This window comes from Lipophrys pholis (genome assembly GCF_963383615.2).
Source record: "Lipophrys pholis genome assembly, chromosome: 15".
NCBI classification, from domain to species: Eukaryota; Metazoa; Chordata; class Actinopteri; order Blenniiformes; family Blenniidae; genus Lipophrys; species Lipophrys pholis.
Genome location: NC_137642.1, coordinates 966,100 through 1,254,457, shown reverse-complemented (window position 1 = coordinate 1,254,457; position 288,358 = coordinate 966,100). Strand labels below are relative to the sequence as shown.

The window sequence follows — 288,358 nt, the reverse complement described above, 5'->3', positions numbered from 1 at the left end:
CAGGGTGACGAGTCGATACCTGAGCTCAGAGGTAACTGTCCTTTGTTGCGATTGTTGCTGAGAACCAAGAGCCGATCATTGCCAGTCACCTCCCTGAAGTTTGTGTAAAACTCACGAGGAAGACCATCAATCCCTGGAGCCTGACCGCTGTTGAGACTCTGCAGTGCAGTGTGAAGCTCCTTTGCTGTGACCGGAGCCTCCAGCTCTGTATGACTGTCAGCAGGAACGTTGGGCAGAACCTCGTAAAACGACTCTGGACCCCTCTGGCCTGTGCTGGAGCACTGAGGTGAAGAGCTGCTGGTTAAAGGCAACAGCATATCTGTGGATGTCTGCGGACTCCTGCAGCAGAGCAGCTGTCCAGTGTCAGAACTCAGGGAGCGAATCAGTCGTCTCTGACCGTTCCTTCGCTCCAGACCAAAGAAGTGAGGGGGAGCGTCGCTCTGGGCCACGTTCTGCGAACAGGAGCAGGCCAGAGCTCCTTGAGCAGTGAAACCCAACAGATCAGAAAGAGCTGCCTTTTCGTTTTTGATGCGTTCTCCTTGTCCTGTGGAGTTTGAAAGTCCTGCCGAATCCTGCAGCTCCACTATTTCTCTCTCCAAATCTTTCATGGATCTGCACTTGTCTCTTGTCACATTGAGTGTGTGCTGGAGGAACAGCTGTTTGGTTGTAGCTTCCTGATGTCCCACCACTGCTGTAAAGAACTGTAGTCAGACTTGGTCTCAGAGTCGCTCGTCCAAAACACACTAAAGGCATTTCTAGAACCATTGTCAGAAAGTAAAGCCAAGTTAAAAAGCCAGAGAGCTATTGCACTTTATTTTTTTAATAAAATCACAACACTGCATGAGAGAGTGATCTGAGATACCCTCTGGATGTATGGAGCAGCTCTGCATCACATTACTTTGGTGTTTCAGACAGTAAAAACGGCCCAACCTGGTTCTGGAGAAACTGTTCTTATTGGTGTGCAGCCATGTTTACGGTTGTTGAGTGGGATGAGACCATCTCCAGGTGTCACACAGATCAATCTCCTCTGAGTCTGACCAGATTCTGATTCCAGGCTGATTTCAATCCAGTGGATCTGCAGTGCAGTTAAAATCACCACCGGAAACAAATAAAGTCAGGACATGCCTCACATGAGGGGCTCTGCATCTAAGTGGAATAATTTTAATGGGAGAAACTATCTGCTCATGCCTAACTAGTTCCTTCTCCAGCAGTTCATTTTTCATGAAAGGAGGAACATTTGAAATGGGTACATTTCTTGCAGGATTTGCTGAGGACAGAACAGGAATATAAGTTTCTCCAATCACACCATTTTCTAGGAGCTTGTTTACTTTCTCAGGACTATCAACAAACACAAGTGTTCATTCTGGAAGCAGACTTCCCACTTTCATAATCAATAACTTCACCCACAGCCAAGACAAGGTCCTCCACAGTTAAGACACAGTCTTCTACAGTCAAAACACACTCCTCCACAGCCAAAACAGTCCTCCAAACGAGGCTGGAGTGGGACTCATTTTCAGTCCTGGAGTTTCAGACCTCAGACCAGCCCACTTTAGATCACGGCCTATTGAAATCATGTAATTATAATCTTACATGTGAAGTCTATAGCGCTATTCTGTGACGACCACTTAAGTGATTTACAGCCTGTAAGACTGTGACAATGACCGACCCTGAAACATGAATAAACCCTGAGCAGTGCACTGGTCTCTGCCTCTTTGTTTATGACAATATCTTATATCAGTGCTGTGAGAAGAAGGAAAAAAAAAAACACAGTCCGATATAAAAAATTAAAAAAATAAATAAAAGTGAACACCGGCCCTAGCGGCCCAAACATCAGACAGGCCCACCGGGAATTGTGCCGGTCCTCCCGATTAGCCACTCCGGGCCTGCCTCCAAAGCCAAAACACAATCCTCCACAGCCAAAACACAGTCCTCCAAAGCCAAAACAGTCCTTCACAGTCAAAACACATTCCTCCACAGCCAAAACACAGACCTCCACAGCCAAAACACAATCCTCCACAGCCCAAACAGTCCTTCACAGTCAAAACACAGTCCTCCACAGCCAAAACACAGACTTCCACAGCCAAAACACAATCCTCCACAGCCCAAACAGTCCTCCACAGTCAAAACACAGTCCCCCCCAGCCAAAACACAGTTGTCCATAGTCAAAACACAGTTGTCCACAGCCAAACAGTCCCCCACAGCCAAAACACATTCCTCCACAGCCAAAACACAGTCCTCCGCAGAACAACTAGCAGAAAGATTAAGTTGGTGGCCAGTCGACGAGTCAGCCGATGGAGGCTGAAGCCTTCACCTGCCTCCATGCTCGATGGCTGCTGCAGCCTCACAATCTAAACCCTTCATGACAACAATCAAACACACAGATAACACAATAAACAACACAGCAAGACAAACTCAGTATAAAAAGGCCGAGATCTCCCTCCATAACCCACTTCTCTCCTTCAGCCACCTATGGTCCCGAAGAAGAAGAAGAAGAAGAAGAAGACCCCCCCCCCCCCCCCCCCCCCCAAACACACACACACACACACACACACAGTACAGACTCTTTCCTGCTGTGTTGTTGTTCAGAGAGCTTTTCCGAAAGGTTATTATTATAATTTTCTTCCTTGTGTTCCTTGGTCGCTGATGAATTAACAAATGAGTAAACTCTTTATATGAAACACATTCTGTTCACAGTGAGAACACATTTCATGTAGCAGTGTACTAAAACACTGACATCGTGTTTATTTGTGTTCCAGTTGTTGAAGTGCAGATCTGTAGCCAATTTTTTGACTTCTCCCTCAGTCCATTCACATTCATGATGTTGTTTCAAACACTGCAGGCCCACAAAGCAGCGGCTGCGTCCTGATCCTGTGTGAAAAGAAGGGTGAAATCAATCTATCACAGACAATCCACACTGAAAACACTGAAGACACGGTCCTGCAGCCATATGGCCGCTCAGCCCTGCTCACCCTGGGGCGACACACACACACACACACACACACACACACACACACACACACACACACACACACACACACACACACACACACACACACACACACACACACACACACACACACACACACACACACACACACACACACACACACACACACACACAGGAAAAATAAAGTACACACATGAAGCTAAGAGAGAAAACTCAGTCATCAAAAAAAAAAAAAATCTTTAAATGATCAGAGTTCTGTGGAAAAAAAACCTTAAACATTTTAGATCTTTTTTTAGTCGACCTGATCCTCAGAAGGAAACTCATCTGTGTTGTAAAAATACCCCTTCCCTCTCCCAGACATAATTTTCTGACATCATCTTTATTTTTTAAAAATGTCAATTTATTTGAAATTTTCAGGAAAGTTCACATTGTATTTCCGGTTATTTTAAAGGCACTTTAAGGGTGTACAAAGCATTATAAATGTAAATAAACAGCGCTTTATTACAATATACACCACAGCTACTATTCCAGGACACCTATGATAGGAGACATTGGGATGGAGCTAATAAATGATTGGTAGAAGCAGTTTGAAAGCATGGAGGCAGGCAGCTGGATGTTTCTATGCCTGTTGGATATTTGTTTCTCAGTCTTTTCCTTATGACTGCGTGTCTCCGTGTTCAGCTTCTTTTCTTTCTAAGGGCTATCTTTTGTTTGCTGCGTAAAAGATGAAATTCTTTCCATCAGTGTCAAACTCATTTCAACTCACACACAACTCAATTTGACCGGTAAAGAAATCGTGATCAACTCCACATATTTACCAGTCCAAAGAGGTAGAAATGCATTTTGAAAAATTTTATATAATTTAATTTAATCTTTTTTTACAAGAAGAGGTTTTAATTTGAAATATAAATGATTCCACAATGTGTTTTTAACAATGTCTGCCGACGATAAATACAGAAGCGCATCCCATTCACCAGATTGAAGAAAATAAATACATATGGTCTAATTACGAGATAAGGTGTCTGATTTTATTGTATTTCTAGCTGGTTGAATGCAATGCGCTTCCGTCGCTCAATACTGTGAAATGGGGAAAAACATCTCCAACATGCATGTTTTTCCAGATTGCGGTTAGTTGCGGGTGATAATTAACACACCTTCATCAGTGATCCACAGGCTCGGATTCCAGTGTCGTCTACTGTCCCCTTAAACACCGCAACGTCCAACCGCGAGAGAATCACAAGTTCATTGTGGGGAAACATTTACACTCAGTCTCATCCCTCAGTCGGATGGGGGTCGGTGCAGGGCCCCGGTCTGGATGTCTGACCCCCTCCGGCTGCTCCTTCCAGACCCACGAGCTCTAGTCGTCCACGTCGATCTCCTCGTCCTCGGAGCAGCTCCGCTGCACCGCGCGCTGTGATGGAGAGCTGTCCGTCCTGCCTGACTCCCGGCTGCCGGTGGTCCGGAGCAGAGGCCGCGAGGAGGCCTGGTCCAGGTCCTGGTCCTGGTCCTGGTCGGTGTAACCGGGGACACAAACCGTCCTGCCGCTCGCACCCCCCCCGGCGGCGCACTTCTCCAGCTCAGCCAGCTTGGACAGCTTCTCAAACGCCACCGCTCCCACGGCCTTGGCCGACTCCACGTCCGCCCTCATCTCCTCCAGGTCCCGCTTGAGTTTGGCCCGCCGGTTCTGGAACCAGGTGATGACCTGCGCGTTGGTCAGACCCAGCTGCTGAGCGATCCGGTCCCGGTCCGCAGGACTCAGGTACTTCTGGTGCAGGAAGCGCTTCTCCAGCTCGTAGATCTGATGGTTGGTGAAGGCCGTGCGCGATTTCCGACGCTTCTTCGGCGCGTTCTTCTCACCAAAGAGCGACACGCAGTCCCGACCTGCAGGAGATCATGAAGAGCTTAATTATAAAAGATATATCAACAAACTGCTGAGCTAAATGAAGGGTTTATGATGGCAACACAGCAATTTTCCTTTTATGTAATTCATTTCGGACTTATTTTGAAGAATTTAATCCATTTCATAAAAAAAGTAGGGGTCTAATTTGAAAACATAAAACATCTAAATTGCTTCACTGAATCATAAATGAGACCTACAGGAATATTTGCCTGGTCGACTATATTTTAATTCCTGTTGGAAAATCTTGACAGAACATGAAAAATGTAGAATAAAAAGTCCATCAGTTTCCGGTGTGTTTGTCAGTGAGCCGGTAGGGTAAAGAGCGGGTTCTGCAGCAGGGCTCGGGAAGCGGCGGTACCTTCTGCAGCCTGCAGCACGCTGACCTCCAGACCCCGGAACGTTTTGCTAGCCAGCTCCTCCAGCGCGCACAGCGGGGATGTGTGAGAGCGCAGAGCCCGGGCCGGGAGGCTGTGACCCGGGAGGTTGTGACCCGGGAGGCTGTGACCCGGGAGGCTGTGACGCGCCGCTCCGCTCCTCCTGGCGGTCGGCTTGCTGAGGATGTCCTCGATGCTGAAGGGCGTCAGCGGCTTGTTGGAGCTGGCCGGAGGAGGGAGCTGGTCCAGCCCACTGCACCTCCTGTCCTCTGGCACCGAGTGGTCCGGAGAGGCCATGTGCGCTGCTTCCTGCAGGAGAACAGCCCACAGCCTCAACCGTGAGAAAATCCGAACCGAGCCGAGCCAAGTTGACTCCCTGTTCGAGTCCGGCTGAGGACGTGATGCTCCAACCTGCAGCGACTGACCCACAGTCACGTTAATACAAGGTAAACAATCCCCACCTCCTCTGTGTGTGTGTGTGTGTGTGTGTGTGTGTGTGTGTGTGTGTGTGTGTGTGTGTGTGTGTGTGTGTGTGTGTGTGTGTGTGTGTGAGAAAAAGAGAGAGAGGTATAGAGTGTCATAAATATTAAGAAAAAAACAAAATCATACCCTAAACAGGAGACATACTTTAACCCTCCTATTATTCTTGGGGTCAATTTGACCAAATTTAATATTTCTCATTTAAAAAATGATAGTTGATTAATCTTTTTTTTTTGCTTTTAAGACTTTTCCTTATTTGATTGGGACAACTGATTGAGCGTAAAATTATCATGATGACATTTTTTCCATTTGCTGAACACAGTACACAAACTGTTCCTCTGGGGCAGAGGTGTAGTCTAGTTCATTTCAGCAGATATACTCTGGTTTGTCCCCTCCAGACTCCTACACCCCATCCTGCAGCAACATCTGTCTGGCAGCAGCTGCTCCAAAACGGTCCCACACAAGAACCACCACGCTCAGTGATGCATCCACATATAATTGTGATCATGAGAAACTGGTTATGTATTATCTAAATGTAAATGTATTGTAAGCAACACAACATGTATTACAGTCATAAACAGCTGGAGTGTAATGAATAAATAAACAAATAATATACTTAAACAAATAAAGAGTCAGTATTCAAGTACAGAAAATGGTGCAAACATGGTGCAAACACATTTCTCTGAAACTCGTATCATTAACATCATTAACATCATTAATATCAGAAAAAAATTACAAATGACATCAATGGTCCAAACCTCAACTCACCTTTCATGAACTTTCTAAGTCAGTGACCTCTAAACTATTTGTGCTCCTTTACTCTCATCATATGACTCCTGGGATTACTGTGTGTTTTTGGCACAAAAGCCATGAAAAAAGGATGGAACTCTTAGATATGACCCCGGTCTGGTTCCACTTGTTTTCTCACAGTCCTGTTAGTCTTAAGGTGGCTTCTCAACCGAGTACTGCAGATATTACAGCCTGGAGGTGAACACAGACATCAGTGATTAACTTTATAATACATATTGTCTTTTTTAGATCTATATTACCATTAAGACCTGCAGAACAGGGCCAAAACCTATTAATGACCTCTTTACAATCTTCAACCATGGCCTGGAAAATTAGTGATGCACCTTTTCTTTTTTTTTTCTTTTTTTAAACCAACACCGTTCTGGTATTTATTGTGCATCCCTAAAGAAAGTGCATGAAAAAAGACCAAAGGAGGCAAAAATTCCCCTCTTTTAATAGGTCGAATTAAAGGTCATTTAAAGTTGTATGTGGTGTCTTAATTAATGGGCTTTTAAGATGACAATGAATTCATTCCATTTTTATCAACAATTTTATGAATGAACTATACTATTTTAAATGTATTACTTTAACTTACTCTTACTTTGTACATTTAAAATGAAAATGTTGTCTTATATTTACTGTTTAACGTTTTGTTTCTCCTATTTAACTAAGGAGGCCAGGTCATTCACACACACACACACACACACACACACACACACACACACACACACACACACACACACACACACACACACACACACACACACACACACACACACACACACACACACACACACACACACACACACACACACACACACACACCTGCAGTTACAGTAGCAGTTACTTTATGCAAATCATTCCTCAGTGTGCTCTGTCTACTGGAGTGCTGGACCAGTTGCTAGAGCGGACTGATCCCAAGTCGATTACCATAAATGTACACTGCAGCCTATCATGAGTCCTTGCCTGTGCAACCTATCAGTCTCTTAAACACGCCCCCCACCAAAAGAAAAAGAAAAATATTAAAAAGGAGAATAAAAGTAAGTCATGTTTAAGCTACGATAACGCCTGACTTGCATGACAGGCTGCTAGCAGCTCGTGATCAGAGCGGCCGTGCACTACTAAACGTGAACATGGCTGAGGGGAAACCTACCATTTTCATCCTGAATGGGAGCAAGATTATTTTTTTGTTTATTCTCATTCAAAGTCTGTGTGTTTGATTTGCAATGCAACGGTGGCGTTGGCAAAGAAAGGGAATCTGGGCGGCATTTTAAAAACCTACACGGGAGCTACAAGAGGGATTTCCCTGCAAAAACGCCTTTACGCGCCACAAAAGTGCGGGATTTGAAAGCACTGCTTGCTACACGACGGTCAGTCGTCACCAAACCAAAGACCCGGGGTAAGGCCGCAGCTATTGCTTCCTATAGCGTCAGTCATGTCCTTGCTAAATACAAGAAGTCTTTCAAAGATGGCAATATTGTGAAGTAAGCAGATAGCCTTTTTAACGACTTTCAAAATAAAACACAGATCGTGAAGCCATTAAAGAAGTGCAACTCTCCTGCAAAACCACGACAAGGTGATGTGAGGGAATGGCTGTGGATGTGGAGGAGCAACTGAGGAAGGATATCAAGGAGTGCTTTTCCCTCCAATTTGACGAGTCGACTGCTGTGGTGGATGTTTTCATCAGGAGGGTGTTTGAAGACATGAGCACCAAGGAAGAGCTACTCACCATTTTGCCATTAACAGGACACATCAGAGGCAAGGAGATTTTTAATGCTTTCGTGGGGTTTGTCAGCGAGACAAAACTGTGGCTCTTCAAGCTGATCTCCATCACAACTGATGGTGCGCCTGCTGTGATGGGCCGCACCGGTGGGTTCATTGCACTTTGCAAACAAAGGGAATCTTTCCCAGATATCCTGGATTATCATTGTATAATTCACAAGAAGCCTTGTGTGGAAAGATTTTTAAAAAAAAAGAAGCGATGGATACTGCGACGAAGACTGTGTGTTCAGTTCGTGCCAGGAGTTTGCAGAGGAGACTTTTTCATGCTCACCTGGAGGAGAGTGATGCTGAGCACACAGACCTGCTGCTGCACACCAAAGTTAGGTGGTTAAACAGAGGTACATTTTTGGCCAGATTAAGGAGCTGTTGCCTGAAATCAAGGACTTCCTGAAGCTTTACAAACATGTAGACATTTGGAGCTGCAGCGTTAGGGTAAAGATGTAGTCAACATGATGAGCTCAGTGAACACGTTTAAAAGCTGCAGCCTGGTAATCTGCTCAACTTCCCTCACATGCAAGCAGAACTACAGCGTCAAGGTAAAGGTGTAACACAGTGCACATTATGAGGAGCATGTTCAGAGCATGTCGTCAGAGTTTGAGAGGCGTTTTACTGACTTTGCCTCCATCGAGCCTGTGGCCAGCTATATGTGTTATCCATTAAGGTCCACTCTGAGGAGGAAATTCTGACATTACAAAATGACATTGAGAACAAAGCCAGATCAAAATCCGCTCGGCCTGGAGAGCATGTAGTGTTCTGGGGCCTCATCTATAAAACCTTGCATAGAATTCCTACTAAAAATATTTGTGCACCCAAAAGCAGAAAATGGCGTGCGCACCTAAAAAATTCGGATCTATAAAACGGTGCGTACACACACACCTGCACGCACTTTCCTTTTATAGATCCAGTCCACCTGGAAAGTTCAGTTCAGACCCCGCCCTCAACACGCCCACTTTCTACAATAAATGGTCAATGCAAAGTGCCTCGTCAATATTTTTGCATCTCATTCAGTCTGTTGATCGGCGGCATTTGAGGCTAAATCCTGGAAGAAAAGATGAAGAAAAGGAATTTTACGGAGAGAGAAATGGTGATGGAGGAAGTGGAGGTCAGGAGATGATCTTATCTGGTGTCACAGTAGTCGAATCACTATTAAAAGAAAAAAACAAGTGATCAGCAGCTCGTTGTCACTGCTGGAAATAGTGTGAGAGTCTGAGAGATCAGTGACTGTAGAGGTGGAGGAGAGGAGTCTGATCTGAAGGTGGAGGTCAGAGGAGAGGGACATCATGGAGGAGAGTGACATCATGGGGGGCAGCACCAGAGCTCACTGCTGGACCCAAAAACAGCCCCCACGAGTGTCGTAGAGAAAGGAGACATCTTGTTGGAGACACCGCAGAATGATGAAGTTCAGTTTTATCTGTTTATTAAATGTATAAATTAAATATTTGAACAGTTACGGTGGACTTGCTTATTGCCCCACAGCTCAGCCGCCATGTGTTGGAGTTCACCCCGGCGAACGAGAGGGTCGCTTCGGGTAGGGGACAGTTCTCTGACTGTTGTCTCGGCCTATGGACTGAACAGCAGTACAGTGTACCCGACCTTCTTGGAGTCCCTGGGAGGGGTGCTGGATAGGGCTCTAACTGGGGATTCTATTGTTCTACTGGGGGATTTCAACTCCCACGTGAGCAACAACTGCGAGACTTGGAAGGGGGTGATTAGGAGGAACGGCCTCCCCGATCTGAACTCGAGCGATGTTCCGTTATTGGACTTCTGTGCTCGTCACAGTTTGGCCATGACGAACACCATGTTCCAGCACAGGGGTGTCCATAAGTGCACTTGGCACCAGGACACCTTAGGCCGGAGGTCGATGATAGACTTTGTGGTCGTGTCATCCGATCTCCGGCCACGTGTCTTGGACACTCGGGTGAAGAGAGGGGCAGAGCTGTCAACTGATCACCACCTGGTGGTGAGTTGGATGCGCTGGACGGGGAGGAAGCCGGACAGACTTGGCAGGCCCAAATGTGTCATGAGGGTCTGTTGGGAACGCCTGGCTGAGCCCTCTGTCCACGCAGTCTTAAACTTCCACCTCCAGGAGAGCTTCTCACGGATCCTGGGGGAGGATGGAGACATCGAGTCCGAGTGGACCATGTTCTCCACCGCCATTATCAAAGCTGCTGCTCGGAGCTGTGGTTGCAGGGTCTCTGGTGGCTGTTGTGGCGGCAAACCCCAAACCCGGTGGTGGAAACCGGAAGTAAAGGATTCCTTCAAGCTGAAGAAGGAGTCCTATCGGGCGCTGTTTGCCCATAGGACTCCCGAGGCAGGTGACAGGTATTGGCAGGCCAGGCGGGCTGTAGCCCGGGCCGTGGATCGAGGCAAAAACTCGGGTCTGGGAGGAGTTCAGGGAGGCCATGGAGGAGGACTATCGGTCGGCCCTGAGGAAATTCGGGCCAACAATCCGGCGCCTCAGGAGGGGGAAGCAGTTTTCCACCAACACCGTTTACAGTGGAGGTGGGGAGCTGTCGACCTCCACTGGAGATGTCGTCAGGCAGTGGAAGGAATACTTCGAGGATCTCCTCAATCCCACCATCACGTCTTCCGCTGAGGAAGCAGAGGCTGGACTCTCAGAGGTAGACTCGTCCATTACCCAAGCTGAAGTCACAGAAGCAGTGGATAAGCTCCTCGGTGGCAAGGCACCGGGAGTGGATGAGATTTGCCCCGAGTTCCTTAAGTCTCTGGATGTGCAGGGACTGTCGTGGCTGACACGTCTCTGCAACATTGCGTGGCGGTCGGGGACAGTGCCTCTGGAGTGACAGACCGGGGTGGTGGTCCCTCTATTTAAGAAGGGGGATCAGAGGGAGTGTTCCAACTACAGGGGGATCACACTCCTCACCCTCCCCGGTAAAGTTTATTCCAGGGTACTGGAGAGGAGGATCCGGTCGTTAGTAGAAATTTGGATCCAAGTGGAACAATGCGGTTTTCGTCCAGGTCGCAGAACACTGGACCAGCTCTATAGTCTCCACCGGGTGCTCAAGGGTTCATGGGAGCCCAATCAGTCCACATGTGTTTTGTGGATCTGGAGAAGGCGTTCGACCGTGTCCTTTGGGACGTCCTGTAGGGGGTTCTCCGGGAGTATGGAGTCCGGGACCCTTTCCTAAGGGCTGTTCGGTCCCTGTACGCCCGTAGCAGGAGTTTGGTTCGCATTGCTGGCAGTAAGTCGGACCTGTTCCCAGTGCACGTTGGCCTCCGGCAGGGCTGTGCTATGTCACCGGTTCTGTTCATAACTTTTATGGACAGAATTTCTAAGCACAGCCAGGGACCGGAGGGGGTCCGGTTTGGGGACCACAGGTCTCGTCTCTGCTTTTTGCAGATGATGTGGTCCTGTTGGCTTCATCAAACCTGGACCTTCAGCGTGCACTGGCACGGTTCGCAGCCGAGTGTGAAGCAACTGGGATGAGGATCAGCACCTCTAAAGCCGAGGCCATGGTTCTTTACCGGAAAAAGGTGACTTGCCCCCTTCAGGTCGGTGGAGAGCCCTTGTCCCAAGTGGAGGAGATCAGGTATCTCAGGGTCTTGTTCATGAGTGGGGGGAAGATGGAGCGTGAGATTGACAGGCGGATCGGTGCAGCGTCTGCAGTTATGCGGTCCCTGTATTGCTTGTTACATCTGCTTGCTTTGGAAGGGTTCAGTTGGGTTCTGTTCTACTCTATCATTGTAAGAGCGCTTTGAGATGTTTGTTGATGTGATTTAGCGCTTTACAAATAAAATTGAATTGAATTGAATTGTATCGGCCCGTCGTGGTGAAGAAGGAGCTAAGCCAAAAGGCAAGGCTCTGGATTTACCAGTCGATCTTTGTTCCTACCCTCACCTATGGTCATGAGCTTTGGGTCATGACCGAAAGAAGGAGATCCCGGATACAAGCGGCTGAAATGAGTTTCCTCCGTAGGGTGGCTGGGCGCACCCTTAGAGATGGGGTGAGGAGCTCAGTCACCAGGGAGGAGCTTGGAGTAGAGCGGCTTCTCCTCCATATCCAGAGAAGCCAGCTGAGGTGGCTTGGGCATCTGTTTCGGATGCCCCCCAGACGCCTCCCTCGGGAGGTTCTCTGGGCATGTCCCTCGAGGCAGACCTAGGACACGCTGAAGAGACGATTGTCTCTTGCCTGGCCTGAGAACTTGGGGTCCCACCAGAAGAGCTGGAGGAAGTGTCTAGGGCGAGGGAAGTCTGGACATCCCTGCTTAGACTGCTGCCTCCGCGACCTGGCCCCTGATAAGCGGAGGACAATGGATGGATGGATGGATGGATGGATGGATGGATGGATGGATGGATGGATGGATCTATCTCTATCATTAATAATCAATCAGTTCTATCTGCTCTGTATCAATTGAAGATGGAAGTTTGACATATGAACATGGTTCTATTGATTCAGCAGTAACGTTCCACTAAAGAAACATCTAGAACACGGCAGCTTGGCTGTTTATGATTACGTGGATCAATAAGTCTGATATTTGAAGATATTAAATGTATGAGATGATTCTGGCTTCATTTCTCCACCTCACCATCAGCGCTGCCAGGTTCCCCGTCTCCACAATGTGCTGCTCAAGGTCCAAAGTTGTCATACTGGTACACACATTCTCCCGCAACTTTTATTTTTATAGATCACAAACTTTGTGTGGGAAGTGGTGTACACATCTTTCAGGACCCGTTTTGTACGTAAGCTGGCTTTATAAATGAGACCCCTGGAAACTACTGGTGGAGGAGAAGTATCCCAATCTCAAAAGATGTACCTTGAACCTGACAGCTCATTTTGGATCAAATTATTTGTGCGAGTCTGTTTTCTGGCACATGAAGATCGTCAAGTCCAAGTTCAGATCAATGACTGCTGACCACCTTGCAACCTGCCTACGCCTTTCAACCAGTTCCTACACTCCTGACTACGAGAAGCTTGGCTCCTCCTCCCAGTGCCAGGTCTTCTACTAAGGTTGGATGTGATTCTTTCTTTCAAACTCAGAGATCTACCGGTTTGGTATCTGGTTGAGTTTTCTGTTTGGTTCATATTAAGCTCAGTTATGGCTATTGCTCATCATGCAGATTGGTGTGTGTGTGTGTGCGTGTGTGTGTGTGTGTGTGTGTGTGTGTGTGTGTGTGTGTGTGTGTGTGTGTGTGTGTGTGTGTGTGTGTGTGTGTGTGTGTGTGTGTGTGTGTGTGTGTGTGTGTGTGTGTGTGTGTGTGTGTTGTGTGTGCGTGTGTGTGTGTGTGCGTGTACGTGTACGTGTGTGTGTGTGGGAGAGAAAGAGAGATTAACATTATTATTGATAAATTCCTTGATTTGTCCTTTGAGTGGGTTTTCAGTCATCTTTTATGTTCTTTTTGCTCCTGGGCAACTTTATTGTTACATCCGACACCCCTAGACATCTCTGGGTCGTAACAGACAACAACAAAAAGTGTTGTGAGGTTTGTTACTGCAGGCTGGAAACAATGTGTGTGGGTTTGTGACGTTGACACTGGACGTTAGATCTCAGGAGGTTGGCTACTAAACCTGGTTTACTGCAATCTGCTCTCTCTCTCTCTCTCTCTCTCTCTCTCTCTCTCTCTCTCTCTCTCTCTCTCTCTCTCTCTCTCTCTCACATCAACTCATCATTAGAGCTCTTCATCACATCACTTAGTGAAAATATTGTACGAGAGACAACAGTTACAGAGGGGAAACAAGTATGTGGGGACAGTTGGAAAGACTTAAATGTGGTTGAGTTGGAAGCTTACCCGCTCGCTCCTTTTGGCAGGAGTTTACCAATTAAAAGGTGAAGCAACAGCAATGCTTTGGAAAACTGGGACCAAAAGGACAATATTTCCAGCCACCATGTCTCTGAAGCCATTCTAAATTTAGTCCCGTGTTGTAGCTTTGATGACAAACAAACAAGGCAGGTCGATCAGAACGTGACAAATGTGCAACAAAAAGGGATGTTTTGGTCAAGAGGGTGCAGAGTTTACCTCTGCTTTACAATCCTTATGGGTTTTTGTGTGACAATTAGAAAAATAATGGATGATATGTTTTCAAGATACACCAACTCTCAAACCTAAAGTTTGACCCGATGGTGGCGCTACAGGAAAGGTCACATCATCACCAGAACCAACATGCTTCATACTGTTGTGGTCATTAATGTTGTCAGTAAATTTGAAAAGATTTGGATGACAACTTTACAAGATACATTAATTCCAATGAAGGTTTGACCTGATGGTGGAGCTAGAGGACACGTCAACTCACTCATTTTCAAGGGGTTATTTATGTGTTCAACAAATAAACAAAGTGCCTGACACTAAACTTGGTCAACAATAAGTCATTTTCTGGAGTCAGACCCGGAGGGTAAAAGTTGTGAGTGAAATGTGAGGATAATAGGAGGGTCAAACAACAATGGATTTTATAAAATCATTGAGTATTATTAACTGGTTCCCCCCCCCCCCCCCCCACCCCCCATTGGCCTAAACAATCATTATCCCTAAAAAAGTAAATCTGAAGAAAACCTATAAACTCAGTTTCTCCGAAGCCTTGCAACACAATTAAACACGTTCAGTTGATCTCGGTCAGTCCTCCTGCAACGTCACACACAAAACCAACACTGCAGCAAAATCTCCAACATCGCAAGAGAGGTTAAAATACAGGCAGCAGTTTCTAAATCCTTCCGTTCAGACAACTCCATCTCTAATTGTGTACCGGTTATTATCAAATGTGTCCTTTGCATATCATCTTTTAACACTGATCATGTTCTTCATCATTCAAGTCATTCCCACATTTATATATAAGAATGGATGTCTTTTCTCTGGGATTAATAAAGTATTTTCTATTCATCTTCTATTCTATACTAACACATAAAAAGCATCACTAACTGGATTACTATGTCAGTGTCTCTCACAATACCTTTCCTCCATCTAAACAAGCATCAGCTCATGAGGAGTCCATGTTCTTTACCTCATACTCGTTTTTTGTGGTGTTTATTGTGAAGTTTCATATCAATGTTAGCAGGGAGCCCATGTTCTGTCCTGAAACTTCCTTTTCAGTCAGGTGGAGTTCCTTGGTTCCTCAAACCACAGTACAGTCTGTTGAGGGACAGATGATAATACACTGCTGTGCAGTGAGCAGGAGGAGTGGGTGAGGTGATTTTTGTTTGGATGCATCTATTGACTTTATTATCCACTGAAACTAGGACAGCACCACTATCCATAATATTGTCTTGTAACTCCCGTTTCAGGGTGGAAAGTCTTGTATTGTCGCTCACTTAGCAGCAACTTGTTCTGAACGTAGAAACAGTTTATATCTGGACTAGAGCTTTAAACATCGCTCTAAGACATCGTGTCTGTGCTTAATCAGGGAGCGTGCTGGTTACTGCTTACATGACGAAGCCCCCACAGGAGGTTTTCACTCTGTGTGGATTGGTGCTACGTGGCTAACCAGCAAACTGTGTGTGATGCCATAACAACTGGATAAAGAGGAGAGAGCAGGTGAAACAACAACTACGTTTCAAACAAAAAGCGGAGAGGCAAGACTGTTGTATGTATATGTGTATATGTATATTTATATACACACACACACACACACACACACACACACACACACATATATATATATATATGGGGCAGCTTTTGCTTGTCTTGTCTTTTTTGTAATGAGGGTGTGCTTTTGTTTGAGCTGTTAGTATTCTAGTGTAGTATTGATTTGATTGTAAGCTGACTTAGGTTGTGTATAGATTATATCTGACAATCATTTTGTTTCAGCATAGATAATAATGCAATACCTACACAAGTTAGACAGAATCACATCGTTTGTTACTTAATTTGAGGTTTTGGTTCTTTTCAGATGGCAAACGTCCAAGCTTTGAAGTCATTATGGCCACGCCCCTTACCACAGACCACGCCCCCCACCGCAGACACACTTCTCACAATGTTTTGATGATGCAGCTGAGGGTGTGAAGCGGCGATTTAACTTTTCAACTGCACAGCTAATTTCTTGCTTGAAATGCTTTCAGAAAAGCATTTAGCTGAACTGTTTCAGTAACTAAAGAGAAAGTTTGTGTTCGAGCCTCCATGTTGGTCTGATTTTATCTGCAGGAGCACACAACCCTGAGGTTCAAGTGCATCACATGACTTCAATCCATGCTACATGCTAACGAGCTTCGGGGTCACACAGTAGTGATGCTACATGCTAAACATGATTACAATATGAGTGATTCACTCATTAGCCAGCTGAAGTGTGTGTAGCACATGGCACTGCATAATTACATGCCATGCACAGCCCTGTCACAGACTTGTGGTGGCTCACAACTGACACGCCCACCAAGCATGTGAGAAAAAGGGTTCTAGTAAAACTGTGCCTTGACAATGGTGGAGAGAGAAGAGTGTATATGTTGATGAAAGAGAAGGAGAAGGTAGAAAAACAGATGTTTGAAGCTGAGCAGGAGGAAAATTTGGTGTTGACACATGCAAGCTAATGAAGAAAAGGTGACGGCGGTGGCATCCATTTTGGTTTGCGAGCTGGTGGAATGGGGGAGTAAACAAGAAAAGTCTGGCCAATCATGCAAGGTCTTCGGACCACAGCAGAACAGACTTTGCCCAGGATGAGGGGCACAGCTGGATGAAATGTTTTCTGGCAGAAGGCGCTGAGCAGAGAAATGACACCATTTGTTTGCTCAGACCCCCTAGCATCTGAAGTTCCTTCGTTCTTCTTCTGGAGCAGGGGTCTCCAACCTCGGTCCTCGAGGGCCCCTCTCCTGCAGGTTTAGCTCCTCCCAGTTGCAGCACACCTGAATGCAATGAGGGGCTCGTTATTGGGCTTTTTCACAACCTTGGTGATGACATCATCATTAGATTCAGGTATGGTGAAGTCGGGAGGAACTAAAACGTGCAGGACACCGGCCCTCGAGGACCGAGGTTGAAACCACTGTTTTGGAGTATGAATTGAGATTTAGACACACCGGGAGTATTGACATTACCGTATTTTCCTGACTATAGAGCGCACCTCAAAAAAAGCCACACCAACAAAGTTTTTAAAAAAAATTGGAAATGTACTTATATATGCCGCACCGGCCTAAAAGCCGCAGTTAACTACTGAACTGAATATTTAGTTTAACTGAACATAACTGAACTGATCAGTTTCCGAACGGTGCCCAAAGCATAAAAGTGGTTATCAAACAAAACAGAAAAGTTTTTGATTGCTTTATTCGTCGTCCTCCTGCGCATTGAAACCATCGAAGTCCTCTTCTTCAGTGTCGGAGTTGAACAGCCTCAGAAGAGCTTCGTCACATACCTTTTCTGTGGCGATGTCAGTGTTGCTCTCCGTGTCGCTGTCATCATCCCGGGGTGAAGCTGCACCCCGCAACAGTCCAGCCTTCGTGTGGTTTCCATGATGAAGGGGTATGGGTTTGAAAAAAAATCTCTGTCGTGCCTGCTGCTTGCATGTGCTAAATGAAAATTAGCACTTTCTTCTTTTATGTTAAAATTTGACTTTCACCGGTCTCGTTTCTTTCACTTTATACTACAGCGCCCCCTGGCGGGTGAAGAAAAATCCACAGAAAAGCCGCACCACATTGTAAGCCGCATAGTTCAAAACGTGGGAAAAAAATAGCGGCTTATAGTCAGGAAAATACGGTAGTTACAATCTGTCAAACCAATACACTATACATGATTGGTAAAATGAAAAACAATGTGGGTAACGTCAGTGTAGCAGTGAAGCAATGACACCATGAGGTTATAACACCATGAGGCCATGAAGCCATGAGGTCATGAGACCATGAGGTCATGATGTCCTGAGACCATGAGATCATGAGACCATGAGGTCATGAGACCATGAAGCCATGAGGTCATGATGTCATGATGTCTTGATGTCTTGATGTCCTGATGTCCTGAGACCATGAGGTCATGAGACCATGAGGTCATGATGTCCTGAGACCATGAGGTCATGAGGTCATGATGTCATGATGTCTTGATGTCTTGATGTCCTGATGTCCTGAGACCATGAGGTCATGAGACCATGAAGCCATGAGGTCATGAGACCATGAGGTCATGAAGATGAGGCCATGAGTCCATGAGGCTATTCATTTCACAGTCAGCAGCAGGCTATGAAAGTCCTGACTCTGCTGCACCACAAGTACCATCATCTGCACCACATGATGCTTGTCTTGTTGCAGTGAAAACAATCACAGTGCCCAGTCAAGCCATTAATAATGTGTGTGTGTGTGTGTGTGTGTGTGTGTGTGTGTGTGTGTGTGTGTGTGTGTGTGTGTGTGTGTGTGTGTGTGTGTGTGTGTGTGTGTGTGTGTTCACACTTCCAGGTGTTAATTTCCAGCGATGGGATGAGTCCATGGTATCCTAGTGTGACTCATATTAAAAGTCAATTGGCCCTAAAATTTGTCCAGACCCCCAAAGTCTGCAGCAACAAGATGTTTGTGTATATATACTGTCTGAAATTCAATCTGGCCACAGAAGCCAATGGGCCAGAGACAGAGTGTTACAATGAACGACCATTACACTGATGACAACCTCTCTGCTAACTGACCCACACACACTGCCCTCCACTTCACTCTGCACAAGCACTCCAAGCTTCTGCTTATGAGCGGTCAGCAGTGTGTGCAGGTATGAGTCTGAAAGTACATATGAAACATTGGCATTCATGAAAAAGAAGCTGAACAACCCTCTTGTTCTGTGCAGCATTAAGCAGACCTATCAGCTTGTCCTTCTTAATTTCTCGCCTGTGTGCCTGTGTGCTGAGGTATGTCAGCACTGGCTGGGAAACAGAAGGAGATGAAGGCAGAGAGGCTATCACCCTCCTGCTGCTGCTGTGATTTCACTCCATCAACCATAATTACGGTGCACGCTCTTTGATGCAGCAGCAAACTTTACCACTTAAAAAAAAACTGGCTTGAAAACTTATTCTGTCAACCCTTCCTCAAACGAGGCCCACTTTACTTTGGATACGTTCCTAATAGATTAATATACATGAGGTGGTGTCAAAACTTAGTGTTATCTGTCCATGCGATATGAGGGTAACATTTAGTCACCACACCTGATGTAATTAATGTAATACTGCTGTCAACACGCCACTTGACTAATTTACAGTCTTTTCATGTGACTGTCAGAAGTCCTAAATTACAGGACAAAATGAAAAATAGATAAAGCACCTGGAATGTTGGTAACTGTAATCTAATTGCCTACAGGCACCAAACAACATCACATGCATGTTTATGAACTGTGAGGAAACCAGAGTATCCAAAGAAAACCGTTGCATGCTCAGGGAGAGTATGCAAACTCAACACATGAGGGGATGCAGAAATATTCCTGAGGCACTTTCCATTGACCATTTATGGTAGAAAGTGGGCGTGTTGAGGGCGGGGTCTGAACTATCGACCTTCCAGGTGGACTGGATCTATAAGAGGAAAGTGCATGCAGATGTGCGTACATTATTTGTACTTATTCAAATATTTATTGGCACATGCCATTTTCAGCTTTTGGGCCACGTACATTTTTTGTAGGAATCCTATGCAGAGGTTTATAGATGAGGCCCCTGGACCCTCTCAGCTCTAATTTCATTGGTCCACTGTTCCATCATGATAGCAGGCTCTGGAAACCATTTTTGGTGAGCGAGCTCCTTCAGAATTTGGTCGATATTATCTGCTGTTGAAAGTTGTGAAGATCCATGATTTTCTAAAATTATTCATCACCACAGTCAAAATCGGAACGGCACGATTTAAAGATTATTCGCTGAGACTCTGACACATACTTGAAAAAAGATGTCCGCAAGATCACTCCTCAAAGGGCCAACGACGGCCTGTGAGATACCAATACTGTATGTAACGACGACCGGAATTGTTAGAAAATATCATGTAATAAAACCTGAAATGCAATAACTGGTTGATAATGTAACAACAGTGCTGAGCCCAAAATCTAATTAGAAAAAATGTAGTAAAACCCAAAATGTAATAACTGATCAATTTTGTAAAAAGATTTAACACAAATTTATATGTGATCTTCATACATTCAATGATTATATATTATTTTATAATGATGATTTGAGAAATAGATCACACATTATAGAGAACAGAAGACTATAAATGACTTGGGCAACAGCAATCATACATACATACATACATACATACATACATACATACATACATACATACATACATACATACATACATACATACATACATACATACATACATACATACATACCATAAACTGCATATAGATTAATGTATGAACAAATAGTCCAAACTTTTACAACTCATTCTTTCATTGTTATTCAAATTGAAGCAGTTCAATTTTGAGTACATAAATAAATCATTGAGTCACTTTATGATTTAATAAAACTATTACAATATTAGGGGAAACATATTTTTGCCTGCCCCATAATGTGATATTAAACGTTTATTGAGGTTTATTGAGGATATGGGGTAGGCAACATGCTACAAGCTGTGTCACATTTTATACATTCTGGTTTATATTTATCAATAAACACTGAAACCTTTTGAGAAGATGGTCTAAAAAAGAAATTCCTTAAAATGATGAAAAAGTCTTTTTTTTTTAAAAATCAAACTAAGTGTTGTAATATGATCAGCAGGACCACTATGATAGTGAAATAAAGCTTCCTTGGTCTACAAGGTCTTTTTTTAAGCGTTCAAACTCCAAACTCGGGTCGGGTGCAGATGACACCGACGATGCTTCTGTCGCATATTGTGAAGTAAATCTCCGTCTCCACCTGTTTAGATGCAAACAGAGACAGAGTTTTTTCTAAATCTCCACTGCGGCCAGAGTTTTCAGAAATCATCGTTTGTGGAGACTGATAGCTGCGTTTATGTATAAATGCAAGAAAAGCTGAGAAATATCTCCATTTTTGTCAATACCCGGGAACTTGTAAGTGTGACACAACAAACACCAGACCAAACATGAACCATGACACCCCCCCCCACCACCACCACCACCACCACCACCCCCATAACACTCTGATAAGTCAAAAGCTTTATCTGACACAGATTGTCAATGTACTAAAAACTATAATTTCACTATTTTCACTTTCGCATTCCTCAATAAATTAATGCTCACACACACACACGCACGCACGCACGCACGCACGCACGCACGCACGCACGCACGCACGCACGCACGCACGCACGCACGCACGCACGCACGCACGCACGCACGCACGCACGCACGCACACACACACACACACACACACACACACAGGCTCTTGCAGCGTGACAAATGACAGTTTCATGGTGGTGACATCAAGCAGCCTGTGTGTGTGTGTGTGCGTGTGTTTTTGTGTGTATGTGTGGGTGGGTATGTGTGTGTGTGTGTGAGAGAGAGCGCATTATGGCTGTTAGGATAATAAAGAGAACAAATGAGAGTCATCCATTTCTTGCCTGGCTGCTGATTGGTCCAGACAGCCTACATAGTGCTTGATAATCAATCTTCTGGCCCCAGCCCGAAATGATTAACAAACTGGTGAATAGTGATTATTGTAGCAGCAGGCTGAGGATGGGAGCAGTGAAAGAGGGTATTATATTTAGTGGAGATGTTATGGTGAAGTGATGGGTCTTAAACAAATACAGAATCTAGTCTGATGTTCAGAAAGCTCCATTTTCCATCTGATGGGACCAAAGAACCTTCTTCCAGTGGGGTTCAGAGTCTCCAACAGGCCTTTGGGTGAACTTCATATGAGCGTTTGGAAACATTTATGCTTTTGTCTGCTGCTCTCCCACACAGCTTCAGCTGTTAAATCTATAGTCTCCTATCTGACTTGTCTTGAATTTCTTCCAAAATGGTCATAGGGGTCTTGGTGGCGGCCTCCCAAGTCTACTTCTTCCTGCTCACCCAGTTTGCGAGGACGTCCACAGTCCTTCATTTCTTCATGAACGTTGTACCTGAACTCTCTGATGTTTTCAGTGAGGTGTCAATCTTTTTTGTCTTTCCTCTGTGTTTAAGTGTTCCTATCTTCATGTTGAGCTGTAGCAGCAATATTGTTAAGTCAGAGACAGGGCCTCCTGGCACACGTGTTTTTAGATTACAATTAAACATACTGCTAGTGCTGACGAGCACCAGAGGGCGGGCCCACATCATGTCTGTTTTAAAATCGCTGCATTGGCTCCCCGTTCACTTCAGGATCGATTTTAAGGTTCTTTTATTAGTTTTTAAGTGTCTTAACGGTTTTGCACCCTCCTATTTATCTGGCCTACTTTTACCATATCGACCCTCACGGGCCCTGAGGTCCTCCGGCGACGGCCTTTTAATTGTGCCTAAAACCAGGACCAAGACCCCCGGGGGGGCTGCATTCAGCTCCTATGGCCCCCGTCTGTGGAACAGCCTGCCGGGGAGCCTCAGGGCTGCAGAGACCCTTGAGGTTTTTAAAAAAAGGATAAAAACTCACCATTTTAATCAGGCTTTTTTAGATGTGTATATGTATATATATTTATTTATTTATTTATTTACTTTGCTCTACTTTATTGTCTATTTATCTACTTTTATTAGGTTGTTAACTGAATCTTTTATCTCCAGTGGTTCCTGTCAGGGGTCGCTACACTGGAGGTGGCCGGGTTCCCCACTGGTGGGGCGGTCCCGTGGGTTCCCCCGTCCCGGGCACCTGGTTGGTCCCCAACGTGTGTTGTTGGACTTTCCGATCTGCCCGGGCTGGGGGGATCTGTGGGGCAGCGCCCCCTGTGGTTAGAAGCTGTGGACGACCCCCAAATGTGGCCTTTCCTCACCTTAAGTCCTCAGTGCCCTGCCATGTCTCCATACCACTAGGTGTGTGTGTGTGTGTGTGTGTGTGTGTGTGTGTGTTCACTTTATCTATTGTATCTTTGCACTGTTTTTAAATCATGTTAAAAACTTTGTTTTACATTAATTGTACAAAAAGTGGTATACAAATAAAGCTGATTGATTGATAGATACTGCGATCAGGTGGCTCATTTAGAAACGTTGCTTACGTACAAAATGAGGCCTGAAAGATGCGCAAACCACTTCCAACACAAAAGATGTGATTTATAAAAATAAACTTGGCAGGAGGATGTGCGCACTGGTACGTCAACTTTGATCCTTGCACACATACATTTTGGAGACGGAGGAAACTGGCGGCGCTGATGGTGACGTGGTGAATTAATGCCAGGTTCATCTCATACATTTAATGTCTTCACATGTCAGACTTATAGAGCCAGGTAATCATTAACAGCCAAGCCTAGGTGGTATCTCTGTGTTCCTTTAATGAGCCATTAGGCCCACGACTAAGGCCCCATTTACACGACGACATTTCGAGTGTGTTTACACAGTTTAGCAGACGCATAGACAACGATGTAGTTAGCATGCTGGGCCACAGGAGGGCGCTGTTGCTTGATTTTGTAATGAAACCACACAGACATGTGCAGAGAACAAAACACTATAAACGTGAAGAAAATGGAGAGAACCATATGGAATGATGACACATCGGATGCTATAAGGGGAGAGTGTCAACTATTAAACTACTGATCTGGACCATAAATCTAGAATACGTCCACCAGTCAAACCACTACAGGTCGGCCATGTGGTTCATATGTATAATATAAGTATAATATAAGTATAATATAATGAACTTTTCCGTTGCATTGTAATGTTTGTTGAAAAAATGCCTCTTTTGTTTCGACTGCAAATTTGTGATGAAACCAGGAAGGAAAACTCTAAATGCACCTCCATGGTAGCTTAGCAATAAAATCCTTCTAAAAGGAGGAAGACTGTGAAAGTGGAGCTGTGAGAGTTTGTATCGAGAAGCTACAGAGGTCTGAACTCTGCTGACCTTGAAGAAATCATGAAAACAAAACAAAGATATTTTTCTTCATTTAGCTGTTTCAGACACAACTTTTTGCTGCTGGGCTTGAATCCATCCATCCATCCATCCATCCATCCATCCATCCATCCATCCATCCATCCATCTTCTCCCGCTTATCCATTTCTGGGTCACGCGGGTGGCAGTCTGAGCTCTGTCACCCAGATCACATTGCATCGATTAAGAACCTTTCCTGCCAGCGGTGAGCCCACGGGACGGTGGCGCCCGGCGTGGGACATGCACCCTCTACCTTGAGATTGTGAGTCTCATGCTCTACCAACTGAATGAGCCAGAGGGGCAGCTTGAATCTATTTTCAAAATTGTTCTTAGAAAAGGCCTGGATTTAGCCAGAGCTGTGTTTGGACCATGTGCTTCAAAGTTATCCACTAGGGGGCGACACATCCTTACAGTTTGGACCCTGCTGAGTCTGAAGATACAGAGTCTCACTGCTGTCTGAATTTCTCAAGGATTCCTGTGTGGTTCTTTGAAATCATGTCAGGATATAAAGAGAACACTAGAGAATACGAGCATTCACAGTTGAACAAAAACACTGTGAACCTTTTCACTGTGGAAGGGCCAGAATTAGTCTCTGCAAGCGACAGAGTGAGAGGCGGGCCTTTCTGAGTGGAGTTTGCATGTACTCTCTCTCTGTCTCTCTGTCTCTCTGTCTCTCTCTCTGTCTCTGTCTCTCTCTCTCTCCCTCTTAAAATGTATTAGAAAAATACATGTGTCATCGAGCTCGTTCGGAGCCTTATTCAGACCGCAGTTTCCTCTCCAAAGAGTACATGTGAGGTTTTGACTGGTAGGAATGTTAGGTGCGTGCTGATTGGCCGCAGGAACTGTCACTCATACGGCGGCAATATGGGCGCCGCCATACTTGAAATGGTGCAAGGCGATCCCTCAATAGTCTTGGTGGGTATTGCTAAGCAGCATGCAGGATAGATAAACTGAGATATAACTTCCATGTTTGTCAGCAGTGTTCTTCCAAATGGTGTCCTGTCTCGTTGGAACCAGTTATTCAACATTTTTTTGCCGTTAACAGTTTTATGAACATTATTTCTTTCACTCGTGTCTAAACATTTAGATCCAGATTCCAGGGTATTTAGTTTTGAGAGGGATATTATACAGAGAAAGGTGAGAACAGTCATGGATGCTCATAAGGTCACATTTGTCCAAGTCTAACAGTAAACGGAGGTCTGAGAATAGACCAATGGTTTGTAAGGCCGGGGGACTTTCCCCTTTGTTTTTCAGAAACAGTGTTGTGTCTTCAGCAAGTTGACTTATGATCAACTGATGTTCATTTATAGTTATACTTTCAATATTGGAATCTTTAACCAAAATGTCCAATAGTTCAGTCACTACAATGATTATTAGTGGAGAGATGCGACATCATTGTCTTCTGCCTCTTGCTTCCTTTAATCAGGAGCATGTGCCTCAGGGAGAGAAACACATCTACTAATATCTTTATGTAACGTCATCATTTAGAATTTATCGCCAAATCCAAAATGTCTAAGATAAACTCATGTTCCACTGCTTCAAAAGTCCTGCAGAAATCTAAGAAAAGTATAAAGTCATTATTGGTTATCAAATAATTGCAATCAATATAGTCGAGTATCAAGCAAATATTACTGTGTATCGATTTTGTTTTAAGAAATCCTGATTGAGTATAAGACTAATAATATTGGATATACCTACTTTTAGTCTTGCTGCCAATACAGATGTAATTATTTTATCATCTGTATTCAGGAATGTAATAGGTATTTGTTTGCTCAAGAACCATTTGTATTTTCCTTATTTGGGTATTAGTTTAATTCTGCCTTGTTTCATTGTCGTCAATAATTCCTTTCCAGTAATACATTATCGCCTCGAATTTAATTTCTTCACAGAAATGTTTGTAGAGGTTTGCAGTTATTCTATCTGAGCCTGGAGATCAGTCAGAGGCTGTCTTTGTAATGATACGTTGAATTCTTCAAATCCTCCTCCTGACAAACATTTCTAAAGTCTTCATCATGTACAGGAATCAGATTCTTTATCTCATTGAAAAGTAATTCAGCATTTTTTTGGAATAAGAAGATGCTTACAGGTTGCTTGGTTATACTTTTTGTTCTAAGTCCTTCTTCCCCGTTCATCATGAGAGTGTGAAGTGTATTTTTCTCTTGTCTTTGTTTTTATAAACTTTGTGGAATATGATGTTATTTGTTCTCCCTCTTCAATCCCTTGGGCTCTGGAGCTTATAGATGCTCTCTGAGCTTTATTCTGATCAAAGTCGTCTACCTGGATGGAGCTTCCATGAAATGGAAATGGACCACCTATGAAAATCATGTAATTTTAATCTTACATGTGAAGTCTATAGTGCTGTTCTGTAAAGCCTTGTCATTCATTGTGTTTTTCTAAAATATATTTCCATTTCATTGCAAGTAAAGTTTGCTTCATAGGTAAAATTTTGTTCAACACAAGTGCACCATACACAATACATCTTTTTAAAAAAATATATAATTTCAGAAACTATATTTCAAATGAATGTTAACAGATATCCAAACTTTAAAAATTAAACAAAAACATAAAATATTTGATTCATAATATAGAATTAAAAAGGAACTCTCTTATAACACTGTCATGTTTTTCAAAGAAACATGGCCGACCCTGGAACATGAATAAACCCTGAGCAGTGCACTGGTCTCTGCCTCTTTGTTTATGACAATATCTTTGTCCACAGACATGAGGATTCCTTCCTCAGTGCTCATGAGCATGAATGCCTCAAGTTTCTTCTGGTCAAAGTGCTCCTGAGTCTGTTTATAATCAAATGTACTGTTGGGAAACTTCTCATATATTGGACGTAATACTTGATTGTTCACACACTGTTCCAGCAGCTCAGCTGTTCCTTCCATAGTGACAGGATCAATCCCCTCACTGGCTCTGCTTCTCACACTAAATCACTAAATCACAAATCTCCCCTTTTTACAAAGTTCAGGTCAGTTTCATTAATGTAGAGCTGAATCATCTAGAATCTCATGACATTTCTCATAAGGAGCAGGTCTCCATCCTACTCTTCATTATATTGAATATAATAATCTGATCTATCCTGAGATCAGTCCGACCTTGCTTGGTGCTGCTGGATCTGGTTTCTGAGGAACCAAAAGACAAAGTTTAGCAGTTATGTGGCGTTGCATCAGACTATTATTCAAACTATATTATTTCATGTTATATGCCACAGAGCCACAGAATTCATTGACTTGATAATTAAATTGAACAGAGGTTTGGAGGCAAAGTTAAATATCTTCCTCTTACCCGCTCCATCGTCACTTGCTGTTTCTAACCGTGAGGCTGGTTTTAGTGAACAAGTTGACAATCCGAGCACATTTAGTTGCTTCTGTTTCCAGAACTTTCCTCTTTTTTAATTCTAGCCTTCTCTGCTCCACCTTGTTCTTTTCAAACACACTGACCGAGTGAATGGATGTTGTTCTGTCGTTTGCCAGTGGAAAACTTTGAATAAAGGGGTTTTTTTAGTTTGTTTTTTTTAAAGAAGCTGCAAGTGGAGGGAGGCGGAGGCGGCCCGGGAACAGCGGAAACACAGTGAGTCAACCCAGTGCTGTAAAATAAAAATAAAAAATAAATAAAAGTGAACACCGGCGGTCCTTGTGTTCCAAACATCAGACCAGCCCACTGGGAATTGTCCCGGTCCTCTCGATTCGCCACTCCGGGCCTTCTTGTACTTCATAAAACCCAACATTATGCATGTAGCCATATGCAGTGACACACCTGTGACACTGACGTTGTTTTGCTATTTAAATATGGCGGCAATCATGTGCTGGTATGGCGGCACCTGTAACCCCGCCATCTTGGATACCGCACCAGCAGCGTTTTAATTCTTGAGAGCTGCGCTGCGCTGTGCGTGATCATGTACTACCACCTCCCACTGCCAGAGGTGCTGTGGTGGTGCTTCGAAACAAAATGCTACTTAACTTAATACTACTACTACTACTAATAATAATAATAGTAATAATAATAATCTAATGAAACATACACCCTACAAACAATTTCCTCAATAAAGACCAGAATACATCTGAACAGTTTTTGGGTTCCTTTTGTGTTTGTTTGTCCTCTATGTCTGATGTTTGTAACAGACAATTGATCAATTCATGATCACTTTTGTAGTGAAAAGATGTAATTCCTCTTCTATCAATATGCATTGTAGGGGTGAGTGGCACCGTACCAAGATGGCCGCCGCGTAGGTATGTTACTCCAATTGGCAGCAGCAGTCAATCCAGCGTCTACGTATAAACACTGTATGTCTATGGTTGGTTCCACCATAGAGTGACACTCTTCTGAGTTGTTGTTTTTACCTTCAGAGGATCAATAGAATTAAGTGTGGAACGAAATGAGGCTGCTGCTCCATCTACGACAAAATCAACTTGAGTGGGGCTAATGCTAATGTTAATGTTAATGCTATGACAGTCTAAGGGTCCCTTGTGTGTTTTTGTCAAGTCTGCGTCTCTCACTTGGTTGTCTCTTCCTGTTTTAATTTGAAGTTTCTGTCGTGTCTATGTCTTAGGGGTCGTCCACATGAGAACGGCATTTCATGTTAATGCACTTTTTTGGCCGATCATCCACACGAGGCAGCGTTTGAGAAGCCTGAACATTTTCTTTTTTTAAATTTTTTTTAACACCGGCTCGGCTTCAGGTGTGGACGGCAAAGATGATCATCTGTGGAAAAATGATGACATAATCGGGGGGGGGGGTGTCGAGCAGTGTTCATGGTGACGTGTGAGCGGAATTGTTTTTGAGAAATCCGGGGAGAAAAACGATGGTTTTGGCTCGTGTGGATGTTTCCTTAGTTCACTTATTCTCCTAGTTTAGCCTCCTCCTCTGTGTGTCTGATTAGTGTTTGATTTGTGTGTCTTCCCCTCCACTTTATTTAAGCCAATTTCCCCAAGTTTCTTTACTTGATTGTCATTGTAGCGTACCTCATGATTCCAGTTCTTCCCAGTGTGTCTTTGGATTTACTCTTGTGTAGGACTTTTGCCTCTTTGACGACTACTTTCCTCCCGAGCTTTCCCAGTCCCGAGTCCCAAGCTTCCCTTAGTTTTTCACCCCTAGTCTCTCTGACTTTGGGCCATCAGGTGCCGGCCCTAGAAGGGGGGGTTACTGTAAGGGTCTGCATTTGGGTTCACCACGATCCGAGACAGCTGCTCTCCATTGGATCCTCAGATAAAACTGAAGTAAACATTGATGGAATTATTTACTTAAGTTTTGTCATAGCATTGTCTAACTCTGAAGCTCCATATTTAATTTTTTTTACCAGATTTTGTAAAGTCAGTTAATGTAAATTTGAGCGATATCAGGAAGCTATCAGAAAGAGTTATGAGGAAACACTGTTAATTGGTCACTGTCTATGCCAGAAGTGAGAACAAGATCAAGGGTGTGATTGAAATAAAGGCTGGATTTATTTTCCTTCTGGCAAAAAACAATTGACCTTTGGCTCCTGCACCCCCTTAGTTATGGTTACTAACTCTCGCTGCTGACAGCATCGCTATGATGGCAGCTGTCAGTATCGAAACTGAAACAGGCGCTAGAAGACTTTTGGGGACAGCATGAATTGATTTACAGCATGGTCAGCATTATGCAATGGAGGGCTATGTGCAGAAATTTAAACTGGTTGTGGAATAGAACAACCTGAAGTTAGAGGCACAGATCTTCAGTGTTCATCAGGTAAGCTAGGTGGCTAGCTCATCACGGCTATCGTTATGTGATTGATACTGTATGACTCGATTGATAAGAATATACAAGACATTGCCTTACCTTGGAACAAATGTAGACATCCTCGTTTATAGTTGTCACATTGAGTTTGTTTGGGCTGCCACTCAGCTTGATCCACAGGAGATATGAGTCCATGTCTTGTTTGGGCAATGGGATAAAATAAAGCCAGTTGTTTATCCTTTAGGGATGCTCATATTGCTGGTGCATGTGCCTCAGACTCAGAAAACAACAGAAGCGTCACCAGAGCTAATGGTTCTCTGAATCTGAGTCTTAGTTGAATGCTATAGGTCTATGTGCATTTTGGTCCAGGGCAGGTCAATTGTGTCTTATGGAACTCACATTTCTGAATTTAACAACCTGAGAATGTTTTACAGTTTTACAGTGTTTGTGTTGTTTTGGCTGCGTTAAGTGGTTTAATCTCTGTTTTATTTATTTATTTCCCAAAAAATGTATTACCAACTGTTTTCAAAAACATTTAACCTGAAATGCAAAAAATCTTCAGGGACGATTTGTCATCATCTAAGGACCAATCGATTAGATTTTAGAATATTAACTGCCAACCGTTTCTGAATAAATCCCCCAAACTGCAGAAAACAAATCCCATTCAAAGTGGATGAGAGAGGAACGTTATGGAGGAAATCAATGGAGATCATTGTCTGTTGCCATGGAGACGCTCCCAGCTCAGTATTTTATAGTGGTTTTGCTGCCTGACAGGCTAGTTAGCGTCGATATGACCTAATGGCTAATTCAATTCAATTCAATTTTATTTGTAAAGTGCTAAATCACATCAACAAACATCTCAAAGTGCTCTTACAATGATAGAGTACAACAAAACCCAACTAAACCCTTCCAAAGCAGCAGATGTAACAAGCAACAGTGGCCAGGAAAACTCCTTCGCATGGAGAGAAGTTCATAAGAACTCCCTCTTCAGGAAGAAACCGTGGGGCGGACCCTAGACTCTGGAAGGGCGGCCATCCGCCTTGACCGGTTGGGGGGAGAAGTACATGGGATAGGACAGGGAGAGAGAGGAATAGAAGAGGGAGAGAGAGAGTGGCAGACAGGCCAGATAAGTACAAATACTAAGAAAAGTCTATGATGAGCGTTGGTCTGATGATGAACCAATCTCAGTCTGGAGTTTAAGGGCCGTGCCGTTGCGGCGGGGTCCCGGTGCTGTGGTGGGGTCGGGTAGTAGGACCGTCGTAACTCCACTTTGTGAGTCTTGGGTCTGATCCCCTGGATCCTGCTCCCCTCCTGTCAGGGAGAAAAACAGACGGCGGCAGTATCTGGTGGCTCCAGTAATGTTGTTACACAGAGAGAAAGAAAGAAAGACAAGAAACAGAACCTCCAAATGTAGAGTTACTCCCTTTAACGGGAGAGAGAAAATCCCCTCAGCAGTCTAGGCCTATAGCAGCTCAACTTAGTGCTCCTATTTTATTCCTAATGAGAAGCTTCATCAAAGAGGAAGGTTTTTAGTCTCCTCTTAAATAAACTAATGGTGTCGGCCCTTCGGACCGAGGCTGGTAGTTGATTCCAGAGTAAAGGAACCATATGGCTGAAACTCCTGCCTCCTGTTTTACTTTGATGGACTTTAGGGATTACCAACAGTCCTGCATCCTCAGAGCCAAGGGCTCGTGGAGGGTGATAAACGTCTAGAAGTTTCTCGATGTAGGACGGAGCCTTCTGATGAAGAGTTTTATATGTGATCAGAAGGATCTTGAATTCTATTCTAGATTTAATTGGAAGCCAGTGTAAGGATGCTAAGACTGGGGAGATGTGCTCTCTTCTTCCAGTTCTGGTTAGTAAACGTGCAGCAGCGTTCTGCACTAGCTGTAAGGTCCTAACAGAGGAGTTTGGACAGCCTGACATTAGGGAGTTACAATAATCTAATCTTGAAGTCACAAAGGCATGAATCATTTTTTCTGCATCTTTGAAGGACAAGAAGTTTCTAATTTTTGCAATATTCCTTAGATGGAAGAAGGCTGTCCTGGAGACATGTTTAACATGGGAAATAAAGGACAGATCCTGATCAAAAATAACACCCAGGTTCCTAATATCACTGTTAGAGGTTAAGGTAATATTATCTAACCTAATCAGACCAATGCTAACTTGATAGCAATGCTAACTTGATACCGCAATCAAATGTGGCCTTGGCGACGGTAAGCGCTCTACCGAGTGTAGTTCTAGTATTACCTTTAATTGTTTTTTTTTGTTTTTTTTCTGTTTAAGCCATTTTGGGTTTTTGGCCGTTTTTCTTTTTTTCCCTCTTACTTTTCGTCTCTTCCAGCTGTTTCGCTCTTTCATCAAAGCTTTGTTTGCTCTTTCTCTCCACTTTTCAAACATACAGTAAACTTGCATCAAAGGCAGTAAAAGCAAATGTTTCCATCCACTCAGCTTTTCTTCATTTATCTGAGAGATGCAGCTGGAAACTCATCGTTTATTACTGCAGTAGTTGAATATCTATTGACCTTTCTAATTTAAGGGTCCTCCTACTCCTCCTCCTCCTCTTCCTCCTCCTTCTCCTCCTCCTACTTCTCCTCCTTCTTGTCCTACTTCTCCTCCCCCTTCTCTTCCTTCTCCACATACTCCTCCTCCTCCTCCTGCTCACATGACTGGAAGCTGTTGCTGGAGTCCGGCCCCTTTCTGTGTCTCTCTCTCTGTGTGTCTCTCTCTCTCTCTCTCTCTCTCTCTCTCTCTCTCTCTCTCTCTCTCTCTCTCTCTCTCTCTCTCTCTCTCTCTCTCTCTCTCTCTCTCTCTCTCTCTCTCTCCCTCTCTCTCTCAGGTATCATGACCCTGCTTCAGGGCTGCTTCTTCTTCACCAGTCGAGACCGTCTTCACAACTGAGCTTGAGAGCTGAGCTCTCTCTCTGTCTTCTGAAAGAACAATGATTACCACATAAGGACTTCTTTGTTTTTATTGATAATTTGGAGCCTACACTTGGCGTTTAGTCAAAGACAGAGGATTGTTGGAGCAACATGAGTGTGAGGAAGAAGAAGGCTGGGCTGGTCATCAGCTGGCAGAGGTCCTTCTCTATCTTGGCTCCTTGGAGGAAAGGTAAGACCACCTTTCATCCCTCTTTATGTCTTTCTAAGAACACAGCTGAGACGGCACACTTTGTAATCTGTGTGTATCCTGAGGGGTGAGAGACAGCAGTGATTTTAGTCACACTGGTTGTTTGATTTCACCTCTCTGATTTCTAATCAGTAGACAAATCTCTCACATCACACTCCAATAATATGTTTTTACATTGAGAGCCACTCATTTAGTCCACCTCCACCGGCCATTTGTCTGAGTAAACACATGAAGATAGGTATTTTGAGGGAAGCTGAGCTGGGCTTTGTTCTGGAGGTTTTTTATAAAGAAACATTTGAGGTTTGGTTGTTTATCTGCTCTTTTCCTCCATAAGCTGTTGTTCACTGTGTTGTAGCTGCTGCACACATAATAGAAACAGAGCGCAAAGCCTCAGTCAGATTAACACTGTGAGGCTCCCACTGAGGGAAGCAGATCCTTGTCCCCCTCTTCTGTGTGTCATTGAGGGATACAGTGAACTTGAAGGTGCTTCCCAATGATGTGAACACACCAACACAAGTGGATCCAAGTAATCCCATTACAATGCCCGCCCATCATGACAGGACTGAATGTTTTCTGATAGTTTGCATAATTTTCAAATCAATTCAAACCAACCCACACCCTAACGCTAACATCACATCACCACCATGTCACCCTGAACTGGACAGAGAGGTGTAGAAGATGGATGGATGGAGATGACAAGCATAAACAAATTGTGAAAACGTTTCAGTAAATACTGTGTGTTTGAACACGACCATGCATTTTGGCTCTCTCAGTTCGGGGGAACAGAAGTTTGGATCTTGTCCCCGAGGTAACGGAGCAGTGCTCAGCAGTTTGTGTTTTCTCTCAGACTGAATCCAAACCAGGAATCCAGGATCCTCTCCTGGAAATACAACTCTTGTTGTATTTCAAAGCAAAGGGAGGGGGATCAGAGATGGTTCTCAGCCCGGGGTCCACAGGGCAGGGTGGTGCCAGGACTCACTGAGGGGGAACGAGCTGCTTTCTGCAGCTACAGAATGAGGAATAGACACTGTAAAATGCTGCTGCTTGTGAATGTGGGTGAGAGTGGGCGTGGCCCCTGGTGTTTGTCTTCACTGTCATGTGAAAACAAACACGAGATCAGATGGAAGTGGAGGTCTGCAGTGTGTCTTTGAGGCTCAGGTGTAAATATACTGCAAAGTGTGCTCGACAGCGATACACAGACTGGCTTCATTCGACTCTTTCTAAACCTTGCTCTAGGTTGCTCTGCATTCCAAGGCTCACTCAGATATCTCTGTCAGCTTATTTACAGTATGAGGCTACACACCTGCAAATCTCACCAAAGTCTTGTTGTGGGAGGGCTGATAAATCTCCTGATTGTTTCTGCTCTGAGGGAAAGCCCCCGCACCACAGCGCTCACATTGTTTACCGTGTGAGTCGGAGCTGGAAGAAGAGGACCATTGTGAAGATAAGACTTACACTGTGTACAGTGCAGCAGGGAGTAGCTCTTGTGTTTTTCTGCTGTGCTTCTATCAGTGTTTGGGAGCAGGAGGGAGGAGAAGGGTGTCTTGGGAGCTCAAGTCATATGAAATAACAAGCCTTTCTCCAAACTGTAACACAACATCAGCCGGAGAAATCTGATCTTTGTTGTTAAAAGGATGGTCCTCCATGAAACTGTTCCCCAAACATTCAGTCCAAGCAGCTGTAATGTGCACTGTGGAGGCAGATTGAGAGGAATTCTGTAATAGAGGGGATTACTCTGCAGTGAGGGGCTGTCAGACGTTACTCACACATTAGGAATCCATGAGGTGAGTGAAGATCTTCACATCAGATGTGTGACCTGTACTCTTTTACAAGTGACTCACGTTGACTGTTGAGAGATTTCCAAAAGGAGGTTTGGTGTTTCTTCCACATTTTACTTATTTGGGATGATAAATGAAATGTGAATGAGAGGAGGAGCCTTTATCTTTTGCCACAAGGGACAAACAAACATTAAGACACAAGAAAGGAAATGACTGAAACACCACATTTCACTAAAATCACTTTGAACACCACAGACACACACACACACACACACACACACACACACACACACACACACACACACACACACACACACACACACACACACACACACACACACACACACACACACACACACACACACACACACACACACACACACACACACACACACACACACACACGCGCGCACACACACAGAGACTCATATGCAACCTCATGTGAATGAGATGGTCAAATGGCTGATTGTTACAGGTTTTATTTTTAACATTTATCTGTGTGTGTGTGTGTGTGTGTGTGTGTGTGTGTGTGTGTGTGTGTGTGTGTGTGTGTGTGTGTGTGTGTGTGTGTGTGCGCGGGCACCTGCACATACATGCATGTGTGTGTATAGATGTGATTCTGCTAAGTGAGGATTGAACATCCAATTAAAAAAAATGAAGACCTGAGTTCATGCTACTTTATATGAATATAATGTGGGTTCACACTTCCCTGTTTGATCTGGAGTTCCAGAATTCTCTTCAGGGAGTTTCTGGGAAAGACGGTTTGGGCGTCTCGAACGCTGCCCGAACTCTGAACTGGATCTAACAAATGATCTCTGGTCCCCTTGAAAACCTCAATCTCAGTTCTCATGCAAACAATCCTTCTAGCGGGCAGGGTGAGAGGATGTCACGCAGAGTGCAATGCATTCTGGGTAATAAACAAACAAATGTAATGACACGAATCAGAACAAGCAGACACAGAAAGAAAAAGTTGGGAAATATCTTGCGGTCAGACGTGGAGTCGAGAAGAAGAAGTAGAGAGGAAGAGAGGAAGAGGAAAAAGTAGAGAGGAAGAAGTACAGAGGAAGAGGAAGAAGTAGAGAGGAAGAAGTTGAGAGGAAGAAGTAGAGAGGAAGGAGTAGAGAGGAAGAAGTTGAGAGGAAGAAGTAAAGAGGAAGAGGAAGAAGTTGAGAGGAAGGAGTAGAGAGGAAGAAGTTGAGAGGAAGAAGTACAGAGGAAGAGGAAGAAGTAGAAAGGAAGAAGTAAAGAGGAAGAAGTAGAGAGGAAGACTCTTATTGATATCTGGTCTGAAGACTATATTAGCCACGAGCTAACTAGCCTCGTCACCACGGACTAAAGAAACAATCAATGAACTGTGTTTCTTTGTTAATTCCTCTCTGGTCAGTGTTTGTTTCGGGCAACAGCGCCCCCAAACCAGCAGCTGGTGTAACTGCGTGACTCTTTCCAGGCAGTTTGATTTGGTAACAAAAGATGCTGCTTGAACGCAAACCGAACCAAATGAAGGTGTGAAACCCCCCCAAGTGTACCGAGTCCAGGACTCTCTGAATGTGAAACCCCCCCAAGTGAACCGAGTCCAGGACTCTCTGAATGTGTAAGGCCCCTAAGTGAATGTCACACAACATTTCAGGTGAGCATGAGAAAATTATCTGAAAAAGAGAGAAGCAGAGACATATTTATCACTCAGCAGCTCACAAGTTGATAGAAATAACCCAGACGAGAAAGGATAGCGTTAGAGTTTCCATACAGTAATATTCACATTTAATCATATGTTCGGGAGGAAATTATTTCGGGGTTCTGTAGTGAGGTGAGGTCTATCATTGTATAAGGAACTTTTCACAAATCTTTGAATTTCCCTCATTTGACCACAGGACCAACTGAAAAAAGGCAGACTTACGCCATCCATCCATCCATCCATCCATCCATCCATCCATCCATCCATCCATCCATCCATCCATCCATCCATCCATCCATCCATCCATCCATCCATCCATCCATCCATCCATCCATTCACACACTGTACATACACTCACATTCCCATTCCAGACATTTACAGCCCCCACATAACCTCACACAAATGTTTTTGTGTGACAGAGGGAAAACATGCAAACTCAGCACAGAAAGGCCCCGGATGGATAAAAAAACCAACCTCAGAATATTATTTTTTTAAATGTCCATGCTCTTTATTTTGCATTACTGACTTAAACTGTGATCAGTGAGATGAACTGAGTGCAGTTCCACAGCTCCTGCACATTCTTGCCTTATCTTGATGGCCTGTGATGGGACCGAGCAGAGCTCAGGCTCTGCTCTGATAAAGACGGAGTCTGGGAATCATCCAGCGGTCCGATGACACTGCGGCTAGAAGCAGATCAGGGGCCCTGCAGGGCCACATGCTGGCATGTGCATCTCCGTTGGAGAACTTTCTTATTTTACATTCATTGAAGTACAAGCTGGCAGACGGATGGTGACTGTGGAGTTTTCAGCGTATTCAAACAGTGGAAATGAAATGTCTGAGACAGTTTGATACGAACAGTGGGAAAGACTTGAGCAGACTTGCTGAGTCTTGGTTACATTCACTGATATTGATGAATCAGCTTTATGAATATTGTAAAGTCTCTTCTTTTTCAGACCGGTTTCACTGTGAATAGATAGAAGAAAAGCATACAACTGCAAATTCATGACAAAAAACAGCAATTTCTGCAAATATTTCACCAAATAAGGTTAATCTGGAACCACAAAACGTATTTAACCATTCAAATAAAGATAACGCAGCCTTTAATCATACAACATTAACTCTGTTAATTGTCATGCTTTGTCACCTGTTATATGTGTGCGTGAAAAATTTAAGTTTGAGTAAATTATATATATATATATATATGAAGACGTGTTGATGAACTGAAGAATCACTGTGAAAAGTTGTCCCAGATCAATGAGAAGTGTATGACCTCTCCGTTGGAACGACCGCTGACCACCCAGCAGCCTCGGTGCTCAGAAATACCCGCTACCTCCCTGAGCCGTTCAAATAGCCGGCCTGTCTCAGCTTGTTTATGACCTTCTTTGCTGGAGATCTGAGAGGCCAACTGAACCAACAGTCCCTCCTCAGGACCGGCATGCCTGCATGCACCACCTGGAAAAGCCTCAGGGCTTCCTTCTGTGCTCCTTTTAATGTCACTGCTGAGCTGTCGTCACTACAGTCTTAGGTCTTATGATGAAAAAGTGGATTTTTACACTTTGTAATGTTGTTCCATCCTGCTGGACTATTAAGGGAGCTGCTTTTGATCCTCAGGCTGCATGTTTGACCCCCCCCCCCCCCCCCCCCCCCCCCCCCCCCATCCTAAACAGACTCTGATTCAGTCTTCTGTAATCATCTGCCACATGTAATATTAGAACAGTTGAAAAGCTGAAAAGTCAGGTGCAGCTTTGCTGTGTTTGTGTGACTCTCAGTTTGAATGAAATGACTCTTTGAATCAGTGTTGAGGTGGATCCTGCAGGTCTGGTTTTAATACTCTGCGGCCTCTGTGAACCCTGGAAGGAGGCTGTGTTTCCCCTCCTGCCTTCCAGGCAGCGTAGAGCTTTGTTCTCCTGGTGTCAAACCTGAGGCTTTAAGAGAGGCCAGCGGGGCAATCCACTTATCCCACTCTTGCACCTTCAGTCCTGAACACAAGGAAGGCCTCTCTGAGGGATAATGGTGGCACTGCCTGGAATGTGAATGAGTCTGATAGGAAACAGCTGAAGGATGTTTTCCAACAGAAGAGCTTCAGGATGAGTCGGAGTGGGGGCGGGAAGATGGACTCTCTGTAATTATATGTTGTGGGGTTTACTCAAGCATGGAGACTGGAAACAGGCTGAGTCAGCCTGTGCAGACAATTACAGGATGGGCTATGTGTTTGTGTTGTTTGGGGGATCAGGGCAGCTGGCTCAGAGAACACCTGTCCAGCTGACACAGAGTGCTTGGGGAGGATCGAAGGGGCGGCGGGGGTTTGGATCACAATAGAAGTCTGGATGACTTCAGTGAGTGTTTAAACTCTTTGCATCTCATTGTCTGCTGGTGAGTCACATCAACAAACATGCAGTGAACAGCTGGGAAGGAAAACAATGAGAAGGCAGAAAGTTCGTTGTTTGGTTCTGAAGAAACATCATTTAGTTGTTCAGGTTAAACCTTTATTCAGTGTCACTTTCCTGAGCCATGGAAATGAATTCTCTTCTGTCACTGAAAATAAATCTGCTTTACTTAATCCAAGTAGGATGGCTGTTTCTCAAAAACACTGTTGATAGTTTCTTCATAGTGTTCTGGTAACAAACACCGATAGTAGTCTTCTCCATTCTCTACCCACTGATGGTGATCCGATGTCAGTACTAACAGATTATACCTGTTCAGGTCTGTATTCATTCCTCCCTGCCAGCTCAGTGGTACAGTCCTTGTTCAGCCCAGAGAAGGTGCTGAGAGTGAATTTACACACCAACACAGACCACTGACGCTTAAAGAGCACTCCATCAATCGCACAAAGGGTGAATAACATTTCTCCTGAGCGCATAGAAAATAATTTGGAGATAGTAACCATTTTCTACAATACTGGACAATGAACAATGTTTAGTATGGAGTTTGCCCGAGCAGGTCACCAACAAGGAAGACTGCAAAGCATTCTGGGAAATACAGTCAAAACAACACAGGCAAGCTCGCTGGCTGTTACTGTGTCTCACTGCTAAGTTAAAAATAACGTTAAATGGACAAGAAAAACTAAGAAAATGGAGTCAGGCCGTACTGTGGAAACTCAATGGGAAGGCAAAGGAAAGATTCGATGGTAAAATATGATGAATTAAAGGACTGGATCTGCATGAGCATTCAGAATATCATGGTGTTAACCTGTGGCCAAACTTCAAGCCCCCATACATTTATAATTATATGATTTGTGAGTCGTGACACACACAAAGTGTTCAGCAACTTCAGAGCAATGCAGAAGACACAGATTCTTTCTATGGGTGCAGGACCTGGAGATGTTTAAAGTGGTCCGGAAAACTATTGTCGGTTCAAAGTTATGCTGCTACTGCTACTGTATGTATGTCTATGCTACTGTTTAAAACCATCCATCCATCCATCCATCCATCCATCCATCCATCCATCCATCCATCCATCCATCCATCCATCCATCCATCCATCCATCCATCCATCCATTTTCTATGCCGCTTATCCTCTTCAGGTTCGCGGGGCGCTGGAGCCCAGCCTACTGTGGGCGAGGGCAGGATACATCCTGGACAGGTCACCAGTCTATCCCAGGGCAAGCACACGACCCCTGTGTACTCTCTGAGGGCCCCCTGTGCACATCCTGTGTACTGACTCTGTACTCCCTGTGTACTGACTCTGTACTCCCTATGTACTCCCTGTGCCTCCCTGTAATGAGGCGGAAAAGCTCTTCTTGGGATTTTGTGTATGACTGCTTGGACTCTGGTCAAACATGCTGGTTACCATGGAAACGGAAAGGCTGTCCTCGATCAGTACACCCACTGAAGGAAGACGATGTGGCCAGCGGCTGATAATTAGCAGTTAATGAGTGGAGCTGAAGAGGGCCTGTTATTATGCTGCTAACATTTATCCTCCAAAGTTCCCAACACTTCATCAGGACTGCAATGCCTGCTGGGAATATGTCACCTTCAAAGTGTTTTCACACACCGCCTGGAGTCTCACTTCAGAGTAGATGCATTGCTAACGGATGACCGAAGATTTTATTATTTTAGCAAAATAGCACTGAAGGTAACCTCAGTAGTAATGTCAGACTACTTTCTAATAGAAGGATAACATCAGTCACTGGTGCAAAACACATTTGTTCATAGTGAATAGAACTATATTGTTTTTCACAAAAGCACGTGATTGTTACCAGCATGATGATGTGTTTCGTTGGTCATTTCAATCAGAGCGACAGGCGTGGTAATAACAACATTAACTTAGACATTTGCGAGTAGGGTGTTATTAACTGCTCTTGGGAGTTTAAAGTGAGTTCATCTTAAGTTCCTGTGTGAGAAACTAGGTTAGTGTGTTCAGTGTAAGAGCCAGCAACACCCGAAGGAGCAGTTAACCCTCTGGCAGGGGCATCAAACTGTCACCTCCATGTCAGCACATGTTTAAGAGCCTCAGAGCTGTGAAACAGCAACACGTCGTGGTAAGTTCACTGACTTCTGCTCATAGCTCAGTCTGAAAATCAGCTCCTGTCAGGGTCTCTTTTGGTCCTTTGTTTTCTGCGGGGTGAAGGAAGAAGGATGGCTCTTTTCATGTGGGTCATGTTCTCAGTCCTGACTGATCTGAGGATAAGGGTCCTCACATTCAGGGGCTCCAGACATTGTGTTTCTTTCCCTTTTGTTTCTCTCAGTCACACACATGAGAAGTAAGAGCAAACACTCTGACCACTCTGATCTTGTTCAATGAACCCTCCAGGTCCTCCTGCATGTATTCACTGTTGATCTGTATTCCTTTGAATGCCTCTAACTGCAGGCTGGGTCTGAAGCACACACACTTGTTGACACGAGTACTGATTGTCCAGCAGACGGGATACAGTTCAGATACCACAGTAATGGCATTATCATCCACTGCTGCTGGACACATTGCACATTAGTGTGAAGCCTATTGAATTTGCTTCAAGTTTAAAGTTTACTGGGAAGCCAGAGGAAGATTGTCATTCACCTTTTACAAGTCCCTCAATCTGATTTATTGAAATTTTTACCCAAGCTTTGTTGATAAACGCTCCTTAAAAGCTTTTTTTTGAAGACAGTATAAACAAACAATATTGCATGACTTTTTCCAATTTTAATATATTTTACAATCTCTTTGAATTGGATACAATATTGTGAGACCTTGTGCACATTTGATTTTATGAATTTAATGTGTTGTTCACAATATTTACCATAGTTGGTGAAACAAAAACAAAAAAACAAACAAAACACACACACGCACGCACCCACCCACGCACGCACGCATGCACGCACGCACGCACGCACGCACTCACGCACGCACGCACGCACGCACGCACGCACGCACGCACGCACACACACACAAGTCTTCTAAATTTTCGGCTCCAGATTGTATGAAGTGTCGTCTTCTGGTTTTCTTTGACATGTGCATATCCAGTTTTGATAACCTCAGGGCAGACAAAGCCTCGAGCCACTCTGTTGTATCTTGCAGCCCCTGAAGGTGGTCCTGGACCCCAGGTCGGGAACCAATGATTGTAAACACTTGTGTGTTAAAAAATACCCTGCAGAAAGCAACAGAGATTAAAATCGGTCTGAAGCAGTCATGCAATGGATCCTTGGAGCTTTGGCCAGCTGGATTGTGTAATTTGTCTGTATTTAAAGCTGTTGTTTATATGACTCGTTATTCCAAATCAGCATGAGCCTGAGTGGCTTCAGAGGGAGTGTCCAAGAGAGGGTAAACTCTATAATTTATTGTGCCATGGACAAAAAACAATGCGTGTGTCACTGTCTGGGACCAGTGAGGTCAGAGGAAGAACGAGTGTCAGTTACTGAAGTTATAATGGAAACCGCTGTCCGTATTGGGCTGTTTTTCCAGAAAACACAGGAAAGAAGCTCTCCAGCCTGTACAGAGCACAAACAACAGTATGGCTGCACTGTAAACAGCCAAACCTGACTTCAGATTTTTAACCTTCATGTCCTCTTCACTTCACCTCATTTAGGCTGTCTTAAAGCTCCACGCCATCTCCCCTAAGTTCAAGTTAGCCTACGTGGAGAGATGAGGGTGTTGTGACATAAGTTACTGAATATCAGAGTGGACAACGCCACCTGGAGAGTTGCACCCCAGGAAATCCAAGCTAAGGCTTGTTTCCTCTGTCTGTACACAAGGTCACATAGGTCAAAAGACCACAGTGTGAGGCAGTTCCAATGAAAACTAATTTCATTAAAGCTGCAAGCAGCCTTGGTCGAGACCTCGCACTCTGGGCTGAGAGTGCGAGGGTCGGCCCAATAATGGCCTCTGGCCCAATTAAATATTGAAACAAATTTACTTTCTGAAGGTTTTAACAAACAAGGACTTTTATTTTGAAGAAATTTGGGTATTTTATTTTGAAAGCCAGCTAAGCTCTAATCCAGCTAAACCCTAAATATCAATTTGAAAGGTTTTAGATGTCATTTTTAATAAACAAGAACTTTTATTTTGAAGGGATTTTGGTCTTTTATTTTGAACACCAGCTCATCCCTATTCTAGGTAATAACGTAACATCTATTTTGAATATCTTATTTTAATAAACAAAGACATGTTTCAAAACTGTTGGGGCTTTTATTTTGAAATCCAGCTATGCGCTAACCCTATTAATATAATTTTGTACGGTTTTGGTGTAAACAAGGACTTTTATTCTGAAGGAGTTTGGGGCTTTTATTTGGAAGTCAGGACATGCAGGTTAAGTGGTCACAGTTTGATTGACATGGTTGAATAATTCATGGGGTCAATGATGCAACACTGCTGTACTCACCTGCAGTTAGTGATGTCATCAGAGTGGGGACAAGAGGACTTTTAGCAACATTTTGGGAAACAACTGCCCAGCGTGCCAAATTTGGGGAGTTTTTTGTTTTGTTTAGGGGATCAAATTTGTGTTTATACAGTATATGTGGCGGAATAATAATAATAAAAAACAAAAAACACTACAAATACAATATGGTCCTTGCCTACAGGCCAGGCCTTCTAATTATAAAAAATTATCAAAAGAAAATGTACAATGTCACCCTGATTGAACCCATACATTCTAAAATAAGCAACTGTCTAAAAGGGAGGAAGAGACCAGGCGCCTCATATACAAAGACTTGCATGGATTTCCTACAGGAAATGGTGAAAGTCCAACCAAAGTCATATGCACAAAAACATCTTGCTGGTTCGGCCGGGTCACATTTAGAGACGAGTTGCGGGGATGGAAAAGAGTCTCCGCCCCTCTCTCTCTCTCTCTCTCTCTCTCTCTCTCTCTCTCTCTCTCTCTCTCTCTCTCCCTCTCTCTCTCTCTCTCTCTCTCTCTCTCGCAAATTTTATTTGATTAAGATTAAACTGAGTGATGAAAAAAGTCTTATGAGATTCATCACATTGTGCTGTTCAGTGCTGCTCCACCTGTTCAGGACTCCACCTTTTCAGTGCTCCACCTGTTCAGTGCTGCTCCACCAGTTCAGTGCTGCTCCACCTGTTCAGGACTCCACCTGTTCAGTCCTGCTCCACCTGTTAAGGACTCCACCTGTTCAGTGCTGCTCCTGTTCAGTGCACCACCTGTTAAGGACTCCCCCTGTTCAGTGCTGCTCCTGTTCAGTGCACCACCTGTTAAGGACTCCCCCTGTTCAGTGCTCCACCTATTCAGTGCTTCTCCACCTGTTCAGTGCTGCTCCACCAGTTCAGTGCTGCTCCACCTGTTCAGGACTCCACCTGTTCAGTCCTGCTCCACCTGTTTAGTGGTGTTCCACCTGTTGAGTGCTGCTCCACCATGTAAGAGGAGTGGGTGGAGGAGTGTGTGTGAAGCTGTTGATGCTGTGGGCTCAGAAAAGCTCACACTTGTTTCCCATTTTTCACTTTCTGCACTACGTCCATGATCACACGCTGCTGCTGGACATTAATGCAGAAGTGTGTCGGGGGAAAGGTGAGGCTGGTGAAGACGTGTCACACTTTACGCCCGAGGTTATTGATGTAAGAACTTTGCACACAGAGTCAATCAGGGATTGTGAGAAAGATCTGAAGCTGCAGTTTAACCAGCCAAAACAGCAGGTCACTAACTTTAACCACTGACTAGTCCTGACGCTGTGAGGACGGGAGAGGACATGCTCAATGTGCATCACAGGGATTCATATAAGGACAATTAAACCAATAATTCTACTCACCAAGAAGTCGCCCCTCACTGGAATGTTGGCTGATTGCATTTGTGCATCATATATCATCTGTACATTGATCAAATGAAATTGTTTCCAGTTGACCTGTACAAATCCATGTGATGGTGTTTTTATAGCAATGTGTGTGCAGTCGATAGCTCTGATTACATTTCCAGCTTCACCTCTAAGGGTCGCCAAAGCATAAACAGCCGTAGAAACCTGCGTACACTAGCGTGAAGCACCGCACATTTCCACACTCAGTTGGCTCTGGACACATCAGAACTTTGCTGTGAAAAAGAACGTACGTACATGTACATAAAGCCCCAGGGCGTAGCAAGAGGAGACAGAGGGGTCCTCACATGAATCGCCCGTGAACTACAACCACTCACACAAACATAAAAAGGAGGGAGGCATGAAGACTGCGCCACCACCAGGAGTTAAACCGCTGCATCCAGCCCACAGCACCTGAACACAAAGGAAACACAGGTTCATACAATAAAACATGCTCAAGAGCTTTAGAACCAAAAAGGGAGAGCACACACCTGATTATCAAGAACACAACGCACCGCCCGGCCACCCCGGCACCCACACCACTGGCACAGCGCCCGTTAGTGGCCGGGAGGAAAACACCCTCCGGCTACATGGAGGTGTGTTAGTAGATTGATGATGAGACCAATGAGTAGGTGCTGGGACAGGTCTGCACTCTGGCAGGGTATCACGAGCTCTGGCTGTTTGTTTTTCAGACACTGAGCTGATTACTAGATTCCGGACTAACACAGGAACTCAATTTTTGGTCTTTAAAATGGCTGAGCTCTGGGCTTTTGTGCTTGAACAGCATGGAAAAACACAGGCTGTGTTGAATCTAGGAAGAGACGTCGTCCAGAGGCTTTGGAAGCCGACATGGAACAACCAGGCACCGTTTTATCAGTGTTTTGGCAGACCGACTGCTGGTCCAAACAGGACCTGTGTGTCCGTGGCTCTTTGGTTCATCACTTGACTCTGAAATCTAAACAAGAGCAAATTCTACTGGAATCGATTCATGATGAATTCATTATGTGCAAAAATTAACATTTTAATTAGGCACAAAAGAATGATCTGGAGGTCCAGTGTCTATGTTGGGTCACTTTAACCATGAGGTGAAGCTTCCTTACTGGCCCTGGCTTTCACTGGGTCACCTGCTTTTATTCACCTACATTTGACAACCTGATGTGAACTTCTCAATTCCTTTTTAGACCAAATCCATGTGGAAAGCTTGAATATTAGTGATTTGTTCAATCAGCAAAGCATCTAACTTGTCATCTAACTAAGTATAAACCTTGATCACCTCACAAACTGTATTTGAAAAGATGCATGATAAGTACAGTACATGGATAATGTCCAGTGTACGCTGCCTTCCCGGAGCGGTGATCGACTGCAGAGCCCTGTGACTCTGAGTGGGATAAAGCCATGGATGATGTGAGTTTATACAAGCACCTGAGCTGTGTCCATTCAAAGGAAGGAAGTATAACGCTACAGATATGGTTGTTTTACATCAAGCCAGGCCTTCTTCTCAGTACCAATCAGACAGTTTGGGGGACTCAATCAAAAAGAGAGTGGTAGAGAAGTCATCATGGCAAAATCCTGTTTTGGTCCTCGCCGTCACTCTCCACCTTTGAATTGTTGTTCAGGCTAAAATGACGTGTTGGGAATGTATGTTGCTTTGGGAGGAAATGAAAATCAAGCAGTTTGTTATTTCAGCATGAGGATGTGTTGCACTGTGTCCCCTGTGAACACATTTTCTCCACTGTTCTCATGATTACACTGAGCACTGGAAGAGGTGTTTCACTCCGCAGAAAAAGAAAACACTGCCTGTTCACCATGTTTGTATCATCTGACAACCTCCACATCATAACATCCCCACAGCCGTATTTAAACCACATAGAAACAACTGGCTGGCCACACAAACACATGTGAACTGCACCACTAATTTTACTTTAAATTGTTTTGCCTCCTATCAATCAGATTTGTTTGAGATTTGCTCAATAAGCTCTGGAGAAAGTTCCTCTGCAGGGACGACCTCCTTCTCTGTTCCTCCCAAAGAGGATAAGAGCGCTGGATTTACCACTTCAAAGAACTTTTAATCTTATATTTGCCTTGGCAAGTAAATAAGCCAAATAAGCCCCAGGGAGTCACTCAATCTCTGCCATTGTGGAGGTGTGATCCTGCTCTGTGGAAGTATATTCACACCTAACGCTGCTCAGCTGCACTTTCATTTCAAGCTTTTGAGTAACTAAATGAAAGACCCTCTGACAATTAATCAGGGCCCCGGCATTGCCCCGAGGGAAGAAGCAAAGCTTTGTGTTCTCTCCTTAAATCTCCCAAAATTCAAAGGATTTTTGGTTGAAAAAATGTGACTTGACTGACATATCAGATTTCCTGCAGTCAGAAAGAGGAGAGGACACGTATGACTGCTCGCTATAATGGTCTTAAGTGGAGCTGTAGATTCAAAGCTGCAGTCAGGTGGGACACACTGACAAACTATTTGTGTCCTGAGGAATTTCAGTGAAGGAATGCAAGTTCATATAAAAAGCAGTCTTTAGATTTCACTGAGGCACCCAGTCATGTCCGCGCTGACGTGGTTTCTGATGGAGCATGACTAGCGCGTCATTAAAAAAATGTGTTGAGAATGGAAACAAAAAAATGTTTATATTTAAAAAAAAGATCTACTGATCAATCTGCCCGACATTAATCAACTAAATCAGTGATTCTGAAACTGTAGCTCCCTCTAGTGGTACACGGGCAAGCCATAAATAGATGTTTTTAAATCAAATTAATTTGAAATTATATAAAATAATATAACAAAATAGTACAGAAGTTAGAATGAGTTTTGAGCTGTCCATACCGAATAGGCTAAGCCTCTGCTACTGTACGTTCAAGGCAACTATAATGGTACTTGGAGAACTCCATATTCTCTCAGGTAGTACACACTGTTAAATGTTTGGGAACCTGTGGATTAAAGTATTTGTGTGTGTGTATATTTATTGTCCTTCATATGAATCGTTGTTGATAATCCTCAAATACATAGAGGATCAAGGTCCTGAAACATTCTTAGATTTTGGCTTAAACTCAGGTATTTCCGACCGTACAGCTTGTGAGTCCTGCTTGTTGGAGCTCTGGCACAAAGTGGGAACACTGAGCAGTAGGCGACAGGACCGGACCAGTTTTTGTGCGTCTCCACTGACAAAAGTTATGGATGGTACTCAAAGTACCGTATCCAACGGTTATGATTTTCCTGAAACCCTCTGTTGAGGTACCGCGTACTACAATATGGTTCCATAAGGAAGAGCGACAATGCAGCTTTCTGCTGATTGGTCAGTGACGAGCATGACTCTCCACAAGCAGCAATATTAAAATAGCTCATCTGCTGCAAACCCTCCTATTGTTGTTTATGTGTTTTGCTTTCTGCTCACTGGTTGTTCAGTTAACTGGGTTTATTGAAATGTCGGTGCTCCACTGCCCCCCGGTGGTCCGACGAGGTTCAGACGCTCTTCTCAGTAACAGGACAGGACGAGATGCAGCGACAGCTGGATGCTGCTGTTCACAATGACAACGTTTTCCCAGTTGTGTCAGAGAGAAGGGAGGCTCACAGCTTTACTCAGACGGACGCCTGAGCTGCGATCGCAACTTCTGAGTTGGTCCTGCAAGTGCTGTTGCGTAATGACGTCACATATTTGCATCGTTACGCCGCGTTCACAACCCCACCTACATTTCAACCGTACTCTTTGTGGTGGAACAGCCCAACAGAGTTCGGTCCAGGTTCGGCCTGGCTCGTCACATACTGTGCAGTGGAACTGCAGTTTTTGTGACAGATCAGAGAAGAGTTTTAGCTATAGCACCAGTTAGAATGTCACCAGAGAAAAGACAGAGAACTGATCAGAGAAAACATCAGAAGGAAGAGAAAAGTCCCTTTTAAGAGAAGAAACCTCAAGAACCATGCTTTACAGCAAACGAACAAACAAAAGACATGAAGCTGAACACGGCTCTGAAGACGTGGAGTCAGAATGCCCAGATCACAAAGTCAGCTCCGGGCAGATGTCTTTCAGGAAGAAAGAATGCAGATTACAGGAGAAACACTCTGTGATTAAAATGTAATGGAGACGTTTGAATGTTGAGAGTGATTGGTGAGATCCACAGCCTCATTGCACAATCCTGAAGAGCAGCATGCGGCTGTATGAGGAGACACCAAGACAGGACACCTGGACAAGATGCAGAGAAGGGAGGCTGCGATGGTTTGGTCACGCAGATCAAAGAATATGTGGAGCAGAGGGAGATGAGAATGGAGCTGTCTGAGGAAGACCAAGAGGCCATGGTGGGACAACATCAGGACAGAAGTGCCGGAGAGCAGAGGCTGATACTAGGAACTGGATTTAACATACCAGGATATCTCTCCGTGACCCGGTTAACTTACCCAGACATTCTGGATCCTGATAAGTGTTAACATGAAGCAGGTCATGAACTTGATGATTCAACCCAGGATTTTCCCTTAGGGATTATAGCATGTGCACATGAAAGGAGCAGAGTATGCAGCGTGTGACCAATCGCACACCTGGAGAAACCCTGTAGAGCAGCTTACTGAGAGGAGGATAAATTATTCTCCCAAAAAATGAAAAATTCAAACACACTAATTCAGCTAAAAGCTGTTGCTGCATCCAAAGCCAGGAAGGAATGCTGGCAGAAAATGACAGACTTGTACGTCATGCGTAACTTCATGAGATTATATGATATCAATTTATTAGACAATATAAATGGACAGGCATGGCACTGATCACTCAATTACACTTTATAACAACATAAATGTTTCAGGCAGAGCTTCCTCACCGCTCTGCCTTTAGTTTAGATTTTTCATTGAGTTGTTTTAAGGCTCCGCCCTCCGTGTGAGTGTGTTTTGTGGAATATTAATTCCTCAGCAACACGAGTCGTTGTGCGTTTCCTAAATTCATGTTTCTGCAGTTATGCCAGGCGTGACCATGACCCTCATTGTTTCACATCTTCACACTTCAAGAAAGCTCAGTGACCAGGATTTATTTTGTCCTGTCAAAGGATTGCATCTCTCCCTGAAAACACTTTCTCTCATAAGCTCCTCCCACCATCCGCACACCAAACAGGATCTTTGTTAACGGGCAGGTCTTTTTCCAAGAGATGTGACTGGTAAGCAGGCGGAGCTTTTATGCTGGTTGATCTCTGATCTAATACATAACCCGTTCTGGAGCAGGTGAGAGGTTCAGTAAGTTTCCATGGTAAGAAGCGAACAAGCGTCGCTATACGTACAACCAGGGTTAGCCCTGAAGTTACTTCGATAAGAGAAAATCCACAGTCGTAGTATAGATCTGAGAGAAAGACCTTCTACGGCAGCAACGCCAATAAAACAAAAGAACAGTTATTAGAAGTCGAGAGAGGGATATGAATATATCACAAGTAAAGAGAGGAGAACACTGTGTTTGTGTTTGTTCATCAATTGACGGCATTGATTTCTTTTCTGGATTTAACCGTTGTGTTGCCCCCCAACAGAACCTCAGTAAAAACTTATTTCAAAGTAAAGGCATTACTCAAGTTGTTTGGGTCCATGTCCCTAGTATATTAAAACATATCATCCAGTTTCCTGCTGAAAGAATGACAGTACAGGACTTGATAATAAAGTGTGTCATTTGTTTCCTCAGGGAAAGCAGACCGAGATGCAGTTCTGGACAGTAAAGTTGTCCTGACCAAAATGAAACTCCTCAGTAACTTCCAGGAGAAGCTCCTGATATCTGACGACTCCGTGTCCACCATCTCTACCATCTCGAATTGTGACAAGGACATGTCAGATCCCTCCACAGCATCCAGGGAGGATTGTCACTCCGAGGCCCGAGGGAAGCCGGGGGCAGAGTCCGGCTCGGCCTACCTGGCAGCAGTTTTCTCAAACTCTCAGCTCCCGCGCTTGTACAAGTTTGAGTCTGAGGACTCTGGAGTGGAGCTGCCCAGTGGGGCCAACTCTCCGTCCACTCCAACAGGATCTGAGCAGAGCTTTGTGGTCCACAGCCGGGAGTCATCCTTTGCCTCTGGACAGGGACCCCCGGACCCCCACCTCCTCCCAGAACAACTGGACCCACTGACACAGACAGACATAGAAACACAGGACTCAGTGAGAAACACTTTGAGTGCAACAGTGAACAATCACAACAATGTGTTCTTGCCTTCGAATGGATTCAGCTCATTGTCTGTGACAGCAGAGGATCATATCAGTGAGAACATGGAACCGAGCGGACCTCCAGCTCAAGAAGAACAGTGGCACACAACAGAACAGCTCTCACAGACCTACTCAGAGACCACCGGGCCGGGGAACCACTGCTGCCAGGAAACCTATGAGGACACCAGGAACAATGACTGTGTGAGGACCAGAGCCGTCGCCGACAGCCTGGAGGAGTACATGGAGGAATGCTGCAGACTCAGTGAGGTAAGAAAAACTGTGTCTTCACATCCACCCCACCGTCACAGCTTTGTTATCACCTAACAGGCATAACTCAATTCCATTTTCAATTCATGTAATTTGCACCAAAACTAATTTGAGGGTGATCTAAAGGCACTTTTCTAAGGAAGGGTATTAAAGGGGACATATCATGCTAAATCCACTTTTTTAGCCCTTAAATGCACGTTGTTGTATATTTAGAGTGTTTAGAAGTACAGAAAAGTTCAAAGTAGTCTCTTCAGGTGCTCCGTTGATATCTTTATATTCTGTTTTGGTCATATTTTGCGATCTGTTTCGATTTTTCTATTCTCTATTACGTTTTTTGAACTATTACGTCACAGTATTCGCAGCGGAACTGCCAAATTAGGACATCGACACTTCGAGCAATCCGCCATTTTTGTTTCTCGCTGCGATTTTGTAGTCCAACCTAAGGGTGCCGAAGTTACGAGAGGATAAGTCGAAATGTTCGGTTGTTGGATGTAGTAACCCACAAGCTTCGTTACACCGTCTCCCAGCATCAGAACCTTTTCGAAGTGCCTGGTTGAGTTTTATTTTTCACAGAAATGTACCCACATCTGTGGGTAAGGTAATTTTTGTGTGCACGAAGCACTTTAAGGACGACTGCTTCAGCAACCTCCGCCAGTATAAAGAAGGATTTGCTGAAAGACTTCGTCTGATTGAGCGGTCAGTTCCTTCTATCTATGGAGACGACGAACAGAGCACTTCGGTAAGCTGTATATAACGCTAAAAAGTGTGATGATAAGACGTCCCTGTCATTGTTTTGTTAGCATTAGCTGTTGCACCGTCTTCATATGTTAGCGCTGTGTGCTCGTTTTAGATTATAATGTAACTTCTGTGTTAAATAGTCGTTGTAATACAGGCAGTATTGTAGTAGTGGGCATGGATGGAGAAGTTAGTGTAAATATAGTAACACACCATTGCGTTACATCCATATGAAGACGTTGTTCTGCAGGTGCATCATCGTCATTTTCATCTCGCTCCGCCGGGTCCGACTCTGGCTCCAACATGTATGGCTGGATGGACAAATCTTCCGTTGTTGACATTTTGTAAATAATGTGTGAATATAAAGTTTCTGCGCCGCTAGATAATTGTATCTGTTCTATCAAACTACAAAGATGGCCGAACAGGGTGGAGTTGAACCGAGTGTCACCTCTGCAACCTGGAGAGGAGGCGGGGTATGAAGTGTCTAATTTGCATTTGAAGAGACCGCCCCAAAACGAGTTGCTCTCAGAAGCACATCAGAAAAGGGGTAGAAAACGGGCCTGTGGAGCTCTAATAATGAGGAATTCAGACCCAAGCATTGCAGTTCCGCTTTATATAGACCACAACTGTATGATTTATATGTAAAAAGGAAGGATTTAAAAGCATGATATGTCTCCTTTAAGGCCACTGAAGAAAAAAAACATTTTGAAGGTAAAAAAAAAAAAAGGGGGTTAAAAGTTTAAATAGCCAGCGCATGTGGCTGATCCTACAAAACGCATTGCAGGAGGTTTGATGAGCTGGTGAAACTATACTTCAGAACAGGCTTTATCTCCAAAACACAGTGTAGTTCTCAGTATCAGGACTTTGTAGAGACAGTGCAGTGTGCGGCTCTCCGTCACGCCTCACTGACTTCCTAGGGAGTAGGAGGGACATGGGCACTGATCTCAGGATGCTTAAAAAAAGGTTTTATTATTAAACAAGGAAATCCTGTGTGAAATGAAATGTTCAGGATCAGTAAGTAACCATATATAGTGAGAATTATATGATTTAATGTTATTATTTCGGCATCACTGGACAAATGATAAAGGATGGACCAGAGGAGACGGATGGTTCCCATTTGTAATTAAAAAAAACAAAAATGTCCACATTGTATGAGGCAGTGATGAGCTCTGCTGGTCACATAATCCCAGAAAAAACAGGGTTTACTTTGTGTTACCAATATGTTTGTATTAGATTTCCTCACTTTGCAAAGAATATGTAATGTAAATTATGTGAGTTATTTGGTTTGATTTGAACTGAGGCAGCCATAACAGTGGTAGTGACGCGAACACTACCTCTGTGTGGATGTAGGGGGCAGTGCTGAGCACACAGGTATTTGTTTGTGCTTAAATGAAGGTGGAACCATGTGAACCGGCAGTTTATATCTTAATGTGGCCGCAGAAACACAACTAGAGAAGGTCTGTCGCTGTTCTGAGCGTGACTGTAGTGGGGGAAGGGAACGGTTCTGGATCCCAACATCAGATATCAGCTAAGTTTACGATCTGTGATCGGAGACGGGAGACATTTGAATCAGTAAAATTGATAAACAATAAAACTTTATTATTTTTATTTATGGCAAGCACCTTCTGTAAGTCAAGCAGCTCACCTTGTTCTCCCATTTTGAGCAGTTAAACGTGTGCTTGATGTCGAACATCTTTCATTGTACAGAGAACGAGGCATCTTGTTAAGGACCATAGGAGGTGTTTACCCCATTTCAATAAATTAAATTGTAAATTTAGTTTTTCTCTGTGATTTGCAAGAGAAACCTTCTGGTCATGCATGTTTCATGATGATTTGCTCTGACAGCTGTGTGACTGCACGTTTATGAACATCTAAACATGTCATCCATTTGGCTCTGTTAACGATGAGGGAGATAAAGGCTCTCGCGCTTTGAAGTGATTCTGTTTGACCTTGAACTATTAAGCGTCCCTTCAAGAAATGTTATTGTTTTCACAATGAGAAAATAGTCATTTGGATAAATAAGCTGTCTACCAATAAATTCACTTTGACGACCTGGAAACACAAGCACAATGCACGTGTCTGCACAGCAGGCTTTTCTTTTCACAAGCAGGAGTTGTACTGAGACCAAGTAGAAGGCCTCTGAAGACGAGCTTATTACCAAGACTTCAGTCAAACCCACTTCTGAAGGGGTGGTAAGGTGCACCACAGTGCAGCGCGGCATTTTCATGAACCCGTATGTCATGCAACACTTGTTCATCTGCAGTGATTGACTGCAGATGTCCCTCTTAATACTGTGTTGACCCTCTGTCTTTAGAAACCTCACTGTTTCCCCAGCGTGAAGCTCGGCTCCCTGCAGGTATGAAATAGGTGTCAAATAGCTGAAATCGCTCACATAGTTATCCAGATGAAGGCGCTTTGATGGGTCTCTGGGGCCCCTGTGAGGTAACGGCATGTGGCAGTGGCTTTTAGCAGCCCAAGATGACCATCTGAAGGGGTACATTGCTGACAGACAGCAGGGTGGTGGTGCCCCCACCACCACCACCACCACCATCGTCAGCATCTGTCGTCACAGCTAATAATGTTATTCTTGTCCAGGTAAATGGAACTTTGTAGACAGCAGAGGAATATTGGATCTTTCTGTCCTCAGATATGTGCCGATCAGGGATTTTCTATAGTTTACTCACCTGCTGCCACATGAACCTTCCTCTGCTGCAGTTTGTCATGAATTACACATAAAGACCTGTTCAGTGTGAACTCTAATAACAAGAAGATCCTGGATGTTTGTGGTTTAATTCCTCAGCTGATCAGCAGTGAGACGACAACACATGCACGTTCCAGCTCACACAAGGACCTTTCCTCTCACATTAAGTGCGGACACTTTTTCAGGGCATTTCCTAAACACTCATTTACTTCAAAGAAGGAATGCATTTCATGACAGACGTTGATTTCAAGTGGGCTAAAGGACACAGTTACTCTACTTCTTCCTCAGTTTTACTCGACTTTATATTTTCTTTTTCTCCCTAAAAATGTAAGAACAAAAGCATTATGTGACAGAATGTCTAAAATACCTATGGAAAACCTCAGTTATAAAATCAGGTTCGGAATGTAATCCTGGAGAGAATAGTAGCTGAGTGCTGTAGAAGATATACAGGAGAAGAGAAACTGCCTGGATGTGGTGAACATAGTGACTCTCTGGTACCTTCTCTGGATGCTCCACACACATCTGGGGCTTCATTCCTTTCCTTAACTGTCATCTTCAGGAGAGGTTTGGATGTGATACGGATAGTGGAAACTTCCAAGAGGGAGGGTCAGAGGAGGCGTAAGCCTCCATGTCATCTGGGACAAGATTATCTTATCATGCTTTTAGTTTGGGTGTGTAAAAGGAAAAACTGAAATAGGACAAACCCAGACCACAGTAAGGAGCTCCTACTTGCCAGTGCCAGAGGATCATTATCTATAGTTATGGGTCACTGATAAGGCTCTGGCACCAGAACTACCTTTTACTATGAAAAAGACATCTTATTATTTTATTTTAGATACATTCAAACTGTCTTCTCCATCTGGATGTAACACTCAGTTCTTAAAGAAAACATTATTTCCTCAGAGGTTACTCAACATGATTTAGGCTATACCCTAATCAATAAACCAATCGAGCTGTCAAGCTGCACTGACATTTATTTGTCGATCTTTAGGCTATGTGTAACAATACCACTCATTAATCAGTCTGTTTGGATTATGAGACACATGACAGAGTACTACATAGTTCATTTTTAAATCTTTTGTGTCTTTACAGAACAGAATGTGAAAAGTGGACATGTCCTGTAAAGAAAGGTCTTGTAGTTTGAATCACCTTACGTTGAAATAACGAAGTTGTTGTTATTCTGTGGGAATGTGATGAATCATTTACTGCATTTTAGTTTGGATTAATAAGTCAATTAGGAAACTACTTTGAATTTGATGTATTTACTGGAGATCTGTGTGTTTTAGAAAGACTAACAGACATAAAACTGTTCCTGAGCCCAGACCTCAGCGATGCAGCAGCTTACTGTGAGCTGTTAACTGTTGAACTTGTGAAAACATGCACTTTAAAGGCCTTCCATACACATGGTGTTTGGAGACAATGCATGTCTAAGGTTAATAATGTATTGATGTTGACATTCTTTAATTATTCAATTGAAAAATTGAAATTCAAAAGTTGTTCAGGTTGTTTAAGGTGTATTTTCGGGGCCAGACGTTTGTCTTCTAATCCCAAAATAAAGCACTCATATCCAGGAATGTTTGACAGAAAGGAAAGCTTTTACACAACTCGACCATCTGTAATCAACCAGGGAAACCCAAGTTTAGAATTGGTAATGGAAGGATATCCTTAATTTGTTCATCCAGCTGTGAAAAGACTGCCCGCGTTTAGCTTTTAGTTCAGCACGATAGTCCCAAAAGGCTCTGCTGGTTGTAGAGATCTCCCCCCTCTCAGTGGAAACACCTTCCATCTGAGTCACAGTATAAACACAGAGTTCATAACAGAACGGCTCCTTTCCTAACAAAAGGCTTCATTTGCCTCCACTTGAGATGGACAGTTAAAGGAAGAGCTGATCTCAGGTGCTAATGTTTATTTCACACCAACATCTCAGTGTCAAACCACACAAATACTGTTCAGGTACTACTTCACATGATTTTCATCTTACCTCTTCCATTTGTTTCACGTTTGACACATTTTTGTCTCGTGATTCACAGAGTGGTAAGAAACTCAGAGGAAATGGGGTGTGTGTGTGTGTGTGTGTGTGTGTGTGTGTGTGTGTGTGTGTGTGTGTGTGTGTGTGTGTGTGTGTGTGTGTGTGTGTGTGTGTGTGTGTGTGTGTGTGTTTGTATATGTTTGTTGTTTTAAAATGCATCTGAGCACGCACATGAGGGGTATTCCTGGATCTCACCCTGTCTTCCTGCTTGTCCCTCCTCCACCCCCCACCCCAGCGGTCTCTGTGGAACGGTGGATAAGATCAGTTCCAGTCTAAATAATGTAACTGTAACTCCCAGGAGGTTACACACCCCGCCCTGCACCCTGTGAGGATGAGATGGTATCTGCTGAACCTGCCACCAACAGAAGGCTGGAGGAGGAATCAGATTACTAAACCTGTTTAAGATAGATTTGGCACACTGAGACAATGTGTTGAAGACTGGGCAGTGATAACATTTTAATCATAATTATTCATTCAATTTTCTCCAATTATTCACATTAGAAGTGGTTTTGTTCATGTGATGCATGACTGCAAAATGTGTTATTGTCAACCCTGTGTGTGATCAGGAGTAAGTTATTTAAAGGAACAAGTAGAACTTGTTCCGTTAACATCTATTTAAGATGTTTTAAGTAAAGTAAGTTAGTTTTGCGGCTCACCTTCACATCTGTGTTTGTCGTTCAGAGGAAGTAATAATCAATAATGATAAGACATTTTATTTATCTATTTATTTAAACAAGCTCAAAGTGCTAGAGGAAAAATGTAAAAACAAAGATCGTTCAATTCAATTCAATTCAACTTTATTTATTTATAGCACCAAATACAAGACAGTCATTTCTAGCCGCTTTTAACAGAGAAAAACCAAACGAATCCACTTGAGCAGCAGATTTATTTGCGACTGTGGAAAATAAAAACTTCCTCGAACAGGAAGAAACCTGCAGAACCAGAGTCAGAGGTGGAGGCCTCCTGCTGACCTGTTGGGGGTAGGGGATTGAGAAGAGGAAAGGATAAGATAGACAGAGAGATAGATTGAAGGGGATAGAGGAGATTAAAGGATAGGATAGACAGAGAGATAGATTGGGGGGAAGATACAGACCCTGGTTCGGGTAGGGGGAGGTAGAGAGGTAGAGAGAGAGGTAGAGAGAAACGTAGAGAGAGAGGTAGAGAGAGAGGTAGAGAGAATAGTAGTGAGAGAGGTAGAGAGAGAGGTAGAGAGAAAAGTAGAGAGAGGTAGAGAGAGAAGTAGAGAGAGGTAGAGAGAAAAGTAGAGAGAGAGGTAGAGAAAGAGGTAGAGAGAAAAGTAGAGAGAGAGAGGTAGAGAGAAAAGTAGAGAGAGGTAGACAGAAAGGTACAGAGATAGGGAGAAAGGTAGAGAGAGAGATAGAGAGAAAAGTAGAGAGGTAGAGAGAAAGGTAGAGAGATAGAGAGAAAGGTAGAGAGATATGTAGAGAGAAAAGTAGAGAGATAGAGAGAAAGGTAGAGAGAGAAATAGAGAGAAAGGTAGAGAGAGAGATAGAGAGAAAGGTGGAGAGAGAGGTAGAGAGAGAGGTAGACAGATAAGTAGAGAGAGAGGTAGAGAGAGGTAGAGAGAAAAGTAGAGAGAGAGAGGTAGAGAGATGGAGAGAAAGGTAGAGAGAGGTAGGGAGAAAAGTAGAGAGGTAGAGAGAAAAGTAGAGAGAGGTAGAGAGAAAGGTAGAGAGAGAGAGAGAAAGGTAAAGAGAGAGGTAGAGAGAAAAGTAGAGAGAGGTAGAGCGATAGAGAGAAAGGTAGAGAGAGATCGAGAGAAAGGTAGAGAGAGAGAGAGAGAGAGAGAGAGAGAGAGAGAGAGAGAGAGAAAGGTAGAGAGAAAGGTAGAGAGAGAGATAGAGAGAAAGGTAGAGAAAGGTAGAGAGAGAGGTAGAGAGAAAAGTAAAGAGAAAGGTAGAGGGAGAGGGAGACAGATAAGTAGAGAGAGGTAGAGAGAAAAGTAGAGAGAGAGGTAGAGCGATAGAGAGAAAGGTAGAGAGAGAGATCAAGAGAAAGGTAGAGAGAGAGATAGAGAGAAAGGTAGAGAGAAAGGTGGAGAGATAGAGAGAAAGGTAGAGAAAGGTACAGAGAGGTAGAGAGAAAAGTAGAGAGAGAGAGGTAGAGAGAAAAATAGAGAGAGGTAGAGAGAAAAATAGAGAGAGAGGTAGAGCGAGAGGTAGAGAGAAAAGTAGAGCGAGAGGTAGAGAGAGAGGTAGAGAGAAAAGTAGAGCGAGAGGTAGAGAGAAAAGTAGAGAGAGAGGTAGAGCGATAGAGAGAAAGGTAGAGAGAGAGATCAAGAGAAAGGTAGAGAGAGAGATAGAGAGAAAGGTAGAGAGAAAGGTGGAGAGAGAGATAGAGAGAAAGGTAGAGAAAGGTACAGAGAGGTAGAGAGAAAAGTAGAGAGAGAGAGGTAGAGAGAAAAATAGAGAGAGGTAGAGAGAAAAGTAGAGAGAGAGGTAGAGCGAGAGGTAGAGAGAAAAGTAGAGCGAGAGGTAGAGCGAGAGGTAGAGAGAAAAGTAGAGCAAGAGGTAGAGAGAAAAGTAGAGAGGGAGGTAGAGAGAGAGGCGGGGGGATTGCATGGCAGGGTTTTGAAACAGCCCTAACTGTAAGCTTTAGTAAATAGAAACATTGTGAGAGGTGAGTGATGTCAGCCCTTCAGCTTGTCCATCCATTGTTTCCACTGCTGTCTCACTGTCAACTGCATGGGGAAACGGAGGAAAACACCAAACCTGAGCTCATATCCTGGTTTTGTTGCAACGTTTTGAGGAATGTTGGCGCATTCAGTCATAAAAAGATGAAAAAATTACATTTCTGCATTCGCTGAAATAATCAAACTCTTCCTGTCCTGCAGCGCATGAGACAAAACCACCGTCTGTCCGCCTGCCTTCTTCATCCTGGTCTTTAGACACGCTTTGGTTGGCTGTTGCCCTCTCTTTATCGCTATCCCTGCCTCTGCCCTGTCTAATCCAAGACTCTGAAGTGCCAATAAAGAAAAGAGAGAAAGAGCCTTTGTGACAGTTCACAGGTTTATGAAGGTGTTTGTTTCCTCCCTGCTCCTCACTGTAATGAGGACTGTACATCATTGATGCTACACTATTTTCTCCTTGGTAGCTCCTGACATCTTTATTAATCTGGTTACCATCCACCACCCCAGGCCCAGCCAGCCAGTTTCAACCCTCTGGGCTCAGGTCTGGGTTACCTGGAGCACATCTGCCAGCTGATAGAGAAGATTGGACAGCTGCAGGACACCAACCTGCGTCTGCAGCGGCAGATCTGCAGTCTGCAGAAGAATGGACGGATGACAAAGACCAAAGAGGTGACTTCTCCTTTTAATCTATTATTAATAGCTATTATTACCTAGCCAGTCCTCTGACTGCCTGACCAAGAGCCACAAACATGACCACGGTACTACAAAGAGCCACATCATATATATATATTCATTCATTCATTCATTTTCTTCCGCTTATCCATTTCGCGGGGGTGAGCACTGTCTCCCAGATCGCATCGCACCATTTAAGAACATTCCTGCAGGTGGTGAGCCCACAGGAAGGTGGCGCCCGGCGTGGGACACGTGGGACACGAACCCACTACCCTGAGATTGTGAGTCTCATGCTCTACCAACTGAGCTTGCCGGGGGATATATATATATATATATATATATATATATATATATATATATATATATATATATATAATTGCACACACAAAATACAAATTAATTCCCATGAATAGAGACACACAGTCGCTTACTGTCTCACTGCCCCCCGCCCACCTCAACACACACACACACACACACACACACACACACACACACACACACACACACACACACACACACACACACACACACACACACACACACACACACACACACACACACACACATTATTCTTGACAACTGAACACGTTGGACATGTGACTCAGACGTTGACATTGTAAACCACTGTGACATTATGAACGTGTGAAAGCAGTTTATTGAGGTGTTGTCACAGCAGCTGCCAGACTGTTCCTCTACACTGTGCAGTTATCATCAGATGCGTGTGTTGATGCTCTTTAAACAAAGAGGATTAGAAAGCCAGGACTGCTTTCTTTTTTCCAGGGCTTTTTCCAGCAGCACTGCAGCTGCGGTGCAGCCAGCTTAGCCTTCCAGGACCTTCCCTCTCGCTCTGAGTGTTTGTCGCCCAGCGGGACCCTGTCAGACCTGACCACCATCCCAGAGGTCAGCCGCTGCCCGCTCACGGCTCCCAGGACAGGTAACGCTCCTGCAGGTTTACCCACAAACACAGACTCTAGCGCACAGGCTAATACGCAGACTATAATGTCTGAGTCTGGCGGACACAAATTCAGACTTGACACTAAAATAGAGTTCAAAAGGTTCATTTTGAAAAGTCCGGAGGCAAAGATGTCCACTGTGCACAACAATCACAACAATCACAAAGGAAGAACACAGGGAACTGCTGGATGTCAGTGACGAGGCAAACTAGACGATCTGGCGGCGCACATATGAGGGGAGGAGGAGACACAGGTGAATCACCTCAGGGTCACTGACACACGAAGGAGGGATGATTGGAAGCCCCAATCCCCCTGTGTGTGTCAACCCCTCCTGTTGTTCTAGTCCTGTGTTTTCCTTGTCGTCAGATAGCAGCTCCAGGTGAGGCGAGCACAGTAATCTATCCTAATGTTATCACTGCTCTTGTGTTGTTAGAGAGGTTCATGTTGCTGGAGCAGCTGATGGTTCTGGGGAGGGAGGGGGGGGGGGGGGGGGGGGGGGGGTTGATATTATGACTGGACTGGGACACAGCTGGAATTCCTGGCATTCTGCTCTTGACGGGAACACATCATGTCCTGTGGACTCTGGAATGCCCTGGTTCTTCCTCTGTTGGCCAGGAACTGGGATCTGGAGAAAAGGTTGAGAAGTTATCAGAGATGGGAGGAAGTAAAGAGGTGTGGAACAATCTGCCAGCACCATCTCTAACATTAATATGGTTGGCATGGTCGGTCGGTGTGTGTGTTGTTATAGGCAAGGGATGGCAGGTGTTAGTGTGAGTACAAATAATCCTTCCATGCTCCTGATTTTGGTGTTCTCTCAAAACAGTGAGACATGTGTAACAGTGCTATGAGGCTGCTCTTATCTAACAGTCCCTGAGATGGAGGAGGTGTGCTGTTTGTATGTTGGAGAAGTGGGGAGGAGACCGAACAGAGGCCAAAAAATAACAGTCTTGTGATGATTTCCACCAGCGGGTGTCATAACAGCCCTCACTCCCCTTGTCTAGATGAAAGCAGAGCTTCCAACATGTGAGCACACTCTATCTTTAGTGGGTAGGAAAACCAGGAGAGGGAACGTGCAGGTGGGAATGATGAAGAACGTGATGCTTTGTAATAACAGACCGCTGAAGAGCTAGAGGTTGTGGGATGAATTTTACTTTACTGCTCTGCACACTGTGGTTCATGTTTCAGGCATGGACAGTGAGGGTTTGACAGTCGTCCCCCTGTGGAGGAGAAGCCTGAACCGGAGAAGCTACACTGAAGGGGAGGTCGGCTTCCTGGGGAACAGCATGGAGGGGCTGTCCCTCCCCCCGTGCAGGGTGAGTCTCAGCTCTGCTTCATGAATTAACTCTTCCTGTCAAGACATGTGGCCATGAAGTTTATATGCAGTCATTTATTCCACGTATTTGGTTTATATACCTTTACTGCGTATGAGTACTGCGTAGTGATTTATGGAAACTTAAACAAAATGATTTACTGGAGGCGACTTCATGAATTCTTGAGGACTTTCTCTGGTGAACAAGTCACTTTAACCTTGGTTGTAGTTGAAGCAGAGGGTTGCTTTAGGATTTCTGATCCATGAGTAAATTAAAACTGTGTTGTCAGCACACAAACTGTAAACACTGAATCACTGAAGGTGTCTTCACAGTGAATCACTCACTGGTGACACATGATGAATGAGATCCCTTCTTAGGGCCTGGAGGAGTGATTCCTGGCCTGCAGGCCCCAGCACACTGTATGTAATGCAGCATGGAGGACACTGTGCTTTAAAACATGGTGTCAAACTCACTTTGGTGGACATAACAGAACCTTTACTTCATGTTTTCATGCAAATACGTAGGACTGATAGGTCTTTATTTATCAAACTATAACTGAACAAAACCTCAAAATCCTGAGACTTTTTAAAAAACAGGTAAAATTTCAACATGTGCCATTAACCCCCATTCCAAGTAAATACTTCACCAGGTTTTGTTTTTTATCCTGCTAAGTTTTATTTCAACCAAGCAAGCAACAAATGGCTTCACTTTGAGCTATATCTTGCGCTTAAATCTTGCGAGACGTCTGAAGTTCTTTGTACCAGCCAAAGGATTTGATGCTAATGCTAACTGGCTAGCATCCGCTACCACCTCACTGACCTTTGACCCTGTGAACGCTGCAGCTCCTGCTTGGTCCTGGGTCTGAGTGAGTCACACCCATTCTACTTATTGTCGGGTGACCAACATTTTTACCTGGTAATACTCAAGCTTCACTTCACATAGTTTTCTGTGCAAAGCGCCAGTCGGTTTAAATAAATGCTTAATATTACCTTAAAAACGAATTGATTGTGGTTCATGGTCCACATATCTGACCTCCCTGCTCTAAACAGTACTGAGGGAATTGAAAGAGAAGGGAAACCCTCCAAGGATAATAAAGTATTTAAGGACTGAAGAGAATAAAGTTTACTCACCAAACTCATAAAAAGTATCGTTAAACGTTCGCATCGGCTTTTTTGACTTAATATTGTTAATCTGATCTGCTGAACTTTAATTTAAGTGGTTAGCTGCTTATCTGCTGTTCAAATGCGTTAGTCACTTTCATTTTGAATTCATGCTGTTGTGTGTCGTGTGCAGCTCAGTGAAAACTACACTCTGGGCCGATTGAAGGACATCATGAGGAAGACGAAGCTGAGGAATCAGAGCCGCCTGGGACTCGTCTCCGCTCCTCTGAAGATGTCCTGTCCACAACTCTACAGGTGAGGAGAAAAAACACCGTCTCTGGCATGTGCAACACTCACTAATTCATTCATGGACACATCACTTCAATCGCTGCTGTTAACCAAGTAGCATTAGCTGTATGCGTCCTTAACGTGAGGATGGAATTTCAAAATTGGTTTTAAAGTCACAGTGTTTTGTAAGAGAAATACTAGCAAATCAATAAAATATAAAGTTCAGTCGTATATTTTTGAAAGCAAATACAATGGGCTTGGTTTCACTGGAGTTTATTGTGTTCAATCATTTTGTGGAGCTACACACTGACTTTTAACTGTACGTTGATGGTCTACAGGAACAATGTGCCTTCAGTCATGAGTGTGGAACAATGAACTGTGTTTTTACAGTCTACATGTTGAAGAAAAGATAAGCTCGAACTTTATTAATCCCTCATGGGGAAATTCAGTCATCACAGCAGCTCAACATTGAACAAATACTTAGTATTTGAAATGCTAGATTAGTGTTAAATTACTAATTAGACAGGCAGGATAGTTGCACACAAGAGAACAGACAATGTATATATAAACAGATAATTAGATATATAGATATGCACACACACACACACACACACACACACACACACACACACACACACACACACACACACACACACACACACACACACACACACATATATATATATATATATATATATATATATATATATATATATATAGTATGGAAATACAAGGGTAAAGTATTCAGTAGTATTAATAAAATTTACAATATTTGCAGTGCCACAGTGCCAGGACAATGGGAATTAAGATGTTTATGACTCAGTTCCAGCTGTTGAACAGACTCAGCAGCAGGTATGAATGACCTGGGAGCTCCTTCCTGGACGGTGGTGCAGCAGTTTGCCACTGAAGGAGTCTGCCCAGATACTTTATCTTGCTGGAGGTTCTCCACTTGTTTGGGTTACAGCAATGATTTCTCAGTTATATGATCATATATGAGGTTATACGATCTCTGTACGCCTGTTGTGAGAGCAGCCTTATCTTCACAGTGGGTGTTGAACTCTGCTGAGTTTGTGTCTGTTCTCCACACCTTTCATTGTGATGAGCAGCAGCCTGTCAGGATGGATTCATCAACTGCTCTTTCTGCTCTTTGCAGATGATGTTGTCCTTTTTGGCATGAGGGCCAAAACATGCACTGAACACTTGAGTGACCAGGTTGAAATCAAGTGAGGATCTTCCATGTTTGTCCATGGCTCTAACATAGAAAAAGATGGCTTGTCCTATTCAGGTATGAAGGCAGAGGCTCCCTCAGGTGGCGGAGAGTTAATCTGCTGCACTATTACAGTCACCATACTGAGTTGATCAGTAAACCAGAAGGCCCAGTCCACCCCCCGCCCGCACCCAGGGTGGCAGACCCCTTGGTTGAGTGATCTAGCGAGAAGCTTGAGCTGCTGCTCCTTGACATTGAGAGGAGGTGGATGAGGCGATCCTTCTGATGAGATGCCTGATGGTCCACCTTGGCACAACCCTAAGGTCAGCCCAGGACCCACTGGAGACCCTCCAGTCCCCCCAGAGGAAGTGTATGTGGTTCACCCTGACACTGCAACCACATGATGCTGAGCAGGAAAGCAGATGGTCGTAAATAGATAAATAAATCGGTAGATGTCAGAATGCCACTATTAGGATCTTTCAAGAAGAAGAAAATCCTGTATATGTATGTCAGTGAGGTTGCTCAGCATTACAAAGTGTAAGAGTATCGCTCAGGGGCTCACAATGGTAGTGATGATGGAAGGGACAAGTGGAAACTCTCACCCTCTGACCCAGACTTCTTGTTGGTCTAAGGATTCAAACCACTGACCCTCTGACTTCTCCACTCGGTCACCATCATTTCTTCTGTCTTCATCTTGATTTCAATAAACAAACTACAACTTATTGACTGAACTATTAATTGATTATAAAACTGTGGTACGAAGCCCATCTGTGGTACATGAGGGCCCTCTGGTGGTTCATTGACGAAAGTCTTATTTAATTTAAAATAAATGAATTTGAAAAATATCAACATTTCTTGAGAAAATACAATGAAAATATAAAAAAATGAAATTTGTATAAAATCATTATTTCTTCCTTCATATTGGATGAAACTGTGTTGCTGTGGAGATAATGAGCTTCTGCAGCTTGTCAGTTAGAACACTGTTAATCCAATGACAGTTTTTCTTCTTCTAATTACACACAATGAACCATTGAAAAAGGGTTTACTCGTCTTTTTTAACAACCAAACAGAAGATGATTCAATGAAAGCCACCATTCAAATATATCAACCAGTTCTTTGTGAGAGACCTGGAAATATTCTCCAGAAAAAGAATTATTCATTTTGAATGTTTATCAAACATGCCTAATGTAGTATTTTGTGTATATTAATATTCAGACTGATGTGTTGTTTTTTGGTTTGAAAAGTGCAAACTCACTGAGAAAGAGCAAAAGTCATTTCTCTTCCCAAAAGGAAAAGCAGTGAATGAAAAGCAGCGAGAAAGACTTTAAAAAACTTAGTGAGACGCTCGGCCACTTCTAGAGAGACAGCTTCTTGGCAGATGGAGATAAAGGAGCCATTAGCCTCATTTTTCCCTTCTTAGTATGTGTGAACGCTGGATTTGCCTGCTGAAGAGCAGTGAAGGAATTTGATGGGAGGTGGAGACCTGCTGGAAGTTCAGTCCTGGCTGGAGCCTGGCACCAGCCCAGAGGGATGAAGGCGGGGCAGAGTCAGTCCTGAGGTATGCCTGGAGGAGTGGGGACCCCCTGACCCTCTGAGCAGCTGCTGAGATATGGCTGCAGCCCCGGGTTCAGTAGAAATACATGTTTCCTCCCACTGAGACATGCATACAGCCAGGTTGAGCTGCTGCCATGTGAATCCAGGGAGTATCTCTGAAGAAGACCATAAAACAACAGGAGCTTCTCTTCCTCACTGTCTGCCCTCTTTCACAGACCAGATCTCGGACCGGTGGAAGCTGCTGGAAGAAACAGAAACTCCATGATTTCACTGGGCCACCACAGCAAACTGGACTTCCCTTTCCTTCAGTGAATAAAAGGTAGCATATCCTCAGTCTTACTTCTTCACCACTGCTTGAAACCAAATCATGTGGCCCATTCTCAGGTGGAAGAAGTAACATCTACACACTGATAGAATAATCATAAGCTTTGTTTCCACTGTGCAGTACGTTACAGTACGGTAAAGTGTTCCCAGACCCAAATCTGTTGTGCCTTTCCACTGCAAAGAGATCTGTTAAAACGTAGGTGGGGTTGTGAATGGTGGTGTTATGATGCATGTACGTAACGTCAATACATGACAGTCATTGCAGGTCTAGCGTTGTAGCTCCTTGTTATGGAATCGTACTGATGTGATCGCTTCCTCAACGGAGGCGTTACGAAAAATGGTGACATTGGGTATAGTACTTTTGTCAGCCGTCTGCTGCTTGTCGTCAGTGGCGATCTTTACTCTCAACAAGCCTGCAATATCTTAGTAGCTCATCGGCCTGAAAACCCTCCCATTGTTGTTCACTTACACCGCTTTGTGCTCACTGGTTGTTTTGTTGACTTTTTTTTATGCCGGCACGCTACACTGCGTAACAGGAGAGGAGGAGATTCAGCAGAAGCGGGAATGCTGTTGGGAATGAGAAAGCTTTGCAAGCTGTGTCACAGAGAACAAAGGCTCACGGCTTTACTCAGACGCCTGAGCAACGCCTGCAACAAATGTCTTCCGCTCTGGTCCTCCGCTTCATTCAATTCAGTTCAACCTTAAATATTTATTGCCAAATGCAACACGGTCATCAGCCCGGATAGCTCAGCTGGTAGAGCATGAGACTCTCAATCTCAAGGTAGAGGGTTCATGTCCCACGCCGGGCGCCACCTGCAGGAAAGGTTCTTGATCGGTGCAATGTGATCTGGGTGACGGTGCTCAGACTGCCACCCCCGTGACACGGAAACGGATAAACGGGAGAAAATGGATAGATGGACAATATGGTCATTTCAGAGCACATTTACAGATAAAACCCCAACAATTTCACATGAGTAGGCAAATGTGATTGTGGAAAGGACCCCCTCCCCCCATGGGTTTGATGCTAATGCTATTTCAACTGGGTGGTTAGCTCTCTCAGCTGCATCAGTGATCTCTCAGCTTCAGTTTATTTGACATGAGACGTTTAATAAAATGTGACGAGAGCAACGCCACTCATCTTACTATTTAAACAACAAATTTGAATGGCAGATTAATTAAAATCAGATACTTTTTTTGATTTGGAGCTCATATAACTGAACAAAGACGGTTCATCATCCTTGTTTTAGTTTTTAACGATTGCCTCTCATGACAGCATGTACCATTGGCATGGCAGAAATATGCAGTAATGAGTGATATCTGGGATGATGCTGTGTGTGGCGGCTCCACCTCATGACCTAATGAAACAAGAAGGTCCTTGGCTGACATGTTGGTGCTGCTTCAGAGGCCAAACACCAGCATGTCAGACAGACTTCAGCCTCATCAGTCCAGCTCCTTTCACTGCAGATCCTCATGGAGGTGTGCTTCTCTCTGCCTCCATCAGGTCCTGAGGTCTGCGGTCGGGTGGTGAAGAGGATCAGTCACAGACATGATTGGAACGGCACAGGAAGCCGGGGGGAGTGTGAACATGCTGCTGTATGTCCAAGATGTTTGGACGACAACATGTACATTACAGTGTACATAAATGACTCAACTATGTTCTCATGAAGAAACATCATGACTGGGACTTAACTTATATTAACATCCTGGACGCTTTCCATTTTAATGCTGCAGATGTGAAACACATTTAATGACTGTGTGTGTGTGTGTGTGTGTGTGTGTGTGTGTGTGTGTGTGTGTGTGTGTGTGTGTGTGTGTGTGTGTGTGTGTGTGTGTGTGTGTGTGTGTGTGTGTGTGTGTGTGTGTGTGTGTAAGCAGGGCCTCATCAACATGGATGTTTTATACTACAATGGTGAACACCAGTCAGCCATTACATTATGACTAGCTGCAGCCCTGAGCCTCGGGGGCGTGTCCTCCTCCTAACCCTCTGAAGCTGTGCTGATGCTAGTGGGACCAGGACACTTCCTCTGAAGCTCCCTGTTCCCTGCTCCCTGCGCCCTGATGGACCACAGCCTGGGATCATGTGTGTCTGACGCCGGTTCAGCTCTTCTGCTGAGACCACGTCAGAGCAGCCACACACCAGGAGAGGCTCCGTCCCCGTCGTCTCTCCGTCACATTCCAGTTACTATCAAAGTCACGGATGTGTCTTCCTTTTTCTGCTTTAAAGTTTGTTATTTAAAGTCAAACTGTTTTCTTTGACACATCCACCCACCGACAGGTGCCATGATCCCAATGCTATTGCTGATTGGTGCTTATTAAAGAAACCCTTTCTTTAACAACATACACACCTTGTGTTTGATGGGGTATTGCAATTTTACCATCTGGATCGGGTGTGTGTACTGTGACATTCTGGAAGTGTCTTTTTAAACTGAAATTTAGGCTTCAGACTATTTTTCTAGATATTTTTAAAGTGTAAAAACAATGTCCAGCCTTGTCTTCCCTCTCTCTTGACAGTGTGAGTTGAACAGAAGTAACTCACTGGTACGTGTGCATATTGGCATGACTCGTCTGATTCAACACATGGAAGCTGAAAAGTTGCAAATCTTTTGAGTCTGTACAGTTCCAATGACTTTCTCAAGAGGAGTTACTCTGTTCAATTGAATCCTCTTGTGTTGTTGCATTCCTATAAACATTGACCAAGATTTCCTTTGACAACTGTGTGCCACCTGAACTCTGCCAGGGGAAGTTATATCCATGTTTTAGATGGGATGTTCTTTTTCCTGCTGTTTCCATGTGACTTAAGACAAAGTGGTTTCACTGTGCATGTTTCATGTTACAGAAAGAGGATGAAACAAGTCACGTTACAGTAAACAGAGTTGTCAAAGTTTCGGGTATTGATTAGGCAGTGTCCCACCTTTAGCTCGTGCTGGTCTTTGGACTGTGCTGCTTTTCTCTCAGGAGGCTTCAGGACTGATTTCAGGACAAACACAAACACTTCCCATAAGTGAGGCTGGCACCACACACGTGACTTCAGACTTACCCGAGCCTGCAAAGTCTGCTAGTAATTTGGTTTGGTTTTGATCGCTTCATGAAAGTTGTCTCAGACGTGTGAAAATCCTCGTGTTATAGTGAGTATATTTAAAGAATGAGGGCGCTCACCACAGTGATCGCCCCTGGCAAAGACAAACATGTTTTTTTCTATGGGGAGTCAGCTTTTTGTTTTATGAGAAAGCAAACTGGTAAAGTCATTCAGAGGTTTGTTATTTCTTCAGAAGTTTACCACATCTGAGTCAGGATACTTTCAAGTGAAGCAGCAGTAAGACAAGTTTATAATTTTCCCTTCAAACGAGAAACAGAATTCATGGTTTGTTCAACAATGGTATGTATGTGTTGGTGAGGATATTATATGACCTCCAAACAGACAAAGTATAAAATGTACTGTAAAAGGTGGCTATTTGTTTACTTTGATGTATTTTCATCCAGACTGATAATGGACCAGTTTAAAGAGTTTAAAGAGCATATCTTTATACGGCATTTCGACAGGAGTCACTCCAAAACCCTCCATAATGTTTAAAGTAAAGTGCATAACATAACTTCATATAATACAAATTTCCTGTTTCTGCCATTTGTTAAGTTTCTCGGAAACAACATTAATGGATGTGTAGTTTTTTGTCTCGTTATGAATCTCATAGTAATTCCAATGTAATTTGACATTGTATGAGCATTATTAACATGAGTGATACTTTATAATATATTTTATAGTGTTCCAGAGAGGGAAGGAGGACATTTCTTGTTTTATGTTGTTGCAAACGGTAAGAAAAGGAATGTTGAGTTTACTCAGACTGCTTGTGTGTCATTTATAGCTGATGTATATGTGTAAGACATCAGACTACTGTATGACAATTGTATAATGCAGTATAAATATTGCAGCATCAATATATTCAAATATATTTAAAAAAAAAAATAAAGTCCATTTTGAAGTTGTTGATGATCTCTGTGTCCACTAGAGGAAACATCCATTCCAGAAACATGATGAACAACAATAAAACGTTCCAGCAGTAAGTGGAAATAATGACTGAAGCATGAGATACAGACTCATTCTGCTCCTGCTGTATCTTTGTTGGTCGGTCTGCTCTGCAGGAAGCTTCAGTTCAGTTTAATCCTGGTACTTTATCAACTTTCAAATGTACAATTAGCACTCTCTCTCTCTCTCTCTCTCTCTCTCTCTCTCTCTCTCTCTCTCTCTCTCTCTCTCTCTCTCTCTCTCACACACACACACACACACACACACACACACACACACACACACACACACACACACACACACACACACACACACACACTCCACGCAGTCTGCACGCTCACCTGACCTGAGGATCACATTTAGGTTTTTGTTCCATTCCTTGTAAATGATTCAGAACATCCAGAATTAATGGAAGTGGCAGTGACTGATTTTGCCCACCAGGGGCAGCAGATCCCATTCCCATCCATAAGAGTCATTCTTTCTGGATTTCTGGAAGGAATGTGACAAAAATGGAATTTATGCTTGTATTCAACTCATTGTGGGGAGTGTCACTGATAGATCAAGTAATTTTAAAGGTGACGTGGTCCTTCAAAGTTGAAATTTTACATTTGAAAACAAAACATCACAAATTAGTTATTTTTAGGCAATCTTGTATAAATTAGCCCAAACACTCTGCTAGGCAACAGAGAAAAATCTATGCTGGGTTTATTTTTGTAACAATTCAGTAGCACCTTTTGGGAGAAAAACACATTGAAAGAAATAAAGATTTTGAAACATTATCCATATATAATTTATTTTTCTTTATTCTATATTCAAGTTCAAGTTAATAGATTTCTATTATCTTTTGCACAAAATGACAGCAGCAGGGGACTTCTGGATCCATCCATCCATTTACTTCACCGCTTATCCTTTTCAGGGTCGTGGGGCGCTGGAGCCGGTCCCAGCGTACTCTGGGTGAGGGCAGGATACACCCTGGACAGGTATTACTATTAATATTAATATTAATATTAATTAATATTCCTTCGTGTTTACAGTGTTTATCTTCTGTGTCCAGGTTTCAGATTGTGCTCATGTGCTCTCACACTTTGATTTCCTCTTGTGTTCTTATAGATAAAGCAGGAGCAGGAGCAGCTGCAGGTCAAGAAGCCACTAAATGCCTTGATGCTTTTCCTGAAGGAGCAGAGGCCAATGATGACAGCTGAACACTAGGGGAGTGGAAGAGCAGGCATCAATAAAGTCCTGGGAGAGAGAGTGAGTGTCTTATCTCCTTTGTCAGCAGTCAGTAACAGTGATAATCTTCTGATCATCACATGAACAAGCTGGCTTGTCGTGGAGCATCAGTGTGTGTGCTGACAGTGTGTTGTCCCTGTTCAACAGTGGAAGCTGTTGTCAGAAGAGCAGAAGGCCAAATATTGTGGTCAGGTTGAAAGAGAAGCCGAGCTGCACACTCGGACACACCCGGGCTTTTCCTGCAGTCACAACTATGTAAGAGTTTCTACAACCTATCGCTACCAAAACCCATGACTGTCAATATATTTGATTAACTCGTGGGAAATTGTACATGTCTTTATTTTCAGTGGAAGAGAAGAAAGAGGATGAGCGCTGCCAACAAAGATACAGTAAATGTAAGACATGATTGCTGAGTTCCAGTCTTATTAGATGATAAACTGAATGGTAGCTGAATGGATTAGAGCAGGGTGTCAAACACATTTTAGTTCAGGAGCCACATAAAGCACCATTACATATTGAGTGGGTCAGACCAGTAGAATACGGCCATAACAACCTTTACAATTAAACTTTAAAGTCTGTCTTTGTTGTGGGCCAATGACGGCTGAGCTCTGGCCAGCAGCTTCGTTCTCATTGGTCGTCCTCTCCGTCCCGTCAGGAGGAGCAGACGCAGGGTGAGGAGCAGCAGTTCGATTCCGCCTGTCAGCGGCTGGCCAGCGAGGCGGTGCGAGAGGCTGCGCGCCGAGGCTGCGCTGACAACGTCACCGCCATCCTGCTTTCTATTGGCTATTGAGCACATGCATCACTTTTTGTTTTCTATTAAAAGCTCTCTGAGGACTGTGTGTAATTCACTGACTGTGAGAATCCTCACACACGTGTTGGAAACATGAGCGAGGCGGGGTAGACTTTTAACTTTTATTAAGAAAACTTTGTGGTGGCTCTGCGCTGCGTGTTTCCTGTACCGCCGCTAAGGGAGCTCACAACGGACAAAAAAACCCTAGAACACATTGAGACCACCTGAGGGCTGGCTGCTAACGTAGCCACGGGCTAAAAAAATTAATCTGAAGATACAACAAGCTTGTTTAAACATTTTATAAACATTTTATATACATTTTATATACATTTTATAAACAGACTTCCGTAACATCACAACAAGTGATGTCACACTTTGCTCCTCAGAGGGGCATCCGGTTCCCATCCACGCTGATCTTCACGGCGTAGCGCATCTTCGTCAGGTGGCGAATGGCTGCAAAGCGACGCATCTGCTTTTTCATGCGAGAAACACCCTTCCTGACCGGACCCTGCAGGAGGAAACAGCAGCTGGTTCAGAGGCTCAAATCTCCCACTGACACTGAACGCATCACGGTAAAGGAGTTAACACAGTAAAGAAGAAAACCATTTAACGTTTCTGACGCTTCGCAGTCAAAAGTACTTCCAATATTTAGAGCAGTCCCACACACTGCCACAAGGGGCGCACACACTGCTACAGGGGGTGCTGGGCATGCTGCAGGCCATGCAGACCACTTACTGCCCCCTGGTGGCAGCTGCAGCTAAAACGGCATCCTGTTTCCCTCAATGCTAATCTTCATGGTTTCCTCTGCTCCGCAAAGCCACGCTTGTGTTTCTCCAGGAGACTCAGACTTTTCACCTCCAGTCTGAGGACCAATTACAGCTCAGCTCAGCTCAGCTCAGCTCAGAGGACCAATCACAGCTCAGCTCAGGACACACTCTGTTCTAGTAGTATAGTTCTGCAGATCTAAGGCCCTGTTTACACGATAACGTTTCACGTGACAACACCTAATCCGTAAAAAAAAAAGGAGTGCATTTACGCTGCAGCAGTGGACAGAGAGACAATGATGTAGTTAGTATGCCGGGCCACTGGGGGGCGCTGTTGCTTGATTTTGTAATGAAACTACACAGACGTGCAGAGAACAATACACTATAAACCTGAAGAAAATGGAGAGAACCTGACATCCGTATAGACTGATGATGCATCGGATGCTATCAGGGGAGAGTCTCAACTATTAAACTACTGATCTGGACCATAAAACTAGAATATGGACAGCGAGTCGTACCACTATGCGGCCGCCATGTTTGTTTACAAATGGCTGAGCAGGAGGGAGGAGGGGAGATGCACAGTAACAGGCTCTGTAGCCTCCATCAGTCTCCGCAGGAGGGATTAGCGCCGTGAAAGAATCTTTCCACCTTGGGAGCCAGATTAAAAACTTGTGAATACAGTGCATCCGCAAACTGGTGTTGTGTAAACAGACCCCCCAAAAGTGAAGAAAGTTTTGCAGACACACCAAATTTGTTGTCGTGTAAACGGGGCCTAAAGTTCAGCTCAGATTTGAACTTTAATTCTTTGTAGTTTAGGAAACAGTTTGAGTTCAGAGGTTTAATTATCCTCATGTTGAAGTTGAGCTGCGTTCAGGTCCAGAAGGTTCTGGTTCCTCAAGGAGCCTCTCCCCACCCTGCTGGAGTCTCTCCCCACCCTACTGGAGAATCACCCACCCTGCTGGTGAATCACCCACCCTGCTGGAGTCTCTCCCCACCCTACTGGAGAATCACCCACCCTACTGGAGAATCACCCACCCTGCTGGAGAATCACCCACCCTGCTAGAGAATCACTCACCCTGCTGGAGACTCCCTCCACGTTCCACTTGGGTCGGACCACGTAGACCTTGGTGGAGGGGATCGGGACCCGAGCCCGGGCACAGAAACCAGGATCCCCGGGTCTCAGCGCTCTGTGGAGGGAGGGGGAGGAAGAGGAAGAGGAGGTGAGGTTCTGGTTCTCTTCAGGGAGCTTCAGGTGTTGTCAGGTGGTTGGAGGTGGACCTACTGTTCTTCTCCAGTGAGCTGCTTCTCCAGGTCTCTGCGAGGTGTCTGACCCCTCGAGCTGCACACACACACACACACACACACACACACACACACACACACACACACACACACACACACACACACACACACACACACACACACACACACACACACAGTTAGTTTCAGAAGGTCAAATGATTACTGGCCTGTGATTGGCCAATGAGCTACATGCTGTTCTAACGTCACAGCAGGTCACAACCCCTCCCCCCCCGACATAACTGAGGGATGACCCCCCAGGGAGGACGGACGTGGAGACAGACTCGTGGTGCGTTCAGGTGCAGCAGGTGAGCCCAGCACTGCACACGTTAGTTCAAACAGACCAACATGCTGAAGACAACCTGATAGGTCTACACATTCTGAGGCTGATTAAGGAGGAGGAGGAGGTCATGAAGAGGAGGAGGAGGAGGAGGAAGAGGAGGAGGAGGAGGAGGAAGAGGAGCAGGAGAAAGATGAGAAGGAAGAGGAGGAAGAAGAGGGGGAGGAAGAAAAAGATGAGGAAGAGCAGGAGAAAGAGGAGGTGACGAAGAGGAAGGAAAGTAGTGACAAAAACTCTTCTGAACCTCTCTGATTGGACGACCTGTGGCTGGATCACATTCCACCTTCGTTCCTCAACAACTGACCAACATTTCTGCAGTTTCAAATCAGGCTTGGACATTTGGAACACGAGGCTCTGCAGCCGCTGCTGAAGTGACCACTTCACAAACTTCACAAACTTTACAAACTTCACAAACTTCCAGGAGGTATTGAAGTCGTTCAATCAGAGCTCCATCTCAACACGTTCAACCATTGTGCCCCCCCTCCTCCCAGTTCCCCCCGCGGTCCAACCTGAGCAACTGTCTCTGCTGGTCCAGGTCTCTCTGCTGACGCTCCTCCCTCGTCATGCCTTTGTAGTTCGACATCAAGCCGAAGATCGACCGCGGCCACTCGTCTGGAACACGTCACACACACACCACTCAACTTTTACAACTACTACACAAACATCCCAAACGCTCTCTGTGTGTGTGTGTGTGTGTGTGTGTGTGTGTGTGTGTGTGTGTGTGTGTGTGTGTGTGTGTGTGTGTGTGTGTGTGTGTGTGTGTGTGTGTGTGTGTGTGTGTGTGTGTGTGTGTGTGTGTGTGTACTCACTGATGAGCTTGAGGGCCAGGTCCTTGTTGCTCCTGGACTCTTTGGGGTGTTTGTAGAGGAACAAGACGGCTCTGCCGATGCCGCTGTGCTTCAGAGTCTCCTCACTGATGCTGGAGAGCTGAGGAGGAGCACAGGAGGAGACACTGTCAGCTGGAGCCTGCACCTTCCCCCTGGACCCCCCAATGTGGACTACAGAACCCCCTCACCTCCTGCAGGATCTGCAGCAGCTCCTCCCTGATCCGCAGTGCAGGGAGAGATTTGTCAGGCAGCGGGCTGATCCACTCTTTAATGGCCGACATGACGCCGCTGTCGATGAACGTCTCCTTCATGTCCCATCTGAGAGACACCGGCAGCAGAGTCAACTCCTACTCCCTGACCTCTGACCTCCTCCATGACCTCTGACCTCCTCTATAACCTCTGGCCTCCTCTATGACCTCTGACCTCCTCCATAACCTCTGACCTCCTCTATAACCTCTGACCTCCTCTATGACCTCTGACCTCCTCTATGACCTCTGACCTCCTCCATAACCTCTGACCTCCTCTATAACCTCTGACCTCCTCTATGACCTCTGACCTCCTCCATGACCTCTGACCTCCTCTATGATCTCACTGACATTATTGACACTGGTGTGAATCAAATGTGACTGTTCAGCATTACTGTGATGATTTGGATGAGGAATAGAACCGGGTGTGTGGTTCTTACTTCTTGAGGTGCATGACGACATGCGGCAGCAGCATCAGCTTCTTTAGTGCCGGTTTGTTCTGAGTGTTCAGAGTTCGGTCCTCCTGTCAATCACACACACACACACACACACACACACACACACACACACACACACACACACACACACACACACACACACACACACACACACACACACACACACACACACACACACACACGTCAGAGGCTGGACCCGGGGTGTTTTATGGTGACGGGCTGTGGGACGCAGTGCACCTCTGCGGCCTTGTTCATTTTGATGATCATGTCGGCGGCGTCGCCGATGAAGGTGCCGCCGTAGTCGCGGTATTTCCTCCTGCGACTGTTCATGGCTTTCTTCCGGGCGAGCATCAGGTCGAAGTCCAACCTGAAGCTGGTGCTGATGGGAAAAAACCACAACAAAAACAGTCAGCATGGAGACCAGTCAGGGGGAGGAGTCAGGTTTTGTGGCTCACTCACTCCTCCTCGTCCTCGGACTCGCTGTCGCTGCCGAACAGGGCCTTCTTGTCGTTCGCCCTGCCGCCGCCTCGCTCGTCCTCCTCGATGCCGCTGTCGGAGCCCAGCTCACGAAGTTTCGCCGCCAGACTTTTGTCTGGACCGCCGAAGCCGCCGTCACTGTCCGAGTCATCATCATCAGACACAGCACGAGACCGCTTCAACGCTGAGAGAGAGAGAGAGAGAGAGAGAGAGAGAGAGAGAGAGAGAGAGAGAGAGAGAGAGAGAGAGAGAGAGAGAGAGAGACAGAACTTTCTCAAAAACTCCACCAGCTACCGACGTCGTATCAACAGAAACTCAGAGGAAAAAAAAATTAATCTGCTCCTGATATTTACCTGGTCCGTCCTCGCTGTCTGACAGGACGGCCTTCTTCCTCTTTACTACACACACACACACACACACACACACACACACACACACACACACACACACACACACACACAAGGAGAAAAGAGGAAGACATCTGTTCAGTATTCAAACTCGAGAGTGGGAGGTATGAGGAGTGGTAGGGCAGTAGGGAAGAAGAGACTAAGAGTTGGCCATACTTATCAAACACTACCAAAAACATAATGGGGAAACATCCAACAGGCCATTGTAGTATATGTTAAGTGCCAGAAACAGTGGAGCATGTGCTGATGAGCTGCAGGAAGTATGGGGGTGAAAGAAGGAATATGATGGAGGGGTTGAGGAGAGAAGGAATGGAAGGAGGAGGAGTGAAGGAGATACTGGTGTGGAAAATGTCTAAGCAGGTTCCTAAAGGCAACGGGGTTATTGGGGAAACTATAGAGCGGTGGGAATAACATAGAGGGGTAGAACCAGCAGGTGGCGGTAATGCCACTTACATGGATGCAAACGGCCGTAAAACGAAAAAGAAGAAGAAGAGGAAAGAAAAGAGTGAGCGGAAACAGCGGGGAATTACCGGAGCGGCTCCCGGACATGAAGTGGTCCTCCACGCCGTTCATGACTCCCCCGAATCGGCTTCTGTTTCCGGCCTGGAGGTGGAGACGGTGTGCGGACGGTTGCCGGTGCTCTGCGGCTCAGAAAGCTTTAGAGCCGCGAAAGAAGAGCTAAACAAAGTCTAAGTGTCTGAGAGCGGCAGGAGCGAGTATTTGCCAAATAAAGTGTCACAATAAAAGTCTTTCAGAGAATTCAGAGCGGATTTTTTGAAGTTTCACTTCTCCGGAACGGACGCCTGAATGAAGATACTGTTTACTCAAAAGAGACGTGACAAAGAACTACAGTTTAAAGAGCTGAAACCAGCCGTTAAAAGGAGATGCATCTGTTGCCATGGAGACGGTGAGATCAAAGTCAGATGGGCGTGAATGAGCCTTTAGCAATCACACCTGCATTTTCTCCTCCAAATGCAAACCTTTAGTTCAATATAATTATTCTTTTATTGATCACATTAGTAAAGTTTTAGGGGGTTTGTACTAACCTTTAAGTTAATGTAGATTCCCCCTAGGATTGATAAAGTATCCATCCATTCTCCATCCATCCATCATTCTTTATTTGAATGAATCATATCACGTTGTTGTGCTTTTATTTTAAGTCATTTGTTATTTCCGTCTTTCTCTATTAATAAAGCTTAGTTTTGAAAAGTCCCCCATGTGAGTTGCAACAAGTTGACATGGGTGAACAACCATTAAGACTAAGGAGAACATCTTGTTGGCCTATTGGATAAATATCAGAGGACATGGAATATCTCACCCAATCAAAAATACAATAAGAGACTGTTTGGGAGTATGAACACATATATGTAAATAGCTTAGGTTGTATTGGTAATGTGATCGCGGCGCAGGCAGGTTTAGAACTGATTAGTTTGAGCAATACAGTCCCAATACCAAATATCCCTCCCTGGTTATTTACAATGCCAGTGGGAGATTTTGAAATCAAAAATCAGCTTAAGAGAATAAAGAAACAAGATGAAGCGGGTTGTGTAGCTCAAAAATATTTAGATCACAGATACATTAGTGATACATTGGTTTTCACAGATGGAATAAAAGACCCTCAAATAGGTCCGTGTGGAGCAGCAGTATATATTCCTAGTCGGGAAATAAACATTAAGAAAAGATGTACAGACCTTCTCTCAGTATATGCAGTGGAGCTGATAGATGGTCGTGGCTCAGACACTGTTCGGAGGCCATGAGAGGAATAATTCAAGTATCATTTCCAAGTGAGGAGGGTTGTTATTGTAAAATAGATTGTGTAAAAAAGTGTTGTTTCATTTAGGTAGTTTTTATTGAAAGCCATTGTTTGGACAGTTCATTCTTAAAATGATCCTTTTTCTGGGACATGTTTTACTGAAGCCACCTTTGTCTGGTTTTTCCCCAATTGTGTCGCATTTGATGATGGTTTGTTTTTCCAGAATAATATAATTTTTAATTGTAAATGTTTTTTGTGGGTCTTCTCCCACAGCAGGCCACAAGACGTCAGTATCTTCTTCAAATACAGCTATTTTATTTGAATTAATTAAAAAAGAAGAATAAAAAAATAAAGACAAACAATACAATTCAATACAATACAATTAAAAGGTTTTTAAATTCCTGAATGAAAGATGTTTATTGTGCAGGAGGAACCTGGTACGTCATTTGTAAGTCATTTGGTTGTTTTCCAGCAAGATGGAGCTTTTCTGTGGATCAAACGTTTCAAAAAGGAACATTAAGCTGCAAATAACCACACATGACACAAACACTCCTTCTATTTAACAAACAACATCAATATAATGAACAGTGTTGGAGCCATTACACATGTTTATCCATGTTGACCTTTTTACTGGCCATATGTGCAGTTCTTACGTTCACCCACTAGGTGGAGCTCGGGTCAATGTAATGAGGAGATAAAGCTCCAGGTAACGAGGTCAGGTGAGCACGAGAGAGCAGACAGATGTTTGATCTTGTCAGTGTGGCAGAGGGTCCGATGTAAAGTTTATTCATTGTCATTGCATTTTAATTTTACCCATTATATTGTTTTTTCTGTTTGAAATAACTCACAATGAACTAACAAAACAACTGTCTTCTGAGTATTGCTGATTAGTTATTCTACATGTTATTAGAAAGCTTTTTTTTTTTTTTAAATATCAATGACAGGCACAGGTTGTAATTTTAATCAAATGGTCAATTATATTTTTCTGTGCTGCAAGCACTGATAAATAATTCCATAACCAATGGTTGGTCAGGAGCCAGACCCACTGCTGAACAAACATCGAAGCAAATTGGGGTTCAGTGTCTTGCTCAAGGACACTTTGACAAGTGAAATCAGTGAGAAGTGAACTCGAACCCTCAACCTTCTGATTGGAAGCTGAGCTCTCTACCGACCGAGCCCATGCAGCGCCGCCCAGGAAAGAAAACCTGGAAGTCCTAGGAATTTTGATAGTGAGGCTTCTGGCTGTGGTAAATGATCAAACGACTTCATTTGGTTAAATTCAGTGACTCGTCTTGGATGACAAGTGGATGAGAGCAGTAGGAAGCACAGACACCGTGTTTCAGTCCACTCACACTGTTTTTATCCTCCATCTGCAGTGGACAACATTTCTCAGAAACACCATGACCCAGGAGAGGGGTCATGCTCTGGCCATGCTCTCCATGGAAGAGAGACTTGTTTGGGAAATGACAGATTTCAATCAGAAAGTGAAAATTTGATGGCCTGAAGGAGAGGAGAGCAAAATGTATGTTTAGGTAGTTTATTGTTTTGTTGTAGTACCCGCCCTCCAGTGCGCCCCCCCCCCCCCCCCCCCCCCCCAATTTTTTTAATATTTTCATAAAGAGAGCCGAGAGGTTCAACCAGAGGTGGAAGAATCTTCTGGGTCTGGGATTCTATCTTCCTCTCAGATGCTGGCTTTGTTTGTTGTTTATGTACTTTATTTGAAAATAACTGTATTTGAAGAAGATACTGACGTCTTGTGGACTGCTGTAGGGGAAGACCCACAAAAAATATTTACACGTCAGCTCTTGGGCCCGACGTTCTCCGCAATCCATAACAAGGAAAATACAGAGGGCTTTCCTCTGGGTACGTCAGCTTCCTCCCACTCTCCCAAAACATGCATGAGAGGGGAATTGGTGACACTAAATTGCCCCGCGGAGGGAATGTGGGTGTGTGTGCTTGTGCGTCCTGCTCCATCGCCTCCAGGCAGCGCCTGAGAACCCAAACAAGAACAAGCAGTGTAGAAGATGGATGGATGGAAAATACTGAACCACCAGAGGGCAGTGTTGTTCCTGAGGACTTTCTTTCATTGCTTGTGCCTCTGATAAATAGTCACAAACAGAATTCCTGCCTCCAACAGACTGCACTTCAATTAAATCCTCCTCCACAAACAAGAATGTTCTCAAACACGCAGAGCTTCACATTCACTGCTTCACATAACTCACAAATCCAGTCGACACAATGTTAGGAGATGTTGGTGTTCATCTGGGCTGAAAAAGAGATTTCTATATTCATAATATGTAGACTTTTTGTGCTCATGTTGAGTGGTGATCATGTATGAATTAGATTAGTCAGAAATTAAATTACTAAAAGGTTAATGACATTCTGAAAAACATAAGGGACATCAACGCACCAAGTGAATTGCAGATTTATGAAACTGACTTTATTATTGATGTCAAAATAAACAGAAAGCTGCAGCTGTGATCTGCTCATAGTCCAAACAGGTGAGAACCTGCAGTAAAGATCAGGTCCTCCAGACCAAGACCGACACCATGAGAGGTCTCAGTATCTCACATCTAGTTCAGAGGTTCTTCAATAAATAAAGAATATCACTTATTTTTACTCGAGATCAGTAAAAAGAAAAAAACTGAACAATGTTTTTTTTATGTTTAAATCAAGACAAGCTGCTCCAGAATGAAGGCCTGTAAACTGAAGCAACTGAATGTTAGAAGACTGTTGTGGGACTATAGTTTGCAGTAAAGGAGAAATCAGGAGTGAATGACATGTTTACATGTTTACAAAGAAAAAACGTAAAAGAAAATCTTGCTTAAGTTTAAAGGAAAGAAAAGAAGCAGCTTGGATCTGTTTGTTGAAGGTTGTTAATAACCTTAATCACCTAAAAAAACCAAAGAAGGCCTTATTATTTGGATCTTTAAAATCTTTGTTTCTGCAGGAATTCAGGACACACACACACACACACACACACACACACACACACACACACACACACACACACACACACACACACACACACACACACACAGTATAAAAGTCGTCCCACTCAGTGGCGTTTCTAGATGTAAATACTTGGTGGGGAAAGATTTTATTTCAGGTCTAGTGACACCACTGAATTCCAAAGTAAAGTGTGTGCACAACCTTTTAGCCACAACATTAGAACAACCATATAGGTGCTGATCCCTTAACAATATTGAGCCTTGGAAATAGCCGATTAAAAAAACAACACATCAGCGATGGGGTCAGAACCAGGTCATGTTTCTCAGACAGCAGCTCAGCCACTTGACCAACAATATACCTACAAGCCAATGAGATTCTTAAAAACTCTTCCTCACCTCGTCACAGTTTACAACTACTTACTTTAATTTTCTCTGCTAAAGTAAGAGTTTCAAACTTGTACTCGTGAATAATTGACCTAATTAATTTAGATTAACTGTTTGTTAGCTTCAGCTGCTAACAAGATGGTATATTCCGGTTCTGTGAAGCTCCGCCTCAATCAGCACCAGCCAATCAGCTCTGAGCATCTAATGACGTTGTTAGTGTGGCTTCAGGCTTCAAGCCCCACGAGGCATCAAAATCACGTCATGAACAGCCTGAGCATGCGCACTTTCACTTTACTGCATCCATTACACACTGCATGGTGAGAGAGGGGCGAGCTACACTAATGCACCATCGGTGTGGATCAGGAGGAAACAACCTGAAACCCCAAGAGGAGACTAAGAACCAGGGAGGACAGTCCTCACACAGTAATTATGTGCTATACAAGAGGAAGTTTTATTCACAGACAAGAAAATATTGTAGATAATCTTAAAGTAATAATAGCATACTTTGCATGCAGTCCTTTCTGAAGACACCAGGTGGGGCTCAGTCCCACCTGCCCCTAATGACCAGTCGCCCCTGATCCCACTATACAAAACTGGAGACGGACACCAATTCAATAACTCCTGTCCCATTTATCTACTTCCACAATTTTCCCAAAACTTTGAAAAACTTTTTATTCACAGATTGGACAGACTTTGTGATGTTCTGTGTTTCCTGTTTGGTGCACCTCTCCTCTCTCTCTCCCCTTCTCTTAGTGCTGCACTCTCCAGGGACAACCACACACACCTGAGGCTGATCATAATCAGCCTGTTACTTAAGCCGGCAGCTGATCGAAGGGCGCTGCCGGATTTTTGTCGATCGTCCTGAGTGGTCCCGGTGTCGCCTCCCGTTTCGTCGCCGAAGCTTGCTGCTTGCGCTGCTGTTTTAGTTTTTTCAGCCGCACTCCGGGGCTCGCTTTGTGTTTTGCGGAGAAATAAACTGTTCCTTTTACCTCCGATTATCCGTCTCTGCTTTTGGGTTCCTTGCTTCGACATCACAGACTTATTCATAAACACAAACTAATCTCTGAAAGCCAATATGGATTCAGATAACAAAGGTAAAACTCTTTCTGTTATACATATGAAACTTCAAAAATACTATGATTTCTTTAATTTGCTGATGATACAAAAGTGAGAACTTAGAGCAGCCCATGGAGGAAATCACTTCAGAATTAACACATTAAAAAAATGGTTTGATATGAATAAACTGTCATTAATTTTGGACAAAATAACATGTTATTTGGTAATTGTGGAGGGGAAAGAGGCTTAAAAGTTACAATAGAGGGTGTAAAAGTATTACAGAGCATTAAAGAAGATTGACAAGAAGATGTGCTGGAAACCTCACATTAAACACCTTCAAACCAAAAGTATTTCAGTCCTCAGTAAAGCAAAATACTTCCTCAGTCTACTCCAAAACTGCTGGGATGGGTTTGACCCGTTTCTCAGCCCTCAAACCTTCTCTAGTTTGAAAGGTTTGACTGATCAGTCGAGTGAGGGACAGGTACTAGTTATAGAATATATATACACTTTTTTGTAATTAAAAGAAGAACCAATGCAATACTACTAAAAGCTACAGAATTAAATAACACAGAAATGAAATAACAAACTCACAGATGCAAACGACCTCCTGCCCCCCAGAACCTCTCTAACAGATGTTCACTACCTGTCTACCTGTTGACCCTCTGATCCTGACAACTAGACATCAGAGGCGGCATAAATGAACAGACCAGGTCCTAAAAAGCCTCATCAAATATCATAAGAGTAAATAAAAAAGTTCACTGGACTTCACTGGATGCCACACCCCCTTTAGAGTCATAAATCATGAAATTAATTCTAAAATTGCCACAAAGGATCCTGCTATGTTTTTTAAAGAGAATAAATAAAGAACCAAATTATTCAGCAGAATTGAAATTGTAAAAATCTTATCAATTCCCATCCCTACCAACACGTAAGTGAGGACCGATACACCTGGACAGATGACTGAGGACAGGTACACCTGGACTGTCCATCACAGGACAAACATACTCACAGTCAAATTCACACCTCGGGGTAAGTTAGGGTCACCAGTGTTGGAGCCCGACCTTAAGCCCACTGGTTCCTCCCGGTCCTTCGATCCTGAACTTGGTTGTCTGAAAAAGTCTCAAGACAGCAAGATAAGTTTGACAATTTATTTAGCAAAGAAAGCCAAATGCAATGAGCAGCGCTGGCCACCAGGTGAACTCACGCAGGAACACACCTGAAATGTGTTGAACTTCCCAGGATCACAGTTTTTCTTCTTGGGCCCAGGCCTGCCCCCACAATGGTTGGTCTTCTAGCCATGGGTCAGTTTGGTACTGAAGTCTGTTACTAACCCAGACTAAACGTCCCATGCATAATGAAACTCTGTGTGTGTGTGTGTGTGTGTGTGTGTGTGTGTGTGTGTGTGTGTGTGTGTGTGTGTGTGTGTGTGTGTGTGTGTGTGTGTGTGTGTGTGTGTGTGTGTGTGTGTGCGTGTGTTGTTCACCTGGGGTAGCTAGAGTGGGAAGCTCCAGAGGCCTGTACTATGAAGCTGGATTTTCTCTTATTGAGATAACTTCAAAGATTAACTCTGATTTTCAGTACTACGACGCCTCGTTCACTTCTCACCAGGATAAATCACCGTGGTAACTGACACTGAAAGTCTAACCTCTGGAGCAGGTTATGTTCTCAATAAGAGCTCAGAGCGCCGCCTCCTGACCAATCAGATCTCTTGGAAAATGCCCCGCTCATTCTAAAATGATGGTGATTGGTGGGCAGGTTCAGTGCTGAGGTGCAGCGGAGAGGAGAAATTAATTCAGAGTGCTTTTTTACATAATAATGGTCACTGAGGCGTTGAAGGATGTTTTAGTTCTTGACTTGTTCCAAGTCTGTTTAGAATAGAATGGAATAGAATATAACTTTATTTATATAGCACTTTTCACAGACATGTGTCACAAGGTGCTTAACGGCACTAAAAACAGAAGAAAAAAGAAAAAATAGAATAAAAATAACTAAATAGATAAATAAAACAGATAAGATCTCTACGAGGGTTCATCTGGAATAATGAGCTTAACGACCACACCTGACAGAACTACAGAAACAGGAATTTATGGAACCAGAACTACTCCTGTCGTCATGGTGATGAATTAATATTCCAACAGGAAGCACACTCACACGGAGGAAACTCAGCTTCCTCCCACCAGGAAGGTGTGAGGCCACAGCACTAACCACTGCTCTGCATGGGGGCCTGGTTCATTGACGTCTGGAGTAAAGCAGAGTTTTGCCTGGTTAATTGCAAAGGTAAGAAGAGGGAGATGGGGCAGGTAACATCCAAAGTCAGAACTGGGTGGCTTCTCCCTGCAGAGTGAACGAGGCCAATGAGCTGCCGGTCTCACATAGAAAATGGACCCCCGTAAAGAATATAGAACTCCTCTGATATTTGCACTGAAATGTTAATAAATCTAAACCACATAATTAAACGTGAACATAGACAACAAAACACAGTAGTTAGTGAGTACAACTTGTATTAGAGGTACACTATTATAGAGTAACAACAGGTTCAAAATGCTCGCTCATGTTCCATAAGAACAGGGCTTTACCTGATGGTACATCTGGGAGCGGGGAGTAACCCCTTGAAAATGAAACCTATGAGTGAGTTGACCTGTCCTCTAGCGCCACCATCAGGTCAAACCTTTTCATTAGAATTAGTATCTTAAAAAGTTTTCATCCAAATCTTCTAACATGTAATGGCAACCCTGATGCCACCAGAGTCTGGTGTTGGTGAGGATGTCTTCATTCTTTCTTCAGTTTCTGTTGTTCCTGTAATAAAGGACCAGTTTCAAGTGAAAATATCTAGAAATCTTTTACAGACTTTTCAGAATAGTGTGAAATCACAACTTAAGTTTACATGATGTATTTTACGACATATCAGAGTAACTAAACCATAATACAGCATAATTAAGAACTTTTAATCCTTGTTGGTCTGGAAGAATTAAAATCGTTTACTTCTCAGAGAATCTGACGGAGTCGACAAGAATCAAGTTCGAAAGGGAAACATGTTCATTAATAAAAAAAATCTTTTTTATTGTGAACCTGTTGTTTTACATGATTAAATAGCTACGACTTTTCTTTAGAGAAATATGTAACTCCAAATAATATAGTGTGAATTAACAAAACAATGTAAATAAATTATTGAACTATTAATCATATTCTATAAGGGGGGGGGGGGGGGGGGTTGAGAGGAGGGACCATCAGCAAATTACAGACAAAAATACCTAATAATGTCCCTGTTGTCCACTGCAGTGTCACCAAAATCACTGCAGCCTTCACTTGATCCAGTACTTGGTTGGACAGTGATATTTGGTTTGGAGCACATGCCTTAGCTGTGTGGTGGTTTTACAGTTTGGAGACGGTCCCTGCTCAGCGTGGTCTGAGGGGATGAAATTATTCCTGTTAATGCTGTAAATCCACACATATCCACTGGTGTCTCACAGCACGCCCACGCAGAACAGGCCACGCCCATTCCCGACAGGCCACGCCCCTCTCCACAGCCACACGTCTATGAAGCGATGTTTAAACTTTTCAGCTGCACAGCTTATTTCTCTCTTCAAATGTTTTTGAAAATAGATTTCTCTGAACTAATAAAGTTTGTGTCCAAGATGTTGGTCATGTTTTAAGGGGTTGAACTGCAGGAGCTGACAGCCCTGGGTGATGTCCACGTTCCCTGTCACAGACCAGTTCTTCCCTGACCAATTACACAAGAGTTTGCAGACCTCTCGACCACACTGCAGCACTTCAACAAGAGACTTTGGCCTGGATGATGGTTGGTGCTGCCAAACAAAATGTTTTCAGCCAGAGGGAGCTTGCAGAAGGAAATGACCTCATTTGCCGAACTTCGTTCTTGTTCTGGAGGATGAATTAGACTTAAGTCATGTTGAGAAGGGCATATTTGATCAGATGTTGTTTTGGAACTTTTCATTGATTTTATTGAGCCTTCATGCCTCTAGGGGGCACAATTCCCTCAGTTATGCCTTGTCACTCAGCATTTGTGAGTTTGAGTGGGTGAGCAGCTGATACAGCCTTAACCAACAGCAGCTTTAGTAGCAGGTTCCCCAAGCTTCATCAGCTCTTGAATGCTGATCACCTTTCTTCTGGTTTGTTTCAAGTTTGAGTGGCAAAATTAGTGGATAAATGTTGTGTGTTCTAATGAAACAACGGCTTTCAGGCTTCTGGTTTATTTTTCATGTAGTTTAACTTAAAGACCTCATGACACCAAAATATTTTTGAATTTTTTAAAAATTATTTTCACAATAAAACGTTTCTGTCATACTGCTGTCACCCGCTTAGTAAGCAACTACGAAAAATGAGTGAAATTAAGTTGGGATGCTCTATCACTGCTGAGCGAGCTTTCTCCACCTCCTCCATCTTGATGTGACATCACAGGAGTAACAGGCTCCAGCAGCCAGGCTCTAAATACAGCGATGGACGCACAGAACAGAGAAGAAACATATATTCTCTGACATTTCATACTGTTCAGTGGTAGTTGAAGACTTTGTTAACGAAGAAGAAGAGTGTGTTCGTGGGGAGCGGTGGAGGTCAGAACATACAGATTTGAGTCATAATTTGACGATCAACAAAAACGACAGATTCAGACGCATCTGAAGACGAGACGCCAACAACGATCGTCAAGGTGATGTGATTGTGTCTAATTCAGTTACTGTGGGAGACGATAAAATAAAGGCTGTAGCTCTGATGTGATCTGAGCTATACCCCTGGCCTTCATCACCGCCTCCTGAGCTACACCCCTGGCCTTCATCACCTCCTCCTGAGCTACACCCCTGGCCTTCATCACCTCCTCCTGAGCTACACCCCCAGCCTTCATCACATTTTCCTGAGCTACATCCCCAGCCTTCATCACCTCCTCCTGAGCGCCGTGCTGTGTGGCTGCTGCCGAAGGTCTGTTTTGGTGAAGAAGTTTCCTGACGGATGACTAATGAGGGACTAATAATAAATTAACTCTGTCGTCAATCTGTCCCCTATATTGAACGTCTGCTAGAACGGACCTAGATATATGGTAGCAGATAGTTAACTATATGTGTAGAGAATCTTGTCTACATGACATAGTAATGCTCTACTAAGAGTTTGTCTTACATACACATTTTAGTAGAGGTCTACTACAATATGTCTATCTTGCTATATTCTATTAGAACCTTCTGTGTTGAAAATCCTCAAAAAAGCATCACAACAATATGAAAAGGCAGCATTCCCTGTGGGACTGAGAGTCAGTGTTCCTCCTGCAATGCCACTTCCTCTTTCCTCTGCAGTCCCAGACCTCCAGGAGAGGGTTTGCCTCTCAACAGAGCAAAATTCTAAAAATGGTAAATGTGTCAACATTCTAGACGGCATCTGATGAAGACAATTATGCCTTTCACTGTTATTCTAATCTATATGGTAAAAATACACACACACACACACACACACACACACACACACACACACACACACACACACACACACACACACACACACACACACACACACACACACACACACACACACACACACACACACACACACACACACACACACACACACACACACATTTCCACTCCTCTGGTCTGGATAGAGCTGCTCAGGCTAGTTTAATCTAGAAAATCATCTTACTGTCTAGATAGAGCTGCTAAGGCTGGTTAATCTAGAAAATCATGTTACTGTCGAGATAGAGCTGCTCAGGCTAGTTTAATCTAGAAACTCATGTTACTGTCTAGATAGAGCTGCTCAGGCTGGTTAATCCTGAAAATCACCTTACTGTCTAGATAGAGCTGCTCAGGCTGGTTTAATCTAATAACAGCTGGAAAGTATTTAGATCAGTGTGATAACTGTAAATAATATATGGAGCACGAACAAGGGTATTGTATGTTATCCCCCCCTTTCAATCTTCTCTCTTCTCTCTCTCTTTGAGTGTTCCCCCCCGGTCGTGTACAGCAGCCATGCCAACTTCTAATAAAGGCAGCAACAGGAGGAGACTCCAGGTCTCTTCCTGTTGCAAGAGCAAAAACTGTTCTGACTCAGGAAGGCTCTCAATCACATGAACAGGACAAGAGAGAGAAAAAATTGAAAAAAAAAAAAAGAAAAGAAATAAATCAACATTGAATATGGTGTCATAAGCTCTTTAAGCTTGTATTCACCTTACTAATCAATAATACCGAAATGTGTTTTTTGTATGTGCATTTCAGTTTCACACTTCTTTGTATAAAATCTGTTCAAATACAATACTGGCCTGTTCCTGGAGGACGTGGTCCAGAGAAGAGTTTAGATGGCTGTGAATCCCAGTTCAGGACAGGAGTCACACTGCATGTAACAGTACATGAGTTAAATCAAGCTGTACTTACAAAAGCTCTGCTTTATACACTGTTACATCCAATACTTCATTCACAGGTTTTGCAATGACTGGCTTTGTTGAAGGAGTTGATCAGCAAGAGGTGGGCAGTCAACAATCTCTCTCTCTCTCTCTCTCTCTCTCTCTCTCTCTCTCTCTCTCTCTCTCTCTCTCTCTCTCTCTCTCTCTCTCTCTCTCTCTCTCTCTCTCTCTCTCTCTCTCTCCTCTCTCTCTCTCCTCTCTCTCTCTCTCTCTCTCTCTCTCTCTCTCTCTCTCTCTCTCTCTCTCTCTCTCTCCACAGCCAACACCTTTTTGTTTGCTCCAACTTGTTTTGCCACTTCTTTGTGAGTAGGGTTTGTTTCAGGAAAAATAGCCTAAACTCCATCTTGTGTCCTGATTTTCATCCCATGAGCTGTAACAACACAAAAAAGGACCATGCTGGAAAGAAGAGTGGTTTGTTGAACCATCTTCTGAGAGAAATGATGCTCCCCTGTTGCCACAGAAAAGGTTCTTGGGAAGTCTGTGTTGCATGAACACTCTAATCTCACAGCCCGATAAAACACACGCAATATAGTTGACTAATTCAGCATTCCAAAAGTGCTGCTTCACATTCATCCTTTCACACACACTCACACCAATGCTGACAGCTGTCACGCCTCGACCTCCACTGGGGGAAAGTGAAGCAAATCAGCTGAGATGAAGAGCCTGAGAAAGAACTGCTTCCACGATGCTTCTTCATTTGAACAAAAGATGTTTAATGTTGAACAGCATCAGGAAAACCACAGACCGCTGCAATATGTCTGCGGGAGAAGCTGGCTTCGAATATGGTTTCTCTCAGTATCAAAGTCCTGGCTGGCTTATATACCGTTTAGGAAACGGTGAACATGTGGGTTACATAATCGGTGCATAACAACAGATAAGATAAAATCAGAACATCAGAATAAGCACAAAACATCAATCTTTGCTCAGGGGCCCCTCATCATAACGGGGTGGAACTTTAACTCTTAGTCTGAATTTGAAACACTGCATATTATATGATCACATAGGAGAAGGACATATTGATATAACATATAATACAATTGTCATATAGGAAAATACACTTCAAAAGTCAGTGTGCAGTGTCACTTCGACATATGGAAAAGGGCGGGATGGGGACGGAACCTGTCATATTAGAATAGATATCTATCAACTCGAGCCACGTCAGCCCTTAGTTTAGCTTAGCATGAACGCTAAAAGTTAGCTTCCTAATCCAACAGAGGTCAAAGTACGTGTGATCATAGTCAGAAGTCTTTATCCCAGCCGGAGATCTCATCGGGAGGCTCGTCTGTGTCCGGGGGGAAAATATCGAAGTGACTGTGGTCCGTCGCTCCCTTTATCTGCAGAAACAAGCAACACTTCATCATTAGGATTCAAGGAAAGTTCAAACAAAGGCTGGATGACTCCTCTGAGATTGTGTTCTTCCACACTAACACCTTCTATCTTCAGAGCATATATACCGTCACTCTGTCAGGTTGAACACTTCTCTGTCTGGTCACACCGTATTGGCTAATGAAGGGAAGGGGAGGAGCTACAGCAGCGAGGAAACTGCATCATTCATTTGACAACAATAATTTATTTGTAACATGCAATGTTACAAATAAATGCAAAAAACCCACAGAATAACAGAAAGGATCCGATGATTTGGTCAATGACACAGTCACTGGTCAGCAGAAAGCAGTTGATCAAACTTGAGAGGTGCATTGAACAGATGTGCTGTGAGCTGACTGGCTTACCTGCCTCCTCAATGGAGACTGCAGCTTACAGCGTCTTAAACCCTCCCAGTTAAAGCCCTGGAACCACCTGAAAAACACAAACACATCCCGAATACACAAAAGCTTCAATACAATCAGCTGCCTTTCCTGATATCCCCTGTCAAATGTAACTTTCACCATCTCTAAAACACTAAGCACAATCAAAGAAATGTCCAAACGTACTTGTGTTTCTTGATGTCAATGATGCCGTTCTTTTTGTTTCCCAGCCTCTCCACTGGGTTTAACCTGAGAAGAAGAAAGAGCAAAGTCAGTCCGTCACATAGATTAATGAACAGCTGCTGCTTAATGTGACTTGTACATTGGATCCAGAGACTGTTCAGCTTAACACAAGTCTGCCGCTGTGAGTTTGATTCTGCCTGAACAGGTCATAGAGCGACTCTATGCCTCTGTATTTCCCTCACAGCAGGTGAACCAGGGATCTCCATACCTGCAGAGTCTTCTGATCAGGTCTTCTGGACGCTTGCCAATTTTCTTGGAAAAATCCACCTTCTCAATGCCATGGAGGACCATTGTGTAAATCTTTATGGGATCTGCACCTGCGAATGGTGGGCTGCAAGGTGAAAACACATCTGTAAGGTGCAGTACAAAATGAAAAGAATTAAAGAATACACATTACAGAGAAAATAGACCTTTTGTGGTTTGAAGGGCAACAGCTCAGATCTGGGCAAACCAGAGAGTAGAGGCCGACGACTTGCAAGCTGCTGCACTTTTAGGGGCTGTCCACACAAGAACGCCATTTCACATAAACGCAGCACTTTTTGGCCGATCAACCACATGAGACGGCGTTTTAGGAGCCCAAAAAGCTTTTTTTTTTTTTCACTCGGGTCCCAGAGGGGGCTTTTCCACCGGAAAGAACCAGGTGCTAGTTCGGAGCCAGGGCCAGCCTCAGCACCAGTTCTTTGTCTTTCCACTGCCAAAGCCCCGGCCAAACAGGGGCTAAACTGGTGCTACGCCGGCCCCACTTCGTTACTGGGCCAAAGAGGAGCCAGACTGGGGCCCGACGCATCGTCAGCTGGGGGCGGAGTTATTGCCGGAGTTATTACTACCTACAAGTCCGAAGCGAGGTTGATCCGACTTTCTGAAAACTACAGTGAACACGGAGCCCCAGAGTGGTTGTAGAGAAAAAAAAAAAATAACGCATGGGAACTAAAAAGCAAACTACATACTACTGTAAATGAAAGCTTGGAGTTTTGTAGCCATAAAATGAGCCTTTTAACGGCTTCATGTGAAAGAGAACTTTAATCAGTGTGTTTATGTAGGTTGCCATGGAAACGGCTGTAGAGCTGCGTTCTATCATTCTACACCTCCATTCCTCCATGTTGAAGGATTTGATTCACACACATCCAAAAATAAAGTGAAAGGAGCAGAAATTCACAATGTAATGCCCAAATGTTAAAAAATAAGCCCCAAACTCATTCATGTGGTTTTCTTTTTCCCTCTATGGCCATTCCGGGGCTCTGGACGAACGTGAAAAAACACCAATAGAGATACGAAGAGACGTAATGTTTTCTGGCCCTTTGGTCTGCATCCGAGGTTCAGGCCAAACTAGATGGAGCGAGCGGGCCAACAGAGGCGGTGAAGCAGTACTGTTGTTTATCTCTGCAGTGTCAGTCCAGCGTCTGTTGTCATGAGACGGCCTTGATAGTCCTGGTCAGAGACAAGTTCCCAGTGGGACGGGTGTGAGGAGATATCAGGGAAGTACAGAGCCTCCGTTTTAACATCCACATCCTGGAGAAATAGAAAAACTATCCAGCTTTCGGCGTCTGGACGTCTGAGGGAATCTGAATGTAGATAAGATTTGTTTTGGGTCAGGATGACATCAGCTTTCTCTCGTCTTTGAGTGTCTCTGGTCTCCATGCTGCTCCAAACAGTGGCCATTTTTTAGCCCTCCAGCAGAGCTCTACAATTCTCCAAGTTGGTTTCCATTCTGGGCCCCTGGCTAGCTCAGTTGGTAGAGCATGAGACTCATAATCTCAAGGTAGTGGGTTCATGTCCCAATTCCAGGTGCCACCTTCCCATTGGGCTCACCACCTGCAGGAAGGTTCTTAATTGGTGCTATTTGATCTGGGTGACAGTGCTCAGACTGCCACCCCCGCAACCCAGAAACGGACAAGTGGGAGAAAATGGATGGATGGTTTCCATTCTGTATCAATGTTCAAAAGTCTCATCCTACTTACTTTCGACTTCATTTATCACATGAGTCTGAGCGTTCAAAGCCCTGCACAGTCCCTCAGTGACGATTGGCAGCCTTCCCAATACAGCTGCCTGCATCTTCTCCACTTTGTGATCGATCAGAAAGCTGCCAGCTCCAATCAGCAGCATACCTGTTATCATAAATCCAATTATGTAGAGGTCTTCCACGTCCTCGATGGAAAGACTTGACAAACACACGATCCTCCAGCTGTCCTAGGAGTCAAACATGTATCCGGCAGCAAACGTTCCATCAGGACATGTGGGCTCTCTATTGCCCGATCGTCTTATCATAAAAATGTGGTCGATTGCATTGAGAGACCAGCTGATAAATTCCATGGTTCCGGTTCCGATGTAAAGAGAGGCTCTTGTTAGATTCTGACACGAGACAGTACAAGACAAGGTGCAGCAAGCAGGGAAGATAAGGGAGGAGAGGAGAGAAGAGAGAAGCGACCGCCTAAGCAAAGCCAGAGGGGTCGCTATTCTTCTCCGCAAAAATATCCCATTTCGCTTTGATTCTATGACAGCAGACCCATATGGCAGATACCTTATGATTTCAGGCCATATAAATTCCCTTACAATAATAATGCTTAATATCTATGCCACGAATATAGACAAGCCAGATTTTTTGTCAAAGCTTTTGGTATGATACCTTCTGCCATTGCCTCAGTGCAAACGCTTATTGATTTAATTAAAGCAAGGAATATGATTGATGTCTGGCGGTTACAATATCCTACTAGTAAAGTTTTCTCATTTTAATTTCACGTCCACAAGTCCTAAACTGGGATTGAGTATTTTTTTATTTCTTCTGGGTAGTAACCCAGTCTTGTGAACTCAACATATCACAATATTTTGATATCTGATCATAGCCCAGTCTCACTTCAATTCAAGAATATCCTGTCAAAACAAAAGTTCAGCTGGCACTTCAATCCCCTCCTCCTCCAGGATCATTCGTTTGTTAAGGACATGACTGCTCGTATAGATGAGTTTCTTGCCAACAACGATAATGGGGAGGTCTCTGACTCTACACTGTGGGAGGCCTATAAAGTTGTATTAAGGAGCCATAATATTTCATTTGAATCGTCTATAAAACGCAAACTTGACTGTCGACTTAAGGATATTGAGAGTATGCTTCCAACGTTAAAAGAGACCTACAGAGTATTCATCTTGCAGTCAGATTATAATAACATTTTAAAATTGAAATATGAGTATTATAGTATCCTTAGTAAACGCAACAGCAGCCTTGTATTAAAACTCAAACAGAATGTAACTGCCATAGAAAAACCCCAACACCGCAGAAGAAGACATGAAGAATATTACTGCTCATCCCCGTTTTCCAGAAATCCAACATCTCACCTTATTAAAGTGACTAGCATTAGTCGGTACAGCAGCACGACCTGGAGCAGGTAGTCCGCTATTGTTGTTGTTGTTAAGTGGTGTCATGGAAAGGGTTGCATGGGGGGTGGGGGTTGTCATCATCGTTTTCTGCAAATGTGCGACTTACCCATCCACACCTCAAAGCTGAGGCGACTTTCAAAAGGCTGCGCCATGTGGATGATGAAATGACGAAATGGCGTTCTCGGTGGGACAGGCACAAGATATATAGACATAACATACACTCCTCAAAAGAAATTTGGAAACATTATTTCAGTCAATTATTTCTCTCCTTTAATAATACTACTTCGTGTAGTATTACATATCGGAAAACCTGATTAGTCACGTTTACAATGAGGTATAACTTGTAATGATTGTGCTTTTGTAGAATGAGCAACACGGTAAAATGTGTGGGTCGTGCCTCAAATAAATGTACCAAAATCCCCTGCAATATTCTTCTGTTGTTGTTCCCTTTTGTTCTGAGCTACAAGTGTATGACTGGCACCAGATTAGCACCTAATTGATAGCACTTGTGTGCATGGGTCCTGCAACTTTGTTGGGTTTGTGTTGCTCCAAGCATCAACTTGCCACGTTTGTCCCTTCAGGGTAAGGCCTCTGCAGTAGGGCATCTGGAAGCTGGTGTTCCGGTATGCAGAGTGGCAGCATTATTTGGTGTCAGCCCTGGTACCAAGTCCAAACATAGGATCAAGTTCCATGAGACTTGTGAAGTCCAAGACAGACCAAGAAGTTGGCGTCCCAGGAAGACAATACCCCAAGAAGGCCAGTTCCTCTGCTTTGCTTCACTGAGGAACCGGCGGCTTTCTTCCAGAGATTTACAAACAAGATTTGCACAATGAATAGGCAGATCTCTGACCAGACAGCGAAGAACCCACTGCACATGGCCAGTCTTCGTGCTTATAAGGCTGCCAGGAAGCCTGCAATGACTGGTCGTCACCATCAGGCCTGTTTGCTCTGGTGTCCACAGGTGCTGTGGACACCAGAGCAAGTGGAACCTCAGAATGTGGGAAACGTCATGTTCAGTGATAAATCAAGGTTCTGTCTGCGGAAGCTGGATGGCAGGATCAAAGTATGGAGACGGTGTGGAGACCGCTATGCAACCTGCTGCTCAGATCACATGACATCTGTCAATGGGGCAGTGTGATGGTGGGGTGCTTTATCTCTCTCAGAGGCAAAAACAGAACTTGCCACTATTGAAGGCAATCTCAGTGCAGTGAGATCTCGGAATGAGATTCTGGAGCCAGTAGCAATCCCATATCTCCAGAATGTGGGACCTAACCCTATCCTCCAGGAGGACAACATTCACCTCCACAGAGCCAGAATCATCACAGACGACCTCCAGGATTTGGGCATGGGGAGGATGGAATGGCCTGCCATGATTCCAGACCTCAAGCCAATTGAACAGGTGTGGGATCAGCTTGGCTGTAGTGCCAGAGTGGCCAGGTTAGGTTCCTGACCAGCATGAGGAGGAGGTGCCGAGCTGTTGTGGCTGCATGGATCATCCGTGGGATTTTGGCACATTTTTGGACGGCGCTACCCACACGTTAAGCGATGTTGTTCATTCAACGAAAGCACAATCCTTACAAGTGATATCTTGTTGTAAAGGTGACTGATCAAGCTTTCCAACGATATACTGTATAATACAAAACCAATCAGTATTGTTAAAGGGGAGAAATAATTGACCAAAATAATGTTTCCAAACTTTTTTTTGAGGAGTTTAGACACAACATGAACATCAATAAAAGGCTGTAACACTCTCAGACTCCTGACAGTTAAAACAAAGTCTTCTCTCTAACAGACTTACTTGCCAGTGAGAAGTTCAAATATGAGAATTCCCAAAGACCAACAGTCGGCTCCAAAATCATGGCCCTTGTTCATGATGACTTCTGGGGCCACGTACTCAGGAGTCCCACAAAAGGTCCACGTCTTTTTTCCAAGTCCAATCTTTTTGGCAAAGCCGAAGTCTGCCTGAGAGGATGTGCAGGAGTGAGAGAACATGTCAAAGAAAAGCAGTGACTGAAGGCACATGGCTCTCTTAGGGTGAAACGTACCATCTTCACATAACCTTCTGCATCTAACAGGAGATTCTCAGGTTTCAGGTCTCTATAGATGATCCCCATCGTGTGCAGGTAATCGAAGGCCTCCAGGACACAACCAGTGCAGAACCTGGCTGAGGGGTCATCAAAACAGCTCCTGGTGAGGTAGAAGAAGGTCGTCTCTTCAGTGGGTTCAAACATGGAGTGAAAACATGAAACATTCAGGACCTTCATTCTTTGTATGGTGTGAGCAGTTGTTAGCTTGGTTGTAGTTTTAGTTTTGTAGGTCGTTCTCTGGGTAATATGAAAACAACGTTTGCTTTTGTTCGGAAAGTGGATTTTGTTTATTTCAGTGAAGTGGTTAAGATCCTCTTGTTCCCACTTCCTCACTTGTCTACCAGACTGGAAACACTCAGCTCCTACATCAGCGGGTTGAACTCATCTCAGAACTGTAAAATTACCACATTGTACATTGAATCAAAATCATTTGTTCAGAAAAAAAAACCCAAAGAAAGAAAGAATGGTTAGTGATTCTTCCAGGTGTAGAAAAGTTTGGAAAAAACACAGAATCTGCATTTTTTGTTGTTGTTGTTGTTTTCATATCCTCTGTAACAATATCTTTCTTTGGGTTAATGTTGGCTGATGTCTGAAACATCTCTAAACACAGGATTTCTTCAGCTTTCAGCATATTTTTATCTTTTCAAAAGCTCACAGTGTGCTATTCTTTTCAGTTTTTAGTGCTGTTAACCTCCTCGTGACACACGTCTGTGAAAGGTGCTATATAAATAAAGTTCTATTCGATTCTATTCGATTCTAATGTTCCTTCATTAAGATAAGAGATCAGGTCAGGGTTGGAATTAATCAAGCTTTCCTCCCTGTAGTGTTCTCTGCTGCTTGTGGTTTACCTACCTGAGTGACAGGAGGTCTCAGTATGAGCAGCAGTTTTATTATTAAGTGGGACTTTGCAGAGTGATCCCAGATGTTTGATACTAAAGCTCTAAATGTTGTTATTGGTGAGATGAATGCAGAAAATGGACATACACTCACATGTCCCGCAGCACCGTCCACAGCTCTCCACCAAGACAGGCCTCGAGGAGCATGTACACAAACTTATCATCTCGAAACGTCCGGAATAACCTGGAAGACAGACGCCACTGTCGACTGGTGTTGAAAACCAAGTTCATGTACTCACATGACAACATTAAACCATCTGAAATTTCACTGTGCACATTAAAGTATGTTAAAGTGGGAATAAAGCTCTCCAGCGCTGTGATCTGAATGTTTCATGTTCAGTGATGTTTGTGCTCTTTAGTTCCAGTTATCAGAGAGAAAAGCAGAGCAAGGAAGTGAAGCTACATTTTTCAGTATCTGAAGCTACGGCTTAAACCAGCTCACTTCAGATCCACTGACCTGAAGAATAAGAGCTGTACAGCTCACAGGGAAACGTTTGATTGGCTGAACTTTTCTTTGTGAATAGCAGCAGACTGTGTACACAGGAGCTTTGTTCAGGATATTCTCAGTGAAAGGAAGAAGCCGGGGCCACCGGCATTCTCCCAACAGGACCCTTAGTAACCCACTATGGAACCAACCGAGTGACAGGTCGCTTTTCATTCTGGCCCAAGCACCTGAGGTTAAACAAAATCCTCCACGAGCAGACTCCTCGGAACCTCTTCTCATCAACTGAAAACTCAAGGCATTTAACCACCCTATCATGAGCGTTTACATGGGTTGGCACCTGATGATGAAAGCTGAGTTTGTTTGTTGGAGAATGTTTTTCTCGGAGTAGATGTGTTCCTGCTGTCTGGTGTCCACGATGTGCTTCTTTTTAATGCACTTCAGGGCGAAGGTGACATCTTCATCCTTCAGCTTCACCTGAAAAACAACCGAGCGGAGCTGAGAGGATTCAGGCGAGAGACACGACCTGCTGAGCCCCCCCCGTAGAGGGTCTGCAGACGGAGGAAGACAGTGCTCATCAAATCAAAACATCTCACTCTTTTCTCTCTTATAGACATAATGCAAGACTTCTGTATAAAAAGAAACATTTTTACACTCATAAATCAAGATTTCTGACCTATAAATCCTGATGCAAATGTGTTTTAAGGTTATTGTTGACCCATTGCTTTGTTTTGCCTGTTGGAGTCGGCCACCCTCAGTCTGCTGCCCCAGCATGCAACAGCAGAGAGGATAGCGCTCGAAAGGACCGCCTATCTCTTATCAGGTCCACCACCAGCTCCTTGGTTTCTGTCACATTGCGCTGCAGATGGTTCTGCTCACAACAAGTGACAATGCTGTCCAGAGTCGTCCTGGACTCAGTCTCCTCACACAGGAAGGGAGACAAGACGGGCCCCGGTGACGCTGGCCACACTTCCCGACACACAGTACTGCAACTGCACATACAGCAGGCCGGGGGTGGCGTGGGGGGCGTGTCCACTGGTTCCAGTCAGGTAGTCAATATTCCAGGACAGGGGGGTGGGGAGGAGGTCCACCTGCATCGATGTCAACCCAGCAGAGCCTGACGTGTGTTGAAGACACCGGAGAAGTCAAACCATGACTCTCACGATGCCGCCAGTCTGTCCAGGTGGGTGTAGATGAGGTTGAGAGGGAAGATGATGGCGTCCTTCGTCCTGATTCAAGCCGGGCAGGCGAACTGGAGGGGGTCCAGGTGAGACCTGAAGAGGGGCCGGAGCTGCTCCAAGATGGGTCTCTCCAGGGTGACCGGTCTGTAGTCCTTCTATCCGAAGTGTCTTCCACAGCACGGGGACCCTCTGGAGACTCAGGCTCATGTTGAAGACTTGCCAAATTACTCCACAGAGCTGGGAGGGCGCAGGTCCTTAGGAACCCGGGGCGCAAGTCGTCAGCGCCAGCTGCTCTGTTCGTGTTGAGTCTCCTCTGCTGTCTTTGACTCCCTCTGTGATGGTTTGAGGGTGACAGTCTGCTGTGGATGGGGTGCAGACCCTGGGGGAGATGAGAACACCTACGATATTGTTGCAGGAATTATGTCAGCACGGCGCAGTGGTTAGCGTTCTCACCTCACAGCGAGAAAGTCCTGGTTCAAATACTAGCCAGGCCTTTTTGTGTGTAGTTTGCATGTTCCCACTGTGTGTGCGTGGGTTTCCTCCAGGTTCTCCGGTTTCTTCCTACAGTCCCAGAAACATGCACTGGGGGTCCTTGAGCAAGACCTTCAGCCCCCACCCAGCTCCTCCTGGGCGCTGTGCTACATGGTTGCTACTGATGGGTCAGTTCCGAAAAATTGCCCCAAGGTGTTGAATACAAAATAACAGAATGAAATAATAAACAAAATATCCAGGGGGAAAAGCCTGGTTTGGCAAAGGATGTTGGCCTGATCCAATATTTTACCTCGCCAACAATCTGCAAACTTCAGTTTTATGTCACTTTGTTCAGAATTTGTGCCGCTTTTCCTCTTGTAGCTGGAGACACACTGTGATGTAAAACAAACACTCAAAAGAATAACCCAGTGGTTTCTGTGATCAACCATCTCCAAACCTTTTTCACTTTGAAATAGAAGGTTTCAAGCCATGATCAAAGATCTCACCATGATTGCTTATTGTGGCAGAGAGGTGATTAAGCCCCTGATGAGAATCAGGTGTGCGGCCTCACCTCTCTGCTCAGAAAGGAGGAGCCGCCCAGACACTCGGGGTGACAGTAGACACCACAAGAGAGCCTGAAAGAGGCAGTGGTGTTGTGTGTTTGTGTTTTGGTGAAACGTTTGGGTTTTTGTTTAATGGACATTGGAGCATTGGACTCTGGGTCTCTGTGGGGGAACCCGACGATGGCATGCTTCACTGCCACACTTATATTTCCAGAAGGTCAAAATCACACACTGCTTTAATTATCTGGTGGGACACTAAACCTAAGGTAGCTCCCAATAGTGTGACTGAATGCATGAATGAATGAATGTGTTTATGCTGATGTGAGGCAGAAAAAAATGACTGGAGTGCCTAATGACCTCCAATGACCTCCTTTTTTTGTTCTTTCAGTATGATTTCATCTGTTTGCTACATCCAACATGTTTTTGGTCAAACAGCAAGCAGGAACCTATCATGATATTTGTAGTTTTTATAGCATTCATAGAACTCACCAGCTCCACTCGTCCGAAGCCTCCCATACCCAGAGTGGCCACAAGCTCCAGCTCCTGGAAAGGCCGGTGTGCAGGCAGGAGAGTGATCCTGCTCTCCAGCCGACTGAGCTCCTGGGCCTCTGCACTCTCCTTCTGAGGGGAATGAGGCCTGAAACACACATCACATCCAGACTGGTGGAGATGGTTTGCTTCACCACTAAACTGCAAATGTAGGGATTAGTTCATGATCTGTCTGTGGAAGCTCTCAGCCATCGTTCACTCACAAAGCATTTCTCCTCTCATCACTCCGGGAGAGCTCCTCCACGTACTCCTTCAGGTAAACCTGAAGCTCCTCATAAGTTCCCACCATTTGGTTAAAATTACTGGAAACAAAACATCAGGATTGAAGAAAAGACATGACTGTACAATTAAAACACAAGGAAACATAGGTTTTTAACCTAGAACCTAAAAAATGATAATCATCAGAATGTTATGTGTTAGAGAGTAATTACAATATTTTAGAACAGTTGTTCCCAACCAGGAGGGCTCTGAGGGGGGGGCACAATTTTTGTGCATGAGTTTAACGTAGTGTTGTGTTTATATCCACGTGTTTTATTCTTATTTGTGGGCTTTACGGTTGGACTTTTAGAATCTTTTATCTAGTGCTTTTAATTTAAAGTGGTGTGTTTTATTGTTTCACTTCCTGCCGGGCACTTATTATGTGGATTGGGGCAGCTGTGGCTCGGTTGGTAGAGCGGGTCGTCTCTCAATCAGACGGTTGCACGTTCAATTCCCTATATGTCAAGGTGTCTTTGAAAAAGACACTAATTAACAATGTCAAGTGCTTTGGGGGCCGCTCAAGGGTGAGCGTTAGAGAGAGAGAAATCCATTCACCTTTACCTGTGAAGTGCTTGCCCTCCTGATAGACTGGCCAATGGTGCATGAAAGCTGAACTACAGTTCATTCACCACGGTGATGTATGGAAATTAGCACGAGAGAACGTATGTGCCCAAACTGTGGGGGGCAGTATATCACAAACACATGTCAATGGCAGTACTGAATTGGGGAAGAAGAAGTAGACTCCTTCTTCTTCTCCTCAACACAAATGGGTGATCTGCCAGCAGAGAGGAGCAGGGCACAAACTCTTGTTGAATATTTGCCCATTTCTGCTCGTAATGATCCTCCTGACAACACAGAGACTTAAACTCTGGCAGGACAATGTGCTTAGAAAAGCTCTGCTGAAGAAAATACGGGACTTTATTGAGTTTGTGATTCAACACTGTTTTTAATGCAGCGAACATTATTGAACAAGTGACGGGTTTTTGTTTGTCAAAAACTGTGACAAAGAAAATAAAATATCAAGAAAGAAAATAATATAAAAATATGTTGTATCTGTGTTTCATTCATAGAAGACACATCAACTCCAAAACAAAAAAAAAAAAAAAAGAAGAAGAGACACCACCTGGGATTGAACCCAAACCTCTTTCAAGAAAGGCATGATTCCTAACCACTAGACCAACAATGCAAGGTCAAGCCTGAGCATGTCACTTATATATCACAAGCTCAAAAAAGTTTTCATTAGATTTCTCAGTAGGAAATCTATGTACATGAGCCCCCAGGAAGTTGACGGTGCTGATTTGCAGAGGAGGGGAAAGGGCTGCCATAGAAGGACAGCTCCTACACAGGACTCTGACGAGCTGCCGGAACAATGTCAAGTGTAAAGAGCCAATGCTTTACAACACTAAGACTACCATCAGGCTGTAGCTGCCATTGTCTAAGTTCAATACATGCTCCAAAGCTGTGATCGGCAGACACATTTGAACTTTGTCAAAGTTTTAATAATAACCTATTAGTGTAAATACAAGATTCCTGCAAATGTTCTAATATGGAATTAACTTATGGTTGCTACAAAATATTATATTTGGCCTGCTTTTGTACTGCCAAACCACTTTGTGGACAACTTTTAAGATATTCCAATAAAATATGTGGAACAGTTCAAATATAAAATCTGAGCTTTAAAAGGCCCTAAACAGTTAACATGACTCTGGTCTTGATCCTCATCCTCCCTGCTGCTTAATGGTTGCTTTCCTCAATCCTTCCTCCCCAGGCATGCTGCAATTGGTAAATGAAAAGAGCCCAACAGTATGAATTGGTGACATCACAACCAGACAGACGGCGACTTTTACTGTTTGACATTCAACAAATAAGTCACTGGTGGTGTTAATTATGTAGCCTACACATTACAAACAGAATACTAAATATTCAGCTGTACCAAATGACAAATTCTACCCACATTGCTTGTGTGTTGCTCGTCACATTACAACCATTAAATTGCTAATGTCTAGCATCTAGCGAGCTTAAGCAGGTTGGCAGTCACTGTCGTGTTGTCACAATACCAACATTTTGGAATCGATACTGATACCACCATGTATTTCGATACTTTTCCAAATAAAGAGAGAACACAGTTGCGGCCTTGTGGATGTAGCAGCAGCCATTGTTTCCCTTCTCTCGCTCTCTCTCTCTCTCTCATTCCTCTCTCTCTCTCCAGACTCTTGCTCTTTGCGGTTCCGTTAGTGATGCACTCGATTTCTTTTTACGAAGTTTCTAAGGCTTGTTTGAGTCAGGTACGCATGCTCACTCTCACATTGATGCAAACGCCATGTCATTTACGCTTGTGCATCCGGTATTCTTTTCAAAGTACAAGCTCAGTTGGGAGAAGATTGTTTTGAAAATACGTTGTTTTGACTTTTATTTCGAAGTTGTGTCCAGGAACGTTGTTGGTAATTAAGGTCGAGTATGGAGCGCGGTTGCAGATCTCGGGCCGGACCGCGTGCGCACCCCGTCTCGGCCATTTTATTCACACCTCTCGGAAACCGGAGCACAATAAAAAAAAAAAAGAAAGAAAAAAGAATAAAAAGAAACAGGATGGCTATTTTCCGCACTTTCAATTGTCCAAAACATCCCGACATTACGGCAACCGATTAGAGCCACAACCACAGATATGTCCCACGATGGCAATCTTTGTGTGTGGGAGCCTTCAAGAGAAATACGGTTACAGAGAAATGAAGCAATAGACAAATATAGAGCTGAATGCATCTTTTGTTGTCCACCAAACATGTCGAGATGATGTGCAGACCAAAATAATTCATCATTGTCGTTATCGTTACAGACAAAAAAACTAAGAAACGTCCTTTTAGATATAATGTGTTCCAAGGTTCCGTCCACTTTGTTTTGTCATCGTACAGGGTGCAGTGGGAGTCACCTGGGTGCACAATGGGTGAATATGTAGGCTACTGTAGGTACTGCCTCTTACTCACATGCTGACAGGCTTTCATGTGTTCAGGTTTATGAGACAGAAGAGCAGCACAACGTCAAGCCATCTCCACTGTCTTCGGCCACTGTCTTCGCCATGCAACCGGGTATTTACAAACTTGTGATTTTTCTCTGCATTTGGACCTTGCATTTACACATAAACGCAGCTATGAGTCTCCACAAACGGTTTTTCTGAAAACTCCGGCCACAGTGGAGATTTAGAAAAACTCTGTGTCTCTGTTTGCGCCTAAAGGGGGGTAAGCAGAGATTTACGTCACAATAATGGTCCAAATAAACGAATTGTGCGCCATTATTGCTGAACGGAAGTAGCCCGCACCATTCGTGACGTTGAGCTTTAGCTAGGACTTTGAATGGCTATCATGGATTCATGCTTCTTGTCACACTGCCCCCTACAGGTTTGGCTGCTCATAGCAGCTCTGAACCAAGTGTATATGTGGATCCGTGTAAATTAAGATTTTTTTTGTAAAGGTAGAGGGGGAATTAACCATTTTTGTCAAAACCCGGGTATGTGTAAATTAGCCTTCAAATCATTTCAGATCCTGCTGCCTGCTCCAATCCTCCCTGATTAGAACTGCATGTGGGACTGTACCCACTGCAGGCCAGTCAGATTGACAAGCACAATCAGCTGCCTTCAAGTTATGATCAGGTTTACTTATATGTAGCTGCATGGTATTTTTACTCATGGTCTCTCTAAAGAGGGAAACTGTAAATCTGTTTGATTCACCTGGACTGTATTTGCTCATGAGACACTACCATTGTTCATGTCAATGAGTAAATGTGCATGAATTACATAACAAAAAACAGTAAAAGAAATGAAAAAGTGGGAATAATTATCATTAGTGTATACAGTTTAGTATTTTCTTTTTCAGCACATAGTAATTGCAACTGTGGAAAATCAGCAATGAAACATAAATCTCTTAAAAAAAACAACCCTTGACTATCTTCCACTTTTTTAATCATTTCGATGACAATGAACGTGGATCAGACTAATCGCTCGTAGTTCACTCACTCTCTGTCCACCACCAGACAGTGTGTGTTGTCCTCATTGCAGACGATGTTAGCTGAGCGAACATCCTCACTGTGAAACACACACACACACACACACACACACACACACACACACACACACACACACACACACACACACACACACACACACACACACACACACACACACACACACACTAGTGAGTGGGTTCAGAAGAAGAAGGATCCTCTGTGTTCAGACTGAGAACACAATGTGCTCAGAATAATTTGGGCGTTAAAGTCAGTCATTCCACATGCCACTTGAAAGTCAGATTCATACTGTGGTCCCATATGACCCAGCTGAACTCTTGGTTCTCAGAGTGCTGCCCCCTGGAAGTTTCTAGGTTTTCTACCAGTAGAATGGAGGCGGAGCTTTCAGCTTTCAGGCTGTGGAACCAGCTCAGGTTCAGTTAGTTAGTCAGCCTCCCTAACTGAACCTTCACAGTCAGCCTCCCTAACTGAACCAGCTCAGGTTCAGTTAGGGAGGCTGACTGTGAAGGTTAGGCTCAAGACTTTTCTTTTTTAATGAAACCACGTCACTGTTGTATGTCACTAACTTGATGTGTCTCTGTGCACTTTATACAGTGAAACCTTTGATGTAGGGACGCCCTAAAATCCAAGGGCAAGTGTCCCCTGAAGACACGTGTCCTCTCTCTGGAGGGACGGGTCATGATGACAAATTGTAGGACCAGTTGATATTGAAGGAACCAAACAGCAAATATATTATGGTTATTTAAAAGCACATAACTGAACCAATACAAGATGTAAACAATATATATACATATGTATATATATTGTAAACAAAATAATTATTAAATCAGATTTAATTTACTTCAGGGAACACATACAGTCCAGTTTAATCTTGAGTGGACCAGACTGGTAAAATATTGCTATAATAACCTTTAAATTTACATTTCAAAGTTTTTCTTTGTCGTGGCCACAGTCTATGTAATGAAATTATCTATATTTTGGCAAACAGTGAGTACTGAAAATGATTCCTAAGGGAAAGTCAAACTTTCGTGTCCGCAGAGTACATGATGTTAAAACCGTCATCCACCCTGTGCGCTGTCAGCTTCTTTGTTGTTGTCTGTCCTGATCTTTTCTCTCCCACATTCACTCCACTTCATCTGGTCTGTGTTATGCCAACAGGAGACTTTGCTTTTCAATCTTGAATATGTTTGCTTATCTGGAATTATTCTTTTCTGTATTTATTTGAATGTAAACTGCTATGAGATGTCAATTTTCTGAACGGAAGTTGATCAAAGTGAAGTGAACATTCACAGTGGAAGTGAAATCTTTTATCCATTGATGTGTTCCAATCATTCAGACACGTCTTATTGTTCAATGTTTTATTTACTAGAATGCTCTCATGTGAATAACTAAGTTGATATTCAGATCTCACAACTCATCAGCTTTTCTCTCTGCATTCATACAAAAACCATGGCTCTTTCCCACGCAGCCACTTAACACCTAATATTAACACAATAAATATATCTCAAATTCTTCAGTCTTGGTGGTCATCCTTTAAAGGGTCTGTGGGCCGCTCCCCTGATGGCGTCTAAATTGTCCTCAGCAATGGACAAAATAAGTAACATTGAACCTCAATAAAAGTGTTGGAATGTATTTTACAAAGTCAAATAAACATATGGAGATGCCTAACATCTCTGTTAATGGAACCAAAAAAAACATTATGACAGAAATGAAATCTCTAGTACATTTGGACCAAACCCTGAACTTCAAAAAGCACATTAAAAAACTATGTAATTCAGTAAAATATATTATCTCTTCATTTAGACACATCAGGAATAGTCTGACCATCGAGGCATTGTTCACATACTTTAATGTCATGATCACTCCACACATTGCGTATATTTTGTCCTGCTGGTCTCAGGCCAATGAGACACTCAAACCACCCAGATCTCTCTAGAATCAAGCACTAAAGGTCCTGGAGCGAAAACCCTTTCTTTCCATCACTGTAACATTCTTAGCAGATACAAAATACTCAGTTTTGACAATTTAATCCTATATACTAATTTAAAAACCATCTTCAAAATTGTTAACAACACTGCTCCGCCGCTATTGAAGAAATTCATCAAACTTTACTCCGAACAAACAACCAGAACATTCCACTCCACGGCTCAAAACCTTTGAACAAACAGCCTCTTCATTTAAAGCCATCAAACTCTGGAATCAGCTTCCGTAAAATCTGAAGTCTGGAGATTGGAACACTTTTTCTCGAAACCTAAAATATCACATTAGGGAAAGCCAGCTGTGTCAGCATTAGTCTATTTTAATTGTCCACTGTATTGTTGTATAATCTATTTTAGTATTTTGTATGAATCTTTGGAATCCATATGTTGAATTTTAATGGTTATTGTTGTTGTTAATAATAATGTTATTGATTTTACTGTAGTTTACATTTATAATGTGTATTATAATGTGTTCCTGCTCGTTGTGATTTCTGTATAATGTGTTCCATAAGATTCTTAATATCTGTAGGAATTTTTATGAAAGCAGGTTTTACATTTTAATAGCTACTGCTAATGTTATAATTTTTTAATATTTTATATATGTTATATTAGTAAATATGTATTATTATGTTGTGTGCCTGCCCGGGGACTGCAGATGGAAACTAGCTACGGCTAGAATCTGGTACGAAGCATCTTTTCTTTAAGGTTAATGTTTTTGTACATGGTCCCTGAAAACTAAATAAATAAATAAATGTTGTCATCACCGTCATATACAGTCCACCACTAAAATATGTGTGCAATCTTCTGTTGCTTGTACCTGATAAGAGCTTTCTCTCCAAAATAGTCCCCGGCTCCCAAAGTCTTGATTTCTTGAGGTTCAGTGAAGCCCTCTGTGCTCTGAGTGACAATGACCTGGAGAAAGACAACATAGAGCAGCAGTTAAATTTACTTTATAGATAGTTCATATGTCAGTGGTATAACTTCAATATCCTAAATAAGGATATGTATTTATCATTTATCCTCAGTGTTTGCTGTATCTTTCTGTCCTATTCCTATACTTGTACTTTGCACCGCAAGAGTTGTCTTCAAATTTCATTGTATATGTCTAATGACAATAAATTTATTGCATTGTATTGTATTCCACATAAGAGCATTCAAACTCAAACCCACAAGCTTCTTACACTTTAATAATAAAAATATAACACATAATAATAATCATAATCATAATTAAAGCTGCAAGCATAGTTGAACGAGTCCTCGCAAGCCAAGCATGTTGGAATGTGTCTCATGTCGAGGTTTTGTGCATGACACACCACTTCCGGTGGCCAGCAGGTGGCGCTATGCCCGATTGTTGTGTCTTTTGACAGTGATCTTGCGGATGGCGAAGTTAATCATTTAAACTATTTGACTACTGGAAAAGGGGGATATTAATTTATGAATACACCAAATATTCAGGTGGTTTGTTACAGCCAACAGGCTGTATGGCCTCGCCTCTGCTTCTCTTTTTGTGTTCTGTCTGACAGGAGGTATCCACCTTCCTCCTCCCCCTGTCCTGATGTGAAGCACTCTGATTGGAGGATAACTGCTGATTGGCTCAGCTCCGCCCACCAGCTGAGGCCATGTAAGAAGCTCCAGCAGACTCCTCATGGCGGCTGATGCAGGAGGTGTCTGTTCAGTCGGCCCCGAGAACCTCGGTGTGTTTGAGATGCTGTGAGATCTTTTGAACTCGGCTCCACTCCGATCTTTGAGGGTGGGATTTTCGTTAACCTTTATTAAATGGTTAACCTTAGTACCACACCACAGCTTGGTGACGGCACCGGCTGTTTCATTTTGTGTTAATTAGGTGTTTTGTTTGTTTCCCATTTTGCCGCTCTCTTGTTTATGGAATTTGTGTGACTTGAAACCTTAGTTCACGGCCTTCTAGTGAAGAAGCTGCCTTTTATTATAATAAATCAACCTTTGTATAGTTATTGAGCATTACCTGTTTGGCCCTCTGTTGTTGTATGATTGTGTCTTTGGGGTTCCTTTGGCGTTCATTGGTGTTTCCTCGCCACTACGTCACCTCGCTTTCTGATTGGCTACGCATCACAGTGAACAGGCTCGTGCTCGTTTTTCCCTTGGAGGACACCACGTCCCATGAGAGCTCGGGCCAAAACAAGCCAACATGTTGAATATCCCCAATTTGAATTCGGAGCGGTCCCGACATCCTTCCGAGCAGACGAGAGGAGTCTTCACACACCACACACGGCAGGAATATCTGATAAGACTGTCTTATGATGATCTGAGCGTCCTTAAGATTGTCGAAAGGGGAGAATCGGGGCCAAAATCGGCCTCATTATCCTGCCGTGTGAACCGGGCATAAGCCTCAATCCTTCTGGGACAACATTTTGTGGACAGATGAGACAAAGATAGAGTTGTTTGGAAAAGCATGTCATTCTACTGTTTACAGAAAACTGAATGAGGCCTACAAAGAGCAGAACACAGTACCTACAGTCAAACATGGTGGAGGTTCAAAGATGTTTTGGGGTTGTTGTGCTGCCTCTGACACTAGGTGTCTTAACGGTGTGCAAGGAATCATGATCACTATCAAAATATTTTGGGCCGCAATGTAGGGCCAAAAACATTTGGAAATGCAACAATTCCTGGAAGAAATTGTGTATTTTTTGGAAAAATTCCAGGAGTGCCAGTAATTTCATCCATGACTGTATATATACTGTATTTTCCGGGCTCTAGAGCGCACCGGATTATAAGGCGCACCCATTAAATTTTAAAAGAATTTTTTTTTTTACATATATTAGTCGCACTGGACTATAAGGCGCAAATATATACCGGTACGTTGTGAAATGAGATATTTACACAGAAAGTGTGTGGAAATGTTTATTTACATACCTTAATTGTTTCCAAACGGTGCCTGTTACACAGCAGTAAAACAGCTGATCAAACAAACAGAAAAGTCGTTGATGTCTTCTTCAGTGTCGGAGTTGAATAGCCTCAGAACATCTCCGTCACACACCTTTTCAATCTCTGTCAGTGTTGCTCTCCCTGTCACTTTCATCTGGAGGCAAAGTTACCTCTGAAGTTGTGGTGTTCTCTTCATGCAGCAGTCCAGCCTTTCGAAACCCGTTGGTGATCATGGATCACACTGCACCACGCTGTTAGGATCCACTAGCAGACTTCAGAAAAGGATGCTCTCCGCATGTGGACAGTTTTTGTGAATGATTTCTCGCCGCTGGTCATCCAAGCTTCCCACTCACCTCGGAGTGCCGCTTTAAATGCACGATTCAAACTGATGTCGAGTGGCTGCAAAAACTTAGTTGTACCTCTAGGAATCACAGCTGGAATTGAGTTTGTTCTCTTGGTGGCTGCTTTCACAGAATCTGTTATATACTCCATACTATCCTCCCGGGCGCTTACTGTAGCACTCCGTCAGCCATTCATTCATTAGGCTTTCTATCATCCATCCTTTTTTGTTAACTTTAATGCCTATGTCTTTCGGGAGTTTTTATTTTGGCATAGTCATCCATTTAAAAATCACCATTTTGCTTTTGCAGTGCAGCTCAGAACACACGTGAAATGCGTTCTCTCATGGCCAGTTGTTTTCGCCATAATGGATGATGTACCTGTCTTGTTAACAGTCCTAGTTAAAGGCAGGTCAAACGTCAAAGTACTTCATCCATATTTATAATGTCGTCTGGTCCGATGGAATTCTCTGCTATTTTTGTTTCAATGAATTTGTGGAAGTTTGCAACTTTTTCCTCGTAGTCGGGAGGGAGTTGCTGACAGAGAGTCGTCCGCGCCCTAATGGACAGGCCTTTTCGTCTTATAAATATGAAACACCATGACGGTCCACCTTTAAAATCTTCAATATCCATTTTGTTGGCGATTGTTTTGGCTTTCAGTGAGATCTTCACGCTGCCGTCTCCAACATCTCACAATTGATTCAACGCCAAGCTTACGTGCAGCAACTCTATGTCCTTCCTGGATAGCCAGATCGATCTCTTTCAATTTAAAAGCTGCATCATATGCTTTTCTTCTTGTGCTTTCCATGTTGAGGGTGTGAAAAATATTTTGCATGTCGTGCCTCTCGTGCTCGCATCTTCTTCTTTGCATTGACCTCTTGCGTCTGTCTCGTGTTTTGCACTTCCTTCAAGAGTGCCCCCTGATGGCCGTTAGTGAAGAAAAATCCATAGATTAGCCGCATCGTTTTATAAGTTGCAAGGTTCAAAGTGGGGGGGGGAAGTAGCGGCTTATAGTCCAGAAAATACGATATATATATATATATATATATACATATAAATCTAAATAAAAGCTTCTCCGGCAAAGCTCCAATAGTGACGTTTCAGACTAGAAATATAAAACTGGAACATGAGCATAATAGATGTCTTTGTTGTTTCAGAAAACAAGACCATCACTTTGGATCTCCAGTTTATCCACGATGATTAATCAGATTCAACTGCTTCAACTCATCCTCACTCCTCATTCTCATCCATCTCGTCCTCAATCATAAGCTCCCCCTCCTGCTCCAGTTCATTACCACACCCACCACCAACAGCTGCCAGCCGCTGTGTACCTCCACAAGACTAAATATGGCCTGATGCATTTGAGGTACCATGGGACAAAATGCACCAAGAAATAGTTTCAGCCATTACAAATGGTCGAAGACCTTCTTCCAAGTGACGGCACCAGATGATCCAAGCACTGGTGGATGAAATTAGAAGCTACAACACCAACCCCACTCATTCCCAGTGCAGCACAGTTTGCCAAAACGTTGTTAGACAATAACCAAAGGGTTTCGCTGACATAAGAAAAGGGATCGTCATTGCTGGGGCCTTTCCCTCACTGCTTCAGCAAGCGAAAACTCGCATTGAGAATATGAACATGGTGGGCTGTATCGGCAGCGCTCGGTGGGATGCTGTGAGGGAACAAGACCTCAGCGTGGACCGGCTGATTCCTATGACGGCACACGATTCCAGCCAGAGCCCCCATCAGGGGAGACTGCTGACACTTTGGAAGAGAAACAGTACCGAATAGAAAACATTTACAAGCAGGAGTGCTTGAATGCAGGACAGAGGGTGGAGGTGATATATTTCATGGAGACTACATACAGCCTTCAGCCTACCCACAGAAATCAAATGCCAGCATCCTCCATTGAGGATCTAAGGATGAAATGGCCATATCTTTTCACTCAGAGGGGCATCTATGCTCATTTTGAGCTGCTGACGGATATAAAGGTCCTGCAAACTTTGGAGCTTTCAATGGAGAAATGTGGACGAGCAGGTGTGGGGTACTTCAGGACAAAATCAAACCACCATGATATCCAAGCTCTTGTTTCCCAGGGTTTGGATGGAGATTTAACTCTCCAGGTAGTTAAGCTTATTTTTGGCGAGAGCTCAGATTGACTGATGAGTCATACTGATGAGTATTGATCAGTTATTGTTAAATGATTCTTGTGATTGTACACATATCAATCACTATTATTTTGTGTACCTTCTCTTAACTTTTCAGGTGTCTGCCACTACAGCTGACATTGAGCCAGTCCTCAGCTTATTTTGCTCGGTGTGCATTTTAATGTACATTTTAAAAAAACTTTATTTTCTAATAAGAAGGAAGTAACTATATCAAGTGCTTGTGCTGATTCCATGTCCATCATTGTAATGGCATGTCATACTGAAAAACAGTACAATAAGTGTACAGTAATTGTATTTTTAATTAATGTAAGAATATTCTCAATTGAAACGGAAATTACTGCAATAGAGTTGAAAAGTGTGTGTGTGTGTGTGTGTGTGTGTGTGTGTGTGTGTGTGTGTGTGGGGACGGGGGATGGGATGGGGGGGATTGGGGTGGTTCGGGGGGGGGCACTCAAAGACAGAGAGAAGATTGAGAGGGCGGGTAGAGGGCTGGGTGGGAGACAACGGACAATACCCTTGTTAATGCTGCACATGGTTGTGATGCAATATGTCAAGTTTGATGCAGATCAAGCAATGTTAAGGCCTTTTACACATCACTTCCTGTTTTTACACATCACTTCCTGTTTTTACACAACACTTACTGTTTCATGGCGAAACGTCCATTTTTGGCCACGCCCTCATATATTATGGTGCCTTTTTATATGCTTTGCTCTCTAATCTCTATTCTATCACCACGACAATTTTCTGGTCAGCTGGATTTACCCCCTCAGACTAGTTCTGCGAAAAGCCAATATACTGTATATGTCACAATTGCGGATTTCCTGTTAAGTTTTCTGAATGTGTGGAAAACACTTTTTGGTGTGTCTGATGTGTTACATATGTGTGCTGACTTTCGTAGCTCTAGGTGAAACGGGATCCGGGGGCTGACTTTTTCTAATTTTCCAGGTGGCGCTGTTGATCCATTTTTCCAGTCACGTGTGATTCCTCCAAATTATAAAATTTTTCACCAGGCCTGATGACTGTGCAAAGTGTTGCAAAAAGTTATGTACGTTTAGGCCCTCAACATTGTGTTTTCACATAATGAAAAAAGTATGAGGTAATAATAATAATAGTAATAATGATAATATTTACAATTTCGATAGGGTCTTTCGGTACTTTCAGAACCTAATAATAATAATAATAATAATAAAAATAATAATTATAACATTTATCTCAGTAAAACAAAAATTAATGGATCTTTGAAAAAAGTGAGTTTTTAGAAAATACTTAAAAGAAGAAACCCAGGTAGTAATGCACACCTAAATGTCTTGATATAATTGTTGGAATTATTTCCTCATGAATAATTAATTCAGATTGTGATTGCATGTTTGGAAAAAAACCGCACCTCTCCTTTTGCGATGATGAAAAAAGTGTTTCCCTCTTCTCCCTCTCGGATGATGTATTCCCCTTTTTCAAAATAGTCCTGTAAAAAGCAGAAACTCAGCTTTACTCTGTTTTCAGAACTGTTACTACATAAACAGAAGGACACTGGGATGAAGTGGAACACTCACCACTTCCAGACAATCCACAATCTTTGAGAGTTTCTCCTCCGGCAGCTCTTGGAGCAGAGACACACTCGAAAAGACACAAGTACAGGAGCCTGTATTAATGTTTGGCTGGTACATATGGTGTTATATAGTTCTCTATGTCACCATATTCACAAAGACTGTTCAGGGATGGTGTTTTAAAGCCCTGTAGTGGAGTTTGGCGGAATCCACATTTTGATACCATTAACTTGTCCTCCTTCAAACATAAATCTCTTGTGAGAACAATATACTGACGTTATGAGGGGACACATTTCACTGTGTAACACAATACATACTATTTTGTTATATTAGTAGAAGCGTCCGTTACACAAAATATAATAACGTTAAAGAAGAATCTGGAATGGCTGTATTTCAAATGCATTTCTGTCCATGCAGCTCGTACTGGACATCTATTGTCTTTTTAAGAGAGCAGCTGACTTATCATCTTGTCTTCAGAGTAGTCACATGAAGACGTCATATCTCAAAACCTAATTAACTCATCTCCTGAAACGATGGTTAAGACAACCAGTGGAGCCTGCTAATAATTTTAATAGTGTCAAATTGAAAAGTCAAACACACACACATCAGTTGTCAGGACATGCGTGGATGGACTCAAGCGCAGACTCCAAAGTTTCCATAAAAATGTAGTTTATTGTCCAAAAAGTCCAGGGAAAACAAGGAACCGCAGGAGAAACCGAAGTGAAAAGATAACAGGAGGAGAGGAGTTTAAAGACAGGGAAGACACAGGTGAAAGTCATTGCGACAGAGAGGAGCACACAGAGGGAGGAGACCATTGGTTAATTGGAAACGTGAGGTGAGACACACAGGGCAGACAGACAGAGACCAGACATAAGTGCTCGACAAACATTCATTATTTAGGGATTAAAGAAATCCAATATGAGAAATCTTCTCTAATCTGTTTGCAGTCTTTATTGTATTGATTAGGTATATAAATAAAACTGGTACTGTTTTGCCAGTCCTGAACAGAAAGTGAAGCAGACAACAATGTAAAGTAATCTTCTTCCCCTACTTCAGTATGAACATGGGTCAGCCTCACAGGTGGGGACCTGCTCAGGTGAACACCAGAACCAGGACCAGGCCACACTGACGGAGCAGCGTGACTGTAACTGTAACTGCAACTGAGACTTAAGGCCCCTGCATTCTCCCTTTTTGAACCCACAAGAACAAGAAGAAAATTCGGCAGTGACGTCAGCCAGCTGCAAAAAAAAAAGCTTTTTCAGCAGGACTGTTCATACTCTGATAAGAAGCTGCCGAACTCACAGGCCACGCCCCCTCACAGCAGGTGCCCAATTTAATGTGGATGAATTCAGATAACATTTGAATGAGACAGCAATAGGTTGCGACAATGGCGGAGACAATACTTTTCGAGTTGATGAGAGAGGAAGAGGATGAAGAAGCTGTTTGAAGCTGAGGAGGAAGAAGAACTGTTATTAAGACACGCTGTGATGGAGGAAATGAAGAAAAGGTGACGGAGGTGGTATGTTCGACCGCTCAGTACCACCAGAGCTGAGCAGGGCGAGTACAGTCTCCTGGTCAAACAAATGTGGGAAATGGACGAGGAGATGCACTTCTCCTATTTCAGGATGTCGGCCTCCCGTTTTGATGACCTTGTGCGACGGATCACGCCATTCATCCAGCATGCGCCGACACACAGCAGCCCAATCTCCATCCAGGAGGGGCGAGCAGTCACACTGCGCTTATTAGCTTCTGGAAGCTCACAGGCCAGTTTGTCCGATAGCTATAAAATGGGACGGTCAACTGTTTGCACAGTTTTGTCAGAAGTGACTGGTGCGATCTGCAGATCCCTGAAGGATGAGTTCGTTACCTTCCCATCACCGGCACAGATGGTTGACATCGCACAGGACTTCTGGAGGCTCTGGAACTTCCCCAGTTGTGTTGGTGCAAACACGTCACAATCAGAGCACCACCGAGAGCTGGAAGTGACTTTTTTAATTATAAAGGCCAGCACTCCATTGTTTTGATGGCTGGGTGTGACGCCAGGTACCGGTTCACTATGGTGGACATCGGGGCCTATGGCAAACAGAGCGATGGGGGGGGTTGAACAGAGTTCCTTGGCCTCCTCCAGCACCACTCCCCGGCACCACCATGAAAACCACAGCTGCACAATATAATTTCTGTCTCCCACTTTAAACACAAAACAGTATGAATTAACACAAGCATGTCTGTTGTCTTTACGTCTCCAGATCGCAATCTGACTTTGACGGAACAGATTTTCAATTACCGCCACTCTCGTGCCCGGCGAGTAATAGAAAATGCTTTTGGCATCCTGGCAGCAAGGTGGAGGATCCTCGGCAGGCCCATTGAGTGTTTACCTGACAAGGTCGGGGAGGTGGTCAAGGCCTGCGTTACGCTGCATAATTACCTCGCCTGCACTAATGCAGCCAACGCACCTTTTCGCCAGATACATCCCGGCAAACTTCACCAACTCCACCGCTGCTTCTGGTGAGCTGCAGCGTGGAGAGTGGAGGAGGCAGGTGGAGGGAGACAGCAACCTCCAGGACCCAGGGACACTGTCAGGAGTCCGAGCATCTCGGGCAGACCGTCTCACAAGAAATGACTTGATGGATTTCTTCCAGGCACCTCATGGACTTGTACCATGGCAAGAGGATATTGTCCGGAGGGGCTGTACTAATTAAGGAATGTAAATAATACATTTTGTATATAGTTATCAATGTAAATAGTTTCTGCTTTTCTGAAGCTCATTTTGAAGTAAGTTTGGTGAATTTGTTTTATATAAGTGCCCCATTTTAATGAGGCCATTAAATTCATCTTTAAATATTTTTGGTTTAGACAGTAAACAGCAATGCATTTGTCCCCACGTTCTGAGTCCAGACTTATTATAAATATCTCAAGGAGGCACTTCTCTTTTGGACAAGAATATTTTATAAGACAACAAAAGGTCAAGGCAATGAAAAACTAAACAATATTGACAATTGCAGTATCCTAATAATAATAAAGAAAATATATTTCACAATGTGTATGTAATATATATTAAATATAATATACACATAGTATTAATTATATAATAAAATATATAATTTTAATAGGAACAATAATTATTTACATAAATATTTACACAAATCAGACAAAGAAAGCTGCCCAACTTGCCAACAAGCCTGTTGAAGAGAATGAAGCTTCTGTTCTGGAGACTTGTTGCCACGCTGGGCAGCTTTCTGCTCCATTTCATAGAGGACACTTTCAATCTTGAATTTACATTCAGGGAGGAGGTGTGGTGGCAGCGACCTCATTACATCTCCCACAGGGGTCATTCATCTGGAGGATGTCGTCTCGTCTCCGCCATCCAGCCTCCATCGCAGCTTCCCTCTCGTCCCTTCTTCTGTCCAAGAGAGCAAGAGCAGCCTCAAAGTCTAAACCACTAGATGTGGCTCGCTTCCTCTTCCTTGACCTTGAAGTGGTCGCAGCAGGTGGAGGTGATGCTGCAGGCTGAGCAGGAGCTGGAGGTGGTTGTGGTGCAGGTGAGGCTGGCGACGGAGAGACCAGCAGTGAACTCCCAATGTCTTCCGTATTGATGGTGGCACACTGCTGGTCTACAGGGGAGGTGTGGGCCAGAGGAGTGAAGGAAGGCCCTTCATCTGGGTCCACCTCTTTGTCCTCAACAAGACAAAAAAAACAATAAACATTAACTGACAGAACCTAAAAATTCTTAAGTGAAAATACTTTAGTCAGGAAGATAATTTAACGTACAGTGGCATTCACCACAATTTATGCATGTTTGTCATTTTGTTAATAAAACAAAAACTCTTGTGTTGAAAAATGTTGATTTAAGCAGTTACAATGTATAAAAATCTAGGCTACATTCATTTTTCCACTACCGTCCTGATAAATGGTTCTGATTATTAATTACCGACAGTCTGTACGGATTATCACCTGAGCGGCACTGCTTACCTCAATCTGTGAAGGCGTCATATTGGTGGTGGTTTCACGATGCTTCACGTGGTCGTCCAGCCACTGAAGTGGTAAGTACAACGCCGGTACCCTTTTCTTCCCAGCTGCGGCCCCACTTTTTATTTTGCAGGACCCGACGTTTGGCCTTCGCACACTTGTCACGGAGGTTTCTCCACTTCCTCCGACAGACGCTCTCCTCAATGTTCAGTTTTGTGGAGATTTCACTCCAACAGTTCTTGGACATTTGAATATCTTTATATTCGCGTAGGGTGCTGTTGTACAGATTTTCATATTTTCTCACCTCCTCCGCTTTCAGTTCTTCCATTGCCTCCGTGTTTAAAAGTCCCAGCCGGCCGAATACGGAAGTAACAAGCAAAATCTGACCAATCATACAAGAGTTTGCGGGCTACGTTGCTGCAGTTACAAATTTGTTCAGCCAGCAGGAGCTGGCCGAAGGAAATGACGTAATTTTGTTCGGCAGGACCTGCAGTGCCGAACTTTCGTCTTGTTTTTATGGAGGATGAAGGGGCCTTTACACCAACACTGAACTGTGGTTCTTCAGAGTGTAACACTGACTTGCTGTATGAGCGCACCTGATAGCACACCTAAGACACCTGGTCATAGTCATGGTCCTGGTCCTGACCCTGGTCCTGGTCCTGACCCTGACCCTGACCCTGACCCTGACCCTGACCCTGGTCCTGGTCCTGGTCCTGGTCCTGGTCCTGACCCCCCAGTACACCTTGGTTAGAGTGAGTCTTGTTTGTACCTGCGCAGGAAGTTGAAGTGCTCAACATGTCTGGCCTGTGTGGTCTGCATCATGATGGTCTGGAAGGTGTGCCGGTCCAGGGCCCAGATGTGAGACTGCAGCACAGCTGCATGAGAACCCAGACATCATTCACTCATTTCTGGTTAATCACTGTCAAAATGTCTGTGCTGCGCAATTAAACTGCAGACAGCAGAACACACACAGCTCCCAGCACTCTCCTGAGTCAGAACGTTCAAACACACATTTTAAAAAACAAATGTATTAAGAAAATGACGGGAGCCGTTTTAAAGTGAATTTAATGACTTCCTTTGTGGATCTTCAGCAGCTCATGCCGGTGAGGAGTTATGGCTGATTCATGAAGTATGGAGGCAGTTCTGTATCGATGGGGGTTCCATTCCCATCTCACAAGGTGTCTGAAACTCAAACTGCATTTAATGTTGTGTAAACATGGCAGCTCGCCACTGGGTTGTGAATGTGTGACTGAGTGAATGTCTTCAAAGCCAGTAAACGTTAAAGGTTTGTATCTTAGAATCCTCTGTGGGCTTTGCATGTTCTCCCTGTATGTGTCCTCTAGTTTCTTCCTCTGTCTTTAAAAACTGTGTTTGAGTTCTGTGATGGACTGCCTTCACGCTGTTAGTGAGATGGGATCAGACAAGGATGAGGCAGTACAGACGACGATTGCCCATCAGGGAGGTTGTTTTGCTTTTGCTGTCACGCACCTTTGACTGTGGCTGTTCTCCTACAGTTATACAGAATGGCCAGTTCTCCAAACGCTGTGCCCGGACGCATCTCTCCAAGTAGCTTCCCGTTCTGGATGACCTCCAGCAGGCCCTCTGGAAAAACACAACAAGGTGTGGGAGTTTCTGTCATCACAAGTCAAATCTCCAGTCTGTCAGTCTTCTTATTGCACCTTCATTGTAGGACTACTGTGTGGTAATGTAGTGGTAAGAAACAGTATTTACTATGGCTCACTTCGCAGGGAGGTCTTCCCTGCAATATCAGTTGTTCTTAAGTGTAATTGCAAAGTGATTCTATTTCAAGCCCTTCCCCAGCCTGAAGGTTTTCTTTATAACAAAATAGTCGACCAAGTTTTTGGTACTAATGTTTATAAATAACAAAAATGACTAGAAATAAAGAACACTTCTTCACATGATGCATTTCTCTTATTTCACTGCACCTAAAATCCTAAAGTACCAATACTTTGTGTTTCTTCATTAACTCATTCATTACTTGACTATCAATTGCTCAGGCAAACATCTTGCAGGAGTTACAGACACGTGAGCAATCCTACCTGCCAGCACATAGAGGTAGTTTCCAGCTCCTCCCTCCTCGATCACCAGCTGATCCTCCAGGTAAATCTTCTCAAACATGCAGTCCACCATCTCCCTCATGTGCTGCGGCTCCAGCTTCTTCAGAAAGTCATTCCTCATGATGGCGTCATTGATGAGCTTCCTGGTGCTGACATGAAAAAAAAAAACGTTTCAGCTCCATACAACACCTCAACAGTCACCGCTGAAAGGTGTCATGTTTCCAGCTTCCAGCTCAGGAAATGTGTGTGAAGTGTAGAATTAGATTGATATTTTAGCTGTGATGCAGTTCTGCTTGTATTCAAATATGCCTACTATACAATAACAAAGAAATATTCTGACTGCATTATTGCTCATGTTGGGAGGATGAGATAGTTGTACAATCACTGATCTATTCAGTAGATTAACATTATTTTTGGACCTAATAAAAATAAAAATAATGATTTTAGTCATTAGCACCTCTCAAACTGAGAGGCGCTAATAATGTTTTCATTTCCTTTTGTTTGGTAATCCTGAACAATAATCCATTCCTAATTTATGTTCTCAAAATCAAATTGAAAAGCTGCTTTTAGATAACAAATGTAATCCTATCGATATCAAGAAAAATATCAATATCAGTTTTGTCCTAGGTTCAAACCACTACATTAGCCATTTGAATTTATTCAGCCGAATTTCAGGAGTTTTTGTGTGTGTGTGTGTGTGTGTGTGTGTGTGTGTGTGTGTGTGTGTGTGTGTGTCCTCATTTCCACATCACACAGAGGTGATGTCCCTATTCATGGCGGAGCAGCGTGCTCGCCTGGGTTGTGCTGTTGAAGCAGTAATGAGCAGGACCCTCCTTGGACCCCTCCTCGAGGTCCCCTGGTCTTTTGTTCCCTCCATGTTTTTCTATTATCCAGACATGCTAATGAAAGCTCTCAGATGCAGAGTGTAACACAAAGCTTGTCTCATCCTGTCCATTTTAATCTGTTTGTGCACCAAAATGCCTGAGTGGGAACAGATTTCCTTTGGTTGAGTCCTGTTGACGAAAGAGTTTACAAAATGGTTTTGTTTTTTCAGTTTCTACAGTTTTCTTACCACAGGAAACCTTTTGACTTTACCAGCATCAGTGACTGAACCCAACAGATTATTTGCCTTAGAAATGAAAAGTCAACGTCTACTCACTTCTGATATCCACCGATCAGCCACAATATTATGACAGGACCATCAAACATCATTTGAGTCTTAACGTGTGATTAACTAATTAACAGGTGATCAAAGTGGTTGATCAATACCGCCAGCAGCCTAGCAGAAAAACTCGGTCCACAGCTCCACCTATACCACTACAGTAGATCCCTATCACCAGTAGTTACCGTAGTAGCAGACCTTGCAGCAGCTGAACTCCACCAAACCAGCATAGTACTAGCTGGTCATGGCCAGCCACCAGAACAGGCCTCCTGACAGGTCGCCCCAACAGGCCAACACCCCGGGATCAACTAGTTACTATTACCCATACAGGGTTACCATTCGGTTGATAGGCTGGTCGTCTTTCAACTACAATATTGCAGGTTCATCCTTAAGCAAGACACTGAACCCCACACTGCTCCCAGTGGATGGACTGAGCGCTGCATGGCAGCTGCCTCCATTAGTGTGTGAATGAGTGTGTAAATAGGTGAATGTGATTAACAATGGAAAACGCTTTGTGGACTGTTCAAGCGTTGGGAAATGAAATCCGTTTACCATTACTATACTCTGGCTAGTGACTAGCAGACTGTTGCTGAAAGGCTTTTGAGTGTCTCTTCCCAGGTGTTGTAATGATGAACTTTTGTCTGTTGTTGTTCCTCCTCACCCTGCCTTAAAACCTTTATTACTACTCGTTTGGGAATGAAAACTCTTCTACTCTTTTTCAGTTACAGTGGGTAGTGAGACATCTTCCTGGAAGAATGGACATTTTTTTTCTTATCAGTGTAAGATGTGGTTTTACTGGCTGTCAAGAGACTTACTGTTCCCCAGGGGGTCTTTCTCTAATGAGTCCTAAAGGTCCATTCAACTTCAGAGGTCTTCTCATCAGAAATTATAAGGAAGTGTTTATTTACCATGCTCTTCTTGTTGATGGGTATCCAACCAATCTCTGGTCCTCCAATACATTTCAAGGATTTTGAGAACATGCCTGAGTTATATATCTTATTTATAAGTGCTGTTAGGTAGGGGCATGGTTATGGAGGTTATGGTAGGTGAGGGAAGGAGCTTGTATTGGATGCCATATTGCACAGGGGGCAGGCTGGAGGTGTTGGAGGATGGGGGTGGTGGTGATGTGTTTTCTGGACCGGGTGTGAGTGAGGAGGCGGGCTGAGTGTATTGTCTGAATGTATTGTAGTTTTTGTACATGAGTGGTGGGGAGTCCATAAAGAAGGCTGTTGCAATGATGGAATCTGAAGGTAATAAAGGCGTGGATGAGTATTTCACCTGTGGTCTGGGAAAGGGAGGGACAGAGGCGGGCGATATTCTGGAGGTGAAGAAGGATGGAAGGAAATGAGAGGGAGGAGTCCATGATGATGCTGAGGGGGAGGGGTGACTTTCTGATGGTCAATGAGGAGGCTGATGTTCTGTACAAAGGGAAGGAGAGATTTGGGTCCGGTGATGAGGAGTTCTGTTTCATTGCTGTTGAGTTTGAGGACGTTATTGTCCATCTAGGTTTTGATGTCTGAGACACAGTTATTGATGGTGGAGAGGATGACTGGGTGAGGATTTGGTGTAGATGAAAAGTTTGATATCGTCAGCGTAGCAGTTGAAATTGAGTCCGTTGAGGGCGTTGTTGTAGTGACAGATTGTTTGTAAGCTGGGGCTTGGACAGTGAGACCAGTGTTTCTATGGAGTGGTTCCAGTTGTCTTCGTTGTTTCTTGAGATGGAGGAGTTCTGAGGTGTACCATGGGGCAGAGGCGGAGAAGGAGAATGTGGCTGTTTTAAGAGGGGCAGTCTGTTTGAAGCAGGAGGAGAGTCAGTGGTTGTAAAAATTGACAAGATCAGAAGCGGTAGGATCTTTGGGAAGTGGCGAGGAGAGAGAGTTGGGAGAGAGTGATTTCAAGTTACAAAAGGTTATTGCTCGTGTGTGTTTGGTGGTGTAAGGAGGAGTAATAATGTCCAGGGTAATGGCCAGATGGTCAGAAAGGGTGAGGTCTGTTAATGACAAGTTATGGATGGTGAGAGAGGGTGTAGAGCAGACCAAGTCCAGAAGGTGACCATGGTTGTGTGTGTATGAGGGGGTGTGTGACATGCTGAGTGAAGTTAAGGCAGTTTAAAATGTCCAAGATGTTAATTTGGCAGTAGGGCAGTCATTCTGGATGTTGAAATCACCGAGAAGCAGAATGCTTGGGGAGATGGAGGACAGTTGCGTTACAAAATCAGTGAAATCAGACAGGAATGATGGACCGTTTTTAGGAGGGCAGTAGGTAACGGCAGCAATGAGTGATTGAGAACCGAAAAGTCTGAAAACCAGATGATCAAATGAAGAGACAGCCAGGATGGAGATGGGGGTGAGGGAAATGTTGCTTCGATGGATGACTGGATGACTTGTGTTGAATAATGCTGACTTTTGTTGTGAAGTCTGTGCAGTGGAAGTTGGGACGGGCAGGATGCCGTATAGTGTCATGTGACGGGTGTGCAGATGACGTATGCGGATGTTGTTGTTGCGCCGGAGTCCAGGAGGGTGAGAGCTGCGGTCGGACCAGAGAGAAAGAATGTTGTAAGAAAGTTTTCGGCGGGAGCCTCAGTGGATGTCAGGGCGGCGGCGGAGAAGGAGGTGCTGTTTCAGGGTTGTCGTGATGTCAAGTGAAGGAGGAGTGCGGTGATTCAGTGTGAAGAGCTTCGAGGACACGTACCGGAGAGCCATGGTTCAAGCCAGGGAGGGCAGCAGTCGTGGAGAGGCCAGCAAAAATGCCATGAACAGTGACCACATCCCTGTCAGGCTTTTCCGGAGTGCAGGTCGGCCAGAAACCAGGCTGTAGTCCGCTGCTCCATGGTATCACAGCAGGATCGGACCATAGGCAACCCCGGGAGCCAGCTCCATGGTGGTCACAGCAGGAGCAACACTGTGACAGGCGACTGTCAGGCGACTGTCAGGCGACCAGGTGAGGTACAGCCCAAATGCAGGATCAGACGACACTAGTTGCAGTCGAAAATCGGTGTGTAATCCGTTTCAAACTGGCTTTTTCTTTTCTTTCCAGAGTGAGAAGTGGCAGCCAAAGAATGCCAGCGTCCTCTCATGTCACGTGCTTTCTGAACACGTTCTGAACATTCTGAACATGGACATATAATGCACTGTCAAGGTTAGAAGAAGGTTAAGAAGAACAGTACAATTACTGCTGTACAATTACCACTGCCACCTTTCTAATACCTTCGATACTGTTGATCTTAAAATTTCTGAGGTACTGTCTTGTCTGTTTGCTCTTTTTTTGTATTTGACGTCAGATCTAATTTTGATTGAGACGACTGGAGGACTAAGTCCTCCATGGTTCACCCCCTCCGGACAAACGGGGGGGGGGGGGGGGGGGTGACCACGTTTCTTTGGGAACAAAGAAACATGTGGTCACCACTGGACAAATTTGACAATGCTCACATGACCCCCACCAGGGAGTCCCCGGTAACCCCTCCCTGGAAGCTGCATCCCTGCACCTCACCACCAGGGGGATCCACCAACTCCATCCACAGCCGGAGGGAACATCCCGGAAACTCTGAAGCCAACCCCGCTCTGATTGGCCATCGTAAAACCAGCAGGGAACCAGAACATGACCCGCAGGTAGAAAAGTCCAGGACGGAGTCCCGTCGATCCAGACGCTGGACTTCGTACAGGGACACAAGGAGCCGCGTGTTAACTCACGCGGACTGGGTCAGAACTTTTTAACTTCCTGGACGACTTGGAAAAGCCATGGGATTACTTTCTTTATCATTTTTGTCTTTTCTTCAACGAGACCCGCACCGCTGGCGCCACACCTCCCCTGATCCTGCAGCTGAGCAAGGCCTCTGAGTTCAGGACACTGAACCCAGACCCAGTAACACCAAGTTACTGCAGCCTCACCGAACCGCACAACACCACCCAGTGTTAAGCAACAACGGCACACATTGTTAGCCTGAAGCTAACATGCAATGTGTTTAATGTGTCATTAACGCTGAAGCTGAAGCTGCATGTGCGCACGACGGGCATCTTGTTTATCTGGTCACTAAGCAACCGCCACGGCCCCCAGAAAGAGCGAGTCAAATGCCTCTAGTGGCTGCGTGGGTAATCGCAAAGCCTCTTGACATCAAGTCACTGCGCTCTCCCTCTGCGCGCCGCAACAGTCGCTACCTCCACCTCGTGGACATTCAAGGTCATTACACCCATTCATCATCATCGCTTCAGACCACACACACACACACACACACACACACACACACACACACACACACACACACACACACACACACACACACACACACACACACACACACACACACACACACACACACACACACACACACACACACACACACACACACACACACACACACACACATTCTTTGTACATAGTGTCTGCTGTTAAATAGATTAGATCTCCATGTTAGATAATGTTTGCTACTTCGATGTGTTGATTTATGAGATCATTTCAGAATTATCTATGAATTGTTGTTAATATACGTCTGTTAGCTGGTGCCCCCTTTCATTATTAATGCATAGATAACCACTTTATTCAAATTAATATTTTTTCATTAATAAATTATTTTCATAATTTATTAACTTTAAGTAATTACTCAATTACTTTAGGATTTGTTAATGAGTAAATGACAGTTTGCTTCCATTAATAATTAAAATTTTTCATAAATTACTTCCAGTGATTTAATACTTTCAGTAATCTATTATTTACAGTAATTTACTGCTAATAACCAACCATAAATCCCAACATTGTTCTCCAACAAAAACAAAGTGTCTGTTATGTTACCCTATATTTTCTTCAGAAATAAATCCTGTTTTTATTATGCTGCAGTCTCCTTCCTCAATCTGTTGAACTATAGTGATATTTTGTTTATGTTGTTCCAGCACACTTTCTTCACGTATGAGATTCAGCTCATCACTGAGCTGAAAGATTTATAGCTGGATAAAAACATCTTACCCACCACTGCACATTGCATCCCTCTTTCAGGTGGCCATCACCTTCCTTACACAGACTTATACATTGGTACCACTTCATCTACGAATCCATTCTCAATAAGCTGCCTCCATATTTATCCACCTACATGTTAACTAAACATCCAGGTCATGACCTGCTGGTCAGGATGTCATCATCAAGTATAAAATCTTGAGAGATATTTTCTTTTAATTATTATTTTCTATGTCAAACTACAGAAGCCCTAAAAGAACAGGATTAAATACCTTTTATTTTTTGTTAATTTCAGTGATTATCTTGAGATCTTAAGTAATTTTTCTTGTTATTTCGAGAAGAGTTTATTTTCCTAACATTATAGAATAAATTATCCAATTATCTTGAGAAAACGAATGTTAACGAATATGTAACATGGTGGGTGGGTGGAGCCAGGAGCCGGGCAGCCATGAAAATTCCATTATGGTAATCAAAAATACACATTTTGAGTTTGAGTTTATTCTGGTGACCATATTGGAATTGCGGTGGCCATATTGAATTTGAGGGCAAATTCAAGATGGTACCAGGGCTTAATTTAAACAGCATGGATCAAAGTACCAGAATCCACTGTGATTAATTAATGAATTAACTAATTAATTAATATACCATTAAACAATTACTTAAATGTGTCAGTAATTCATTAAAATACCAATTTTTTCCCATTTAAAAAAATATATAATTTATAATATTTCACGATCTGGTGTTGTAGCACTTCATGAATTCATTTTATCTGCCAAATTTGCATATCAAAGTCAGAAGGCGGATCGTTACGCGTCACTGGTTCCCCTGCACATCAAGTCAAGGTTGATCGATCCCAGATAATGAATTGATGCAGAGGTAGTGAACATATTCCGATTCACTGGGTGGCGCTATATGTTAACATCTGCTCCTTCCACTCAGTAAAACTCCAGACTCCAACACGGGTAGAACCTTCATTTCTTAGCTTCTGCACATTACGTTACATTCAGAGTATCCCAGGCATCACACAATAACACTTCCCAGTATGAACACACAACTATCAGAATTTTCTATTGTTTCACCTCTGTTTGGATACTTTATATAAAAAAACTTTATTTTTAACCAACAAAAAACAAGAAGAAGACTAAGGGCGCTTTCACACCAGAACAAGCCAGGACTCTGTATGATTGGGGGTGGCTGACAATTTTCACACCTTCATTTGGTCGGGTTTGGTTCACGGCAACCCTGTTTCATCCGGACCAGACTTCGGTTCAGGGACTTTCTGACCTCCCTCTTTTACGTAGCAAGTCACGGACCTTGATATACTGCTGTCCGAGTTTTTTTTAACCTTAATGCGGCACTGATCTGCCGACCGGTGGAATCCCTGTGCCACCATCTTCTCACTGAAATATTTAAATACAGCATTGTTCTTGTGGGTAGCCAGGAGCAGGAGTGATCACGCCGGCCCACCAGAATTTATCCTGGTATGCCAGCTGGGCAGTACACCACTGGGCATGTCGTAGTTCCAATAAATATTAGGATTGGAGGTGTTTGCGCCTGGTAAAGATTGATTGATTGATTGATTGATTGATTGATTGATTGATTGATTGATTGACTGATCATTGGTTGGTTCATTTATTTATTTATTTAGTCAGTTAGTTCCTTAGTTATTTACTTTATTTTTTTTATTTCATTTTGGCCCTTTTAGTCCCCCATAGTGTCTTAACAAAATCACCTGTATAAATACAGGTCCAATTAAAAAATAGCAGTATAGTAATCTGGTCAAGATCAGATCATATAGAAATCATATTTTGTATAGATGTGAGTGTAAATTCCGCCTACTGAGAGTTTTTGCGTATGGCCTTTCCAATGCAGATGGCTGATGTTCTGAATCCTCCACAGAAGTTCTCGGACGTGGGTTCAGCGGAGACGCCTTCCTTTGCTTTGAGTCGCCGATGGACCTCCACAGCCACCCTGTGGAAGCGGCTGGGACCCTGGTTAATGGCACTAAAACAACGAGTGCTGGGGCCACACAGGATCGGCGACGAGCATCCCAGCTTAGTGTTGTAGCCAATAGCATCCTGGAGCTTGTCAATCTGGGAGATCTTGGTCGCCAGTTCCTTCTGGAGCTGCTGAATCTGCAGCTGCTGGTCTTCAAACTCTTGATCACGCCGTGCTAGCTCAGCTTCAAGCTGGGTGATGCGTAAACTGAAGAAAAAGTACTAGTCAGTTCGGTGAAAGAACATCAAGGCAGCAGTGCACCACCAGACACAATATAAAAACACATGAAAATTAAGGCCTCATCAGTGATGAGCTAAAACCCAGATGAGCTGTATACTATGTAAGGTCAAAACCCCCATCAGCAATATGCCAAGTGAACGTCAAGCGAAGCACATTGTGGGATGGAGGCTCAACACACTCAGTAGCTACATAGGCTGCATGTGGCTGACTGAAACACAATAATGCCACAATAATAGGGGATTAATAGACAATTTCATCTGAGTCCTTCCTTCCCTTCACTTTCATCACAGCATGACGGATTCCTGATTCCTGAATTCAAATCATTCTTCACTAGATCTTCAACCTGGTCATAGATGCATCTCATGATTTTTTAACAATGAATGTTGCTACTACAAAAAGTATTCAACATATTCCCTGCAGTGGACTGGAAGGTAATGTTACCATGCACACACTCATACAGACAGAGCTGCGGAGGGTTGGATTCTAACCTGAGGATGTATGAGTCCAACTCAGGTGCAGCTGTGTGAATGGAGGCCAGGCAGCTGTTCTCCTCAGCCCGAGGGGCTTTTATCGACCCGTTGCCCATGGCCAGGCTTTGAGTGGCCACCATAGGAACGGTCCTGGGGTCCAACTCACCACAATGACTGTCTGACAAGAACTATGCACAGTTTCTACATTAACATCTCTTCAGATCAGAGGTTTTCAAAGTGTGGGGGGATGAACATCATGAGATCTCATGGTTAACAGAAGTTGAAATCCACAGGCAAAAGATAGAGATGATTCAATAGAAATTTGTTCATTACACATAGACTGAATCTGTTTTTACTCTCGCTCGGTCTCAAGCTTTTTTTTCATAGTCATTTACATCAGTCAAAAAACAATAGGCACTTATTAAGAATGAGTGATGGTTTTCACCTCCACACACTTCTTTTTAAACCTTATAAAGAACACACTTCTTTTTAAACCTTATAAAGACCACACTTCTTTTTAAACCTTATAAAGAACACACTTCTTTTTAAACCTTATAAAGAACACACTTCTTTTTAAACCTTATAAAGAACACACTTCTTTTTAAACCTTATAAAGACCACACTTCTTTTTAAACCTTATAAAGAACACACTTCTTTTTAAACCTTATAAAGAACACACTTCTTTTAAAACCTTATAAAGAACACACTTCTTTTTAAACCTTAAAAAGCCCCCCACCCACCCCACATTTTGAGAACCACTGTCTCAGTTTAACACCTCACTGGACTATGTTGACTCTCTGATTTAACTCCAATGGAATAGTCAAACAGTTTCAGGACAAGTACATGTTTTCCACAAACTGCTTCTGCCAATCATCATTACTGATCAGTATATATTGAACATTCCCCACACAGCATGCATGTGAGCTATGTTCAAGAATGATCTAAATAGTGCATCTTGAGATCATTCTTGAACATAGCTCACATCATTTCCAACAAGCAGCCTGTTTTAGATGTTTACTTACAATGGGCGGAAGAAGGTGGAGAGAATGATCCACTTTGTGAAGCAGTGCGTGATCTCTGCTTTTTACCGTCTGCGGACCTCTGCTGCTTCTGGTGTGTTGTCCACACACACACACACACACACACACACACACACACACACACACACACACACACACACACACACACACACACACACACACACACACACACACACACACACACACACACACACACACACACACACAGAATCTCTGGTGAAGTCCACCAACGTGTGGTGATAAAACAGTGTGTGGCGACCCCTGGTGGTCTACTGGCACGCTCACAAACAGCAGTACAGAGAGGGAAGGGAGCCAATGCATTTATGTTTTATCCATTTCTGCTCTTCACTCCTACATTGTCTCTTTAAATTCCTCAGGCGTTCTTTCAACTAGGGCATGGTGGGGTGTTTTAGTTTTTTAAATCTAACTGGAGCTATGGAGTCTAAAATGCTTGTACAGCTGCTGTTAAAAATACTGACATGGACGTCTAGACGGAGACCCACTCATTCACTTGTGCTAAGTGAAGTAGTTGTGAAAGCTTCAGAGAAACGAGGAATAGATTGAGAGTTTAGGGGGCCGGAGTGAATTTGGACGGTGGGTTTTGACTCAGTAATCGAGAGGGGAACGTGAAAGAGCACTGCTTTGGGATCAGAGATACAAATTCAGTCAAGATCAGGTCATCCACACAGAGACCATAAGGTCAAGTGTGTGTCCCTGTCATGGCTGGGCTGCTTCACAAGCTGGGTTAGATTAAAAGTGTTTAAAAGATTAATAAAATCAGAAGTAAAACAGGAGTGACAACACACATGAATGTTAAAATCCCCGAGGATAAGAAGTCTGTCATAGTGCACCATTAGGAATGATAAAAGGTCAGAGAATTCCTGGATAAAACCAGAATTGAGCGTAGAGGGACGGTAGATTAAACAACATGAAGTGTGACGTGGCTTGGTTGGTAGAGTGGTCATTTCCCACTCAGAAGGTTGCAGGTTCAATTCCCATCTCTACCTGCCCGCGTGCCGAAGTGTCCTTGGGCAAGACACTGAACCCCAATCCCCCTGGGTATATGCAGTGTGAGAGTGAGTGGTTGGTGGTGGTGGGCAGGGGGGCCAATGGTGCAAAATGGCAGCCTCACTTCCATCAGTGCGCCCCAGAGCAGATGTGGCTCCATACATAGTTTACCACCATCCAGTCTGGAGGGAATGAATAAAGCAATGTGAAGCATCTTTGAGCGTGCAGAAAAAAGCACTATATAAAACCAATTTGTTATTATAAAATAGCCAAATAATCTTTTAAATGAAACTTAGACTCTGAAAAGTAGAAAAGCAGCCTAGCGAGACAGGGGAACAGCTAAAACCATCTTTGTGTATAACTGCAAGGCCACTGCCGGGCCTGTCATTCTTGGTCGGTAAAAGAATATATACCCTGGCGGGGAAGACTCAATGAGAGGGGTACAATCATCAGGGTTAACCCAAGACTGTGATAAAGAAGAAGTCAAGCTTGTTGGCCATGATAAACTCTTGACAGATAAAAGACTTATTGCACAGAGACCTGACAGTGACTAAGCAGAACTGAGCTGAAAGAACAGAAGAGGTTTCCTCTGTCATCAAATTCTTTCTGGATGAGCGGGGGACTGATATATTGGGCTCATGTTGTCCTTCAGTGATCCTATAGGAATACATTAATCAGTGACAGAGTCAGAGACAAAATTATTGTAATCCCCAGCAGGACCCACACTGATGAAGGGGAAACCATCATTTAAGGTGATAAAATCGATAAAATAGATCAAGGTAGGAGTCAGTTTCTCAGTCCCCTTCCTGTTTGGATGCAACTTATCTATCTTTACATATGAAGTTCAAACCGCAGACACAAACACAATTTAAATCCACTTTAAACTATTTTATTCAGGTTCAGTGAGAAATTGCTTTAGTGGTACTGGCACTGAACAGTGAATATGTCTGGCAATCAGTGATGACAGCTGCCGTTTGATTATAAAAACAAGAACAAAGACAAGACCTCAAAGATCGGCTTGTGACACCACACAAAAGGAAGAGGCGCTCAGCAGTGGGCGGCCACACAGCCTCTGAATGGAAGAGAGCCAGAAGTCTGCTCAGAGCTCACTCAGCCCGCAGGTTCCTTCACAATGTGCTGAGAAAGACACTTCCAGTACCGACCTCGGATCAAATGAAAACGGTTTACATTTTGCTTCATACAGGCTGAACAATAGCATGCAAATTCTGTATAATGCCCACGTATCCATTCTCAGATATGATTCTAATGACAAGTACAAGTACAATTCAAACCAAACAAATGACTGCATAACTAATTACTTCGTCAAAATAAAGTAAATGTGCTTATGTACAAACAATGTTTTGACATGTAAAAGTTTTCATGGCAATAGTGTGACTCCAAACAGTGTGAGCTAAAGAAAAGGCTGCGCAGCAAGAGATTCACTTCACCTGAGAGCTGTTTCCATCGTTAAGCTTCCTGTCAGTCGGTCTCAGCAGCTCTCGTCTCTCAACATGCCTGTTTATTTGTTCAGGTTCCCAGAAACCTTGAGTAAGATGCTGACTCTCAGTTTGTTCTGTGTCAGACACCAACATGTTTCTGTCAGCTCCACTGGAGAGGACCGACACGGTGAGGCTGAGAACACTAATGTCAAACCTTCCCACTCTGTTTACATTCTGACACTCTTTATGGCCGTTTGGATCAATAGCAAAAGCTTTTAATTTGAATTATTTGTTAGTTTGAAGGTCGCAGTATGGTGTAGTGGTTCGCAATATCATCTCATTGAAAAGGTTTGTGTTTGTGTGTGTGTGTGTGTGTGTGTGTGTGTGTGTGTGTGTGTGTGTGTGTGTGTGTGTGTGTGTGTGTGTGAGAGAGAGACTGAGCTAGATGAAGTGGTGAAGAAGATTGATGGATTAATAGATGTTAATTTGCTTTCTTCATAAAGTCTGCTACTATTTGAACTGTGATACAAAATATGTAATTGTATACATTAACAATTTTACATTTTTCAAAATATCTTTGGAAAACAAAAGTCTTAGGATACTCTTATTTGTCCGCACAGTTTCTCTACGAGTTTGAGGAACAATCCACTGATCTTAACGTGACAGGATCAGGAAGCAGAAGCTGAACCATCATCAAAACTACAGAAAAGGATCAATGTTGGTAACAATCACATTTCTTTCTTTCTGCGGCTATGATGAAAAATAGGTCGTGGAGAGATCACAACTGCAATGATGGGATCCTGAAAAAAGCCAGAAAAACACTAAAAAGATCTAAATCGGCCATTTCTGAGGAGCGACCACAAAACATGAAGCTGTCTCTGGAATAAATCACTGATTGAAAATAGAAGTCAAGATGTTGTACGTTTTGCATTCAAATGCATTGACAATCACATCTAAAGCTCTTAAAGTGAAGTGAAGGATTCACAAACTGACGTCAGCACATGCGTCACACACGTTAGAGAAATTCACCCTCTGATATTCTTCATCCATGGTGAGTTTGGATTCAGTGGGCTGGAAAACACTGGAGACATCTCAGCGAGGATGAAGAGAACACACACCAAGAAGAGAAAAGTTCAATGTGCAAAGTAGAAATGTGACAGAAAACGTCCGAGAAGTCAAACACTCATCTTCAGCCTCTGAAATCAGAAATTATTCTGAATGTAAAACCACAACCTAAAAAGCCATCAGCGTCTGCAGCAAAGACAGAAAGTGTCTCCATAAAGTCCAGTTAACGTCAGGAAGGTTTCACTCATGAAGTGTTCTGGTTCTGAATGTGGGACATCTGAAAACTGAGCAGCAAAGACAAACCAGCGGCTTCATTGACTTTGACAAGTAAATAAAACAGGTCCTTTAGACGCAGAGCCAGTGAAATTAACGTTGAGCTTTGTGGTATTCCAGATCATCTGTTTCACTGAAGAAAGAGAGAAAAAAGACATCTTGTCTCCGGTGTTGTTAGAGACTCACTCTGCCAGGCTTCACAGGCCTGTAACCAGAGTTCACTTCAGAGCTTCCTGTTTATTACATTCATCTAATTAAACTGGAGTAAAATGGGATTCTAGGTACAAAGAAATTGTTTTATTAAAACTAGTTGTTTTATTTCCCACATTACCTAGATTTCTCAGAAGAAAGCCCAGAAAAGCCAAAGTATAGACTGTACTTGAATCAGATCAGTTCCAATATTGATGGAAAGTTAAAAGTTTAGGATTTGACTGCTCTCTGAAGCTCTGAACTCCTTTGACCACCACATTGATTTAAAAACTGATTGTTTGGCTCAGTGTGAAGGGACTGCTTCCTGGTCGCTTTTGTAGGTTTATTTCTTAAAATAATCGAACACACGTCACTGCTGAGCTAAAAAAGAAAAGTGGAAATGCCAACAGATAAATAAAAATGGAGGTTTTGATTCAGGTGTTTGCACGGCAGCTGTCAGTATGACAAAAGGAATGCTTCTATACATTTGATTCAATGAAACAGGAAAGTATTCTGCATATAATCACGGACAAACGTATTTGTGTGTATCATAAACATCTATTAAAATCTTCCACCATGGGCGAAGAAGCTGATAAATCACCCGCAAACCAGCTTATCTGCTTGTTCTGAGTGGAAAGCTCAAAGTAGTTTGTGGGACTTACACACACTGGGACCTCGTTTGTGGACAGGTTGTATAGAGGCTTTAGTAAAACAAAAGGACATTACAGCAGATTATTAGAGCCACCTTCAACATTCTGACTTTAATCTCAGCATTCTTACTATAATACGATTTCAGCATTCCGAGAATGAAGTCAGAATAAATAATCAGATTACTTATTTTCTCAGAATAAAGTCGGAATTAGCAAAAATATCAGATTGTTTCTGCCTCAGAATTGTAAATAAAGTTTAAATTGTGGCGGCTCTAATCCTCTTCTGTAAACACGGTCCAAATCCTGCCTTTCAAACACTTTCACTCTATTCTGTAATTTAAATATGTTTCATTAATAAACTGTATTTACAACAACTGAGTACTTTTATACATACATCTCTTTGTCTGATATTGTACAATACTTACAGATACACCATTCGACTGCAGTGTCCTCAAACACCTCTAAACATCAACAAACATGAAGGATTGTCTGTGCCGGCGTCCAGACTGGGTGAGGCTGCTGTCAGAGTTTTTCCTGTACAATGATTCAAACGCGTGTTGGAGCTGCAGGAGAAGGTTTTGAACAGTGAGTTGGATAAAATCAAGGAATCATCAGGAGGGTTTCCCTTTGCTTTCTGGAGGAAACACAAACGTTTGGCATCTTTCTGCTCTTCTAATTGAAACACACGAGCAGCGGGAGTTGAAGCCTCCGGCTCACGACCAGCTAAAGAGAAGAAACTGTTGGGACCCGTCAGCAGGTGGCGTGGTGGTCCAGTCCAGAGACGGCTCGGGTCTCCGGGTCACTGTGCTCACCGCTGCCCCGGGGCAACGCCACGCCTCCAGGCCCGCTCCAAACTAAAACCTCTCTCCAAACGGCTTCAAGTTTCCTCAGGCGGCTCCGCGGAGGCCGACCTCTGCAGCCTACTTCTTCGCCAGCTGGAAAGGATGTTGGCCCTGGAACGTGGAAACACTGGGATTAATTCAGAAACACCGAGCGCTAAAAGTTACCGGAGTCCACTGGAGTTTAGAGAGTGGAAGCCAGGAGCACATGCTCCTCACATACTCTGCTTCAGAGTAAAACGGAGTTAAAAAATGTGAAGTTAGATACAAACTGGCTGCAGTCACGGTATCACTCTCATTTCATCATATTTTCATCCTTTGTGTTTCATTTTCCACTAAGTTTTGTGGGACCCAGGAGCACTCCAGCTGTCATGATGAATCTATACTTCATCTTCAGCAGATTTTACAGGATGGGACAGACATCTCCCGACATCTAAACCATTTAACAACCAGCCAACACGTGAGTGACGAAGCCGCAGAGACACCACCAACTCATTCAAATATCTCAGGTAATAGAAACAATGCTGTGCCTACGTAAGGATGTGCAGCTTTATTCTTTTTGGGATCTACAAAGGAAAAGTAATCTAGATTAATTAGGTTTAAATCTATTCACCATAGGATACACATAGTAATCCAGTAGTTCCAGAGTAATTCCAGCCTGATTCAAATGGGACTGATCTGCTTTTGGTTACTGGAAAGTGGCAGCGGTTTCTCATGTTTGTCCTTCAGGATGTTCAGAGCTGCGATCACACGTGAGCTCACTTTATCATGTGCTCTTATTTCTTTGCAGCTCAATAATCCCAAAGCAGACCACAGCAAACGCATCCAGCTGTGGTCACTTCAGTGTGGGGCAGCTCATCCCATCCTTTTGGTGTGAAATCTTTATGAGTCAACTCTAGTTTACTTTATTTTTTTAAGAATTTCAATAATAATGTGCTTTGTTCATTAGAATCTAATTCTGTAAAGAACGTGGAACCCTCTTCTGCTGGCTCTTCTCAAACCAAACCATGTGGACTTTTTAAATCTCACTGCAGTTTTATTGAGCTTTTCTGTCACACATGAGAATGAAGAAACACAAACTGGAATAATAATGGACTTATGACTATTTGAGACAGTCAGATATTGCAGTGTCTCATTTTATCTTCAACATCAATTTGACAAATACAACATTAACTATTGTAAGAACAAGAATAAAGTCAAATTAGTAGTTAAATTTAGACTTTTTAACGTAAATTTCCTAGTTTGACCTTGAAATTAATTTCTTAATTCAAAGTCAGACTGAAATTGAAAAATCTCATTTAATGTCACGGTGGGGATTTTGTTTCTTGTGTTATTTTGTGATTCTGACAGTTTCTGGTTTCAGGTTCACCGACTCCCCTCCTGTGTCTGATTGCTGCTCCCTGATGTGTTTCAGCGTCGTGTGTGATCGTCCTCATCTTGTGGCTGTGGTATGTGTTGGTGTGTGTGTTCAGGTTGTTGGTTCATCTGTTGTTGTGTGGGTTGTGTTCCTGTGGGTATGTCGTCCACAAAGGAAGATCAGCCGAGTGCAAACTCTACTTTTCTTCAATGCAAACAATGCAATAACAAATAATCTAGTGTCAAATTTACCAGATGCTGCAGCTTCTGCTTGAACAGCTTATTTTCTCATGTAAACACTACAAGTAAAGGCTGAGTGTGTCCAAATAACTGTTTAAAAAGTCTTAAATTGATTCAAAATGCTGCAGTGAGAGTCCTGCAGGATCCAGCAGAAGAGATGACATCACTCCACTCCACTGCTTTTCATTGGTTTCTAGTTAAGTCTACAATTGAATTTAAGATCCACCAATAAAGCTCAGGATCCATCATTTTATCATCAGGAAACAGTCACAGGGACAGTACTGGATCAATTCAGTTCAGTTCAGTTCAATTCAATTTAAATTATCTTTTATTTGTATAGCTTCTGATACTACACAGTCATTTCAAGGCATGTTTACAGACAAAAACCCAACGGTTCTACATATGTATGCATATGTGACGTTGGAAAGGAAAAACTCTCCTTTTTAATGGGAAGAAACGTGCAGAACCTCAAAGGTTGTGGCTTTCTGCTGCACATCAGGTTCTGTGTTGGGAATGTGACTGTTGATAAAAAACATTGAGGTTTTCTTAAAGCTGACCCCTGGATGACCAGCCAGGTCTGCAGAAAGCCTTCAGGTCAGGTGATCAAGATCTACTGTGCTGCCTGACCGGAGCTGAAAACAGGAAGCTGTGACCAGAGATACAGAACATCACTAACTGTGAAGGTAGTGATATGACTCCTCTGAGTCTGGTTCTGCAGGAAGTCTCCTCTGAGTCTGGTTCTGCACTACGTCTCCTCTGAGTCTGGTTCTGCAGGACGTCTCCTCTGAGTCTGGTTCTGCAGGAAGTCTCCTCTTAGTCTGGTTCTGCAGGAAGTCTCCTCTTAGTCTGGTTCTACACTACGTCTCCTCTGAGTCTGGTTCTGCAGGACGTCTCCTCTGAGTCTGGTTCTGCAGGAAGTCTCCTCTTAGTCTGGTTCTGCACTACGTCTCCTCTGAGTCTGGTTCTGCAGGAAGTCTCCTCGGAGTCTGGTTCTGCAGGAAGTCTCCTCTGAATCTGGTTCTGCACTACATCTCCTCTGAGTCTGGTTCTGCAGGACGTGTCCTCTGAGTCTGGTTCTACAGGACGTGTCCTCTGAGTCTGGTTCTGCAGGACGTGTCCTCTGAGTCTGGTTCTGCAGGACGTCTCTTCTGAGTCTGGTTCTGCAGGACGTCTCCTCTGCTTAATCAGGTGGAATTGTTGTGTTTTCTTCTGTAAAAGTGCCTTGAAATGACTGTAATGTTGTATTTGGTGCAATAGAAATCAGACTAGTGTAATAATATACTAGTGCAGTAGAATCTTCCTCACAAACATGAGACTTCAGCCTGTTTCTAAATGTTCAGTCCAATAAAGACTTGGAGGAAACGGGTTTCAGACACACTCTGAATCACATTGGAGGATTTAATTAATTAATGTTGTAAAATGAGGATTTCGGCCTTCCATGTTTCAGAATTTCGACTTCACGTCATTGTGAGAAGAAAAGCAACCTCATCAGAAAAGCGTGTTTAATGATGATTCACAGTAAACAACAGGAACATTTTCAACACTTTCTGATCAACATGACGATGAAGGTCAGCTGGTGAGTCAACATGAGGTACGGCGCAGCAACACAACAATAATCTCACATGGCAACATCAACTTCAGGCAGAAAACAGAACCGAAGCTTGATAATAGAGCAGCAGCAGGTCCTGAACAAGCTCCAGTCTTGTTAGTACTCCAGTCCTCCACACCGAGTCACATGGGGACGTTAATGAGGTTAGCTTAATGCACACAACTTCTCGCTTTAAAACAGGTTCCCACTGTCCAGGCTGGTTCCAGATGTGATAGATGAGATACTGAGAGGATTGCAGCAGCTTGAAGGTAAGCAGCAACATTTCATCTGGAGTCAAACAGCCCAGGAATTTGACTAGAACTATTTACACAGAACTGAAACCAGCGAGAAGAACACAGGAAGATAAAGCTGTGTCGTCCTTGCTGTACAATATGAACCTTGACAACTGTAAAGCTGTAAAGTGGTAAAAAGTATCTTGGCTGAGACTCTCCTCCAGGACAGATGTGTTCACATCAGCCCGTCTGGAATGATTGAATCCTAAAATCAATGTCAAACCAGATTGAGAGAGCAGCTTCATGCTTGCGTCCTCAAGAAACATCCGTGAAACACGTTTAAAATCGCCCGGGTGTGTACACCCACATCTGGGCGACACCAAGTTATTTCTTTTGAGTGCGACTCACACGCATATAATCATGTAATAATCATGTTTAGTGGCTGACCTTCATCAGCACCTTTTATTTTTTAAAGTTACACTGAAAGATATGAACAATGGATTTACAGGAAAGTTTGATAAATAATGCACGTTGCAATTATTTCTGAGATAAAATCAGATGCGGTCGATATGATGAAATACAATAAAACATCCAAATATCTGTACTTTCCACTGAATTATTTATATATTTCCATAAAAAAACATTAATTAGGAAATCAAAAGGATTGTGTAATAATGTGTCAGAATTCCTAAGGGGGGAAATCGTTCTTTTTTTCTTTGCAGTTTTGGTGACTGTTCAACGTCACTCTGTCATGGATTTGTGAGGCGATCACTCTGAAAGTATTTACCTTGTTCTTGCTAACATACCAGCTGTAGCAACTGTGATCGGCTGATTACGTTTCTTTTTCCTTCAACACTCCACAAAGAGGAGAGTTCAACCAAGATCCACCAAAGTATCAGAGCTTTCTCTTTCTCCAGCTCCACTCTCAGTGCAGCGTGGTCTACTTCAACAGGACAAAACAACGTAATGCAATAAGTTAAAAAGCATTATCTACCTCACATGATGCACAAATATCATGCATATGTAGCCACATAATCATTTTAAACTTACAGTATATAATCATGTTAAAATAATGCGTAGATATAAAAAACTCATTACATAAAGACTACCATACGTAATAAAATAAACACCTGTACATCAAACATTTGTCAGTTTTATTTAGGCTTTTAATGTTTTTCATGTGTAACAGAGTAGCAAAGGTAAAAAAATAAATATTCTATGTACAATCACACAAGCCATTCCAAAGTTAAGGTCACTGCAACGAGAAAGCACACAGAGATCAATGGTTAGTCGGGACGGAGATCAGGGGACGTTAGAGCGCAGCGGCGCCAGGTCACACTTACTTTATTCCAACATCCGGGTACAGGTAAGCCGTCGTCTCCCTGAGGAACAGAGCCGCAGGGTCAGTGCACAAATACAGTCACACGCATCACATCACATCAACTGAAGATGCTTCTGAAAAAACCCTTCAACTTATCAGACTTCAGTCCTCAGACCCTCCAGGACGTCTCACCTCATGTAATAACGGTGCAATATGTAATACTGGAAGACATTTTCACCTTATTATGTAACAACGCCGCATTTTGTAATGATCTGCCGCATTCTGTGATCAAATTCTTGATTAGAATAAGAACGCACTTTATAATAAACTTTGACACATTTTCTAAGACCTTGTTACATAATGCAACAGTTATTCCAAAATGTGGGTTAAATGATTGAAGTCAGTGGCACCAACAATCTGGTTTCATTTCTTCAACAAAATGGAAATGGCAGGTGGAAATCCTGATTGTCTTGTAACTTTAGAAATCTACCAGCCACGATGGCAGGGGATCTAAAAAGATCAACCCGACCTAGATCCTGCATGGTTCTACCATTGTTATGTTCTGACATGAGCAAAAGCAAATAGTGACATATAATTCTGGTCCAACTGAATCTTAATCTTTTTCTCATTATTAAACATAGAACCATGTATACGGATGAAGAGCAACATTTATTACATAATGCACCAAATTATTACGTTTTCTTAAAAAAAAGAAAAGTGGAACAGCCGCAGCCCCCTGCTGGCTGCTCTGGTGAACGGCGTCGCCGCGCATGTGGCGTAGCTTACGTGAGCTACACAACGTGTGTGATGCCGTCATCTACCGGAATCGAAACTGGAATCCATTAGCAAATGATTCCGTGGAATCGATTCACTGCAAAGCGATTCCAATCCCGTCCCATTATGTGGATGATTCTGTATCAACTTTATCAAAAGTGTTTTGGTGAAATGAACAATAACTACTTTCTGTTAGATTTCTGAAGCTCCACCAGACAAAATCCACGATACCAGAGAGATAAAAAACTAATCAAACAGTAAAAAGCATAAAAAAAGCTGAATAGTGAATTACTGCTGCGTAACAAGCCAGAGAGACAAAGCGCTCCATCTTCTACTAGAAGACGTGACGGTGTGTTAGTCGCCAGGCCAACAATGCTGAAGGAACCAGTCCTCCACCAGAAGACCTGGGTTCTGAAACCAACATGTTCTGACTTCAAACCTCTTTAATAAACAGTATAATCACATTTATTATGATTAATGTTTAATATTGTGACAGAAACAGGAAGATCATTTGGTTTTTAACTGGTAATCCTACTTTCTTTCTGGATTGACTAATCCTACTTCTGGGATGTGGAGGTGTGGCCACATGGCGGCGCTCCAGGGAGCTGATCGGGGTCAAAGGTCATGCTCAGGGACCCACAGTGCTGACACGTCAAATGATTCCAGAAGAATCATCACTGAACATAAAAAGTCTGTCTGAGGGAAACAAAAGCTCCATTAATACCTTTTTAATTCAATTTAATCCCCTTTCAGCTCAACTTTACCGCTTTTATTTATGTAAAATATTTGATCGTAGTTTCTGTCCGTTTGATTGTCTTTAGGTTTGAATTTCTTTATTATGTCTTTTTGTCACTTTCCTTTGTCAGGTTAACACTTCCCCTTACATTTTCTACTTCTTACTTTCCAACCGTCAGTTTTTTTATCCAGAATTTATTAAATTCAATTGACTTTGTCTCTCCTTTCCAAGCTTTTTGTCAGTCTCACCTTCACCTTCAAGGAAAAAGATAATGAATGACTGATAATGCATTACAATAAACTATAAAGTAATGCTACATCACCATCAGGGCTGTAAAGTGGAGATGTAAACTGATTCTGCAATCGATTACTTTTTATGAATAAAAGACGAGCTCTCACTGAGAACAAAAACACCAACGTCCTTTCAGTGTGGTTCAGTTCCACCTACAGAGTGCTTCTTCTGGCCACTTAAGGACTAATATTACCTCAATATTGGACTCAAAAGCATTTTTCATCAGATGAAAACCACCATTAGTGACCGTTCACTTCATTGGGGAAACACCAGCTGCTCTATTCAGCTGAGCTGAGTGACTGAATCTGTGCCTCCTTCAGGTGAGAACTGGACCAATCACAGACGAGGATGAAGGTCCTCTGCTGAACATGTTGGGGATCTACTGATAGATCCTAACTCATCAGACGTGATCATGAGCATATGAAGAAATGATGAGCTCCTTTCATAATAACACGTATCCATGAGCGTCAAACTGACAAAATCACAGGTTCTATTCCTTCACATATTGACATTCCACACATTCATATATTCTAATTGTACTTTCAAAGTAATGGCTTCAACCAGGCTCACATGGAGAAAAAGATGATTTAGTAAAGATAAAAGCAGCTCACAGCTCAGAGTTAATGCTCAGCCTTTAAACGTCAGAAAGAGACGATGAAGCTCCCGATGTGACCACAAGCCTGATGATCACTGCAGGAGACTTTTGTTTTCCCAACAGAAACTGTGGACAGGCTGGATTTGAGCCAATAAAGGTTCCTCTGCTGACCGTGCTCCATGCATGAGAAGATTATTTATGATAAATATTCATGCAGGTTTAATTTCATGCAGCAAAAAGAAACTGGAGTACATAGAGAAGTAAAGGGATTAAACAAGAGGGAAGAAGAAGAAGGAAGTTTAAAAGTCCAAGTTTAAAAGATTAAGAACTTAAAATTCCGCTTAAAAAAATCATATCAGTTTTCAGTTCAGTTGATCCTAATAATGATGGATGGATGGATTTCTCTGGTTATTTGGTGAGAAGCACTTTTCAAAATCTGATTTGTGCGCCTGAATATCACTTAGGTCATGTTTCTACGTACCCGGGTTTTTAAAAAACTGTGATATTTACACATAAATGCAGCTGCGAGTCACCACAGACAATGACTTCTGAAAACTCCGGTCGCAGTGGAGATCTGGATAAACTCTGTGTCTCTGTTTGCATATAAAGACTGACGATCATGGCTTCATGCTTCTCATTACACTGCCCCCTACAGGTTCGGTTGCTCATAGACGCTCTGATCCAGGTGGATATGCTGGTCCAAGTCAATGAAGTTTTTTTGGTAAAGGTTGAGGGGGAATATCTGTTGTTGTAAACACCCGGGTAAGTGTAAACGTGGTCTGAGAGGGTGTCAGTAGTACTGGAAAGGTGGAGCTGATGTGATGTTTTTCCCAGAGAGGAAAGGCTGTGTGGCAGAGAGCTGAGGAGAAGCCTCTGCAGCCCATCAGAGGCTGAGCACCTCTCCCCCATAAGAGGCAGGAGCCGGTGAGACCCGAGGTGGCGGGCGGAGGAGACAGTGGGACTGTGGGTCTCGGTGAGATAAAGATGGTCAACTGGGAATCTGTGTCTCACCAGTAGCAGCGCCGCCGGCCACTGACTGGTTCATTAGTTTGATGTGAGTGAGAAGCCATTATAGTCAGACATGCAATATATTCCTGTTTATTAGTGAAGTGAAGAATAACCAGAGACAAGCAAGGAAGAGTGCAGGGAAAGGAAGAGCACCATACCACGGGACAGGGGGCATCCAGCCCATCCAGGCCTGGCAGGCCCGGTTCACCTTTCTCTCCTTTAAAGCCTCGGAAACCCTGTTTGTGAAATCAGCCATGTAAAATTGGTTTGGAGGCTCAGGTGGAGCGGAGGACCTCCACCAGGGTCCGTGGGCCAACTCGCTGCAGGTTTCCTCAACATGCAGGAAGCCCGAGACGGGCAGGAACCAGGCTCACCGGAATCAACATGTGTCTGCAGGGCCCGGATCTCAAAATGGGTCCCTTTATGCTTTATTGGCACGAAGAGTTAAAAGACACGGGTCCATGTTCTCAACAGTGGCTGTTTGGTTCCTGCCGTCTCATCCCTGGAAAAAATCCCTTCCTCAGGCAGAGTTGTGGTCTTTTTCCTTTTCTGTGTCTTTTACCCACCTGGAATATTTAGTTTGACTCAAAGCAGAAGGAGGAAGGGACCAAACTCGTCCTGAGGCGGGTCAGAACCAGAACATCAGAGCCAAAAGGAAACACACTTCTCTGGGCTCAGGTGTCCTCAGTCCGTGTTCGTTTCCTTTTGCCTCTCACTTACATTGAACTACGGACATACCAACGGACAGGGGGCATCTAATCCAGGTGCTCCTTGGTCTCCCTTATCCCCTTTGGCCCCCCTGTTGCCTTTCTTGCCCCTCTCTCCCTGCAAACAACAGCGTATTAAAAAACAACTTACAATCCTCCTGATGAAGCCACACAAATGCAGATGTTTGGTTCTATGTGATCAGTGGGAGATGTCTGACATTTATCTGAAGGAGAACGTGATCGCATGGTTCTCTTTGTTTTGTGCAGCTTTGGAAGTTAAGATGAGGTGGAGTAGCAGGGAGGGTAAGTAGACAGCGTTGGGGGCATTAAGAAGGGTGCAGTAGGTGAGCAGGCTTCTTTGTGAATGTGCAGTAAAAGTGTTTTCTGGGACGAATTCCCCTTCTGGTATGAGCCAGAACGGAGATAGAACTTCTTGATCTTCAGCGCAAACGAGTGGCTGAGATCAAACTGCCTCATTTATTCCACGTTGACCTGCACTGGGTGGAGGCGTTCGTCTGAATGACATCAGAGATGAAGGACGCAAACCTCAGCAGCTCTGATGTGGTTCTCTAGGTCTTTCTGACGGAGATCCAGAAGAAGAAAAGGATCATTTAATTAACGTCAGTAGGAGAATCACAGAATCACACAAAATCCAGAAAGTGACGTAAAGAAAGATTTCAGCAGCACTTTTGAATAACGTATAACAATTGTAGAGTGCAGAAGCACACATTGTAAAGCTTTAATGTGATGTTTTATAGAGCGGTCAGACAGAACATTATGACCACTGACAGGGAAATGAGGAACATTCATTATCTCCTGTTCGAGGACATTAGATGTGTGAGAAGCAGCAAACAGGGAAGATGTGTGACAGAGCCACGGTGGTTTGACCTGACGGCCCGGCTCTGATAGGAAGCCGTCCTCTCAGTGAGGCCCTGACACCAGACGGTACTCCTCCAGGACCAGAGAGCAGCAGGAAGGACTTTCATTCACATTGTTCAGTCACATGACTGACAGTCAGTCTGGCCATTCCATAAACTACAGATCTCAAAATGAAGGACCAGAACTGAGCCGCATGGCTTTGTAGTGGTCAGCACTCTCAGTTCATAGTGAGAAGGCCCCCGGTTCGAGTCCCAGTTTGTGTGTGTGTGTGTGTGTGTGTGTGTGTGTGTGTGTGTGTGTGTGTGTGTGTGTGTGTGTGTGTGTGTGTGTGTGTGTGTGTGTGTGTGTGTGTGTACTTCGAGGCCTTCAGAAAGTGGAGGTTGTCTTCCTCTTTGGTAGGTAACACACGTTTTGTTCGGAGCAGATTTTAACAGCAACCTCACTGATCTGTCCTTCCATCTTCTCCACAGCTTTATCCAGTTGAGGGTCACAGCGTGGCTCATGACCAGAGGCAGGTTTACACTCATGGGGAGCATGTAAACTGAACACAGGAAGACCTTCTCACAGTGAGGGACGAGAGATGACCGGGACATTGCCGTGCGACAGTCTCACCAATGTGCTCTGTCCTGAAATGTGCTCCATGTCCTTTAATGTCTCCACAGTCTTTGGATTTGGGGACTGATTCCTGCTCTGTGCAGTGTTCAGTGTTCTAATGAGGGTGAATCACAGTAATTACAGAACACCTACTCACCAAGTTGAGAGGCTGTAAAGGCCGAGTTGAGAGGTGTGATAAAGTCTCATGAGGCGGGACTCTGCTCGGGTTTAAAGCTCACCGGGACTGTGAGTGCTGGTAGTGGGAGGAACTGAGCCTCCGTTATGAGTTCATGCAATCATGACTGTGTCCATGTGTGTCTTGTCACTTTTTGATCGTGTGTTTTAAGTCCACTGTTGTGAGACTTCTGATTTCTTTTCACAAATAGATTTGAAATCATTTGATAAGAAACATGCAGAGTTTCTGCTGTGCTGATGTCTGGACATACACTTTGTACTACTTGCCACATCGGGGTAACGGTTATGGGCTCAGGGGTTGGGGGGACTTTGGGGAGGCTTGTGAGGAGGAGGTTCTGTTAAGTGGGAGTAGTACAGAGGAGGAAGATTAACCCAGGGCTACATTAAAATGCAGGAGGAGGAGGAGGAGGAGGAGGAGCAGGAGGTGGGTTGTGAGAGGGAGAGAGGGCAACCCCGGCAAGAAAAAGAGCCACAGGCCACAGAGCAAGGTGGAGGGAAGGAAAAGGGGATAGGAAGACCTGCGGAAACAAAGGAAGACAGGACAAAGAGTGAAAACAGCGGTGCCATCTCACAGCTTCATCTTCAGCACATTCAACCGGAGCAACCAGATGGATCAGCTGCTTTCTGCTGGAATTTGAAACTGGTCGAATGTGTTGAAGGAGCTCATGAAATGTGAGGGCTTAAAGATGGGAGTGGAAATATTAAGAATCACAGGTTAATGGGAAGGAAACACATTCTCTGAGAGGAAGGGTGTGTGGACGGTACAAACACTCTGCAGTCTGCAGCTCAAACAGCTTTTACACTAAATCTCCTTTCAGGGCTGCTCTGGACTTTTGTGCCAACTCAAGGAAAAACCAACACTTTAGAAGTTTTAAAAATTCTGCTTCAGGTCAGGAGTGTCAAAGTACACCCAGTACCAATTTCAACGTTAATCTGATAAAAAACTATTGCATGAATACTTTAAACATCTTGCTTTAGATCAGTGTTTCTCAGACTTCCAGTGTGTATCAGCTGAGAGCTTGTACTTCTCTCCAGGTTTGTCCACGATGGCCAACCTGAATCATGGAGTCTGATTATCTGTTGCTTGGTGACCCAGGAGACATGCTTCCTCCTAACATGAGCATTATTGCTGTACCAAGCAGCAGCTTTAGAACTCTAATATGGACAGAAAAGATTACTCTTAATTTTATTTTCAAGGTTTGTACTATTTGTTATCATGAAGCCGTTTTGACTCCTTTTTTTAGGACTTGTAAAACTAACTGATTTGACGGGAAACACTGGCTGGTGGTAAATTTCTTAGGTGGGGCTCTCCATCATTCTTCAATTTCAGCCATTATTACGAGTGTTAACTTAAATTCATTAACTACGTCACAACTCGGCAGTTAAAATGTAACGAATAATTAATTCAAATATGAAATAATCTGGCAAATAACATTAAAATGCCAGAACTAGGGCTGTGCGATATTATAAAAAACTAACATTTTTATTGTTTTTTTTAACCCTGCAATATTAAAAAAAAACTAGGATTTTCGCCAGATGCCTTGAATAGCGCTTTACGTTGTGCTGCACTGCTGCCACCTTGTGGACATGATCGGACCTCTTTTTGTGAACGTAAGTATGGCTTCTGTGTGTTGAGGAGATATTCTTACTGATATCTTTTACTGCTTGCTTTCAATGAGCTGTGATCCGAGGACATGGGTCATTTTATCATGTACAAACGTGAATTGAATGACGATAAACAAACCTTTGAGATGTTTGAGTTCTCCATCTTAAAATGAACTATTCTAGCTTCATAATTACATTAAGTCACCAACACTGACTTACAAAGAGGTCATTCAACCTTTTATTCAACTCGTGAAACAGTTTTAACAGGAAGCGTCCCATGAAGCAGCCACAATAGTCAGATGTGGCATGTTTATTGTTGCCATGGAAACAGCAAGCATTACATCAAAGACTATTTAGGAGTTCATTAGTTATTTTAAATTGAGGCATTATACAATGAAAACTGCTCTATATGAGGTGAAAACAGTGAACCACCGTGTGCTTTTAAACAGGAAATAGAGAGCACCTTTTAAGATGACACTTTTATTAACACACTTGTAAACAAATACAAGCAGATGCTGAATTAGTCTCTTTTAGAAAATGAATGCGCTTTGGGGCTGGTTTAGTTGAAATCATAAGCGAGGCTGACCTTTAGCCGGAGTGTAGAGAAAACTAAAACCAGCCTCAGCTCACCAACACAGCAATTCCTTCTTTCAAAGCATTTTAGAGTTGTGCCTCAAAAACCTGCAAAATAAACTCTGCGTCTTTTAGCTCTTAGATTTTCGGTCATTAATACATATGAGCAGATCTAAACATTCACATTTGAACACATTTATGTTTGTGTACATTTAAGAATAAGTGGTGAAAGTTGAACCTGAGTTGTTCTGAGCAGGTCTGGCGATGAGCAATTTAAAAGTCACCCCAAGTCTCAGGCATCAAACGGTGCTGATTGGTGTAATTTCATGTCATTCACTTATATTGTTAATCAGAATTGGTGAAACTGCTACTGAACCTCTTCTGGGCCTTCTGGGCCTTTCTGCAGTGCCCCCTGCTGTTAATAGACACTGGAGAGAAATCTGCTCTTTTATTGCACATTACTTATAGAAAACAAAGCACATTCAGTTCAGGGCTCGTTGTTAATTTGTTGGCATAAATATATGGACCAATATTACAGTTTCTTACAGTTTGTAGCATGCTCTATTGGCGAGGCAGTACTGGTCAGTCCCATGTTGGTGTGATGAATCCAAATTTTAAATCAGGGCATAACTGATCGTCTCATATTCAAAGCTATATTTCATTTCATGAATTAAATGTTAAATCTCAGCTGTTCAGCTCAAACTGCCTCTTCAGGATCATTTATCAGGTTTTTCTGAATTAAATCTGCTGATTCTGCACTTGTCCAGACAAACACCTTGACCTAAACACTGGTTCAAGTTTCAAGGACTTTATCATCATTTCCATGCTTCCACATATCAACGAAGTATGTTACTCAGGATCAGCAGGATATGCAGGCATAGAGCGTCATCATTTTGTTCATTAGAATCAAAGCAAGCTGGCTATAATTCAGTCTCCCCCTTTAGCTTAGGTCGTCACAGCTCATTGGATGGAATTAGGCCCCGAAGGCTTTGATAAAGGCACTGATCCAGAAAGCAGCCTCTGAATGAGAAGTAAGTACATCAGTACATCTCACAACTAAAATCTATTGTGTCTCAGCCAAATACACAGAAGACAGCAGGTCGATTCTTACCCGATTTCCTTTGAGTCCTTGCGGCCCTACTAAACCCTGCAGACAGAAGGAGAAGATGAGAAGAAGTGCAGCTCTGTTACAGCTGACGAACCAGGAGTCATTTCACTGAATAACGAACGGAGCTGTGGTCTCCCACACATTCAAGTCTCATGAGCATTTGGAGCCTGATTGAACGTGACGCTCACGGCAAGACATCAGCTGCTGCTGACTCGTCCAGTTCGCATGAGCTTCGTCTGTGATTGGATGGATTGGATGTGACATCATCACATCATTGTTGAAACATTAATAAATACAGATAAATATTGTGTGGAGGCGGAAGAGGAAACCATATTAGAAGATGCTGAGTCACATCTTTAAACCAGTTTAACTATGTAATAAAAACCAAGAAAACATTGTAACTGATACCGTAACTAACGTTGTAACTAACGTTGTAACTAACATTGTAACAAACATCGTAACGTTCCTTGTGAAAGTCCCCTTTACAGGCTGTTATCCGGTCAGACCGACTGAAATATGGTGGATGAGTTTCAGACTTACAGGGATTCCTTGTGGCCCAATTGGTCCTGGTAATCCTGCGTCACTCTTTTCACCCTGCAGGGATCGAGCACAACTCTTAATTTAAATTCCCTGAATTTCTCAGATAAGTTTAGTTGAGCTTATTTCGGACATGTGGGTAGATAACAAAACAAAGATAAACTAACACAAACAAACATCAAACAGAGCAAAGCAAACAAGGCAAAAAGGAAGAAGTAACACATAACTAATAAATAATGGCCCAACATATCCAAAAAGGAGTAGGAAGAAGCAGAGCTTATTTAATATCCTACCTCTTATTCTCATCAAACAATAGTAATTTGTTCTTTTGTAGTTTATATAAACATATACATATATATAGACACACATCTATATATCTATATCTATATATCTATATTCATATCCTTTTACATCTATATCTATATATCTATATCTATATTTACATCTTTATATATATCTATGTCTGTCTGTCTGTCTGTCTGTCTGTCTGTCTGTCTGTCTGTCTGTCTGTCTATCTATCTATCTATCTATCTATCTATCTATCTATCTATCTATCTATCTATCTATCTATCTATCTATCTATCTATCTATCTATCCATCCATCCATCCATCCATCCATCCATCCATCCATCCATCCATCCATCTATCATAATCAATGTGATCTACACATGTAAAATAGATGGGTGAGAGATGTAGTGATAATTATGAAAATTAATCCAATATATATATATATATTCTCTCAGAGTAAAGCCATGCAGGTCACTTACTCTCTCCCCCTTTGGTCCGGCTGGTCCTGGTACACCTGCTGGTCCTATCAAACCCTTCAAAACACAAGAAGAACATAAATACCTGAAAGCTGCTCTAAACAACAGAAATGTCCAGAGTCAATCAGTCAACAAGCTTCCTGGCGCCCATGAAGAGGAGCAGACGTGTGAGATGTGCAGCATGAAGGCCTGAAGCTTGTTGACTCACTCTGGTCTGTTAACAAGGAGGGAAACGAGTGTGAACGACTGCAGGTCTCAGCCTGAAACATCCAGTGTGTGCAGTGAAACATGTCAGCATGCGGCTCGCTGTCTCTGCATGCTCCTCCACCGCAAGACCAGGACTAGGACCAGGAGAAAGATCTGGACTAGGACTAGGACAAGGACTAGGACCAGGACAAGGACTAGGATGAGGACTAGGACCTGAACCAGGAATAGGACCAAGACTAGAACTAGGATTAGGACCAGGACCTGAACCAGGACCTGAACCAGGACAAAGATCTGGACTAGGACTAGGACTAAGACTAGGACCAGGACAAATATATTGATATGGACTAGGACTAGGACTAGGACCTGGACCAGGACCAGGACCAGTAACTGGATCTGGATCTGGATCTGGATCTGGATCAGGGCTCAGGACTGAGTGGCTGCACTCCCATCACAGGGCAAAAAGAATGACGATATTAAAAGTGCTTCATAAAGATAAAAATAAATCCTGAACATGGTTCAGTAGAGATCAACCGTTTACCTTCGCCAACCAAAGTTAGGAGAAGGTTATGTTTTCAGCTGCATGTTTGCAGGTATGTATGTATTTTACCAACTGTTCGCAAAAACTACTTACCCAAATCGCATGAAATTTTCAGGGATTATTTTTCAATATCCAAGGACCAACTGGTTACATTTTGGGAGGTTAACATTCAACTGTTTCCGAAAAAAATCCCTATAAATTTCGAAAAAAATGTCCCATGCAAAGCAGATGGGAGAGGCACCTCATTGAGAAGATCAAAGGAGATGTTGCCATAGAGACGCTCCCTGCTTAGTGTTTCACACAGTGACATAGTGACCTGACAGGCTAGTTAGCATTGATATGAGCTAATAACTATCATGCTTGCGATGCTAACTCGGTTCCACAAACAAATGTGGCGTTGGCGATAGAATGCCCTCTACCGAGTGTAGCTCTAGTTTCTGTTTAAATCGTCAGCCTGAAAGTTTTACGACTAAAGAAGAGTTTTTTTCTGACTAAATATTGATCGTGAACCTCTATTGTTTGGGTCCACCTGGTCCATCAAGTGAGACTGAGATCTAGATCCAAGGTGCTCGCAGCAGTTCTTGTGGAGCCCCGTGTGAGGTTCAACACTCAGTCTGCGGCACATCGCCTTTAAGGAGATGGTGCTCACTGACTGTCCCCCAAGCAGAGTCTGGAACAGTCCTAAACAGTCCTGTACAATCCTGTAGAGTCCTGAACAGTCCTGAATAGTCCTGAATCAGTCCTGTAGAGTCCAGAACAGTCCAGAACAGTCCTGAACAGTCGTGAATAGTCCTGAACAGTCCTGAACAGTTCTATAGAGTCTGGAACAGTCCTGTACAGTCCTGTATAGTCCGGAACAGTCCGGAACAGTCTTGAACAGTCGTGAACAGTTCTGAAGAGTCCAGAAAAGTCGTGAACAGTCGTTAACAGCCCTGAACAGTCCTGTAGAGTCCGGAACAGTCCTGAACAGTCGTAAATAGTCCTGAACAGTCCTGAACAGTTCTGTAGAGTCTGGAACAGTCCTGTACAGTCCTGTATAGTCCGGAACAGTCCTGAACAGTCCTGAACAGTTCTGTAGAGTCTGGAGCAGTCCTGAACAGTCGTGAACAGTCGTGAACAGCCGTGAACAGTCCTGTAGAGTCCGGAACAGTCCTTAACAGTCGTGCAGAGTCCTGAGTAGTCCTGTATAGAACTGAACAGTTCCGCAGAGCTTCGGCAGGAGGGAAAAGAGACAGGACAAGCACAGGAAGTAAAAAAAGCAAGTGGACATGACAGACATGGAGCAAGCAGAGGTAGCGGGTGAGGAGGAGGAGGAGGAGGAGGAGGAGGAGCAGGAGCAGGAACAGGAGAACAATGAAGAGCAGGAGGAGGAGGAGGAGGAGGAGGAGGAGGAGGAAGAGTGAGGGGACCAGAACAGGACTTGCGCCACTCACCACTGGACCTGGTCTGCCGTCTAACCCATGAGCCCCCTGTGCAGCATCGTCCAGAGTTAGAAAACAGAGATGGTGGGGTAGAGGGGGTGGGGGAGGGTGGGGTGAGTGAAGCTGTGACTCAGTGAAGACAACAACACATTCACATGATGACAAATGAGAGGTGATGAAGTGGTGGAGGTGAGGTGAGACAGTGACGGGTGGTGGTGATGAGTCTTCATGTAGGAGCTCAGTGATGCTTCACACACTCACTGTTTCTGCAGTCACTGTTCACATGAAGCATTAACATGGAGGCACACGGCAGAAACCCAACAGGCTCCGGGCCAGAATCACAATACACAAGAAAATGTTCATCAACCACTCGTCTGGATTTTCTCCAGTCCACAGGTGAGCACACTGCTGCTCTCTCTTCATTTGTAAGTAGCCTGCAGCTCTAACGTAGCTTTAACACCAGGACGAACCTGAGCAGGATCAGATACCATCACTAAGACGCAGTTTGAATAGTTTTCATAAGTGTAAACGTTTGATACTCCTGGTTTAGTCTCATTCTAGTTTTGACAGTAAATCCTATGAAAGCAAACAGACCAATACAGTCTTGACCTGTCAGTGATGCATCTCAAGCCTTTTCAGAGTTACCTGATGACCTGTTTCCAGGTGAAGCCACTTAAGTGTTTTTGCTGTTTGGCTTTTTCCTTCTAATCTCTGAGTGAGAGAAAAGGCTCTTTGAGCTCTACAGGTACACTCAGTAGATTTTCTGCTCCAGTGTAAGTAGATGAACAACAATGCAGAGTTCAGCATGTTTCTTTATGACCTAACAGCTCTTCTCCAACAAAGACAACATTTCCTACCACTGACAACACCAACATCCTCTCCATGCTCCACACTCGGAGAACATTTCCTCTATGCAGACACTGAGTGGAGCTCCACCATGAAGGACAGAGAAAAGGAGCTGGCAGCTTTACGTCTGCTCCTCTCTGTGTGGATGTTGAGAACAAACAGCACAGCACCACCTAGTGCCTGACATGCAAATTAAAGCATTTTCAACGTTTCTCTCACTCCTGCGTGTATAGACATTTTTATCAGAACATCTGCACGCTCAACTTCTTAGAAACAGAAGAGGAAAAACTGTATTCAGAAGATTGTTGTTGTGTGAAGAGGGCCTGCGACTGGCTCAGCTCTACATGGTCCAATAGGTCAACGCCACAAAGATGAGTGAATGAAATCAATATTCATCTGAAAGTATTTCCTGCCCCAATCCAGTTTTAGAGCTAGAAAAGGTGATCACAGTAGCATAGATGAAGATCTTGGGTTTTTAACACCATCATGCTGGCACCCTGCGTTAACCCAAAGACTTATGGGAATCTACCTGAACCTGTGTTTCCTGGAGATAAAACCTTTAACACTGCGGTCGGTGGGTTGACAATGTGAGAGTAAACCGATCCTGCAGAGACCCAGCAGCGCAGTCTGATAGCCGTGGAGCAACACGAGTGTGAACTGAAAGGTGGATGTTAGTGAGTGTGAGACAGGTGTTGGCTTCACGTACGGGCAGTCCAAGATGTCCTCTGTCTCCCTTGTCCCCCTTCTGACCTGTGGCTCCTTTCTCTCCCCTGATGCCGATGCCTGGCTCTCCCTGACAACCGGAGGGATTTGAGATCCAGCTTTACTTTGAGACACGATGTGGACCACAGATACCTGGACACAGACTGTGGACTGCAGCATTTTACAGAAGTGATATCCTACCTTGGGCCCGGAAAGTCCTTCAGATCCCTAGAAGAAAAAGTGAGGATTGTAAAAAAGATAGATTTTTCCAAATTGTAGTCATGAGAGTGCAGCGGTTTATTTGAGGAGCAGAGCAGAACGTGCACACAATGTCTTTAGGCTAAAGCAGCTCAGTAATAACTCCCCTGAAGGTGTTTTCACAAATTTCTCTCAAACTGGGCTTTGCTATTCATGCTGAGTGAAGACTGTTTGGTTTACTGCTCTCTCCTGTTGGCTACGACTCGATCATGAGGTGAAAACCTCTGTGGGCATGTAGAGGCAAAGTAATGAGATGAAGGAGGTGAAGGGCCTGTTAGACTCACTGCTGGACCGACTGGTCCTGGAGGTCCTGGAGGCCCTGGAGGTCCATAGATCTGAAACAATCACACAAACATTAATCCTCAGTTTGGAGGACATTGGCCTTCAGTCCTGTTATGTGACTGCCTCTCACCATTTCTGACCTTCCTCCATTTCCAGGTTCGCCTTTGTGACCCTAAGAGACAAAAACACACAAACAAAACCGATGATGTAAATTCTTGCCAGAGAAACTATAACGTGGATGAAAAAGGTTGGAACAGTCGTAGGGTGATAATAAATGACACTGTTCCCTTGGCCAGGTCAGACTGCTCCCAGTAACATTCAGCCTGAGCGGCACCAGAGCGTACCATTGTGCCAGGTAATCCGATCGGGCCAGGGGACCCTGTAGCCCCCTTTTCACCCGTAGGGCCATCTAAACCCTACAGAACAAGGAAGGGGAGATGGACGTCACAATAAAGGCAGTGTTTTAATTCAGCACCTGCTGACTTTATTTCCACTCAATCAATGCAGAAAAGATCAATTTGTCTTAATTTGTATTTACACAGTTTTAGTCTTAACATTTAAAAAATAAAAAATTACTTATATCTATGCATTATAAGTTAGTAATAACTGAATGCTTTTGAGATCTATAGACAATAATAAGCAGAACTCTTCCTGTGTTCGTTTTCATTGGAAATATCTGGGAGGTCCTATATACTCTGGTACGGCTGTGACAATCATGGTGAAAGATGTTTTATGGCTGGAATTCTTCTAAATATCACCTGCAACAGATACTGCTACACATCCGATGTGCTGACACATGAGATAATCCCTGAACGGATTACATTACCATTACAGTGGCAAACCAGGACGGACCACCACTGTCCCCAATGTAATCCAACAACACGGTTCTGGTACACACAAGTATTTCAAGGTCTGTTTTCTAATGTCAAATATCAAATTCAAAAACACACATTCTTTCAAAAACACATATTATTGATCTATTTTCTAATCTCACTTCTAATGGACAGACAGAAATGTCATCGACATAGAAATAAAGATCTTGAGCACATTGTCAAAGAACCCCTGAGCAGCAGATCGCTGGACGCCCACTGAGACATGAGTTGAGAGCTGTGCTGTGTCTTCCACCAGGTACCTCTGTGATGTGGGACCTGGTCAGAGAAGCCACCGCTGTGACGTGGCGTGGTCGGCTCAAACACTCACAGGTGATCCAGATGGACCCATGTCTCCCTTGTCTCCTTTGGGTCCTGAGAAGCCCATCACGCCACCCTCTCCTCTGGGACCTTCAGGGCCAGCTGGACCTGCAGGACCAAGGTCTCCAGGCTTCCCTCTGGGTCCCTAATTACATCAGGATGAAAAAACATGAATGAAAAGTCAGGATTCAACTCCTCCGGCCCAAATGCTGACTGCAAACAAAACGGTTTACCTTTTCTCCATCTATTCCTGGGGGGCCTGGTAAACCAACTTCACCCTGAAGACACACGATGGACAGATTATAATCTGAAGAACAGGACCTGGAAGAACCTGCTGTGATCAACAACATCTTCACTGGTAAAATCTTTGTGGATGAATGAAATGAAACAATAATGTTACCATGCACCACGATGAGGAAATGTGATTATAGTTTTGCGTGTTAAGGAACACTAGACCTCCTCTGAACACGAGACCTCCTCTGTACGGAGTAGACCTCCTCTGAACACACTAGACCTCCTCTGAACACGAGACCTCCTCTGAACACTACACATCCTCTGAACACTACACATCCTCTGAACACTACACAATGAAATGATGAAGCCACTTCGATGATGGACGAAAAGTCCATGTGACATGATTCAATATGCAGTGAGATGCCTCCCACCACAACAAATGACAATATGTATAGGCTTCTCCTACCTTGGAACCTGGTGTTCCAGGGGGACCTGGAGGTCCAGGCAATCCAGGGGGACCCTAGGAGAAGCAAAGGGGACGATATGAAGTCGAAGTGTTGGACCGGCTGTGAAAAGCCCTTGAGGGTACTTACCATCAGTGGTATGTTGCGGATGTCCTGTGAAGTTAACAGTGTATTTTAGTATTTGTTGTTGTTCAAATTATTATTATTATTATCATTATCAATATCATCATCATTATTATTATTATTATCATTGACCTATTGAAAAAAAGTCCAAGTGATGAAAAGTCACATACATTTTCATTGTTCTGGATTTCAGCCTTTCCCGGCTCTCCAGTTGGACCTGGAGGACCCTACAAGGTAAAACAACCCCATTTCACACACACACACACACACACACACACACACACACACACACACACACACACACACACACACACACACACACACACACACACACACACACACACACACACACACACACACACACACACACACACACACACACACACACCATTTGCTGTTAAAGCCAGTACGTATGACATAATATCATCAATCAAGTAGGGATGGGGCTGATCCGACCCAGTATCAGTATCGGGTTCAGTTCCCTATGTAATTCATGGATCGGAAATTTCCGATCCAACCTGTGGAGATTTGTGATCCATGAAGCCTCGTCTGCTTCACTGTTGCTGAAATGACTCCACAGTGTTTCCCTGCTGCTGCTCTGCTCGCTGGCTGCAAACTGTGGACTGGATTTCCTGAAGGGAGGCGGGTCTCAATGAGACGGGGAGTAATGAGTCAGGAAATCCATTCCACAGTTTGCAGCCAGCGAGCAGGCTAGGGAAGTAGCACTGTGCTATCCAACTTTTCAAGTCAAGTCACCTTTATTCATAGACACTTTAAAACAGCTGTGGCTGAAGCCAAAGTGCTTCACATAATAATAAAAACATTTTTATAATAGGAGAGTAAAAACAGTGAAATACAGTAAAACAAACAATAAGATTAACAACAATTAAACCAGGCACAGAGTCTCAAACATGGTTAAAAGCCAAGGAATAAAAATAGGTCCTAAGATTAGTTTTAAAAGTGGACAGTAGAGGGGGACTGTCTGACAGGCAGTGGAGCTCATTCCACAACAGAGGGGCTGCAACAGAAAAGGCCCTATCTCCTCTGAGCTTTGGTTTGGACCGGGGTGTAAGGGTGGAGCAGCTCAGAGAGGTAGGGTGGGGCCAGACTATTCAGAGATTTAAAAACAAATCAAATTATCTTAAAACGAATTCTAAAATGCGCAGGCAGCCAGTGGAGAGAAGCCAGAATGGAGTTCTGTGCTCCGTCTTACCTGCTCCAGGTGTGCTGCAGCATTCTGGACTAACTGGGGACGAGCGAGGGAGGACTGGCTGACTCCAACATAAAGAGCGTTACAGTAATCCAGCCGGGATGTAATAAAAGCATGGATTACTGTTTCAAAGTGCCGCTGTGCCAGAATGGTCTTCACTTTTCATGACATGTCCAATGTTTGGATGTCTTTTACGCTCAAAACAACACAGAAACGTGGATGTTTGCAAAGCCGTAGCACAGCGAGGCGGCTGCTCTGCTGCCAGACATCACTGTTTTAAAACTCCAGCTCGCCGAGGAGAACAGCACTGACATCAAAACAATGAACAGCAGCTCCTCCAGGCTGCCAGCAGGTGATTCACACCTGCGTCCTACTCCACGCTAAACTCGGTGAAAATAGTCACAATCATTTGTGCTGCATTAAGGCCCCTGCAGAATCCTATAAGAACCCATAAGAACAAGAAGAGAAGTTGAGCAGTGACGTCAACCAGCTGCTGAAAAAAAGGCTGTTTTGGTAGGAGAGTTCATACACTGTGAAGAAGCTGCCAAACTCATAGGCCACGCCCCCTCACGACAGGCACAAATCTGTGAAGCAGCGTTTTACTTTTTCAACTGCACAGCTTATTTCTGGCTTCCTATGTTTTCAGAAACACATTTATCTGAGCTGTTTCAGTAATAAAAGAGAAGGTTTGTGTCTGAGCCGCCATGTTGGTCTGGTTTTAACTGCAGGAGCTCAGTGATGCGTTCAGGTGCATCACGTAACTAAGCCCTTCCATGTTTTAACAAGCTGCGGGGCTCATACAGTAGCGAGGTTACAAGCTAAACGTGATTCAAATATAACTGAGAGTCATTAGTGAGCTGGTGAGCATGAGCAGCACACAGCAGTGCAGAAGTTTTGGCAGTGCAGCACCAACATAGTTCGGCCGGATGGTTGGAACAGCCAAACCACATTTCTTCGGCCGGAGGAAGAAAATGACGTCATTTTGTCCGGTAGGACCCCACAGGGCTGAACTTTCTTCTTGTTCTTATGGAGGATGAATTGGCCTTTAGAGCTGGAAACCCTGCTGTTTGTGTTACGTTGCTAAATAATTTCTCCAGGAATTAATAAAGTCATTCTGAGCTATTAAAGATAGAACTAGTTTATTATGAGACGATGATGTCACGCAGACCCCCACATTGTCCAAATGGAACAAAAATACTTTGTACTGCTTCTTTTTCTGACCCTATACTAACCTCAAGTTGTCTTTTGGGAGAATACATGCAAACATTAGTACAATTCATACATTACTGCAGAGAGGAGTTTTTCACAGCCTCATGTAAAATCAACAATAATGCTAATAATAATATTAAAGCAAACAGCTCTGGTATCTGAATAGTATCGGTATTGGCAGATATCCACATTCAGGTTTCGGGATCGGATCGGAAGTAAAAAAAATGTGGATCTGTGCTTCCCGACAATCAATAAGTGAAAACTTACTCTTGGTCCAGCCGAGCCTTCAGAGCCTACTTCACCCTACAGGTTTAAAACATGTCACATTTAGATTTATCTCCCATCAACATGAACTCCTCTCTGCACATGGAGCGTAAACTTCTTAATGATAATCCTTCATTTCCCCTACCTTCTCTCCTGGGTCGCCTCTGTCGCCCTGGAGGAGAATCATTGGAGTTAGGTTGATCGGTCTCCTCTGGTTTACATCACAGGTTCTTTGATATCATGGTCGTAACGTATCTATTGGTGGACCAATGTTTTTCCATACCTTGGTTCCCGGCAGGCCAGGCAGTCCTGGAGATCCTGGCTCTCCTTTAATCCCCTGGGATGCAGAGGTTGATTCCCCCTTGTCTCCCTGCCCAGAAAACAGAAAATAAAGAATAACTATTGGCACGCTACTTACAATCAAAATACAGCACATGATTAACAACAAATCCAATCTGAATATGTGTTTCCAACAGCAATATATGCGAATGTGTTGAGAATACCGCACTGATACAGCTCAGTATTATTTTTCTTTAAATATCTCAGTTTTTATGACAAAAAAACACTGTTTGTACTGACAGTAACAACATGCCAAAACTGTAAATTATAGTGAGAAAGCCTCACATCTCGTCATTACAAACACACATGCAGCCAGTCAGTCAGACTAAAACAGTCCAGCTCCATCACATAACCAGTGGACTCACACACAAAGAACTGAAGCAGTGAATATGGTGGGAAACTCCCTGATTGTGTGGAAACAATAAGAGGAATCAACATGTAGCAGCAGTTTTATCAGAAAATGAGAAATGACCATGGAAACTATATTTTGCTTAAAGTTTCTGACATATTGTTTCATGTGAACAACTAAGAGGTCAGTTTATGACACTAATATTTGTGTCACATGTGGGTTTTGTAGTCGCTGCGTCTCTGAACATTTTGTAAGGATGTGAGCTGCACATGGATCCAGTTCATCTGGTGACCTGTATAGGTGGAAGCTGGGAATGGCGCCACACAACTTCAGCTGCCTGAGAGTCATATTGAGTTGCTGAAGCAACCAGCAGTTATTTCCACACTTATTTTTAGCTTCAGTGAGAGACTGGCAGTACGTTTCAAGACATAGATTCTGAACATAACACAATGTAGACTGTGTTGTGCTCCTGAGTTGTTGTCCTTTTTAGTCAGATAATAAAACAAAGCAGTTTCCTGCAGATTCTTTCAGTATGAACTGGTCTAATTCAAAGAAAACCTTCCTCTGGATGCTCCTGTTTGTGCGTGATGTACCTCCTGCTGTTTTTCTGAGTTGACCACAAACAAAACGCACACAGACGCAAAGTGATATCTATTAATGAGAGCCTGCAGCTGAGATCGCTTCATCCAGGATCTCAGTACATTAGACCCATTGTGGGATCACGCCATCAAAGACAAGACAGAATATGATCAAACAAAACGATGGGATGAAACAAGTCCTGTGGCAAATCACAAACACAGAATACAATTCTGGTGGACAAGGGGTTTTCACAGACATCTCAGAATCAGTAGGAATGGGCAACAAGCACACAGTTAGGTGTTCATTTCATTCCAGGCCTACCCTATAGCCCCTCTTTCCTGGAATGCCTGGGGTACCGTGAAGGCCGGCCCGACCCTTTTTAATGAAAGAAAGACAGTTAAGACTCTCTAGTGTGATGTAGTGTAATACTGCCACAATACTGCACAGACTGTACCTTTAAGCCTGGAGCACCTGGGAAACCTGGTTCTCCCTACAGTGACCCGCGTGGCAATAACAGAGAAAGAAGGAAAACTCACATATATACTTTTCTACAGGACCCTAAAAAAATGACCATACCATGACACAGACAAAGACACAAATCAACTCTCAGTAAGTCATCAAATGACTAGAATGACAAATCATCAATGAACACAAACACACAAATGCACTCCAAACATTTATGAGTTCATTTATATCTGACAGAATAAGAGAAATAGTCCCCAAGTTGGATGTGAGAACCACTCCTGTCGTCACGGTGATGAATTAATATTGTGACAGGAAACACACTCACACGGAGGAAACTTAGCCTCAAAACAAGTGGATATAAAATGTAAAGTAAAAGAAGAGCAGTGAGGAAGCTCTGCCTGAAACTTTTCTGCTGGAATAAAGTGAAAGTGAGTCTGTTTCTATTGTCCCATGAATTAATCTACTCTAATCTCACCAAGTCAGCATTAACAAGTCAGGAAGGTTCTGGCTTTGGAAGTTCTCCAACAGCCACACAGTCAGACAGAAAACATTTGTCTGATCGGTAGACGCTCCAATCAGCTTGTATGTAGAACCAGTCACTTCAAAGGTCGTCTTCCATCATGTGACCCTGTCAACATGTCTCGTCTGATGTGAAATACAGTGAGTTTGTTACGATGCTGTTCCATATCATGATTCATTAATGTTGAAGTAACTCAGTGAAGCAGCTTTTCCAGTCCAGAGGAAAGTCTAAAGAATGACAGGGTTTGAAAGGGAGTGTTATCACAGTGAGCTGCTGAGAAGTCCTCAGGAAAGAAGGACACCAGGACACACGTCCTCACAGGGTTTCCATATTAACACACACCTACACTCCCATGTATTCAGCCTGTGCATTACCCTCACACATGAACTCTAGTTTATAGAAAACCTGTGGCTCTTCTGCCCTGGTGGATCCCTGCAACCTTCTGGAGCTGAAGCATTAAGCCTGATTTCACTGCAGCTGAACACTGAGTTTCTACATTTAGAACTTCTGCACACACACACGCACACGCAGATCCATGTCATTGGGTGGAGATTGGTATGAATGAGCGTCTACCCGTGAAAAAAATGAATGTTCAGGATGAACATTGTTGGTTTGGTCAGATAAAAGCATGTGTATCTGCATGCAGACATACTGTCACTGTGGAGGGAGTCTTTCACCTTCATGGTACCTTCTGATTTGCCGACATGAAATACTGGAGGATGCTTCTGGCTTGGCCTGACATAGTTGTGGCTCCGGGAGGAACAGCATGTATTCTGTGTCATCCAGAGACCTTCTAAATGTCACAGAGACAGCACCTCCCCTGTCCTCCTACTGATGCCTGAGCTAGGGCTGGAATTCCACTTGTATCCTTCAGACTATGAGAAACAACAGAATGAGGTGGGTGACTGGACAGCTTCATCGCTGCCTTCTACCCTCAGCTCAGAAGATTTCCTCCAGCTAGGTCCCTCATTGCCTCTAATGTTCAGTTAAAAATACATTTTGTTCCCTGAGTCAAAGACGTGTGACTGTTGGCACAAACTTTTCTTTGTCAATAAAACCACTGTGTCACTTTCTGTTACTGACCAAGCTCCCGCAAGGAGTGGAAAACCAAACCCCTTTCTGCTGGGGGGTGGCATCAACTGCTGAGGTGCTGCTGCACACTGCCTGCTGCTGAATGCTGCCTGTCGCCTCCGGCTGCTGTCTGCTGCTGCCTGATGCTGCCTGATGCTGCTGCTGCTGCCTGTCGCGTACTGCTGCCTGATTCTGACTGCTGCTGCTGCTGCTGTCTGTCGCCTGCTAATGCCTGATTCTGACTGCTGCTGCCTGATGCTGCTGCTGTCCACTGCTGCCTGTTGCCTGCTGCTGCTGTCTGTCGCCTGCTGCTGCCTGATTCTGCCTGCTGCTGCTGTCTGTCGCCTGCTGCTGCCTGATTCTGCCTGCTGCTGCTGTCTGTCGCCTGCTGCTGCCTGCTGCTGCCTGATTCTGACTGCTGCTGCTGTCTGTCGCCTGCTGCTGCTTGCTTCTGCTGCTGCTGCCTGCTGCTGCCTGCTGCTGCTGCCTGCTGCTGCTGCCTGCTGCTGCTGCCGCTGCCCAGTGCTGCCTGTTGCCTGCTGCCTGCAGCAAGGTTTGGGGAGTCATACTTTGTGGTCAGCACAAGCAGATATTAATAGTGATGGTAGATCCCACAAATCTTACTGTGCAGTCGTTTACTGTGGCACAGGAGGAAGCAGCAGCCAGCTCTTTGAGATTATATATAGAACAGACTTGTCCAGAGTTCACAGGAGCCGAAGCGCTTAAGGCAGCCATTCCTTAAATCTGAAGGGTACGCCTGCAAAATCACTTTCCCTTTATTATTAAAGAATAAAAATCGTTTAGATCGCTGTATCCTGTGGATACCAATGGATAGGCACGTTTCCTGCTTTGAGGTTTTCCTCCTCCTTCCCGCGTCTGTCTGAGAGCCCTAATGGAGAAAACACACGAATGCATGGCTGCAGACCGTGTGGCCAGCGAGGAGCTACTGTGAAGCCCAGTCCCAAAGAAGATGGAATTCTGTGCAATTATTCAGTGGACTGGTTAAAGCCGTGCACCCTCCCAGCAGATTTGATGAACTGTGACTGAACGGTGGACACTAAGTAAGACGTCTGCTGCAGCTGAACAGATATCTGAAGAAACTGCTGCTCCTCCAAGCTCATCTTCAGCAGAGGAACTTCTGCAGCTGCTTTTTACTGTTTAGTAAGATTTATTTGAGCCACTGTTAAAAATCCCACTGAGCAGCAACTGTGGCTCAAGGCTGCGGGTTTGATTCCACATCTCACCATGACCACACGCTCGGTGTCCTTGAGCAAGACATTGAAGTCCAGTTTGCAGCAGTCTCTACTGTGTGTGAGTACATGTGTGAGTGTGATGAACAGTGTAAAGTGCAGTAGAAATGCGCCTGTTTAGATCCACGTTACCACATATACAGTGAATTGACTGTGAGTCTGATCTGCTCCCACAGAGTGTTCCAGGGATCCACACTGGTGTCCTGTCTCTGAAGGATTCAAACCACCACTCCTGTTGCCTTTGAGTGGGGTAGTGGAGTGTTTCGGATGTGTTCTGCCTCTCTCATTACCACCCACTGCAGGCCCTTCCAGTTCTTGGGTGTGAAGCTGGAGAGCCAGAGTTCTGTCAAAGGATTATTCATGGAAGCATCTGAGTTACCATGACGGCCAGGTACGGATCCCCCACACTTCAAAATAAACAAGAATCCTCTGTGATTATCATGGAGTAAAGCCACTGACTCACACTATAAGATCATATAAAATTGATTTCTTTACCAAACCATGACTGTGGACTGTGCAAACTTCCTGGGGGATTTCAGGTACTTTGTGTTCAGAGACAGACAGAAGTTCCTCAGTAGATCATCCGTAGCCCAACAGCAAACTGTGACCTTTCCATGCATAAATACACTCAGCATACCACACACACCACTCCGTGCTGGGCTTCCACTCTACCTTCACTCCTGCGTCTCCAGAGAAGCCCCTCTTCCCTTCATCCCCCTGCAGGGTGGATGGAAACATCAGCTCGGAGACGCAGCGGGGCAGTAAAAACAGACACGCCCATTCAACCAGACCAGAATCAAACAGGAGGGGAAAAGGAGTGTGCATGTTTGACCTGACAGGAGATCTAAATCATCCCACATGGCATCCAGGACCTACTATCCGATCGCTCCCTGGACACAGGCAGACTGTGGTGGCCTTGGAAAGAGCAGCTAAATTCTAACCCAGACCGAGCTTTGCTAAAAAGGTCTGCAGCAGACTCAGATGCAGATTCTGCTTCTCTTCTGGTGATATAAAACATATCCTTTGTTTTATAGAGGCTAAAAAGTGAATAATCCAGTAATTGGAAACTAAGTACAGTGGCTCACTACAGTATTGAAACCTTGTGAAGTTTTCCACATTTTCACTCATTACAACTGCAAGTGTGAATACATTTTATTGGGAATGGATGAGATGGATGAACACAATGTGAAGCGGAAGGAAAACGATCCATGGTTTTCAAATATTATGTGTGTGTGTGTGTGTGTGTGTGTGTGTGTGTGTGTGTGTGTGTGTGTGTGTGTGTGTGTGTGTGTGTGTGTGTGTGTGTGTGTGTGTGTGTGTGTGTGTGTGTGTGTGTGTGTGTGTGTGTGTGTGTGTGTGTGTGTGCTCACCTTGATGCCCTGGTCTCCTTTAATTCCCTATGAAGCAGAGCAGAAAGAAATGCAGTAAATGTCACAATGGTCCACTAGATGGCGCACCAGGCTTCAGAAGAGGCAGGGAGGACCGTGTCCAACACAAGACAGACACTCAGTCCGTCTTCTCAGACACTCAGAAGGCCAACCTGCTCATTTTTGCAACATTCAGTGAATTGCAAATAACAATAAATTGAGGAACAGCCAGGTCGGAGAAGCTGTGGTTACCTTGAAAATAATAAACTCACTCAAGGCACTTTTTCTTTTTTATACAATTCTACAGCAATAAAATGAATAAAACCTATAAAATCTGAAGGCGTGATTAATTGAGTAACATGTAACAGGAGTGTGTGTGTGATAAACACAATTATCTCACAGTGACTCTACAAACACCAATTATTCCGTAAATATCTGAAGTATTAATCTTGTAGATTCAACCTGCTGCTTTTTGTGAGGTCAGGCTGTCGGATTTTTTTAATATTAGTTTTTAACAACTTCCAAATCTCCAATTTATTTATTTTAAAGATTTAATACATCCAATAATACCATGGTGCTGGTTTTGAAAGGCCAGCTGATGCTGCTGAACTGACAGAACTGAGATCCTTTTCATGTACCTGGACATCCGTAGCCTTTATTTCCAGATCGGCGTACACAAATACAAAGTAAAACTACCAACACCATTTCCACAGTGTAATTCATAATCATTATTAGTCACAGACAGGCCATCATCGTTAAATCAAAGCTCCACTCATCCATCTTCTCAGATGATCTCAGTTCAGATCAGCACCTTGTTTAACGGGCCTAACAATAGCCAGAGAGACAAGGTTGCTCTACTGCAAAGACACACCAACAACTGGATTACTCTCAATACTTCATTCTTTACAAAGACCTCAGAGCACAAATACAGCAGGAGACACCTGAGCAGTCTGAGAGGGGAACATCTCCAATATTAATGATAACTGTGGTGGAAAACAAAGAGCTTTACAAGTAGAAGATCTCTGCTGGGGTGAGTAACATCATACAGAATCTGCATGAAGGAGCTTCAAAACTTCACCTGCTCACTTGTGCTTTTCCTTATTTTTCATTGCAGTGCACTTACTCTCTTATGATTGGCTGTTAGATATGTGACACGTTAAAAACCTCCTGAAGCAATGGCTGCAGAATCTTCTTCAGCTCTCTTTGGGTTTACTATGTTTCCTCCATGAACAATTCTACTCACACCTGAAACTTTTGGTATTGTGTTTGTCTCGGCGGCCTGTTTTCACATCAGAAAGGATATCAGACACATCCTTTCAATAATAATGCACACAACCTGTCAGTTTTCTGAATAACTTGGTGATGAAGCATGACGAGCTAGCAGTGTGTTTGGTCTGATATCAGCGGGAAGCTCCTGCTCCTCATCACATCCATGGTGTATGGAAGGTTCTATTGCCCCACATCCCATTCTTCATAATTCAGTGCAATGACAGGTGTGTTCATGACTGATCATCAAGTCCATCTGAGTGGAAAGAGGAGCGGGAAGCCAGAGCAGCTCAGCCGCACAAGAGACCAGATATCCTGCGTCACTTGAACCTTTGAAGCACCCACTCTAACACATCTCCAGGAATTAACAACAACATTTGCTCCTAAATGTCTGACACAGGCCTTAATTTCAAGATAAAGTAGTAATGGAGTGGAGTACCTTTGAGCCTTCAGCTCCTGGTGGGCCAACATCACCTCGGTCGCCCTGTGAGGAGAGACAAGAAAAACAACTCCTCTGAAGCTGATCCATGGAGACAAAACACCGGGCTGGAAGCCTCTCTACATTAGTATCTTGTTTTATTTGGGAGTACTCTTCCCAGTGTTTACTTTTTAAATCAAAGTACAGCAACAATTATTAGAATGTTATTTGTTCTGGTTCCAAGTTAACCTGTGCAGGAGTTTCCTTCATCAGCATTCATACCAGTATAACCTTATTGTGTTTCCAGTGTGTACTGTATATGAGAATACATGATCCTCACCACTTCCTATGTTGTACTGATAAAATCTTAATCCAGACATGAACTGACCTTGTGTCCAGGCACGCCAGGCTCACCCTGCAAAGAGCAAACAGAGTGAGTCCGGTCAGTGGAGCGCACTCAGCGTTCATTGCAGAAGCAGGTGGTTGAGGGCTGATTTGTGGACTTCAAAGTCCTGTTTTCCATGCTGATGCTTCTCTGATCACTTTTGCAGCTTGTTCAAGTATTAGTCCCCATGCTCAGGCTTATTACTGAGAGAAGCATTTCCTGCTGTGAGATTGGGCTTGTTTTCCACAGTCAGAGGCATTTACGAGTCCACACGAGCTACATTCCTGCTTTCAAATAACCCATGACAATTAATGCATCATGTGAAGATCAGCGCTGTGGAGGTGGCTCGTCTGAACTGTTGCTGGAAACGTCTTGACTCAGGACTCTTTTCATGTGGCTTGTTTGACTTGGGTCTGAGTGTGTTTGTAATACGACTGAAGCCATTATGAGCAGCAGTTTGGCTACAAAGAATATAAATATATTCACCTTTAGTCCAGGCAAAAGCTGCAGAAACAAAGTAGAAATTAGAACAAAGTTAAAGTCACAAAAACACACTTTCACTGACTAACACAGGTGGTCTCTGGACCGATGCTTACCCTGGGGTCTTTTCCTGGTTTGCCTGGCTCCCCAGGTTTACCCTGTAGAAGAATGGAAAACACAAAACCCTGAATCCATGTGCTCTTTATAAGTCCACTTCATTTGAAAGCAACGCCACATGGCATGGTTGTGCAATTTGATTTTGGAACTTTGACATAGATTTTCTTCACAAATCAAGCAGGGCTGTCAAATCCATTTTAATTGTGAGGGAATATCTCAGCTCAGTTGGGGAGTCAAGTGATAATAGTCAAACTCACAGCAGCACAAACATGAGAACATCCTGTAAGTGTATCTACATTTAGTGCACTTCGACAATAGATTTGTAAAGGAAGAACCTTTGGACTCGTTGTTCATGATGTCAGCAGTTAGATATTCTGCCAGTAGAAAACTGAACAACTGGCAACCTGTCCAGGTGTAACCTGTCTTCACCTCTCCTCACCTCTCCTCACCTGTCCTCAACTCTCCTGTCCTCACCTGTTTTCACCTTTCCTCACCTCTCCTCACCCATAGTAAGCTGGTAGGTAGAAGATAGATAGATGGATGGATGGATGGATGGATGGATGGATGGATGGATGGATGGATGGATGGATGGATGGATAGATGGGTAGAGACCCATCTATCCACCCACCCATATGTTTGTTCTCATCTCAATGGAAATGAAAGCAGCTGTGAATAAGTGAATAAAACTGAGTGAAGCTCTTCGTCATCATTGTGGCTCCACTGTAGCGTGAAAAACTTCTATTCACAGAGGCAGAATATGTGTGATGTTGTTGTAAAAACATTCCAAAGTTGAGGTTTAATGTAAAAAACGTTTTTTTCTTTTTCTTTTTAGATGTAGCAAATATTATAGAAATAAAAACTCATATGCAAACTGATCTATCATTTGTTTTCTTTTGGTTTTTCTAATTTGTCTCAATGAATACTCCACTCACGCGCGCACACAAACAATCCTAATTTCTACAGCCTTCAGCATGTTGTAACAAACACCATCAGTGTTGATACTGGTGTAGTTAGCAGTAAGACAGCAGCTCGCTGATCATGTAATACTAATAATAAAAATATGGTTTTATATAGCGCTTTTCTCAACACTCAAAGACACTTTGCATTATTCATTTACTCCAGACTGGATGGTGGTAAAGTACATAGTAGCCACAGCTGCTCTGGGGCACATTGACGGAGGAGAGGCTGCTAATCTGGACCATCGACCCCTCTGACCACCACCAACCACTCACTCTCTCACTACATTCACCCTCTGACCACCACCAACCACTCACTCTCTCACTACATTCACCCTCTGACCACCACCAACCACTCACTCTCACACTGCATTCACCCTCTGACCACCACCAACCACTCACTCTCACACTGCATTCACCCTCTGACCACCACCAACCACTCACTCTCTCACTACATTCACCCTCTGACCACCACCAACCACTCACTCTCACACTACATTCACCCTCTGACCACCATCAACCACTCACTCTCACACTACATTCACCCTCTGACCACCACCAACCACTCACTCTCTCACTACATTCACCCTCTGACCACCACCAACCACTCACTCTCTCACTACATTCACCCTCTGACCACCACCAACAACCACTAACTCTCTCACTCATTCACCCTCTGACCACCACCAACCACTAACTCTCTCACTACAATCACCCTCTGACCAACCCAACCATTCACTCTCTCACTACATTCACCCTTTGACCACCACCAACCACTCACTCTCTCACTACATTCACCCTCTGACCACCACCAACCACTCACTCTCTCACTACATTCACCCTCTGACCACCACCAACCACTCACTCTCACACTGCATTCACCCTCTGACCACCACCAACCACTCACTCTCTCACTACATTCACCCTCTGACCACCACCAACCACTAACTCTCTCACTCATTCACCCTCTGACCACCACCAACCACTCACTCTCTCACTCATTCACCCTCCGACCACACCAACCACTCACTCTCTCACTACATTCACCCTCTGACCACACCAACCACTCACTCTCTCACTCATTCACCCTCTGACCACCCCAACCACTCACTCTCTCACTACATTCATCCTTTGACCACCACCAACCACTCACTCTCTCACTACATTCATCCTTTGACCACCACCAACCACTCACACTCTCACGGCCTGTATTTCGAACCTCGACATGCCTCCTCCTCCTTCTCCTCCTCATCCTCCTCCCTCTCCTCCTCCTCCTACTCTGCCGGCCTGCCTGCAACTCTGCTCCTGGTAGCTCCCACTGCCTGCTTCACTCCGCCCTGACATCATCTCTCCACTCTGTCAGCCCCACCTCAGCTCTGCCAGGCTTTAAACTACAATGAAAGTTATCTTTTAAAAAAGACTTTTTGCTTTCAGCATTTTTACACTACATTCCACCCCAGCGGGATGGAGTCCCAGATTGAGTCCTCTGGGGGTCTGGCTTTAAACCTTGAAGGGTTTTCTTCTAACATAAGAAATAACAAGGCAATGTCTGATATCACTACCTTTGACACTGTTTTGCCCGAAAGCCATAAACAAACATCACATTTGACTCTAAAATGGACTAAAAGCTTAAGCATTATTATTCTTTGCAGTATATTGTCATTACAGTGTGAGCGCTTTAAGTATCGTCACCACATAAATGTTAATAACTCGAGTTTGGATAACATCAGTTCACCCACAGCACGATGAAATATGATGCATTAACCGCACAAATACCTAGTTTGCACTGAAGGCAACAGATAGACACGAACAGTGTATTTACTCGCTACGGCAGAAATATTTCATACATTGGCAATGTAACATTTATGAAATGTGAAAAACCCCAAAAAGCTGAATCTGTGACTCACCGGTGGACCATTTGTACCATCCAAGCCTGGGGTCCCTGGGAGTCCCGGGGGACCAGGAGGTCCTGGGGGTCCCTGCGCTCCAGGCTCGCCCTGCTGAGAGACCTTGAGTTAAAACCTCTCATCTTGAAGAGAGCCTGGCTACAGCCAACACAATGTCACACTGCACTGCAAACAAGCTGTGGGGTCGGTGGGATGTTGCACAGAGGTTGTTAGAGCGGCAGCCAGGAAAGCAATTACATAGAGTCAGTTTGGATATAATACACATTTGTATTATTTCAATCTTGTTTTAAAGGGTTCACTGAGTAGCTTCTGGATCTTGTTCAGGTGTCAGAGTGTCATTAAATAATAATCATAGAACATGTAGCCGCATCGTCTGGATGATATTTACTGTCTGAGCCAGTTTAACCAGGGACCAGGTTTAACCAGAAGAAAAAGGTCACATTATGAACCGTGGTCACACAGCCTAGACCAGGTTCACTGCATGGACACGTCTCTCCAGGAAGTACAGAGGCGACTGTGATCATCAGCACAAACCAGAAACAACCTGGAAACAGTTGTTGAAGGTTTGCTCATGTGAAAATGGGCGCTAATCTGATCGTGGTCCAACACACGTCAAAGCTAACAGGACGCAGAAAATAATCAATGAAGCACGTTTGCCTTCGTGAATATGGAATATCAGGAGTGTGCAAAAAACTGGGAGGAGCTGGTGTTTCAACATTCTGTGACAACGTGCAAGAGCATTTCCTCACTTGGCTCCCCACAACTTTGCTTTGTGGAATTTAGAATCAGATGTCTTCTGTTCTGCACTTTCATCAACTTGAGCACATGAAGACAGAAACTCAGCTGTGTGGAGTAACCAGGGCTTAAAGCACGCAAAACCCCCCTTTAGATACTGCTGTTTGTTTTTAACTGATCACCAGCAACAAGCGCACAAACTCAAAGCACAATCTGTTTGTGTGCTTGTGCATTCTAGCACCTTTCACACAGGATCTTAGTAGTTTTCTTGTCTTATATACTGTATTTGAAGTTAGCCAACCTGCTGACACCTGGAGAAGCTCAGCATTCACTATCAGATCAGCTGCATTAGTATGGCTGCTTTGTGGCACTGATGCAGGCTGAGTTCACTGACTTCACTTTACTCACTTTATAATAAAAAGAGTGTTTGTCTGTGACTGAATGACTGTAATCTTGGCACTGATGTTTTCTGTAGCTTCTTAAATATCAGTGTGTGGGTAATCTGATGATTGCTCACTGTTCAGGGATTTATGTCCGACCAAAGTCACATCTATTTTACAAACATCTCAGAGTCTGAAGAGGAGAAATACAAGTCAGAAGCTAAAATAACTCAGTTTGCCTGCTGCTCATCATAAACGTCCCTTTGTCAAAGTTGAAAAAGATCCTGTTATTTTTGTTTTGCTTTCAATTGATCAGATTTCCACAGGTCAATATGTCACAGGAAACAGCCAATTCAAATATCTGAGTTCATAGAAGGCAGTGATGTCGCATGGTTTGACTTCTGATGCTACAGAACAAGATTTATTTGCACATGTGGTCCAACTTAGAGAGGTTCTTGAAACAAAGAGCTGGCCTGGCTTCAGTCACTGAGCTTCACAGAGAGACTCCATGTACAGTAGCTCAGGACCAGGCAGTGCTGCCAAGCTTCTTTTCTGAGATAATGGAGAACATATCTGCCCACATTGAATCCAGATTTTATCATTGCTCCTTTGCTTTGGGGAAATAAATGTCTCTAGAATGATTTATGTTACTGGACATGTTTTTCTTCAGGGTTATCCACACGTCGATACTGATAGGCTGCAGTCGCCAGTGGCTCATGATAAAGTGTGCTGTTCTGCACAATTTGACCACGTACATGAAAGACGATTGCAGGGGGGGGGGGGGGGGGCTATATGTATATGAATCAGAAGTTATTGAGATCTCATCAGGATGGAATTCCCATCACACAGTCCACTGATTGGAAGATGTTGGATTTATTGAGAGGAGGTGGTTTGACGTGTTTGTGAACTGAAATGTAATTTAGAAAAATACTTTTTGAAAAACCCTTTTAGCCTTTAGGTTTTAGATGTAACAAACAGAACTAGGGTATTAAAAAAATTTAAATTTAAATTTTATTTGGTGAGCACTGTGATGAAGGCACGACAGAGGAGCTGTAGAGTCACTAGAGGAGCTGTAGAGTCTCTACAGAGGAGCTGTAGGGTCACTAGAGGAGCTGTAGAGCCAGTAGAGGAGCTGTAGAGTCACTACGGAGATGCTCTAGAGTCACTTCAGGAGCTGTAGAACCACTAGAGGAGTTGTAGAGTCACTACGTAGGAGCTGTAGAGTCACTAGAGGAGCTGTAGAGTCTCTACAGAGGAGCTGTAGGGTCACTAGAGGAGCTGTAGAGCCACTAGAGGAGCTGTAGAGTCACTACGGAGATGCTCTAGAGTCACTACAGGACCTGTAGAACCACTAGAGGAGTTGTAGAGTCACTACATAGGAGCTGTAGAGTCACTAGAGGAGCTGTAGAGCCACTAGAGGAGCTGTAGAGCCACTAAAGGAGTTGTAGAGTCAATACAAAGGAGTCACTACAGGGGCTGTAGAGTCACTAAAGGAGCTGTAGAGCCACTACGGAAGGGCTGTGGAGTCACTAACGGTGCTGTAGAGCCACTAGAGGAGCTGTAGAGCCACTAGATGAGCTGTGGGGTCACTAGAGGAGCTGTAGAGTTACTAGATGAGTTGTAGAGTCACTACGGAGAAGCTGTGGAGTCATTAAAGGAGCTGTAAAGTCACTAGAGGAGCTGTAGAGTCACTAGAGGAGCTGTAGAGCCACGAGAGGAGCTGTAGAGTCACTAGAGGAACTGTAGAGTCATTAAAGGAGCTGTAGAGCCACGAGAGGAGCTGTAGAGTCACATGTGGCTGCACAGCTGCAGGTTACAGATCTCTGACGGAGTGACAACTGTAAATGACTCTTTCAATAAATATGATAATGAGTGGTGATAAGGACATTTAATGGTTGAGCTGTTCTTTGGAATACAGGCATTGTTTCCAATGAATCACAATAAAATTGATCATTCAGGATTATATTCAAGGAACGTATGCCACAAATACCATAGATGTACTATCCAGTGTAATTAGCCAGAACATTTATCATCTTTCATTTTTTCTGAATGATCATTAAAATTATTTAAATTGTGTGAAATTGTGTTGTGTATGTACTTTATATCTCATCTTTCCAACTCAACATAATTAATCAGAATTGTTTTTGATTTGATCCAAACCTGAAGTAAATTCACCAGTTTTAATAGTTTTTTCTGCATCATTGACAGAAACAAATAAATAAAAGAAAACGTTCTGCACATTCAGACGAAGCAGCAGCTCAAAAGTGGTTAATGGGAGCATGACGGCACAGAGGAGCTGGGGGGGGCGGCGGCGGGCATGGGGAAGGGGGCAAGGGGGGGCAGAAAGAGTTGTACCTTCAGGCGTTTTAAGATTAGAGGGCTTATTGAGGGCATGTTGCGCAAGGTGATGGGCAACATCTGCTGGGGGGGAGTCACAAAGCACAGGTGGCCAGCAGTGCAAAAAGGTCACAGGGCAAAGGTCACCAGGAGGCCACAGAGGGTAGAACAGGAGAGGGAGGGGGGGCACAGAACAAGAGAGTGAAACGTGAGGAAATGGGAAGTCAAGTGAGAGAAAAAGGAAAAGAGGCTGGAGAGAAGATGGGCTGAACAGATGACAGAAGAAAAGAGGCACCGGCGGAGCAAACTACAGGCCTGGAGAGGCTCAGGGTCGAGATGTACCATCATTCAAACGTCTGCTGAGCTCTATTCTGATTTGTGTACATCAACGTCCCTGTTCGAAGGCATCCAGACCCCTAGAGTGCAGTGGAGCAGAGGCGGACGCCAGTCTTGCCACAAAGAGAGTAGAGCAGTAAGATGTTGAGGTCCAGACTTACTGTGGCCAACTGTCCAACACAGGGCTGTACAATACGCCGCTTCTGTTGAAATGACCAGCACCGTCAGACACAGGCGTACACACATGACTTCACACAGGTAGAACCAGCTGCATGACACTTGCCTACTTTTTACAGAGAGTACATATTTCCACACGAGAAAGCGAGCACGTCTTCCCACATCATGACCTCAGAGGAGCGCCCCTCCATGCTTTATAGTTTTATCACATCTTTTTTACTGTCACACTTCTGAAATGAGTTTACTTTACCAATTAAAGCAGATCGGTTGGAAGTGACCAATTGCAATGGAGCTGTTTCAATGGAAATATATACATCGTGTTATCAGTGAATATAAGTAGGGGTGTAAATGTTTGAAAAGTAGGCAAGTCTAGTGCTGAACGTCGCTCACTGTTCCCACCTCTCCACCACAATGAAAACAGGTTCTCATGTCCAAAAGTCATGGGCTGCCAATATTCAAATCCAAAATGATAAAACATCGACTGGATCTCGTTGCTTTTGATCGACTCAGAGGAAGTCTGAAGGATGAAGAATCTAAAATACTTTTAATAGCAAAGAACGTTACAAAGCTGATGGAGGCTTTTCTTTATGGCCACTTATTTTTTCATTAATCCAAACTTATTTTCAATGCGAAAGTGAAATCAAACTAAAAATGAGCTGAAATATTTAACTTGTGATACGTGGGCTTGTAGGATTGGTTGATTTTTGCCTGGTGGTTTTCGCTCACATGTTTTTCATCTGGATCAACATTGAATTAACCATTTTCTTTGGTTGTTGTTTTATCTACATGTATTCATTAGACATATTCACATTTATTGTTCAATCCATTAAAATTCTGAAGTGATTTTTTCCATTTTGCATTGTTCTCAATATGAATGTCTGAAATATTAATTAATAGTTCATGTGATTTTAGTTAACAACACATCATGTACACACATGACACCTTTTTTTAGCTCCATATGAATTAATTTCAATATTGGCATCCATGTACTAAGAGTTATAATTGGATCCTTCCACTCTCTACATGTACAGATGGACAGTTTTTCCAGAACCACACAGAGACGGATCAGTCTCGTGACGTTTCCTGGTGGAGGTCAGCAGGTGGAGGAGCTGAAACTCAGTGGCTCTCTTTGCGGCACGACTTGGTGAACCCCTCCGAGTTTTCTGTCAGGGTGTTTGGAGGCACCCACAAACCTTCAACGTCAGAGCCTGACTGGAGCGCAAGGCGGCCAAGGTTTTCAGAGGGAGGTCCTGCACAAAGAGGCCCTACACACCAGGGAGGTGGTCAGACAGCAAAGCAGAATTCAATCCTACCCAGGACAGCAGCCTCTCTATAAGCCAATGCTCAACAACTTTCCAGGCACAAAGGATTTCAGAAAATCTGGATGTGAGCAGCTGGATTTGGTGTGGAGAAAGAAAAAGTCACTTCTTTCATTAAATGTGTTGAACGAGGAAAAATAAATAAAACATCCACGTGAAAATTTAATGCAGGAGTGTCAAACAGGTTGTACTTCAGAGGTCACATGTTCACTGTTCGGCTGGAAAAGTCAAACAACCTACAAATGATAACAAATCCAACGTTGACATTTCATATTTAAACAAACTTTTATTAAACCTACTCAGTGAATAAGATGATCTTTTTCTTTTCAATCTGAATTCTTTGTCTCCACAGAGAACACTATTTTGTACTTGTGAATTAGTATAATTCAGGGTCATATTTGTACTTGAGTACAAATATTGTGTGAACATTTTAACCTGAAGGCATCAAGCTTCACTGCAGCGTCCTGTTCAAACTGACTGTTCAGTATTTTGTTCAGTCTCCTAATGTCACTGGAACATTGGGAATACGTGTGTTTGACACTCCTGCTTTAAAGTGTCAGCTGACGACACCACACTCTGCAAAGCCGTCCAATTTACAAAAACCTAAACTTGCAAAAGGCTCCTTTCTGTGTGTTCATGTCTTGTTTAGAAAATGTGTTGGCTGGTTGTCTGTCCTGGAAGGCAACCTCTCAAAACCCCGGAGAATTCATACAGAGTGTGGCGTGAACCCCGGGGGTCTTACTCCAGGACTGTGAGCCCCCACCGGGGACTGGACCGCCCACACAGCCTGCTGAGGACGGCTGGCCACAAAAGTGCTCTAAAAACATCACGTTTCCTCTTCCACTAAAGTCCCCACACTCAGATTGATCTTTCCTGAAGCATTAATATCCACACATGTATGGGACAGCATGATGTTCTCCTGATAACCACTCAGCACCATTTCTGCTCCAGGGCCGGGAAAAGTGAAGAAAACTTAAAAAGTGCTTCACCAGGACGGCTTTAATAACTGTGGGGCTGAAATACAGCAGCAATTAACTCCTGAGAAAGTCCCCAATCACTCAGGAGACTCTTATTTTTGGCAGAGTCTTATCAGATCTAATCGTTCAAGCAGGCTAATGAGCCACTTTACTCTAAACCAGACAACCCCCCCCCCCCCCCCCCAAACACACACACCTCCACATCACTGTGCTACCCCTCCACTGTACTGCGCCCATTAGTCCCATCTGCAGCATTTTCTCCTCCTCTAAGAAACCAAGGATGTCAAGCTAAAGATCACATCTTCACTTCACGTCATTATACAACAGAACAGATGAATGATTTCTGATTTATGGCATCATTGAGGTGAAAACTTCTCTGTCACAGGTCCACGTCCATGTTGTCTTACCCTGTGAGTGTAGTCTCCACATACGCCCTGGAGAGGACAGGAAACACACTCAGACACAAGAGCACACAGAAGACAGGAACATATTGTAGTTGATTATATTGACATTAGAGTTGCTGTCATGAGGAGGGCAGCTTGAAAAGAAAAGACCCCATTAGAGAGATGCCCCAAGAGTTTATTCATGTTAAGGTCTGCTAACTGAGAACTTGACCCTCCTGTCGTCGTTCGGGAGCTGAAAAGCTGTTGTCAAGTAATTTCTAAATAATTTGAACAGGTCTCTGGTCTTTTCTGACTGGTCCAGCTGGAGGTTTTATACAGTCAGATGGGAAAGTTTTCCTTCATCATGATTACTATATTTCTATATCTAGATTCCAAATGTCTGAATGGCAGAGAATGATGTCTGAATTCAGTGCATTCATGCTCTGTATCTGGTCTACGTTCAGCATTACATCAAACCTGGTCGCGACAGAAAGTGATTAGAAAGACCCACATGTTGCACTGCACAACATGATGGCATGTTTTTTAACTGATGTGGGGCTGTGGAGTTTGTTCTTGGTTTAGGAGTTTCAGAGGGACAATCTCTGATAGGGTCAATTGTCCCGTCTTCATTCTGCTCCTGCTGTCTGCATCATATAACTTTAAAAACCACAAAAAAGGGACGTTTCATGAGATCTGTCATGGAGACTTTACAACTGACTGTTTTTGAATTGAGGATAAACTATATTTCAGTCCTATATTCAAAAGCGATCTTCTGATATTGACGGTCATTATAAAGTGTCTGAATACAGCAAACTGTGTCTCACCTTCTCTCCTTTGGGCCCGGGGTCCCCCTACAAATGATACCACAGACATAGAAGACAGAAGAGAGTGGCATCATGTGATATATTTAGTCTGCTTGGTTGGTAGATCATTATTACAGCAACTTACGGGGAGTCCTCTGGGACCACGATGACCCTGGAAGACAACAACAACAGATTTAATCTGACGTAAACACTCATGAGCAAGCTGGGACCGTTCATCCAGGAGCAGATACACACTCACACACACACACATTCACTTTCTGAGCTCGACATCACCTCCACCCTGTCCTTCATTCACACCCATCTTCTGATGTGGAGTCAGAGTGGTGAAGATATGACAATCTGATGAGTCGTCTCACAAAATGTAAATACTGCTTTACAACTTTAAATGTCCTGAGTTCAAACAAACAGTGTGTGCATCGTCTAACTTGTTTTTACCTTTTAAATGAAATGTTTTGGAGCCGGTCTGCTAACGACACCACAGCTGTTACAATATTTTAGAATTTACTTACAAATTGTTTTCAAATAAAATGAAATATTTGTACAACCAAATGACCTATCAAGGTCAAAGGATTATTACATCAGCCTGCTATGAGAGGAGTGCCTAAGAAAACCTGGACACTCAGCTCCTCCACCAACATGTCAAATATCAAACCAACCGATGCAATAGCTAACAGGAGTCTGTTCTCATTATGTGTTGGGCTGAAAGTAATCACTTTGACTTCCACCAGGCTCTCTGAGGTGTGTTGTCCAGGGTAGAAGCTGTCGTAGCTCAGCTACTGGTGATTAATGAACGCAGCTTTGACACATCGAGTCCACCTGGTGGCCGTACGGGGTCAGCAGCAGAGCCACCTCCACCAGACAACCCTTCAAAAACACTTTTAATCCTCTTTGATATTTGTCAGGAAGGAGACGGAGGAGCGTGAGCTCATTATGGGCTCATTAATCAACATTCTGCTGCAGTTCCACAGTGTCGGGCCGTACAGGGGCTCCTGGACATGTTGGCAGGTCCTCTGGACTGGATCACAGCAGGCGTGAGCCCCCCCGCTTCCAAAACAAACCGCCACATGCTGATTTCCCACTGTCAGACTGAGAGTAATGGTCCACAAACGTTGACATGTGAGAAGCTTCTGGAAGCAGCAGTGTGCCAAAGCATTTACCTCAGTTGGGCAACATTGAAATAAACTCCACCTCAACATCATTCAAGAGGAACAGAGGCTTTATTATCCTGTAAATCTGCACTGAAGCTGGAAATAATTTAGTTCTCACAGAAGAGTTGAACAGCGTTTCTGCTTCTGTCCTTCTGGCATGGCAAAACACGCAGTCCTTGTAGTTCATTTGTGACAAATGAAGTGATTTCCTACAATGATCAGATTTGTTTTCAGGTGTCTGTGTGTGTTTTATTTTCAGATTCACAAGAGGTTTGATGTTCTTAATATGTTGGACATGCGCAGGTCATTCTGCTCACACTCCTCCAGTGACTAAATCACAAACACTGAACAAAACCACCTCAGTGAGCGGCAGTGAGGTGAGAACAGGATCAGGAGAGTTTCAGAGGCGTTACAGAATATAAAGCCCAGTTCCCTGTCTAAATGTGACATGCTGATTAGATGTTTGTGGCTCTGTTGGTTGAGCTTGTCTTCCAGCCCCAAATGTTGTTGGTTTGATTCTCGTCTTGCTGTGTACTTCGGAAAGCCACTATTGTAACTGCAGCCAATGGTGTGTTATTGTGTACAGATGTGACAAAATCATACTATCAAGTAAACCAGCCTCCAAAGAGGTCACTTCATGGAAGAATCCACAATTTAGTTCTGGTCGCTCTCAAAAAGAATTTGTTAAGTCCTCTGGCCTACCAATATAACTGGCATACCACATGTCATTAAAAACAATTACTGACATCACGGTAACTTTCAAATGACTGCATATTAGGGCCACATTCTTCTTCTTGATCCTGGACGCAGTATATGAGGTCAGTTATATAATAGTAAACAGGTAAAAATGATCCTGTTAACCAACCAACCAGCCAACCAGCCAACCAACCAACCAACCAACCAACCAACCAACCAACCAACCAGCCAACCAGCCAACCAACCAACCAACCATCCAACCAGCCAACCATCCAACCACTTCCTTCTGCACATGAACCTAACCAGTTAATAGAATTAGATTATTAGTGACGGAGTCCACAACGATTGTCCACTGGCTGACTAATAAAGGATCAATGCCTTCAGAATAGTCCTCAAACCTGTTTGAGCACAGGCTAAAATCCCAGTCTGCTCATTTCACCCAGTCAGACTTTTATTATCAAACCCCAACTGAAAACCAGAGAGAATAACATCTCCCATCTGTCTCTACCTCCCCCTTGTGGTGAGGAGTCTACTCTACACTTATTACCCGGGACAAACCTCTATCTGTGTGAGCGCAAAATAAACTGTTAGTAAAACAAGGTTCAGTACAAATTTGACATGTGAAGTGAATGCAACACTGCTGGAGACTGAAAATCTGACATTTATTAGATACTCTTGGATACTGCTCCGACTGTGGTACTGACTGTGTTTCTAATAAATCTGTACTGTACTTACGACATCTCCCTTCAGGCCGCTCTGCCCCTGTGTGAAATTAAAGCAGAGAGGACAGTCACTCAGTGCATATCTTCACTTCATGTGCTGCAAAGACCTTTTTAGAAATGTTTACCCTCACCCTAATTAACAGTAATGACACCAGCAGTGTTTTTGTACTACTAATGACCATCATTATTCTCAGTTTAAGTGTGTTGATTATCACCACAGGGATCTTATGGCGCTCTAATTACTCGGTAGTTTCACATTTTAACAGGAACTTTAGGAAACTCACAGGCTTGCCATCCAATCCAATTGGACCCTGGGGTAAAAGAAAAGAAGGATATATTTGAGTACTTACAAGAAGTCTTTGAGTACTTACAAGAGAAGCATTTACATCACATCATAACACCGTCCTGATCAGAATAGCCAGAAAACAACGTGTGAGCTAAATCTGCTTAATGGGGCTGACATTTCAGTGTTGAGTCGATCAAACTTCAGGTCTCTGCTTGGTCTGAATCAGGAGAACTCATCTATTTATTTAGAATAGGTTTTAAAGAACACTGCCCAAGTACAGTGGATCAGTTCTTTACCTTGCACAGTGCTAAGGATTTTGTTATATAATTATTCAACTATTCTCTGTCAATAATCATTGCACTATTCATGGAATCATTCTGAGACGATGTATATTTTATCCATACTGTATAAAATGTGATACATTACACACAAATGACTTGTATTGTCAGTTTGGGGGTGATTAACTAAGAATGAAGACTCACCATGACATACTTCACAGGCAAACAGGAATATTGTCGTGAGAGCTTTATAACAATTGTTCCCATGGAAAGATTGGATGAGCAATTCCAAGCCAACATGTGATACCATGGGCTTCACATGTTGGCGCATTACAATACTGTACTGTACTGCGCAGTGGAAACAAGGCTCGGACATTACATATTTCTTGTGCAAACTCCAGAGGTTTTCATATTCTTTACCACATGTATATTATACCTTGTTAGATTAGACTCACACACTTCCTATACATATCACCAGAAACGAGAAGATATTTGCTTTAATTCCACGTATAGAATAGGGATGTAGGTGATGAGCTTCATAGACAATAAGGCTTTGGCATTTTGGTACGTATAATCAAAGAAAATCAGCTCAAATAGGTGGTCCTTAAGAGGTTATAAAAAACAAAACAAAATAAAAATAACTAACTAACTAACTAACTAACTAACTAACTAACTAACTAACTAACTAACTAACTAACTAACTAAAGATATGATGAAGACAAAGTTCAACCTAACCATAGAGATTATAAATAAACACTCAATAGAGTTTTGATTTCACTCCGGGGGTGACACGCTGAAGCTGCAGGGATGTTTGCAGGTTGTTTAATACCAGAGGTGCATTGTGGGAAAAAAAGCCTTTTATTGACTGTGGAGGCTTTGGGGGCTTCGGCAGAGGAGGTGAACTGAGGAGTGGGATTCATACCAACTCCTGGAGCTTCATGTGAACGAGTGAATGACGGCAACCATCAGTTCAGCAAATGTTTGACAGTTTGACAAAAAGATTTCATAAAAATCTATCAACTTACTGGAAATCCTGGAAATCCTCTTGTACCAGGTTGTCCCTGGGAAATACACACATGACATTTTAGCGCTTATTAGACGCTGAGACAGGGCAATGCAAAGAAAAGAGTTCCAATCTAATAAAGATGGATGACAAAGGAAAGAAGCAAAGTGAGCTCAGTGAGTCCAGGACAATTAGCCAGAGCACTCTGATGGTGGTCTGCTGGACCGCTTCAGGACATTTAATCTCCATGGGAGGGACGGTAGAATTAAGACGACCGGAGGGAAGATAATTACAGGGAAAGGTGAAAGTCTGGTGACAAACTTGTATAGTGAATAGTTTCTGTGAGTTTCTCGGAATAGAAAGGCAAAACTTTATAAAGACACAACTAAAAGCAATACGTCCCAAAATCACAGAGGACATGATTAAATCATTCACCTGAGTAAACTTTGGAATACAGTTAAAAGTTACACAGATAAACAACCTGTTTGATGTTGCTAACTTTGAGAATGAAATTTACTGTTCGAATGTTACATCATTGGAGACATAAGAACAATGCTGACTCCAGAGGACAACAATCAGCTTTCACAGACCATCATGCGGATGCAGTGTGGGTCCAAAGAAGAGTCTTACTCACTTTCAAGGAAGAACTTTACAGATTTCTAAATAACAGTAGGTCAAACATGAATCCCTGGAGTTTGGGTCAATTTCTGTCATTTAATGAGCTCCAGCTACTTCCTCATATTTTAGCCTCGATCTGTTGGATTTGCTCTGTGTGAAAGCTTTAATACAGTTATGAAACACAGAGCAGGGCAGAGATTTAATGAAGGTCTGCTCCTACACCAGCTTCAGCATCACAGCTGTTTCCGACATTGACTCCAAGGCTTTATACTAGAAATGGTTTGCAGTGAACCCAACCAGTGGAGGTTTTACCTGCTGGTTCATTGTTAGTGGGACTCATGGTGTGATTTTGACTGTGGAATCGGCTGCTCTGGGACACATGCACGGCTTATATAGAGTGAAGGGAATTGTCTTCTCACCCATTGATCCAAACTGAAAGGTGGGGCAATCTGAGGAGGATGTCGAGGAATTTGAGCGGTCAAAGTTGTAATTTAGTCTTGTTGTCTCCAGCTTTCTGAATTTTCCTCAAAGTTCTATGAGGGGAGTCTGCTGTCAGCCTGACCTGTGATGGATAAGCTCTCCGGGGTTTTAGACTGGCTGGGTTTCTGAGGTTAAGCCATGTTCCTGCATTTCATTAGGAACATCTCTGGATATTCATGAAGACCAAGAAAATAGAAATATAGAAGAGATTAAAACAACGGTGTGTTCCACTTGAGACGTCAGAACGACAGAGTTCCGTTTCATTTTCCAAAGTTTAAATCCACATTTACCTTTGAAAAAGTAAAAACACTGAGTGATTTGGACTCCATTTGGCCCAGGAAGGAGCATTTCTCTGCTTCCTCAAGGAAAAACTCCAGATTAATCAAATGGATGGCGGATCTGTCAAACAATAGAGCTGTTTCTACACAGTCTGTGGTTCCAGGATAATATCCAATCATTTGTGGTGCATGTACTCAGTGGTTGATGGACTGAACTTACGTGTGTCCAACATTGAGCATGCCTGAAAGGAACTAGTGTCTACAATTGTCAGTTTTAATCTACAGAAGTGAATGTTCTGTTGGCGATGTGTTAAAGTAATGAAAAGCTTGGCATGCAGACCAGCTGTGGTTCCACATTAGCTGTAAAGAGCACAGGACACTTACAGGAGGTCCTCTTGGTCCAATGATTGACAGTCCTGGCTCTCCTGGGGCTCCCTGGGGACACAAGGCAAGACACGACACAATGAAAGAAGTCCCAGGTTCTTCTAAAGATATGATCAGTGAACGTTAGCACACCGAAGCATTCCTCTCAGGTTAAACAGCCAGAGCGAGGACGGATCGCTTCACTACTACAGGGGTGTCAAACGAGAGCCCGGTCCCGACCACAGGCTGAGTGACAATACAAAGACTACATTGACTTAATAACTGTCCATTGGGAAGAGGACTTAACACAACACCGAGAGTAAACCTGCACCGCACCACTCACCAGTCAAACAGCATTAGAATGAAAGGTCCTGAAAGGCTGCAGACAAAGGCCGTTATTGAAAATGAGAACCGGTTCTTAACTAACTTACCTGGTACAATAAAGAATTACTTTAAAAATAGGAGGCTAAAAGTAAGTGAGGGAGTTTAGGACTTGTTTCTAATAAGTTTTGTAAAAGAAAAAAAAACAAGGGTTATTTAAATTTGATCATTTGTACCTCCCAATAATAAAACCATGAGAATGACAACCTGGTGTTGTCATTGAGGCGTTGAAATGATTGTACATGTCCTCTGAAGTGAGTAGAGTTTGACACCCCTGCAACAGCACATTTATCTTGTGCTAAAGTGGTTGAAAGACAAACTTTCCAGGGTTAGTTTGTGCACAAACTGCTAACATGCTGGCCAGCAGGGACTGATTCACAAGACAGACATTGAGCCAGAGAGGGATCACGGGAACAAAAACCTTGAATGGAAGCGCTTTGGGGACGGCTTGCGCTATATAAGTTAAATCCATTTCATTTTGAGGCAGTTCTTAAAGTATCGCACATGGTCAGTTCTACTTTCTCAAGAGTCTAACTGTATCCTCAGGATGATCTTGGGTTCAGATAATGCCCCTGTTCTTTTGAAAATAGAGGTTTCCAGAACAGATTGGCGGCGTGCTCGACAGGATGGCAAACGGATAGTGATGCACAGCATGTAGTGACAGAGAAAACACACTTCTGTGTTGCTGTGTTTGTTCAATGTGACTGCTTACAACACAACAACAATTATGAAAATACTGTACTTTGATACATTTCTAATTTGATTATCTTGTGCTTTCATTAAAATGATGGCAAATAAGAATGTAATGACCCATCTTAGTGTAAGTAATCCAAACTATCAGACTTATAACTAATGATTAACAGGCTCATTCTTGACAAGACAAATAGTTAGATGGAGCTGGACTCTGGGTGGATGTGATTGATTTACACAGTGACAGGAAGAATCTGTAGTCCTTCTGACCCTCGGTGCCCAATCCCACAAACCACGGCCAAGCCAGGCTCAACCAACTCAGGTTTCCAACACTTTGCCTAAATTAGCTTCTCTTCTCCTGAGAGGAAATCCTACCGTGTGGATATATCTTATGTCCTCAGGCATCCATCAAACACACAAGCCTTTCTAAGTATTTCTGAACAAAGGTCCAATTTAGAAACCTCATATTTGTTTTTTTACCCTGAGTTTGGTGGCAGATGCATCGCTCAGGAACCAGAAAGCACGAATAATGATGGAAAAAGAGGGTTCATGCTCATTGGCTTTCCACAGCTTCAGTGAATTTGACAGCTGAAGATACACTACAGACACACTCAGGCAGAGATTAAATTACTCTGACTGTGAAAGGTCAAGGTAGCAAGAAAAAGGAAGGCTCGCTACCAAAACCAGGACCAAAACTGTGTCGACCTGGAGCCTGTCTTTCTGGGGCTCAGTTGCCGGCCAACTCGATCCAACACAAACCCAGAGAAGTCAAAGAATGAGTTTGTTTGACGAGCAGCGTTGTGGAAGAGCTTTTCTTCATTTGTTCTCTGCGTCAGCTTTTCTCTTCCTGTCTTGCAGATGAAGCGTCCATTCAGGAGATGATGAGGAGCCAAGTCTGCTGCGTATGACGCCTGTATTCCTTCATCCTCCTCATCCTTTCTGTCCTGGCAGCTGCTGTGGGAGACTCACCACAGATCCTGCTCCCCACCTATTACAATAAATTCCCTGCCTTACAGTCAAAAGATTATGTTGGATGCGGATTTGCACAGCGATTCAAACAGCCTGCACTGTACAGTCTGCTTCTCCACTTACGTCTTGGTGGTCAGGTGACTATTTGTGTTCTCCCACTGCTCCTGGGGATGCTGAAACCACCGTTTTAATGACGGTGGGCCTGATGTATGGCTGCATCTTGGCTTAGGACCACGTTTGTCACTGTGACGTTAGAGTCTGAGTTGTGTTCTCCCTCCGTTGTTGCAGTTGGCCCTTCACCTTACAAATCCCATTGAAGAGAGCAGAATGTAGATTTGTTTCTGGCTTTGAAGCAGCAGAGATCTGAAGAGTTATAATGGGTTTTGCAAATGTGAGATTTACAAGACAGCACTGAGACAGTAATTACTTTTACTACAAAACGTGTATGTCTGCAGAGCATTGTGCTATTGCCTGGTATGTGTCCAATGTGTTATCAAATGTCCTGAAGATTCCTACTAAAGCCATGATCCCACTGGATTTAAGGTAATTGATCCAGGATGTGTGTTGATTTCAGTTCAGCTCTGGTTGCCACCGATGTAGGATTGATAAACCAATTACAATGTGATGCTCATACACTCATGGAGGAGTATCACATGAACCATGTTAATTCAAGTCAATGCAGTGCCAATTCAGCCAATGAAACTACAACAATCATCCGTGTCATCTGAGCACATGTGAAGTAAAAGGTTTCAGCACTTTACAATCTCATTTTAACTTCATCCCATTTTAAGACATTGAGATCCTTCTGGAGACGTTCACACCAGATCCGATCAGGCACAGAAAACTACATGAAACATTTTAATTCCTATGAAAACAAGACAACATCACAGCTGGACCACATCACATGACATATCAGGATAGAGACACAGGGCTCCAGAAAGGAAATCCAGATCCTCAACAGTCCAGATTCAGCCGGGATCACACCAACGACACAACAGCAACACGGTTTAAGAGTTAAGGAGGGAAATACAAGTCAACACCTTGGTTTCAGGCTGTCCCTAGCCCCTAACAGATCAGTCCAGCCTCACATCAGTTAATCCATTAATTACACACCCTGCCCGATCCCCGTTGTATCTTTGGCTGACAAGTTAACTCCTCTTTGTTGCAATCAGCATTGAAAGGAAGCAACTTTTGAATAAAATCTAGGATTCCTGAACAGCAGACTCTGGTTCCCATCCATTCTGGGTCTTATTCACTTATTCACCAGGTCACATATAATAAACAGGTAAAATGAGGAATTCTCCTCTTCAACTACACAATTCAAACTTATTTTAAAAGATTTACTTTAAATGTAATGTAATTTAAGAAACTGTAATTTACAGTAAATAAGACTTAACTGAATATTCACTTGAATCAGGCCACATTGATGCTTTACTGACAGGGAAGCAGCTGTTTTCTATACATTTCTTCTTTACTCAAGTTGCAGTTTTTAATGATACAATTATTACAAATACTATAGTGATACATAATGCCAAAACACAAACAATGTAAAATGTAAAACAAACAAGCACCCACACACACACGCACGCACGCACGCACGCACGCACGCACGCACGCACGCACGCACACACACACACACACACTTTTCCATTCATCATAAATAAGATGTGCTGCTGCTGTGGCTCGTTTTCTGCCTCCATTATTCAAAGGTGAAAATCATGTACGTCTGTATCTGTTGTTGTTTTCTCGCTTCTTCATGTACCTGTTTGTCTGAGAAACAAATTACTTTTGTGTCTGGAAAGTGCTGTTCAGGTTTGTTTAATTTCACAACGGTACCTTGTTGGAAGGTGTTTGGATCGGTGTGGTAACTGTGGGTGGCGTATGTCAGTATATCATCAAGAAGGGTGTTTGTTGTTTGAATTAGTACCATGAGGCTTGACCTGGTATTTACTGTGTACCAGATTGTTACCAATTATTGTAGTGTCTGCATTTTAATGCACAACTTTGCCTCTGCTTGCTATAAAACAACATGCACCCTCACAACCATATCCAACCCAACCTCCCATGTCAGCGCTTTGTGATACTATAGGACTCTGGATGATCAAAGATGAAGTGTGTGCATGTGTGTGTGGTCATGTAGGCTATAGCTTGATTGTCTTGTCATCCATGATTATTTTGTAATGTTTTAAAAACAACATTCAGATTGATATTGGACAACAATCAAGAGTTGGGGACCCGCCGAATAGTGACAGGTATCTTGTACACTGATGGTGACCAACCCATACACAACTCAAAACAAGGCTAAAGGCTTTGTTATGGCTGCATGAGTATCTATCTGTGCTGCAGCGGCTCTTCATACTGCATTTCTGCAGAGTAACACATGTTTAATAGCAATAAAAAGGTAAAGGATTAATTCAGACTGAGCACCAGTGAAGCCCAACTGGTGGCTGCCCGCCGAGGGGCAAGGCAGTCATGAAATGTCCCCCAAGGGGATTAATATAGTAGGATAAAAAGATGAATACATACTGTAAATGTGAAAAGCTGAGATTTGTTGGTGCTCTACACAGACTTCAGTGCGATATGACCCCACAGCTCTTATGAACTTCAACCTGCAGCAAACTGTGTAAGAAACTTTTACGTGACACTGATGTGCATAAAAGTGCTTTTTGGATTTTTATGGCCGTGTATTGCTGACATTGGCAGATTTACTGGATGTTTACCATCCCTGTTGGCATACTTCAAGAAGCCAAATGGGAGAAACTTTACCGCATGTTACGTCCACCTTGAGGCCAATATCAATCCTCTCTTCCTCCCAGCTGGCAGCTCAGATTTATAATTTCCCAATGACAGAAAGCCGAGATTTAACTGTCGTACGACGCAGCAGTAACCACATTTATCACAATATACTTAAGGATCAGCTCATACGCTCGGCTGTGTTCTTTATAAATGTCTCTCCACTTTCTTCAGGGAGTCTTTTGTTGGAGTTTTCAGACTCTTATGTGACAAATCATTCCTATTGTGTTTCACAGTGTAAAGAGTTCAGGTAATCCAACCTGGGTGGGAAACCGTTTACAAACTGTGACCCTCACACTGTTGAAAAACACAGATCCAGCCTGAAGTAAATCACACTCTACTTCTACACACTACACAGTCACAGCTCTGCACTTCTGACCAGCAGCTCACCACACACCAAGTCAGGTTGGAGCTTCACTTCCAGCCTATTTCCACGCAGCTCCTTGCTGCTTGGACCCCCCCCCCCCCCCCCCCCCCCCCCCCCCAGGTAGTCTGACCCTTCCCTGTCATCCTGCTGACTCCTGCTCCTAAACTTACCTTGTGCCCAGCTTGTCCTTTAAAGCCCTGGGATCAGTCACAGCAGACACAGTCACATGCAAACAGATGTGAAGGGGGGGGACACAAGAGAAAGAGGAGCCATGGTTAGAGTCATGGAGAGGGCTGGGGCATGCTGCTTCCTCAGGGCGGCTGGTGGTGCAACGCCCTTTACAATCTGCACACTCAACTAAAGCTGTCACTTTATTTGTGCTTTTGATGCTTTAGAAACGCGAGTAGTACATATATATATAGCCGCAAAGTCCCTATTTTGGATATTTATTTGAAGTTATCAATAATCACGCAACACGTAATTTTCCAGGACATTTGGACCATGTGGTGATTTGAATGAGACAAAGAGGATTTCCAAGACATCCAGTGACAATTTCACCTTATGTAGAGATTATTTTTTTTAACTATATTGTACATCCCAACATTCCCAACAAGGAAAAAACATTTACTTGTGTTTTTAAGAAAAACTGAAAAATGTTACAATCTTAAAAAAGAAGTCCTGAAACTTGACTGTTGAAAATCTCCACTTTGAATTTCTTCAAGTGAGATGCTTAATGAGATCAGCAGTTCAGACAGATTAAAGTAAACAGCTCTCATTGGGATTAGTGGGATTAAAAAAGTATTTCTATTGTAATTTATTCTATCCTGTAGAGGCTTGAAGTGTATAAGATTCTTACTCCAACCTTGAATTTTGTGTGTTTCACTAGAATTCACAACATGTGTTGTGCGTGTTTGGAAGTGAAGATGTATAAACACAGAATCCTACTACAGTTCCAGAATGAGATTATGTTCCTCTGATCTCAACCAACGTAAACCTAATCCAACATTTCAGCTTTTTTCATTCAACAAGTTCTAGTCTAATGTGAAATATATACTGTATTAATAAGTTGGAAATAAATTCATTTAAAATGTATCTGGAATGATTTAGTTGCCAGTTTATCCTTTAAAGACGCCAAAGCAGACAGATGATGTGACAATATCGATGTTTGGGAACAGTTTTTTTCCTCACAGCTGAAACACTGAACATTCATCTCCTGACTGCAGTTCTCACATTTTCTACTAATACTAACGTACTGTCACGTTATACAACTAATAACTCATTTTGAATTCTAATGTAGGGACATACAGGCCCAACTCACTCACCATTCTCCCAGGAATTCCCAAACTTCCTTTGTCACCCTATTAACCAACGCAAATTCAGAAGGACAGGGTCAATACGACAGGTAGGGTTAACACGAAGGTGAGCTCTTAAAGGGAAACCACCACACGGTTAAACAGCTGGAACTACTTCAGTAACATGAAGTGAATTTAATATGAGAGACACATTAGTGTGTGCTGAACGGACGTGTTCACATAGTCAGAATATAGAAGTCCAGCCATGAGGAGGTCATGATCACGGTATCCCTTTAAGAATCACAGTTATGTACTGTTAGTTAGCAGAGCGCTCAGTGTGCCAGGCCCAATGCAGGTTATGGACTAAAACATGTAGTGATAATGAAGCCACAGCCTGCAGGTTGAACATGTTTACAATAATGTTGTAAAGGACTCCTGGCTGATGGAGTTGGCTCAGCCAGCTGATGGAATGGCTCCTACTTTCACAGCAGATTAGCTTTTTAATGCAGCGTGCTCTCGCTCAGCAGCTCTGCCTCTGTGTGGATATCAGAGGACACCCAGTTAACGACTGGGGCAGTACGTCCTGACCATAAAGTCTGAGTTTAATGGGTCATTAGGTGAAAGAGGGCAGTTTTAATGCTGGAGGGGAGTTTGTGTTCTGTAAGATGTGAGACAATGTCCAGCTGAGGGGAGGCATGCTGGTGTGGTGGTTAGTGCTCGGGTCTCTCAGGTCAAGTCCAGGTTTCTCTGCAGTTTGCATGTTCTTCCTGTGACGGTTTGGGTTCTGTGTGTGTGTGTGTGTGTGTGTGTGTGTGTGTGTGTGTGTGTGTGTGTGTGTGTGTCAGCAGTCATCTGTCCAGCGGTGGTCTGTCTAGCAGTCATCTGTCCAGCAGTTGTCTGTCCAGCAGTCGTCTGTCCAGCGGTTGTCTGTCCAGCGGTCGTCTGTCCAGCGGTGGTCTGTCCAGAAGTTGTCTGTCCAGCAGTTGTCTGTCCAGCAGTCGTCTGTACAGCGGTGGTCTGTCCAGAAGTTGTCTGTCCAGCGGTGGTCTGTCCAGAAGTTGTCTGTCCAGCAGTTGTCTGTCCAGCGGTCGTCTGTCAAGCAGTTGTCTGTCCAACAGTCGTCTGTCCAGCGGTTGTCTGTCCAACAGTCGTCTGTCCAGCGGTGGTCTGTCCAGCAGTGGTCTGTCCAGCAGTGGTCTGTCCAGCAGTGGTCTGTCCAGCGATCGTCTGTCCAGCAGTCGGCTCTCCAGCAGTCACAGTCTGTCACTGTCACAGAATCTCTGCTGCTAGCGTCTCCTGTTTGAAACCACTGAGTGGACGAGTCGCGGCGTCCAGCCCCGGGACATCTGACTTGCTGGGATCTCTGTCATTAGTTCCTGGCAGATTGTTCAAAGCCTGTAAATGCTATCTGGCTGCAGCTGGACTCTTTGAAGACCTTGCCAAGCCACTGAGAGCTGGAGGCTTCACTACATGCTCCACTGAATTATTTGCTTTAACCACAAACTACGAGCTTCACTGCAGTGGTGTTTTATAGACGTGTGATGAACTGAGTGTTTTCTTAAACCTCTTTCGGTTCGTGTTCTTCACAACATTGGATCATTTTCCTTTTATTTTAGAACAGAAATGTTTCTGGTATTTTTCTGTCAGATAAGCTGGGGGGAGCAATGCTGGGAATAACGTTGTTTTGCAGTAAGTGATTACGGTAATACAATGAAGGTAATACTACAGTCAGTAGGCCCTACAATAGGCCCTACAATAGGCCCTCTCCACACGATCACACGATTTTTCTCTGCATCGTTCTTTAAAAGATTTCCGTCCACACGTCACTAAGAACCCGGCTCAAAACGATGTAGTACATATACCAGGCCTTTAGGTGGAGGTGTAACTCTGCCACAGAAATACACCAAAAACGGATACACGGAGAATACTCCTACTCAACATACTGCCTTGTTGCTCTAATATAACACAGTTTAGTTTTCTATCTGGCGGTAGCTACTTTATAAATGTGTTTCTTTGAAGGACAGCTGTTCTGTTCAGGTATACATGAATAATAAACTACGCCCCTCTCTTGGAGTGCTTTCAGTTGAAGATTCCACACTTAAATCATGACTGATGGATCCAAACACAACTAAATGACATGTGTGCTCCACCCGATCACTTCATTTTAACCCCAACAGAACTTTACAGAGATTTAAATCCCCAAAACACACAAGCACACACCCATGATGGATTAGATTAAATATCCATTCTGTTGTTTGAACAAAGATGAAACATCCAGCAGCAGAAGAGGAAGAATAGCAGCAGGAGGAGGAGGAGGAGGAGGAGGAGCAGGAGGAGAGGGGGCAGGAGGATAGAAAAAGAGCAGGAGGAGGTGGAGGAGGAGGAGGAGGAAGAAGAGGAGGAGGAGGAGGAGCAGCAGGAGGAGCAGGGAACACTCCACTGATGGTCCTTCCTTAATATCTCCATCATCTGGAAGTTCTTTGGTTTTAAAAATCGACAACAGCAGAGACTTTCTTCCCTGATTTTCAGTTCTTGGTCGTTCTTCTCTCTCTCTCTCTCTCTCTCTCTCTCTCTCTCTCTCTCTCTCTCTCTCTCATCTCGTCTCGTCTCGTCTCCTGCTGTCAGTCAACGGCCCTCCAGCTTTTCTCTCCTGAAGCTTGATGGGTGTCATTAATCACAAATCCTGGCGGATTCCCACTCTGACAAACAGCTTGATCAAACCTGTTGAACTGAACTGGAGTTTAGCTTCCTGCCGTCCTGGCCTGGACCTCGTGGGTCTGACACACTGATACTGCTGCGTCAGCAAAGAAAAGACTGCTAGTGTGGAGAAGGAAGAGTCTTCAGAATCAATCGGAGGGAGAGATAATTCCCTCTCTGTTTCAGGTGAAACAGAGAGGGAATTGATTTTTTAAACAAAGAAGTTACTCCACACTCAGGTTTATGATAAGAATGGTGATAAGAAGAGTATTTTGTTTAAAAGTAATTCCCATTCTGTTCAGCTGCCGTACTGAGATCTCTTTGACCTCTAAGCTGAAGCATAATGTTTAAATGGTCATGGAAACAAATAAACAACAGACTTATAGTTCATACAAAGATTGTTCCAGAACAATCCTTTAAATGTAAGAGTTTGAATTCAGAAAAGGAAATTGTGTTATATATTGTTGTGAGGATTTCAGTAGTCTAAAAACTGCAATATACAATATAGTGAAAAGGTACAGGCGTTTTATTTGTTGTTGTTTGTGTGTTAAGATAATTTTCCGAGTGTGGTTTTTAGCACTCATATCAACTAACATCAAGCCTAAAATAACACAGCATCTTCTATGTGTAATTTGACACCAGCTTGATGTCCAGTGACAAGCTAAAGACTAACTCATGCAAAACTGAGCCAAACAGGAAATGACACCACGGTCTGAAACCTGAGTTCTCCCATCGATGAAACCTTTGAAACTGAGTCCACTGAACCACTTCTGACTGCTTCCTTTTTATTGAGCGACTTCTAAATTCTTCTGCTTCTATTAAGATCGACCCTGTGATTTCAGGGCTTTTCAACCTTTATCAACGTGAAAGAAACTTCCAGGGCAGTTATATAATGGGCTTCTACTAACTTACTAAATGATTTCCGTTTCAAATCATGTTTTACATTGAAAAAAGAAAATGGCTGTAAATAGTTGAAGCAACTTAACTGAATTGCTTCGATAGGGGACATCTAAATGAATCAAGTTCTTTGAACTTAACTAACATCATGAATTAATTAACTAAATGAATTAGATTAAGTCCAAAGACTGTGATTCATTTAGCTGTCCCCAATCGAAGCAATTCAGTTAAGTTGCTTCAACTATTTACAGCCATTTTCTTTTTTCAATGTATTAGTATTTGTCGAGCTGACCGCTGCGCGGCCAGTTTCCCACCACCAACCAATGGCTTGAGAATATCCCTGTAGGAGTCTGACCTCTCAGCTCTACCAGGCCTTTGAACTGACTTGTAATAAGACTTTTAGCAAAAAGAGGCATGATGCACTGAGGACGTCCAGAGAGTCCACCTCTTTCTCGTAATGAGACATCAGACTCCGTACATCTGAAAAGTCCCAGGAAGCCACACAGTTTTCTTTTACCTCTTCTTGTAAATACTTTTCCCACGTTTACCATAAAGCTCTACAGTTCATCCTGACATTCTGTTGGTGGACGTTTCTGGAAGACGGTCCACAAAAACTGACCAAATCATAGTAACCTCCCAAAATCCTGTCCAATTTAGCTGACAGGGGATTTTTGGAGCAAAACAGAAGTAAGACGAAGCATTACCGCTGATTGTGGCCTCCCAGCTGGAAGACAGAGGCTGTTTGCTCTTTCAACAGCGTCACCCGTTTGTAGGTGTTTGAGGTAGCCTCATTTAAATCCAATCAAAGTAAAAGCGCTCAGTCGAGAAGCAGGAGAGAGATCAATACTGCAGTGAACATTAGACATGCAAACCGTGGACACGGAGACACACAAAGACACAAGTCGAGGAAACAGTTACCGGAAAGCCGGCTCGTCCAGGTGGACCCTGAAAAAGGGGTGAGAGAAAAATGGTACAAACAGGAAAGAGTAAATTTTACAGTTAACATCTGCATAATGAAAGACATGTGCACTGAAGGACAGAACGACATGAGTGGAGAGACTGTCCACCATGAATATGTGTTATTTCATCCTGTTAATCTCAGTGACAAGACACATTAAAGTTCCCTGCTGGTGCAGTGACATGCCTCCGCAAAAACACAAGACAACCAAAACACAGACATGATTTGTAGTCGTGAAGAACAAACTCTTCATAAAGACTCATGCAAATGTTGTTTTTGTGGAAGAATGGAGGCTTTTCTAAAAACTCCTGACTGAGGTCACCCTTCTAGTACTTCCGGATGCAGAGGATCATTTAGACGCTCCAAGCAAACACACAATGAAATATGTTATGGTGGCTTTCAGCCTGGGGCAGGCACTGAGAAAAGAAAGGGCCAGATTGTGTGTTGTTGTCAAAGACGCAGCGGAGGTCCAGTCGGTGCTTCAGAGGACAAAACTCTTCACTGGTTTGAAGTCAAAACAGGAACTCTTAACATTTTCCAAGAGCTACTCACTGCTCACTGAAGTGGGCCGAAACTACTGGCTCTGTGTGTGTGTGTGTGTGTGTGTGTGTGTGTGTGTGTGTGTGTGTGTGTGTGTGTGTGTGTGTGTGTGTGTGTGTGTGTGTGTGTGTGTGTCATTCAGGCTCCAGGACCAAACTCAGAACAAAACAAAACAAGAGAAAACCACACCACCAAGTGGCCTGGCCTGCAAACTGCAGGCTGCAGAGTTCTTCCTTTCTGATGGTATAATGAAAACGGGGCTAAAGCAAACTGGAGAATTCCTTTCATTCACATGTTGGTATGTTGGGAGTTCAGCTGCACTTCAATTCATTCTAAGCAAAACATTACAAATAGAAATCTGTGTTCACTCTCAAGTGAGTAACTTAAATAACGATGTTCAGTGTACTCTGCAGTAATGATCAACCCCTCCAGGAGGTGGACAGGTACTTCTAACAGAGGACTTATTCTCTGTCACACTACTGGCATGAAATCCAGAAGAGATGAAGAAGAAGAGCACCAGTTACAGGAAGCAGCAGTTACAGGAAGCATCTTGCGGACAAGCACCAACAACAAGCAACCTGAACACTGACTTTTCTTAAGGAAACCACACAAGAAGCTCCAATAACTACAGTAAAGGATCAATGTGTTTCTGCTGAAAGTCAGACGGGTTAAATTGAAGTCTCATGATGAAGATGTGTTACAAAGAGTGTCTCATTGTCTGCTGAAGAATGTCAGCTGAGAAAGCTTTGACGTCGGGCTTGTCTAATCGACCCACGCTGCCACTGACTCTCGGCATTTGTTGTGTTTTTAAGATAGTTTTTTCTCTTATCTGTTTTTATTTGTTTTTACTGTGAAGCACTTTGTGACTCCATGTCTGTGAAAAGCGCTATAGAAATAAAATTTACTTACTGATAAAAACAGCAGACATGTTTAATAACTTTCCTATAATTTGTCTCCATGAGATTTGATGTTCTAATGACAGAAGTCTGAAAGGTGGAGGTGTGCAGCCAGGTGCTGAGTGTGAACATGCTGCTCATAGGTGCCTGCCCATTAGCCAGATGGTTCCTGGCGACTGTCTGCACGGGTCAAAGGTCATCCAATGCCGGAAAGAACCCTTCACTTGAATTACACAGTTACACTCCAACATGTGGCTCCCATTTTGCAAAGTGCTGCTGAATGAATAGGAGGGCAGGGAGTGGGGTGGGGGCGGGGCGGGTGAGGGGTATATTTGGTCGCCGTACGTGAGATGAATGGTCTCCTGGGAACTTCTCTGCTCAGTAAGAAGTGACTGGTCATATGAGGGAGGGAGACTTCTCCCATTCTCACCACTGCTATTTTAGACAGAAAGGTCCAGTTTCCAGAACATATATAAAGATAAAATAGAGAAAGTAATTGTCAGTTTTTGTGTAACTGTGTAGTTTATTTATGTGAAATGGCATTCTGAAGTGAGCTGCTCAGTTATGAACGTTCCCGTAACAGCTTGTGAGGACGTTCGATTGGTGTTACTTATAGAAGACACCATCGGAGCTTTAACCTGTGGACGGCCCTGTTGTTTAAATATCAGTTCCCTAAAACAAGTCAAACTGAGAGGTAAAATTCCCGGGGCCTCATTCATCAAACATTGTCCAGATCCATACTGAAGGTCTGCGTGTGCCTCAAATCTGAAAATGGCCTCCGCCAAAAAATAATCTGATTTATAAAACCGAGTGCACACAAGCATCAAGTACTTTTCCCTTTGTGAATCACAGTCCACCTGGAAGGTTGCACAAGTGGATTCACCTCACATCCCACCGTCAACACACCGTCAACACACCGTCAACACACCCACATTCTACCTTGAATGGTCAGTACCTCAGGAATATTAGTGCACGTCACAAAGCCTGCCGCGCAGCAACTTCCTGCAGTCTGTTTCCGACTCTGCCGTGCGTCAGGAAGAAGGAGTTATGTGTGGATCGACGCCACCATGCAGCTAAATTTGTCCAAACCATGTCTGAGGCATAAAGAACTTGTACATTGATTACATGCACATTGTTATTTTTCACACAGACAAATTCATTTTTACTCTGAGCCCTGATAGCAATGTGTGTGCAGTCAATTGTGGCGATTACATTTGTAAAACCAGACATTACTGTAAATATTAATGTTGCCCCGTTCACCCACAGTGTAATGAAACGTGATGTAAACAGCTGGCTGTGATATCCCTAAGGACAGAATGGACCAGCATAATATCAGAACCAAAAGAGGCTTTAGGTTAATCATATAACATGATCAATAAAATCTGAGCAATCCTGTCATATTATCCTTTTTATATATTAAATAAGTAAGTATTGTGCAAATATTCTCTTTGTGAAGTATGCTGCTTGTGATGTATCTCCTCTCATCTCAAGATATATTGTTAATCAATATAAAAAAGGACCAGAAACCCCAGAGTGGTCAGCGCCTGTATATGCCCCGGAAGGTTCTGGTGGGCTGGTCAGTCTAACACTGGAGGCAGTTCAGCACATAGATCCAAGAGCACTGCTCCAGGGAATCTACAATAATAATAACAATAATAACAATAATAATAATAATAATAATAATAATAATAATAATAATAATAATAATAATAATAATAATAATAATAATAATAATAATAATAATAATGCATTGGTTTTATAGTGCTTTTCTGGACACTCAAAGACACTTTACATGGCATTATTCATTCACCCCGTGGTGGTAAACTACATCTGTAGCCACAGCTGCTCTCAGACTGACGGAGGAGAGGCTGCTCATCTGCACCATTGACCTTCTGACCACCACCAACCGCCCACTCTCTCACTGTACTTAACAGGCAGTCCAGGGTTTAGTGTCTTGCCCAAGGACACTTCGGCATGTAGGCAGGCAGAGATGACCGCTCTAGCAACTGAGCCATGCCGCCCGTCATCATCATGGGAAATCTTTGTGGTCCCTAAAAACTTTCTCCATCCTGATCCTACAATTGGTGTAACCTTCAAACATGCCCAGCGCACCCGTACTGCAGCATTACGCACGGCTGTCACTGCACTATTTACATGCTGTTTTGTTTGTTTGTGAAGTCACTTTGACTCCAGAGCTCAGGTAGTGTGTTGTTAGTCATTCAATTTCAGTACTCGTCAGATTTTCCATATTTACTGCTGAAAACTTTGCTGCTGTTTCTTTTTTTGTTTTTGAGCAGATTACATACAGACAAATGACTCCCTGCACCATCTACTGGCATAAAGTGGTATTACAAGACTGAGGGAGCTGAAGCTACCTGAGTTAGGGTTACCTGAATTCTAAATTGGTCCTCATGACTCGTGTCCAGGAAAAATGGGATCACAAAATATTTGATATGAACTACAGGAGACATCATCGGTAAGTCCTTTGACTGAGTTTCCCTGTTTTACAATTTTCAGTTGAAAATTGTCTCTATGCACTTGGTTTCTAGAACTTGGCATTTTCTGTTAGAATGTGATAAAAAGTCAAATACTGAGTTTTATCTGAGGACATCTATTACGTCCAGAAATCTATAAATGATGTGGGATGTGGCCAGATTGAGGAGATTAAAATGCTCTGACCCTGTGGGGAACAACCTGCAGAAAGGAATACGAGTGGAAAATCCGCCTCGCTGTCTAACCTCATGTACCTTGAGAACTCCTCCGTAGAAACTCACCCTCATATTTTCCAGAGAGGGAAGTTTGGCAGAAGTGGTTTGAAAACTGACACAGCTGTACAGAAGTCAAACTCATAGTAGCCAGATGTTAATGCTGGGTTCCCAAACCATGTGCCACTGATGCAGGCTTGAGTTCAGCTCACATTAAACCAAAGTGACTCCCTCCAGGAGGGGGTGGGAGCTCAGAGAGGCAAGGTACACATTCACTGAGTCCCACTAGACAATAGCAGGACAGACAAAGTGTCCTCCACTGTCATATTACAGTATTTCATTCAAGAAGCATAGACAGAGAAGGTTAGAAGAACATGCAAACCACAGACAACAGGCCACCACACTCAAACCCAGGGCCTGCTTATACATGTTTATGTATTATAAACCTTCTTATGAATAAAACCTCTGCCAAACAATACTATGAGTAGGTGTATTTATGTGTGGAAAAGCATCAGAAGAACAAATGTGTGAAATATTACATTTGTGAGAAAAGAAAAGATGCTCCACTGTGCCACTGCATCCAGACAGGACAGCACACTGTCCATTAACGTCAAGACAGTGAGTTCAAATGAAAGGTCACTTTACCGCATGCAGGTCACACTCGGCTTCAGGTCTACTTACTGGAGGTCCTGCAAGACAAAGAGAAGAAAACACTCAGATTCAAGTCTTACCAAGATGTGCAGTATATAGAGACAACTCAAATACAATGCTTGTGACTGATTTGTTGTATTTCAAAGTCAGTGATGCCCTGGGGAATATTATACAGGTTGGTGATGCTGCTCCAGGAAAGGAAACATGGATGTACACTTAAATCTAATGCGTCCATATGAAGAATCGCATTTCAAAACAGGCAATGACTCACTGATGGGTGTAATCATTTCCCTTCACCAACAGCCCAGTTATTTCACATGTTTAAAGAAGCCGTGTACATTCTACTCAGAATAACCCACAGCTTCTTTTGCTGGTGCTTTTGAAGAGCTCCGTGTCTGTTCCCTGAGAGTTCCCACAGAAATCCCTGAAACCATCCAGCTGATCAGCCAGGAAATCTCCTGCCAAACACTGAGGAAGGAAGAGACACGGCTGACACATGCCCGTCCCCTGGCAGAGTCCAACATGTTCCACCACACCCAGTCCTCAGTAATTCATTTGGCCCAAACAGAGGGATTCATTCATTTGTTTGTTCAGCTAAACACTATTTATACTGTCCGACCTGAAATCATTCCCTCTCAGAATCCACTGCCATCAGTTCCAGCGCCCGGTGACCAGAGTTCGATGCAGGGATGGACGGAGTTGTGAGGCCACACATCAGGGTACCGTGGCCACCATTGACCCGTCTGACCACTGCAGACCAGGAACCAGAATTGAAATTTGGAGAGTTTCTGATTCAGTCATCACCGCTGCACCGCTGCTTTTCACACATCAACTTTGTGGACAAAATGTTAAGTTGCTACCTAATATAGTGCATGCTGCTCAGTAACACGATGAAGAGTTAATTGGACTGCACGTTATCAGGTTATGTGTGGGCTTTATGGGAAAGCCTTTGAGCTGCATCACATAACATGAGCAGAAGAAAGTCCTATGAGGTGTCTGGTTGCTGTGATGTTAACGTTATACATTGGATGTCATGTCTCTGTGTATCTGCCCTCTGCTAGCAATCTAGCAATGGTACTCGGGGATACGATGGACGCTCAATCCCATCCAACTCCACCCTCACTCAGCATGCGTAGGTCTTTTACTATCCGTCCCATTTACTGTTTGATAGAATATTTTCATTATGTCAAGACAGGAAAGTCTCATTGTCATGCTCTTATGAAAGCACATGAAGGGGACAGACACTCAGCTGTGACTCTCGCTCAGACCTGTAAAACTGACCTTTCATTAAAAACCAAAGTCCGCCTCTTTGACCTTTTCTCCAGCACAACGAGAGTCAAACAACAAGCGACAAAATCAATTGGCGCTGGAACCAGACAAAGGTCACTAACTATGTTCTTACGTCAATCACAGCCAGGAGAAGAAAATCACAAATGACAAATCCCTTCCGTTAAATGTGATCTACACAGCAGGTTTATTCTGCCTGCTCCTCAGAACACTTGACAGCCCCCCGGGACCCTGCTGGGGCCCCTTTCTCCACTTTTATCAATGAAGGATTATTGGAACAAGACGAGGGAAGAGGTGGGGATGTACAGACCGACCGCTCTGATAGGTTCCTGTTCAGTAAGAACACAGCAAAAGAAGGAGTTTCCAAACTAAACGTCTCCCAAGAGTAACAGCCTGGGCTTTCTTTACGATCCCTGAACGAGAATGAAAGACAGAGCAGCAGAAGCCAAAGTCTTTCTCTTCCATAGAGCTGATGTCAGGACAGGGACCAGATGAAGACCTACCAAAACAAACCGATCAAAAACAGCTTCGACCTTCTTTAAACTCTAAAGTTGAACTCATTGTTGGAAAAGACGGTAATGAAAGTTGTCGATATGTTTACCTGTTAAAATGGCTTGTTAATACTTCATATATGGTGATTCAGAGTGGATTTATAGATTATTGATGTGAACAGATGGACTTCAGTAGACTGACGACACAGAAGAACAAAAACACTTCGAGGAGGGAAGATTTGTTTGGATTTACCATTTGAATGTCACTGGTGTTGCATCTATTTTGTTTCTGAAAGCAAATACAACTTCTTCCTGTGATTCTTTGAAGTGTTTTATAAAATAAAATAAAAAAGATGCATTGGATTTTTAAAATTTTTAACTATTTGAATTCTTACAGATTGATACGATCTCTTTCAATGACTGGATAGTTTTCATCTTAACTTCTTATGTTGGCCATCCGAGTGTAGTAGAGATAATAATAAGATTCATATCGTCTCAAAAGTTAAAAACAACAACACTTTCTGCACATAATCAGATACTCATCAGTTTCTATGACCTGAGATCTGAACCGTGATCTGCCACAACATTGCTGCTCTCCTCATTCCTGCAGTCATGATCTTTTCCTAGAGGGGGAATTTAAACCTCTGTGTGCCAGCGCCAGCAGAGCAAACATGGAGGCAGGATTCCTGCAGCATTCTGGACCCGCCATCACATCCTGCAGGCTGGACCCCCCCCCCATCCACGCACACAAACACACACTGCACTGATATGATGTATTCCGAGCCTCCTGCTCCACTGGACCTGATGCTGTCTAACTATTACTAACACCTGTTGTTTATGCTTTGGCCAGGACTGGTTATCTGTGGCCGGAAATGCAGATCGAATGTCGCATGCCAACATGCAGAGTCAGGGGCATTTCCTTTTACTGTTCCTAATGCACTCACTCATTTAATCAACACTCATCTGTGCTTGTCACTAAAGACACTGTGCTTTCTAAACTCCAACAGCAAATTTCATGGGGTTAAAAAAGCAGTTTTTCTAAATAGAATTTAAATTCTCTGTAGTTTTCAGCCCTTTGACCTCTGCTCATGGCCTGATGAGTCTTCTGTTGTCCAAGCAGTTGAGTGGTGTAGTGGGGAGGAGGGCTGCATGCGACCCCATCATAGATCTCCGGGAATAGCCTGTGGAACTTCAGTTCTCTAAATATCCAAAACACAGGTCAGCCGACCCATTTATCCCTGCTCACTCAGATCCTCAGCTTTTCCTTAGAGAGCACCCCAGGAGCTGGGCTCATGAACGCCCCGCAGCAGGCTGAGCACACAGCACACAGAAAGAGAAGATAAGCACAAACATGCGGAAGGTTTTGAAGATATGAGGAGCTGGTGGGCATGTGATGCTCCATGTAGAGCATCCTGCAGACTGCGTCTCAGAAAGGCTGTTGTGGATCTGCCGTGTCTTTGAGCTGAGATTATAAAGTAAAGCTAAGTGTTGACAGACACTCCCATCTTCACCAACACACAAAGCAAGGAGCCTTCAAAATGTTAGACCTGTTCCTGGTTCTGCTCCACATTCTCTGGTCCTATCAGGCTTTCATTGAGTATCTGCAAATAGAATTTAAAAACCTTCAGAACAGCCCTTCACTTTGTCAACTGGTCCAATGATCATTTCTTTAAAGGGAAATCTATGATCTAAAATCAGTACAAAATTATCAGTTACTCTAATGTCCTCACACTACATACATCACAGACTTCTGAAAGCATTTCCTGAGTAGAATCCATCTTATTTTCACTCTCTAACATGGACTTCCTTACTTGTTCAATGTTGAGGAGTTTCCTCTCCCATTAAATTACTATGACCACCTTGAATTTGTAATAAAGTTACACTTTTAAATTTTTGCGTCTGACTTCTACTCATATCCACTGTTCAGCAGGACCTCTTGTTCAGAGCTTTGTCCAGATAACAATAGCTAAAGGCAGATACACTCTGGAGAGCTTTCCACTCCATCACGGCACGGAGTGAGAAAGGCCTGGACTTGACCCCACAACCTTCTCCCTATGAGACCAGTTCCAGTAACACCTTACTGCCAGCAGAAGAGTCCAGTCACACCAGTTCAGCTTACATTTACATTATAACATGTATTTTTCAAGAGAAACGGTTTCTAATGAATAACTCAAAGTGAGACTAAATGGTGATCTGGCTTGTGTTTCCAGAACCTACTGAGGGCTCTTCATCTTTCACTGAGGCTTACGGCAGAGATCCGCTTGCTGCTCTGTATCAACAGGGCAAATTAAATTTTGTGAAATTTTTCATTCTAAATCAGACAGCTTATCCCAGCGTGCAGTCTGATGAATTGTACAGGTGGTGTGAAGTGTGTGTTCGATCTTGGTCAACAAAAACTTGATCCAGCCTGACGTCAAAGGTCTCCTTTCAAAGACACGGCGGCAGCAAAGTGAAAAGCCTATTTGCATTGTCAGCAGAGCATGTCCAATCACCTTCACAGCCACACTATAATCACTGGGCTCAGCAGAAAGAACCATTCAAATGAGCAGATTTCTCCAGGTAAAGAACACCACTCCATGTAAATTCACTTTCACACGTCAAGGACTTTGTGCTGCAGTTGTGCAAACAGTGGAGGGGATTTACTGAGACCTGAGGATCCATCAAAGCCTAAGACCCAGTGAACTTTTGCACTTTGTTCTCCACCTTTGATTGCAACCTGGATAAATCTTTTTTCACTGTTTATTGCAAATATTCCCCACATACACACAGCTGTTTAACTCCTTATGAGGAATGGGGATAAGCAGGGAGGGAAGAGAATGATGTATTAACATCTTCATTGTTTTTTCACTCGATACTCTGCCACAAAATAAAAATGGCAGCACGGCATGGTATGGTACGGCGTGGTACGGTACGGTACGGTACGGCAGAGGTTTCCATGTGTTTCCACTGAAAAAGTCGTGGATGGTACCAAAAGTACCGTACCGAACCATCGCTATTTTTCGTAACCCCTCCAATGAGGTACCTAGTACTACAGTACGGTTCCATAAGGAGGCGCTACAACACAGCCATCTGCTGATTGGTCAGTGACGATCGTCACTCTCGACAAGCAGCAATATTTAAATTTCTCATCTGCTGTAAACCCTCCCATCATTGTTCACATACGCCGCTTTGTGCTCAGTGGGTGTTTTGTTAACTCCGTACAATGAAATGTCAGCATGCTACACTGCCCCCTAGTGTTCCGACGAGGTGCAGAACAGAACAGGAGGCGATTCAGCAGGAGCTGGATGCTGCTGTTCGAAAGGACAATGTTTTCTGCTGTGTCACAGAGAACGGAGGCTCACAACTTTACTGGGAAACCTGAGCATCGCCGCCACAATTGTGTTCCTCGCTGGTCCCGTAATGACGTCACATGGCCTCAGCTACCTACAGCCTCCTGCCAACCCAGCCATAAAGCCATTCTACAAAAACTAGTTTGTATTTATGTCACGGATATCTGCCTGCCTCTTGTTGTGCTGATGCATACGTTCTTTAAACTCTGTTTCAACATTGTCTCTTTAAAGAAGGAAAAGTTGGTTGGTATGGAAAAACAAAACTATAATTCAAAACCTCAAATTTTGAAAATGCATTTGTGTCTTTCATTCCTATCTTCACTCTGCCATGTCTTCACAATCCGTCTGATCTGCTGCCCTCTCCGTTCCACCCACTGTGCTCTTGTATGTCCAACAGGAACCGAGAGTCCCATGGTCCGGTTAACAGTGGATTCCAACACCAATTATTAGAAAATATTTTAGTAAATGTGTTAAACGTTCTCAAGCACTACTTAGTGGCCCCATGAAGATGACAGCCCAGAGACCAGGAGTTCCATGTACGAAGGGTGTGTAGGCACAAAAACCTGGCATATGTTCTTTGTGTGTTTCTTTGTTCTTGAGTGAAAGAGTGAAATGAGCTTGGAAATGTGCAGTGCTGCACGTCAACTTCCAGTCGGGCCTTTCTACAGCTATTGATGCTTTGGTGACACTTTCAGGTGAATCTTAAAATACATTTGATGTGTTGGTGATGAACTGGTCATTGAAAAGGGCAAGTTGCAGCAGTAGCCGTTTTTTATGTAATCAGAGCTATCGACTGCACACACATTGCTATAAAAACACCATCACATGGATTTGTACAGGTCAACTGGAAACAATTTCATTTGATCAATGTACAGATGATATGTGATGCACAAATGCAACCAGCCAACATTCCAGTGAGGGGCGACTTCTTGGTGAGTAGAATTATTGGTTTAATTGTCCTTATATGAATCCCTGTGATGCACATTGAGCATGTCCTCTCCCGTCCTCACAGCGTCAGGACTAGTCAGTGGTTAAAGTTAGTGACCTGCTGTTTTGGCTGGTTAAACTGCAGCTTCAGATCTTTCTCACAATCCCTGATTGACTCTGTGTGCAAAGTTCTTATATCAATAACCTCGGGCGTAAAGTGTGACACGTCTTCACCAGCCTCACCTTTCCCCCGACACACTTCTGCATTAATGTCCAGCAGCAGCGTGTGATCATGGACGTAGTGCAGAAAGTGAACAATGGGAAACAAGTGTGAGCTTTTCTGAGCCCACAGCATCAACAGCTTCACACACACACACACACACACACACACATACACACACACACACACACACACACACACACACACACACACACACACACACACACACACACACACACACACACACACACACACACAGGTGGAGTCCTGAACAGGTGGAGTTCTGAACAGGTGGAGCAGCACTGAACAGGTGGAGCAGCACTGAATAGGTGGAGCACCCACTGGGGGATAGCCGTTAAAAAACGTTGGGGCCGCCCATCGAACCCCAGCCTCCCACATGATTGGTTAACATTCTACCACTGCGCTGCCAGAGTGTCATAAGTGATAAAGAATATTACAAGACTTTTTTCATCGCGTCACTCAGTTTAATCTTGTAGATAAAAATTTCTGTCCAAATTAAATTTGCCCTCCTTTGAAGGAAAACAACATGAAGTGAGAGAGAGAATTAACCCTAACCCTTCAGCTTGTCTCTCACTCTGACGTGGCCAAAAAAGACCAGCAACCCCCCCAGGAGGGCAGTCCCAGGCAAACAAATAATCAAATCACAGTGGTGAGAAGCATCTCCAATTCCCTTCCTCTGAAGTTTATTTTCAGTCTTACTTATTGTTTAGTTTGATTTTCTGATGGTGCACAGATGAAGGATCTCAGGTGCAAGACTCATTTAAATGTGATTTTTATATTTAAATGGAGATCTCAAAGGGTTAATGAGCTCTTTGGGATCCTTTAAAGGGTTAATGAGCTCTTTGGGATCCTTTAAGGGAGTGTCTGGCAACACTAACAGCATCCAGAAGAAAAGTGAGCCCTTGTTTTAAAGAATATTTTCAGGAGACCGAATGCAGAAGCATGTCTTTAGTCATTATTTGGATGTAGAAATGTTTCATAAATCAATGCCTTTGCTATGGATGCATGCAGTGGATTTTAATGCACCACAGTTCTAAAGTCCTCTGACTGTGTGATTTCTTCTGGTACGATCTTCATGTCAGGAGTAACCCAGTCACATGACCTGCAGTCTGTCTGCACAAAAGAAAAGGCAGATGAAACGTATCCATCTTACTGTTTCAGAGCCGTTTTGTGAAACGACTTGGCTTTTGAGCTGTGGACAAACGTAGCTTGTGTGTGCTGATGGAATATCCATGTGCAGACTGGAGGAGGAACATTTGCTGACAGGATCACTAAGTGTGAAATCATTTAGAGTGAAAATTCTGCTTTGGTTTACACAGTTTCTCAATTCATGAAAATCTCCACAGCTTTTCCATGTTGTGCCATGATGAAGCCTGATTGTTCTCTGGACCTTCAATAAGGAGACTGAAAGAGTTTCCAACAGGACACACACACACACACACACACACACACACACACACACACACACACACACACACACACACACACACACACACACACACACACACACACACGGGCGCATGCAGGAAAACAACGTTCATTGTGGGATTAAGTAATTACACAGTGGGTCTTACGGCAAATCACCACAAAAAAAACATTGTCTTTCTGCCAGAAATCCACTATTAACCAGACTCAACAATTATTCTCTGAAGGAGGAAGAAAGTGCATGAAAAACTGCCCATGCTGCAGCCTGGACCGACAGCGTCGTAACCCCAGACATGGCCATGAGTGGGACTGAAGTACAAGCACATAAATCCAATTTATGTTTTGCCCTTCTCCTTGAAGAAGTTAAATAACACCAGTATGTGGCGTGTTTACAGGAATACTACTGTAATCCATTATTTCAGCTGGCAACACAATGAGAATCATAAAAATAAAAAAATAAAAATATATATATATATATATATATATACATATAGATAGATAGATAGATAGATAGATAGATAGATAGATAGATAGATAGATTTGATTTAAATTCCATCACAGTGGTAAAGTGGTAGCAGACAACTACACACACATTCACACCAACGTTCAGTGTAGATAGAGCAGTCAAAGAAGTAAGACCTCACCAGAAGAGTACCGGGGGAAACCTGTGCATGTGCAGGGAGAACATGCAAACTCCAGGAGAAACCTTTAAATGAGTGTAGAGCCTGAGGCTCCCCTCACATTGATTTAATGCTGGGGTTCTTTCATTAAAACATCGTGTTTCCACAACTTGTTTTCACTACAAACCTCTTTAGTCAGTTGATTTTTTTCATTCATTGACAAAAAAACCAACTGTTTAATACAATACAAAACAAGTTTCCAAACTTCTGACTGAAAGAGAGCAGAAGGAGGAAGGAACTTATGTCACCTTCTCTTTTTTATCAGTGTACAAAATGAATAAAAACCTACAATAAACAAAATGACAATAAAGTCTGAGACTCCCACTCCCACTCAGTTTTCTGTCATGACCTCAACTTCAATCAGGACATAAAAGCTCTTCTGATGGCTGAATTCTAAAAGCAACAGGCGGAAGACATTAAAAACGTTTGAGAAACTGAGTCAAAATCCACACAGAGGAAAGATGTGAAACAAAGTCACAGGAAATAATGGCTTCTTTTCCACCTCCCACTCTGTAACCTGAGAGGTGGCCGGTGGCTGTTAAATAACCTTCAGAAGTCCACAGGCCTCTGCCATGAAAAGCAATATGTCATCCGGCTTGCTCTCCCTTCTCTGGAGGTTACCAGCTAAAGGACCATCGGTCAGGAGGTGACCGACGGCTGTGTGGACACAGAGAAACAGGAGGTGCCATTCATCTGCTCATTCTTCTGCTTTGGCTGTTTGGAATCAGAAGAAATGGTTTGGATGTGTCTTGTGGGTGTGAGGTGGTTCTGAAAGATTTCAGGAGAAAGACGAGCCGAAAGAACGTCGGAAGGATTTCTTTCAGAGGCATTTGAAGTTATTACGCGGGGCGAACTCGACAGAAAAAACTGAGTCTTTCTCCTCTACTTTCTTTGTGTTTGACGCAAATATTTATAACCAGCTTCATTTGGTTTCACAATTATATTTCGTCAATCGTTATGAGGAGAGGCAGGTGGAGTAAACACTGATTATCTATTTTTACTGCAGCAGATGAGATGAGATGAGATGAGATTAATCATAAGAAATAAACCATTCATCCATTCATTTATTCATTCATCAGATGAACCTTTATTCGTCCCACAAGTGAGAAATTGTGGCGTCGCAGCAGGATAGTGAACAGAAGAAGCTTCCCACAGAGATAAATATAAACTTAGTAATATAAATAGGCAACAAATGTGAGCAGAAAATAAGAAACAACAAATAGGAAGATGAAAACAAAGACAAGAGAATTACAAATAAGAAGAAGACATATAGACAAACGATACCAGCTCAGCCTGTTGAAAATGACTCAAGTCCACTGACGTAGACAAAGCTCTGGCACACCAGTGTGACACTGGAGAACTGAGTGTTTATTGCACAGTTGAGGATGATGGTGATGATGAGCTGTGCCGGGTCGGGCTGGTCTGGACCGTCTGACAGCAGCAGGAAGAAAAGACCTGCAGTGTGTCGCCCTCATACCTTCAGGATGATGCACCCGTCACTGAAGGAGCTCTGCAGAGTTCTTATTGTGTCTGCATGGGGCGGGAGTCCTTGTCCATCATAGAGGACAGCTTAGTCCTCATCCTTCTGTCTATCACTGCCCAGAGTCCAGGGCCCCACCAGGACAGAGCTGCCCCCCCCCCCCAGGACAGAGTGCCCCCCCCAGGACCGAGCTGCCCCAGCAGATGAATCCACTAATTTTGTCTTTCAGGCTGATCATTTTCTTCCCGTTGATGTTAAAGTCTGTCTTACCCCCTTTTAAAAAAAGTCTTGACATAATTACAGTTTTCATGAAAACTAATCCTGTCAGAGGCAGAGTCTCTCATCTGAGCTTTGAAGTCTTCATATCGTACCCCGTCCTCGGCATAGGCTCACTTCCTTGTTTTAGTTTTTTTATATGTTCATTGGTTTTCTGTATTTGGTGTGATTGATTGTCTGGCTGGGTATCTCCTCCAAGCTGTCTCCTATCACATCTACAGATGTAATATAAATGCGAGTTGAATGGGCGCAAAAGATTATTTTCCCTTCCCAGTGAAAACCTTTTGACTTCCTGATGTTTTTCCAGACTCACACTGTGTCTTGCCCTTATATAACTTAAGCATGTGATAACATCAATGGCTGTCATTCACTGAACACACTTTCTATTAGAGAATGAGCACGTGTGTCCGTTGTGATGTGAGCAGTCGGCAGGCGCCAGTCTCTTCCTCTCAGCCTGTGTGAGGGAAAGCCTCGTGCTGACCCTCACTGCAGACAAATGGCATCTCAGCAAAGGTTAAACCAACAAATCCACCACACTGAGCCTTCTGAGGGCTTTATGTGTGGGTTAAGACAACACTCTAGTACATTGTGCACGTTGCAGTTGTCCCCCCTCCATCCTTTTTAGTGTTTTTGTTTTTGTAATCTGATTTATGAACCATCACTGACGTCTTGCAAAAGCAGCGCTGTGAAAACAAACATTGTGAAAAGTCATTACTCCAAAGTATCGAAGAACAAATTTGTTGTAATGAGTATGAAAGAAGCAATCGCTGAGGCGACATAAATGCTTTTGTGATGTACAAACTACAAGAGTTTATCTAAATTAGCTGAATCAAACAGTATTAGATATTATTATATTATGGCGTTATGATTGAACAGCTCAAAACAGAGGCCATGTTAGTCGGCACGTCCCGTCAGCTTCGTCCTTCACTTCCCCTGCCTGACACTGAGAAGATTCTTCATGCTTTTGTCTTACTTTTAGTGAAGCTGCTGTTTTAAGCTTCATTTGGTGGTTTATAGCACTTTTCTTTTAGAGAGGTTTTCACATATGTAAAGTGCACTGCAAATTCAATTTATTATTATTAAATGTGTTATTATTATTAATATTAGTAGTAGTAGTAGTAGTAGTAGTAGTAATATTATCATCATCATCGTTATTATTACTATTATTATTAGTAGTAGTAGTAGTAGTAATATTATCATCATCGTTATTATTATTATTATTATTATTACTAGTAGTAGTAGTAGTAGTAGTAGTAGTAGTAGTAGTATTAATATTATCATCATCATCATCGTTATTATTACTATCATTATTATGATCATTATCATTATTGTTGTTGTTGTTGTTGTTGTTATGTGTCAATAAACAAGTCAGACATCATGTTGTTTATGGCAGAAAAGAGGAAGCCAAATGCTCTGCAGCCAGAAAAATGTTTTGAGTGCTGATGAAGCTAAGGTGGAGCTGTTTTGCAGAATAATGCAGCAATTTGTAAATCATTTAGGTAAGAAGGCAGATGGCCTTTAGACATAACTGTGCTATGCTAAATGCTAAAGGTCCGTTCACAGTGCATTAGTAATCTGATACAGCGCTGCTATGCTCTCTAGCTAGTTGGCGGGTTAGCAGGCAGGATGACAGCGCGAGAGACGATAAAGACATTTTGACAACTTTCTTTTGAGGAAAAGCAGCAGCTTTTAAAAGATGGGAGACCAACACCTGAGCTACCAGACCTCCAGCAAAGGAAAGCTCAGAACATTGTTCCTACATTCATGTGAATTTGCGCTGCAATAGTGGTGTCATCACTGCAGACAGCTCAGCCCTCATTTTCATTTTCTCTGTGTTTCTGTGTTTCCAACATAAACAACGGATGCTCTGCCATGTCATGAGATATATCTTGTTGGGAGAGTCTGGAGACTGATATTGAATCATTGTTTATCAATCTTTAATGCTGTTTTACCATCTTGATCAGATAGAGTTTGGATAGATCCAGTTTTATCCTCTGCTTCCACAAAGAGAGAACTACATTATTAAAATCACCCAGTCCCAACTGGTAGAAGCTTTCTGTATTACTGAGTCTTCATGCCTGTGGTAATGAAAACAATTAGTCCCAACCTGGTTCAATTCCAAAACTCCCATCAGAGTAAGCCATACTTAATCTAATGTTATGCACAGTATTCTTGTTTTTTTATGGATTTTATTGTTTATCATTGCTCGTCATTAGCCAGCAGGTATAACTCTATAACTGATAGAACACCTGGGAGTCTTGGAACTCACATGGTCACACTGTATTAGAAACTCTCCAAATACAAATTAAAATAAGAAAGATCATTGAACTTACATAAGTAATTTTACTTTCAGTGATTCAGGACAACGGGAATTCGACATTATTTATCTGTGTGATTTGTCTTATCGACAATAATATTAATGCAGGTTCACAGACATTCGTCATCGAAGTTACCGCAGCTCGAGTTTTACTAGTAATCACTTGTTTTTCTATCAAATCACCAATAGATGTGAATGAGTGAGCGAGTGAGTGAGTGAGCGAGCGAGTGAGTGAGTGAGTGAGTGAATAAGTGAGTGAGTGAGTGAATAAGTGAGTGAGTGAGTGAGTGAGTGAGTGAGTGAGTGAGCGAGCGAGTGAGCGAGTGAGTGAGTGAGGGAGTAAGTGAGCGAGTGAGTGAGTGAGTGAGTGAGCGAGTGAGCGAGCGAGCGAGTGAGTGAGCGAGAGAGAGAGCGAGTGAGTGAGCGAGTGAGAGAGCGAGTGAGTGAGTGAGTGAGTGAGCGAGTGAGAGAGCGAGTGAGTGAGCGAGTGAGTGAGCGATCGAGTGAGTGAGTGAGTGAGCGAGTCCAGTTTCGTCACATTTGACTGTGAGATATCGGCGGCGGCGGTGGCGGGAGCGGTCGGACTGGAGTCCAGCGATCGGCTTCAAGAGTGAATCCTCAGCCAAGTTTTGGAATGAGGTGCTCTGAGGATTCAAAGATGCAATTTAATCTCAAATTGAGTTACCAGGCGGTATAAATGGTAGCCGACACACTACACTATGCGAGCTATTAAAACAGAAGCGCAGAAGCAGAGAGCTTGCTGGAGTAAATGGAAGTAAAAGTCAATGTGTTAAACATGTGTGCTGTGGAGTTTGGCACACGTCCAGCTTCACACTGTTCTTAGTGCTAAAACGGAGGCGTTCACTCTAATAGCTTTTGCCTGTTCGGTTAATAACAAAAGCAGAACCACCAACATAAACATCATACGTCTTCTGCATTATGGAGGGTCTGGCTCTAATCAGACCGGGTTCAAACAAAACCAAAGTGGAAATAAGCAAGTGAAAGAGAATACAATCAGATTTCACTGCACAGCCCAAAAGTATGCAAGCATTTCTAAACGCTATCACGGTGCCCTTGATATGTGGATGGAACTGATATGGTGAGAGGAAACTTTAGGCCTCTGTACCACTCCAAGCCAATTCATCAATATCGGGCCACCGATGTCCTTCAAGTCTTCCAAACATTTCAGTGGCACCACAAATCTAAAAGCTGAGCTGGAGCCCCCCTTCATGCAGTCTGATGGTGGGACCACAGCAAAGCTTGAGTTTCACCTTCTGTGGACAAGTATGCAAGCGATCTGATTCCTTCTCAACCCTTCCACTGAGAGCGGCTCTGGCTTTCTGAGGAGCGAAGGAGCTGCCAGGATGTCTGGAGCAAAGCCAGCACAATGCAGCGTGCTTTCTGCTTTCTGAGAGCGGTAATCCAGAAGGGCTTTCACAAGACTGCGAAGAATGAGATTCCACATTTCAAACCATGCAACACTTTAGCTCCCTGAGGAGAAAACAACCCAAACATATTTTGACCACAGATACAGATGAATAAAATCATATGTGTCTGTCTAAGCCAAAAGGAGTCATTTAACAGAACTGGAGTCGGTGTTTCAGTTAGAAATGCACAAACAGCCATCTTCTCATCACTTCATCCAACTGAAGGTCACAGAGGAGTAGACGTCATCACAGCTGGATGGACAGAGGGCATCACAGGGCAAACACAAATCACAGCAAAATAAAGCAATCCAGTAGCCTTACAACAAGCCTGCACAGCACTCAGAAAACTCACACACAAAGCAACACCTGCAAACAGAAACAGCTTCAAACACAAACACCAACAAAGCTCTTGTTACCGTAAAAGTGTTAACTACTGCACCACTGTTCAGCCTAAAACAACAACCGTAGAGTGAGGGATCGTTTTATTATTCACAGTAGAGCTCAGCCCAGACAATAAACTGTAATTCAGTGGGCCAAGAAGGAAGGACACATTTCCACTTTGGATTGTTGTAGGAAATACTTTCACATTTTAGACATACTGAATGTTTACAACACTACAGCACAATTTTAGGCTGAATAAGGCTAAATAACATCACTAGAAGCAAAAAAACCTCTAAACAATTGTTAATTCAATCATTTTACTGTCTGTGGAGTGTTGGCTCCAGGTCGCTCAGAATAAATCACTGCAAAACGTCGGTGTGTGATCTTGATAAAGGTAAGCTTATTTGCAATGGACTGAGTTATCTGAGGGGAGTCGAGGGCTGTCTTAGCTTTCAGTGTCTGGGTCCTTCCAGAACCCGCCCATCCAGTCCATCCTTCTCTTATTGTTTCCTGTGAATGCTTTCAGTGAACATCTAACATTGACAGGCTTTTCTCCTCTTGTGTTTCCTGCGGCCACTGGCGATCAGAATATAGATAAACTTGGGAGATTTCTATAATTTGAAAATGTGACTAAATTGGCTGTCTGTTATGTAAGTGTCCAACTTCAACTCATTTAAATGTGTGAAAAGACAAAAACTGTAGCCTGATTATTTTAAAGATTGTGTATCTTTTCAAAGAGGTTTATGAGAGGATTAAAAATAATTTATTGAATGTTATATAACTTATAACCTTTAGTTCTTCTTGTTATTTCTGAAAAGGCCGGACTCATCATAAAGTCCCACCAGTGTGAGAGTCACAGAGAAACATCCGTCCCCATGTGGAGCTGTGCTGTTTGTCTTTAGCTGGGACACTTGAATGTCATGAGGCGAGACTCAGAATGGAGCTGTCATCACAGATATTAGTCAGCTGGACTCGCCCGTTCAAAACAAATGAATCAAGCACACATGGAGACATGAAGGCTGTAAACAGTCACTTCAACATGGCACACTGCGATGGCACATTTACCTCCAGGGGCAAAGTGGAACAAGCTTTCAGTGCAGAGACACTGAGATGCTGAGAGACGTGAAAATATACTGCAGGGGTCTTCGAATCCCGGCCTGGAGGGCCGGTGTCCTGCACGGTCCAGCTCTCCCAGCTTCAGCACACCTCAATCTGATGATGATGGCATCATCAAGCTTGTAGAAAAGCCAAGTAACGAGGCCATATTTCATTCATGTGTGTTGCAACTGGGAGAAACCTGAAGCATGCAGGACACCGACCATACATGCAGTCTATGTAAATACTGCGTATGAATGTGCAGTGAGCAGAGAGCTACTAAATAGGTGATCAAGACTTTACTGTACGTCATCACCTGAATGTGTTTGCGGTCTGTACGCACCACAATCACTTAGTTGTAGTTATGCATGTCTCACCAGAGGACATATTGAAAGAGGTTGTGACCCACACAGGGGGCATTGTAATTCCTGTGGTAAAGCCGAGGCTCAGAGGATCGTCCTGCTCTCCTTCCCTAGGAAAATAAACTGCAGGAGCTGATGAAGGATGGCACGTCCACTGCAAAGACAAACAAAATGAAACGCTCAATCACACCATGGGATTGGGTTTCGTACAGAGCGGCCGCAAATGAGAAAAACAGGCCCCGCCACAAAAATGGCAGTTTACCTCCATCTTGGCAGACTTATGACTGACAAGAGGTTCCCACATTCCTTCATCTCACGAATAGTGACCCCTCTTACACGGACCTGCCCTCCTCGCCCTCTCTTGTGTCAAACGGACTGAACCAGCCTCTTTGAAACTTGTGAAGGTTTTGAGAGCATCGCTGACCTGTGACACTGCAATTACTGCTGTGATGTCCAACACCAGGGATGTCTGATATTACAGTCTGGAACATCCACACTGTGGCATCTGTCAGTCCAGTTACAGGCGGACCGGACAGCGTCTGCTCAACATAACTATTACCATACACCGGTGTGCCGGGGTTCCATTGCAAGGTCTACATAACTTGTTGATAAGTTCTGTAACAGCCAAGGTGCCCGGGTCTACTGGCCTCAAGCTCCAGCCCCCCCCAGTGGGTAAGTAAGTAAGTTATCCAGTTAATTAATCAACAAACCAATCAAGAGCAGGGAAAACATAACTTCTGTTGAAGGTAAATGATCAAAATCCATGAGCTCAGTCTGAAGATGACCTGAAGACTCTCAAACTGGGGATGATGCTGGGTGAAGTCGATAATCATTCACTTCATCAATCCAACTTGATTTAAATGGCACTTTCCATGCAGGATTGACACCATGATGACAAGATAAAGAAGAAAGCGGAGATAAAAATAAATGTCCCTGATGTTACACCTGCATGAGTGTATGTGGGAAACTCTCCAGCACCCAGTGATATTCAGCTTACAGTTCTTCACAGCTTGAGCAGTCCCAGAGCACTTTACATTGTTAGTCATATTCCCATTGTCGCACACACCAATAGTGACAGCAATGAAACACGGTATCAAACCCACAACCTCTCGACTGGAAGACAAGCTGCTCCACTGAACCACAGCCACACTGTCACCTCAAGGCCCAGGGCTGCAGGCTGTGATAGATGTAGAGGAATGATGAGCAGTGTTCGCATATTTCTAGTTCTTGCATTTTGCTTCATTAACTGGGACACAATGTGGAAATAATGTAAAATAAATTTGGAAGAACAAGTCATGTACTTCAGTTGACATGGTGGTGATACTGCCATTCCATGGTCAGCGTCTCGAACCACTCCTCTCACTCTGCCTCCTTTCATCTTTCTTTTGCCTTTTCTTGTCATTCCTTTCAGTCTCCACCTCCTCCCTCCTCTCCGTCGGACTTTTACTTTCTGTATTATAAACATAAAACATTTAGGTCTGTCTGTCTTTTGCCCATCCACACACAGGATTTGTGGGTTTCCTGGGATTTCCTAGACATCCGTATATCAGATCTACTGCAAAGCAGAATCTCACTCTCACACACACACACGCACACACACACACACACACACACACACACACACACACACACACACACACACACACACACACACACACACACACACACACACACGCACACACACACGCACACACACACACACACACACAGACTAGTGGCAGTTCTGTTTCTACTGTTAGTCCATTCAGTCAGACTGAAACATTTTCAAAAGAAGTTTTACTGTCTTTTGTGGCTTTTATAAATTTCCATTGATCCTTTGCTGACTTTATTCAGACGATGAAGAGGCTGGACAAACAGCTCCGCTCTGGGAGGAAGAGTGTGAAGAAAAGGCAGAGAGGTGATGAAGGTTAGAGAGAAAAAGGATTTGTGTTATTTTACTAAACATATCTCAGTGGATGAAATCTGAAGTGAATTCAGAAATACGGAAGGTGAACATAACTAATCTATGTTTTTTATTTGTCAGAAGAGGTGAAGGTTTTAGTGCAGACAATGAAGACAGAGAGGGAGGAAGAGGACAGAGAGAGAGAGGAAGAGGACAGAGAGAGAGAGGAAGAGGACAGAGAGAGGAAGAAGACAGAGAAAAGAAGAGGACAGAGAGAGGAAGAGGACAGAGAGAGGAAGAAGACAGAGAAAAGAAGAGGACAGAGAGAGGAAGAGGACAGAGAGAGAGAGAGAAGAAGAGGACAGAGAGAGGAAGAAGACAGAACGGATGAGAGAGTAGTTTGTAAAAGACAGGAAGACACAGAAAAGGAGCCTGACAGAAAGATAATGGAAGATAGAATAGAAGAAGACAGAGAGCTGGAGGAGAGCAGGCTGGAGGAGAGCAGGCTGGAGGAGAGCAGGCTGGAAGCGAGAGGACAGAAGCAGTGCTTCTCTCTTCTTGAGCAGAACTTCAGCACTTCTAACCATAATGAGTCCAAATCAGAGTTTGGAGGAAAGCTGTGACGCTGTCACATGAAGAGGAGGAGAAAGATCTTCAGCTTCAGAAGATTCTACCTGCGGTTCTATCAGAACGTCATTTAGCAAAAAACACACGTACGCACGCACACACACACACACACACACACACACACACACACACAGAAAGCAGTGCCCTGTTCTTTCTGAATTGAAAAGTGTTTTCCTGGTTGACCTGTAGAGGGCAGCGTTCTCTGAACCTGAGGAACGTTTATCACAGGAATAATGTTGACAGATTTCAAAAGGGTTGTACACTGAAATACATTTTGGGATGTTTCTTGGAGATTTATCCTTCATAAGCAAACCGTTATGAGCTCCAGTCGACAGCAAGAGGCAGATGATGTTCAGCATGAAACTCATATTAACTGACAATGGGTCCTTATGAGTCCTGCTGTCATGTAGATTTTCAAATTGGGTCTTGGTGTCAGAGAAACAACGGGACACTTTAGATGAACGTGAAATAAAACTGAAGAAATGTAATTATCTGTTGAATTTGGAGTCCAATCAGCAGGCTTCCTTTTCCTGGTACACCAGTGGGTCAGCTGTCCATGTGTAGGAGAGTAAGGACACACGCTGAACCCGGGTTTCTCCAGCTGGCTTGTGAGCACGCTGCGTGGAAGTGGCCACTATGTGAGTCAGCAGCTGAATTCAATATGAACACAGTTGAAACAGGTGTTGAGAAAGTTCAATTTGTACATCAACTTCAAAGTTCAGTTTACAATCTTAATTGAACTCGTTTAGTTTATAGTTCATAATCCAGTTATGAAGTAAGTACACCGTTCCAACAATGAATGAGTTCATGGTTCTTTTTTCTTCTTCAATATGTTGCTGCGAGCCAGAATACAGAATTTCCCCTTGTTGCCTCCTATTCAGTCCTCACCAGTTGCAGCTGCAGCTTCATGCCGACAGTAGACTCTCAGAAACATGAGGACAAACCGGCTGCTTGAATGAGCAATTATTCAAACTAAAACAGGACAGCAGTTCTTAAGGAGCAAAGGTTTTTTTTTCCATTTCAATAATCTTCCAAACCACATCAAACACACCACATCAAATTCAATTTCAGTTCACAATAAATAGGAACCTAAAGAACATAATACTCAAAAAATATGCCAGGCAGGTTCTACAAACAAATTACAACTTAAAGTGACTCAACCAGAAAACATCTTTACATTCTACCTCTCCTGAGAGGAATCCCTGCTGCCCAGAGAATAAAGCACCAAACCAAACCAGACCATCTCCTCTCATTCCAACCTGCACTTTCCCAAATCCTTCACACCAAAGTCCAGAAGTTTCCAGACAAACCATCAAACTGTTGATGTTTCCTGCCTGATGCCATCTTGGGAAACCTGCCCCGAGGGATTCTGGGAAATCATAGATGGCGTGGCGGCAGCTCCAGCCAGAATATCAACATTTGACCGATTCAGAGAGAAAAACCTCCAGATTTTGTCAAAGAAAGAGTCCTGAAGCCTGGAGAAAAGTCTGAAGGTAGTGAAACTGAAGGTTTTTCCAGAGAGAATCCAGATGTGGAGAGATCCAGTGACAAACGGGATCTTGTGACACGAAGCCTCGGGAATCTTCAGGAGTTTCTGTGACGCTGAGACGTCAACAAACCCAGGATGTCCCGCCAAAGTAATTTTTTGTGAATGTAATTTTTCTTGACTTGTTTGTTCAAAGAAAATGAAAAGTTCAATAACTTCTGTCACAAGAGTGCAACATTCACATGAATAAGTAAACAAACAAAAACAAACATAAGAGTGGCCAGAGTCTGAGGTTAAAGACAGTGGTACTACTCTCTGTACAGTGAGTGAAACTGTAACTAGTAAAGTGACAGATCTTCATTCAAAAGACACAATCAAACTCTTCAGGTCAAAGTCAAAAATATCTGAACACTGAACATGAACGATTTAAGCAATGTGAACAGGTTCTGAAGTACCACAGATGTTCAGAATGAAGATACACAAATACTTGGGATGTTGCTGTATTACTGGAAGAAAGACTACGAACAATCGATGAAACACACACTCCAGTTTATACAGATGATCAAAGGATCCTGAGGCAGGATAAACCTCACATTCACTTCATTTGGGTTTTATTGTTAATTTATAAAGATAAGTAAGTAGTTCAAACAATGAAATCTCGCTCCAGCAACATAAAAATGTAAAATGTTTTTTATCAGTGCAGTGTGTGTGTGTGTGTGTGTGTGTGTGTGTGTGTGTGTGTGTGTGTGTGTATGTGTGTGTGTGTGTGTGTGTGTGTGTGTGTGTGTGTGTGTGTGTGTGTGTGTGTGTGTGTGTGTGTGTGTGTGTTCATGGACCAATGATGTTAAGCTGCATGTTACCACTGTTTATTGTGGGATTTCCACCTTCCAAAGCAAAGACTCCAGTTCTGGGATTAAATCCACTGAAACGATGGTAAACTGTGTTGAATCCTTCAGGTGATACTATAATAAAATACTACGGTGCTCCAGCCTCAGTATGAGCAGTATTTCTGTAGAAGCTGTTTTTGAGTATAAACACCAACATTAAACAACAACCATCGTTTCAAAGCCACAGGAAACACTGTCCACCGAGTCATTCAAAAGCAAAACACACATGTAGGTTCTCTCAGACCTATGTTGAAATACTGCGTGTGTTAATGAGTGGCACTACCTGCAGCAGGTCCAGGTTACCATTGACAAAGGTAACCTGGCTCAAAGAGGAGCGGAGGATGTTTGATCGGTGCAGAGCGGCACGGTGCAGGTCTGCCATCTGCTATTCAATTATCAGCAGAACAAAAAGTGGAGCCACCGCTGGTCTGTGGCTGGGATCAGCAGACCCAGTGCTGTTCTTCACTTCTGATCAGTGGAGCAAAGCTGAGGCGCTGTGGCACCACGCTGGTGGCTCAGACCCCGTCAGGCCTCCTCCCACAGAGTCAGGCGTGAAGGGGCATGAGAGGGTACGCCGTGTCGACAGAGGGCCCGGAGAAACTTCACATGCTTCAGACCACATCTCATAAAGGAGACTTCATTGATTTAAGTTTCCTCTCAGCACCGGGCACATTTAATGGCCGTGTCCTCGCGTCCCATGAAGACAAGAAACATTAGAAGTCTGTCTGTGGTAATGGCTTCAGCACATTGTGTTTGTATGTTCTTGTGACTTTAATGGTCAGATCACATTTCAGGATCAATTCATGTCCACTGGAATGTTTCTGCCCACCGTGTATAAAACAACCACATTTTATTGCATTGTGGTCTGCTCATTTAGAACCTCCGAGCTTATTACAGAAATAAAATAGTCTATTAAACGTAAGTAAATATACCTTTAAAAGTCTCCTTCGGTCTCAGTGGATTACAGACAGATCTGAAGGTGGTCTGATCATGCCTGGACCCCAAAAGTACAACTGGAGAGTAAATATCTGTGGATCTGAACAGGCCTGAAGCCTGATTTTATTCATTTACAAAACTGGTGTTTGATGGGAAACAATTTACTAAACTCACAATGAGCAGAAAACATTCACATTTGACTTTAACGTTAATGAAACCTAAAGATTGTAGAATGTTAGCGATGAACTAAAGCTGCTTGGAGTTAGTTTGGGATGAAGCAGCTGAAGGGGACAAGCCTTTGACTGGATAAACATCCAAATGGATTCTCTTTACACATTGAAGTATTATTCATTAGCTCCTGCAGATACAAAGTACAAAGGTTTTGGGGGGTTTGTGTACTGTGTACTTGATTTGAACCTGTGAACCTCTGGACGACCCAGACAAATGTTAATCTGCATTTATTTGTTGCTTTCTGTTCAGCGTTTCAAATACTGGCGGCTGTGGATCATTAGGTAGAGCAGGTCATCTCTCAACTGGAAGGTTGCTGGCTCGATTCCCTGTCGGTCCACTTGTCAAAGTGTCTTTGAGCAAGACACTGAACCTCACACTGCCCCTAGAGGAAGCCCCTTGCAGAGCAGCCGCCTCCACTGGTGTGTGAATGTGATCAACAATGTAAAGCTTTGTGGACTGCTAAAAGCACTATATCAGTGAAGTAAATGTAAATATTACTTATATATATGGATATATATTACTAGATATATATTGCTAAAGACTTAAAGCGAAAATATGAAAAGAAAATAAGTCTTGTATGTTTTATAGGGTTATGATTAGCATTAGGATTAGGTTTTATTTTGAAAGGGTTCACTGTCGCATCTGTTTTTAAGCACTTTTCGACATCAAACAGCACAAAGTCACTTTTCAACTTCTTTGTCCATTGATAAGAAGACATGTATTCGTTGACATTGCGGCTGCCTGTACAGTGAGCAGCAGAATCGTTGACAGCAGAGACAGGATCTATTATAAACGGGGCGGGTCGTTTCGTGGCTGGAGGATCATCACAAACCTGAAAACCAGGCTCAGTTTGGAATGTGGAATTTAAGATGGGAGGAGATTCTAACTTCCCTCCTGAGTTTCTGCTCACTGACAGCATCCCGGTCCACTTTGGTCAACGACCAGCCGGGGACACGTAGATGTGAGCTCACGGGTTTACTGTGAAGGTGTGTCTGTCCCAGGCTGAAGTGTCTTCAGAGAGGAGCAGAAGTGAGGACGCGTCCAACAGCACCTGATCTGAGTCCAGCGTGACGGTTTGAGCAGACCTGATGGTGACTGTTTATCCAGTAGAAACAAGGCGTACGTGTTCATGACGTCATTGACAGGATTGAAGTACACAGCCCGACTTTACCTGACACTTAGACATTTGTGTTTAAACCCAATCTATTGAATGAGACCAGAAATTTGACTTTGATTCTTTGGCGACTTGTAAAAATTGTTGGCAACACATTTTCCCAAATGTGAAGGCAAAATATTTTGATGGCTCCTGATGGCTTCTGCAGAACAGAGCTTTGTCATGCTGATGCTCCAGATGCCTTTAGAATCCATGTGGATTTTTTTATTAAAGACATTTGTTTAAAAAGGACCTGGTGTTGATGGGGAGCAAGCTGCAGGCATGATGTGTAAATGTGTGTGGAAGACTGAATCCTACTGATCAGGCATGATCTGGTGTAGAGTTATTGACGCACACTGTCCCGTGAAAAGCTGCTGGGAGGAGAAGAAGATTCAAAGATTCATGATTGGCTCATATCCAGCTCACGTGGACTCAGGATTTCACTACTCATCACTCCAACACTCGTTCATCTAACTCAGACGTCACCTCTCTGTGAGCAAGAGTCGATTCATCATCTGAGGACCGAGCACAGCTTCAACACATCGATACCTCTCACACACACACACACACACACACACACACACACACACACACACACACACACACACACACACACACACACACACACACACACACACACACACACACACACACACACACACACACACACACACACACACACACACACACACACACAGTTGGTCATGTATTTGCAGGCTGTCAGTGTGAGGACCTGCTAACAGATTCAGTATCTCCATGCAGGTTGTTTCCACAGACTTTGTTCTCTGAAGGAGATGTAAACATGGACACTCAGACCAGGTTGTGTTGAGGTCAAATGGTTTGATCTCCATCTCACTGTTGATGTGTCCTCGGGAGAGACAATACACCACCAAGTTCTCCCACCTCAGAGTGTCAGAGCTTAGCGGTGTGAGACTGCTGAAGTGGTGAAAACACATTGACCTTTGTGGAGCTGGTGCAGTGGACATGGTCAGCGCCTGCTTTGTGTGCAGTGGTTTTAGTCGGTGTTTCTATCAATCATTGGCCTCGCTGTAAGTTAAAGGTGTGAGGAGTCTGCAGCCTCTCGCAGAGGCCAGAATGGAGGAGGTTCAGCTCCCAAGCAGCACAGTGAAACTTTCTAAAGTATCCTCAGCTCAAATAGCAATGTGTAAAGGATGCTGAAGAATGTTGCTGCTGGAAAACTGCTTGCTGCTCTGTCAACTTCCCCTTGATTAACTCTCTGCCAAATGACTAGAAAACATTTGCTGGGCAGCTCACCAGTGGGGCAGGAGAAGGGGAGGCATTCTGCAGCACGTCTGTCACCTCCACCTCATCACTGCCCCTCCTGCTCTGTAAATAACCCTGTTTACGTTGGAAGATCAAACGGCTGGCTCACAGCTAGATGAGCAAACCAACTGTCCCCCCCAGCCGTTAAGCAGGGAATCTCACCTTTTCTCTCTCCTCCCCCCTCTCTGCTCTACGAGCACAAAGCGCTCTCTCATTCCACAGCTGGGGAAGTCATTGTGGACGGACGCATGGTGTCGTCATCTGCACACTCTCAGCCTGACTTCTGCTCAGCTCCTGATCACTTCACACACAATCACTGTTGTGACAGACAACATCATCACCACAGACCCGCTGATATCTGGGTACTACAACCCCTTTTCACAGGCAGCTCTTCAATTCCCCCCCAAAAGTAACACATTTAAATCCAGTGGTCTGTTCCAAGTGTGTTTGATAATTAAAAAAACACACATCAAAGTGAAATATTCTGCTGACTGTGCACAGCTCAAACTACACTGATCGTATTCACAACTGAAACGTCTTTTAATTCAAATACGACACAGAAACCACTTTTTCATTCACCAATAAAAACACAATCAAACATTTATTCACGGTTTCTGTCAATTTTCCTAAGAAAAGTCTGCATTGTGTGATAATCTGGTGACAAAAAGTGGATCCCAGAAATGTGGAAGATTTTAGAAGTGAGAGGAATCAGATGAGTTGTGTGCTTTTATCCTCAAAAGGCTGCCTGTGTACAAGAATTATACAATAATGTGAAGGTCGACAGGCAATAAAATGTCAGACATGTATATAATGTTATTGAATAAGACATTATTCTTTTAGATGTAATCATGCCAAATGTATCATCACTACATGTGTAATGCTGCATCTGTTATACAGAAGGACCCTATACGCAGATGTAGAGCCTGTCATGCATTAAAGAACATTTATAATATCCTCCTTTTCCTCTCCGAAGCTCTGAAGTTCTTGTGATACCTCGCTCACACGCTGGATGGTCACACTATTCCAGGGGGAGTTATTTTTACTGAAACTGCTTAGATGTTATTAACAAGGGCTGGTCACTAATTGGTTTACAGTATGTCCCCACCCCGCTCCCTTAAAAAGTTGACCCCAGGCTGGCAGACACTTTGTCCATCTTTTGAAGTGGGTTTGAAGGCAGGACCTGGACAGTCCGTTCACAGTTCTATAGTAGGACTCAAGCTTTGCCCAGCAAAACAAAATTATTCTTAGATGAGCTGCTTTTGACGTTGATGACGCCTGATAAGTGTGTGTTTTCTGGGGTCATTCTGGGGAAAAGCTTAACTTGTGAAGTCAGTTCCCAGACCTCTCTGGCAGAGAAGCCAGATTCAGATGTGTTGCTTCAGCACTTGTGAGGGGAAAACAGAGAGATAGATGGATCAACTGGTGTGGAGCGGACCACACAGAGGTGACTCCTTCAAGGCCTTTGAATGATTGATTGACAAGACGGTCAGAGCCTGGCTGAACCTTCCGTCTCCACTCCGTCTTGGATTTAATTCATGCAATAAATTGAGTGTCACATAACCGAGCCACCTGAGCACTTCAATGGAGCCTCATGTACTTCTCACTTCTTCATAATAAAACGTTGGTGTCACGGTTCCCCCGCTCAAGTGCACGGCTGAGCTCTCCTGGTAAATCCATCCAACTCCCGCTGCATTCTTCAGCTCACCTGAGAGGCCCCACATGCTAACGTCTTTACAGGACAACAAGAAGGAGCTCGTATGTGGGAGGACTTTCTTTGGGCTACTGAGAGGAATTTTAGGCACTCCGGGTTTATGTCCAAATTCACACGTGAACAAAGATTCGACAGAGGAATGAGGATTGTTTTGGTTCTGTGGAGTTTCTACTGTTTGAGAAATCAGCAGCAGTATAAAAACAGGTTGAACCTTACGTCACTGCACCTTGAGGAAGAAGAGCAGCCCTGCCATCAATCTTCTTTGTTTGTTTTCACAGCATCATAAACTCGCAGAATGAGACTTCCAAGTGCTTTTCCTTCCTTTATTTCATCCAAGAGAAACTTCCAGGTTCTGTATCCAAGACAGAGCTTTCAGAAAAGCACAGCTTCTCAGAAGAAACATGGTGGCGCACCACTCGGTCGATTCCCAGCATAACAGACTGGCTGCCAGTTCTAAGTGGTGGTTATGATACGTGGAGGATAGAGCTGAGAATTACCTGTGCTTTAAATGAAATCATTCTCACCCATAACAAAAGTTAATGGCCACATGACCTGTAGTTATCCATCCAACCAGGGTCTATGGCTCTTTATCTAACTGCTGGTGGCAGGCGGCTGGAGCCAAAGGGAGCTTCACCTGGACAGGTGAGCAGCCCACCACAGCACACACACTTACATCCATACACCCAGAAACATCTACAATCAACAGTTAACCTCCAACCTTTGGGGGGAAACCAGAATACCTGGAAAAAAGCCATAAATGCACAGGAAAGAACATGCAGCACACAGAAACGCCCCCAAGCTCAACCAGGGACTTTCTCACTATGATAAGAACATACTCACCACTACACCTCAGTATTCATTCAGAACTTAATCTCAATTGATACTATTTGTGCATGAAGTCACTTTCACCTTTACACTCTGATGGAAACACTCACACACCATTAAGGTGAAACTTGAGCTTTATCAATGTTTACACGACAACGAGACGACGATTTCAAGAGAAAAACGCAAAGCGTTCTTTGTGTTTTGAGAGTCAGTTTTACACAACACGGTTACAAGGTGGAACTTTTAGAAAATACTCTGACTCTGTCAACCTTAAGCTTTGAAATCCACCTCTTTTTGCCAGTGTGTGTGTGTGTGTGTGTGTGTGTGTGTGTGTGTGTGTGTGTGTGTGTGTGTGTGTGCGCGTGTGTGTGTGTGCGTGTGTGTGTGTGTGCGTGCGTGTGTGTGCGTGTGTGTGTGTGTGTGCGTGTGTGTGCGTGTGTGTGTGTGTGTGCGTGTGTGTGTGAGTGTGTGCGTGTGTGAGTGTGTGCGTGTGTGTGTTGAAAAATAAATTGTATTTACAGGCGATGGGGAACTTTCAGTTGACAAAACAGTCATTTTGTGATGCATCCAGCTGAGTAAAAGTTAATTAAAAAACCTGTTTAAAAGTAAAGTCAAGTGAATTATCTGCATCAGAGCAAGAAGACAAATAAGTCAGAAAATACTAAATCTGTTGTTACATTCGCTGTTCCACTAATAGGGAAGGTGAGCTGGGATTAGACCGTCGTGAGACAGGTTAGTTTTACCCTCCTGATGATGTGTTCTACTAGTAAATATGTCTTTGGTTACTTCAGAGTCAATGACTGTTTGTATGATGGTTAGCACGATGCCACCTGTGAGGAAAAGAGTAACGCTTCATTTATGTACAAGGTGAGCTGCCGAATGACTCACTGTCACAACATTTAGCTCCATTTTCAAAGATTGCTGCTCAACCTGTGCCAGCATTATACAATTACACGTAGTAAAAAGACTGAATTTCCCATTATGACGATGGTTAAATCAGGTCGCTGTAGCTCCGGCCAGCTTGTATTTCTGTCAGGTCAGTCAGAGGGTAACTGACTGCCTGGACGTCACAAACCAAGTGGCTTACTGCTCCATATGAAAACTCCATTGAGCATGAGAGCGAAATGGAATAAGCTCAGCCTCAAGGCTGATTGGGCAAATGAGAGCCTTATGTCCAAAACAAAGAGTAACCCGTCTGTGGGTGAAGCCTCTTCCACAGCACACATCTGGAAAAGTCTTCATTCTGCATGAAAGCGGAAGGTTTATTCTCTCTGACTGATGTGCACATTGATTCAGACTTTGAAATATCAGACACAAGACTTCTCATTGATCATCACTCAAACTTCTCAGCTCTCAGTGTTTGAAGCTGTGCTGCTGCTTCTAAACTGCATGCAAAGATGTGACATTTGGAACAATTTGGCAATTCAGACATGAAAGTTAGTTAAAGATGAAGTCCAGCATCAGAAATGTGTCAACATTCAAGCCTTTCAGCTCATTCAAAACTAAAACAGTGCTGAAGGATCCTTCTAAAGATTTTGCCCTGAAGATAAATCACCATACCATCAAAACTCTTGAAAATGGGTCAAAATCACTTAGATTTGACCATTTAGTTTAAAGAACTGCCCAAATCTCCATCCGGCTTCTATGCCAGTGATTCTGCTCACATTTCCAGAACCGCAACACCGATTCCCACCACTTGGGACAGTCACGCGTCATTCAGTTGTTGAACACACTAGTGATGAGAAACCCGTCTCCTTGAACTGACTCTCGGGTTTTTGAGTCGTTCATCCAAGTGAATCGGTTGTCTGAGTCATTTGAGTCATTTGCAACATTTGACTCAGTTGCACATGAGCACCATTTCCACCCACTCCAGGACGTGGAGACTCAGCTGAAGTGCTCCGAACCACGAGGGAGCATCAGGTATAAATGTTGAAACACTTCTGAGGAAAATAAACAATAAGTACACACTAGCTTTTAGTGGCCCTGGTCTCTTTATTCTAGATTATGTGTGTAGTTTCTGAGGTTTATTTGAACCAGGAAATAAATAAATGATTAAACTGAATAAGTACCAATCATCCAGAAGGACAGGTATACAGTATATATTAATGTATACATTTGATTTTATCGGTTTTTTTTCTTCCAACATTCTGATTTTCTTTTTTACTAGCATCAATAAAATAACGTGATGTTCTTGGGGCAGAACTAATTATAGGGGACCATATTAAATGTAACCCAATACACACGACAGTCGTATTTTAACATTATTTATTGTGTATTTATTCATGTATTATTCATGTATTTATTTCTACAAGCTTTGTGAAACAAACAATGTGTTTATTTTCATCGTCACACACCAGGTGAACCGACTGGAGTGACTCAGAGCTGCTGACCAATTCAGTGGAGGTGAACGATTCAGAGGATGTGAACGATTCAGAGGATGTGAACGATTCAGAGGATGTGGACGATTCAGAGGAGGTGAACGATTCAGAGGAGGTGAACAATTCAGAGGATGTGAACGATTCAGAGGATGTGAACAATTCAGAGGATGTGAACGATTCAGAGGATGTGAACGATTCAGAGGATGTGGACGATTCAGAGGAGGTGAACGACTCAGTGGAGGTGAACGATTCAGAGGAGGTGAACGATTCAGCGGATGTGAACAATTCAGAGGATGTGAACGATTCAGAGGATGTGAACGATTCAGAGGAGGTGAACAATTCAGAGGATGTGAACGATTCAGTGGAGGTGAACGATTCAGAGGATGTGGACGATTCAGAGGATGTGGACGATTCAGAGGAGGTGAACGACTCAGTGGAGGTGAACGATTCAGAGGATGTGGACGATTCAGAGGATGTGGACGATTCAGAGGAGGTGAACGACTCAGTGGAGGTGAACGATTCAGAGGAGGTGAACAATTCAGAGGATGTGGACGATTCAGAGGAGGTGAACAATTCAGAGGATGTGAACGATTCAGTGGAGGTGAACGATTCAGAGGATGTGGACGATTCAGAGGATGTGGACGATTCAGAGGAGGTGAACGACTCAGTGGAGGTGAACGATTCAGAGGATGTGGACGATTCAGAGGATGTGGACGATTCAGAGGAGGTGAACGACTCAGTGGAGGTGAACGATTCAGAGGAGGTGAACAATTCAGAGGATGTGGACGATTCAGAGGAGGTGAACGACTCATTTGAATTTCTAGCTGACTTGGGCATGTGTGCTGAAAGGCAGCCTCGTGTGACTTTAATAAGCCGGTAGCTGCTGTGCTCAGCCGCTATTAGCGTTAGCGACACAGCAACTATCGCTATTAGCTACTTTTAGCAGCTATTAGCCGTAGCAGCACAGCTGCTTCTCCCACAGGGTGACGAAAGTGAGTAATGTGCTATATTTATATATTTGCAGTTAGACTAGCAGCAGCACAACAGTGACATTTATGTTTTCCTCTCTGCAGCTGGACGGCTAGAGCAAGAATGACTCAGTGAACCAGTTAATGAACGTGATGACTCGTGAGTCACCATTCGGTAAAGTGACTCGCGGGTTTTGAACGATTCGTTCAAATTCGATCATCACAAGAACACAATCCAATAAGCAGCAAAAGAAGAAACCAGGTAATCGTTTGGCTGAAGTGATGGAGAAGATTTTAAACCAAAAAAAGAAGATGAGTGATGCCACCCCCTCCTCAAACGTCCACAAGTACAACCCCAGCTTTATCAAGTTGGACTTTGTCAGCTTTGTCATGAGCAGAACAACTATTTACCAGGGTGGAGGTGTGCATACACAGGAACAGGTCGAGGAATCCTCCGGCGGTCTTTGCAGGGGGGAGTCGGGAGCATCGTAGAAAAGTTCCACCTGGTTTAAAAAAGTGACAGTTCTAGAGGCTACGAGCACCGCTGTCGTGTAACCGGACCGCCAAATGTGATTAAAGCTCAGCGGTTACACTGGTGTTCGTTGTCGTGTCAACGGGGCCTCATGTGGGGTTCCTTCTCCTATTCATGGTGCTTTTTTTTTTTAATCTCAGGCAATTTCGAGTCTGAAAAATACAACCAGGCTGAGCAGCTTTGAGATTCACAGTCACAGACAGAACGCATGAGGATTAATAACCAAAGCAATCACAGAGAATCTTCTGAAGCTCCTTTCAGGGGAACAGTGAGGCTCGTCAGCAGCTCGCTGAACATCGGAGAAATGCTTGGTTCTGCTTCTTTTCCTGTCGTCCAGGTTCTAGGTTTCAGCTTTCACACATTCCTTCATTCTTTTTCAAAGCCAAATATGTGGAAGGCTTCCAGCAACTTTAACTGGAGACTGGAGGAACATCTCCACAGAAAGCCATTAACACAGAAGAGTTTTACACTGGCCTCAAAACTGCCAATCAGCAAACCACTGAATGGATACAGACATCCACAGTCAGCTTCCATTCAGTACAGAGGCCTGGGGTTGAACTCATGGCATTGGCTTGTGTGAGAAGAAGAAATACATTGTGCAGAATCTGCGCTTCTGTCTGCATTAAGGAGGCGACATCCATCATTGTCATCACAGGAAATCAACTCAGCTGTTACATGTAGGCAGAGAAGAAATTACTCCAGGCCAGTGCTGCTTTGTCGAAAATAAGACACATTATCATTCAAAATTTGAGCCACGTTGAGCCAATCAGACAGTGATCCAAAGCAGACGGCTTGTCTCTTCTTATTATTCATCATTCAGAGGTTTTAGGTGGTTTGTCTGTTCGTGACCAAACAGTGTGCAGTACTTCTTCTGCACTTAATAATGCAGACCGTTTAATCTGTTTGACTTGACACCGCACAGTTATTAATGGCAAAATACAAAATACTGTGATGACGAAGTCCAGGACCAAGTTGCGAAGGGAGGGCTCAATCTGAGTGCTGCAAGTTTCTCTAACAGGGTCTGTGGGATGACGGTGCTAAGGGCCGGGCTGAAGTCCAGAAAGACTGACGGACGTATGAGCTCTTGCTCTCCAGGTAGGAGAGGCTGTGGACCCCTGATGAAATGGTATCCTCAGTGGAGAGGTTTTTCCTTTAATACTTTGAACATTGGTCACCTGGAGGAGGGCATGCTGGTGCAGTGGCTGGCACTGGTGGTCCTACTGAAGGATGACACCTTCAAAGTATTTGCTATTGATTGCTGTGATCTCTAAAACTATAGTCCAGGGTGCGTTGTTAGAGGCGTTCACATTGAAAGTGGCAGGTGTGTCGGTCCTTAAAGGCCTGCAAACTGTAAAACATACAGTTCTTCCACTAAGGACCTGTTTACACGACAACGTTTCACGTGACAACACCTATTCTATTAAACAAAATGACTGTGTTTACATTGCAGTAGCAGACGCACAGACAACGGTGTAGTTAGTCTGCCGAGCCACAGGAGGGCGCTGTTGCTTGATTTTGTAATGAAACTACACAGACGTGTGTGCAGAGAACAAAACACTATAAACGTGAAGAAAATGGAGAGAACCCGTCATCCGAATAGACTGATGATGCATCGGATGCTATCAGGGAGAGTCTCAACTATTAAACTACTGATCTGGACCATAAATCTAGAATACGACCGACCGCGAGTCAAACCACTATGGGTCGCCATGTTTGTTTACAACTGGATCAGCAGGAGGGAGGGGGAGATGAGCACTAACAGGCTCTGTAGCCTCCATCAGTCTCTGCAGGAGGGATTAGAGACCGTGAAAGAAACTTTCCACCTTGGGAGCTGGATTAAAAACTTTGTGGATACAGTGCATCAGAACACTGGTGTCGCATAGACGGACCCTCCAAAAGTGAAGAAAGTTTTGCGGATACACTCTAATTCGTTGTCGCGTAAACAGGGCCTAAACCTTCAAGATTTATTTATCTGAATTACATTCACGTCAGAATCTGGCAATCTCGGATATATACATTAAACTAATAATACATTATTAATCCCCTTCCTTAATGACCAATCCTATTTCTAGGGTGTGGAGGTGTGGCAACATTACGGCGCTCCAGGGTCTGATGGGGGTCAAGGGCCGGACCCACAGTGGTGCCCTGTCGGCAGTGAGGATTGACCCTCTAAACTTCCAATCCCATCTCTCTAACCTCGAGGCCACCACTGCCTCCATTTAGAACATTTTTAATTAAATATATATCAAATCTAAATTAAACCCCAAGTCTCAAACACCTTAAAGGTTGTGTGTTCAGGATTGAACATGTGACAATATGTAGGGCCTTTAGTCTGCCCTCTATGCTCCTGCCCCCCATGCTCCTGCCCCCGATGCTCCTGCCCCATATGCTCCTGCCCCATATGCTCCTGCCCCCCATGCGCCTGCCCCCTGCTCCTGCCCCCTATGCTCCTGGCCCCATGCTCCTACCCCCATGCTCCTGCCCCCATGCTCCCGCCCCCATGCTCCTGTCCCCCCATGCTCCTGCCCCCCATGCTCCTGCCCCCTGCTCCTGCCTCCATGCTCCTGCCCCCTATGCTCCTGCCCCACCATGCTCCTGCCCCCTATGCTGCTGCCCCCCATGGTCCTGCCCCCTGCTCCTGCTCCTGCTTCTGCTCCTGCTGCCCCCTGCAGTCTCCTAAAGGGGAGAACCTCTGGTTCTGTGCTGGTTCCTGAAGAGCCTGTGAAGCGTGTTGTTGTTGGCTGGCGGCCCGGGACTGTTACCATCAGCTTCTCCCAGCGGGTTTGCTAAATGGCTGCGATACCCACAGGATGTCTGGCAGCACCGGCCTCACTCACACACACACACACACACACACACACACACACACACACACACACACACACACACACACACACACACACACACACACACACACACACACACACACACACACACACAGTGCCAGAGAGCTGAGCGTGCTGGGAGTGTGTGTGTCCGGGGGTCTGGGTCACGGAGCCGTGGATTGCACACTCTCCTGACAACTTACAGTACATCAGGTCTGGCTCAGTGTTTCCTGTAAACAACTATTATTAAATAAATGCTTCTTAATGACTCACATTAGCCTCCCGGCTGACGTGGTGACACAGTAGCACAGTGTTTTCTGTGTGCTGAAGAGGAGGCGGCCAGGGAACGAGGAGGTGTTGGTTAACATATAGTAAGTGCTTCAGTATGTGTTCATATGTCAAACACATTAGAACAGTGACACAAAACAAGTGACTCCATCTGAACCTGCGCAGCTCGTGTTGGAGGAAAGTTCTGCTCATAGTTCCGAAGGAAAATGACAGAAGGCTGAACTTACAGAGTGTAAAGACACGTTTCAGGAGCTGACCGGAGTCTTCCTTGCTGGGTGATGCTGTTGTGACGAGTGTGTGAACGTGGCACAATCAGTCGGCCATGAAGAGTCCCTCGGCTACAGGATGACATGTTCATCAGCGATCACATGGTCTTCACAGCTGGTTTCTACTGACCACACACACATTTGCTTCAGGTGAAGCCAAACAAGCTTCTAAACCACCTAAAATGGCGGCCGGGCGCTTCTATCTTTGTCCTTCCATATTTCAAGTACAAAAAGGAGACTGAGACTGACTTGTGGTGGCTTATTGCACTCACCAACCTTTCTTCAAAGCACAGCTCAGGAGAGACACTGAGAAGCTGCATCTCACCTGCATGCAGAATTAGTGAATACCTTTGTGTGCAGGAAAAGTCATCAACATTTTTACACTGGTTCAAAGAGACGAGGAGGAAACCTTGTGTGAAAATCATCTATAATCTGGGACACCTCATGCATGTTTTGGTTGATGGAGACTTTAGAGGGTTGAACAAACCGGAGCACTACTGGGGTTTTACTCTGGGGCTCGGTGTGGTAGCTACACATCACATAGCAGGAAATAAAAAGACTTAAATGTCTGTCTGTTGTGAAATAAATTAGTTTTCTTTGGAACTGCATTGCGGGGATCACAGATGTGAAGCTCTCTGGTTCTCACAGATGTTAAACTGGTGCTTTCACTATTAAACACTTGCCTGCACAGTAGTGTGAAATCACAAGTGTGATATCCGCACGGGGGCTAATTATCACTGTAAAGGCCTGAAGTGTGTGACGTGCGAGTGGAGTTTCCATCTGAGCTGGAGACGTGTCACTCTCATGCAGTTGATCTGTGCTGAATGTCTGAAATCATGAGTGAGCGAGCTGCCGCCGGCTGAGCATCAGGTCAGACGCTCGCTGCTGGAACGTGAGCCTCCGAGTTGTTTTGCATCAGATTTTTGGAGCATCTGGATCTGAGATCAACATGTGACTGAAGCTGAGCTGCATGTGTGTTTGTGAGTCCAAATCCAATGAAAACAAACGTTGTTTTGCGTCCACATACCAAAGTTTTTCACCCGCCTTTCCTTTGCCCGTGTTTATGAGTAAACCTTCAGCCAAATCTTCCACCCGATGTGCCAGAAAACAGAAAACACAAGAGAAAACCTTTAAAGTCTTCAAACTTCTTCATATGCAACTCAGATTTATGACAACTGGAGTAATTTCTGGTAGTTTTGGCCCACATGTCTCGCTGTAATAACACTGTATGAATAAAGATGTGCTCAGTCGGCTGGAAGGTCAACAATCCTCCTGTGGAGTGAAAATAATGACTCAGACTGCTCATTGTGAACAATAATCACTGCAGTCCTGCTTTCACTTTGAAGTTCTGACAATAACTGTGTGTTTCCAGGTGATTAGAGAACGGAACATTCAGCCTTGGCGTCCACACCACAACGCCGTTTCATGTAACCACACCGTTTTGTCCGATCCTCCACACAGTGCAGCGTTTTAAGAGATTGAAAACGGAGATGTTTTGGAAAAAAAAGGGTTCCAGAGTGGAGAAATTAGAAAATGGCCCCCTCGGCTTTCACGTGGACGGGTAAGACGCACATTAACTGAAAACGATGATGTCATTGCCTCGCCTCACGACCCCTGGGGCTCTCTCCGCAACGTCTCTCAACAACAACACTGGAGGAAAGTTAGTGATGCTGTCTGGTTTATTAAGGTGAGATGTACATGTTCAATTCAATTCAATTTTATCATTAAAGCACCAAATACAACAAAGTCATTTCAAGGCACTTTCACAGACAAAACCAACAATTTCACATGAGCAAGCTTCACTTTTATAATGCTTTTCAACTTTTACATAGTTAATCACATACCAATGTGGTTTGAGCTTCACACTGCATTCACCCAGACAGTGTTGGGTTCAGTGTCTTGCCCAAGGACACTTCAGCATGTAGGCAGGCAGAGATGGGAAATGAACCTGCAGCCTTCCAATTGGGAGACGACCGTACTACCAACTGAGCTATGCCTCCAAGGCCTATAGGTGGTGCTGTAACTCTGCCACAGAGCCATCTATAGGCCTGGTACTACATTGCTTTGAGTAGCGATGCACCAATACCACTTTTTTCCAAAACGAGTAGTGTACGAGTACTTGCATTTGAGTACTCACCGATACCGATACCGAGTAATTAGGCCAATACACACTTTTATTTTTTTCCACAGATGTTATTTGAACATGTTATTTGTGTGTGTGCGTGTGTGCGTGTGCGTGCCCGCCCACGACGTACGCTCCTCACTGCCCGCCCACGACGTACACTCCTCACTGCCCGCCCGTGCGCGATGTACGTTCCTCCCTGCCTGCCCGCGATGTACGCCCCTCACCTTCCTTGCAGCCGTAAACCACACGCTGCTGTAAAGCGGTGTTGGGTGTCGTGATATCGGTGGCAGTTTCATGCCCGGTATCGAACCGATGACCGATACTGGTATCGGTATGGGTGCATCCCTAGTTTAGAGTGGTTTTCTTGGTGTCATGTGGACACAGACGTTTCCTGCACCGATGCCGTGTGGACAGGAAGCTTTTTTAAGAATGGTAGGGAGAAGTAAGATTGTTTGGGCTGGTGAGGACAGGCCTGGAGCTGCTTTTGCTCCCTGATGAGGAACTAAAGAAGACAAACTAAACTTGAAAATCAAACTCAAACTCTCCCTAGTATGAAACTTTTACATACACGTCCTGTTAATCAACTCTCCTTTGGCCAGCCTTGAAGCATTATGAGAGGATTTTGATGGATTTGAACAGCTAACCTGAACTTTTAAATTATTCACATTTTTATCAGCTTCATTGCCTTTTCAGACAGAAACACACCGACAACACTGAAACCACTGAGTGTGAGTTCCCTCTATCAGGAGTCTTAGATTACATGCTGACATGAATTCTGTTGTGTATTTGTCTTACATCATGTGCAGTATGTATGGAATATTACCATGAGCACCACCGTGCTTCAACTAGAGGGTTCATGTGAGGGTTTTACTGCTTTCTTGCTGCGTTCAGGATGGAGAGATGACAACATGGTGGATGAATTGATCAAACATATTGAAGATTTAATGAACATAAATCTGAATATGGCAAAAATAAACCAAAACCACAACATGGGAGATGATCTGCCACAGACTGCAAGAAGGTACGACACAGAAAATATATTAGAAAATACCACTAATATAAGAGTGATGTGGACCCAGCTGAGGAAATGTCTCTCACAATGACAGCAGCATCAACACATTGAAGACAGAAGTCCTAAACAGAAAGATTCTCCCATGTTGTAAATCTCATTGGAACCTAATCTGAGCTCCTCTCAGTATTTTCAATGATCTGCTTCACTCGCCTGATTTCCTCTTTGATGAGGCAAAAGCATTTAATGGGTTGTCCGTGTTATTTCGCTCTTTTTAGTGGGTCACATTCCATGCGTTTGCACAAAATGTGAAGTTTGAATCCATGTAAATGTGCAGACCTTTAGGAGATCGGGTCTTTAGTGTGGACTGACTTATGAACACTGTGTGAGTGTGTTGAACCTTCCACGGTGCGGTCACGTGTCAGACTGTCACATCTAGAATGTACTGTCACATTGAACCTGGTGAAAGTGTCATGGACAAAGCTGTGGCTTCACAAGTGAATGCTCTGCTGATCTCAGCATGGGACAAGCTTCAGTCACCTGCTTCTAACACAGCACATTCCAGGCAACGCACACTTGGAAAACAATGAGGCTGGTGTCAAATTACAAGCATTGACATGACATCTCAGCAGACTGTGGTGAGGCACTTTCAGGAAAGAAGCAGCTTGTGTTGGATGAGCAGTGCAGAGTGGGGTTGTAGTATATTTCAAATGAAGAACATGTTTACCATTAAAGAATCAAAGCTGTGTGAGGCGAGCGGAGGAGAGCTGGTGACAGTCAGGATGGTCCTGAGATCCTCCAACCAACAGACGAGCCACTGCAGCTCAGACCTCAAACAATGTTGTTGTCATGTTGAGCCACTAGTAGGGGCTGTTGGCTGTTTCTGAAATGAAACCACACGTACGTGTACGAAATAATAGAGTGTAAATATTTCCAATGAGAGTACACAGCCATCTGTAAGGACAGACGACCAAGTTGGTTTGTTATGACAGTGACTGTCAACTATAAAACTACCAAGTCCCAGGAGAAGATGGACTGGGAGACATGACACTGGAGGCCGCCGTGTTTGTTATTGTCCATCTACTCGTGAATGACCAGAAGAACTATTTACTGCAGCCGCGCTGCACAAGTGCAATAGTACTGTTTCTGCTGTTTCCACAGAGATTGAGTCGGAGCGTTTTCAGAAAGTTGCATTTTCAGTGGCTCCGAGCGCCGTTGTTGTGTAAACAGACTCTCAGAACACCGTGAAGGTTTTGAGTTTTCACAGGGCCTGAAACTGCTGCAGAAGTTGGTCAACACACATGTGTGCAAGCGTGCGTGTGCGTTCATGATGATATGACTGATCAGTGTATTTGCCTGAACCATTGTGTACTTCATTGTGCACTCCTGGCCTGCAGTGGTCGCTCTGTTAAAGAGGTGCGGTCAGCGGGTTCGACAGCCCGGGGGTCTGCAGCACTCACACAATCCCTCTGGAAGTTTCCTCGTTTCAGCAGCTCAGCAGTAATTGTACTTTGGGGGCCTTCGGTGCACTACAGGAGGGTCAGACTCAATTACGTCTAATTTCACCTGTTTGTATTCACTGCCATGGCTTTTGGGGGGGCTGCTCGTTTGTGGTCTGCACTTGCTGAATGACTCTGCATTTCCTGATGGTAATTCCCATTAACATCCAGAGACGTAACCATATGAAGACGAGCTGAATAATAAATTGTTTGGTGTTTGTTTGAACTTGAGTTTACTTTCACATGATAATGTGGTTTCAGTTTTTTGTTTTTTTTTGCATTTCTCATATGACGGTCCATGTTGATGACTGAGGGTCTCATGCTGGGCCCTGATGGAGGCCTGTAAACACATTTCTCCCAGACATGACGGTCAACACTTTCCAAACAAGATGCTAACAAGTGTGGGACATGAGCCGTGCGCTGGCGGTGGAAGCTGTGTGTGAGCTGGAACAGTGGGACAGAGCGGAGATCAGGTGGCTGAAGGCGCACCACTCCACATAATATGAGGAAACCAGATGGTGCGGTCTCCTCACACACTCACTGCAGTCAGGCACGGTGAGGGAAGGGTTAACAAGGCATCATACACTAAAACTCATGTGTACAAAGTCTGCCCTCCTTCAGTGTGAGCTGTGGTGAGAGAGAGAAACAAAACTTTGCATTGTTTGTCCGTGAGACGTAACGCAGTTTTTAAGCATACAAGAACCGTAATCCACCATGAAACCAGCAAGGTTCAAGTCTCTGCAGCTGAAGTGGCTTCACTCATAGAGAAACTGCAGTTCTACATGCTGTCAGGTGAAAACACCCACAATCTGTTCTCTCAGCACAGACAAATAACCAAGTAGGAAACAACGGCATTCTTAGTTTCTGTATGTGAAGACATCAACTCCATAATACTGACCTTATTAACATTGTTTTCATCTGTGTTCACTCTTATTTACATGCAGATCTTTGCGGGTGAATTTAACTTTATTACCTGTGTGGAGAGCCAGAATGGAAAACCTGTTAAACAATAATTGTAATTTTTAGCTGCATTAGCCAAACAATATGGTAGAAATAAAACCAAAAGTATATCATCAAAGTCTGTGATGTGACTCCTCACCACAAAATGTGGCTGTTGAAACTCTTGAGTTGTTAAATAATGGCTGTAGGATTTCTCCAATGAGGAATTCCCCAAACTCCACATTGGATTTGTCTTCTATTCAATATAAAGTGTATCCTGCAGCCAAGTGCAGTGGAAGCGTCTCCATCAGGATCAACAGCACGGAGTTCACGTTCTGGTGCAGCGTCTCTGCAAATCGTACGTTGTTCTGTGTTCCTCTCCTGTGATTTGGACGTATTGATCCTCGGGACAGAAACATTTATGGTGGATTCTGTTCAAATGGCTTTATTGCACAAACCAGAGTATAAACACCTTAAACAATGTTTTCCTTTGCTGTTTCAAAAGTTTGTGTTCACACTGATACACAGCATCTTTAATTCTGCGTGTCACTTCACAGAGGTTTTGCAAAGACGAGCGTATTCAGAGCTGAATAAAGATCTGCAGGAGGATCTGTACAAGGGTCTCGAGCCAACATCACCCTGGTTTATCCCAGACAGGACGGCAGGATTGGGCTGGGATTAGGTGGCAGGTGAGCTGCGACACCATCAATTTGATCCAACCTGCAAAGACTGTCGTCAGCCATGAGCTCCACCTGAGACTCACTCAGCTCTTTTCCCCTCCTCATACGATCTGTGTGCCAACACACCAGACTCTTATAGGAAATGAGAAAAGGCAGTTTGACTGGTTTATTGGACGCTAGGACGAGAAATATCAGATTCAAATAGCATTCTCTCTGCAGGTCAAACACTGTTAAAGTGTCATGAGTGGTTTCGGACACTGAATATTTGTGCCTGTTGGGTTGTACCTTTTTGATGGCTGAAATACAACCCTCTTGCTTTTCCTTCGCTCTTCTCTTAATCACTTCCTTCCTCTTCCTTGTCTCTATATCTGTTAATATCCACACATTTCCCTCTGCTTGCTGCCTGGCTGCCACAATCCTCCAAGTATGGCCGCACACTGGCAGCTGCACTGTAAACTTATCACGGGTAAAGAAAGGAGATCTGCCATGCTCTCTTCCTGTCACCACAGATGTCAAGGTGAACTTGGGGGAACTCCTTAAATAACTGGCTCCATGACCCTGGGACCCTCCCACCCTGCTGTCAGCTGCACAGATTAGAGGAAGCCTCTTGTTTACAAGGGCACCAGGGCTTTCTTTTTTAGCTGCAAACATATCTATAGAACATTTGATGGGATTGAAGATCAGCAAAGCTTCTGGATTACGTGGTTGAGTAACATCAGTATCATTTCAGTATATGAAGGAAAGGAGTCCTGAAATGTGATTACACATCAGACAGGTTCTGTAAATCCACCAGAGTCACAATCGAAGGCTCCAACAATGAGGACCAGGAGATATGCAGATAACGACACACAGCAGACTGACTCAATAGTAAACTGCTTCCCTCACAACTGTCACACTTTATAATGTTCACTCTGATTCAGTCACACGGCTCAAAAGATTGAATACTCCACTTCCTCATAAATGAAGAAAAAATCAGTTTTCCTCCAGAGGTCAGAGCAAAAGGGGAACTTGAACCTTCAAACGGTTCAGGTGTGAGCTGAACAACCCGACATCTGCTCTGGTACAGATTAGCAATGTCTGAAGGCAGAAAAGGTCAGAGGTCAGAGGTCTAACGTGCAGCCATATGTGACTCTATAGTCCCTCTGTCGTGGCTATACACCTCCTCTTTAGTGACTCTACAGCTCCTCTGTCACGGCTATACACCTCCTCTTTAGTGACTCTACAGCTCCTCTGTCATGGCTATACACCTCCACTTTAGTGACTCTACAGCTCCTGTGTCGTGGCTATACACCTCCTCTTTAGTGACTCTACAGCTCCTCTGTCGTGGCTATACACCTCCTCTTTAGTGACTCTACAGCTCCTCTGTCGTGGCTCTACACCTCCTCTTTAGTGACTCTACAGCTCCTCTGTCGTGGCTCTATAGCTTCTCTGTTGTGGCTCTACAGCTGCTCTGTCGTGACTCTACAGCTCGTCTGTCGTGGCCACATATGGAACTTATTTGTTCAGATGATTCTTGAAAAAGTGCATAACAACAAATACAACAATTGCAAAAACAGCTGAAATGACTGAAACCAGTAAAAAGGGGAATATTGTCAAAAGAGGTTAATATGGTTGAGAACTTTCAAACAACGAAGCAAGTTGAAACAGATTAAACCATGAGGTAAAATAAATCCAACAGCCACAATCGAAATACACCAAAAAGGATCATAGTGCTAAAGAAGAAGTTGTATCGTTGTACATTTGGTGACGTGACTTCCTGTATGTGACTTCAGGTTTTCTGTGGAGAAGAAACTTTATCTTTTCTGCACTGTGTTGTTTTCTTTTAAATGTTGAACACATTTTGTGGCTCCGGAAAAAATAATTGCACTGAAAAGGGAAAAAAGTATCTTGTGGTCATAAAGACTGCAAACAACAACTGAATGGGATGTTACAGAAATTCAGTTTCAGAAATAATCCCACAATAATCCCAGAGGTGCATTCAGCCCAGCACTTGTTATGGACTGTAAAAATGTTTTCTTGATGTTCTTTATGCCTCGCACCCAATCAGAGAGCCTCAGCACAGGTGTGCACACGGTTTCCGCTCCACGGTGAAGCTCAGTGATCCACTGAGATTACCCAGCAGAATGTAGTGCACTACATATCCATTTACAGTTCCATGCTGGCTTCTGCAGGCTGTTTCCAGAAGTGTGAACACAGCCTAATTTATGATGGCTCTCATGGTGGTTTGAGGTGTTGCTGCTGTAATTCCAACATCTGCAATTATAATACAGCATGAAACTCCTGAAGCATCTCAGTCTGTCCATTACCAACACTGAAACTCAGCCAGCAAACCCAAGTGTGTATGTCATGTGAAAATAATTACAATGCAGTCATACAAACTACCAGAAATACAGCTTCGTTTAAATTCTTCAAACCTCGATAAAACACTTCCAACCTGTGGGTCAGGTGAGCAGCTTTTTCCAGCTTTACTGATGGCAACTTTTTACATTCTGGTCAAATGAGAAATTCTTCTCAACATGTCCAAAACATTTCCAATAGTAAAAGAGACGTAAGAGGAGTGGTCGAGTTGGACAAGTCACCCAGTGTAGAACCGCAGGGGGCAGCCACCTCAAACGGACACCGCCAGCACTTTGGGAGATCCGTTTGCATCGGTTTAAAATCAGTCACTGTGTGTACATCTGTGTGCGTGTCAGTGAGACGCACGCGGCGGTGGACAGGAACTCATTTGTGTTGGTGGATCTCGGCGGAGACTTGGCTCCAGACCTTTTCCAGAGAGCAAACTGTATAAGCATGGGTAGTAAATCCAGTGAGTTATGAATATAGTAACATGGAGCCTCCGTCAATAGAAGAGAAATTTCTCGTAGTGAAGTTTGAAAATGAGGTGATTTACAGTCCCAGATGTTTTGTGTTGTACTGGAGTTTAATTTGGTTTTGGCCTGCTGGTGGTTAGGGTTCACTAATCAACAACAACCCATGTTCAAACGGTTGCAGACCCCTGATGATGTCCTGCTTGTTCAGAAATGCTCGGCTTGTTTGAATGAGTCTATTTCCTTTGATGTCATTTGAAATGAACGGACATGAATCATCAAACTGAGCTCAGTTACTGGAGATTTGATGGACAGAGTGACAATTAAATGACCATTTATTAATAATAATAATTCTATGTAGCTGAAGCCACATCTGCAACATCTACCTTTCTCTCTGCTGCTTCACACACACACACACACACACACACACACACACACACACACACACACACACAGAGCTCTCTTTGATCGGGCCGTGGTCTGTCAGCAGGCACACTGCTGGGAATACTCGGAGTGCTCGGAGATCTTGTTGCTCCGAGTTGCACCGCCTCTCTGGCAGCAGTTTGGAAGTGAAGGACGTCCAGTCCAACGTTCACACAACCTCATTCCAAACAGGCTGGGACAATGTGTGAAAGGTAAAGGAAAAACAGCACATCCAACCCACTTTTTTATCTATTTTTTTATATTCTACACAAAAAGTATACATGATGCTGAATACAGGACATTTGATTTTAGTTCGACATGAAATCTAAGATATATTTAACTGAATGGCATCAACATATCCTAATGAATTAGAAGGCAGCTCAAAGTGTAAATGAGACGAGCTGTTGTTGCAGTTTTGAGGCAGGAATGTTTGTCTGATGTGGACCTGTGGATGCTGGCCTCCGTAGCTGGAGGCGTCAGTGGAGGGTTGTCCAGATATTTTCAATTAGTGAAAGAGTCGGTTCAGCACCTGCTCCTGTGATGGATGCAGTGTCTGAGAAATCCAGTGCCGTTCTCCCTTTACTTTTCAGAATTATTAGAGCCTTTCAGTGTTAGGATTTAGAGGAGCTGCAGAAAGCTGCAGAAACCCACAGAAACCAGGGGGCGCCGTCACTCCTGGAGACAATCCTGGGCCTTGACAGGTCAAACATGTTTCCATCGCACACAGCATTTCAGTGTTCGATGAGACTTCTCTGAACAATATAGAAACAAAATCAGGCAGAAGTGCATTCAACATAGTACAAAGTAATATTTGCCACTTTAGCAGCAATTTTAATAACTTGAAAAAGTTATATTAATGCAGGCCGACGTGTTATTGGGTGAACATGTGATATGTAATCATGACGTTGAGGACAGAGGCGACGACATGACAGGTGATCATTAGAACCACTTCAGAAGAAGAAGGAAATGTCTTTGAGCTGGATTTACCCATATAACAGTGTTACTTCTCTTGCCCCTAATTTATACCTGCTGAGGCTGGACCTGTGTTTGTTTGTTTGTTTGTTTGTTTGTTTGTTTGTTTTCCCCTTGCAGAGGTTCAGAAGTGGAGCATTTTGTTGTTTTGAGTCATGTTCCTTGATTGTTGTGCTTCTGACTTCTTGCAGTGTCCATCAGGTATGAAATAGAGTTTGACACACAATTCATTTGATGATTAGTTGAACTTTTCATTTCAAATCTTGTTATTTGAATTTCCAGAGGCTCCACAGTGCATGGAAATGTGATTTATATTTTAATTGAGCATGCAGACATCCTGGTAATGATCAATGTATAAATTGCACCGTCTCAGACTGTCCTGTCTTGGAGGACATGGTACGACTGGTGGAGGGTGTCGGAGGTGTGGGGATCTGGGATGAACTATTGAGGGATGCCAGGATTGTGGCTGGCGGGACGCCGTGGGGTCGAGAGAGGTGTTTGATTACCTGCTGTGTCCTCCACTGGGACTACAGCCGGTCAGAGTTTAAAGCTTTCCTCAACAACTTTCAAGTACCAACAATAACACTGTGATTCTGTGTGACTGAATCTCCTCTCTTCTCCATGAACCACTCACATCTCCAGCGTCACACCGGCCACACGGAGCAGACACAGGACGGTCGTATTGGACAGACTCACTTGGAGACAGTTCTGTCCTCTTCGCACTGACGACGTGCCCAAATGTGTTTTGGTTGAATCAACATTGGCAAAAAGCGCAGGCCAGTTTTCCTCTGAAATTAAAGTGTGTGTGTTTTATTTTACTTGTGCACCAAAATTCTAAATCAGTCCATGTTTAGATGAGACTGCTGAACACTTGATAACTTTGTTATGAATCACAAAGTAATTTAAACAGTCTCCGTCATTTGTGCTGCAACACAACAACAACCTTCCAGGAATACAGAAACACAGCTTTATTTATGTGCAGCGGTCATGCACTTCCTTTAGGCAGCAAAAGCTACAAAAGTCTCGTTTACGGGCCAGTTATTACACAAAATGACTTCAGTCTTCTAACATTGTGGTCTGATTGGAAAATACAGGAAAGAAGCTGGAGTCAATGACATCGTTTTTAACAGGCCAATCATGTAGCTTCAATTCAATTTGCAGGTCAGGGTGCTCTGGCCATAACAGGACAATACAGACACACACGCACACACACACACACACACACACACACACACACACACACACACACACACGCACGCACGCACGCACGCACGCACGCACACAGAGGCCAAGCCCAGATTCAAACCAACAACCTTCTCACTATGAAGCAATAACAGAATCTCACAATACTGCACACTAGAAAGCTTTTGACTCATCCTTTGGTTTGGTGAAGCTCCAACCCAACGACGTCTAAACATAAGGTGGCAGAGGAACGAGCAGCTGCCTTGCTCCTGGGTGTGTTGCTCTTGAATGGCCAGGCCTGCAGGCGACACCAGGAGGACTTCCATGTGCTGATGCAGGTTTCCAGCAGCAGTCAGAGGGAAGTGCAGGCCAGATGGGCTTCAATAGCTCGTGAGAAGATGGAGCAAATGGTCAACACAGACTCCCCTCATCTAACCGGGGGGGTTCTCACACCATTTGACCATCTAACATGGAGTTCAAGCGGAGCATGACTCCTGATGGCTGCTCACAACAACTGCAACCACATCCTATAGGGGAGGGAGCTGAGTGTGTATGGTGGAGTGAATGTCATAGCCCCCAGCTGTCTGCCTGAGGCAGCTCATAGGCTTCTCTCTATTATCACCGTGCCTCACAACCTCATAGTCACACCATAATAGGACCCTGTCGCAATTACGCATACACAGCATACCCAGACAGTTGATACGAGGCCCTCTCAGCCGTATGCACGGTGTCTGGTGATTCATCTCCATCCCCTTTAAAAGCACGTATGTTACAAATACTTGCAGGCCTCAGCTCGGGCCTAGTTCCATGGTCATGATAAACATTTGAAAGACAACAGACTGTGTGGCACCTCCGAGGCCTGAAGTGTCTCACATTCTGCTGCTCTACTTTTAGCAACTTACGAAGTTCATTTTTCACAGGCTGCACACAAACATGTCAAGCTCAGAATAAAACTCAGTCCATCTCAGACCACCGCCACACTGCAGCAGCTATGAGATCTACTCAGAGAAAAAGGACTGATCTAACGGTCTGGCATGGCAGAAACACGTCTCAGGCCAGTAGCGATGGCCACACAGTCATGCAGAACTCTGGATACAAAATACTAGTTCAACTGTTTATAAGAGACATGACACAACAAGAGTTTGGACAGTTCACTGTTAGTGAGTAGATTGTGTGACTGTTGTGCATCAATGACAACAAACCACTTCGCCACATGAAGCTTTCCTGAAAAAGACCTGCAGAAATAAAGCTGCAGAAAAACACATGTCGATAGATGGATGATGGATGATGGATGATGGATGATGGATGGATCTCACTTTTTCTCGCTCTCTCTTTAAGTCTCTCTCTCGCTTTCTCTCTCTCTATATATATATATATAGAGAGAGAGAGAGAGAGAGAGAGAGCGAGAGAGAGAGAGGGAGAGAGAGACATACATATATATATAATATATATATGTATCTCTCTCTCTCTCTCTCTCTCTCTATATATATATGTATATGTGTGTGTGTGTGTGTGTGTGTGTGTGTGTGTGTGTGTGTGTGTGTGTGTGTGTGTGTGTGTGTGTGTGTGTGTGTCTCTCTCTCCCTCTCTCTCTCTCTCTCTCCCTCTCTCTCCCTCTCTCTCCCTCCCTCTGTGAATAACCAGAAGCATGGCAGCCATGTGAGTCCAGTACCAGAGGACAGGCCGCTGAGTGGCAGACACCAGGTGGGCCGGCTGCAGCATCGCTGCTCAAACCCCACAAATCACTCCAACACGCTCAAGTTAGCAGCAAGAGCACACACTGTTTTAATCATTAAGTCTGAAATGTGGTTGGATTAAAAATGCACTTCAGTGTTGACATCACTTCATTTTTGAATATTTTTCTTCATTAACGAATATTTTTAAGATTGTAATGAATCACTGCCCAGATTAATATCTTTAACTGAGCTTCTTCTTCGCATGAAGCAGCTTCAACTCTTTTCGAGTGACAGTTCAAGGTTTGGAGTGTCTCTGCCACAGACATGATGAAACGTGAAAATCTCATATTGTTGCTTATGAATTTACAGAGGAGAACCTCAGCTCCAGGGATATATCAGCCATTCTGCATGCTGCAAACACATGAACGACCAAATCATCAACCTGCTCATCAACCTATCAGCCACACTTCTAACAAATATCACAGTTTAACAGTAAAATCAATCAAATAAACCTTGTGGTTGCATGGATGCTTATTTCCACCTTGGATTTATGGGATGTATATTGGATTCTCTTCACAGACAGTCACAGCTCGTAGATTCCACTATGATCATCTGGATGAAAGTCCAACCTTTTGTTCAGGAACATTGTTCAGCATGAAGTGTGCACATTTTCAAAGTCTTTATTTATTTTCCTTTTTTTTTAATATTATTAAACTGGTCCAGTGTAAGAAATCAAAAAAACTCCATTTACATCGCCTTGGTGACATGATTACATGAGTTCAGTACTTTGGCATTGTCAGTTTTAATCATCTGTAAACCTAAATCATTAGATTTCTATTTTGATACTTGCTGTGGGGAATATGTATGTGGAACATTTTAAAATAAATCATGTGGGTGAACTTTCCAATGAGAATGACAATTAGGATAAAAACGTGCTGTCGATATTTTTTTTATTTGTATATGTTAAAATAAAAAGTGATGAAATCAAAGTATTATCACTGTCTAGTCACATTTCGTTTTTTTAATTAAATATATAAACATGTATGTGCCTATGCATAAGTGTTGTGTGTGTAAAAACAAATCCAAATATCCACTCATGAAAATGTCTTCATCCCTCTAGAATTTGGCATAAATACAATAATGAAACATGAAGATTAATCAGCTGATAACACGTCTGACATCAACCTTCTTTCTTTCTGCCCGTCCTCAGCACAGCCTCGGGGCTCTGAGGCCTTCAGTAGCCTGACCACACACAAACCTCCTCCTCTCCTCCCACACTGCGAGCCGCCGGCTGCAGGACGCTCCCACTCACCAGACGCTGTAAAAGAGTCTTCCTCACCTGGAGCAGGCGCTCATGGGACATCTTGCAGCCACATTACAACTCTAACATCCTACTGACAAGACCAATTAGCAGTGATGTGTGGTGGTGGGCACCTCCCCCTGTTCTCCCAGCGCCGCACACAGCCAGAGTGAAGGATCTTTAAACAACCACCATAATTTAAGAGAGACTTCTATGTCCAGCTTTAAACATTGAAAGCAGAAAATATTATCGAACTAATGCCTGAAACAAAATGGTCTTTATTGTTGGTGCACATGATTTCAAACCTCTCACAATGATCTCACAAGCTCACGATGTTCTCCATCTGCTGCGACATGAAGGGAATAAAAGCAACAGCCAAGAGACAATCATGAACACACAGGTCCATCCTGATTGATGCCCGCAGACCAAAACCAGAGGAGACGTCTCAATCAGCGCCTCAATCTGAGCACGTTGACTTCTATATCTTGTGTTTTGTACTGCAGTGGATCTCCACTCATCAGGCTGGCACACTGGGATGCTGTTGGTTGTCCTGACATGCCTCAGCAGCTCACATCACAACCCAATATAACACTAGGAAGGCCGCAGCTCCCAGCTGAGCGGCAGATAAACTTCAGACTGTCGTCATGTCTGATTGAACACAAGACGGGAGCACAGAGGAAAGCTCTGATAGCCGAGCCGCTCGGAACCATCTGCCAGCCGCTGGCTTCCCTCACCATCAGAGGCGACAAAAGGAAACACACAAATGGACGGAGGCTGTGAACCTACCCGGGGGGCACAGGCAGCTGTGGGGGGCTTCTCTCACTGCTCGGGTCTTCGGTAGTCTTGCTGCAAGCTTCTGTGGAGGAACAGTGACAGAAAATATTTGAATTGTTAAACTTAAATATATTAGACAGAGACTTTTCTTCTCACACCCACATTTAATAATACAAATCTAAGAGTTTCAGGAGGCTGCCCGGTGCAGTGGTTCACCTCACAAACCTCAAATGTTCAAGCCTGGACTTTCTGTCAGGAGTTTGCATGTTCTCCCCATGTCCATGTGTGGTCGTCTGTCTCTCTGTGTTTGTCCTGTGATGGACCTGTGGCCTGTGCAGGTGTACGGTTCCTCACCTGCCCTCACTTGTGCAGGTGAACCTGCCCTCACCCATCGTTCACTGTGATGATTGGCTTCTGCCACATGTTTCAAGATGTTGTATTGTTTGGCACAAGGCCAACTGATAAGGTTTCTCCCTCCTCAAAATGAAAACCATCACCTCATTCCATCTACAAAGAGCTGTGTGTCATCTGGAGAGAGCACAACACCCTCTGGGTACTTTCTGCACAGCGTGGCGCTGCTGCTCTGCTGCTCTGCTCTGCTCTGCTCTGCTCTGCTCTGCTCTGCTCTGCTCTGCTCTGCTGTTCTGCTGCTCTGCTGCTGCTGATCTGCTCTGCTTCTGCTGCTCAGCTGCTCTGCTCTGCTTCTGCTGCTCTGCTCTGCTCTGCTCTGCTGGTTATGAGCTGAGGAATGGCAGCGATGCTGGATGCAAATCCTGCAACAGGTGCTGAAGGCCGGCGCGTTGTGAGCGCTGCTGCAGGATTGTGGGTAGTGACTGGCTCCTCACTGTGCGTGACGACGACCTTGGTCTAAAAGCAGTTTTTAGGAGACACGAGACAAACGGGTCTTTTTCTTTTCCATTTCTTGCACAAGGAGGAATCTGCACTGAAGGTGATTTGAAGACCAACATGGTTCACACGTCTCACAGCCCTTTGAAGTGTGCTGAGCTCTCAGAAACATAAAAACAAGCCAATTGTAAATCAAACTGTAGGAACAAGTGAAATAATGTATGTCCTGAAAACTCTCCTGACTATTTTATTGATAGAGTGTGAGCTTAGCCTTGGAACACTCTTCAAAATCCACAGAATAGCAGAGAATTCCAGCATTAAGTACTCCGTCATGAGGAATCAATTGTGCGACTGCACTCTCGGACAATAAATTCCATGAACCCACTTTATATTATTCATGAATTCTTCCAGGAATTTATTTGGTGGATACTGGCAGGTCCCGCTCACGACTGGAGAAGTCTTTAGCGGGCTGAATCCAGAAAGTCCAGCAGTGTCTCCTCAGCACAGACTGAAACACCCATTACACAGAGCCGACCCTCACTCCGGCTGTGGGAGTCACTTCCTAAAGAGGAAGCGCTGAAAAGTTTACTGCAACTAAAGTCAGTCACAGTCAGAGTGATGTGGAATAGATTTCCCTTCATGTCCTTACGTCTCCACTCCCCGAGTCTGAAGAAGAAGTGAGGGAGATTTCAAAACAGCATCAAGCAGCCATCAGTGGTAGAAGAAGGAGGGCCAACAGGAAGGAACTCTGACTTTATGATGGCAGAATGAAAGTCTGGAATGTTGGACAATCATCATAGCTTCTATAATGACCAAGTCACTCCATAGTCAAAAGGTTATTAATAAGAATAACATAATGAAAACCGAACGTTAATGTGTCTCAAGAAACTGATTACAGTTACTTTACATTACATTTACCGACGAATCAAATGAGCTCATGACTTTGCTGTGGAGCTGCTGTCTTTCTCTGAAGCCACCGGTCACAGGAAGCTCTTGTTTCCTGGAGCAGGAGGGTCTCGCTGACTCTGAACGGACCGAGTCCTGCTGGAGCAGGACCGGGTCCTGCTGGAGCAGGAGGGTCTCGCTGACTCTGAACGGACCGAGTCCTGCTGGAGCAGGACCGGGTCCTGCTGGAGCAGGAGGGTCTCGCTGACTCTGAACGGACCGAGTCCTGACAGATAGCACATCCCAGCCTCAGCTTAGCTCATGACAGTCTTGGTTGCCCCTCGCAAAAAGTTACACTTTAAAGGAACTCTTAGTTTTTTTTAATAAAACCACCTTCAGTCACTGTAATCATGTCACACATTTCACTGACTTGCAGAAACACTGTTTGCTGCTCTGCACCATGTGACCTTCCCATCCTGCATTCAGACCCTTACCAGGTCCACTTTCACTTCTTAACTCGTAAGAGTCAGGGACGACTGTCTCCGTTAAGGACGGACGCATGTACAGCAGTTGTGTGTGTTTGGGGAAGTGTGTGTCACTGAGGCAGCTGGACACTGTGCAGGAACCTGATACTGACATATTTGATGTCATTTTAAGGTTCTAATTTTAGAAAATGACAAAAGCTTTTACTGTGATCAAATCCTGGCACTGAGCATACACACACTTCCTGTTAGCCAGAAGGCGTGATGACACATGAGTCATCTTAATTTGGATTTTATCTTAATAGATACGTTCATCCAGCCACTGTATATAGCTACTCACGACACACACACACACACACACACACACACACACACACACACACACACACACACACACACACACACACACACACACACACACACACACACACACACACACACACACACACACACACACACACAACACACACTTTTCCTCATTCACTGCTGTATTATTATTGTCTTGTTTTCAGGTGTAGATATTTGTATATGCAGTGTTTAAGTAGTTATTAATTTATTTTACCCTTATTATGTACATATTTAATTTTTTATTTATTCTGTATACATTTCTTTGTATCGGTTTAAATAAAAGCACGTTTCTTCTACACCAGTTGGTGTTTGGTTGATTCAATATGAGCTGGTCCTACACTTTGTCCTCATGAGTGGACACTTGCTCCTGGATTGTAGGGCGTCCCTACATCACAGGTTTAACTGTAAACAGACACATAATACAAATGGACAAATATCCACAGACAAGTTGGAAAATCCACCATTTATTTTGCCAATATCACAAACTAAGAAATCATGAGTCATTTGGGAATTTTGATTCATTTGACTGTAAACAAATATATCTTGACTGGGAAGTAAATGGATACAATACTAAACATTGTTGTTAAAAACACTGAAAGCTAAATATATAGAGCAAAAGACTCAAAAGTGAAGAAGGATACGGCTCTTCATTCACTTTATTTAACAGAAAACTGTTTTTTCATGAAGTGAATTCTGCATCCATTTTTAAATGTAGCTGACTTATATAACAGGCATTCTTTTAACACACAACGATCATCAATCACACAAACCAAAAGTATTTATTACTGCGTCACAAAATGTCTCGATGAATTTTTTCCTTCTTGATGGCAGTCTGAGGTTTTCATTAAGAAAACAGTGTTACCTGAGCTCATTGTAAACTGTCACTGCCTTAAATCTCCACAATATCTCCAACTGTCAGAGTGTCTGCTTAACGTCAGTGTGTGTGTGTGTGTGTGTGTGTGTGTGTGTGTGTGTGTGTGTGTGTGTGTGTTTGTGTGTGTGTGTGTGTGTGTGTGGGTGGGTGTGTGTGTGTGTGTGTGTGTGTGTGTGTGCAGCCTTCACTAACAGTGCTCTGACAAAGTGCAGGGCGGCTCAGGAACTTCAACATTTGAGTGCTGTTTGCATTCGGCTGTCTGATTAGCACATGGCTCATTTATACTGCAAAACACACACACACACACACACACACACACACACACACACACACACACACACACACTGAGTGTAGGTGACAGCCCTGTGGGGAGCAGAGTGAGGAAGCCATATTTTTCATGTTTCTACACTTCTTCGCAGCACGGCCTTGAGTTCCCATCATGCTTTGCACCGGGCTTCCAGCAGGTCTGCAGAGAACACTTAGTGGTTCATTGTAAATGTTAGGGGGCGTTTGGGGCGAGATAACGACCGAGAATAGGGGAGGTCGGGGGGTCAAGCGGTTTTCGGAGGTGTTGTTAGGGGTATGGCAGTTATTTTCAAGGAGCTACAACTGAATTCAAGGACCCCACAGAGCTTATTCTTAACTCCTCCACCTGTTCCTAGTTTTCTGGGACTGACAACACACCAACGAAAACAGAAAACAGGACTCCAGTTTTTGCTATGGGAACATTTTGCTCTGAATCCAGAAGATGAGTGTTCTATATATACACATATATATATATATATATATATATATATATATATATATATATATATATATATATATATATATATATATATATATATATATATATATATATATATATATATATACGTACATATATGTACAAAGCAACTTGAAAAAACAAGATTGTAATCATCAGCCAAACCTTGTAGTGAATGAACCAACCCACCTCTCATTTCACAGTATGAACAACATAGCGACACTACATCCCTCTAACTTCTACCCGACATGTAGTTTAGCACACTGAAGCTAATATCTGCATTAAGTAAAGTATAGAAAGAGTCTCTACTGAGGGACTATGTTGTTTATTTCAGTTACATTATTGATTTCAGAACTGTGTTTTTAAATCTCCAGAAGCAGCTTCTCATCTCTTTTATCCAGACTAATTTTATTTGGTGCAAAATCCCCAAAATGGCTCTTTTGGTCTTTTGGACCCCCCCAAACAGGACCCCCCAATTGGACCCCCCAACTGGTCCCCCAACAGGACCCCCCAACAGAACCCCTCAACTGGACCCCCCAACTGGACCCCCAAAAGGAAATCCCAACTGGACCCCCAACTGGACCCCCTAACTAGACCTGCTAACTGGACCCCCCCCAACTGGACCCCCTAACTAGACCTGTTAGCTGGACCCCCTAACTGGACCCCCCAAATGGACCCTCTAACTGGACCCTCTAACTGGACCCCCCAACTGGACCCCCTAACTGGACCCCCTAACTGGACCCCCCAACTGGACCTCCTAACTGGACCCCCCAACTGGACCCCCTAACTGGACCCCTCAACTGGAGCCCCGAACTGGACCCGCTAACTGGACCAACAAACTGGACCCCTAACAGGACCTCCCAACTGGACCCCTCAACTGGACCCCCTAACTAGACCTGCTAACTGGACCCCCCAAATGGACCCTCTAACTGGACCCCCCAACTGGACCCCCGAACTGGACCCGCTAACTGGACCCCCCAACTGGACCCCCTAACTGGGCCTGCTAACTGGACCCCCCAACTGGACCCCCAAACTGGAACTGCTAACTGGACCCCCCCAACAGGACCCCCGACTGGACCCCTTAACTGGACCCCCCCAACTGGATCCCCTCAAGAGAACCCCTCCAGGATTTCAAGACCTTAATTTAGAACCAGAGAGTCCACTCTTTCACACATTCACTCTTTCACACATTCACTCTTTCACTCGTCTGCTTGCTGAATCAAACCACTCTCACTTTTTCAGAAGTTTTGGATGTTTCTTTTTTCTGTCTTGTCCGACAATGCTAAGAGTACTCTATTAGTGCTCAGAATACTCTCTTACCAGTTATACAGAGCACTGAAAGTTCAACCACTAATTGCAGACCACACCCAATTCAAATGATTTTAAATGAATTCATCATTACTTATTTGTTGTGTATTTCCTGTTTTTCATTACTGTTCACTGTTTGTATTTTGTCTTGTTTGTACCATCAATGCTTTAGCTTTTATCTTAAATGGTTTTATCTTGACTTATATGTGGGTTATGTTCTCATGTGTCCCTTTGTCACATGTTTAAATATGTTTCTTTGACAGATTGAGTATTTATTTCATGTTGTGACTGACTGTATGCATGAATATACACTGGGGATAAGTACAGTTTTCTGAACTGATCATACTGGATCATCAATAACAGGAACGGTATAAATATCTAGAGCAAAGCACATTTCTGGGAACATGGTAAAGCTCCTGTTTTATTTAGTAAAGCATTGATTTCTCTGTTAAAAGTAAAAAAAAAAACTGTGGCTCCATGGATGCAGATCAACAGGTTGGAGAAATAATCCAGATTAGGGGAAGGTCTGTTCCTCCAGTAATTCAGTGAACAAATGGAGGAAGAGAAAGCAGCATCCCAGTGGGGCTTCAGTCAGTGAGAGTCCCTCAGCGGTTGTTAGTGTAGCTGTGGTCGGGTGGCGAGCGGCGGAGCGGAGACACATGGAGGCCGAGCCACTCACACATCTCCCACCCAGACCAGACGGTGGGACGGAGGACTCAAGCAGGCTGCAGGAACTACGCAAACCGAGAAGCAACAAACTTTTACCAACATCAGTCTGAAGAGAAAGACTGAAGCAGACCACAGTTCAGATTCCTACCGATTTACCACAAAAAGCACAAAGTATGTGAAAGTGGTCACATGAAGCTTTTGTCAAACAGAAGATAGTGTCACAATATTTCTTCATTTCAATTGGATCAGTTCAGTTTTTTGTAAAAAAAATATACTTATAATGTAAAAAGAAAACACTATGTAGGCAATTCTTCTTCTTCTTTTTTTTTTTTAACTTTGTGGACTTAAAATGTGTTTGACACCCGGTTTGATATTTCTATTATCAGTAAGGGTAACGGTTTATTTTGAGTTTTCCAAATCACTTAAAGGAAGTGCATATTTCCTTTTAACCACAGGTGTCCATAAAATAAACTCATTCTACAGTGAACTCAAGTGTGCCAATGTAAATGTAGTTATTAAAATACACTGGAGGACTGCAGTCTGTTACAGTTACACTGAGTGAACACTCAGAATTCATAATAAAACCCCAGAAATAACGTATTCATTTTGAAAAGCAGTGGCCAGGCTACACAAACAGTTTGACAAATAAAGACACATGTAAATATAAAAAAAAAGTTTTAAAAGAAAAAGTTTAAAAAAAAAAATAAGTTAAAAAAATAAACTTTTCTTAAAACCTCTTGACTTGTAATTTCAAAATCATATTCATGAAAAAAAGTATTTGCGTTTGCAGTAAATGCAGGGTTTTTTTTGGGAAGTCAATTGGACTCATTGTGTGTGTGTGTGTGTGTGTGTGTGTGTGTGTGTGTGTGTGTGTGTGTGTGTGTGTGTGTGTGTGTGTGTGTGTGTGTGTGTGTGTGTGGGTGTTCACCTCCTCCAGGATCTGCTCCACCCGGCCCATGATAACGGGCTCCACCTGCTCCACGGACATCATCCAGGCTGAGAGCTGCCGCTGCTCCAGACGCTCTATCCGGGTCTGCAGCTCCGAGGTTCGGACCAGAACCAGCACGCACACACCGAGACACAGCACGCACAAAGCCGCGCACACCGTCAGGCCGGACATTTCTCTGCAGCTCCTCCACGGCTGCGCTCCGGTCCTCCTCTCACCTGGCTCACGAGCGGCTCCACACTTCTGCCCAGACTCCATGTCACAGCCCTACCTGTGTTGGTATCCAGAGAAATCCCGACGCGCACGAGCCGAGCAGCGCCAGAGGAATCCAGACAGTTTGGGAGCTCAGCTCTGATGAGAATCTGTCTCCTTTGCTGTCTTGGAGGAAACTTCTGCAGATGTCTTTCTTCTTCCAAAGTGTTTCCAAAGTGCCTTTCTGCTCTCACATGGACATCTTGTTCCGAGTTAAACTGGGAGTCCTTGTTCGGCCTGACATCAGTCAGAGATGTTGCTTATTCCACTGCGCCCGGTGAGTCTGTGCGCTGTGCGCAGCGAGCCGCAGGTCAGCCGTCAGAGCGCGTCCGTGAAACCCGAGCCAGCCAGCCTCTCTCTCTCTCTCTCTCTCTCTCTCTCTCTCTCTCTCTCTCTCTCCCCCGGCTCGCTCCTCCTCTCCGAGGCTTTAGGTTAAATGCCTGGGCGGGATTCGTGGCAGCGCTGCTGCCCCCTTTGATCCCACCACTTGGTGAGGGGTATTTTTAGGGTGCGCAAAGCCAGGACGCACCGTCACCAGGCGGTATACTGACGGCCTGCTGACAGTTCCGCTCAACTGAGCCGCAAACAACGGCGCTGCGCTCCTCCGGGGCCGGATCAGACCTCCAGTCTGCAGGATCCTGTCAAATGATGGAGGTGAACTCTCCGGGGAGGAGGATGAAGGCTTGTTGTACTGACAAGTCATTTCACTAGTCTTTAAAAAGGAACGCAGCTATTTCACTGAAAATTAAAGTAGCAATAAAATCAGTTCAAGTAATTTATTCAGGTGCTGTGATAGTCTTTTGGTATAATCGGTCCATTCTTCATTAAAGCTGCCTAAAAGTTCTGCTTTAGGTTTTTATTCACCGTGTTATCCACAATCTATGAAAGTCCATGACTCACAGTGATGAAGAGTTTGTTCTTCCAGTGCACATTACAGCCGTCATTGAAGATACATAAAACCAAATAATAATATCATGGTTCAAGATTCCTGGATTCAGCAAAAGGCTGGTGCTAGATTACGTGCCTGTTTTCTCCTCGAGCAGGAGGCTTTGTGTTCCACTGCCATCTGCTTTCTTTCCTCCATCTGCGGTGGGAGCTCTTGGCTGCAGTTCATGTGAATGTTGAGGAGCAGTCAGGAGGAGGTTAATATTTATCTCATGTCTGAATGGACTCAAACATTTTACTGCTGTAGTTTCACTGTTCAATATGCCGCTCTTCACATTTTTGCAGCGTCAGAAACTAATAAATTCTTTAAAATGCAGCTTTTTCCACATCGCTTGTCGTCTGAATGTCTTTATTACTCCATCTTGGCTGAGTTGAGGGTCTGCAGCTTCAAGCAGCCCAGCCAGGATCCGAGGGGCATCAGGGAATCCAGACAAAGCTCATAAAACCAAGGGCACCAGGAGACAGCTTCATCCATGTGCTGTCAGATAAAAGGAATAAAGTCCTCATTTGATTTTCTTTTAATTTCTTAATAATGGGCAATAATGGAAGCAGGCTGTTCCCTGAATAGGATGTTGTCGGTAAGTTTCCTCTGAGAACAGAAGCACTGAACATCTCTTCCTGCTGCTGGAGGACACACATTTTCAATAATATTCCTCTCCGCTGTGAGACTTTGGAGACCTTTGACCTCATTTTAGTCATCCTGTAAAACTTGTGAGACGAGAGCTTTTGGGTGTGTCCAGGCCCACTTGAGCTATTTTTAACGTGGGTCATCTGAACACCACACATGCTTCTGAGGGAGTTCACTGATACCCTCAAAATACAAACATGTTGAGGGTTAAACTAAACGCTTCAATCAGTTTGTTATCTAACATCTGCCTTAAGAGATATCAGGAAAGCGCACTGACTGAGGACCAAACAGTAAACCTTCTAGAGCAACAGGATTTTATGATGTACTTTCACAGTAGGACAGTAGAATAGAAGAAATAATTCCTCTTTGTATAAAACCAGAGCAGAACTACGTCCTTTTCAAACTTGCAGTATTCCACAGCAAATCTGTTTAGAGAAGTTCAGTACAAAGCACAAAAACAATAATACAATCCAGACCAGCACTTCCTGCACTGGAATACCCCGTCAGTAAATACAACTGGACTCCAGAGTTGAGGCAGGCGGCCATATTGGTACTCCCAGAACATCACCATGGCTGGCATTCGGGCAGAGGGAAGCAGAATGGCCTAAACTCTTTTATTCCCCGAGGTGATGACGCTCTGTGCATATCGCACCTCATTCAGGAGGAAAACCAACTTTAACATGTTGGCTTTGTGTCGCAGTTCCTGTTGGTCTGAACACATAAGAATCCTTCCTCTGTCATCTCAACATTATCTTGAAATTAACCGATGTAGACAGCCAAAAGAATACTTTATAAATCGTACATTTCCTCATTCGTTGAATCGTTAATAGTATTCCAGATATATTTAAATGAATTGATAATAGGGATTCATCATTCATTCATTTACTTTTTTCTTTATCATTGGTCTTGTGAGTAAATACACAGAGAGGACATTGAAAATATGTTTACTAAAAACCATGAGAGACATGAAAACGCCATATACGTACTTTGTCTGCTCAGTTTTGGTTTTCTTTCAGAAGTTCAAAGGGTCCAAACATAAACTGTCCTGGTTCCCTGAAACCTCTTCTGGGCCGGCTCTGGTTTGCTATGAGAGAAAACACAAACATTATCACTTTTTTCCACTAATTCACTTTGAATGTTATTATGGACATAATTCTTATTAAGGCTTGCTGGTAAGAGTGGTATTGGATTAAAATGATTGAAAATGGCCCTTCAGCCTGTTAAAATGTAAAGAAAACTGTGGCTGACTTGTTCTGTGGTCGTTTATCAGTGAAAAACTGCACCGCTGACTGAAGGTCAAGGCCACAATAACTTCTTGTTCATATTCATTCAACCAACTTTATTTTAAGAACAACCCAGTGATAGGAGCACATGGACACACCTACATTTGTTATTATGGAGCTGGAAATCTAATGGGACACTTCCCCTTCCTTTGTTTGACCAGGCGGGACAAAAGGTCACAAACGTGGGTTCTTCGCTCATGACTGAAATGAGTAGTAGTGAATTCGAGGGTGGAGTGTCACGAAAAATAAACCCTGGCAGTTTGTTGGCCTGGAGCCTTTTTAAATGTTTATACAGCTCTTAACAGTACTTAAGCTGAGAGATACGTCATAAAATAATGATAGTGACCTGCTACTTTAACGGGGTACAACACCACCTGCCACTGCATCTTCCACTTTAAAACTGAAGTATCTTTTACCTCAGATTCAAACAAGGGTCCCGCACAGAGGGTTATAACTTTACTGGATGTACCACCAAGGAGACAAATACACCACGGACACAAACGTTCAAGTACTGTGAAAGAGATTTTCATGGACAATATACGTACAAACTGGAACAAGTTTGTTTTTTTAATAAAGCATTAGAAATTCTTACATTATCACACACACACACACACACACACACACACACACACACACACACACACACACACACACACACACACACACACACACACACACACACACACACACACACACAGACAGGAGTAGTTTAGGGAGCTTCAGTGTGAAGACCCAGAACCCTGAATGGAGGTTTTACAGCCACTTTTTGAGTCCAGAGTGAATCACTTTATATCAGCTCATCGAGCAGCTTCTGAACACTGCCCCCCTACGGAGTTCAGGGCCGGGGGGCTTTCTGAGTGGCCACATAAACATCTGCAGCGTGTTCGCTGACAGGCTTTAAGTCTGTTTTCATAAATCTGATTGTGGTGAGAGTCAGGCAGAAGGTCAGCAGGTACTCACTGTGTGTGAGCGAATGCTTGGTGACAGTCTGGTACGTAGACAAACAGCAGCACTCTCATTCTCATTCTCATCTCCTTCTACCTGCGCAGCAGATCAGATTTAATGCCCTGATGAATGAGCTGAGAATCCTCCCAAACAAAATCTTGTCAGATTCAAACTCAGGCAGAAAGTCTGAAGACAGTGTCCACCTCAGGTCAGTCCAGGGCCACACTCAGCCCTGTTCTGTCTCCATCACCTTTCATATCCACGTTTTCACAACAACAGTGATAAGCAAGCTTGAACAAGATGACACACTGGTGGTTTAAAGATATGCTAAAAATGTACTTAAATCATATGAGAACACTAAACTATCTGTGATAAACAGTACTATTATATGGATGCATGATAGGGAAAATTTTGACCGATACTGATAACCAATGATAACCTGCCTCTCATGGCCAAAAGTGATACTGATACCTATAATTGAATGAAATTTCATATTTGTATATTATCTTTAGATAATCTGCAGTTGGTGCACTCTGGAGAATGAAAACATTTAAAGAGTCATATCCTCCAGATGTTCATCTCCTCCTCCTGGTCTGGTTGCTCCAGAAACCTTCAGTATTCAAAGTTTCTGGCTCCTCCTTCCTCATTTGAATCTTGGATCATAGGAGCTACATTCAGAATCTGCTGTGTCTGTGTGAGCTGGACTGGCTCCGCTCACACATGCCCATCTTGCGAAGAGGAGGAAGTACTTCCTCTCGTGGTGCCATGTGCCAGAGCAGAGCTGCCTAATTGTGGGAGGAGTCAAAGGGAGGGCCAACTTCATTGGGATTGGTTAAACCCCTGATGACACTATATAGGGTTTGATTTCTGATTGGCTGGTTGGAGCAACACACTTTTTAAAAGTCAGTCACCACGGCTGGAATCATGCACTGGCTTGTGCTTTCTACATTTGTACAAAGAAAAAGGCTCATGAGTGGTTTTCTTCCTGGTTTTTAAACTATTACAGAATGTCCTGTCTTCCTGCACTGTGATTGTAGTTGGAGCAAAGATGTCCCCTGGACTCAATCACATCTTCACGTCTTCATGCGGAGCTTTACAACAACCACTGGGACGGGCCAGAGTCACCAGCTATTGACTCCAGCAATTAATTACAAACCAGCTGCTTAGAGATCCTCCGAGCTGAAAAAGTGAAAATGAACGAAGCTTTCTTTCCTCCAGATTCTTTCAAATGAAGTGAGTCGTTGTGTTTTTCAGCTGGGAGGTGTCAGAGAAGTTCAACGGAGTGATTTACTTTATTCTGAAGGTCACAAACCAAGAGGAAGAGGAAGAAGATTGAGAAGCCAGAATGGATCAAATCAGGACCACAAAGATCCAGGACCTGACCCAGGGTGAAGAGAGAAACCAATCCAGGACTGAAGAGAACACGATGGGCCCCTTCAGGACCAGAACACTACAGGCCCCTTCAGGACCAGAACATGACGGGCCCCTTCAGGACCAGAACACTACGGGCCCCTTCAGGACCAGAACACTACTGGCCACAAAAGAACTGTTGGAACCTGTCATCACAGGACTCAATGACTATACCCCGTCACCCTGACGTCTATGGTCATGACGTCCTTTGAGAGACTGGTGTTGAGCCACCTGAAGGACATAACAGGCCCCTGCTGGACCAAACAGGTCAGTGGAGAATGCAGTCAACATGGGACTGAACTACATCTTGCACCACCTCGACTCCCCAGGGACCTACGCCAGGATCCTGTATGTGGACTTCAGCTCTGCATTTAGCACCATCATCCCAGACATCCTGCACCGCAGACTCCCCCAGCTCACAGTACTGGCCTCCATCTCTCAGTGGATCACCAACTTCCTGACTGACAGGAGGAAGCAGGTGAGGCTGGGGAGCATCACATCCAGCACTGGCACCCCCCAGGGGTCTTCTCCCTCGACACCAACGACTGAACCTCAGTGACCTTCTGTCAAACTCTTGAAGTTCGCAGCGTCACTAATTCCTGTGATTTACCACCAATGTGGGACTGTAAAAGAACCGTAACGGTCAGACTGACACTCTGACGGAGGGTTGGGACAGACACTGCTACACTGCTACCCTGCTGCAGCTCACCTGTAGACAGGTATCGCAGTGTTGTGCTGCTGCAGCTCACCTGTAGACAGGTATCGCAGTGTTGTGCTGCTGCAGCTCACCTGTAGACAGGTGTCACAGTGGTGTGATCACCTTCATCTCAGCATTATTGCATCGCTTCGCTGTGGGAGAAGTAAGATCATCCCTGATGAGGTTGACAACAAACATTATTCCTGCACGATCGAGCTGAATCGTTGTCATTAAACAAAGTTTAATGACTCAATTTCAATTCCATAGTATGCACAATCCCCCCCCCCAGATATCCTCGAGTGCCTTCGAGAGTGCCCAGAGGGCGTACAGAAACATCGCACCAGACAGAAACAAAAACCCCTTTACAATATTTAGTTATTTCACACCTTGAGGCACCACTGATTAAATAAAAGGTGAACATCTTTCCGTTCTCTTTGTCTTTCCACCATCTTGTCTGTTTGAGAAACTGTTAGACTTAAAGGTCCTCTTCACTACTTTTAGTGGTTTTCCACTTTAAGAGCTCTCTCATGTAGCGTTTTACACTATGTTCCCGGCAGCTCCGTTTCAGGCCACCGTGGACAAATGGAAGTGAGACAGCGCAGGGGGACGGGATGGGCAAACGTGACAGGTCGTGATTGCCGTGGGCGCCATGCCAGACTTTTAAACTGTCAAAGAATTTACCACGGCAGCCACTGCACGGATGACAAAGTTAGTAGCCTGTAGCAAAACAGGATGAACGTCATTGGCAGCACGTAACTGGCCGTAATAGAACTTGGAGACGGTCCGTAGCGGGACTGGAGGCTTACAGGAAGTGACATGGTGGGCGTTCCATCGAAGGTTGTTTCATGGTTGCTTCGCGTTTTATCACGTCGCGCTGGCACTTCGTCATGGTTCTCACGGGGCCGTTTCATCACGTTCAACCCCGTTTTGCCACGGCGCGCACAGTCTGGGAGGAAGCCGGCTCTGAGCCCGGAGGGGAGTTTCGTTTGGGTCGGAGCAATCAACGACAGAACACCTTCTAAAGGCTCTGCCACCGAAAAAGAAATCCAGAGGTATGTATGCACGAAGCAAAAGTCTCACGATACAATGATTGCCTTCACTTTTGGTGGCTCTTTGAGGCATAAACGTGCTTTCAAAATGGCCCGGCGTCCACATTTCATCCATAGAAAGCCTTGACAGAACGTGAAAACATGCCATGCCTTCCTCAGAATTCCCCCAAATCCCATGGCGCACTACGTTTCGGGCAAACGGGGCTGAACATAGTGTCAACGTACCCTTCGGGCTTAAGATGCTTTGTGAATACAGGCACTGAAATCTCGACTTGAACAAAGAATGTTCTCACAGTGTGTGTGTGTGTGTGTGTGTGTGTGTGTGTGTGTGTATAAAATGTTTAAATCCTCTGGTGTGACATGATTGGCACGTATAAACAACCTTTGATTTTTTTTCTTTCCTGTGAGGTTGAAACATTGAATTCCCCAGCGGTGTGTAAACAGTGACAGACTCTCTGATACAGTCTGGCCGTGCGATCAGGGGTCGGGGACACGATTTGCCTGTTTGTAATTATCCCAACATCATTAGGAGAGAGACAGGGCGAGACGGTGAATGAGAGCAAGTCTTCATCCCGTCACCCTTTGTCATTGATCACATCGAGTGTGAAAGGTTGCAGGTCTTTAGTCGCTTGCTGATAGTTGTGTTGCCAGAGCTCCTCATGGGTAACACACGTCTTCTGAAGAACAAGTGGACTGTAACGAAAGTCTACACACTGTTTTCTTTACGCACCAAATATAGAACAAATGTAGTGATTTTTAAACAGCTAAACACTGTTTAAGCTGGCAGCTGTGGCAATAAAAAAATGTGAAAATAGCCTGAGATGAACTTCAGAGGTGCGTTTATTACACATCGATAGGATGAGTTCGAAATATTTCCCTGTCATTCTTTATGTGACGTAATGCATCTGGATAAGGGTCTTAAATGTGTCAGGTGGTGTGCGAATGGACCCAAGCGCAGACTCACAGAATTCCATAAAAACCAGAGTTTATTTTATAAAAAGTCCAGGGAACTCAAAACCACAGGGAATTGGGACAACAGGCAACAAGAGGAACGACATGTTGACAAGACGAGCCGACAAAGAGAGGGAGAGGGTTAAAATACACTGGGACAGGGTGGACACAGGTGGAACTCAGAACGATGGGAGCACACAGAGGGAGAAGATCATTGGTTAATAAGAAACATAGGACACACAAGGTCAGATAGAGACCTGACAGTACCCCCCCCTTCAAGGGCCGGCACCTGACGGCCCAAAGACAACAGACCCGGGTGGAACTAGATCCGGGGGACTAGGAATCTGGGAAACTCGGGACTCGGGGGGCCACGGGGACTCAAAACAGAAGGCACGGGGGCCACGGGGACTCAGGGACAGAAGGCACCTGTGCCAAAAGGACAGGGAACGATGGGACTGGAACTGGGAGAACACAATGAAAGACGGGCCAGGGAGGAATCACAGGAAACTGAGGACTGGGGGGGGGCAGGAAACTGAAGAATCAACTACTCATGAGGGCTGGGGGAAGACCAGCCGGAGAGACATTTGCCACTGACCTTCGGCAGGCGGGCCGCCATCAAGTCCTCCGGGAGATCTTGACCACTGTCAAGACAGCTGTGGACCCTGCTCGGGCCCGAAAGAGCCCTTCCCCCCTGGAGAAGCAGGGAGGCACAAGTATTTTTGCTGCTAAAGCCAGTTTAAGTAACAGCAACTCCATGTCACTGCACAGTTTCATGCAGCGAGCCTCCAGACATCTTCGAAAAAGACTGAAATAAATAGCGCCACCTTGTTGAAAGCCTCTAACTTATGTGTACAGTAGAACCTCGGACTAGGAACCCTGTAAGAGCAGACAAATAGTCGACCACAGAGGTTTTAACTGTTAATGTAACTTAATGAGAGACAGCCTCCAGCAGGGGGCGCTGCTGTGAAGGTTACTCCAGTCAAACGGCCGGTGGACCAAAACCGGCTGCTAATGGCTCCAATCAGCCCCAGAACCACCAAGCAAGTGGTTATTTAGGATTTATTTTTACATTTCGCTGTATTTTGTTTCATCAGTAAACACCGCTTGGATCTTGATTAAAATAAAAAACTAAGTCCTTACATAGCAGATGTGCTTTTTGTTTAAAGAAATCTGTCTAGGTGAATAGCTTAACATTGTTTTTGTGATGGCGAAGCACCCAAGAGCAGAGACGGGTAATCGGATGTAAAAGGGAACAGTTTTATTCTCTCCGCAAAACATAAAGCGAGCCAGAGAACGGCTGAAAAACCAAAAACAGGAGCGCAAGCAGCAAGCGTCGGAGACCAGACGGGAGGCGACACCAGGACCATTCAGGACGATCGACAATAATCCGGCAGCGCCCTTCAATCAGCTGCCGGCTTATTTACCACGCTGATCATGATCAGCCTCAGGTGTGTGCAGCACTAAGAGAAGGGGAGAGAGAGAGGAGAGGTGCACCACACAGGAAACACAGAACATCACAGGACCCCCCCCCCCTCAATGAACGCCACCTCGCGTTCTACCAGGCTTGTCCGGGTACTTTGTGTAAAAGTCTGTGAGCAATGTGTCGTCCAAGATCAGGGATCGTGAGATCCAGGACCGGTCCTCAGGTCCATATCCCTCCCAGTCCACCAAGACCTGGAAACCACGTCCACGACGGCGAACATCCAGGAGGCGACTGACTGTGAATGCGGGGTGGCCACCCACAACAGGGAGGCGGGGGGTCGGAAGGAGGGCTCGTGGAGACAGGCTTGAGTAGAGCCACCTGAAACGTAGGGTGTACTTTGAGAGAGGCAGGGATCTTGAATCCTATAGCACAGGGGTTGATAATCCTTTCAATTACATAGGGCCCTATGAACCTTGGGGCGAGTTTTCGTGACTCGACCTGAAGGGGAAGGTCCTTGGTGGACAGCCACACCCTTTGACCCGGTTGTTAATTTGGTGCGTCGGATCTGTGTCTGTCTGCCAACCTCTGATTTCGGGCTGAGGAGCGAAGAAGCGCTGCACGAGCTTCACGCCACACTCTACGAGCACGACCCAGGTGGTCTTGGACAGAGGGGACAGCACTGTGTACGTCTTGTTCGGGGAAGAGGGGAGGTTGGAAACCGTGATCCACCATAAAAGGGGACATACCTGTGGATGAGCAAACTAAAGAGTTGTGGGCATATTCAACCCAGGGCAGGGTGACAGGCTCCGGAGTGGTTCACAGTACCTTTTAGGGTGAGACGCTCACAGGGGGGGTCCGATACGGATGTCTGGCTCATCAGCGCCCCCCTGTGGGCTGATGAGCCCGCTCTTTTGGCACCTCAGAACACTTGGCAATGAAGTGGCCCGCCTGGCCACAATAAACACACAGACGTTGGTCCATTCGGCGATGACGTTCAGCTGGGTAAAGCCGTGCTCTTCCCAGTTGCATGGGTTCCTCAGGAGGAAGAGAAGAAACGGGTCCACATGGAGGGTCAGTAGAACCCACCGAGGGAAACGTCTGCTGAGACGGGACTGGAGGCGGAGGTGAAGGTCGGTACCAAGGTGCTGCGTGAGGGGGGAGCTCTCCTGAAAATAAGTGAGCGGCTGCTGTTGAAAAACTAAGTAACACTGGTGAATAAACTGGCTGCATGCCCCTAGATCACCTGAGTACCTGGTGGGAGTAGGGATGAATGGCTCGCGGGACTGACGGGACTGCGCAGCAGGTGGCGCCACTCCGGCGGCGCTGTTGGATGCAGCGAGAGGTGCAGCGGCAGGTGCGGCGGTGACATCATCAGAGCCAATGGCATTTGTGTCCAGGCGCTGGGGACAGACTTGTTCCACCCGCGTCGTGAGCCGGTCGACTGAGGACGCCAACTCACGAACCACATCGGCGACGCCCTGTAGTGCTTGCTCGTGTTACCCAACCCGTGCGCCCTGGATCTGTAGCGCAGATCGCATCTGTTCAACCTCGGCAGGATCCATTCCTTTCTTTGGCCGGATTATTCTGTGATGGCGAAGTACCCAAAAGCAGAGACGGGTAATCGGAGGTAAAAGGGAACAGTTTTATTCTCTCCACAAAACATAAAGCGAGCCAGAGAACGGCTGAAAAACCAAAAACAGGAGCGCAAGCAGCAAGCATCGGAGACCAGACGGGAGGCGACACCAGGACCACTCAGGACAATCGACAATAATCCGGCAGCGCCCTTCAATCAGCTGCCGGCTTAAGTACCACGCTGATCATGATCAGCCTCAGGTGTGTGTGCAGCACTAAGAGAAGGGGAGAGAGAGAGGAGAGGCGCACCACACAGGAAACACAGAACATCACAGTTATGAAAATGTTTTTGTTGTTTATCTGCACACACAAGGTTGTCACATTTTCAACTCTCTACTCAGTGAGGATTCCATGCCATCTAAGAAGAGTTCAGCATAATGGAATTTCTCTCATTTTATGGTTGTGAAAACATTTTCTTTCTGTCATAAGGTTTACTCTTGATCTGATCTGGACTTGGACTTGTGCCCTCAGACTTGACTTGGACCTTTGTGACTCGGACTTGACTTGGACTCGACAAGCCCCGACTTGGACTTGTCTTGGACTTGATAAAGGTGGACTTGACTACAGCCCTGGTATATACTCAGTAATGGAGCTTTTTTGTTTTATGCCCTGGACGAACACCTGCGCCTCCACCAGACGAATCTGAGACGGGGTGATTCTCTTTTCCTCTCGTGTGCTGTGCGTCCCTTCACAGATTGAGCCCTGGGCGGCTGCCCACCTCACCCAAAGCAAAATCCACCACTGTTTATGCCAAGTCCTCCTGATTCACACATTCCTGACAGATTGGTCAGAGAAATGGTGCACAGCAGCAGGTATTGAGATTCGTGGCATTCCTGACTTGTCATAGTTTTGTGTAAACGCACCTTAACAGGGGCAGAAGTTTAGGATCTGAGAGTGTGAATGAAGCATCCACTTACAAGCACTTAGCAATTCATAAGAAAACAGCAAAAACTATTGCAGCAATAAACACAAAAAAGTATGTTTTCCCTGCATATTTGCAGAGTTAAGCTCCTCTATGTGTTTCCACCACATAGAATAGATTTTATACCTCACTCTTCTCTTCACCCAACATCCCAAACTCCAGATGCAGAATGTCACACTGTAAACTTTACTGTTTGATAAGGTGAAAATATTAAAGTCAGGGTTAGTCACCTGCTGGGAAACTATATTCAACTTAATAAGATTCACTACAGATACATTTGTTTCATCATTGCATGTCAATAACTTCTTGTAGTCTCTCTCCTCTTTGTCCTTCCACAGGATCTCAATCTATACTTCCTAAGTTCAGGAGTTTAGCAGCAGGATACTAATTCCTATGAAAAACAAGCCAGTTCCTTGCTGGTCCTTTCCTCCCTTCGCTCTTGCCTTTGGTCATTACACATGTGACAGATGGTGTCAGCACTCCGGGTTAGTAGTTGAGGGATGTTCACTGCCCTGAGGGCAACATATCACTAATCACCTGAAGACCCCTGCCCTGCTAAAGTGGACACAGGTGTCCACATCAGGTACTACTTCTATGAGAGAAGAAGGTGAATAAATCAAGGAAATTGACTGATCATTTGTATGTGACTAGACCACCAAGACCATGACTAAGTTAATCAGCAAATCCTGCTTTTTGTGTCAATAACAGTTTCACCTTTTCAATTTGTCTAAGTTAGACATCAACAACAGGATCGGTCTCATTAACACAAACATCTCCAAATGAGTTACAAGTCCTCACGACTTCCCCAGTTCAGCTAACACATGAATTCAAGATGCTGGAGGGTTGATCTCTTCATTTATTCCCCTCAGATTGACCTACTGCTGTTTGTTGCCTGGTTGGATTGGCACAGGTGAAACACCAGGAGGCCTTAATCATGCAACCTGACCAGTGTGGGATTGCTCAGCAGGTTACAAATAACCAGACCTTATTTGATCTCATCAAGAAATATTGTTCATCTTGTGGCCTTGCGAGGAGAACATGGATCAACAACATTTCTGCCACATCCATTTTTTCCGTCTAATGAACATTCTTGTCCTCCTCCATAATAATCACGCCTCTTTGGCGAAGGTAACCAGCTTTTTAGGACCTGGGCAGTAAATAGTCTGTGGGGTAGCGGCCTCGCCTCTCCCATGGTGTACAGCTTCTCTCGGTTTGAGACATGCCCGTGATGAGCCAGACTGCTGGATAAAGAGGGGAAAATTGGCTGCATTGCAGAATTAAATGAATAAGCGGGATGCCTGGAAAGCTGAGGTAAGTAAATTTAGCCTTGGTGACCAACTTCTAGCTTTTGGCTCAATGGTAACAAGATTTTCTCCTGTGGTGAAACACATGCCAAAACTGAATTCTTTAATTTCTCCTGATCAAAAGAAGCCTGTTAAACTAAAATTGTTCCATGTCAACCTGCTGGATCCCTTTCATGGTCCCTCCTCCACTGGGGCTGACGCTGTGGTTCTGCACTGGGACAACTCACAGGGATTCTGCTGAGTGTAAAGATTAACCGCCTGATGAGGGATTGGCCATCAATTCATCCTCTTCTGGAGGTGTTTCGTGCAGGTTAGTGTGCAGGCTGGAATTTATAACTGAGACTGAGCAATGGGTAGAGGACAGCACAGATAGGTCAAACAGTCCTTCACATCATTCGAGACACCATAGAGACACAAATAATCACAACATCGTATCCATCCATCCATCCATCCATCCATCCATCCATCCATCCATAGCAAATGGGGAGGATGGGCCTATGCTAACTAATGTATCTCTGATACCAAGGAAACAAGGAGGACATCCAGGTGAACATCACACCTGCTCCTCTTTGGTTCTCACTGTGATCCAATCAGGGCAGATCACACTTCTCTGTTGTCTCTGTGTTTCCACTAAATCATTCTTAGAGGTTCTTTTAGTTGTTTAGAGGTGCTAGTATCCTAGCAGTAGTCAGACGTCATCAGATGTCCTCAATGGTAAAGATTTCTGAAGCATGTGGAATCATGTCAGCTGCACAGATCAGCCAAACCCACACAGGAAGTCTACAGGTTGATTAAAACCAAAGAGGTTTTGTTCCGTGGCATCAAAGAAAAAGAAAGGAAAATAAAAAGTGATCACATTATGAGACTCATGGTCAGATTTATTTATTTTACTGTGGACTCCAAACAGATTGATAATTGAGGTGCAAATAGGAATACAACAAGGAAAACGCAGGCCAGGTAAACTTAGAAGAAATAGAATGAAACATTTTTCATTCACAAAACTTTCAATCAAATGAACAATACTGCAACTTTTATAAAGCCTGCCAGGTTGAAAATGTTCTCACCATTTAGATAGATAGATAGATAGATAGATAGATAGATAGATAGATAGATAGATAGATAGATAGATAGATAGATAGATAGATAGATAGATAGATAGATAGATAGATAGATAGATAGATAGATAGATAGATTTATTTATTTTAGTTGCATTCAAAACAAAGCAGTAAACAAGTAGTAAACATAATTACGATAGATTAACCTTCCAGAACCCGAAGGCTGCGGCTTATTTAGCCGATCCTGTACCATCAAAGGATTACTACAAATAAAGATCAGTAATCAAATACAAAACTAAATGACAGATTGAATTAGAAATGTTTTTTTAAATCTAAAAACCAAAATATTTATTATATTGTCAGAAGAATTTAATAGTAAAAACCTCAGGAGGAATCAGACCGAGAGCAATTTAAAAAGTTGAAGACAATTTTATTACATTATTGTTTCAAGAAGAGACGATGTCACAGTACAACTTTTGCATGATTGTTCAGGACTTTGTCCAACTGTGAAGTCGGACAGCACCTTCTTAAAGGCTGAATTGTTTTAAGATCCACCTGCTTCCCGCAGATTGTTGTTTGTCCAATGGAGATAATTTACTGTGATATAAGTTTGTATCTTGAATTTCATTCTATTTGAGAGACGACTTCCAGAGCAGAGAGGCTGTTTATAAGAAACCATGCGGAGAACAGTTTGAAAACGCATCATTTGTTTTTTTATTTCTCATGAATTTGTCTTTAATTAGCTTTAAGAACGCTAAATGAGGAACAGTTCAAGGAGTCACAGAAGATAGAAAACCTTCAAGAGAACTTCAAGTGGTTTTTCATCTTTTTCCCCTACACCACAATATCAAGCAGCTGTGGCTTCAAATATCAAAATTACAGCCTGGGTCTGTGTGCTGGGCTATCAAGCCACAGCGCAGTCATACTCTTGTTCAAAGGCCTGAAGGAAGTCTACTGAGGCCACACTGAAGTTCTTCCTCTTCTGAAGATCTTCCTCTCCCTCCATCCTGTCCGCCTCTTTCTGTTTCCACAACATTTCCACAACATTTTGGACAGATTTCCCAAAAGTTATCCTGAACTGAACCAATCAAAACCTAGACTAAAGTATTCAGTCAAACGGTTTATTTTCCTTTTGTGTGATGTTTGCATGTCCTTCCTTGGCACATGTGCAGGTTTTCTCTGGGTAGCTTCTGTTTGTCCAGGTTTTCCACCGCCGTCACCCACTGTTAGCTGTGATTGGTTGCAACACCTTGTAGCACCCTGAGCTGGATGAACCGCTGTGGAAGTTGGACTTTATGATGAATTCTGTGTGTTGTTGTAAGATGCAGGACTGAAAGATGCACTCTAGTCTCAATGAGTTTGTGACACCTTCCTGCAGGGTTCTCTTCAGTGTTTCTAATGTCCCTGATACTTTTGAAGCAGGATGTGAGGTTTATCTTCATCTCGTTTAATTGAAGTTCACGGAGCAATCAGATGAAGCAACTTGTCACCATGTTGGCGTCCTGGTTGAAAAGTACCTGTTGGACGCTGTAGCCCTGTTCAGTCCGAGCCTCCTTTCCTCAGGCTGAAAACACTGAAACAACTAGAGTTGTCTCCAGGGCCAAACATAACATCAAGGCCTCCAGGGGTCTGCGCGTCTTCGTCACTCTTCTGTAATCAGGCGATGGCTCCACCCTTTGTCTTATTTTTCTTTTCACATATTAAAGTATTGCTGACATACTCATCACGTAAATTATAGGCCCTTTAAGCTGTTCTGGTCAAGGTATTTAGATTCTTGGAGCGCTGGACACTCACCGCTTTCAGAGCCACATCCTGCAAGAGACGAGCTGAGGCACAGCTCACACACTCCCACTCTGCAGTCTTTTACCATGGCCAGACCGACGGACTCCAGGAAGGCTCTGCCACAGACTGCAATCTGCTTTTTAGTCTCCTCACCAAATGCTGCCTCTGCCAGCAGGGCTCCAGGTGTTCTGATGCCTTAAGGGGTATGAGGGGTTTTACCCCTTTCACTGCTACCTTCTTATGACAATCTCTCTCTCTCTCTCTCTCTCTCTCTCTCTCTCTCTCTCTCTCTCTCTCTCTCTCTCTCTCTCTCTCTCTCTCTCTCTCTCTCCAAGTGGCTTTCTTAAATTAAAAACACAGAATTATTAGATTATTATTTACAATCCAAATACACGAATATCATCTGCAGTAACTTCTCATTAATCACATTTATGACCTGTTTGAGGTCCATGCAGCTGCTTCATTTCTTTTCTCCTTGTGCGTTTCTTTCATAGGTCCTCATTCACTTTGTCAAATTAGCCAGGAAATTCTCCAGGAATTACAATACATTTTCTCAGCTTCTTGTCAGAGATAATTTATTAACGTGGTTAAAAATCAAAACCTACAGTGAAATTTACCTAAATTCCTTGCTTGTCGGCTTATATGCATGTATGCATGTATGTATGTATTTATGTGTTTTATAAATTTTTCGTTTAGGGATGATTTGTCACCATCCAAGGACCAATCGATTTGATTTTGGGACATTAATGACTAACTCTTTATGAATAAATCCCTCAAAACTGAAAAAAAAAAAGTCCCATTTCAAGCAAATGTGAGAGGCACCTTATGGAGGAGATCAAAGAAGAGCAACGTCTGTTGTCATGGAGACGCTTCGGCGCACACAGCTAAAATCTTGGTTCGGCAAGAATCGACAAACAGCGGTGTGAGCGCAGTGACTTGGGCAGTGGTTTATCTGTGTGCCACTGCTCAGTGTTTCAGCTATCTGACAGGCTAGTTAGCACTGACGTGCGCTAATGGCTATCATGCTAGCGATGCTAACTCAGCTCCGCAAACAAATATGGCGTTGGCGAAGGTTTGCTCTCTACTGAGTGGAGTTCTAGTTTCGGAGATGAATTTGATTACAGTGGTCATCCATCACCATATTCTTTTAATAATCAAATTACAATACCATCATCATCATCATCATCCTCATCATCATCATCATCATCATCATCATCATCATCATCATCAGCAGGATGAAAGAGGTCAGAGGTCATGCCTATGGACGTCTCAGGGTTTCTAACAACATGCCTGTTACACATCATGACTCCTGATTATCTGAAGCGGTAAAGATCAAGTCTGTGGTGGTTTGACCCCCTAGTTCTCCCTGCTGCCTGTAGGGGCGTGGCCATGTCCAATTAAGCCTATAAAGCTTCATTTAGGGATGTGAATACCCGGCTGATCGCGGCCGTTATTTTCTTCCTGATTCGTGATCCTCCTCCCTTTGGACAGTGACGCTCTGCTTCTTACCTGGAAAATATGCATTCTGATTGGATTGCGTCGCAGAATTCCTCGGGATTCCCTCAAATGACATCATCGGGAAACCCCTAATCATCCGCCATTTGGATTTTTTTCACTTCCGTCAACATTCAGATCGTCACCGGAACGTATTAAAAACTCGAATTCAATACATAAAAACAACTTCAACGGATTAAATGACAATTTTGAAAGGTAAAACGACGTATTTGTTATTATTATGACTTTCTAATCCCGAAGTTTCATAATGTTTTATGATTCACAAAAAAAGTTGACTGAACAGGAAGAGGAAGAGGAAGAGGAAGAGGAAGAGGAAGAGGACAAGGGACAGGATTTGATTTGTTATTGACCAATATAATAAAAATACATGACACACATTTACCAGGTTATTAAAAAAAACATGTATATGGATAAAAAGTGTAATACAATAAATATAAACTAAAAAAAATTCAACTATTTAATCATCCATTACACCAGTGCATATATATTCTTAAAATATTGTAAAACAAATGTGTCTTTGTGTGCTGATCTTTTTTTATTCTTTTTTTTTATTTCAACATACTGTATATGGATTATTTCTCAGCATTTCCACCTCTGGATATTGAAGTTAATTATTTGGTATTCATCTGTATTAGTTATGATTACTATACATAATAGTTTATTCGGATTAGATTTTCATTTAAGATGCCATCTAAGATGAATTTGTCCTGCTCTTTTCAGTGCTATCAGTTGCTTTCAGCTTGGTTGACTTTCACATTTTCCTTCACATACCTCCTTAATGACCTGGTCAAACTTGCTCCAAATACGATGTATTTATCAGAAACTAATATTTAAAATTTAGAAGCCCTGCCTCCTTCCTGAAGCCACTTCCTGTTTGCTACTTCCAGATTATGATTCTATAATTTTCAGAGGCCTCACAGTTCAAGTTTCTGGTCTGTTTCTACTGTCAAAGCCAAATGAGAGCAAAACAGCAACACGGCCACAGCAGGCTTCATGTCACATAGACCTCTAAGGGCGAAGGGCGCTCCTTGACATCCTTTAAAGGGTTAAGATGTTATTCATTTGTTAGGTTGATTAGATAAAATTACATAAATCACATGTTGTATTAACAGTATTGTGTAAATAATTACACATTTATTGTTGCATTCTATAGTTTGTATTGTGGCTAAAATGCTTTGATCTGTTTCATTGATTTTTAAAAGATTCAGTTGTTCTGAAATCAAACAGAAGTCATTATATAAGCACAGAAGCGTATTTGTGGTCAAACGTACAACTATAGCTTTATGAGCCGTGACGTGATTTCAACCTCCTTCCAGTCCATTGTTGATAGCGTCCGTAGCAACCACAAAAAACCTCACTTTATTGAGAAAGCTGTATGAATGTACATCAAAATGAAAAAACTACAGATCGTATACATAAACTGAGTGGATACTATGAAAACTAAGTAAACATTTGTCAGGAGAAAAGCTGCCAAAACGAAGCTAAAGCCACAACTTATCTTAGAATTGAACAATTTCTACCCATAAACCAAGGGATGACCTGAAGTCTGCAGAAGAGAAAAGGCAGAGGAAACGTCCCCATGTTACCTTCTCAGAGCCCTTTTGTGCAATTGTGTGAAACGACTACGTTTTTTAGCTGTGGTCAAACGTAGGTAATACACAGTTTGGAGTGAGACTGGGTTAGAAGTCCACACACACACACACACACACACACACACACACACACACACACACACACACACACACACACACACACACACACACACACACACACACACACACACACACACACACACACACACACACACACAAGCCCAATTATATTATCATTTACTGTTGATTTGGTGTCCAATTATTAATTAAATCCAACATATGGGTCACAGATCTGCAACAGTGGAAAACATGGAATGTAGAAGTCAACAGTAAACGTCATCAGGTAAATAAGCAGTTTCATAGAACGACACACTGGTTACTACAGTATCTCTGCTGCTAATGGAGGCTGTTCTTCTCTCTCCGTCTGCCTCGGCCTGTTTTTCTCTAAAGAAATCCACGAGCTGTAACATCCCCTCATTTTCTATCGTGAAACCTCAGGCCTTCGTCAGAGGAGGATTCACTAATAAGCACGCTACTCATTTTGTTGTGCATGTGGCAGTATTTAGTAAGCAGGCCACAGGTTTGCTGAGTCATCATTTCAAAGATGAAGCAAGGTTTTATGGGTGTTTTTATGCAGTGCAGAAGAGGCATGTGGAAATGATCTGAATGGCTCACAAATGAACGTAGCAAATATGTTTTTATTTTCTTAAGGACTTTGTGAGAAAACATCTTGATGTCGTAACTTCCTGTATTTCAGTTACTTTCAATTGAATTCTATTTAAATTTATATTCAAAAGGAAAAAAACTCTAATTTTGTGATACGAAGCCACACACACACACACACACACACACACACACACACACACACACACACACACACACACACACACACACACACACACACACACACACACACACACACACACACACACACAGACGTTACTCCCCTCAGGTGAGCGTTGTGTTGTTGTGGTGGTTGTTTTTTGTGCATTTTTTACATTTGTTTTTGAACTTCACATCAAAGAGCATGTTCAGGATTTTGTTTTTATGTGTGTTTGGTTGTTTTTTTTTTTCTTCTTTTACTGTTATTAATTAGAAATGTACCAAAATAATCATGATTAAATAATCATAATCAGTTTTGAAGTATAATTGTTGGGTAAATGTAAGTGTGTGAGAGTGGTTTAGAGGAAGCCTACAGTGTGACAGCAGCAGCATGTCTGGCTCAGCACATCTCAGATCATCAACCACAGCAGGTTTGGTGGGGTCCTCCCTGCAGGCAGCGCTCAATATTCATCAGAAGTGGTTTAAGGCGGGAAAAGGAGTGAACCAGAGACAAGGTCATGGATTCACTGATGTGCACGCAGTAGGACGACAGGCTGTGTGGTCCCACCCTGGGTGCTGCTGATCTCAGGATTCTGAAGAACAACCACACTCCATAGCAACTGGTGCAGAACACTGAAAAACAGAGGAGACTGTCCTTCCACTCTGCTCTCTGGGATCAGGATCCAGGATGGTGTTTTCTTATAAGCACAGCATTTTTGTTTAATCAGCATACCTGCAAATGTGCTGTAGAACACACTATGTTGGCTAAATAAGTGCCACGTCTGCGTTTTTCTTTCTGTGGTTGTTCTTCGGATGCGTGCTGTTAGCTTTGTTTGTTTCTTACCCAGAATGCACTGCAATATATGTCACCTCCTCTGGCCCCGTCTGCTGGAAAGTCCCCTGAGAGTCCCTGATGCGTTCACACGATCAGTGAACTGGACCTCAGTTCACTGACAGTGAACCTAGAAACGAGTTCTCAAGTGGAGCAGAGTTCACTTCTTTGATCGGGATCAGAGTTCAGGGGGGCGTTCACGCCGGCCCAAACGAAGCAGACGTTCCCTGGAACCAACCCTGGTCCAGATCAAACGGTGCTGGAGTGAACGTGCTCTCATTCTTGTCTACTGATAGTTGAACGTTATTGGTAAAGTGAAGTAGTAAAGGTCAGGGAATGTGATCTGCACTCTCAGACATGGAATCAGCTTCTCTGACAAGACGTTTCTATAAGAATGTGTCTTATAGTATTAACATTCTTCTTTTCTTCGGAATCACATCATTTTTTGTCTGTTGTTCCCTTTGAGACCAAGCAGGAATGATATGAGGATGTTTACGTCAATCAGATGCAGAAACTATATTGCCTTCACGGTTGTTCCTGTCAGAAATCAGGAACTCTTTTGTTTTACTCCAAATGGGATGTTTCAGATCAGGCCAGAGCGACTGGTAACATGTAAACCCGTACCACCCGTTCCATGGTCGAGTGGTCAGCGGCTCAACAGGACCAGACGACAACTGCAATTGGGTTTTCTGATGAGGAGGATTTCTGAGTTGAATACAGGAGCTGTTAAAGGGCGGATGAGCCCAAGAGTGCCAATGGTGACAAGCTACAGGATGGTGTAGCCTTTCTGGTCAACAAGATCCTGCATGAACAGGGAGGTGAGTTTCACGGCTCTTTGAAAGAGTTGCAAGTGTCACAATCAAGATATTGAAGCGTTACAGTCTGAAAGTCATCCCTGCATACGCTTCTGGATAGATCACAGGAAGAAACAGGGTCCTTCTATGAAGACCTTCAACACAAACTAAAAGAAGCAGAATGCATTACACCGTCATTATGGGAGACTTCAGTGCCAAAGTGGGGCACAAGAAGCTGGAGAAAGACATGTCGGGAAATTTAGAATAGGGATAAGAAACAGCAATGGGCAACACCCAGTGATCTTTGCCAGCCTCAATGGAATGAACATAACAAACCTTTTCTCCTCAAAACACAAAATCAAGAGGAAATGGAAATGGAAATGCCCAGATGGATAAACTAGGTATGAAATCGATTTCATCCTGTCAGACAACCTACACATGTTCAATGACGTGTCTGTTGTGAATCAAGTGAACTGTGGCACTGACTATTCAATAGTGAGGGCAAAAATGTAGTTCAAATTTAGAAGGGAAAGAAATAAGATGTTCAGACAGAAGCCAAGCACCAGGGTTGTATCCTCAAACAACTTACAAGAAAAGATACAAGAGACAGACACCACCTTCCACATCAACAGAAAGAAGAAGAAACAACAGCAAAGGCTGCACAAGCTCAGCTGACCAACTGTTGACCTGATGGCAAGGACAGGAAGCTTTAACGTCCTCGGTGACATTTAGAAGATCAAACTGACAGAACTGAACAAGACAACATGAAAGAAACAAAAAGAAGATGTCAGAAAGTACAACATGCAGATCGCTGAGGAAGCAGTTATTACCGGCAGAAGCTACAAGGAAAGACAAAAGACAAAGACGGGGCAGAGCCAGATCAGCAGCATCAAAGAGGCTGATGGAACAGTCACCACCAACAGAGAAAGAGTTTTATCAACACCTGTGCTCTATGAAAATTGACAGACCGATACCTGCAGAAGAGTTACAGCAAAATGCGAATCCTCTTGTACCTCTAATAACCCAAATTGACACAGAGCATGTCCTGAAGTCTATGAAACCAGGGAAAGGTGAAGGCGGGGTAACAAGAGACATGCTGAAGAGTGCAGGACAAATCATTCTGAAAAGCCGAAGCAGCCTGTTTACCAAATGACTGGAAGAAGAAAACATTCAGGACGTGGAGAAACGCAGAAATCCTTCTGCTGCACAGAAATAGAGACACCAAGGATCTTAGTGACTGTCGACTGTGTGTTCTGTACAAACTGTTCACTGGTTATAAAAAACAGCTTAACAAGGATAATCAAAGAAAACCAACCAGAGAACAAGCTGGCTTCAGAAGCAATTATCCTACCAGAGACCATGTTCAACCAGACAGCTGTTGGAGAAGTCTGCAGAATACAACCTATCAACCTGCCTCGCTCTCATAAACTACAAAAAAGCCTTCGATTCAGTGGAGATTGAAGCTGTAATAAAATCGCTCCACATGCAGGGTGAACAACTGCGCTACATCAGCACTGTGTTGAATATCTACAGCAACAGTTCATCATTAATTAAGTTACACAGAGTATCAGAGAAATTCCAAACAGGAAGAGGAGTCAGAAGTCAGGCATGTTTGGAAGGCAAAATCAGGAACTTAGACTTGGACAGCAAAGGAAGTGTCATAGGTGGAGAAAACCTTAGTCCTCTACGTTTTGCAGACGCCATACTTGTCAGTGACACATCAGAAGAAATGCTGCACCACCTGAAGACAGAAAGCTTGAGAGTGGAGCGGAAGATGAACAAGAAGAAAACCCTCAGGTTGAAATCTTAAGCAACATGTCAGGAGGTGAAAATACACAATGTGTCTCTCCAGTGGACAAATCAATTTACCTTGGTCAAGACGTCAGTCTGTCTATCTGTCCTGTCTATTCCTCTCTTCTATCCACTCACCCCCTCGCCTCTCTCTCTACCTCTCTCTACCTCCCTCTACCCAAACCAAGAATGGTATCTTCCCCCAATCTATCTCTCTGTCTATTCTATCCTTTCCTCTCCTCTATCCCCTCCAATCTATCTCTTTGTCAATTCTAAACTCCAGACAACACAAAGACCATGGAAAGAATCATACTGGGCATCACCTGGAGAGACAGAAGAACCGAGCAGTGGATCAGAGCAAACCGGAATGAAAGACTTCATAGTGTGCATCAAACAACAGCAGTGGAAATGAGCAGGGCACTGAGCCCGAATGACTCATGGACAAAACCAGTGACAGAATGGGAACCAAGAGGAGAAGATCTGGAGGAAGACAGAAAACTCACTGGCGAGATGATCTGAATGCTATGATGGTATCCCCTGAGGAAGGACCGCTCAAGACAGAAAAACATGGAAACGACAAGGCCCCCGTCCTGTAAAGGACCATCTCAAGGCTGTGAGAAAATGAAATATTTGTGTTTGTACAGCATGTTGCTTGAATATTTAATTGATATTTTCTTGTTTTCAATCTTCTATCCTCCAACCAGAACAAGCGAAAGTCTGGTTCTGCAGGTCTCTTCTTGTTAAATGGGAATTTTCCTTTTCATCGTCTCCTCTGCTTGATCATGGGGAAATGTTGAGTTTTCTCTGTAAAAATGCCTTGAAATGACTCTGTTGTATTTGGAACCATAGAAATACAATTGAATTGAACTGAATATGTCTCCTTGTTTTTTTGTATCCGTACAAAATATCTTGTGTTTCATTAAGCTTGGTATTGTTGTAGTATTCTGGGTTTCTTTTCACCTTTGGACTAATGTATCTACCGGTGTAATGCATACATTTATATAGCATTTTCCACATAATTGAGCACATCAGCTATAAAAGTTACATGGCAAAATCTATAAATATCTGTGTATTTTATGGATTGAATTGTTTGCATAAACTGTCATGTTGGAATAGAGTGAATTCAGCAGCTCTGGTGTCAACCTCGACATCAGAACTATAGAGTGAGAGGCTGCAGAGACGTCCAGGAATCTGAGGCCAGCAGAAGACTTGAGATGAAGCCAGAGGGTGTAATGTGCAGCCGCACCCTCCACCGCTGCCCACCGGACCAGCTGCTGCCGCCTGTGCCAGCGAGCTGCAGAAACAAATCTTGTGCTGGGGAGAAATGAAACCCCGAGAAATGCCTCATCTCCTCTGACTTGCTAACTATGCTGCTCAGTTGTCCAGCAGACGTGACACGGATTCCTCTGCATGGTTAGATTTATTCTGTTATTACGCCCTGTCATGGACACAGGCTCAGTTTCACTGCAACTCTTTTCTTTCTAATTTCAGTTGCTTTCCACCAGTTTACATCAAAGAGCCCATCTACCTGATAGTCTATCCTGCCTGAATGGAGCACGAATCTCATCCCTTCTGAAGAGTTGGTGAATATTCCCTCAGATTCAGATTCAAAGGAAACAGCAGGAAGATCAAGTCAAATCCACTTTGGTTGTGATATAATATGCTGACGACAATAAGTAAATGTGGGGGTCCTGCTGCCGGAGCCACAGCTTCCACATCCAGCAGGCTGTTTATAGATATTTATAGATGTTTGGCTGGGGGAACGTTAATAAAAAAAAGACCTTGGGGTCGTTGTCAGCTCTTTGGTTTGAATGTTGGTCCAGCAGTTAGAAGTTTATTGAGAGATGGAAGACAAAATGCAGGGACAGAAAGCTTGACCTCAACAACCACAGTTTTGAGAGGCTGCTAACGTTTATGGAGACTCTATAAAAGGTTCATAAGCTGAAACATTTTAGAAACTTGAGCTGCAGCTTTTACTGATGCAACTCATGATTTCTATTCTGTTTCAAACATTTGTAATCAGATACTTTCTATTGTTATTCTAAGAGTTCGACATACATAAAGCACAACGTGCAACCTCTGACTTCTGACAGAAAATCATATTTTAATCGCTGGTCAGTCTGTTTATTGACTTTCTGAGTCCTGTTCTTCGGATGACCCCTCAGTCTGCCTCGGTCTGAAGTTTACTCAGTTCTGAACTTCAAAGTCCGTTTTGGCCGAAAACTGAGGAGACACATGAAGTGAGGCGCCTCTGAGCTCGGTCTAGCCTCAGACTGAGAAACCTCATCACACATTCAGGTCAATCGCTAAGCACCTCCATCTTCTCCACTTCAGTTATTAGTTCATTTAATGTTTTGAACACTTTGACTTCATGTCTCTCTTCCGATAGAATAGCTAATGCTTTGTTTACACATTAATATAATAAAGGGATCTAATCTAATGACTAAATTGTGACATTAAACTACAATAAAGAAGCAGCAAGTGAGACAAATAGTTCCTCTTTTTGAATTTTGAAGGCAGTGCTGAAAACACGTGCTTTTCCTGAGTGACAGGACGGGGGTCCTGTTCAGACCGTCTCCCAGGCCACCAGACCAAAAGATCCAAACCATCAACTGACTCCTCTTCAGACCACATCTTCTTGAGCTTTCTCAGCAGCGCTTCGTTGCTGGTGGATTTTCTTTCTCATGTTCTGGTGATGAGACCGTAAATAGAGATTTTCTCTCTAAAGTTCTGCTCCCACTTCTCTGGCCAAACATCCAGCCTGTTTCCCTCCACTGCAGCAATCTGCTGCTCTGTCCAGCTTTCCTTCACTGCTTTCACCCATCCTGTCCTTCCTCACATGTTGCCTCAATTCTGTTCTTGACTGTCAGAGGCTCAGACTCCTGCAGGGACGTCTGACCCCCAGAAACTAAGATCACATCTTCAGTGGTGAGATGTGAAGCAGGTCGAGAGGCCATTGCATGCAACTGAAGACCAAAAATGGAAAGATGAGCACCAAAGGTCTTGGGGTCCGTGGAAGTTTTGGAGAGTTGCAGTGGTTGTTGCAGGAAGCTGGAAGCTTTCCAGTCGTGCTCCCAGCAGCTGGCGGCCGCTTCCCTCTAAGCCCGGCGCTGCACAGCTACGTCAGAGAAGAAAAGAGGAAGCACTTTGATGGTCCTGCGGGTGCTCTCCATCTCTGTCCCAGCTCCTAAAGCCTGTCTCCTCCATCTGCTGACATGTCTCATATGTAACAGCCCACTGCTCGGAAGGGATTATCACTGCCACACAACACGAACTGCACATCATTTTTCTGTGACTGCTGACTTCTCCTCAGGTATGTTTGCTCTTCACACTTCAGAAGAGCTTCCACCATACGGTCACCAAGAAGCGTAAGGTGAACATCATCCACCTGAATAAATTAAGCATGAACTGGAATCTCTTGGATAATTTAGGGTGATTATTGACAGGAACACCAAAGCTTCAAACAAAGGTTCTATGGTTTTGTTCTTATCATGTCAGTGGTTGATATCAGGAAATAAGTCACAATATCATTTAAACTGGAAACTAAATCTAAATCCTTCATGGAAAAAATCTGTCTGTACCTTTCTATACCCTAACAATTCACTAATTGAGAGGGGGGCGATGGGGGGAGAGAGGGGGGAGAGAGGGAGGAGAGAGAGAACGATATAGAGAGGGAGAGAGAGAGGGAGAGAGTGTGAGGGGGAGAGAGAGAATGAGAAAGAGGAAGAGAGAGAGAGGAAGAGAGGGAGAGAGAGAGAGAGAGAGGGGGGGAGAGAGGGAGATGGAGAGAGAGTGAGGGAGAGAGAGAGAGAGAGTGAGGGGGAGACAGGGAGAGAGAGAGAGAGAAAGAGAGAGTGTAGGGGAAAAGGGGGAGAGAGACAGAGAGAGAGAGAGGGGGGGGGGAGGGGGGGCGAGAGAGAGAGAGAGGGGGGGGGGGGGGGGGAGAACACATCTAATGATAATGAAATGATAATAGTGAACTAAATTCTGGCCAATGTTTACTGAGGACTGATCAGTTCTAACTCACACTCTCAATCCTCCACTGTTATTGTCCATCTCACATGTGGGATTCCAACCAAGATCAATACTTCATTTTCAAAAGAAATGAACGTTCTCCTCATTCAGACAAAGATGGAAACTGGCGCTCTGATATAAAACATTTCCAAGTGCATCATACACAGAGACTCAGTCGGCCATTGTTGAGTAAATGAACAGGCAACAAGAGTCAATAGTTCTTACTTGAAAAAATTTAACTCGGGACCCGAGACGGTGAGCAAACAGGAGCTGAAGGAGCCTGAGAAGAGTGTGAGCCAGCAGAAAGCTATAAAAACTGCAACAGGCCTGTGAGCCAGGCTGTGCTGGGAACGCCTCTGGATAGCTATTGTGCTGATTTTAAAAGTCGAGATTGTTTTAGCACACAGAGCTGAATTTGAAATCTGGTTCCAAAAGAGAAGAGCTTGCTGACTAAAAGCTCTGACCCACCCTGTTTCTTTAGAAACCAGGACAAACCTGTCAGAGGCCATTTCCTGTATGTCACTGTTCAGTAGGAAATACAAACATGTAACTTATTCAAAGGAGTGGTGATCGGATTATTCCATTAATGAATTTGATATTACACCTACAACTTGCCTGTTGGTTAATGAAAAGACTGAATAGAATATTTCTGAACTCTGGCTCACACAACTAAAGTGCATGTGGATGATAGAATGCTGCAGGGGCCTTTTGTTTCACTGCAGACTGTTTCCACCGAGTAATACTGATGTGCACAGCTGTATTTCTGCAGATTGTTAATAAAGTTGGTCTGGGAGCACACCAGCTCCATAAAGCTGAGTGCCAGCAGCAACCCCCACAATTAAAGGCTTTGCTGGTGTTTCTTTGGCATAAATCACACATTTAACCCCAGGAAGTCCTGAGTCCTGCCTTCTTCAGCTGTCCATGTTTATATTTAGTGCTGCAGGCAGAAAGATGGAGCTGTGGTGTCGGCTTACTGTGAGACTCCACCGGCAGCGCTGTTTTACTGTTGGGTCAGTGTTTCTCCCCTCAGTGGTCCTTGAGCAGGAATCAAACTCAGCCTTCTTCATCATCCCTGGTAATGGAGCTGAAGCCGGTTCGGCTCTGCTCTTCACTGCTCATCAGTACGGCTGTCAGCTCATCACTCAGCTCCTCACAGACGTTCTTCATGCGCTCCCAGGGTTTCTGAAAGAACTGATAACATTGCATGAACCTATTCTTTAACTTTCTTTGTCTTTTACGGCTCTTTATTTATAAAATAAAAAAGTAAATAAACGCATTTCAAACTCTTGAGTACTTGCATGTGGACCAAATACTCATGATACTCAAGGAGAGCCCAAATTCACATTCACAAAACTGAAAGTTTTACTTGAACTTCCGACTTTGGAGGGAAGCGAAGACTTTATTGGTCTTCATGGTCAGAGTAATAAACAAAAAGTCACTGTGGTAGAAAGTAAAATCAACATCACACCATCACATATCGTCGTGACACTAGTGGAAAGGAAAGTGTTTGTGAGTGTTTGTGTCCAGTCTGAACGAGTTCTGCTCCATTCAGGAAAACCTGTTTCCTCTGCCAACCCCCGCCCAGATCTGCTGCCCGAGAGGAGACATGCACTTCCTCACACTGGTTCTGGTGTCCCAGGTGAACTCCAGTGACAACCTGGACCTGGTGCTGCTTTGGTGATTGAACTGAGCAGGTTGAGATGCAGTTTGACTGGACGGGTTCAGGCCTTCTGCTCAGGAGGAGATACTGTCTGTGTCTCTTACCCGACTTTCATCCACCCTGTTATATTTCCTACTCACCTGTCTCCTCCATGTCTCTGCACAATTGCCCTTCATGTGCGTCTGATGAGTGTCCAAAGGCCTATCCATAGTCCAAAAGAGATTTTCTGTGATTTTTGGATTCAAAGGGTTGAAAGAGGATGAGGTAGAAAAACAGATGTTTGAAGTTGAGGAGGAGGAAGATTTGGTATTGAGACATGCCACAGCCGAGCTAAGGAAGAAGGAAAGGTGATGAGGTGTGTTGGGGCCGAATATTCAGTGAAATGTTTCTCCTAGTTTCTCCCCCGAAAGGAAAACACCAGCGACAATGGATAGGCCATAAAACAGCAGGGGAGCGAGCCAGACCCCGGAAGTGGCCAATGAGGATGCTTGAATCCGACCCGAACACACCACAGGGGTCCAAACCCAAGTTGGTGAGACTCACTTCCTACCAAAACTCTCGGCTTCTCAACTGACCATCGAGGGAGAGACATCGCTTTCCCTCCTCAGGATGGTAAAGAAAGCAAAAGAACAGAAGAAACACCAACGCCAGCCAGCTGGACGAGCAGGACCCAGTTTGGACTACATCTTCTGTTTTCCTCTATTTTTCTTGTTTTTGGGGGATTCTGGAGACCAAAACCAGCGTCTCCCCTTAGGACTCAGGTGCTCAGAACCGACCCAACGGAACCGCCCGTTCGCTACACCCTCGGTAGACTAACTGGCTCCGAGACCGCCCTCGCGCATGCGCGCTTGACGGACGTCTTGTTTATCTGGCCGCTAAGCAACCGCCGCGTCCCCAGAAAGAGCGAGTCAAACGCCTCTAGTGGTCGTGTGGGTCATCGCAATCCCTCTTGACATCCACCGGGCGGACACATCAAGTCATTGCGCTCTCCCTCTGCGCGCCGCCGCACGCCCCTAGTGGTCGTCACAGTCACTGCATTGACCCGCCGACGTCTGCCTCCACCTGGTGGACGTTTGAGGTCATTACACCCCCTCACATTGACCTGAGGACGTCTACCTCCACCTGGTGGACGTTCGAGGTCATTACACCCCCTCGTCACTCCAGACCACGCGCACACACACACACACACACACACACACACACACACACACACACTTTGTACATAGTGTTTGCTGTTTAATAGATTAGATCTCCGTGTTAGATGTCGTTTGCTATTTGAATGTGTTGATTTATGAGATGATTTCCGAATTATTTATGAATTAATACATTTTATTAATAAACGCCTGTTAGCTGAATTGTACGCTTCTTGGTGATTATTATGTATTTATTGTTGACAATTCACTGGTTTGTAACAGTCTGTGCTCGGATCTCACACTTTCCATTCTATTTAAGATTGTTATATTTTATGCAGAAATATTAACTAACTTAAATAAACTTTTTACAAACGAGACTGATATTTTGGTATTAGCTATTTCCAGTTTATCTGGTGGTGCCCCGATTTATTATTAATTCATAAATAAGAAATTTATGCAAATTAATATTTTTTTTAATTAAAATTTTTTTTGGATAATTTTTCATTTTTTTTGTTTTTAAAGTAATTATTCAATTACTTTAGGAGTTGTTAATGAGTAAATGACCGTTTACTTCTATTAATAACTTAAATTTTTCATAAATTACGTCCAGTGATTTATTACTTTTAGTAATCTATTACTTACAGTAATTATATGCTAATAACCAACTATAAACCCCAACAGGTGGCATCTA

At 43.8% G+C, this 288,358-nt stretch overlaps 5 protein-coding genes across 5 annotated transcripts; 1 reads left to right on the top strand and 4 right to left on the bottom strand.

Moving 5' to 3' along the window:
- Window positions 1-4,304: 4,304 nt before the first annotated feature.
- On the bottom strand, window positions 4,305-12,879 carry lbx1a (ladybird homeobox 1a; the record flags this gene model as incomplete). The annotated part of the gene is made up of 3 exons (XM_080482317.1): window positions 4,305-4,828; window positions 5,206-5,530; window positions 12,820-12,879. The coding sequence occupies 3 exons, from the start codon at window positions 12,877-12,879 to the stop codon at window positions 4,305-4,307; spliced, it is 909 nt and encodes a 302-aa protein (XP_080338443.1).
- A 19,781-nt stretch (window positions 12,880-32,660) lies between these two features.
- Window positions 32,661-68,860, top strand: LOC308120559 (uncharacterized protein). The gene is made up of 8 exons (XM_080481218.1): window positions 32,661-32,904; window positions 50,231-51,006; window positions 59,629-59,790; window positions 60,574-60,727; window positions 61,932-62,059; window positions 63,350-63,471; window positions 66,421-66,524; window positions 68,031-68,860. The coding sequence occupies exons 1-7, from the start codon at window positions 32,826-32,828 to the stop codon at window positions 66,515-66,517; spliced, it is 1,518 nt and encodes a 505-aa protein (XP_080337344.1). The 5' UTR covers window positions 32,661-32,825; the 3' UTR covers window positions 66,518-66,524; window positions 68,031-68,860.
- Window positions 68,861-72,952: 4,092 nt separating this feature from the next.
- On the bottom strand, window positions 72,953-77,960 carry LOC308121203 (protein IWS1 homolog; the record flags this gene model as incomplete). The annotated part of the gene is made up of 10 exons (XM_080482316.1): window positions 72,953-73,078; window positions 74,410-74,521; window positions 74,617-74,673; window positions 75,483-75,585; window positions 75,783-75,900; window positions 75,989-76,118; window positions 76,486-76,568; window positions 76,741-76,882; window positions 76,963-77,164; window positions 77,918-77,960. The coding sequence occupies 10 exons, from the start codon at window positions 77,958-77,960 to the stop codon at window positions 72,953-72,955; spliced, it is 1,116 nt and encodes a 371-aa protein (XP_080338442.1).
- A 12,662-nt stretch (window positions 77,961-90,622) lies between these two features.
- prkg2l (protein kinase cGMP-dependent 2, like) lies at window positions 90,623-130,668 on the bottom strand. The gene is made up of 20 exons (XM_080481761.1): window positions 130,555-130,668; window positions 129,551-129,720; window positions 128,664-129,029; window positions 120,701-120,867; window positions 120,129-120,242; window positions 119,410-119,515; window positions 114,681-114,744; window positions 114,515-114,592; window positions 108,540-108,634; window positions 105,736-105,804; window positions 101,678-101,776; window positions 101,415-101,562; window positions 99,051-99,187; window positions 98,363-98,452; window positions 97,331-97,472; window positions 97,084-97,247; window positions 92,125-92,247; window positions 91,860-91,922; window positions 91,659-91,725; window positions 90,623-91,262 (listed from the first exon to the last, which is right to left on the bottom strand). Exons 2-20 carry the CDS (start codon window positions 129,670-129,672, stop codon window positions 91,167-91,169), a joined length of 2,310 nt encoding a protein of 769 aa, XP_080337887.1. The 5' UTR covers window positions 129,673-129,720; window positions 130,555-130,668; the 3' UTR covers window positions 90,623-91,166.
- An 8,450-nt stretch (window positions 130,669-139,118) lies between these two features.
- col13a1 (collagen, type XIII, alpha 1) lies at window positions 139,119-221,714 on the bottom strand (the record flags this gene model as incomplete). Its single annotated transcript, XM_080482315.1, has 37 exons — window positions 139,119-140,707; window positions 140,796-140,834; window positions 144,916-145,002; window positions 149,842-149,877; window positions 150,379-150,432; window positions 151,143-151,196; window positions 153,318-153,353; window positions 154,858-154,944; window positions 155,055-155,081; window positions 155,396-155,446; window positions 155,524-155,565; window positions 155,738-155,809; window positions 156,594-156,728; window positions 156,817-156,861; window positions 157,284-157,337; window positions 157,411-157,434; window positions 157,575-157,631; window positions 160,091-160,126; window positions 160,233-160,259; window positions 160,371-160,457; window positions 161,676-161,729; window positions 166,031-166,057; window positions 167,733-167,777; window positions 168,100-168,126; window positions 168,583-168,600; window positions 168,693-168,734; window positions 171,557-171,646; window positions 176,715-176,786; window positions 178,225-178,251; window positions 179,025-179,051; window positions 179,149-179,175; window positions 181,604-181,630; window positions 181,875-181,901; window positions 183,180-183,215; window positions 184,918-184,968; window positions 195,901-195,927; window positions 221,616-221,714. 37 exons carry the CDS (start codon window positions 221,712-221,714, stop codon window positions 140,705-140,707), a joined length of 1,776 nt encoding a protein of 591 aa, XP_080338441.1. The 3' UTR covers window positions 139,119-140,704.
- Window positions 221,715-288,358: the final 66,644 nt, after the last annotated feature.

Bases quoted from the DNA above. Each gene is read 5' to 3' on its own strand.
- LOC308120559 (XM_080481218.1), top strand. From the start codon at position 32,826: ATGAGTGTGAGGAAGAAGAAGGCTGGGCTGGTCATCAGCTGGCAGAGG. The intron at 51,007-59,628 runs GTAAGAAAAACT...CCACCACCCCAG, and splicing joins AATGCTGCAGACTCAGTGAG to GCCCAGCCAGCCAGTTTCAA. The intron at 62,060-63,349 runs GTGAGTCTCAGC...TGTCGTGTGCAG, and splicing joins TGTCCCTCCCCCCGTGCAGG to CTCAGTGAAAACTACACTCT.
- prkg2l (XM_080481761.1), bottom strand. From the start codon at position 129,672: ATGGTGGCCACTCAAAGCCTGGCCATGGGCAACGGGTCGATAAAAGCC. The intron at 119,516-120,128 runs GTGCGTGACAGC...GTTCTCATGCAG, and splicing joins GAGAACAGCCACAGTCAAAG to CTGTGCTGCAGTCTCACATC. The intron at 97,473-98,362 runs GTGAGTGTATGT...CTACCTCACCAG, and splicing joins TGGACGGTGCTGCGGGACAT to GAGCTGTTTTGATGACCCCT.